Source organism: Schistocerca nitens, chromosome 8 (assembly GCF_023898315.1).
Source record: "Schistocerca nitens isolate TAMUIC-IGC-003100 chromosome 8, iqSchNite1.1, whole genome shotgun sequence".
Lineage (NCBI taxonomy): Eukaryota > Metazoa > Arthropoda > Insecta > Orthoptera > Acrididae > Schistocerca > Schistocerca nitens.
The window spans coordinates 246796853-247085210 of record NC_064621.1 but is presented as its reverse complement, the minus strand read 5'-3'; the positions used below and the strand labels follow the sequence as shown (position 1 = coordinate 247085210).

Sequence of the window (288358 nt, the reverse complement as noted above, 5' to 3'; positions counted from 1 at the left end):
TACGTCCCATAGTGCTTGGTGCCATTTGAACCATTTGAACAACGAGTCACGTCGGAATTGGGTTAATGAACTCATCAGAGAATATCGTCGTATAACGCCGACATAGCTCTCCTTGTGGCATATCACGAGAGTGGGTTCAGGCCGTCACTGCAGAACAGTGCTACAGAAAACTGTGTGGAGAATGCCCACAGCTCATATGAAACAGACGAGGTAGGACATCTGTCAACAATTTCTTTTGCGTTATCATCTTGGGTTTGATGGTTCCTTAAGAACATTCTGACAACTGAGGAAAGCTGGATTCGTTATTTTGACACCTAAAATAACATATCATAAATCGAATACAGCCAAAAGGATCACCAACGACAAGAAAGTCCAAGACCATGCCATCAGTAGGCAACATCATGCTCATAGTGTTCTGGGATATTCAATGTGTGATGCATTTGGAATTAATGCCTAAAACACCACTATAAACCTTACAGACTACTGTAAGACCATAAGGAAACTGAAAGCACCAAGTCGGAGAGTACGTCCGCCATGGAGCACTGTTCTTCATGGCAAGCAAGCCCTCACACGAGCGTTGCAACGACTGCAACAATCCGGCGCCCTGTGTTCACTGCCATCGACCATCCTCCATACAGCCCGACTTGGTCCCATCCGATTTTCATCTATTTCCAAAACTTAAGGAACGTCTTCCAGGACTTCACTTTGTTAGTGATGAAGAGCTGCATGCAGAGGTGAAGTTGTGGCTCCGTAAACAAAGTCAAACATTCTACTGTGACAGTATAAATAAAAAAAATGCTTCAAATGGCTCTGAGCACTATAGGACTTAACATCTGAGGTCATCAGTCCCCTAGAACTTAGAACTACTTAAACCTAACTAACCTAAGGACATCACACACATCCATGGCCGAGGAAGGATTCGAACCTGTGACCGTAGCGGTCGCGCGGTTCCAGACTGACGCGCCTAGAACCGCTCGGTCACACCGGCCGGCCGGTATCAACAAACTGGAAGAAACGTGTTGTACGCTGGGGTGACTAGGTTGAGAAATACATATACAGTGATAAAGAAACAAGACGTAGAAGGTTAATAAAGTTTGTTTCATTTAAAAATCTTTAAGAGATTTCACATAAAAATTCGGAGGTAGTACTTTTCAGCACGCCCTCGTTCATTTACTTATTGCATAGTTTTACTTTTTTCTGCTATGAGTCGGGTATATTATCAAATAACATTTTTAATCACCAATCTGTTGTAGCACATTTTTTGGCTGTTACGGCTTATTTCTCTGTGTATGTCGAGAATAAACAACTGCTTGGGAACAACCTCGTGAAAACCAGTTAACTGGATAAACGTACGCGTTAAAACATTTATACTTCGTGCGTCCGTTCTCATGTAAGGAATTGTACTACCAGCCAGTGATGGAAGGAACCTTTAACCATATTCACTGATGTCCAGCAAATCCTGTGCAGAATGTTAATCGATATGAATACTTTAGTCCTTGTGGATGGAAATCAGAAAGGAATGAGTCATTATGTTGCTGAAGCACCAAGGTGAAAATGGCTTCATTTCCCCTGACCAATTCTTGACGTCACAAATGTCTAATGCAGATGGCTAGATGATTGTCACGGCAGCGTGCTACATGTGCTGTCACGTGTGCACGTCAGAAGGTAGTAGATGAGAACTCGAGTCGTCACACATCCCGATCGTCTTCAAGGTTAACGAGCGTGGCACACCCCTGTGCATGATGATTAGCGGTGCCCTCCCACCTCCATTCTGGACAAGCTGTAGGGGGTTTTTGAGCTTAACCGCAATGTAGGCGCGCAGTCTAATCAGGAAATGCACTGCATCATACCTCCCTGTTCGTCGGCCAAATCCATCAACAGGATGCGAACAGGCTCCCCCTGGTTTGAAATAAACTGCAGCGGTGCTTTTGGGTGGTATACAACACAGAAAAGGGTGCGTACGAGCTGTTGGAGAGAGAGAGGAGAGAGAGGGTCGGACAGAGGATGTGATGGTGGAAGGGAGGACACCAGCTTCTGCCTGCAACGTTCTGTCCACAAACGAGTGCAAAACTTTCACACTGCAATAAAAATTATGTGTTTTTCTTCACAAAGGTGACGTTTCACTTCTGTAAAAATAAATAACAGTACGTGGACACGCTGAAAGACAACACTTTCAAATTTTTTACTCTGAGCAATTCCATTCAGGTACTACACGCCATTTATGTTATTCCGTCGACTTTCCTGCTTCGCTGACACAAGTTGCAAGCCAATTCCGCTAGAGGGCTCCGAGTTGTAACGTGGCTGTATAACATAACTGTGTCAGTACTTAAGAGACCCACAGAAAACTGAAAGCACAAGTTAGTCCACACGTGGAGCACACTGCCAGGCCATGTTCGACTCATGTGTGCTGTGCAACAATCCGAAGCCTTCGGTTCACTGTTATCGATCATACTCCATACAGTTCCTGGTTGGCGCGAACCGATTTTCATTTGTTTCCAAAATTCAAAGAACGCATTGGTGGACTTCACTTTGGTAGTGACGAAGCAGTCCCAGCAGAGGTGAGGTTGTGGCTCTATCAACGAAGTCGAACATTTTACAGTGACAGTCTCAACAAACTGGTCTCTTGCTGAGAAATGTGTTTGTCACCAGGGTAACGATGTCGACAAAATAAATACGTAGAAATGAATAATAAATGAAGTAGAATGTTAATAAAATTTATTTTATTTAAAAAGCTTTAAGTGTTTTCAAATAAAAAATTCGGAGATACACTTCCCAGCACGCCCTCGTAAATTAATGTAGTGGACACGTATTCTCTGGTCCTCTTTAATCTGGATCACTGGCTTATCTGGATCTTCTTTTATGTACAGTAACTACTGAGTATTTAGAATTATGGAACTCGAAGTGGTCGCTTTTCAAATAAGTCTGAAGTAACTTTTGTAACACGAGCTAAAATTTGAAGAGGCATAAAGCTAAGAGAACATTTGAATAAGGAAGGGTATGATTTGCATTTGCTACAGAGCAACCAACTTTCAGCTTTAGATTTTCAGTGGTCCTTAACTCCATGGATGTTAAGATAAAAAGGTTACGGGACACCATAGTAGATAGGTATTCGAAAAACATATATTCTCTTAAAAATAATAATAATAATAATAATAATAATAATTCCCCGTGGAGGCCCAGGAAAAGAATAGGCCTCCGGTATGTTCTGCCAGTCGTAAAAGGCGACGAAAAGAACAAACCACTAACAGGGCTAACCCCCCTTTTAGTGTGATGAGTTGGTTCAGGACAGAACTAAAGAAGCCTCGGACAAGCGCCGTCATGGTCGGGGACGACGCTTGAACCCTATGCCCGCCCACAATGGTAACGACACTGCTAGCCAACTGGAAAATGATTTAAATCCAAATAGAGGTGTTTTGCAGGATATGCTTCCTACAACCACCCTAGAAGGAAAACAAAGGCAGAGGATGAGATGGTCAGATGAAGTTAATCGACACCTCATGTTCTGTTATTACCAAGCAACAAACCTAGGAACCAACACAACTGGATTCAGATCACAAGTATACACAACATTTATTACCAGATACCCAGAATTAAAATTTTTAACAGAACAACGACTAGCTGATCAGATCCGTGTAATAATCAAAAATAACGGGATACCCCAGTCAGAATTAGAAAACATCAAACAACAAGTACAACAAATACTGGAACAAAATAATGTGCAAACAGAAGAAGAAGAAAATAGAGTAATGGACTCAAACATCCCAGAGCAAACAAACAAAGAACAACACGCATCAATTAAACAATCAGAGGAAAACGAAATCTTGCGACAGCCACCAGAACAAGCACAAATAGAACACGAAGTGACACACATGTTAGATATAGAAGAAAAATTTCAGCTGACATATATAGAATACAAAGACACAAATACAGACATTAGACTATTCTTGCATAGACTGCCAAGTAACCCACAAGTCGAAACAACAATAAAAACTATCAATACAATCATACACAACAAAATAAATGAATATACAACTATGGAAGAGTTACAACTACTGGTTTATATAGGAACTCTCACTACACTAAATATACACGCTAGGCAGAGATCAGAACCAACCAACACACGGAAGAAACCCACAAAACCAGCATGGCAACACAGGCTACAGATCAGAATAGAAAAACTGAGAAAGGACATCAGACAGCTAACACAATTTATAAGAAATGAAATGTCAGAAAAAAAACGAAAAACGTTAGGTAAAATCTCACAAGAAGAAGCGATAGAGCAATTAGATGAGAAGAAGCAGAAATTACAAGCATTGGCCAAACGACTTAGGAGATACAAAAAAAGTGAAAATAGAAAGAAACAAAACCAAACATTCAACACAAACCAAAAGAAATTTTACCAGACAATAGATAACACACACATTAAAATAGACAATCCACCAAACATAACAGACATGGAACACTTCTGGAGCAACATATGGTCAAACCCAGTACAACATAACAGGCATGCACGGTGGATACAAGCAGAAACAGACACATACAAGATGATACCACAAATGCCTGAAGTGATAATTTTGCAACATGAAGTCACCCAAGCTATTAATTCTACTCACAATTGGAAAGCCCCTGGAAAAGATAAAATAGCAAATTTCTGGCTAAAGAAGTTCACCTCAACACATTCACATCTAACTAAATTATTTAACAGTTACATTGCAGACCCATACACATTCCCTGATACACTTACACATGGAATAACTTATCTGAAACCTAAAGATCAAGCAGACACACCAAACCCAGCTAAATATCGCCCCATAACATGCCTACCAACAATATACAAAATATTAACTTCAGTCATTACACAGAAATCAATGACACATACAACACAGAACAAAATTATAAATGAAGAACAAAAAGGCTGTTGCAAAGGAGCACGAGGATGTAAAGAGCAACTGATAATAGATGCAGAGGTGACATATCAAGCTAAAACTAAACAAAGGTCGCTACACTACGCATACATTGATTACCAAAAAGCTTTTGATAGTGTACCCCACTCATGGTTACTACAAATATTGGAAATATACAAAGTAGATCCTAAATTGATACAGTTCCTAAACATAGTAATGAAAAATTGGAAAACCACACTTAATATCCAAACAAATTCAAATAATATCACATCGCAGCCAATACAGATTAAGCGTGGAATATACCAAGGAGATTCATTCAGTCCTTTCTGGTTCTGGCTTGCTCTGAACCCACTATCCAACATGCTAAATAATACAAATTATGGACACAATATCACTGGAACATACCCACACAAAATCACACATTTGCTATACATGGATGATCTAAAACTACTGGCAGCAACAAATCAACAACTCAACCAATTACTAAAGATAACAGAAGTATTCAGCAATGATATAAATATGGCTTTTGGAACAGACAAATGTAAGAAAAATAGCATAGTCAAGGGAAAACACACTAAACAAGAAGATTACATATTGGATAACCACAGTGACTGCATAGAAGCGATGGAAAAAACAGATGCCTATAAATATCTAGGATACAGACAAAAAATAGGAATAGATAATACAAATATTAAAGAAGAACTAAAAGAAAAATATAGACAAAGACTAACAAAAATACTGAAAACAGAATTGACAGCAAGAAACAAGACAAAAGCTATAAATACCTATGCTATACCAATATTGACCTACTCATTTGGAGTAGTGAAATGGAGTAACACAGACCTAGAAGCACTCAATACACTTACACGATCACAATGCCACAAATATAGAATACATCACATACATTCAGCAACAGAAAGATTCACATTAAGCAGAAAGGAAGGAGGAAGGGGATTTATCGACATAAAAAACCTACATTATGGACAGGTTGACAATTTAAGAAAATTCTTTATAGAACGAGCAGAAATCAGCAAAATACACAAAGCAATCACTCATATAAATACATCTGCTACACCACTGCAATTTCATAACCACTTCTACAACCCTTTAGATCACATAACATCAACAGATACGAAGAAAGTAAATTGGAAAAAGAAAACACTACATGGCAAGCACCCGTATCATCTAACACAGCCACTCATCGATCAAGACGCATCCAACACATGGCTAAGAAAAGGCAATATATACAGTGAGACGGAAGGATTCATGATTGCAATACAGGATCAAACAATAAACACCAGGTATTACAGCAAGCATATTATTAAAGATCCCAATACCACAACAGATAAATGCAGACTTTGCAATCAACAAATAGAAACAGTAGATCACATCACAAGCGGATGTACAATACTAGCAAATACAGGATACCCCAGAAGACATGACAATGTTGCAAAAATAATTCATCAACAGCTTGCCTTACAACATAAACTTATAAAACAACACGTTCCCACATACAAGTATGCACCACAAAATGTACAGGAGAATGATGAATACAAATTATACTGGAACAGAACCATTATAATAGATAAAACAACACCACATAACAAACCTGACATCATACTCACCAATAAAAAGAAGAAATTAACACAACTAATCGAAATATCCATACCCAATACAACAAATATACAGAAGAAAACAGGAGAAAAAATTGAAAAATACATCCAACTGGCTGAGGAAGTCAAGGACATGTGGCATCAGGATAAAGTTGACATTATACCAATTATACTATCAACTACAGGAGTCATACCACACAATATCCACCAGTACATCAACGCAATACAGCTACATCCAAACACATATATACAACTACAGAAATCCGTAATTATTGATACATGTTCAATTACCCTAAAGTTCCTAAACGCAATGTAACATATACCGTACAGTTAAAAGGAAGTCACGCTTGATCAAGGTCCGTGTCACTTTCATTTCGAACCAGACCTAAGGTCTGAGAAAGGAAAGAAATAATAATAATAAAACATTATAAGAAGGCTTAAATAGTTTTTGTAAATTTTATCCAAGAGTGATGAACATCATGGAGACTCAATTCAATAAGATCGAAATGCATTACTGCATAAAGGTCTCAAACATAATACTTAATCTAATTTAAATCAGAATAATATAAAGCGTATTGTTGCAGATTTAACGGTTGCCATTAAAACTGCTGTACTTCATAAATCAGAACACTTTTAGATTGACACTTCCTGGCAGATTAAAACTGTGTGCCCGACCGAGACTCGAACTCGGGACCTTTGCCTTTCGCGGGCAAGTGCTCTACCATCTGAGCTACCGAAGCACGACTCACGCCCGGTCCTCACAGCTTTACTTCTGCCAGTATCTCGTCTCCTACCTTCCAAACTTGGAACTTGGATGGGTGACCGCCTGGGAACACCGGGTGCTGTTGGCTCCCTTTCATTTTTGCACTTTGGGCAAATGAGAGACTGTTTGTTTTCAGCCGGCACGGTAGCTCAGCGTGTTCGGTCAGAGGGTTAGCAGCCCTCTGTAATAAAAAAAACTGAGTTAATCGATCAACAACGAACCTAAACGGCTGTCTTACGACGTCCGCCCCGAGCAGATGCAACGAACAAAAGCGATGAAAATTAGATTTAAAAAAAAAAATGGTAGAGCACTTGCCCGCGAAAGGCAAAGGTCCCGAGTTCGAGTCTCGGTCGGGCACACAGTTTTAATCTGCCAGGAAGTTTCATATCAGCGCACACTCCGCTGCAGAGTGAATATCTCATTCTGGAAACACTTTTAGATTGTTCTGCAAACCAAGCATTTATTGAAAATAAAAGAAATAAACAGAAATCAAATAAAGATATTCATACATTAAAAAGCATAAATAATAATCTAATAGCTGGGGAAGTCATAAAGGCAATATACTTGTCATTAGCAAAGGTAAATACATTTTCAAAACCACACATTTTTTAATGAAGTGACAACTATGAAATAACTAAGCATTATACCACGAAGCTCGCAGCTAAAATTACGAACCTGAATGAAAACAATAAGTTTTTGTTAATGCCAAAAGATAAAGTTTGTTTAAAGTTGATATATCCACAATTACCCATACTGAATATCCAACCCAAGTTGCACAAGCACGTTATCTCATTTTGTTCGACTGTGGCCAACATCAACTGCCCATCTTATAATTTAAACAAAAAGTTGAATAATATTTTTAAAAAGTATACTTAGTAGATATCAGTATTGAAAGTAGTTTTGAACTGGCTCAGTCAGCTTCCAATGTCGATATTCCATATGATCCAAGGTTCACCTCGTTAGACATTAAGAACTTCTATACTAACAACTATCTAAAAAACTATTATTAAATAAAATTTGATGAAACAGAAGGCCATGAATACTGGCTAACAGATATTTCACTGATCTGCTTGAAAATTTAATTATTTTTCTTTCAACAATAAGTTATACTGTATTGCCGGAAATATAGTTTGACTATGGGCAATTCATTTGCGAAAATAGCAGTTAATCTATTTGTCAATCAAATTCAATACAATTTTTCAAAGAAAATTCTGAATTTAATGACAAAATTATCTACTACAAAAGGTACATAGGCACACTTTAACACTGAACAGAAGTGGGAAAGAGGTAATGGATAATTTGGCACTCACCTTAAGTGATGTGCATCATAACAGTGCTTAATAGGAATATGATAGGCAAATTAATTTCCTTGACTTGAGTGTTAATAGCCGTAAAGGAAGACATTTTTTAGCATTTTCAGGAAGCCTACCACAACTGATGCTTTAATTAATACCAACTTGTGCCATCCATCTAAATATAAAATCTCATTTTTCAATACTATGATTCACTGAATGATAAAGCTATCCCTAGAGCCTAATGAGATTCAAAAAGAAATTTCCATCTTGAAACAAATAGCAAGAGCTAACGATTACGGTACTGGTGAAGCTGACAGTTTTGAAAAGGATGAAACATTGCCTCTGATTAATTAACCATACTAAAACAGAGTTTCATCAATACGATGTATATGGATGATGTACCAGATAAAATGTGTAGAATATTTAAGAATGAAAACATTAACATAAATTACGTCCAGAGAAAACAAACATACTATAGGCAATAATCAGAACAGATGCCACAGCTCTGCTGTTTACAAAGCTATGTGTGGTGAATGTGATCTGCAGTAGATATGGCAGACAGGCTGTAATTTCAATATTCCTTTTAAGTAACATACCTCTGGAGTTGCAAGCAGTAAATTCTCATTTGGACAACATCCGATACTAATTAAATCCGCTGTGGGGACAATCAATGACAATGTAAAAGATTTTACGCAACGCTCCTAAAGGTCATTTATTAGATGCTCTGGAAGAAACAGATTTATAGTCTTTATTAAATCAGCATCAAAGCCTTCTAATCGAACAAATCAATTTAAAGGAGAAATCTTACGAATTATTTGACGATTTATTATAATCTTCTTACTGCTGCTGTTCTTAACTTTCTATTGATTCTTGAATTTTTACGACTTTTAGCAAGATAGTTTTACTAATTTCGGAGACATTACTAGTCTAAACATGGTCTACATACGACTGAGACCTGTTACCATGCCACAAAAACAAACGGCATTTACGATTTAGACTGACTGTTTTTGTCACACCAAAATTGAAACTTCTTTATTTAAATGAGTGTGTCTGTACTTAAATTGCAGAATGACTGAGAAGATGAAACTTCTACGTTATTTGATTCTGAAACAGCTGAGTAAAACTGAACGTACTGAGCCTACTTTCTCTTTACTTTTTCTTACCATGTCAACACTGACCTCACAATATTCTGGGGCAACGCAATCTGACTGCTAAAAAAAGATTACAACCTGACTTCAAACAATTAATTCAAAAGGATGGTCCTGGCTAAAAAGAAATCTTAACAATAACCTATGCATTTCATTAAGCACTTACCTCACGAAAATATTCATTACGCGAACTACTGCAATACAGCGAGCGTCAGTACTGCCAGGTAAATAAAAGAATCTAATTACTAAAGCCATTAACTACTAATACGCATGTGGTTAGCAAAGGAAAGGTTTTTTATTTTGCAAACCAAATAGTGTATTTTTTTTTTAATTTAATAATGTGACATCCAGTTCAGACACGAATATAAATCGTCATTAACATCCAGTACAAAGATGTATAATCATGAATAATTTTCAATCTCCAAGTCCAGCATGAACAGGTCGTTAGCCTACGCTAACACTTCAGACCTCTACTTCAGACCTCCTAACTTATCACGTCTAACATCCATCACTGCTGGCTGTTCACCTCCAACTGCCCAACAACACTTCCATCACTACTGACGACTCTCTGCCAACTGCCCAACAGTACTGGTACTGGCGATTAACTTCCAACAACGAGTCCAACCAGCCACAGGGTCTCTTACAAGGAAACCGCAGTCAGAGATCCAGTGCAAAGCGCTACACAGCACTGCCAACACAAAAGCAGCCCACTTACAAAATTTGAAGACATAAGTTTTTATATAGTTTGACTCGGATGAACTGCCGCTATTATGGACCAAAAATAAAAATCTCCACGAAATATTAATCAACAAGCATAAAAATCATGAGTGGAGTCCTAGAATGCGCATCCCTATGATGACGTAGTGGAAGAAGAAACAATACTCTACAAGGAGAAGATGGAGAATCAAGTATTAATTCAGAATTTAAAAGAGTTTTGGAAGATTCGAAAGAAATCAGGCAGAAGGGGTAGATAACATTCCTCCGGAATTTCTTAAATCCTTGAGGGGAGTGGCAATTAAACAAATGTTCACGTTTGTGTGTAGATGAATAATAATGGCGATATAACATCAAACTTTCGAAGGAACATCATCCATGAAATTTCGAAAATAGCAAGAGCTGACATGTTGGAGAAGTATTGCACAATTAGCTTAACTGCTCGTGCATGCGAATAGCCGACTAACATAATATACAAAACAATGTAAAAGGAAACTGAAGGTCTATTAGATGATTGTCACTTTGTCTTTAGCAAAGGGAAATGCGCGAGAGAGGCAGTTCTAACGTCGCTGATGATAATGAAAGCAAGACTGATGAAAACTGAAGACACTTTCATAGAATTTAGAGACCTGGAAAAAGCATTCGACAACGTAAAATGGTGCAAGATGTTCCAAATACTAAGAAAAATAGAGGTAAACTTTAGGGAAAGGTGGGCAATATGCAGTATGTACAAGAGCCAAGAGGGAACAATACGAGTGGGAGACAAAGGACGAAGTACTCGGCTTAAAAGGGATGTAAGACAGCCATGTAGTCTTTGACCTCTGTTGTTCAATCTATACATGGAAGAGGCAATAACAGAAATAAAAGAAAGATTCAAGAGTATGTTTTTAAGTTGAAGGTGAAGGAATATTAATGATAAGACTGGCTGATGTGTGTGTGTCCGACAAAACAGACACCACTCGTGATTATGCGGCTGCTGCGCATATTTGTATGAAATACAGTCTGAGGTTGAAACGGGAAATGAAGGGTGGGAATCTGGTGACTTCCAACCGCGATGGGCATTCTGGTAATGCAATGGCGAAATTTGAAAATTTGTGCCTGACCGGGACTCGAATCCGAATACTCCGCTTCTCTAGAAAAGTTGTCTTAAACCGCCTGGACCATCCGGACGCCCTTTCCATCCAACCCAAATTCTCAGCTTTCGCACGCTGCAATGCGGCGTCGCTCGTATATTAACCCGCCACTGGCAAATTATTCATTCCCACAGGAACTTAGACGGTACTAATGAATCGACATTTAATCATTGGATTCTTGGCATTCGTTTCAATTCAGATGCACTATTATCGTCCGATCCGACATAAGAGACAACGCTCAGATACGTACATTACTGTAAGAGCGCGGCAGTTTCTTTACGTTTGTTTTAGTACGGGAGCACCAGTAGCGTCCGAACATCGACGGGAAACAATAATTTATGAGTTGCGGGTTAATGAACGAGGGACGTTACATTGCAGCGTGCATAAGTTGAGGATTTAGGTCGGATGGAAAACTTTTCCGTATGGTCGAGGCGGTTAAGGCAACTGTTCCACGGAGAGCAGCACCAGGGTCGGATCTCGCTCTGGCACAAATTTTCGAATTTCGCTGTTGAATTAATACAATGTCCACTCTTCCTTTCACTTTCCTTCCCCATCCTCTATTTCACATAAATAGGTTCACTGATGACATTGCTATCCTCAGTAAAGGTGAAGGAGAATAAGAGGACCTGTTGAATGAAATGAAATAAACAGTGTAGTTAGTACAGAATATGGATTGAGAGTAAATCGAAGAAAGACTTAAGTAATGAAGGTGGAGTTGCAGAAATGAGAACAGTGAGAAACTTACCAGAATTGACGATCACGAAGAAGATGAAGGAATCCTGCTACCTCGGCAGTAAGATAACCCGTGTCGTAGGAAGCAAGGAGGACATAAAAACCAGAATAGTACTGGAAAAAAGGGCATTCCTGGCCAAGAGAAGTCTACTAGTGTCAAACATAAGCCTTAATCTGAAGAAGACATCTCTGAGAATGTACGTTTCGAGCAAAGTATTGTATGGTAGCAAAAGTATTGTATGGTAGCGAAACACGGACAATGGGGAAACTGGAACAGAAGAGAATCGACGCATATCAGATGTGGTTCTACCAAAGAATTAAGGTAAGGAGATAACTCCACAGATTGGTCAAGGAAATGAATATATAGAAAATATTGACAAGAAGAGGGGATAGGATGATACGATATCAATTAAACAACATGGCTGAGCTATTACACACACTGTTAAGATCTTTTACACAAACACACAGACGCACACACACACACACACACACACACACACGCACGCACACACACACACACACACACACACACACACACACACACGCACACACACACAAGCGTGTTAATTGTCATATAGATGCTTTTTGCACTGAAATGAAAACACGGTGGCGGCTGCAGTTGTCACAACCATTGTAATTATAGGGCTTAGCTTATGTTAATCGAGTATTCATCTGCTTTCGTTAAGACTGGACATTGTCTTGACAGAGGATATAAGATGAACATCAACAAAAGCAAAACAAGGATAATGGAAAGCAGCAGAATTAAATTCCGTGATTTTGAGGGAACTACACTAGGAAACGAGACACAAAGTAGCAGATGATTTTGCTATTTGTGCAGCAAAATAACTTATGACGGTCGAAATATAGAGGACATAAAATGTAGACTGTCAATGGCAAGAAATGTTTGTCTCAAGAAGAGAAATTTGTTAACATCGAATATGGATTTAAGTTCTGAGACTTTTATGACTGTATGTGTATGGACTGTAGCCGTGTATGCGAATGAAACATAGAAAAAAAACGTTCAGACAGGAAGAGGATAGGTGCTTTTGAAATTCGGCGCTACAGAAGAATGCTGAAGATTAGATGTGTAGATTGTGTAACCAATGAAGAGGTCTGAATAGAATTAGGGAGAAAAGAAATTTGTGGTACACCTGACTAAAGGAAAGGGTCGGTTGGTAGGACACATTTTGAGATATCAAGAAAACACCAATTAGTATTGGAATGTGTGGGGGTAAAATGGTAGATGGTGACCAAGAGATGAATACAGTAAGCAGATTCAGTAGTATGTATGTTGCAGCAGTTATCCAGATATGAAGAGCCTTGCACAGAATAGAGTAAGTAGCATGTAGAGCTGTATCAAACCAGTGAAGACCACAACAACAACGTTTCGTCTGAAAACTGATGTATATTCTTTCTCAGAATTTGTTGGAAAGAGGTAATCTGTATTAAACATTTTTCAAGATTTCTTGATTAATTATTTGAAGTACCCACCAATTAAGTTTTTGTATAATTTGCAATTTGTTGGGAAAGCGAACTGGTTATATACTTTGTGCGATTCATAATATTTTTACGTAAATGTAAACGCGGTATATGCAACCATTAATATGAAAAGGACTCACAAACATAGCGATTTTTCTTGTTTGATTGAAATACAGATTTTTACGATATTCAAATTCTTCTCAGTAAAAATAATCTAGAAATTAGTCACATTTATTATATTACAAATGATATGATACCTTGGAAATGCTTTTACAGGCAAATGCTACTGTCTAATTGTAGTACCAGGAGAACATTTTATACAATCGAAACATTTCTTTAAGATTCCTCCTGACATACAGACTTTTCAGTCACTAATATGATTGACCTAGGTTGTGCAGTGAGATAAATTCACATAGGATTGAGTAGAGATTTTTTGCCGATATGTAATGTAGCATTTCTAAGAACGCTGACGGCAACAAGTAGATTTGCCAACCGACATTCCGAGATTACGAGTAGCCATCTGCAAGTAGCTTGGAGCATTTTATTACACAATATACGTTATTAGTACTTGAATTTCATTTTGCGCTCAGAGTAGATGAGTTGAATTTCCACAAATAATGATACTAGACGGACCCGTCACATTAATGTTATCACCACCTATTGTCGGGGTCAAAGTGCAACAGCCACTTACACACGACAGGTGGCATCACTAGCTGTGGATCGGTGGGAGGGGGGGGGGGAGGGGGGAGGGGACGCGGAAAGCACTCATGCAGAATGTGGGAACGGAGCGATTTACCTGACGTCCAAAAGGATACGTGGATTGGCTTTAGGGCCAAGAGTGGAAGCATTTCTGGAACGGCTACGCTTGTAAACGGTTTTTATGCCGCCGTGATTAAACTATAACGTGCATGGCAAAATGGCATTACCCAAACCCAGTGCAGAGGCAATTGGGGTGCATCGCGGGCCATACATGACAGGGGTGGACTTGCTCTGGAGATGTGTATGAGCGAATAGACGTGCAACTGTTGGGCAACTGCCCGGCCAGATGAACGAAGGAGCTGCTAACAGTGTCCCCTCAACAAGCGCTCAGCGGACGTTGCTGCGTATGCGCCTCCGAAGAAGTTGCCTGGTTGATGCTCCCAGGCTGACTGCTGTTCACCGCCGACGAAGACTGAAACTTGCATGCCATTATCGCATCTGTAAATGAGGATACTGGACGGTTAATTCAGTGAGTAAACGGAGATGAATATCTAGTTGTCACGGGGGACCTGAACTGCGACTATAGAGGGAAGAGTAGACGAAACGGTTAAGGGAGAATATAGGCATGGTAATAAGAATGAGAGAGGAGAAAGATCAATTGAGTTCTGCAATAAATTTCAGCAACTAACAGAGAATTCTCTGTTCAAGAGTGTCAGCAGGAAGGGATGCACTTAGAAAAGGACGGGAAATACAGGGAGATTCCGAAATAATATAATTGCAAGGCATACCCAGGAGCAGATGTAGACTCAGATCACAATTTGGTAATGATGAAGAGTAAGCTGAAATTTAAGAGACTAATCAAGAAGAATCAATCACAGAAGTTAGAGAGAAAAACATGGGTGCAAAGAAGGTAACTGCGAAGAAACCGTGGGTAACAGAAGAAATACTTCAGCTAATCGTAGAACGAAGGAAGCACAGAAATGTTCAGGTAAATTCAGGAATGTAGAAAGTAAAATAGGAATGACATACATAGGATATGCACATAAGCTAAGGCAAAATGGCTACATGAAAAATGTGAAGAAATCGAAAAAGAAATTATTGTGGGAAGGACTAACTCAGAACGTAGAAAAGTCAAAATAACCTTCGGTTAAATTAAAAACAAGGGCGATGACACTAAGTGTGTAATGGGAATTCCAATCTTAAATGCAGAGGAGAGAGCGGATAGGTGGAAAGAGTACACTGAAGGCCTCTATGAGAGGAAGATTCATCTGATGTGATAGAAGAAGAAACAGGAGTCGATACAGGAGAGATAAGGGATCCACCATTAGATTCCGAATTTAAAGAGCTTTAGAAGCCTTAAGACCGAATAAGGCAGAAGGGATAGATAACATTCCATCAGAATTTCTAAAATCTTTGGGGGGAAGTGACAACAAAACGACCATTTACGTTGGTATGAGTCTGGCAATATACAATTTGACTTAAGAAAAATATCATCCACACAATTCTGAAGACTACAAAGCTGACACATGCTAGAATGTCGCACAATCAGCTTAAAATTCATGTGTCCAAGTTGCTAACAAAAACAATATACACAAGAATGAGATTTTCACTCTGCAGCGGAGTGTGCGCTGATATGAAACTTCCTGACAGATTAAAACTATGTGCCCGACCGAGACTCGAACTCGGGACCTTTGCCTTTCGCGGGCAAGTGTTCTCCCATCTGAGCTACCGAAGCACGACTCACGCCCCGTCCTCACAGCTTTACTTCTGCCAGTATACACAAGAACAGAAAAGAAAACTGAGGATGTGTTAGATGACGATCAGTTTGGCTTTAGGAAAGATAACGCCACCACAGAGTCTGTTCTGATGCTGCAGTTGATGATGGAAGCAAATCTAAAGGAAATTTAAGACACTTTTATGGTGTTTGTCCACTTACAAAAATCGTTCGACAATTTCAAATGGTGCAAGACGTTAGACATTCTGAGGAAAATAAGGGTAAGCTAGAGGGAGAGACGGGTAATACGCAACTTGTACAAGAGCCAAGAGGGAATAAAAAGAGTGGAAGACCTAGAACGAAGTGCGCGGATTAAGAAAGATGTAAGACAGGGATGTAGTCTTCATCCCTGCTGTCAAATCTATACATCGCGGAAGCAATGACAAACATAAAATAAAGGTCCAAGAGTGGAATTAAAATTCAATGTGAAAGGATAGCGATAAGATTCTCTGATGACATTACTGTTGTTGCCGTCTTCAGCCAGAAGACTGTCTCGATGCAGCTCTCCATGCTACTCTATCCTGTACAAGCCTCTTCATTTTCGAGTAACTACTGCAACCTACATCCTTGTGAATCTGCTTACTGCATTCATCTCTTGGTCTCCCTTCACCATTTTTAACTCTTCCCCCCCCCCCTCCCGTCCACACATTCATACTTCCCTCCAATAATAAATTAGTGATCCCTTGATGTCTCAGAATGTGTTCTAGCAACCACACACTTCTCCTAGTCAGGTTTTGCCACAAATTTCTTTTCTCCCCCATTCTAATCAGTACTCATGAGTTATGTGGTCCATCCACCTATGCTTCGTCTGTCCCCGGTAGCCTAGCCGGCACGGTAGCTCAGCGTCTGGCTTTAGCTGTCGCAGCGGTCGCACGCTCCTCAAGTTTGCTCCGTGAACGTTCAGTGCTTACATCAATGTTTTCGTGTTTCGTGCTCGTTTATTGACGTTTTGCAAGTGAATTAAGCGTCATCAATTGAGCATTTGGTCTTCGTTCGTGTCATCTTTCTACGTAGTGCCGTTGGGATTTCGGCGTTGTCCGAGATTTCTTCGCTGCAGAACACCATGGCAAACTCCGTGAGAAAAAACACCGTGATTTTCACCTTCGACAAGTACACCCGTCGAGTACAGCCCTCTGCACTTGAAATACACGACTGGATTACCGAGGTAATTGGCCTTCATTCTGAATCTGTTCATACCATGCAGCTAGACTCTGATGAATACTGCATTTTTGTAAAGTTTAACGATTCCGTGAGTGTAGACCGCTTTCTGGCAAAATTTGGTTATGAAACGGAATTTATACACCGTGATGGTACTTAAAGTACTGTCACACTCCGGAATTCCGAGTCTGTAATTAGGAATGTTAGGGTTTTGAATATTCCCATAGAAGTAGACAACTCGAAAATTAAAGATGTCCTTTCAAAGTATGGGGTTGTCAAGCAAATAGTCAACGAAAGGTGGGCTTCGCATTTCAAGCTGCAGTGCTTTAACGGCATTCGCTCCGTGGAGATGGAAGTGAAGGCAAACATTCCCTCCCACATCTTTGTTGACGGGCACAAGGCGCATGTTATGTACTCAGGGCAAACCCCTACATGTCATGTATGTAACGAGTCTGGTCACCTCCGTCAGGACTGCCCTCGCCGTGTTTTTGTGCTAACAAATAACCTTACGCAACGCCGGAAATGAACACTCAACGATTTGTTGCCAGCCAGTAATACAACAGAGCCGGCGGCTGTCGTGGATCCTGTTACTACCTCTGAAAATATTGCACTTAATGTTAATGACTTTCCGTCTTTAAAACCTGCATTAACTGCTGAAATTCTGTCCCGTGACAGCGAGATTCCCACTAAAAAGCGTCCTCTAGAGGACACTGAAAAAAATGTTGATGAGGACTCTTCCTGTGAAACACCCGTTGCCAGGAGGCCGAAGCCCAGTCCTGAAGATCTGTTGGAAGTGGAAAAAGGAGATGGAATGCAGGTCGATGTGGCTCCCACTTCCGCACAAGGACTTATACCGCCACGAACAGATAGTGACGCAGCTGGTAGTGACCTTTCACGGAAATGTGACCCTGAGCCTGAGGTCACGGCTGAAATAACCGCATCAAGTGCACAACCCATACAGTGCGAACAGTACGAGGAAGTACCAAGTAAACAACCTGCTGACTCCGAAGCGCAACGCCGCTCCGAAGGAGGAAATAAACAAGCATCACCGCCTCGCCAGCAAGACAACACAACAGACACCACGCCGGAACCAAATGTTGACGACTCGCAAGCCACGGCCGTTGCCCCATTCAGCCACCGCTTGCGGCTGCGATCGACACCGGGTCTTGCTGTCACGCGTCATCAAGCGAAAGCCACACCAGAGAAGAAAGACATCAAGAAAAAGAATATTAAATATGAAGTCATCAGGGCCAACACTGACGAGGAGAAAGAGAATGGCCACAGTGACTTATAGCAATGCATTGTCAGGATTTCAGGATACTTTTCTTCTCAAGTTCTTTGTTTAAAAGCAGTGCAAATTTTTCTAGGGAGTTAGTACATGTAATGGGCACACAGCTTGTAAAGATCGTCCCTTGTAGGGAAGCACGTTGCTGCTATAATCATACCGATCCTCATCCCAAATAGCTTTTTCTGGTATGTCTGTGATGCAAGCTTATAGCATTACTACTATTAACATTAATAAAATACAGTCACCCTTGAAATTGGCAGCACTAAAAGAATTCTTGTACCAGTCCGGGACAGATATCGCGTTGCTACAAGAAGTTGTGATAACGGAATTTCGGATCCCAGGCTTTTTTGAAATTGTTAATGTTTCTACGTAAGCCAATATCGGTACAGCCATGCTTATAAGGGAAAACATTCCGGTGACTGAAATCGAACGACTAGAATCAGGAACAGCAATAGGCATAAAAATTTTCGATGTGACAGTGCTTAACCTTTACGCCCCATCAGGAAATTCCCACAAATTGGATCGTTTTTTCAAGATGAACTGATTTATTTATTGAGGAAAAATCCGTGTTCTCTTACACTAGGTGGAGATTTTAACTGTGTTTTAAACCAGAAAGATCAACAACCCAACTTCAACTACTCGCCACAGTTAAAAAAGTTAGTTAGTGATCTACACCTTAAGGATGTGTGGGAACTTCAGCACCCGACGTCAGTCGGGTTCACGTATATAACCAGCCACTCCCGCAGCAGACTAGATAGAATTTACGTGTCACCAAATTTGCAAAATTATTTATTAAACTTTGAAACTATTCCCGTGTATTTTAGCGATCACAGTACACTTTTAACTTGCTTTAATTTAAGTGTACAGCCAACCCGTCGATTCAGAGGCCAATGGAATTTAAATATCTCTGTTTTAACTGACGAAGAACTGGAACAGGAAATAAGAGTAGCGTGGACTATGTGCCTCCGCACAGTAGACAAGCACCCAACAGTCATTGACTGGTGGACTAGGAGGGCTAAACCAAGGCTGCGGAAAGTTGTCATGCAGTATAGTGCAGGGAGGCACAGGGAGTTGAGGAATACAATGCAGTTTAATTATAAAGTTTTAAGAGACTTATATCAACAGGCCCATGATGACGTAATTCGTCTGAATGATATCAAAAAAATAAAAACCAAGTTATTAAGCATTAAACGGCAACAGATGGAGGGACTCAAAATTAAATCGAAAGCCACTCAGTCGTAGCAGATGAAACAGCTTCTCTGTATCACTTGGTGCGGCATGCTAAAAACAGACGTCTAACTTTAATTGATGAAGTCCAGACGCATACTGGTACGAGGCTCACATGCCAGAAACAAATACTGGACGAAGTCCACAGGTACTATGAAACCTTATATGCCCCTACCACAGTGGAAGATGCAGCTCTCGAGGACTTTCTCACTATTTTAGGTCCACAATTGTCGGGAACAGACAACGCTGACATCCTGTCACCTATTACTAAAGATGAAGTGCATGAGGCAGTGCGTAACTCACGTCTCAAAAAATCTCCGGGACTTGATGGCCGCCCTATGGAGTTTTATGCCCGCTACTGGTCTATAATTGGGGACAAGATCACTTCCATGGCAAATGAGGTCCTGAACGGAAAACCGGTCCCTGCAGAGTTTAAGGAAAGTAAAATAGTACTGATTCCTAAGAGTAAAGGCAAAACCAACTTAAACAATTTTCGGCCTCTTTCGCTACTAAATTCTGATTACAAAATAATTTCGCGTATTATCAATAAAAGACTCTCTGCCTTTTCCAACAAAATATTGAGTCATCATCAATCTTGTTCTCCGATCAGAACGATATTCGAAAGTCTATCTGCATACAGAGACGCCATTGCAATTACCTCAGTGACAAGTATAAAATGTGCGTCAATCTTTATAGATTTCAACAAAGATTTTGACCGCGTTAGTCATAGATACCTCTTTGCGACGCTGTCAAGAATGGCTTTCCACCCCCAGATTGTGAACATGCTATGGAATATTGCAACAGGTATAAATGCGAAAATAGCAATCCATGGCCAAACATCTAAACCCATACAGATAAGGCGAGGGGTTCCACAGGGCAGTCCCTTATCTATGTTTTTATTTTCCGTATCTTTAGAGCCCTTCCTCCGCACTGTCCACGCAAGATTAACAGGCATATCATTGAGTGGTGAGAGAACTGTCATACCAGCTTATGCTGATGACGTGGGCGTTGTAATAAGGAATAAGGAGGAGACAGTTACACTGGAAACAGAAATCCAAAGGTAAATTCTAGCGTCGGGAGCGACAACAAATGAAAACAAAAGTCAAATATTGAATCTACGGGGCCTAGATCACCTTCGACTGGCATGGGCAAAACAAGACAACAAACATAAAACTTTGGGAATAACCTTAATGGCATGTCCGATGCGGATGGCTGCTTTTAACTGGACGGAAACTAGGAGGAAAGTTCATGGTGCTGTAATGGAGAACATCCATCGAACTATGGACCTGGTGGAAAAAAGTCAGATTCATCAAGTCCTGCGTTTTGTCTAAAGCGTATTTCACTGCGCGGGTATTTCCAATCCCTAAACTAGTAGCGAAAGGGATCATATCCACTGTTACCAATTATTTATGGCGAGGAGACATATTCAGGGTTGGTGCGACTACCGTTATACTGGATGTCAGAAACTGGGGCCTCGGTTTGGTGGATATTCACAATAAAGCGTATGTTCTGTTCCTCAAACAGACTTTCCATATACTCAGAGAACTTCCACAATGTATAACCGCAAAGCTCTTTGAGGCTGTGACACCCCATAGCCTGCAAGCACCGATTGATGTGCGAAGGATTAATGCCCGTCTGCAGTATGTGAGGAACTTTTTCCTGGAAGCAAGTTATCTTAGTGACGAAATCAGAAGCAACACACATATCACAGCGCGCGACATCATACTTGAAAGGAAGTTAAATGAGGGTAGAAACAAAATTGAAACGAAATTCCCAAATTGTGACTGGAAAGCTGTATGGCGGAACATCAACTATGCCGGGCTATGTACAGACGCTATTTCCGCATGGTACAAAACAGTTAATAATGTCATCAGCACCAACGAGAGACTATGTGGGATCGGTTTAAACCAGACACACCTTTGTGGAAAATGCAATCTGGTGGATACACTCGGCCACAGATTCACCTGTGGTGGCAATGTGTATAACTGGAATTGGATCAGGCAACAAATCGCTTTTCTCACCGGATCCTCTACGGAATATATAACGCCATCGGTCCTCCTGAGACCAGACACGACATACTTTCCGAAGTTAAAAACCAACGCCATTAGCTGATTACTGGGAAAATATGTTAGTTATGTCATCCACACACTTGGGTCGGACAACGAGATAGAATTCCGCGTTTACATGAAGTGTGAATATGCAAAAATCAGCACGTATCGCAACCACAAGAAGCACTACGGCAACATGCTGAAGATCATTTTTGAAAGAATGGGTGTTGGTTAAATATGTGGAACCACTACAACACCTTGAACGAGAACGAACAGAAGAAAATTAAAAGTCACTTGGTTTCTTATTATTATTTACTATTACCTTGCTTCCGGAACATTTTTGTTTTTCAAAACATTTTGTTCAAAATTACTCGTGTTCGACTTCCAAAGTATTTGTGTGATTCGAGAAGAATTGTTAAGTTTTTTTTATCAGTGTTCAGTTTCTACTCAGAGAAGAGGTTTCTTTGTTTTCTTACATCGGAGAATGGGAATATTGTGTTAAGATTTCTGCACACTTAGTGCTATGACCCAACAAGGGAACATGAAAAAGGGGTGGGAGGGGTTTGGGCCTCGACGCACTGGCAGTGCCATGAAGAGACCCCACTGCAAGTGCGGCGTGTACCACGCCCTGACCATCCTAAAAATACAAAAAAAATAAATAAATAATAAAAAAAATAAAAAATAAAAATAAAATAAAAGTGGTTAATAAAAATTGGATTGCTGGAAAAAAGGATGGATAAAAAAGTGGATAGAGAAAAAAACAAAAAAGATGGAAAAGTGGTAAAAAATAAATATAAAATAAAAAGAAAAAATAATTAAAAAAGTGATGTAAGGAATTTAATAGGTAACAAAATATTTAAAAGATTTAAGGCTTTTTAAATAATGTATTTTTGACGACTTAAGTGTTCACATTAACTGAAACGCATTCCGTCTTTTTGCATAGAACTGAGTTAGACTTAGTAACGGCAGTGCTGATGCCAACATGTGCTGAAATACTGATCCTTTGCTAAGCATGGTACGTTATTTACTAGTTTATGTTTTAATGTTTTTAAACATTGTATGGTTTGGAAAGATAATTCGATTCACAATATCTGAAAGGCAGCTTTGTGTTTATTTTTCTTGTTAACCAAACGAAATCAGTAACTAGCAAATTGTAATTATATATTTTTTAACGTGATCGAGCCTCTCAATTTCATACATTGAAAAATTTTTAAGTTCAAATACTGACTGAAATCATATATTTTTGACAATTCCTTCTTTTCCGCTCAGAGAGAGAGAGAGAGAGAGAAAGAGAGAGAGAACATACACTCCTGGAAATTGAAATAAGAACACCGTGAATTCATTGTCCCAGGAAGGGGAAACTTTATTGACACATTCCTGGGGTCAGATACATCACATGATCACACTGACAGAACCACAGGCACATAGACACAGGCAACAGAGCATGCACAATGTCGGCACTAGTACAGTGTATATCCACCTTTCGCAGCAATGCAGGCTGCTATTCTCCCATGGAGACGATCGTAGAGATGCTGGATGTAGTCCTGTGGAACGGCTTGCCATGCCATTTCCACCTGGCGCCTCAGTTGGACCAGCGTTCGTGCTGGACGTGCAGACCGCGTGAGACGACGCTTCATCCAGTCCCAAACATGCTCAATGGGGGACAGATCCGGAGATCTTGCTGGCCAGGGTAGTTGACTTACACCTTCTAGAGCACGTTGGGTGGCACGGGATACATGCGGACGTGCATTGTCCTGTTGGAACAGCAAGTTCCCTTGCCGGTCTAGGAATGGTAGAACGATGGGTTCGATGACGGTTTGGATGTACCGTGCACTATTCAGTGTCCCCTCGACGATCACCAGTGGTGTACGGCCAGTGTAGGAGATCGCTCCCCACACCATGATGCTGGGTGTTGGCCCTGTGTGCCTCGGTCGTATGCAGTCCTGATTGTGGCGCTCACCTGCACGGAGCCAAACACGCATACGACCATCATTGGCACCAAGGCAGAAGCGACTCTCATCGCTGAAGACGACACGTCTCCATTCGTCCCTCCATTCACGCCTGTCGCGACACCACTGGATGATGATTAGTGTTTTAGGGCGCACAACAGCGAGGTTATCAGCGCCACACCACTGGAGGCGGGCTGCACGATGTTGGGGCGTGAGCGGAAGACGGCCTAACGGTGTGCGGGACCGTAGCCCAGCTTCATGGAGACGGTTGCGAATGGTCCTCGCCGATACCCCAGGAGCAACAGTGTCCCTAATTTGCTGGGAAGTGGCGGTGCGGTCCCCTACGGCACTGCGTAGGATCCTACGGTCTTGGCGTGCATCCGTGCGTCGCTGCGGTCCGGTCCCAGGTCGACGGGCACGTGCACCTTCCGCTGACCGCTGGCGACAACATCGATGTACTGTGGAGACCTCACGCCCCACGTGTTGAGCAATTCGGCGGTTCGTCCACCCGGCCTCCCGCATGCCCACTATACGCCCTCGCTCAAAGTCCGTCAACTGCACATACGGTTCACGTCCACGCTGTCGCGGCATGCTACCAGTGTTAAAGACTGCGATGGAGCTCCGTATGCCACGCCAAACTGGCTGACACTGACGGCGGCGGTGCACAAATGCTGCGCAGCTAGCGCCATTCGACGGCCAACACCGCGGTTCCTGGTGTGTCCGCTGTGCCGTGCGTGTGATCATTGCTTGTACAGCCCTCTCGCAGTGTCCGGAGCAAGTATGGTGGGTCTGACACACCGGTGTCAATGTGTTCTTTTTTCCATTTCCAGGAGTGTAGTTAAGTAAATAAAAAAGTTGTTGGAGATAAAGGTAAAAAAAAGCGTGTTCGGTCAGAGGGCTAGCAGCCCTCTGTAATAAAAAAAACTGAGTTAATCGATCAATAACGAACTTAAGCGGGTGTCTTCCGACGTCCGCCCCGAGCAGATGCAACGAACGAAAGCGAACAAAATGAGATTTTTTTTAAAAAAAAGGTGGTCAGCGCGACAGATCGTCAATACTAAGGGTCCGGGTTCGATTCCCGGCTGGGTCGGAGATTTTCTCCGCTCAGGGATTGGATGTTGTGTTATCTTAATCATCATCATTTCATCTCCATCGACGTGCAAGTCGCCGAAGTGGCGTCAGATCGAAAGACTTGCACCCTGCGAACGGTCTACCCGACGGGAGGCCCTAGTCACACGACATTTATTTACCTTATCTTCAGCATTCATCTGTGGCAACACGTTCCAAAAGCTTCTGTTCTCTTCTTTTCTAAACTGTTTATCGTCCATGTTTCACTTCACTTCCATACATGGCTACACTCCATACAAATACTTCCAGGAAAGATTTCTGACACTTAAATCTATACCGATGTTAATAAATTTCTCTTCTTCAGAAACGCTTTTCTTGCCACTGCCAGCTTACATTTTATATTCTCTGTACTTCGGCCATCATCGGTTATTTTGCTGCCCAAATAACAAAACTCATCTACTACTTTAAGTGTCTCATTTCCTTATCTAATTCCCTCAACATCAGCTGATTTTTTGTTTTGCTTTTGTTGATGTTCATCTTATACCCACCTCTCAAGACACTGTTCTTTCCACTCAACTGCCCTTCCAAGTCTTTTGCTCTCTGACAGAATTACAATGTCATCATCAAACATCAAAGCTTTTATTTCTTCTCTCTGAACTTTAATTCCTTCTCCCAATTTTTCTTTGCTTATCTTTATTGCTTGCTCATTGTACAGATTGAATAACATAAGCTACAACGCTGGCGCACTCCTTCCTCAATTACTGCTTCCTTTTCATTCCCATCGACTTTTACAACTGCTGTCTGGTTTGTGTACTGGTTATAAATCGCGTTTAACTACCGGTATTTTATCCCTACTACCTTCAGAAATTCAAACACAGTATTCCAGACAACACTGTCAAAAGCTTTCTCTAAGTCTACAAATACTGCTAACGCTGGTTTGCCTTTCCTTAACTTTTCTTCTAAGATAAGTCGTAGGGTCAGTATTGCCTTGCGTGTGGCCAGATTCCCTCGGAATCCAAACTGATCTTCCTGGAGTTCGGCTTCAACCAATTTTTCCATACTTCTGTAAAAGATTCATGTTAGTATATTGAAATTATGATTTATTACTCTGACAGTTCCATAATATTCACACCTGTCAGCACCTTCTTTGTTTGGAATTGGAATTACTACTTTCTTCTTGAAGTCCGAGGGTATTTCGCCTGTCTCATATATCTTACACACCATATGGAAGCTTTTCTGTCATGGCTGACTCTCTCAAGGATATCAGTAAGTCTGACGGGATGTCATCTACTCCCAGGGCCTTGTTTCGTCTTAGGCAGTGTTCTGTCAAATTCTTTTCGCATTATCATGTCTCCAATATTCTCCTTATCTGAGTCCTCTTCCATTTCTATAATACTGCCTACAAGTTCATCTACCTTGAACAGACCCGCTATATACTCCTTGCACCTTTCAGCTTTCCCTTCTTTGCTTAGTCGTGGTTTTCCACCTGAGCTCTTGATATTCATACAGCTGCTCCTCTTCTCCAAAGGCCTCTTCAATTTTCCTGTGGGCAGTATCTATCTTTCTCCTCGTGACATCTGCTCCTATATCCTTACATTTGTGCTCTAGGCATTCCTACTTAGCCATTTTGCACTTCCTGCCAATCTCATTTTTTGAATGTTTGTATTCACTTTCGCCTGCTTCATTTTCTGCATTTTTATATTTTCTCCTTTCATCACTTAAATTCAATATCTCGTTTGTTATCCAAGGATTTCTACTAGGTCTTGTTTTTTTTCCCTATTTTCTGCCGCCTTCACTATTTCATCTCTTCAAGTTACTCATACGTCTTCTACTGAATCCCTTTCCCCTCTTCTGGTCAGTCGTTGCCCAATGTTCCCTCTAAAATGTTCAAGAACCTCTGTTCTTCCAACTTACCCAGGTACCATCCCCTTAATTTCCTGCCTTTTTGCTATTTCTTTCGTTTTAATCTACAATTTACAACCAATAAATTTTGGTCAGAGTCCACATCTGCCTCTGGAAAGTCTCATAATTTAAAATCTGGTTCAGAAATCTCTGTCTTATCATTGTATAATCAATCTGAAACCTTCCGGTATCTCCAAGTCTCTTCCACGTACACAACCTACCTTAATGACTCCTGAACGACGTTTTAGAGATTATTAAATTATGCCCTGTCCATAATTCTACCAGTCTGCTTCCTCTTTCATTCCTTCCGCCCATTCGATATTCACGTTCAAATTTTCCTTCTCTTCCTTTTCAATACTATCTAATTCCAGTCCCTCATCACTATTAAATTTTTCTCTCCCTTAAGAATCTGAATAATTTCCGTTATTTCATCATAAATTTCTTCAATCTATTCATCACCTGCAGAGCTAGTTGGCATATGAACTTGTACGTTTGGGGTGGATATGGGCTTGTGTCCGTCTTGGCTACAATAATGCGTTCACTATGCTGTTTATAGCAGCTTACCACCTTCCTATTTTCTTATTAATTATTAAACAGACTCCTGTATTACCCCTGTTTGATTTTGTATTTATAACCCTGAATTCATCTGACCAGAAGTCTTGTTCCTGATGCTACCGAACTTCACTAATTCTCACTATATTTAACTTCAACCTATCCATTTCCTTTTATAAATTTTCTAACCTACCTACACGATTAAGGGATCTAACATTCCATTGTCCGATCCATAGAATGTCAATTTTGTTTCTCCTGATGATGACATTCTCCTGAGTAGCCCGAGCACGGAGATCCGAATGGGGGACTATTTCAGCTCCGGAATGTTTTACGCACAGTCATTCAACCACACATCATAGTTGCATGCCGTCAGGAAAATTGACGGCTGTAGCTTCCCCTTACTTTCAGCCGTTCGCAGTACCAGCATACCAACACCGTTTTGGTCGGTGTTACAAGGCCAGATCAGTCAATCATCCAGACTGTTGCGCCTGCAACTGCTGAAGAGGCTTCTGACTCTCTTCGGAACCATACGTTTGTCTGGCCTCTCAATGGAAATTCCTTCGATGTGGTTGCTCCTACGGTATAGCTGAATGTATCGCTGATGCACGCAAGCCACCCCAACAACGGCAAGGTCCAGGGTTAATGGCGGGGATGACCCTTCTATCGTCAGTGTAAGTGAAGAATTATAGGATCTGCTAAATTAATGAATGGTCTCCTGAGTACAGAATATGGATTGAAAGTAAATCGAAGAAAGACGGAAGTAATGAAAAGTAGCAGAAATGATAGTAGCGATAAACTTAACATCAGGATTGATGGTAAGGAAGTAGATGAAGCTAAGGAATTCTGATGCCTAGGCAACAAAATAACCAATGACGGACGAAGCTAGGAGTACACCAAAAGCAGACTGGCACAGGCAACTATGGAATTCCTGGCCAAGAGAAGTCTACTAGTATCAGACTCGTCTTAATTTGAGCTAGAAATTTCTCTTACGTTCGGAGTACAGCATTGTATGGTAGTGAAACATAGTCTGTGGAGAAACAGAAAGAGAAGACAATCAAATTCGAGATGTGGCGCTACAGACGAATCTTGAAAATTAGGCGGACTGATAAGGTTGTGCGCAGAATCGGAAAGAAAAAGAATGTGTGGAAAACACTGACAAGAAGAAACGAAAAGATGATAGGACATCTGTTAAGACATCAGGAAATTACTTCATGGTAGCAGAGGGCGATGTAGAAGGGTAAAAACTGTTGGTGAAGACAGAGACTGGAATAAATTCAGCAGATAATTGAGGACGTTGGTTTCAAGTGCTACTCTGAGTTGAAGAGTTTGACACAGGAGAGGAATTCGTGGCGGACCGTATCAAACTGTTCAGAAGACTGATGACTCATAAAGAAAATAAATCGCAACTAGACGTTCTCTGAGTGGTGGCAGGTGGCCTTTTCAGTTGAATCACGTTTTACACTCCATTGGATAGATGGCCGTTAGCGTATACTGCACGAAACGTCTGTAGCAAACACCCTTGCAACAATCCTCGGAAGGGACCACGCCGGAGCAGGGGCCGTTATGGTCTGCGGAATGCTTTCGTAGCATTCCCTGGGTGATCTCGTCATCCTGGAAAGCACAACGGATCAATAAAAGTGTGGATTTAGCCTCAATAGCGTCGCTACAGCTCAACATACATGTCGGTACCTTCCAGAACTTCCCCTACACTCTTTCTGCACGTCTCGCAGCTATTCGTTCTGCAAAAGATAGTTATTCCGGCTTCTGACGGGCTGTCGCTTTAATGTGACTGGACGGTGTATTTTAAAGCTAACCTGAAACAAAATCTTATTACCGGTTTTATCAACGTTATTGCTAATATGCTGTACGAAACGAAAGAAAAATTCGGAGTAGGAATTAAAATCCACGGAGAAAAAATAAAAACTTCGAGGTTCGCCGGTGACATTGCAATTGAATGGACAGTGTCTTGAAAGGAGAATATAAGATGAACATCAACAAAAGCAAAACGATGATAATGGAATCTAGTCGAATTAAATCAGTTGATGCTGAAGGTATTAGATTAGGAATTGAGGCCCTTAAAGTAGTAGATGAGTTTTGCTGTTTCTGGAGCAAAGTAACTGATGATGGTCGAAGTACAGAGGATATAAAATGTAGACTGGCAATGGCAAGGAAAGCGTTTCTGAAGAAGACAAAATCTGTTAACATCGAGTATAGATTTGTGTCAGGAAGTCGTTTATGAAAGTATTTGTATGGAATGAAGCCATGTATGGAAGTAAAACGTGGACGATAAATAGTTTGGACATGAAGAGAATAGAAGATTTCGAAATGTGGTGCTACAGAAGAATGCTGAAGATTAGATGGGTAGATCACATAACTAATGAGGAGGTACTGAATAGGATTGGGGAGAAGAGGAGTTTGTGGCACAACTTGACTAGAAGAAGGGATCTGTTGGTAGGATATGTTCTGAGGCATCAAGGGATCACCAATTTAGTATTGGAGGGCAGCGTGGAGGGCAAAAATCGTAGAGTGCGACCAGGAGATGAATACACTAAGCAGATTCAGAAGGATGTAGGTTGCAGTAGGTACTGGGAGATGAAGAAGCTTGGACAGGATAGAGTAGCATGGAAAGTTGCATCAAACCAGTCTCTAGACTGAAGACTACAACAACAACAACAACAACAACAACAACAACATTGCTAATATTTTTAGGAATACGCGTGCATGCCGAGATTCCCCGTTATCATTCATATTGACAATGTAAGTAGTTCTGAGTGCTGTCACAATACTCTAGACTGACAATACTCTTACACTGAATCTGGTTTTGGTTATAAGTCGGATAGTTACGTTGTTTTGTACCCAACAGAACGACCACATCTTTGCCAAAAGAGTATTCCATTCCTATTTCACAGAACACATATTACAGCATTTTAAAGACGTGGAGACGCTGAGAATATTTCTTGATTAGTTATTTGATTACAAGTCATTACTTGCAGTATGTTATATCTGGCACCTTCAAAAGTGTTAGCCACATCGCACTCAGCGGACCTATGTTGTGCTGGTCGACTTTAGTGTTGCTTATCGGTGAAACTCCAGATATCTTTAAAGTGATACCCAAGGCGACACCGGAGCAAAGTTATCTGTGTACGTTTCTTTTCCGATTCGTATGGATACTGAATTCTCAAAATCAGAAGATGAGAGATCGTGGACGTATCAGGCTCAATCCTGCCGATTCAGGTGCACTGTACGACAAGAGATAGAGTGAAACCGCATGACACATTCTGACGAAGATATGAAACAGATTTTTTCTACCAATTTTAATAGAAGGGTTTTTACTGATTTGCTGCGCTCCTCCCATTATTCGGAAACAGTCCGGAATTAATAGTCTCTTCTCCCATATTTGAAATTAATACTTTACAGGGGAATTAAAAACAAGTAGTAATTGGACCATTACAAAGTAACAGCGGTAGTAATCGATGACAACTATCATTAGATTTAAATTCAGCCAGCGCCACACATATTTCCTGGCACAGTGCCAGCTACCAACCAACACTGAATTGTACAGTACATTGCAGTATATCCCCATTTGTTGCGAATGTAAAATGATATCAAAGGAAAAAATAGGTGATAGTGTCCATGGGCAAGATCTTAGGTCGACGGCACAGAAAAGATAAACGAGAATTGTTGAAAACAAAAATTATTCCTGAATTTGGTGTCGGATTGGAAGAACAACCGGAAGTAAATGAAGAGTTTTCTTCAGAATGTTGGTTGCTAATGATAGAATTACCGCCGATTGTTCACCTACGGGCAACGTTGACAGTGATGACGAATGAGCTAACGAAATTGGCACTCATTCTGAAGACGTTATGACACATATAGAGACAACAACGTAGCTAGATAAAATAATGGCTTGTTTGGAACGCCAGGTGGGAAAAAACTTCGAACTAATGCTATTGAAACCCTGTGATATCGTGTTGCAAATAAATGGTTTACTAATCTAGCTGAAAAGAAATTTACTGGTATTTTGTTTCGTAATACTCTCTCCCTTTCTTTTTCTTTTTTTAATTTTCCTTTTGTTCTGCTCAAAATTTATGTGAAAGTGGTGTATAATCTGTGTGTTCACGTAAAAATGAATTTCATTCATGTCTTTGCGGATTTTAACCCAAGTTATTCGCTACGGTCGCAGGTTCGAATCCTGCCTCGGGCATGGATGTGTGTGATGTCCTTAGGTTAGTTAGGTTTAAGTAGTTCTAAGTTCTGGGGGACTGATGAGCTCAGAAGTTAAGTCCCATAGTGTTCAGAGTCATTAGAACCGAAGTCATTCTAATTTTTTTCGAATTTCCTGGTTATCTGGATTTTCGATAAACCAGATGAAAAAAGCCCCATCTAGTCTGGATAAAAGACGTTCCCGTGTACAGTGAACTAACCAAAAATAGATAAAAAGAAAAAAGAAAACACGCTTCATGTCCAGGATTATCAGTTCCTTTTCCTATCATGAAACTGTCCTGTTTATAGGAATACATGAGTAACGGCAATTACAGCATTAGTGAAACATTATGGAAGGCATTAACACCTGATATCACCAAGTGACAGAAACAAGCGACATAATGTGTTTCTAAAACTCCCATTAAAAAGAATATTGTAATTTTTTTAATTGTCTTGATTGTGTTCTCATCAAAAGCATACTGATATTCAAATTATAACAGATATGTGTAAAGAAATTGAGTGAGTTGGTGAGAGATTGCAGGGCACTCATTTCTGATATGTTCTTAGCTGCTGAATGTTCTTAGAGAAGATCTTTATTACTTGGTTACTATACTGGATATGATCTGACTTCATTCATATGATCAAATGGTTGGCAGTAGTTAACCCTCTTGCTTGTGTGCTCTAGTGAAGGAAGAGCGGTAAGCTTTATGTGCGTTCAAAGGAAGAGAGTGCTGAGCTAACTGACTGCAGCAAAAGCATAGGGCGGCTGAGGGAAGAGGAGAGCGTTTTTTCTACGAAACCTGGGTGAAAACGTTTGTGGACTGCCCAGTCCCTTGGTCTCATTGCAGACACATTGGATGATGCCGGTCGGTCGTCGGCCGCGCCAAGGTAGGTTGACTAGCGCCGAGGAGTCGCTGGAGCTATGAGCAGAGCATTGATGACTGGCAATGAAGCAGTGGATGGGCCGTTGTTATGTAGGAAGCCGATGACACAGCCGTGAGTTTCTGCGAATTTCCGTGCGACAGGTCAGCGGTGCCCAGGTGTCCAGACTGCTACAAAACATATTTGTTGTTAGCGAGTTTATGGCTGTTCTTTGGAAAGTTCGAAATGGACGCAACAGGGAAAATAAAGATCTTTTTATGGAAGGCTGTAGCTCCATCCAGGTCATGCTTTTAGCAAAGACAGTGTAAACGCGTGGGAAAGAGGCTGCGAAGCTGAATCTTTTTTCCTTCTCTCCCGATTACTTTTAAAGTCGCTGGCTGGTCAAATCCGTGTATGCCAAGCAGGCCGCAGTCTCCTAGCTTCGAATGCCTTCCTTCAGCTCATGATTGGCTTGTGCTAAAGTGGGAGTAGTCTAAGCATGTAAATGTGCTATGCTATCGAGCTGGCGAGGAAAGCTGAGAGAAAAACTTACTCTTGTACTGGCGCTTCGCTAGTAAAGAATGGCAGGTCTCTACCTTGACGGTGAGACTTGTGTGTTTTGTTAGTGTACCACTTCAGCCTGTGCCACTCACCATCTGAACCATCAGAGGTACTGCTTCTGACATCACACACACACAACGAGTGATGCGTGGGCATACGTATTTGTTTTGAGTCAGCTGTCTAAACGTTTGACATATTCTGTCACGCATAGTCATATCATGGAGTCAAATTGGTTTGGCAGACCAGCAGACGGGTCCACCTTCACACTGGAATCCACTGGGGTTTCAGAGGCTCATAGGGAAGTATCTGTATTCCGAATCAGCCGAACGTGAGACCGCGTGCTTGTAGTTTTTCGGGCGCGAGCTTTTAATAACAGATTGTCGCTGTCCATGACAGTCGCCGATCGCATCAGGTGTGCCGCCCTGACCAGCAGAACGGTAAAGTATTCGCTGCTACAGCTTAAGTCTCCAATATATGCTTCTCAGCACCCTGTTATTTGAAACCATATTTCTCTTTATGGAATAGCAGAATACAGATGCTTGATAGTACCGTACTTTTTGGGCCATACCATGAAGTCACATGTATGAAGTCAGGTAAAGCCATTAGTTCTGGTTAGCGTCGTGTGTTGATCCCCAGCTGATCACTTTGTTCACCATAGACCCCATATTATCGAACGCGATTGTCAAATAAAAAAAATGTTTGTGTGGTGTTTCTTTAGCCACCTTTTGTCATGTGGTGTTAAGAATGAATAAATCAATTGTTATTTAGACCACAACTCCTAGTGTTCTGATTAACATTACCTTTGCCATTTTATTTAAGTCTTGATTGTAACTGAAAGAGCTGAACTTTGCATTGGCACGACGGTAAAGTCGTCCTCACATGGGACGAGGAAGCTAACATTGTTGTGGACGCAGATGGGACATCTGGCCTTACGAGAGAGAGAGAGCACGTCAGCGCATGGACGGACTGATTAACGTGATTTGCGCTCTCAGCGCTCTCCAGCGGACGTTGTCGGCTGTATTTATCTCGCAGACCACACAGTTTCATTACGAAGACGTGCGCGCGTAAAATAGCTGCTTTAACTCTTAGAGATCGTCGAAGAAAAGCCGAGAAAACCGCAAAGGAGCTTCTGGACTCGTCGATGGCTTGAACAGCCATTTGCTGGTAGAGGAACAATACATAATGCCGTGCGGCGATCTGAAATACGTACCAGTAGAAATTATTCGTTAACTCAATTGAATTTTCATCCTATTTTCGGTTTTAAATTGAATATAGTTAAGGTATTGCGCCTGATGTCAGTCTGATCGTGCAAAATATCCATATTCTTGATGTTATATTGACTACCTACGCTCTGAAATAACGTACTTCATCACATAGATTAAAGGTAGAGATTCGTAATTTCTTTAGAATGGTAGAGGAGATTTTTTCAAAACTGTTCACCATCAGTGAAAAAGATATTTAACGGCTAGATGCAAAAGCGAGGCAATACACATTAACCCAGGGGTAAGTATATATATATATATATATATATATATATATATATATATATATATATATATATATATATATATATATTGCAGAAAGATCCTAACAGCAAAACCCTTGATTGCGTAACTTGTGTTTACTTTCAGGCGTATACTTGCAGTCACTTAACATTTCTGGCCGTTGGGGAAACATTCTACTCATTGGCCTTTGCAACACATACATTATTTGTAATAAATAACGTTGACTTTTGACTGAGTATGAAAGACAGAGAATCTTTCAGAAAACAAAAGGTAGAGAAAAAGTGGAAGGGGGTGGACGCGAACCTGCTATTTTTCCCATCACTGTTCTCTAGCCCACGACGCGCTGCAGCTTCGACACAGCAACCGTGTCTCTGTATAAGGTATAGACTGACCAAAGACTGTACCTACAAATGTCATTTTTTCTACAAATTCAGTAGGCAAACTGGACCAAAAAGTCTTGTTTTTGATAGCTCATAATAGTATCGCATCATTGTAACGGTATACTTTCGTAGCACACAAGCTACTGTGCTAAAAACGTCAACTACAGGAAGCCTTTACCCACAGATATGTACTTTCCGGTCATTTTATTATAACAAATCGGAGTTAAAACGAAGATTTTTCTAGAGATACTCAATTTGCTGTTTCTTTGAAACAGTTTAAATCCATACTAAGTACTCTGTGAGAAAGAGAACGCACAGTATACGATGTTTAACACTATAGATTATGGTGGCTCCTACTTTCTGTTTGTGACGTCGCATCTTATTGGCCACGTTTTTCTCCACGAAACAAGAATCTAACGTGCCAGACTATTTCACGTTCCGCAGTTTAGTTGAACATGGAATTTCACGCTATGACGTCACCAGCTCCTGTTCTTTCACGTCCCGTGACGGCAGGCTTAAGGGTCTGCACTATTAATATTCGGGAGGACGACGGCTCAGGTCCCTGTCCGCTCATTTACAAAGCATTGTGTCCTTCAACCGCTTAAGGCAAAAGTCGCAATCGACGTTTCAAAGGGCGCAGCCTATTACTTCCCCATGCTTTCTCACTGCCTTTCCCATGGTTCGCTCTTCGACGTCCAATCAGCCACACCTCAGAACATTCACCAGCAAAGAAAAACCATCATGAAACCCTTCATTGTACCGTCCCTTATTAGCTACGTTTTCAAATCGACCTTCGATAGCGAAGTAGTATGATTTCCTTTAAATACTGAATACTATTTTACAGGCTACATAGACGTAATTTTTTTGTCTGTGGTTTTATGCCAGCAAATTCCAGATTACTAAATTGCGCAATGGCTTAAATATAATCAAAATGAATGCTACTAATATTTTAAAGACACTTGATTTTATTCATTGCTGATTTTCTGGAAAGAAGTTAAATGGTACTCCGAGTAACCTGTTGTCAAACTATTCCTGTAAGGAATTACAACATACTTTTAAGGCATACTCTTACCTTAAAGTAAACAAATAATTCAGTGCTGTATATAACGTATACAATTAAGGTTAAAACAGGAACCTCTTTCGGAGAGATGTCATCTAGTCTGTTCTGATTACTCCAAAAGTATGACACTGAAATTGTTGATCACCGTTGCGAAATATTCATTCCTTGTTTACAGACTTCTGGCCCTGGTATCTCAACTTTCTACTACTTTTACACTGCAGTTTCTTGGTTTTTAGTGTCGACCACTCAGTCTTCTTGCAGAAACCTTCTTTCTGTTGATCCAATGTCAAACAGTAAGGAATATAGCAGTCGATACTATTTACAGAAGTAGACCCGCGTGTGAATGTCACATTTTTAAGCACACGAGATTTCACTTCTGAGACATAGTACTCACTGGAACTAAGGAAAACGTAGAAGTGAGGACCCACCAATTTAACTTTATTATCACACAACCTGTTTATTTAACAATATATAACCATAAATTTGTTTTTTTTACAAAATGAACAAATTTTGTAAAATTAGTAAGCTTTTGCCAAAGAAATCAAAACAGCAAACAATATTACAATAATTACAAGACGACCGAACCTGCAGCCCGTCCGTTATCGGGTGAAAGAGCGGTGTTTACTACCGCGCTGGACACAGTCTCTCTTATTAAATGCCCTTCTGCAACACACGAAAACTATACAAGCACCATTGATGACAAGAGTGATTCAGTTACTGAAAACAAATGACTTAACTTTTAATTTGAAAGCTGTATGTCCAGAGGTTCGGGGTTAACATGAGCACCTGTGCTTAAAGGTTAAACAAATCAGGAAACAATATGACAATGATAAGGCTTACTTCAAAGCAAGCAACCTCTTAATTTCAATCGGCTACCAAGGTGTGACTGGATCCCAACCCGTCCCTTTCGACACTTATTTTGACAGTTGGCTGTTAATATTTCCCACGTTAAACTGGTTGTCAGTTATTAAGATTGTCTGAAGGAAAATCTTACAACGTTACTTGTGAACACTTATTACAAGAGAACTCACTCGGTGACACCACAAGATCCAGTTAAAAATACACCAATAATGACCCGATCTTTCAAAGACAGCAACGCGCAGATTAGTACAACAGGTTGTTCAGATTATAACTAATGCTATTTCAATCAAATATTGGAACCGGTTAACATCTAAATCTAACCACAAGACCCCTGTTCTGTTTAACGGCAACCTTTGCCTTAGTACCATTGTTCCAGCTGTATTTACGACCAGGAGCTGATTAATTAGAACATTAATGATAGGATATAAACCAGAAAGGAAAGGCAATATAATAGATATAATAGAGGAACAAATTTTCAAACAACTAGTGCCTTAGTAGAATACTACGGCCTATATTTGCGACCAGAGAACCAACAGATTAAAACTCTGAGGGTCGTGTACAAACCAGAAAATAATTAGAAGGGCAGGTAGACAATGACACAAATCACCACGAGGATTACAGGATGTTACTCCCCTTTATTAGCAAGCAGTTCCATGGATCCACGGTGCGTCGCGGCGGTTAACGAGTGGTCTCCATGAAAGCCAGGTAGAAGAGGGCAGCCAGGCCACGAGCAGTCGTCCGACACTAATGTTGCCAACCAACCGACGGGACGTCTGCCTACTGTTTGTAGCCGACGCTGACCCTGGTGAACTACTCCGGTATCTTCGCTTTGCGCAGGCGCTGCTTACGTAGCTCGTGGCTTCGGCCTCTGGGACCTCGTGACCACTTCCTGTCGCGACGCTACCTCCAATCCCCAAACTTCGTGCCTCTCTATCCCGCCAGCGAACCCCGTACATATACCGGCAAGCAAAGACCTTCTAAGGGCACAACCCACAGATACAAACTCTTCCTCATAGATATTGACAATGGGGCCGCAAGAGGGATAGTTGCTAGTCGATACTACACCTGAGCCAATGGCGCCAGACAGAACAGTCTTCTAACTTAGTGGCGACACGGCTCAACTGCCACTCTTTTCATTGCTTCCCGCACCTCTTCCATTTTCATCAACCACTCTCAAATATCTCAATCTTTTTATCCTCTGCGGATCATAAATACTGCGGAATCTTACGATTCATTTCGACTCCGAAACCCTAATAAAATTAAACACTGAGTACGGAAATGAACAAACGGCATTCGTCGTCACTGCCTAACGATGAGAGTAGTGCCTTTTCGAAATTATTTTAAAATCTCAATGCAAAAGACTGTTATTTATTTTCGTGCCTCTTAACATTTACATGTGGAACGATAGCAATATCATTCTACAGGTCGATATTCTCGTTACGTTCCGAAACGCCTGCGATACTGGCTGCATGACACGTAAAATGAATACCGACACACCATTTACAAAACCCCCACATACAGACGAAATCTACATCTGCTACTAATGTTATTGATGTATGATTTTCTGCCGTTTAATAAACTCGTGAATGAAATGTAGCTTTTCCCCCCTCGGAGGATAATACAGTTAAAGGGGACGCTCCCCCAAGAGTATCCCCAGAGACTCGGAAACGTTTATAAACGTAAACATATCTGTTTTCTGTACTGCACATGGCACTATCATTTAATTAAAAAATTCGTCAGTAGAACAGAAAGAGTTATCAAGAAAAAGCAAATTCATTTTTAGGTTGAAAGTCTCATTTTCTATCTATTGACCGATTCAAGTACTAGGGAAACAATCACAGATTTTTGTAGGTATATATTCAACAACTTCTCAGCTGTTGGCAGGTTTAGTAATGAGCAGTAATGTTTAATTTCTTTCTACATTTTTAACTATATATTCTGTTCAAATTTCGATGGATTATTTAATACGAACTTCAGTAGAGACTGTACGCTATTCACTTCAGAACAAATGCACAACATTTTTCCGAAATTCCAACTTTTGTTCTACATCTATTCACGGAAGTTACAGGAACATTCTTTCCGCTTGTTTTCAAATTTAACTAAACTTCTCCCGTAAGTCGCGCTGTCATAGCACTCCGCCATAATGGATGATGAACAGCATCTGACGTAACGTATTTTTATAGGTTTCCTGCGTTGTGAGAACAAGACAGTGACAAATATTCACAAGAGAGTGAAGAAGCTGTATGAGGGTGATGCTGTTGATTGCAGTGTAGTTAGTCGTTGGGCGAGTAGACTACTATAATGTGGGCACGCCAAGACTCGGGCCTCCCGCACGGTGGCAGACCAAATACTGCACAGACTCCTTACAATGTAGAGTGTATTCACAATTTCATTTTGACTTAGAAAGGCATAGCAGTGAACGAACCGTCAACGCGAGTGGGAAGAATATTAAGACAATTGACGATGAAGAAAGTCTGCTTGAGGTGGGTTCCGAGAATGTTGATGGACGGCCACAAACAAACACGGAAGAAAGTGTGCAGCGAACTTTTGGAACAGTATGAGAATTCTGGAGACGACTTCTTGCAAGAACTGCAACGAGATATGAAACCTTGTTGCATTACTTAGAAATTGAGACAAAACGGCGATCGCTGGAATTGCGTCATATAAACTTGCCGATGAAGAAGAAATTAAAAACTGCGCCTTCAGCAAGATAAGTGATGGCTACTGTGTTTCTCGATTCAGAAGCCACTCAACAAATTATACAGAGAAAAATAAATCCCTAGTTTCTTCTGATAAGCGCTAACCAAATATTGCTATTCATTGTCAAAGGCTCTATTACTTTTTGGGTAATTGCGAAAATAGGGAGCGTCTGGCAAACTTTGCGCTGGTACCAAGTGACAGAAATTCTACATACGCAGCTGTTCTTAATATATTGCAATAATATTTGTAGAATGTATATAATGCAAGACCTTTACTTGATATGACAATTCCTTTTCCACTTAAAAGATACTTCAACCTCTTTTGTTACCTACAGCTTCACTTTTTTGAATGTGGATGTCTCAAACCTCATACAACACGCCTGTTAAATTTCACAAATTGTCAAACTTGCGTTGGACAGTGCAATACCAATAATAATAACATTAATTTCTTTCAGACAGAACATTGTCCTCAAAATTGTTTGATGTACAGATTATAGAAAATGCAGAAATAAAATCATATTGTGGCAGTGAAATAATGTTTCCGATACATCTCTTATCTCACAATGCACCAAAAAAGCTTCACGGACATTTTCAGAAGCTATTAACTTTTTTTCCTTGTCTTACAGGTAACTGAACGACAAATGTTTCTAACATATAAGGTAAAATTTCATATTGTACATCTCCACATTGTCGCAGTTTAAAAACATGTGATTTTTCTTAATCAGTTACAGGCAAATATTTCCAGATTGTTGCTTGTTCAGCTATTTTTTTGTATATTATATCCTTTCTAAGTCTTCATGCTGATGATGCAGCCTACAGCAACTTACATTTGCCTCCTGTATCCCTCTAGTTACAGGGTGCTAAGACAGCCACAGAACTTTATATGTTCATAATCCTGCACATACACCAGCTCTCTTGTGAAGGAAAGGGAAACTATTCTGTATCTGGTGAACATGCAAACCTGCCATTTTTTTGAAGATTGCCTCAATAGCTCATCTGGAGGAGATGGCGAACAGGGTCATTGCCTCAATAGCTCATCTGGAGGAGATGGCGAACAGGGTCCTCTCCTTGATGCAGCGATGGTGTGTAAACAACAAACTAACCGTAGCCCCACATGAAACCACATACATACTCATTAAACGTCATCTTTCGTTAGGTAAAAATGCTTCTGTTAAATTAGAAAGCATCTCTACCACCAGACAAACAGGCACGTGATACCCTGGAGTACAACTGGATCAAAAGCGTTTCTTCACAAAACACAATCAGATAATCATAAACGAAGCAAACAACATTACTCATAAAACTGCCCGCACCTCAGCAACTATTCGCGTGCATTTGAGAATGCCCAGGGCTGGGTCATGCAATCCCCAGTCAGGGCATGGTAAATTACCTACCGGTACACAGCCCGTTTCCAGTTTGGGTATATAGGTTTAACAAGAAAGACAATGACAACTGTCAATGTGGTCGTACGGAAACACCGGGGCACATTACCTTTAACTGTGATGCCTACAATGAAATTAGGGAACCATTAGAGACTAACCAACCAATATACTAATGAATAAGAAATAACGGATGGCGGAAAATATTACACAATGTTGCTAGCACTATTTCCCGGCATTAAAAACGCAGATTTGACAAGGTACGGCAATCGCAAAACCCCTCCCATCCTGCACAGCATCAGCGTAGGAGCGCCAATGTGAATAACGAAGTATTAACGACAGTATGTAGTATTGTGGAAGATGTAGATGCAAGTGTTGCGTTACAGGATGTGTGTGACCGACATCACAGTGGCATATGAGGCAGAACCCGCAAACATGCTAATGAATGTATTTGTACGTAAGTATACGTTTCATTTTTTCTTAAACACTACTTTTGAACTTTGAACTTTGTGGTAAGTTCCTATGGGACCAAACTGCTCAGGTCATCGGTCCCCAGGCTTACACACTACATAATCTAACGTAAACTAACTTACGCTAAGGACAACACACACACACACCCATGCCCCAGGGAGGACTCGAACCTCCGATGGGGGGAGACCGTGGCAAGGCGCCCCAGAACTACGCGGCTCCCCTGCGCGGCACTACTTAATCACTATTATTATTACTGTTATTATTATTATCATATTATCAATATCATCACTAACATCATCATCATCACCATCATCATCATTATTTATCATTGTCATTATCGTTATTATTATTATTATTACTATTGCTATTATGATGCTGAGAAATAACTTTGTAATCGTTCGAAACATGTAACAACTTCTAAAAAATGTTAAAGCACGAATTATTTTGTATATATATGGCGTTTATATATGATTATCGGGGCTTTAATGATTTATAATATTCATTACATTAAACTTACAGTTTTAAATGATATATCAAAAGAAAGAGAAACTCAAACAGTTTTACCAAGAACCTTATAAATGTTCAATGTGAGCACCATTTGTCACACGGCACACATCATGTCTATAGCCGAGTTCTTCCCGAACGTTGACAAGTGTGTCTTCAGTGATTGCAGGAACAGCTGCTTCGATCCGGTTTCTCAATTCAAGGAGGTCTGCTGATAGCGGAGGCACGTATACACGATCCTTGATAAAGCCCCGAAGGAAAAAATCGCATGGCGTTAGGTCGAGTGAACGTGGAGGCCATGCAAAACAAGCCCTATGATTGGGCCCCTTGCGGCCTATCCAGCGCTTGGGTACAGTGAAGTACAACCAATCGCGAACTTCGCTATCCTAGTGAAGTGGCGCACCATCTTGCTGGAAAATGAAGTTCTCTGGCTCATCTTCTTCCAACTGAGGGAAGAGCCATTGCTCTAGTGTATCAATGTAAGAAGTGCCAGTTACAGTAGGTTCACCAAAAAAAGAAAGGCACATGAACTACCGCTATGTAGCAGATTGCGGCGGAAACATTGCGCACTGTGCATGCGCACTGCTACCAAACACAACTGTTTGAGTTACTCTTTCATTTGACAATCATTTATAACTGTAAGTTTAACGTAATAAATATTATAAAGCGTTAAAACCCCGATATTCATTTATAAACACCCTGTATATAGAAAGAAAAAGCCTAAAGGAAGCAATAAAAAAAATGGTTCAAATGGCTCTGAGCACTATGGGACTTAACATCTATGGTCATCAGTCCCCTAGAACTTAGAACTACTTAAACCTAACTAACCTAAGGACATCACACACAACACCCAGCCATCACGAGGCAGAGAAAATCCCTGACCCCGCCGGGAATCGAACCCGGGAACCCGGGCGTGGGAAGCGAGAACGCTACCGCACGACCACGAGATGCGGGCAAGCAATAAAATAAATAAACAAATATGCTGACTCGCAAGTACGCTCGTCTTCATGTACCTAGCTCTTCCTCTTTACAATAATAAAATCATCATGCATCTACACTAACACCTTACCAAGTTTTAAGAACTGGACGTCAAGATTTACCTTGAATCCTGTTTTCCTCTATCTCGTGGCTTGTGTTTGCAACGTTAGAGCAGTAACAGCTCCGTCACACACTTGAAGTTGACATCACGAACCAACCAATCAGGTAATGCAATCTGCATAAATTTCGTGAGAAGATGCCGCCACAACGCCTTTGTTTCAACGATGTTCCCCCAAATCCTGTATTTGTCGGTAATAGAAAACGCGCTGCCTTTCTTTGAACTTGCTCGATGTATTCCATTAATTCTATCTGGTAAGGATCTCTCAGAGCGCATCAGTAATCCAGTAGAGGACGGACAAGTGTAGTGTTAGAAGTTCCTTTACTGCATCTGCTACATCTCGTAAATGTTCTGCCAAAAAACTTAGTCTTTGGTTCGCCATCCCCACAATATTTTCTGTGTGTTCTTTCCCATTTAAATGTTCCTAATCGTAATTCATAGGTATTTACAAAATTGTTGAGGCTTTCGTGGCCACTTGTTGACAAACTGCCTATTGGCTTCTGTCTCGGGTTCTTCGGCCGACGTTCATCTAATGATTTTTCTGACGTTTCGCCAGCACGAGTGGCTGGCATTGTCAAAGCTTCACCCTCCATTGCCGGTGGTGAACTGGAGCCGAGCTCGCGGGCGCAGACTATATGTACCTGGCGCGCCAACGTCCGAGGGCTTCTCCGCGGTCATTTCCGGTGCGGTTCTCCTCTTGCTACCTGCGACGGTCGTTCGCTGCAGTACGGGAAGCCAGGATCCGTTGACCTTAAGGCTTTCCTCTTTCTTGTTCAAACTGTTCGCGTGTTTTTGTATTTCTACAGCTTCTCTGAACAAGCGCGTGTGATAGTGGTTCTCTACAGCCAGAACTTCCGTGTCGGCGAATTTTATTACGTGGTCGGTCTCATTCAGTGCGTGTTCTGCCACGGCCGATTTCTCCACCTGCCCCAACCTGCAATGTCGCTTATGCTCCTTGATCCTGGTGTTAATGGATCGTCCAGTCATCCCGACATAAACTTTTCCGCATGTGCATGGTATGCGGTATATTCCCGACATTGAAAGTGGGTCTCTTTTCTCCTTCGCCGATCTAAGACACTCTTTGATCTTCCTTGTCGGTTTGAAGATCGTCTTTACGCCATGTTTGCGCAATATACGGCCGATTCTGTCCGTCACTCTGGGAATGTATGGCAGAAAGGCCGTACCCGACATTTCTTTTTCTGGTTCCTTACTTCGCCGAGTGTTTGGCTCAGTTACACTTCTAATATAATTTGTGGAGTACCCATTGCTCCTCAGGACTGTTTCCAGGTGTTGCATTTCTCGTTTGAGGTGTTGCGGCTCACATATTCGTCCTGCTCTCGTTACGAGCGTACTAATCATGCCCCTTTTCTGGCTCGGGTGGTGGTTTGACAGTTTGTGCAGGTATCGGTCCGTGTGAGTCGGTTTTCGATACACGCTGTGTCCCAGGTTTTCGCCGTCCCTTGTGACCAGCACATCTAGAAATGGCAGTTTCTTGTCCTTTTCTACTTCCATGGTAAATGTTATGTTGGCATGGAGGCTGTTCAAGTGTCTTAGGAAGTCACCGAGCTGTTCTTCACCATGGCTCCACACCACGAAAGTATCATCGACGTACCTGTACCACACCTTAGGTTTGCAAGTGGCCGAGTCCAGTGCCTGTGCTTCGAATTGTTCCATGAAGAAGTTGGCCACCACTGGACTGAGAGGACTACCCATGGCGACGCCTTCCAGCTGTTCGTAGAAGTCGCCATTCCACGTGAAATAGCTCGTGGTGAGACATGCATGGAAGAGCTTTCTGATGTCTAGCGGGAAAATGGAACCGATGTGCTCCAGAGCGTCACTGAGTGGCACTTTCGTAAATAACGAAACAACATCAAAGCTGACCAGGATGTCGTTTGGTGCAAGTTTCAGTTTCTTCAGCTTCTCAATGAAATGTCCTGAGTCCTTAATGTATGTGTCGGTCTTCCCCACGTGTGGTTGGAGCAGAGAGGCCAAGTGTTTTGCCAGCTTATATGTCGGTGATCCAGGAGCGCTAACGATCGGTCTCAGTGGAACGTTGTTCTTATGGATCTTGGGTAATCCATACAGCCGAGGTGGTAGGGCTTCTGTGTTGCGCTGGTTTCTCTGTATGTCCGCCGGCAGAGAAGACGCCTTGATCAATCGATTCGTATTCCGTGTGATACGTTGCGTCGGATCTGCGCTTAGTTTTCGGTACGTCGTCGGATCTAATAGGTCTCGGATCTTTTGCTCATAATCTTCGGTCTTCATTACGACGGTCGCATTCCCCTTATCGGCAGGCAGTACCAATATACTCTTGTCGGCGTTGAGTTTCTTAATGGCTTGTACCTCTTCTTTCTTCAGGTTGCAAGCTGGCGGTTTTGCTGCGCCGAGCAAAACCGCCAGCTTGCAACCTGAAGAAAGAAGAGGTACAAGCCATTAAGAAACTCAACGCCGACAAGAGTATATTGGTACTGCCTGCCGATAAGGGGAATGCGACCGTCGTAATGAAGACCGAAGATTATGAGCAAAAGATCCGAGACCTATTAGATCCGACGACGTACCGAAAACTAAGCGCAGATCCGACGCAACGTATCACACGGAATACGAATCGATTGATCAAGGCGTCTTCTCTGCCGGCGGACATACAGAGAAACCAGCGCAACACAGAAGCCCTACCACCTCGGCTGTATGGATTACCCAAGATCCATAAGAACAACGTTCCACTGAGACCGATCGTTAGCGCTCCTGGATCACCGACATATAAGCTGGCAAAACACTTGGCCTCTCTGCTCCAACCACACGTGGGGAAGACCGACACATACATTAAGGACTCAGGACATTTCATTGAGAAGCTGAAGAAACTGAAACTTGCACCAAACGACATCCTGGTCAGCTTTGATGTTGTTTCGTTATTTACGAAAGTGCCACTCAGTGACGCTCTGGAGCACATCGGTTCCATTTTCCCGCTAGACATCAGAAAGCTCTTCCATGCATGTCTCACCACGAGCTATTTCACGTGGAATGGCGACTTCTACGAACAGCTGGAAGGCGTCGCCATGGGTAGTCCTCTCAGTCCAGTGGTGGCCAACTTCTTCATGGAACAATTCGAAGCACAGGCACTGGACTCGGCCACTTGCAAACCTAAGGTGTGGTACAGGTACGTCGATGATACTTTCGTGGTGTGGAGCCATGGTGAAGAACAGCTCGGTGACTTCCTAAGACACTTGAACAGCCTCCATGCCAACATAACATTTACCATGGAAGTAGAAAAGGACAAGAAACTGCCATTTCTAGATGTGCTGGTCACAAGGGACGGCGAAAACCTGGGACACAGCGTGTATCGAAAACCGACTCACACGGACCGATACCTGCACAAACTGTCAAACCACCACCCGAGCCAGAAAAGGGGCATGATTAGTACGCTCGTAACGAGAGCAGGACGAATATGTGAGCCGCAACACCTCAAACGAGAAATGCAACACCTGGAAACAGTCCTGAGGAGCAATGGGTACTCCACAAATTATATTAGAAGTGTAACTGAGCCAAACACTCGGCGAAGTAAGGAACCAGAAAAAGAAATGTCGGGTACGGCCTTTCTGCCATACATTCCCAGAGTGACGGACAGAATCGGCCGTATATTGCGCAAACATGGCGTAAAGACGATCTTCAAACCGACAAGGAAGATCAAAGAGTGTCTTAGATCGGCGAAGGAGAAAAGAGACCCACTTTCAATGTCGGGAATATACCGCATACCATGCACATGCGGAAAAGTTTATGTCGGGATGACTGGACGATCCATTAACACCAGGATCAAGGAGCATAAGCGACATTGCAGGTTGGGGCAGGTGGAGAAATCGGCCGTGGCAGAACACGCACTGAATGAGACCGACCACGTAATAAAATTCGCCGACACGGAAGTTCTGGCTGTAGAGAACCACTATCACACGCGCTTGTTCAGAGAAGCTGTAGAAATACAAAAACACGCGAACAGTTTGAACAAGAAAGAGGAAAGCCTTAAGGTCAACGGATCCTGGCTTCCCGTACTGCAGCGAACGACCGTCGCAGGTAGCAAGAGGAGAACCGCACCGGAAATGACCGCGGAGAAGCCCTCGGACGTTGGCGCGCCAGGTACATATAGTCTGCGCCCGCGAGCTCGGCTCCAGTTCACCACCGGCAATGGAGGGTGAAGCTTTGACAATGCCAGCCACTCGTGCTGGCGAAACGTCAGAAAAATCATTAGATGAACGTCGGCCGAAGAACCCGAGACAGAAGCCAATAGGCAGTTTGTCATAGGTATTTAGTTAAATTTACAGCCTTTAGATTTAATTGATTTACCGAGCAACCGAAGTTTAATGGATTCATTTTAGCACTCATATGGATGACCTAACACTTTTCAATACTACAGTCAATTGCCAATTTTCGCACCGTACAGATATCTTTTTTAAATCGTTTTGCAATTGGTTTTGATCTTTTGATGACTTTACCAGACGATAAAAGACAGTATCATCTGCAAACAACCTGAGACGGCTGCTCAGATTGTTTCCTACAGCAGAGGGCTTGTAGCACTACCTTAAGGAACGCCAGAAATCGCTTCTGTTTCACTCAATAACTTTCCGTCAATTACTACGAAATGTGACCTCTCTGACAGGAAGTCACGAATCCAGTCGCATTACTGAGACGGTATTCCATAAGCATCGAATTTGATTACAAGCCGCTTCTGAGATATGCTGTCCAAAGCCTTCCGGAAATCTGAAAATATGGAATCAATTTGAAATCGTCGTTAGTACTCAACACATCGTGTGAGTAAAGGGCTAGTTGTGTTTCACAAGAACAATGTTTTCTAACTCCGTGTTGACTATGTCAATGGACCGTTCTCTTCGAGATAATTCATAATGTTCGAACATAATATCCTGCTGCACATCGACGTTAACGATATGGGCCTGTGATTTAGTGGATTACTCCTATTGCCTTTCCTGAGTATCGGTGTGACTTGTGCAACTTTCCAGTCTTGAGGTACGGATCTTTCGTCGAGCAAGTGGTTGTAAATGATTGCTAAGTATGGAGCTATTGTATCAGCATACGCTGACAAGAACGTAATTGGTATACAATCTGGACCGGAACAATTGCTTCTATTAAATGCTTCACCATTCCGAGGTTTTCTGCTTCTAAGTTACTCATGTTGGCAGCTGATTTTGAATCGAATTCTGCGGTATTTACTGCTGCTTCTTTGATGAAGTAATTTCGGGAGGCTGTGTTTATTAACTTTACTTCTGCAGCACTGACATCGGCAAAATTGCCATTGCTACCGCGCAGAGGAGGCATCGGTTGGGTCTAGCATACTTTACATGCGACCATAATTTCTTTGAATTTTCTACGACGTTTCGTTATGGAAACCATTGTAAGTACCTCACACTGAAGTCCACGCTAAATTTCGAGCCTCTGTAAAGGTTGGCCATTCTTTGGGATTTTATGTTCGTTTAAATGTGGCATCCTTTTTTCGTTGGTTCTGCAACAGTATTCTGACCTGTTTTGTGTACTATGAAGTATCAGATTCGTCTTTTATTAATTTGTTTGGTATAAATCTCTGAACTACTGTCGATACTATTTCTTTGAATTCAGGTCACATGTGGTCCACACTCACGTTATTAATTTGGGAGGAGTGGAGATCGTTCTCTTAGGAAGCCGTCAAGTGAATTTTAATTTTTATCTACTCTTTCGAATAGATATATTTTTGGTTTATTTTTGGTGTATTTGGGAGTAACGGTATTCAGTCTCGGTACAACAACCCTGTGTTCACAAATTCCTGTGTCCGTTTTGATGCTCGTTATTAGCTCAGGGTTATTTGCTCACAACTGCTTCCTGTTCGAGTGAGCTCATGAACTAATTGTTCGAAATAATTTTCGGTGAATGTGTTTAGCAAAATGGTTCAAATGGCTCTGAGCACTATGGGACTTAACTGCTGAGGTCATCAGTCCCCTAGAACATAGAACTACTTAAACTTAACTAACCTAAAGACATCACACACATCCATGCCCAAGGCAGCATTCGAACCTGCGACCTTAGCGGTCGCTCGGTTCCAGACTGTAGCGCCTAGAACTGTGTTTAGCACAATTTCAAATTATGTGTTACGTCTACCCCCGGATTTAAACATGTATTTTCGCCAACATATCGAGGGTATATTGAAGTCACAACGAACTATAATTATATGAGTCGAGTACGTGTTTGAAATTAGACTCAAGTTTTCTTTGAACCATTCAGCAATTGTCGTATCTGAGATAAGAAGTCGGTAAAAGGATCCAATTATTATTTTATTCCTATTGCCAAGAATGACCTCAACCCACCCTAAGTCACAGGAACCATCTACTTCAATTTCTCAAGATAAAGTACTTCTAACCGCAACAAACGCCCCACCACCAACTTCATTTAGCATATCTTTTCTGAACACCGTTAGATACCTAGCAAAAAATTTCAACTGAACATACATATCTCTTGCTTTACACCTTACAGTGCCTATAACGATTTGAGCATCAGTACGTTCTATTAATGTTTGGTGCTCTAGTAATTTCCTATCGCAGCTACGGCAATTTGCAACTGTTATACCGATGGTTTCTAGACCTATATTCTTCCAGTGTTCGATCTGCACTTTTTGAAGGCCATTTTTCTTGTTTCTCCAAGACTCTCTAACATAAAATATCGTCCAGTCCACGCCACACAGCCCCCACGACCCGTTTAGCTAACTCCTGCGCGTAATGGATGCTTGATCTATTTAGCGCAACCCGAAACGCCAACCACCGTATGGTGCAAGTCGAGGAATCTTCAGCCTACACGGTCGCAGAACCGTCTGAGCCTCTGTTTCAGATGCTCCATTCGGCTCTATACCAGAGGTCTGCAATCGGTCCTGTCGAGTATGCTGCAAATGGTCAGCTCTGCTTTCATCTGGCAAGACTGGTAGCCTTTACCACTTCTGATAGCCGCTCGAAACCAGAGAGGATCCCTTCCTACCCAAAGCAACAAATTTCTTTGGTACCGATATGAGGGTCCGCCCCTGGTAGCTCAGTGATCAGCGCGACAGAGTGTCAAACCTAAGGGCCCGGGTTCGATTCCCGGCTGGGTCGGGGATTTTCTCCGCTCAGGGACTGGGTGTTGTGTTGTCCTAATAATCATCATTTCAGCCCCATCGACGCGCAAGTCGCCGAAGTGGCGTCAAATCGAAACACTTGCGCCTGGCGAACGGTCTACCCGACGGGAGGCCCTAGCCACACGACGTTTATTTACCGACATGAGTCACCATCTGTAGTTGGCGGCACCCTGTGCTCTTCGTGGCGCACGGAAGAACCCGTTCCACGTCTGGTATGACTCCAACCAGTATGCACACTGATCGTACATTGGTTTTCTTCCCCTTAATAGCGGCAATGTCCCTAAGGAGCTCGTAGCGCGCCTAACATTGAAGCTCCCAGCTGCCAATAATCGCACACTCGGTGACTGTTGGACCTTGTACATTGATACATGTCCTCTAAAACATGACAAGCGACTGCACCTCGCTGAGGGACATTATCAACCAGAGACAGCACCTGTAACCTGTTTGTCAGACTAACTGGAAAGACTTGCATTCTGCCCCTGGGAAGTCGTTAGCAGCCTGCCACACACCGAGCCCACCTCCCACTCACTACAGATGAGGGGTCAATCTGAATGCGAGCAATAATTGGGCCGATCGGCGGACGCGTGGGTCGTGCTGCCCGTCAGTTGGATCCCCACGGTCAGTCCACAACAGTGATGCCCATCCACTGAAGCCTGAAGCTGCGCAACTAAAGCCAAGACAGCCTCGAGTTGAGAGAGAAGTGTCACCAACTCAGTGTCTATTCAAATTTCGCATCGGTCGCATAAGAGTGGCGCTAGTACTGCCGCTATGGGGATGAAAATCAGGTTTGCTTTAAATACACACTTCTAAGGTCGAGAACGTTAGTTATGTTTAAGTTTGGACGTGTTGAGTTGATGTTAATCAAGAATGTCTTCAAGGCGACAAAGATGCCATGATCAACACATCACTGAGTTTGAACGAGGTCGTGCAATAGAAGCTGGATATTCCTTCTGCGGTACTGCGTAAATACTTTGCAGGAATGTAGTCACTGTATATGATTGCTGGCAGCGGTGGTCACGAAAAGTACAGTCGCAAGAAGACTGGGTTTCAGACGGCTACGTGGAACGACCGAAAAGGAACGCCATCGCTTTCGGCGTATGGCTCTGGCACATCATACTGCATCTGCAGCAGCACTTCGAGCAGTATTTGGCACCACAGCGACCCTACGAACTGTTACAAACCGGATACTTCAAGGATAACTCCGAGCCACACACCGTGTAGCGGGCATTCCACTGACCCAAAACGACTGCCATTTGCTGCTTCAGTGGTGTCAAGCGAGAGCTCATTGGAGGCGAGGGTGGAGGTCTGTTGTGTCTTCCAAAGAAAGTCAGTTCTGCCTCGGTGCCAGTGATGGTCCTGTATTGGTTAGAAGGGCTAGCTGAGGACCTGCAATGAGTCTGTCTCTGTGCTAGACACACTGGACTTACACCTGGAGTTACGGTCTCGGCTCGATCACCGGTTCTGTGTCCAATCGAGTAGATGTGGGACATCATCGGAAACTCCAGTGCCATGCACAAACAGCACTAACCGTCCCCTGTACTGGCCGACCAAGTACAACAGGCATACAGCTCCATCCCAAAACACTGACATACGGCACCTTTACAACACAACGAATGCACGTTTGCATGCTTACATTCAGGATTCTGGCTGTTACACCGGTTTTTAATGTACCAGCGCTTCACATTTGCAATGGTTTAAATGGCTCTGAGCACTATGGGACTTAACATCTGTGGTCATCAGTCCCCTAGAACTTAGAACTACTTAAACCTAACTAACCTAAGGACATCACACACATCCATGCCCGAGGCAGGATTCGAACCTGCGACCGTAGCAGTCAAGCGGTTCCGGACTGAGTGCCTGAACCGCGAGACCACCGCGGCCGGCTGCAATGGTTTACTTCGGGCTTATATTAAGCTGTGATCTTGCAAGGTTAATTACTTAAATATGCTACTTAGACAAATGTATTCTCGTAATTTCGTTACTCTACATTAATTATTTTTTGGTGTTCCGGTTTTTTTCCGTCAGTGTATGTGGCCTAATTTTAGCAGTCATAATCTAAGGTGACGTCATGATGATGTGACTTATTTATAAGCATAAACCATTCCAGCATGACAATCTCAAGTGAATAAATTGTAATAAACTACCAGTGGAAAAATACTCCTGTTAGAACGCAAAAATGTGAATATCCTATACCTTCCTCAGAACATTTAAAAATGTTCCCAAAACTTTTCCATGTGAAGGTATTCGCGCCAACCGGACACTGTCCCTGACCGACTCAAATTTCCAACTTATCGCACGTTGCAAAACGGCGTCCCTCGTCCGTCAACCTCCTACTCGTAGATTATTGATTCCCGTAAGAGTTAGGACGTTGGTTGTGGATCCGACTGAAACTTTTCCATCGAACAGCCGTCGTGCTCATACAATTATAGATATGGCTATGTCTGTTCTGCTGGAGGTGTCCGACAGAATAGACACCACTCATATCTGTAGCCGGAGTGATGCCGTCCGCCGCTTCCTGGTTAACGTGCGTTTAGAATGTCAGTTTTTCGGCTGGTAAATTTGATCCGCGATGCTCTGCTTGTTGCGGGTAACAGCATTTTATTCCAAGACGATAGAGAACCGCTTCCTTCCCGTATTATGGGCTTAATATTTCACTGACGTACTCGTATGTATACTCAAGGAACTGATTTGATATCGCGAAACCGGTCGTGTTCCTGTAAATAAAGGTTCATATACAGCTGGAAGAGGTTTATTTGCCAATATGATATCACGAGTTTGTAACAGAAGAAAGAGAGAAGGCATACGAAGACGTTTTATCTAATAACTAAAAAGCGTATCTTGTACTTCTGTGTTCTCTGTAACGAATAATGGAAAAAACAACGACGTACGCTTGCTGCAGGAGTAGAAAACTATGAAATGGAAAGTGCCTTAAAAAAGTATAGATAAGATATGCCTCAAAGGACATGAATGAATTAAATAACGGTATAAATTGATATGATTAAGCTTTGATGTTCTTCATCCAGAGACAATGCTTCGTGTTAATTTCGACTGTTAACGAACCTTATTAAGGAAGTGTTATACGAGGGCCGTTCCATAAGTAATGCAGCCCTTCTTTTTCGGCCTCTTTCGGTTGAAAAAATGTGGTGTATGTTGTGGGATATCGTGGTATATTTCCGATTCAGCCCCTATAGTTCCATGATTTTCCGATAGGTTGCGGCGCTGTTCTTGGCCTTCAAAATGGCGTTTGCAAGGCGGGTGCTTTCCGAGCATAGAGCTGCCATCGAGTTTCTTTTGGTAGAAAAACAGAGCATCGGAGATATTCATAGGCGCTTGCAGAATGTCTACCGAGCCCTGGAAGTAAACAAAAACACGGTATGTCATTGGGCGAGGAGCAAGTAACCATCGCAACATGGTCGCGGAAAAGTGACCGATCTTCCGCGTGCCGGCCGGCAACACACAATACTGGCTCCAGCAATGTTGGATGTGCGAACACTATCGTTCGAGGTGATCGACAGACCACAATAAAATACCTCGCTGCTCAACTAGATGTCTCTGTTGGTAGCACTGATATATCCGTCCACCATTTGGGGTATTCAAAGCCGTGTGCCCTCTTGATTCCTCTCTACCTAACAGAAGACCACAAAGAGCAACCAAGGACCGTCTGTGCGCAATAGCTTGCGTGTTACGAGGCTGATCGTGACAAGTTTGTGTCGAACGTTTTCACAGGTGACGAAACATTGGTTCAACACTACAAATCGGAAACACTACCCTTCCTCTGAATAAAATGTTCAAAGCTGCATCCTCAGCCGGCAACGTCATGGCGACGGTCTTCCAGGGCTCTGAATGGATTATTGTTTGCTGTCCTCCCTCATGTTTCAACGATCAACTCTGATGTGTACTGTGCTACCGTCAGGAAATTGAAGAAACGACTTGACCGTGTTCGTCGCTGAACTGGGCGTAGTTGCCCTAAAGCAACTTAATACGTTGTTGAGCGGTAGGGCTGGGCCAGAAGACAAGAAAGCAGTGTTCAAAGTTGAAAACGTGCATCATCTTTTATTTAAATAAAATTCAACAACCTTAGGACAAGTTAAAGAAGTTAAAATTAACTTGTCGTATATTAAAGCGGTAACGAGATTAGCAGCTGATGTCAGCAAAAGATCTTTTAAACAATTAAGAAATTAAGCAATTTGTCAAACATTAACAGATATCTGAAGTCAGTCAAGCTGCGTCTGAATTATCAAAACCTTAACATTTACAAAAATTTTCAATTGGTTTTTAAAAAGAATATCTTAACTGATTGAAGCAAAAGTCTCACCAAAAATATTTGATGAATCGGTAGCAAAGCGGTACCCAAAATCTCCACACCCTCGGTACAGGCAAATTTCCAGAGCCCTGTCGGCCCCTCAGCCAACACAAAACACCGTCTTCACGGGATGAGGTCTGTGCTCCACAAAAGCCTTTTCACTATCGCCTCTACACAGTGGAGGTAAACCTGCCTCGTGCCCCACAAGAGCTCCTTCCAATTCGGTCCGCTAATTCCAACTGCCAACCGTCGTGTCGGCCAAAGCTAATCACGTGGAGAATCACCAAAGATAGTGTCTCACTTCCGCGATCTAGCGATCGATTGATCGATGCTAGCCGGCACGGCTCAGTCGCCACAAAAGTGCAAACAGACTTCTCCTTCTCACGACAATGGAAGGCCTCAGACAAGACTGCGCACCCGAGAAGGACTGACAAAACTTCACAGGACTCTTCTCCCTCATCCACCCTACAGGCCAGATCTCTCACCTTCCGATTTCTATCTGTTTGGCTCGATGAAAAAATCACGGAAGCAGTATGTGGATGATGAGGAGGTTACTGATGCAGCAACACGTTGCCTCCGACGTCGACCGGTAAAGTGTTGCCCTGCGGGCATACAGGCTATCCCAGCAAGGTTGCGTAAGGCCGTCTCATTGAATGGAGATTATGTTGAAAAATCAGGGTTTTGCAGCCAAAAGAGTGAAGAACAATACGGTGTATTGGAATCCTAAATAAAACCAACCAGCTTTCAGAAAAAACACTTGTTGCATACCTTATAGAACGCTCTTCGAACACGCATATTTTTTAATTTGTGCTAGCATTACTTGCTTTGGATGTATACAACTAAGCAGAAATGTATACAGACTGCCCTATCAGAGCCCTGCGATTTAAAAATACACACATCAAAAAATGTTTTGCATCATCTTGATTCCGATAGTTCCGGAAGCTTTACAGAAAATTGGAATAGAGATCAGCTTAAACATCTACGCCTTTTTCATCGCTCATGCAAACCACACATTGCATGTTGTACCACCATACAGCGAGACCTGCAGAGGTGGTGGTCCAGACTGCTGTACACACCGGTACCTCTAATACCCAGTAGCATGTCTTCTTGCATTCATGCATACCTGTATTCGTCGTGGCATACTATCCACAAGTTCATCAGACACTGTTGGTTATCCAGATTGTCCCACTCCTCAACGGCGATTCGGCGTAGATCCCTCAGAGTAGTTGGTGGGTCACGTCGTCCATAAACAGCCCTTTTCAATCTGTCCTAGGCATGTTCGATAGGGTTCATGTCTGTAGAACATGCTGGCCACTCTAGTCGAGCGATGTCGTTATCCTGAAGGAAGTCATTCACAAGATGTGCACGATGCGGGCGCGAATTGTCATCCATGTAGACGAATGCCTCACCAATATGCCGCCGATATTGTTGCTCTATAGGTTGGAGGATGGCATTAACGTATCGTACAGCCGCTACGGCTCCTTCCATGAGCTCCAGCGGGGTACTTTGGCCCTACATAAAGCCACCCTAAAACGGCAGGGAACCTCCACCTTGCTGCACTCGCTGGATAGTGTGTCTAAGCCGTTCATCCTGACCAGGTTGCCTCCAAACACGACGATTGTCTTGTTGAAGGCATATACAACACTCATCGGTGAAGAGAACGTGATGCCACTCCTGAGCGGTTCATTTGGCACGTTGTTGGGTCCATCTGTAGCGCGCTGCATGGTGTCGTGGTTGAAAAGATGGACCTTGCCATGGGCGTCGAGAGTGAAGTTGAGCATCATGCAGCCTATTGCGTACAGTTTGAGTCGTAACACGACGTCCTGTGGCTGTACGAAAAGCATTATTCAACATGGTGGTGTTGCTGTCAGGATTCCTCCGAGCCATAATCCGTCGGTAGTGGTCATATACTGCAGTAGTAGACCTTCGGTGGCCTGAGCGAGGCATGTCATCGACAGTTCCTGTCGCTCTGTATCTCCTTCATGACCGAACAACATCGCTTTGGTTCGCTCCAAGACGCCTGGACACTTCGCTTGTTGAGAGCCCTTCCTGGAACAAAGTAACAATGCGGACGAGGTTGAACTGCGGTATTGACCGACTAGGCATGGTTGAACTACAGACAACACGAGCCGTGTACCTCCTTCCTGGTGGAATGACTGGAACTGATCGACTGTCAAACCCCCTCCGTCTAATAGGGGCTCCTCATGCATGGTTGTTTACATCTTCTGGCTGGTTTAGTGACATCTCTGAACACTCAAAGGGACTGTGTCTGTGATACAATATCCACAGTCAGCGTCTATCTTCAGGAGTTCTGGGAACAGGGGTGATGCAAAACATTTTTTGATGTGTGTATACGCACTGGGTCGAGCAATTGCGACACTAGTTAGGTCGTGTGCAAGGTGCGAGAGACCGTAATTTATCTGCTAGCACAAGCTGATGGCAAGTGCAAAGTATTGCTCTCGCTACACGTTGCGAGACGAACACGAAAGAACTCAGCTCTCGGCCGTTAAGGTGGAGACAGACGAGAGGCGCGTGGCGAGGCGCGGGAGGTCGACGAACCTCATCGACTGAGCACAGCGGATGCGGACCAGCCAGCCTGGGTGTGACTAATCGTTACAATCTGCCACGCAGCGTTGTACCACTGACTATGTGATGGCAGCGACTAGACAGTGTATCACAGAAATTACGTGTTGCAAGACCACGGCCCCCATACTACCCGTCAGTGGATCCCTGTGGGTAAAAGTATTCAGTGAAAAGACGTGTTACTAAATGTACAAAATCATTAGTGTTTGTTTCTTGTGTTTCATTCCAGCAATACTGAATCTTTTAATACTGTCAAATTTTACTTTAATGTTTACGTAATTAATACGTATTATAAATATTCGTATCTACATCTACATCCATACTCCGCAAGCCACCTGACGGTGTGCGGCGGAGGGTACCTTCAGTACCTCTATCGGTTCTCCCTTCTATTCCAGTCTCGTATTGTTCGTGGAAAGAAGGATTGTCTGTATGCCTCTGTGTGGGCTCTAATCTCTCTGATTTTATCCTCATTGTCTCTTCGCGAGATATACGTAGGAGGGAGCAATATACTGCTTGACTCCTCGGTGAAGTATGTTCTCGAAACTTCAACAAAAGCCCGTAACGAGCTACTGAGCGTCTCTCCTGCAGAGTCTTCCACTGGAGTTTATCTATCATCTCCGTAACGCTTTCGCGATTACTAAATGATTCTGTAACGAAGCGCGCTGCTCTCCGTTGGATCTTCTCTATCTCTTCTATCAACCCTATCTGGTACGGACCCCACACTGATGAGCAGTATTCAAGCAGTGGGCGAACAAGTGTACTGGAACCTACTTCCTTTGTTTTCGGATTGCATTTCCTTAGGATTCTTCCAATGAATCTCAGTCTGGCATCTGCTTTACCGACGATAAACTTTATGTGATCATTCAAATGGTTCAAATGGCTCTGAGCACTATGGGACTTAACATCTTCGGTCATCAGTCCCCTAGAACGTAGAACTACTTAAACCTAACTGACCTAAGCACATCACACACATCCATGCCCGAGGCAGGATTCGAACCTGCGACCGTAGCAGTCACGCGGTTCCGGACTGAAGCGCCTAGAACCGCACGGCCACCGCGGCCGGCTGTGATCATTCCATTTTAAATCACTCCTAATGCGTACTCCCAGATAATTTATGGAATTAACTGCTTCCAGTTGCTTACCTGCTATATTGTATGTAAATGATAAGGGATCTTTCTTTCTATGTATTCGCAGCACATTACACATGTCTACATTGGGATTCAATTGCCATTCCCTGCACCATGCGTCAATTCGCTGCAGATACTCCTGCATTTCAGTACAATTTTCCATTGTTACAACCTCTCGATATACCACAGCATCAACCGCAAAAAGCCTCAGTGAACTTCTGATGTTATCCACAAGGTCATTTATGTATCGGGTGATCAAAAAGTCAGCATAAATTTGAAAACTGAATAAATCACGGAATAATGTACGTGTACGAGGGCTGTCAGAAAGTAAGGTCTGATCGGACGCGAAATGGAAACCACAATGAAAATCAAAAATGTTTTATTTGCAACAGTTAGCTACACCTTCATTCCAGTTACATCTTTACATAGTCACCATTCCGACTGAGATATTTGTCGTAGCACTGTACCATCTTTCCAGTACCCATGTCATAGAAGGCAGCCGCCTGTGCATTCTGCCAATTCTTTACGCTGATCTGCAGCTTGTTGTCTGTGCCAAAATGTTATCTTCATAGCCGGCGGGTCACGTGAGCAGAGATGAAAATCAGCGGGAGCCAAGTCCCAGCTGTATAGTGGTGATTAAACACTTCCCATCGAACACACTGCCCAAGTGTCGTCATTGCTTCTGCATTGTGCAGCCAAGCATTGTCATGAAGAAGGAATGCACGACAGTTACGTGGTGTGCGGGCTGCCTGAAATCAGGCGAAATCTCTCGCAGGCGCACAAACCTGGAAGGAGACACTATTTTCTAGTCATCTCTATGAGCTCACTGAGCGCTCAGAACTGAAAACAGTGCAGTGACCCGATCGACGAGCGTACTAGAGACAATTTCCTACACATCTTAGCAAAGCTTCATCGGATTTTCACTATGGTTTCCATTCTGAGATCGATTGGACTTTAGTTTCCTCCTCCTAAACCACAGGACCGATTTCAGCTAAACTTGGTACACATATACCTTACTGTCTAATGACAATCACTGTGTGGGTAAGAACCATCTATCTATCAAAGGGGTGGGATGGGGGTCAAAAAGAAATTTATCCTGCATCGTGTAAATTCCCATCTTTTGCACTTCCAGTATTTGAGAATGAGAGCACTTGGCAACTTACAACAAACGTTAACCTATTTTCAAACTTGTAAGAAACTTTTACTCGCTGACAGCTCCGGAAAAATGATGTTAGAGAAAATGTTTATCGCTCACTACTTTTCCGCTGTTCTTGCAGTAAAAGTACAGCATGGAATTGAAATTATAATTAGTTACTTCTTTACTACTGATTGTGTTCGCGACTCATTTTACAAACAATATACACATATACCACTGAATGTAACTGCAAAATTATATCGTTGTATGATACATAGTTCATGACATATGACGTCATAAACATTAAACACAAGACTAGACACCGAATGGTACGGACGTGAAAGCACAGCTATAAATAAATACCTCGGCAACGCCTGGTTTCTCCTCTAGTTTTCGCTAAGTAGGAATGCTTGGAAAGCAACAGACTAATGCCTTTGCACACAAACAAAAATACTTTATTATTACTGTAACAGTTTATAATTTTAGATAATTTCATTGATGTCTGCATTGGAGTTTTGTATACGTATTGTAAGTAGGCTGTTTCGGTTATTATATTGGTAACGCCACGTAGCGCTCTGTATGAAAATCACTGACTGTGCTGTGTGCAGTCTGTGGCTGGTTTGCATTGTTGTTGGCCATTGTAGTGTTGGGCAGTTGGCTGTTAACAGCGTGTAGCGTTGCGCAGTTGGAGGTGAGCCGCCAGCAGTGGTGGATGTGGGGAAGTAAGATGGCGGATTTTTGAGAATGGATAATCTGGAGGCGTGTCCATCAGAAACAGTACATTTGTAAGAATGGATGTCATGATCTGCTATATATATTATGACTTTTGAACACTATTAAGGTAAATACATTGTTTGTTCTCTATCAAAATCTTTCATTTGCTAACTATGCCTATCAGTAGTTAGTGCCTTCAGTAGTTGAATCTTTTATTTAGCTGGCAGTAGTGGCGCTCGCTGTATTGCTCGAGTAACGAAGATTTTTGGTGAGGTAAGTGATTTGTGAAAGGTATAGGTTAATTTAGCCAGGGCCATTCTCTTGTAGGGATTACTGAAAGTCAGACTGCGTTGCACTAAAAAAATATTGTGTGTCAGTTTAAGCACAGTCATGTATAATTTTTCTATGGGGACGTTTCAGTATTTCATGTCCCATTATCTTTCAGTTTCGAAAATAATGGTCCAAAAGATATGGAAATGGGCTAAAACTAAATAAGATTGTGCAGTTCCACGATTTTCTCAAGCAATTTATGAGATCTGCAAACAAACTTCATAAGGGTTATAGATTGGTAGAGATGGATGTACACAATGTGTGTTCTTTCAAAATATTGACATTATGATGATTAATATGGAAACACGGGAGCCACTGAAATCTATGATTAGTTTTCTATTTCTGGGGTCTTGACATTACATATCAGCACTACATATACGGTTTTAAACTCGAAAGCAGCTAAACTTCAGTCAGTTCCACATTAAAGCGAGAGTGTGTTTGCTGCCCTATGTTAATTGTTAAACATGTTCGCATCAGAGTGGCAGCATTATCTGACGTACCTCGACCTACCATACAGCATGTGATGTGTACAGTATTCACACGAACTACACCTTTATACATCTCTGATGAACTGCGAATGTATATCACTATGCAGATTATCGAAAGAAAACAACTTATCTTGAGCGTCTCCAATGTCCGAAATATCATGTAAATTAATATAATTATAGGCAAGATAAAATGGTTAAAATTATGGTAAAGTACTTACAAAGATGGCAAAACGCCGAACAACAGCCAGAAAATTATATGTCTCTATCAAGCCTGGCGTGCTATACACACATCGCAAAGTACTCGTTGCCGGATAATACAAGCCTAAACGTTTCACCAATAGCACTCTGCGAGGAATAAAATGATGTCTTCTTAACCCTGCGAAAAAACGTCCATGTCGAGAAACGCTGGCCTTGTCTGGCAAATCTACGTTTTAACACTAAATCATAACTCCTTAATGCTGACCAGTTTTTCGAATGTAAAATATCACTATGAATTGATATTAAGAATTAATCTGTGTAGAAATTATCTCTCTCTGCATAGAATGTCTATGCATGTGATGTCTTACTTTAACGAAAACAGCAATCATACTTCAAACGCATATATAATTATACTATATTGTTTGCTAACTCCATAGCAGGGTCTCTAGTGCAATGTAAACTATACAGAATATCCCGTCTTCCCATTTTGCATCCATTTAAAAAAAGAGAAACGGCAAAGTTTTGGATTCCTACTATTCTCTCTATATAGATTACTGCTTTTTCTCTAACTTTTTGTGTGCTGTCATTCACCTCCCATATATCCACTGCCTCCATGCACTTCATTCATTAGAACACGCATTTAACGTTGCCCTATCATATATATATATATATATATATATATATATATATATATATATATATATATATATATATATATATATATATATATATCCTCTAAATGGATTGTAGCACCTACGTGCTAAGTTTCCTTCCGATATGTTTACTGCTGACGCAATATGTGAAACATCCCTTTAGAAAAATTTATATTTTACTGTGCTGGAAAACCTCTACGTCATTTGATTTTCCAACAGCTGAGCAAACTGAACGTACACAGACATTTCTCTCTTTACTTATTCTGATCATCACTAAACTGACACACAATATTTTTAGCGCAACGCAATCTGACTTTCAATAATCCCTACAAAAGAATGGCCCTGACTAACAATAACCAAACCTAAACAGCCTACTTACATATGGCCCATGTATAGGGGGAATATGGCAGTTTTTCTTGATACCATGACTCTATAATGTACTGTTTTTCCGCTACTAAATCCATATATGTGGTTTCATCCCTTTCCTATATTTACCTAATGTTTACATTAGAAGTCCTACCTCAAACAGTTCGTGGTCTCGCGGTAGCGTTCTCGCTTCCCGAGCACGGGGTCCCGGGTTCGATTCCCGGCGGCGTCAGGTATTTTTCCTGCCTCGAGAAGACTGGGTGTTGTTGTGTCTTCTTCATCATCATCATCATCATTCATCCCCATTACGGTCGGAGGAAGGCAATGGCAAACCACCTCCACTAGGACCTTGCCTAGTAAGGGGGCGCGGGTCTCCCGCGTCGCTCCCCTACGCTCTGTAAAGGAGTATGGGAGTCATCATCATCATCGTCACCACAAATTCCGATTACTCTGTCTGAGTACCGTATGTGTAGTGTCACTCGCCTCCCTTACACTGAGTTGATAAGTCATGGGATATCTCTTAACATCGTGTCAAACCACCATTTGTCAGACTTAGTGCAGCAGCTCGACGCGGCATGGACTAAACAAGGCGTTGGAAGTCGCCTGCGGAGATATTGAGCCATGCTGCGTCTATAGCCATCCATAATTACGAACGTATTGCCTATGCTGGATGTTGTGCACGAGCTGACCTCTCCATAAACTCCCATTAATTTTCGATGGGATCCATGTCGGGCGATCTTGGTGGCCAAATGATTCGCTCTAATAGTCCAGAATGTTCTTCAAACCAGTCACGAATAATTGTGGCCCAGTGACATGGCGCATTCTTATTCATAAAAATTCCATTGTTTTTTGTGAACATGGAGTCCACGAATGGTTGCAAATGGTCTCCAAGTAGCCGAATATAACCATTTCCAGTCAACGATGGTTCAGTTGGGCCAAAGGAACCAGTCCATTCCATTTAAACACAGTCCACACCATTGTGGAGGCACCACCAGCCAAATTCTCAACAAGGTATTTTTCAAAATACCTTGTTGAGAATTTGGACCGTTGGCTTCGTGGGGTCTGCGCCATCTTCGAAACCTGCCATCAGCTCTTACTAAACGAAATAGGGACTCATCTGACAAGGCCCGGGTTTTTCAGTCGTCTAGGATCCAGCTGATTAGGTTACGAGGTCAGGAGAGGCACCCCAGGCGATGTAGTTCTATTAGCGAAGGCACTCGCGTTGGCCGTCTGCTGCCATAGCCCATTAACGCCAAATTTCGCCACACTGTCCAAACAGATACATTCGTCGTAAGTCCCACACTGATTTCTCTGGTTATTTCACGCAGAGTTGATTGTCTGTGTGCACTGACAGTTCTACGCATACGTCGCTGTCGCGGTCGTTAAATGAGGGCCAATGCGTTGTCCATGGTGAGAGGTAATACCAGGAATTTGGTATCCTGGGCTCAGTGTTGACAGTGTGGGTCTCGGAATATTGAATTCCCTAACGATTTCCGAACTGGAATGTCCCATGCGTCTAGCTGCAACTACTACTCCACGTTCAAAGTCTGTTATTCCCGTCGTGCGGCCATAATCAAATCGGAAACCTTTTCACATGAATCAGCTAAGTAGAAACCACAGTGCTGCCAATGCACTGCCCTTTTATACCTTGTGTACGCGGGGCTACCGCCATTTGTACATGTGCATATCGTTATCACATGACTCTTATCAACTCAGTGTACATCCAGTGCTTATACTGCAAATTTCGGTCAGTCCCTCTGTATAAATAAAGAATATCCCGTATTCCAATTTTGTATCCATATTTTTACGCATTTTAACAGTTTTTACCTATTTGCCATATTTTTACATATTTTTCCATGAGTTCCGGATGCTTTCCAAATTCTATGTGTAAATGTAAATGAATATTTATACTCTTATTGTGTACCCCACCAGCTTTCTTAATCATACAACAATGATTTGTATCCCTCCGCTATGCCAGAAATTGAATCTACAAAATGTCCGCAAGATTACACGTTCCTCCTCTTCTTCCAAACTCAGCCCAGACAAAATCTCTGTCAAAATACAGCGCTAACTGCCAAAGCCGAACCTTATACAGGGTGTTAGAAAAGGGTACGGCAAAACTTTCAGGAAACTTTCCTCACACACAAAGAAAGAAAATATGTTATGTGGACATGTGTCCGGAAACGCTTACTTTCCATGTTAGAGCTCATTTTATTAGTTCTCTTCAAATCACATTAATCATGGAATGGAAACACACAGCAACAAAAATGGTTCAAATGGCTCTGAGAACTATGGGGCTTAACATCTATGGTCATCAGTCGCCTCGAACTTAGAACTACTTAAACCTAACTAACCTAAGGACATCACACAACACCCAGTCATCACGAGGCAGAGAAAATCCCTGACCCCGCCGGGAATCGAACCCGGTATCCCGGGCGTGGGAAGCGAGAACGCTACCGCACGACCACGAGCTGCGGACACACACAGCAACACAACGCACCAGCGTGACTTCAAACACTTTCTTACAGGAAATGTTCAAAATGTTCTCCGTTAGCGAGGATACATGCATCCACCCTCCATCACATGGAATCCCTGATGCGCTGATGCAGCCTTGGAGAATGGCGTATTGTATCACAGCCGTCCACAATACGAGCACGAAGAGTCTCTACATTTGGTACCGGGGTTGCGTAGACAAGAGCTTTGAAATGCCCCCATAAATGAAAGTCAAGAGGGTTGAGGTCAGGAGAGCGTGGAGGCCATGGAATTGGTCCGCCTCTAACAATCCATCGGTCACCGAATCTGTTGTTGAGAAGCGTGCGAACACTTCGACTGAAATGTGCAGGAGCTCCATCGTACATGAACCACATGTTGTGTCGTACTTGTAAAGGCACATGTTCTAGCAGCACAGGTAGAGTATCCTGTATGAAATCATGGCGGTGAATCGAGGAAGTACAGTACATACTGACGAGTCGGCCGCGGTTCTAGGCGCTCAGTCCGGAACCGCGCGACTGCTACGGTCGCAGGTTCGAATCCTGCCTCGGGCATGGATGTGTGTGATGTCCTTAGGTTAGTTAGGTTTAATTAGTTCTAAGTTCTAGGGGACTGACGACCACAGATGTTAAGTCCCATAGTGCTCAGAGCCATAGTGCTTAGAGCCATACTGACGAAACTAAAATGAGCTCTTACACGGAAATTAAGCGTTTCCGGACACATGTCCACATAAAATCTTTTCTTTATTTGTGTGTGAGGAATGTTTCCTGAAAGTCTGGCCGTACCTTTTTGTAACACCCTGTATACGTTAAACGACAAATGGATCGCGGTGGAGTGAAGACTTTAGCTATGTTAAATACGGCTTTACGCCTACTGGTTCATACAAAATATCGCTCCATGAGTACCTATCAACGACGACATCCATTTTTTACACACGAAATATTTCAGTGTCATTCAGTGTCCTATCACTTACAACACTCCTCTTCACACCTCTCAGTTCCGATCGCGACTCTTGCAGACGCTTAACCATCGTTTCGCGCCTGTCTCCTGCTGCTCGTTTGTGATTGCTACATCTCAACATCTGATACAAGTTCACCTTAACTGAAGTGTCTAACTTTTCTCATAAAAAGTATTAAATGATTGTTCTCAGTAAAAGTAAGTCAACGGGTATGGTTTAGAAGTTAAAATTCAATAGTAATCTGCAAAAGCAAATTTTGAGCGATATGCGACTTGGCACCCCGTCCGAACGGTTACTCCCGACTGCTTCAGCTCAGGAAGTCTGTGGAACGTTCCGTGTTCCCACATTACGTGACCATCGTGCGTCGCGTGGTGTAAGGTGAGTTACATCCTGTCGGCTACTGACGCGGCTTCGCTCTATACATTGCAGCCTGTAATGTAATGTAGGAATAAAACCGGAGCATATTGTGCCATAAAAGGCACGCAGTGAAGCAGTGAAGACGATGGCAGAGAAGATGCTGCTGCTTAAGAAGAATGGCCGAGCGGTTCTAGACGCTTCAGTCTGGAACCGCGCGACCGCTACGGTCGCATGTTCGAATCCTGCCTCGGGCATGGATGTGTGTGATGTCCTTAGGTTACTTAGGTTTAAGTAGTTCTACGTTCGAGGGGACTGATGACCTCAGAAGTTAAGTCCCATAGTGCTCAGAGCCATTTGAACCAATTTTTTGCTTAAGAAGAAGCTGAAGATAAAGATGATGAAACTGTAATCGAGCACCCAGAAAGCTACTGAAGCAGTCTTGTCAAATATCAACAATAAATATAAACGTGTGTGTGTGTGTGTGTGTGTGTGTGTGTGTGTGTGTGTGTGTCTTCAGGTCATGAGATATGACATATAAAGTAAAATTTTCATTGTTTATGTATGAAATTGGCACAAAATATCACCGTACAAAATTATAAAAGGAGTAATAAAGATCATTATTTATACAAAAATCAGTTCATCGTGAAAGTGCTGTTCGAGAGGATACTGGAAAGTAATGTCTCCTATGTTTATATGTGAAAACTCGTAAAGGTTTTTAAATACTACAAACTTTATTAACATTCTAAATCGTTATCTTTTTTTTCCGTTATTGAATTTCGATTCCCCCCGAAGGGGGCGGGCTGGAAGAAGCTTATTACGCTGCTCTGCAGCCTAAAGACTGTTTAAAAACGTAAGAAGAAGATAGGAAACAATAAAAAGGCGATAAAACGGTGACTTAAATTGTAAAACGGCGGAAAAATTGGGGAAAGTTAAAACATAAAGCAAATGGTTGGCAATGCTAATAAAATACACAGGAATCAGACAAGTAACATAGTAGACAGACAATTAAAAAAACATGGCGACAGTCTGGTTTCTGTTCGCAAGAGATATAAAAATCACACCCAGCGACAGTATGATGTCCGTTTGCAACACTTCCGAAAACAAACACAACACTGAACACTCACTGTAAACACTGCACGAAAATGTCAGCACAAAGATGACACCCTAGCCAAGGGCAGATGGGGGGAGGGGGGGGAGGCGAGGGGGGCCTGGATGAGGGGGAAAACAAGGAGGGAGGAGAGGAAAAACGAAAGGGGGGGGGACCAAAGGAGGGGGCAGGGCAGACGCGAGAGGGAATGGGAAAAGGCAGAGGGGGGAAATGCAAAAGGTTCAAATGGCTCTGAGCACTATGGGACTCAACTTCTGTGGTCATCAGTCCCCTAGAACTTAGAACTTCTTAAACCTAACTAACCTAAGGACATCATACACATCCATGCCCGAGGCAGGATTCGAACCTGCGACCGTAGCAGTCACACGGTTCCGGACTGCGCGCCTAGAACCGCGAGACCACTGCGGCCGGCGAAATGCAAAAGGACTCGGGGGAAATAAAGGGGGGCAGAGAGTGGGTAGGTGGGGAAAAAAGAGGATGGAAAGGGGGAGAGGGAGTCCAAGAAAAGGATGGAGGAAAGGAGGGGGGGGTGAGGATCAGAGTTGATAGGAGGGATAAATGGAGAGAGAGAGGGCATCATCCGGGAGAGGGAGTTGATGGAAGCCACCTTGGGAAAGGAGATAAAGGGTGTAGAGATGGAGGGTAGGGGGGACACAACAGTGAAGATGTGGCAGGGGGCGGGGATGGGAGAGGAGAGGAGCAACTAGGGGGTGAGGGGAATCAAGGCGGCGGTAGGTGTGGAGTAGGAATAGGAATAGGAGCAGATGGGGGAAAGGAATGAGGTCATAGAGGATATGCGTGGGGGACGGGAGGCGTTTACGGAAGGCGAGGCGGAGTGCATGACACTCAAGGACCTGGAGGGACTTATAGAATTTGGGGGGGCAGATATCCAGGCAGGACTGGCATAACAGAGGATGGGACGGATTAAGGATTTGTAGGTGTGGAGGATGCTAGAGGGGTGCAACCCCCATGTCCAGCCAGAGAGGAGTTTGAGGAGTCGGAGGCGGTTGTGGGCTTTGGATGGGATGGAGCAGAGATGAGGGATCCAGGTGAGGTGAGGGTCAATGGTGAGGCCAAGGTAGGTGAGGGTGGCGGTGAGGTGGACAGGATGGGCGCAGACAGTAAGGGAGCCAGAAGGAGTGAGTGGTATGACCTATGATGTTTGCCTGGGTCTTGGAAGGATTGATTTTCAGGAGCCACTGGTTACACAATGCGGCAGAAAGGTCAAGGTGATTCTGGAGAAGGCGTTGGGACCATTGGAGGGTAGGAGCGAGGGCGAGGAATGCGGTGTCATCAGCATATTGCAAGAGGTGTACTGGAGGGGGGGGGGGGTTTGGGGCATATCTGCCGTGTACAGGAGGTAGAGGAGAGGGGAGAGGACAGAGCCCTGGGGCACACCTGCAGAGGGGTAGAACGTGTGGGAATTGGCATTATCGATGGTAACATAGGAGGGGCGGCAGGAGAGGAAGGAGACCATCAGACAGATGTAGTTGACAGGAAGGGCGTAGGTCTGGAATTTAAACAGGAGACCGGGATGCCAGACACAGTCGTAGGCCTTTTCGAGGTCGAGGGAGACAAAAATGTCGGAGCGACAGGAGTTCAGCTGCAGGGAGAGGAGATGAGTGAGGCGGAGGAGTTGGTCATTGGCAGGGAAGGAAGGCCGAAAGCCACATGGGTGTCGGGGATGAGGTGGTTTTGTTGGAGGTGGTGATGGATGCGCCGGGAAAGGATGGATTCCAATAAATCCTTATCCTCCATGTCTACGTATTTATTTCTAAAAATAGTGATCCTTCCGACGAGTACATTTCTCCCGACGACAGACCAGTTTGTTGATCCGTCATTGTAAAATGTTTGATTTTCTTGACGGAACCAAAACCTCACCTCTACTTGCACCGCTTCACAACTATCAAAGTGAAGTTTTCGAACGTATAATTTAAGTTTTGGAAACAGATGAAAATCGGATTGGGCCAAGTCGGGACTGTATGGAGGATGATCGATGACACTGACCTCTAGGAGTCGAACTGTTGTAGATGTTGCAGCGCTGGTGTGTGGTCTGGAATCGTCATGCTGAAGGAGAGAACGCTCAATGTGTAGGCGAAATCTTAGAATCCGTGCTTTCTGTTTTCTGAGGGTTCTGGTCTCGCCGTACCTTGCAGGGCTTATGGTGGTGCCTTTAGAAATGAATTCCAAATGCACCACACCTATAACATACTAGGACACTGTGAGCACGACTTTACCCGCTTGATCTTCTTTGGCGTCGGTGATCCTCTCTGACGGAACTCAATTGATGCTTTCTTGTTTTCCGAGCCAAAATAGTGAACCAAGCTTTCATTACCTGTTCCAGTTTTAAGGAACCAATCACACTCACACTTATAACGCAAAAGAAATTGTTGACAGATGTCCAGTCTCCTTTGTTTCACGTCAGGAATGAGCACTCGAAACATCCACAGTGCACACAATTTTCTGTACCGCAATGACCCGTACACGTTCCAGTGATATGCCACGCTTAGATAAGAAAAAAATGGTTCAAATGGCTCTGAGCACTATGGGACTCAACTGCTGTGGTCATAAGTCCACTAGAACTTAGAACTACTTAAACCTAACTAACCTAAGGACATCACACACATCCATGCCCGAGGCAGGATTCGAACCTGCGACCGTAGCGGTCGTGCGGTTCCAGACTGTAGCGCCTTTAACCACTCGGCCACTCCGGCCGGCCTTAGATGAGAGCTGTGTCTGTGTTATCCGACGATTTTCTTTGATGAGTTCATCAACCCGATTCCGATGAATCTAGTCGGTTGCCGTACGCAGCCGTCCACTGCAAGCTCTGTCACAAACTTTGAGCTTAGCACCACCGCTTCCTTCATTACGAGCATGAGCAATCCAAGTCGCTCCTTAATGTTGTCGATACAATAACCACGGTAGACAGTTTCCATTGTTCTATGTATTTTAATTGGAGACACTTTTTCTAAAGTTAGAAACTCGATTACAGCACGCCGTTTCTCGGCATAGTTAGGCTATACGCCACTAGGTTACATGCTTAAATTCGGGGACATCTAGCGGCAGAGGGTTGAAACTTGCGTCAGTGGAGCGGGAAGGTTAGCCGAGCAATACGCATGACATGTCCGATACTGAGAACAAAAAAATCGGTGATATTACTTTTCAGCACGCCTTCGTAGCAAATGAATTTGACGTGGTTTGAAACACAAATATCGCATGAATGTTCTGTCACGTCAAGGAGACTTCTGTGGACTACGTACTAAACTGCGTACGAGGGGCGTTCAATTAGTAACGTAACACTTTTTTTTTTGAAAGCAGGTTGGTTCCCCTTCTTTTTCCTACAAAATCCTATTTCTCAACACAATCTCATTGCGACGGCCTTACGCCACCTTAATGGGAGGTCCTTTATGGACGCATGATACCTCTCTACTGGCCCATGCATCAATATCTTCTCCATCATCCACGTACGCTACCCGTGGACTGCATCCTTCATTGGGCCAAACAGATCGACGTCGGAAGGTGTGATATCCGGGCTGTAGGGTGGATGAGGAACAGCAGTCCAATGAAGTTTTGTGAGATGCTCGCAGATGCGCAGACTTGTGTGACGTCTTACGTTGTCATGGAGAAGAAGAAATTCGTTTGCATTTTTTTGGCTACGAAAACGCTTTACTCGTTTCTTCAGTTTTCTGATGTTAGTAGAATACACTTCCGAGTTCATTATTGCACCATGAGGGAGGACATCAAACAGAATAATCTCTTCAGAGTCCCAGAGCACCGTCGCCTTGACTTAGCCGGTTGAGGATGCCGCATTGAACTTTTCCTTCGGATGAGAGTTGGTTTGACGCCACTCCATGGATTACCATCTTGCTTCTGGTTCGAAATGATGAACCAATGTTTCATCGCCTGTCACATGTCCGACAAATTATTGTCCCGATCAGCCTCGTAATGCGCAAGAAATTCCACACAGATGAGCCTTCGTTATTCTTTATGGTCTTCCGTTAAGCGGCGGGGAAGCCAGCGGGAACACGCCTTTTAGTAACCCAATTGGTGGACGAATTTGTCAACATTACCAACACTAAACAGTTTTTGATGTTGCTGAGCAACAGTCATACAATAATTTTTAAACGCCCTCACCGCCATTTGAATGTATCGTTGTTTATGTAATTAAGACCCAGGTTTTGGCCTTTTATGCCATTAACTCAATCAGTTGAAAATGGCATAAAAGGCCGAAGCCTGGGCCGTAATTAAATAAAAAACAATACAGTCAAATGGCGGTGTGTTCATTTCAAATCTACAAACAGTAGCGTCCAGTTGAACAGCGAGCAGCGATGTGATGATCATGATCTGTCGATCACCTCGAATGAGAGTGTCCGCACGATTCAGCATTTCAGGCTTCACAGCTGTGTGCGGCCAGACGGCACGCGGGAGATTGGACAGGTTTTCACGACCTTGTGATGATGACGGACGCCTCGCCCAACGACTCTTTGTGCTTTTGTTCTCTGCCAGGTCTTCTTAGATATTCCGCAAGCGTCCATGAATACGTGCGATACTGTGGTTTCCCGCCAAAAGAAAATCAATAACAGCTCTCAATAACGCACCTACGCTACAGGCGACATTTTGAACGCTACTTATAGCGCAGCCCGTTATCGGAACTTCATGTAACTGTGCTTGCTGAAGCGGCAATATTCTATGATGTATCTTACATAAGACTCTGCATTCGAGAAAGAAAGTGTTGGATTACTTATTGAACGCCCCTCGTAGAATGCGCTCGAAGAGTTGAATCAGCACACCGAGCGGACCTGTGGATTTTCCCTTACATAAACAACCACTGCCTTAATAGTCCAGAAACTCCTGGTCCCTTCGCCGAATACTTTGAGCTGTAGCAAAAAAATGGCTCTGAGCACTATGGGACTTAACATCCGTGGTCATCAGTCCCCTATAACTTAGAACTACTTAAACCTAACTAACCTAAGGACCATAGCGTGTAGGCTTTCACGGCCGGCGTCTTCAGTAATTAAAACTTCCGGGCTAAGAGGCCGTGGCCCAATAGTAGAAATATTTCTCCCTGACGTTTCGTTGCCAGCTGCAGGCAACATCATCTGAGGTGAGTCTACGACTGTAGAGTCGTAGACTCACCTCAGATGATGTTGCCCGCAGCTGGCAACGAAACGTCAGGGAGAAGTATTTCTACTATTGGACCACGGCCTCTTAGCCCGGAAGTTTTAATTACTAACCTAAGGACATCACACACATCCATGCGCGAGGCAGGATTCGAACCTGCGACCGTAGCAGTCGCGCGGTTCCGGACTGAGCGCCTAGAACCGCTAGACCACCGCGGCCGGCCTGAGCTGTAGCAGGCGCAGTCCCGTACTATCGAAGAATACGTAGTTGTAACTGAATTGTACCTGTGAAAATAGAGACCGAGAAATGCCTTTTGTATCTGTGTTGTTGCCACCTTCAGGGGAATCGGATGGTTCTATCTCGGCCATGTTAAATTATATGACTTTAGGAACATTTTTCTCCCTAACCAATTGACATATTACGATGATTTTTTGTTGTTGTGTTCCTTATATCTTTATCTTCATTTTAAACTGATAAGTCTTAAAAGTAATAAAAACTTATATTTAAAAAAATATTTTTTAAGTAGCCACAAAAACTGCAATTTTTTTTACTTTAATTAAATTTATACCATAGTTCTTTACAATATATTCATGTTTCCTCAGTTTAAATCAACAACTAACAAATAAGGAACAATTTTAAAAAATCATGTTGATGACATTAATAGTAGCCAAAAAATGATTTTATTCTTACTTTAGTACATTCCAGTTTCATATGAAGGTCAATCTGGATCTTCTAGTTCTTCAAACTAGTCCTCAATCTTTCTTCTTGCTTGCTGTGTGGCCTGGCGACACTTTTTCTCCATTTCTGTGACAGCTTTGTCCGCCTTTTTAATGCGAAGTTCATCGTCCTTTTTCAAAAACTTGACACATCTCTTGCCTGGAGATATGCCTAGATGACGCAAAATTTTACACTTTGCTAAATTTCCTTCGCTGAAACTTGTAATAGCTTCGTACACTCCCAACTGAAATGTAGTCATCAGAATAAACGTTGCTTTTGGTAGCCGCCACCATACAACATTGTTGAACGACTCTGACGGATTTTGCGTTCCACCATGCAGGCACTTACGCAAGAGGTCAGGATGAGCCAAGTCTCTAAATATGGGTTTTATTTGTTCCGTGACAGCGAAACGAAGACGAGTGTGGCCATTGTGGTCATAAGGCTCATTTTTCTCTTGGGCTTTTCGGAATTTGCACCAGCTTGTCTCACCTTTGGGGCATGGTCCGTGTCCAGATGTGTCTTCGTTGGTAGCCGTCAAATGAAAAAATTCTGCCCAGATCGCTGCCTTCATGTCCTTTAGAGTTTTTGTAGCATTCCTTCTTATAGCTAGGCCGTAATATAGTTGTATTTGATTTATAGCCTCACCAGTAAGGCGGCCACGGCCCCCGATGGTTTTGCAGTCGGAAAGTTTTGTTTTCCCAAGTGTCTGTTTCAATTTCCTGAGGCGACTATCCATCCGCTTCTGGACGTGACCGCAACATTCCAATTCCTCAGTTGGGAAGTCGGGACCATATGGTTTGGCCTCACAAACCTTAGGGTAAGAAGCAATCACCCCGTCTCCTAAATAATACTTGTACCGCACTCCGTATTTCGGCAGCGATTCTGGGAACATATCCACAACTCCTTTTACCTCCATTCCTCCACTTACTCCAGAGTAGTTAGCTAGGCAATCAGCATCACGATTGTTGTTCATTCTATTTTCGCATCTGCAATACTTGCATAAAATTTTAACATCAATTACCTTGCCTGTGTTTTCTGCTATTGCAGTTACAATTCCATTGAGTGAAGTGTGGCCTCTGCGTTGGCACGATCCGTCAAATATTGCTGTCAAGTCTCTATTACCATCGTTTTCACCGACACTTTCTTCAATAGCAGTCTTCATACTCTCTTCACAGACCTCTTTTGCAGTATCTCGAAACATCTCATTGTAATATTTGAAAGCTGGCGGAGTCGGCAAGTTCATTACACCGCAGAAAGTTTTCGCCGTTTCTTCACCTTTTCCAATACATCGGAATGTGTAGGCTAATCGAACATTCACTTCTGATTGTTTAGAGTGTGATAAGCATGGAGAATTTGTAGTGTACACTTCAAAAGAACAGTCACTGCACTTTATTACTATCGGTACTTGTAAGCTTAGCCTGGTTCCAGTAGAGACGGTAAGGGATCCTTTACATTTTACGCACACCGCAATTTGGCTAACTAGGCTACCTAAACTGTAGATATTAACGATATCATAGCAACCTTCTTCTTTTCCATATGTCTCATATGTAGCCAAGTTACAGGTAAGCCTCTTAGAAGAAGAGCTTGCTTTAGAAGCACAAGCAGCTCCAGTACTAGTACTAGGCCTAGGCTCACCTTCACAACTAACTTCCACTTCTGATTCACCACGATGCAAAAACTGTTTTTGGTTACATCTCCCCTGCAGTGAACACACGTTTTCTTTTCTTGTTCTGTATTCGCGGAATTTTTACATAATATAAACTTATTTACATAATATAAACTTATATCGTAAACAAACTTCACTTTCAATCACCACAAACAAAGAACTGAAAACGACAAAGTAAACTGGCAGCTGTTTTCATCATTGTTGTCAACAGTATTTCATCAGTGTTACCGACTAAGCTTTCAAACAGCTGTACTATAACAAGCAGTCACTAGAGAGTGAAAAGAAGGTTGAGTTCATGAAAAGTGTGCGTTGCAGGGTTTTACTAAAACGGTTGTAAAACGGAAAACACTCAACATAAATTAATAAATTTGGTATCAATTTAAACCCAAATATATGGGTAACAAAAAAGTGCAAAAAATAAAAATCAAAAATTTTGAACCAAACAACCATCCGACCCCCGTTCACTCGGCGGACGTTGGGTAACAAAGAAAGCGTGGTAGTTGCACCAATGATGCCTCTACCGCCAACAGTACGAAGCGGTAGTGTGCAAAATTCAGTTCTGAGGCATAAGTTAAAATTTACCGGAAGTTTCTATCTCTATTCGTGTAGATGACACAGTCTTGTGTCATCGGATGATTTTTTTGGAAACTTGCGAATATCAAACTGCTCACCATTCTGTGTCCTTTACTATGTTTATTAATGTTGTAGACAGAGATTAACAAATAGTTTGGAATTTGCTAAATTTTCAGTTACGGTAATAGAATCCTCCCAATTACAATCATTTAACGAGCATGTAGAGTATCAGTTTCGTAGGAAGTTTCACCCTCATTTCAATGCTATCACGCACCACTTACCTATAATTACGTTAATTACTCTCATTCCATTGCAAAGGTAATAAAATAAATGCAACAGATTGAAATTCCTGTATCCATTAGCAAATCCAGACTTGTTCTTAAGCATGTTGTTGCGTTTTTTGGTGTGTCTATTTGTTAACTGTGTCTAATTAGATCGTTAAAGTAAATAGCAGTTTTTCCCATCTGCGAGCAAAACGAATATATGTATTACTCCAGACTATCAGGTGAATGCGAATTCAGTGACGTCAGCTATAGTGGGTATAGCTGTATTACCCAGTTGTGACGTTTGACAATTTATGCTGGAGTGGGTCTCGAACGGGGAGTTCCCACCTATGAGGAGCGGTCGCCTTAACAACTTTGGCTATACGTGCACGCTTCCTGTCCCGATCGAAACCTCCATATGCCACAGCCCACGTCCTTATAACGCAGTCTTTGTGTACGTCTCCCTTTAAACTCTCAACGTTACTTGATTCCCGCTGTGGAAGAATGACACCGCCACAAGGAGTCGAGAGTATTTTTGTCGTCATAAAGCCTGCCTCGGCTTATGAAATATACATTATTTTGACGATCAGCTGCTGCATGATATATTATCCCAAATTATGCTCTGAACGTGAATTTCATGGCATCAGTCACAGTGGGTAGGGAACTAAGCAATGTTGCGTACTTAAAGGGAGACAATATAAGGACTACGATATAAGGACGTGGACGGTAACATATGGAGATTTGAACTGGGCCAGGAAGGGTGTACGGATAGCCGAAGCGGCTAAAACGACTGCTCCTAATAAGCGGCAAATCCGGGTTCGAGTCCCGGACTGGCACAAATTTTCGTGTGTCACAAAGGGATAACATGTCTATACCCACTGCAGCTTATATCATGAAATTCGCCTTCAGTGTATAATTTGAAATAATATTTCATACAGCTACCAATCGTCAAAATCATATATATATATATATATTATGTGACCAAAAGTATCCGGACACCACGAAAAACATACGTTTTTCATATTAGGTGCATTGTGCTGCCTCCTATTGTCAGGTACTCCATATCTGTGACCTCAGTAGTCATTAGACATCGTGAGAGAGAGTCCGCCGCCGGCAGCTGAGTGGTCAGCGCGACAGAATGTCAGCCCTAAGGGTCCGGATTCGATTCCCGGCTGGGTCGGAGGTTTTCTCCACTCAGGGACTGGGTGTTGTGTTGTCCTGATCATCATCATTTCATCCCCATCGAAGCGCAAGTCGCCAAAGTGGCGTCAAATCGAAAGGCTTGAACTCGGCGAACGGTCTACCCGGCGGGAGGCCCCAGTCACACGACATTCATTCATGCATCATGAGAGAGCACAATGCGACACTCCGCGGGACTCACGGACTTCAAATGTGGTTCAGATGCCTCTGAACACTATGGGACTTAACATCTGAGGCCATCAGGACTTACAACTACTTAAACCTAACTAACCTGTCACACACATCCATGCCCTAGGCAGGATTCGAACCTGCGGCCGTAGCAGTCGCGCGGTTCCGAACTGAAGCGCCTAGAACTGCTCGGCCATCGCGGCCGGCTTCAAATGTCGTCACGCGATTGGGTGTCACTTGTCATATGTCTGTACACGAGGTTTACGCACTCCTAAACGTCCCTACGTCCACTGTTTCCGATGTGATAGTGAAGTGGGAACGTGAAAGGACACGTACAGCACAAGAGACCTCGTCTGTTGACTGGCAGACCGCCGACAGTTGAAGAGGGTCGTAATATGTAATAGGCAGACACCTATCCAGACCATCACACAGGAATTCCACATTGCATCAGGATCCACTGCAGCCGGCCGGAGTGGCTGAGCGGTTCTAGGCGCTACAAAAAAAATGGTTCAAATGGCTCTGAGCACTATGGGACTTAACATCTATGGTTATCAGTCCCCTAGAACTTAGAACTACTTAAACCTAACTAACCTAAGGACATCACATAACACCCAGTCATCACGAGGCAGAGAAAATCCCTGACCCCGCCGGGAATCGAACCCGGGAACCCGGGCGCGGGAAGCGAGAACGCTACCGCACGACCACGAGCTGCGGACTCTAGGCGCTACAGTGTGGAACCGCGCGACCGCTACGGTCGCAGGTTCGAATCCTGCCTCGGGCATGGATGTGTGTGATGTGCTTAGGTTAGTTAGGTTTAAGTAGTTCTAAGTTCTAGGGGACTGATGACCTCACATATTAAGTCTCATAGTTCTCAGAGCCATTTGAAACATTTTGATCCACCGCAAGTACTATGACAGGCGGGAGGGGGAAAACTTAGATTTCGTGATCGAGCGGCTGCTCGTAAGCCACACATCTAGCCGGTAAATGCCAAACGACGCCTCGCTTGATGTAAGGACCGTAAACATTGGACTATTGAACCGTGGAAAAACGTCGTGTTGAGTGACGAATCATGGTACACAATGTGGCGATCCTATGGCAGGGTGTGAGTATGGGAAACGCCCAGTCAACGTCATCTGCCAGCGTGTGTAGTGCCAACAGTAAAATTCGGAGGCAGTAGTGTTAGGGTTTGGTCGTGTTTTTCGTGTTGTTTTGCGTGGCACTATCACAGCACAGGCCTACATTGACGTTTTAAGCACCTTCTTGCTTCCCACTGTTGAAGAGCAATTCGGGGATGGCGACTGCATCTTTCAACACAATCGAGCACCTGTTGATAATGCGCGGCCTGTGGCGGAGTGGTTACACGACAATAACATCCCTGCAATGCATTGGCCTGCACAGAGTCCTGAGCTGAATTCTGTAGAACGCCTTTGGGATGTTTTGGAAGGCCGACTTTGCGCCAGACCTCACCGAACGACATCGATACCTCTCCTCAGTGCAACACTCCGATGAGAATGGGCTGCCCTTCCGCAAGAAACCTTCCAACACCTGACTGAACGTATGCCTGCGAGAGTGGAAGCCGTTATCAAGGCTAAGGGTGGTCCAACACCATACTGAATTCCACCATTACCGATGGAGGGCGCCACGAACTTGTAAGTCATTTTCAGCCGGGTGACCGGATACTTTTGATAGTGTGAGAGTATGTATGTGATGGAGGTCGCCACATTGTTTGAAATCATCTGATCTACGCCGTCCAATGACACTTCTCTGAATTGAATTCTACAATAACTTTCCATGTGACTGTAGCTAATTTTCAAAGAAATACCACATTTTTTCGTCATCATACTGTGACAAATTTTAATGTCTATGTTGTATCGACAAGCCTGTTCAGCAATCATTTTTGAATCGACTTTCCTTTCCTACATTGTACTTGAATGTTGTGTCTCTACCGTTTCTGTCTGTTTCCTTCCACTCTAAGGCAGATTTTCAGCGTTATTTCACCATCTTTGGGCGTTTCGCTAAGGCAGCCACTGCTAAGACGTACCACTGCTAACGTCAGCATTTAAGTTTGGATTTTCCAGCACGGTACGTCCCTGATTACTAACCTCCTTGCGACACCTGCCAACTGGATGCCTGGACATATCTACCGCCAGTCATCCAGTCAGCTCCGTTATCGGGCTTCTGAGAGCCTGGCGTCTCTGGATACGCACATCAAGCGTGCCTCAGATGCCATATTGCGTCAACCTATTTCCCCCGTGAGATTTCAACTTTTTGCACCGTCACTCACAGTTCTGCATTCTCTGTTCCCCTTAATTAACCTTTTGGGCCGTGAAAGTTTGCATTTAACAAACTCTGTTCCCTGTGCCACTCGACTAATCCACGAAAAAGTTTTGAGAAGAACACAGGTCATCTTTCTAATTTAAGAGTGCACGTACACAAACTTTGGCAGTCTTACAGCGAGCGTGCCACACGTTCGATCATCGCAACCGAGGAAGCAGGACTGTGGGGCCTTCCAGTCTACACTTGCATAGGTCGCACATCCTGCCACAACTTCAAATTTACTGTGCACAGTGATACTGTTATCAACTCGAAAGCTTTTTTTTTTATTTTTTATGTTCCACAGAATTAATAAGTAGTTTGATATCACAATTTATCCATCAAAGCAGTAGTTTTTGCTTTATTTATTCTTCAGCTATTAGTTTGAAGCAAGGCCGGTAGTTGTATAAAATCAAACTGTGAGAAAGATACGGATTTACATCACCAACAATTTAACAAAAAGAGAATACCAGATTCACTATAAAATCACGTTTGCATTTCAAGTGACTAAAGAAAAAAATTTAAGAAATGAATGTAAACAACCATCAAACCATTACAAAATTCGCTCCATCAACATATGTGGGTATGATTTCAGAACAGACTGGTTACTCGATCTACTGAACTGGTTTTCCAATCAATAATTCGTTAAGAACAAAAGTACTATAGGAAATAGATAAAAGACAAATGTTTCAACGGACGAGGAGGAAAATACCCAAAACAATGTACGAAAAACTTCCTAACAAAAATTAAAGCAACCTTATCACATTTAGAACACAAGTTAGCAACAAAAATCACTCTGCAGCAGGCATAAATAGTAATTACACAGTTCTAAATAAACCAGACAAATTGAGATATGATCAGAACCATTTTAAAGGAAACAGACGTATACATGCATTTAACTAAACAACCAGAGAATATTTTAAACGAACATACAGAACCAGTTGAACGAAAAAGCAGTCCAAGTTGCAAATTTTTACTTTTTATACATTCGATGACTAGTTCGGGCCGAGACCCATTTTCAGATCAACATAACAAAGTCAAAAATGCCATTTCCGAAGACGTCAAAAATGTGCAATGAACATTTACAGTGGGTACAGTGCATGTATCGTTATCTACATGAACTGTAAACGTTCATTTCACATTTTTGACTTCTTCGGAAATGCCATTTTTTACTTTGTTACGATTATTTGAAAATGGGTCTCGGGCCGTTACTAGTCATCTAATGAATAAAAATTAAAAATTTGCAACTTGGAGTGGTTTTTCGTTCTACTGAGTAGCAGAAGTTGCCGACCCAAGCTACTCCAACATGCTGGAAGTTAGTGAACACACAAGATATGATATCTTGGTACCAGGTACGTGTGATGTGGAAAAGTTCTGTAACAAGAGTTTTGTAGCTGGTATTGATAGAACGGGATTGTTAGGCCTGGTTCAAAAAATGGCTCTGAGCACTATGGGACTCAACTGCTGAGGTTATTAGTCCCCTAGAACTTAGTGTGGTGTCACCGCTAGACACCACACTTGCTAGGTGGTAACTTAAATCGGCCGCGGTCCTGTAGTACATGTCGGACCCGCGTGTCGCCACTGTGTAATCGCAAACCTAGCGCCACCACATGGCAGGTCACAAGACACGGACATGACCTCGCCCCAGTTGTACGGACGACATAGCTTGCGACTAGACCTACAAAGTATTCCTCTCATTTGCCGAGAGACAGATTAAATAGCCTTCAGCTAGTTCATCGCTACTACCTAGCAAGGCGCCAATGGTATCACTGCTAATTGCTTACTACTACTCACGAGATGTATTTCAACAAGAACAAGACTACATTAAAGTTAAGTATATTAAAATCTCTCTTCTTTTCTTTATAGTTTTCATCCAGTCTCCTGTTTCAGAATTTACGCCCGTCTGCGTTAGTTTCGCGTGCACCTAGCCACTCATTGTGTCGAGACTTTAGGGAATCGACACAACACTTAGAACTAGTTAAACCTAACTAACCTAAAGAACATCACAAACATCCATGCCCGAGGCAGGATTCGAACCCGCGACCGTAGCGGTCTTGCGGTTCCAGACTGCAGCGCCTTTAACCGCACGGCCACTTCGGCCGGCGTTAGGCCTGGTGCATGCTGCCCTGTAGCAGCAGGGGCCAGAGATTCCAACAAATTCTGGGAACTCCAGGAGAAGTAGGAGAGTGTACCTAGAGTATAGTGTACCTAGGAACGCATGGTGTCTTTTGGTCGGTATTTCAGTCTAATGACTGGTTTTAAAATCATGTGAAGGAATGTACACTATAGTCGAGTCGGCATAAGGAGTTCCCTGACAGATGGCAGCAGCGTTGCCAAAGTTCAACTACGAAGCGTAAACAGCTGCAGGCTCAAATAATAGCTATCTATAAGGCTCCGGCAACACTGAGGCGTTGCCATAGAGACGTTTACAAAATCGCCTTACTTAATTCCTTGTGGTAGGAGAGGGAAGCTGGCTGGCCCAGCCCGCTGCATCTGGCAGTAGCTATTCTATGCGGACCCGACTGTAGAGAACGCAATAACCAGTTTCAGCCATTTTCTACAGTTTTGTTGTTGTTAGACGTGAGATCGTGTTTTGCACAGCACCTGTAAATATTTCGCCTTCCACATGTTTTAGTTCTGTATAATATATCCAAGTTATTTGGAATATAGTGTTAATACTTAATAATTTTATGATGAGTACAGCGTAATATATTTTTAGAACTATTTGTATAACGTGTGGACAGTTAAGTCATATTTTGTAGGTCGTGCACGATCTTGAGTTCAACACACTCCCATACTATCTACCATAAAACCTTTGAAATTAAATTGTCTTAGTGCTTATAATAAAATACCAACAAAGGTAAAAAGTGGTCTTCTGAGTTTACTAACATTTTAGGATATTTGTGTAGCCAGTCATCTACCAAGGGAGATTTTGCCAGTTGGCTGAAATACCGTCAAACTTTAGTCCTTTGAAAATGTTAATGAATCTTAAACACTGAGGTGACAAAAGTAATGGGATTCCTCCTAATATCGTGTCTGATCTCCTTTTGCCCGGCGTAGTGCGGCAACTCGACGTGGCTTGGATTCAAAAAACCGTTGAAAGTCCCTTGCAGAGATATGAGCCATGCAACCTCTATACCCGCCCATTACTAAGTTTTGCCGATATATGATTTTTTGCACGAACTGACCTCTCGATTATGGCCCATAAATGTTCGATGGGATTCTTGTCGGGCGATCTGGGTGGTCAAATCATTCCTTCGAATTGTCGAAAATGTTCAAACCAATCGCAAACCACTGGGATCCGGTGACATGGTACACTGTCATCCATAAAAATTCCATCGTTGTTTGAGAATTTCAAGTCCATGAATGGCTCCAAACGGTCTCCAGGTAGCCGGACATAGCCATTTCCAGTCAATGATCGGTTTATTTTGACCACATGACCCAGTTCTTTCCATGCAAACACAGCCCACACCATAATAGAGGCACCACCAGCTTGCACAGCGCTTGGGTCCAAGGTTTCGTGGGATCTGTGCCCCACTCGAAACCTGCCGTCAGCCATTACCAAATGAAATCGGTATCAGGTCGCGGTTTGCCATTTGTCTAGGGTCCAATTCTTACGGTCACCAGCCCAGGAGAAGCGCTGCAGGCGATGTCGTGCTGTTAGCAGAGGCACTCGCGTTGGTTGTCTGCTACCATAGCCCATTAACCCCAAATTTGGCCGCACTACCCAAGTGGATACGTTAGTCGTACGTCACACATTGATGTCTGCAATATTCCATGCAGAGTTGCTTGTCTGTTAGCACTGACAAAACTACGCAAACGGCGCTATATACGGTCGTTAAGTGAAGGCCGTCGGCCACTGCGTTGTCCGTGGTGAGAGGTAATGCCTGAAATTTGGTATTCTCGTCACACTCTCGGCACTCTGAATCTCGGAATAGTGAATTCCATTACGGTTTCCGAAATAGTACGTCCTGTACGAGTAGCTCCAACTACTATCCACCGTTCAAAGTCTGCTGATTCCCGTGGCGCGGCCATAATAACGTCGGAAACCTCGTCACACGAATCACATGAATACAATCGACAGATCCACCAATGCGCTGCCCTTTATATCTTGTGTACGCGATACAGCCACCATCTGTATATGTCCATATCGCTATACTATGACTTTTGTCGCCTCAGTGTATATAATGTATTCTCGAACATGTCAGTTCAAATAACATCTCGCGGGGAGCGTGCAAGGGATAAGTCCCTGCAAACGCACTATCCTCTATGCCCGCGGTGGCTCAGATGGATAGAGCGTCTGCCATGTAAGCAGGAGATCCCGGGTTAGAGTCCCGGTCGGGGCACACATTTTCAACATGTCCCCAATGAAGTGTATCAACGCCTGCTTGCAGCTAGGGTGTCCATTTAATTCTCATTTGATTTCAAATAACATATTAGGAAAGACACAATTTGAATTTATTAAAGCTTCAAATATTTAGAAGGCAATTTACACACGCAGTGAGAATGTCCATAATTTAACAGCCAATAAAACACATAGCAGCAGTACGTTCTATGATATACTACATTTTCAAAGTGTAGGCTGTATTCCAATATATTATATAAGGGGCGTTCATAAAGAAACGAGCCGGACGCATAATTACAGAAACCAGTACCTGTATGGTAGAGGTACTGACCCTGGCTGTTGAGACACTTGTCCCACTGTGACATAAGGCGGTGTGTGGCTGTCTCATAAAATACTCGGGGCTGCGATGTTAACCAGTTCCGCAATTACAGCTGGACGTCGTCGTCCGAGATGAATCGTTTGCCCCACACAGCCTTTTTAAGGGGACCAAAAATGTCGTAATCACAGGGAGAGAGATCCGCACTGTATGGAGGGTGGCCGAGAACCTCCCATTTTAATTTCTGCAGGAGTGCCGCGACAGTGTTGGCCGTATGAGGCTTTGCATTGTGGTGAAGCAGGATGACCCCACGGATGATGTTGCCTGATCGATTTGATTTGATCGCTTGGAGAAGGGTGGTCATGGTTTGCGAGTAACACTGGGCATTCACTGTTGTGCCGTGCTACAGGAAATGAATCAGAAGGGGGCCATCTTGGTCAAAGAAGAACGTCAGCATAACCTTTTCTGCAGTCGGGTGGTTGGCCTTGGCTTTTTTTAATGGTGCTGACACTGGATGCTTCCACTGGAGTCTTTGTCGTTTTGATTCTGGTTGGAAGTGATGACACCATGACTCATCTCCAGCCACCACTCGTGCCAGGAACGCATTCCCTTCTCGAATATAATGCTGCAGGTGAGCAAGACAGTGGCCATTCAACATTCTTCCTGGTGTGGGGCACCCATTTGGCACACACTTCGCGCATGTGCAGTCATCTTTCATTATGGTGTCAACACTTCCAACGCTCAATCCGACCATGGTGGCTATGGCTTTCATTGTCACTCGGCGGTCCTGGGTAATTAGTGCATCCACCAGCTGGACAATGTCATCGGTAATGCAGTATGGTGTTCCAGACCGTGCACCATCGGCTAACGACTCCCGTCCTTCCTTTGTGTCACACCTTGACCCTTGCAAGGGACATGCAGTGTCCACCTTACACTTGTGACTTTCGTCGATGAATATCCATTCCTCCTACTCCTTCCGCTGTCAGAAAACGAACAACACCTCTTTGCTCTTCTTTTGACGCCTCCATGCCACTGTTTGCAATGCGACTGGCAGCGTTGGACGACTGACGCATGCTGCTGCTAGCTCTGTATAGTCACGTGAAGTGCACACGTGCCCTCTGTCGACAGGCTGTGAACTTCCACACTCTGGTCGGAACCACACCTCGTTACACACGCCACGATATTACCCTCCTGTCACCGGTTTGCGCATTCCAGACTCCGGCTTGTTTCTTTTTGAACGACACTTATATGAAAGAAAAAGCGGTTATTATTGCGTAAATCAGACTATCCTCTTCACTAAATCGAAATATTGTGTGGCACAGGAAATTTTGCAATGTGTTTCTTTTGCTGTCTGTACAACAGGAAAAACCAATAGTGCCAATGCTGTAATTACCTATCAGTTCTCTCACAACTGGGAACTATTATGTATAACCCACAATGGTAAATTCTAGGGATCTCACTGTTTCATATTGATGATGACTTTTCATCAGGATGTTTTTTTTATTTCCATAACATATAATCTCTGTGACAAACAGCAAATCTACTCGTAGTATAGTGTTAGAAGGAGCTGTTCATAAAATTTTCATTGGCACTAATAAAAGGGCTCTAATCAATTTATTGTGATTAAACAACGCGAAAGCTTAATAAATTCATTTCAGAATTTCAAGGAAGTACCCACCATGCGCATGCAAATTTATGAGGACATAAAAATAGAGTACGTTGATAGCATTAAACATTTGCGATCAAAACTTGATAAAGAATTCAGATTGAGGAAAAATTCCACAGAAATACTAAAATGTCTAAACAAATCTTCATTTGCCAAGCAAATATTGTTAGATATAAGTGGTGTAAATATAAAACAGATGATATAATTTGCATACATTCCTTCCATTATGTTATACATTCTTACATTTCGGGGGTAACTCCCCATTCTTAGCCAAAATTTGGTATACCAACAACTCCTGTCAACAGCAGTACATTTAGTACTCAATGAATGTGTTATCAATGATGCACATCCCTTCCAAGTCAATAATTCAACATACAGAAGTAATACCGGGAATAAACTACATAACGATTGAATCACTTACTTTGGTCCAGAAATTTATCTCTTTATTCAGAAATACACATTTTTGGTAACGTTCCACCAACAATGCTCTACTAATCTCTATATATAAAAAGCAATGTCCTGACCGATTGACTTACTCGCTCACTGGTGCATCGTTGTGCATCCCAAACCACTAAGGATAGAAACTTTAAATTTGGGTAGAATGTTGATCTTATACTGTAGGTGTCGTTTAAAAAAATCCTCTTTTAAAATTCTACCCCTAAGTGGGTGAAATAGGGGTTGAACGGTTTTTTGAAAATATGTGATTGTTAAAGTAATTTTGAATCTAGACCTATTAAAATTGGTATTTTGTTTCTCAGTCAGATATAAAGAAAAATATGTTTAAGTGTTTTTGAAAATTTAACCACTACGGAGCTGAATAGTGGGTAAACATTTTTTAAAACAAATAAATTAACATTAAAGAACTACTAAAGTATTTTAAAGCTACGTCTATGAAAACTGGTATTTGACTTCTCGGTTACAAATGAAAAAATACGTAATTCAGTGTTTCGGGAATTCAACACCCGATGGTGTTAAACAGGCGCTGAAATGTATTATGAAGAAAATTCATTATGAAAGTATTTGTGAAGCTAAATGTATGATATTTTGAATTATACTAGGCTGTTAGAAACAAAAAAATACACTTATTTTTTTGTTTCTGGAAATTCAGTCCATGTGGGGGTGAAATAGGTGACAAATAGTGTTTATGGGAATGTTTTATTATGCAAACATTTTTGGAGCTAAAGTTATCAAAATCTGTATTTGGCTTCTGTGTTAGAAATTAAAAAATACGCAATTTACTGGTATGTGAAACTTAACCCTAAAGAGGGTGGAATAGGTGGTGAAATGTTTTATGAAAATATTTCATTGTGAAGCAATTTCAAAGTTAAACAATTTTTTCAACTTGGTCTTTGGCTTCTCTGTTAGGAATAAAAAGATACGTGTTTCACAATTTTTGGAATTCAGCCTTTCAGGGGTTGAGATAGTGCCAGTCTGATTCACTAACTGATAATAGCCCAGCCCAAACTGTGAGGGTACAAACTTGAAATATAGATATGGTATTGAACTTACACTGTAGGCATCGTTTATGAAACGATTGTTCTAAATTCCACTTCTATGGAGGTGAAATTGTGGATAAAAGGATTTTTTTTAAATATGTCACTATTAAGACAATTTTGAAGAAATACGAAAACTGGTTTTGGTGTCTCACTCAGAAATTTAGAAAAAACACGTGTTTCAGCATTTTTGGAAATTCTGCCACTAAGAGGATAAAATAGTGAGTGACTTTTTTTCTGAAAAACGGTATTTTACTTCTCTGTTAGAAAAAAATCCTTTTTTTAAATTCAACCCCCCTAAGGGAGTGAAACAGAGAGTGAAAGTCTTTAAGAAAATGTTTCGTTATACTAAGAAAATTTTTAAAGCAAACTCAATGAGAACTCGTACTTCACCTTCTTGGTTAGATATAAAGAGTTATTTGTTAGGAAAGTAAAGCTTCTATGGAAATATTACCGTAAAAATACAAACGACATGGCTAACGAAAACTTCGGATTCCAACTACAAGAATCGTTGTTTCGTTAGAATCTCATTTGGAAAAGACCATGCTTCTGAGGCCTTAATTAGGGTAGAAAGTCTGTAAGGTGTTGCAGTTCGAGAGCAACAGAAAAAATCGATTAAAGAAAACCAAAAACATCTGTGCAGATCACACAGTCTATGCGAGCGATGCTTCGGGTGCTAAGCTAATAATCTATGTTTTAGGAGATGGGCGGCCGGTGTGGCCGTGCGGTTCTAGGAGCTTCAGTCTGGAACCGCGTGACCGCTACGGTCGCAGGTTCGAATCCTGCCTTGGGCATGGATGTGTGTGATGTCCTTAGGTTAGTTAGGTTTAAGTAGTTCTAAGTTCTAGGGGACTGATGACCATAGATGTTAAGTCCCATAGTGCTCAGAGCCATTTGAACCATTTTTTAGGAGATGTATAAAGGATTACTATATCGAACTCCATCCACTCTATTGATGTAGGTATCAGCAGAACTAATATATATATTGTTAATGAAACCCATACCATGAGTACTGTGTAATATCTATCTTCTTTATCTCTTCAGCACAGTAACATGATACTTGTAAGTAATCATTTTCGGACTATACCTCATAACATCAGTTCTAGTAATATCTATTTTCTTTATCTCTTCAGCACGCTAACGTGGTACGTGTAAGTAATCATCTTAACAATAGCCTTCAAATTAACTTAGATCTGTGGTTCGATTTCCGGTCTGGCACTCAGTTTTAATCTACCAGCAAGTTTCAAATTATTAGCGTGCACCACGATACGTGGAGGAAATTAATTCTGGAAACATCATAATTGTCTTATTAGCTTTATATGTTTATAATCCTATTCAACGTTTGTTTCTTATGATTTTGTACAGCATCGGAACAGGGTCAACATTGTTACTTATGATGTTAGGAGGAACTTCACTTACAGATGGTAAAATTATTGTTCATTAAAACACAACTAATTTCGTGACTTAAATCCGCGTTATCAAGTGCAACCGACACGGTAGTAAAACTCAAAAGAAAAGACTTTTACCAATGCACCCAACGGCATCAAAATTACATGGTACTGCCAAGCTTCACAAAACAGGTAAACAATTACGCCCGATTGTGAAGGTTGTAACATCCCCACAAAAATATGATAATGCAAAATGAAAATGGAAATGAGCCAAGCGTAGCCTCTCCACAAAGAATAATAATTAAATGAATTTTTCTAATAATGTAACCTCTGAACAAAATTAGCTCCCATTTATAGTCTGTGTGCAGAAATGCATTCACATTTAATGTTACCACAAAATTCTTTTCCCATTTAATGTCAAGATCGAAACACAAAAATTCCTAAACACCAAAATAATAAAAAAAAATTTGTAACCTGATAAATTTTATGAGGACAGCAGCGCTGACCTTCGGCCCTGTATTCTGAATAAAAAAACAGCAAAAATTCTTACCTCAATAAAACTGCAATTATATCTGCTCTAAATTAGACATTTTTTGACACAGCTTCGTGCAATGCTGGCGTATATTTTTTTTTTTTTTTTGGATTCTTGGATGCAATGATAATGCATTGGAAATTCTTTAAATTGAAATGAATGCTTTTCTTTAAAAGAGTTGCTTTATACTATAAAAATTATTATTGGGGCATTTTTTTGAACAAATTAAATTACAATTAACATACATTATTAAATATGCGCAAGGCTGCTTCTTTACCTTCTACAACAATACTCATCCTCCAGAATCCTGACCAGAGTCGCGAGCAGAGCACACAGCCGACGCATGCCGACTCCCGCAGACTACACCAGACCACTACTGTCGACTCGCGCAGTCAAGCGCAGACTAGCGACAAGCAACAACTAACGACAAACTACTCTCTAGTCAGAGATTCTGTCATGCCTCGCCCATCGCCGGCAAAGCATACGTCTTACATAACCCTCCACTGGTGGGAGGGGGGGGGGGGCAAAAATTTGGCAGCGATGGTGAGTCAATTGGACTTGCCATGAGCAACAAATTTTTCTTAATTAACTAACTTTACAATCACATTAAATATACATATATATAGGTGCAGAACATGAAATAAAATATAGTGCACATGCACTGAGTACAGAACATATCAGGCAATGACAAAATATATACATAATGAGTACAAAACATATTAACAACTGGCAAAAGTGCACACGCACTGTAAAACTCTTTAGCATTTTTACAACAAATAAACATAATGAGTACAAATCATATTGACAAATGACAAAAGTGCACACGCACTGTAGTTCAGAACATATCAGCAAATCACAAAAACGTATATGCAATGAATACAAATCATGTTAACAAAATGACGAAAGTGCACACGCACTGTAATACAGAACATATCTGGGAATCACAAAATGTATACGTAATGAGTACAAATGGCATAAAGTGCACACACACTGTGAAACTCTCTAACATTTTTACAACAAATAAACATATCAAGGAGTGAAATAAAGAGCACATGCACTGTAGAAGTCTTTAGCATATTTAGGACAACTGATCTTGTTAACAAATGAAATGAAGTGCACATGCACTGTATATCTCTTTATCATTTTACAAGAATTAGGAAAGGAATGGGAAGGATTGCGTCATGGTTGTAGCACTTTAGGTTGCACGCAGCTGCACTGAAAGTCCATATCTTTCTATAGAAGCACAACACCAAGTGAGACAATCTGAAGTTCTTTTCCTTGAAGTATTAATCAGTGTAGTCAAGACACTGAAATGTCGTAATAATATTCCATGCTATCATTTTGGTAGTACACTAGGTACACCAAATAGCGGGACCATAATAGCATCTCCATCGCTCAAGGTGGTGGACAGCATGTCGTGTCAACACCATGTTCTTGTAAAGTACACCAACGTAGAATTAGTGCAAAAACCAACTATAGTGCTCCATGATCATGAGGATAGACAGAACAAATGGATATTGCAGTAATTTCTGGTAATTAGGTCAGGCACTCATTGTCCAGATACAAATCATTGTTTTATGCATTATTCAGAAGTCATCTTTCAAAATAGGAGCTAATGAATGGCATAGTATTAACATAATTCACTTAGTTATAGTAGTCATTGGCATTCATTGGCCAGTTACAAAGCATTTTTTATGCATTATTCAAAAGTCATCATTCAAAATGAGTTAATTATTGGCATAGCATTTATACATAATTCATCTAATTATAGTAATCATTGGCATCATAGGTCATCTTATTACAGTAATCAGTGACATTCATTGGCCAGCTACAAAGCATTTTTTTATGCATTATTCAGAAGTGATCATTCAAAATGAGTTACTTATTGGCATAGCATTTATACATACTTCATCAAATTATAGTAATCATTGGCATCATAGGTCATCTCATTACAATAATCAGTGGCATTCAGTGGCCAGTTACAAAGCATTTTTTATGCATTATACAGAAGTCATCATTCAAAATGAGTTAATTATTGGCATAGCATTTATACATAATTCATCTAACTATAGTAATCATTGGCATCATAGGTCATCTTATTACAGTAATCAGTGGCATTCATTGGCCAGCTACAAAGCATTTTTTATGCATTATTCAGAAGTGATCATTCAAAATGAGTTAATTATTGGCATAGCATTTATACATAATTCATCTAATTATAGTTATCATTTTCATCATGGGTCATCTTATTACAGTAATCAGTGGCATTCATTGGCCAGCTACAAAGCATTTTTTTATGCATTATTCAGAAGTGATCATTCAAATTGAGTTAATTTTTGGCATAGCATTTATACATAATTAATCTAATTATAGTAATCATTGGCATCATAAGTCATCTTATTACAGTAATCAGTGGCATTCATTGGCCAGCTACAAAGCATTTTTAATGCATTATTCAGAAGTGATCATTCAAAACAAGAGTTAATTATTGGCATAGAATTTATACATAATTCATCTAATTATAGTAATCATTGGCATCATAGGTCATCTTATTACAGTAATCAGTGGCATTCATTGGCCAGTTACAAAGCATTTTTTTTTGTGCTAGCAATGCATTGCGTTGGGATCGATAATTAGTTACTGGGGGATAACAATATTTGCTTTTGAGTTATTGCTGCAAATGAAGATGTGTAACGTCATTCGTCATGAGTCAGCTGTAGCAAGGTTATGAAACAAGTAGAGTATATGTGATCACATTCATTAATGACATAGGTTTAATGAACAACTGCTTATACCAAATTAATTTCATGGACAATTTCTCCTGCAAAATATACAAAAATGGATTATTAAACTGAAAGAAGAAACGCATATTATGCTGAAAAGTAGTGAACTTCGAATTAACAGGTAGTGAAATGTGTATAAAAAATATATATGTTCTCTAGCTGTCCTTTCCAAAACCTTCAGTCATCATACCATGCGATATAAGACATACTGTCAAAACGAACTGCAACAAATACTTAAATAACTATATAGCATCTCTTAACTAACAGTAAATATATAAACTTCATCATTATTCTCATCTGTAAAGAGAAAACTTCATTATCCATATTATCATAACTCCATTATTATCATCACCTGTAAAGAAAAACTTCATTATCCATAGTAGCATATTCTTCATCATTATTCATCACCATTCATTATCATCTGCAAAAAAGTCACTTCATTATTCATTATACAATATTCCTTATTTCTAGCATATTTCATCACTAAAACTAAGATGTGTAGTTCTGTCTGACAGCCTGCATCAATCGCCTCGTATTCTGAAAGAAAAAACTAGTTAAGACTGCTATTCTACGATGTATATAGTATATTCTTGTTAATGCTTGTTAATTCTGATCCATTTACTCTTCGTCACGAGGTATTGCATTTTCTTTCGCTCATTCCGAAGGTGAAATTCCCATTTCCGTTTAATTTATTTCTTTTACACGTTATCGCTTTCTGAAAATGATGAACAAAGATTAATGTCTTGCATTTAATTCATATACCCATTAAATAAAAACTGGTTTATAGTAACATAACTGAGCATACAGCATAGCATGACAGAAAACGTAATATGTCAAAAACATCGACAGTGTTCAGAAGCAAAAATATACACAGTGTATCACAATGTAACAGCAAAAAAAAAAAATAAATAAATAAATAAATAAATAAAGTAGTCACGATGTTGAGGTATCATATGGCAAAAATGTTAAAGTCAACTGCATAGTGCATACAAACAAAACAGGAAAACAATCATACATACATAAAAAATGGAAAATATGCACGGTCTGATGTGTAACGACAAGAAAAGCGACCTGCTAACCTTACCTTGCCGGGCACTTGCCAAGAAAAAATACGACAATCATCAGTAAGTAGTCACATAAATATAATTGCATAAGTGGTCAAAAATGTGTAAATTCATCTGGAAAAATATGCACGGTCTGATGTGTAACGATAAGAAGAGCAACCTGCTACCTTACCTTGCCAGGCACTTGCCAAGAAAAAATACGACAATCATCAGTAAGTGTTCATGTGAATATAATTGCATAAGCGGTCAAAAAAAAATTACGAAATGGCATTACAGTGTGATAAATCGTAAAGTATGTTCATTCAATAAAAGGTTTGATGTTCGACATGTGGTGGTTCCCTTTGGTTTTTCTGGTTCTCAAAGTTTCGACGTGTACTACATTGGGGCGAGGAATGCTGCGAATCCGATATGGACCTGCGTATAGAAGCTCAAATTTACTGCATCTACTCTTTCTTCTGTTGGATAAATAATGTGCACGTACTAATATCTTCTGTCCAATGTGAAAGTCACCGCGTGTACAAACCTGTTTTTGCTGTCTTCTCCGGCGCTCTGCGGCACGTTTGATGTTGTTCAGCGCAATCTCAATTATTTCATGGTGTCGTAGTCAACGAGATGTAGCAGAGGTTACTAATTCTTTAATTTTGTTAGGTGGTTCAACATTTTTCAGTATGACAGACGGAGATAGCATAGTAGATTCATTTGGTATGGAATTAATTACATCCTAGAATGAGAGTATGTATGTGTCCCAATCAATATGTTTTTATGGCAGTATATTCTACACAGTTTACCAATTTCTTTCATTAATCGTTCACAAGGGTTCGAAGAAGCATGGTACCTGGATATATAGATCGGAAAAATGTTTCTAGCTCGTAACATACGTGTCCATATAGCAGATCGAAACTGTGGTCCATTGTCGGAAATTACTTTCAACACATGCCCTACATGAAATAGAAAATGTTTTACAAATGCTTTCGAAACAGTTTTAGCAGTAGCTTTGCGTAATTGGGTGAAGGTAACAAATTTTGAAGTGAGTTCGACAGCGACAAAGATGTAGCAAAAACCTCTATTAGTTCTGGGAATCGGACCAAAAACGTCTACAGCGGCCATATGTCTCAATTTAACAGGTACAATGGGATGTAATGGAAGAATATGTGAAGTCGTGTCTGATTTAGCTTTCTGGCAGTGACGCTAAAACTCGTCGAATACGTTTCTCCATGTTGGTAAAATAACAGTTCTGTCTCAGTATAAGAAAACATTTTCTGGCTCCGTAATATGCGTAACTTAAATGAGTATACCAGATTAATTTGTTAACAAGTTCGTCAGGATTGCATAATAACCAATTGTTGCTGTTAGGATGAGAGCGGCGAAACAGAATGTCATTGCGTACAGTGTAATGGTTTCTAATGGTAACATTGTTCCTATCTTGCCAAAGGTGTTTGATTTCTTTCCAAACGTTGTCTTTACTCTGCTCTTGTGCTCTGTCTTGTAATGACAACGAAATGAAATTTTCAAATGCAACTTGTTGAATGTACATGACGCTGAAATTTGCTTTGCAGAAGTTGGTTGCGATGTCTTGCTGATTGTTGTTAAGAGAACGGAATAGTGCGTCTGCTACAGTATTTTGTGTACCGAGAATGTGAACAATTGTAAAATCAAATTCCTGCAAATAAAGTTTCCATCTACTTAATCTGTCGTGTGTAAATTTAGCCGAAAGTAAAAATTGTATCGCTCTATGATCTGTGTAAACGGTAGTGTGTCTTCCATAAAGAAAATGCCTAAATCTGGTAAAAGCCCATACAACACATAATGTTTCAAGTTCTGTAACAGAATAATTTCGTTCAGCAGGTGACAGAATGCGACTTGCAAAAGCGATGTTTTTAATTACTGTACAACTATCTTCTTCAATTTCCTGAAAAATATGTACGTCTAAAGCGGTGTTAGAACTGTCGGTGGCAATGGAAAAATTTCTAGTAAGATCTGGGTGCGATAAAAGTGGTGCATTCAACAAAGCATGTTTCAAATAACATTCTCGTGAACAAGATTCTGCGTGTCAAAAGTATTGCTTGCGTTACTGGAATATGCAGCCTGTACTGTATCTAGTCAAATTCCATCTGACGTGTCATTATTTTCGGGAGGATGCTGTGGCATTTCCACTATTTGTACTGTTCTGTTATTTCTTCCTGACGTCTTACGTTCTGGATGATACCTACTGTATGGTTCATTCATTATAATATGTTGTTGCTGATGTTCTTGCTGCTGATAAGATAGAATGTTATTAAATGTACGCTGAAAATTGTGCTCATTATTTTTACGTCTGTCATGATAGTCATTTCTATACAGTGCAGTGCGATAGGAATTGAAATAGTGTGTTTTCTGTACGTACTGATTTCCTTGTTGCTGTGCGTTACTATTTGTTGGGGCCGACGCTATACGTGTATGCGGCGAAACATTAAAGCTTGGTTGACCTTGTCCATTACATTGTTGGTTAGGTATGCTAACCGGCTGGTTTTGTTGCTGTTGCGGTGAAAAATGTCTATTGTTACCAAAATGTGTTTGCGACTGCTGAAAATTTTGCACATACTGATAATTAAATTTTTGTCTGTTATTAAAGTTCTCGTGGTTATCATTTCTGGAGTGTCTAAAGAGAACTGTCACTTTCGGTAAAAACTTGTCGTATCAGGTTTTCTTTACTCATTCTTAATCCTAGATAGAGCAATAGTTGAAGAGCTGTTTTAATAGATATAAAGGATAGTAGAAGAGAAGGCAGCAGTGCAGAAAACTAAAAATGAAATAGCACTACTACAGCTCGGGGCCCTGTGCATGCTACGGCACATATTCATTAAAGCGTAATGAATCCCCTGAGGTCAATTACGCGCTGCAAATAAATTTTAGCTTTTGCGTTACAGGCAATGCCGGTAAAAATTCAAAAGTAAATTGTTGTATCCAGTCCAAAGCTAGTTTCTGCATTACAGGCAATGCCGGTGAAAATTCAAGAGCAAGTTGTTGTATCCATGCTAATTCTAGTTTCTGCATTACAGGTAATGGCGGTGAAAGTACAAAAATAAATCGACGTATCCAGTTCAATGCGTGTACCTGTGCTCTGTCATTTTCAAATACCTTAGATTTTTTTACAGATACAAATTGCTTATAATCAACGTTATCGTCACTGAATGTGTGAACAGGGTCAGAATTGCATAAGAATCTGTTTGTCTGTGTCTTTTCGGATTTTAAGTCACGTAGCTTCTGTAAATTACTTAAGTTATACTGGCTGTACGAGTGTGAGAAATGTTCGGAATGTGGCGTATGCTGTGCCGTGTTATTGAGTGAAACATTTTTCATTTCTGTTACTTTAATACGTTCCTCAATTTGGCTGTTCTGTTGTTCACATTTCTTATGGACTTCCGTATCCAGAGTGTGCGAAAGTTCTGGTGGCTTTAAATTAAATTCGTCGCGTATCTATGTTGCGTTTTCTGAACATTGTTCAGTGACTGCATTAATTTCGTCTCTATGTGATTCTGTTGTGGCTGCATGTGTATTACTTAATTCTTGTGTAACAGATCTAGTTTCTTCACTATTGTTCGTAGCACAAGTCTTAGTATCCTCACGTAATTGTTCTTGAGTATCATGACGTTGCACGGTAACAGCTGTAACCTGTTCACTAAGTTGTTTGTTCTGTTCGTTAAGGTTGTCGTGTTTTTCGTTCGACTGTTTGCAACTTTCATACCACTGTTTGAACATTTCAATAAGTTGTTTGTAAGTGTTGTCTATTATTTCATTCAACTGTTTGGAATTGTTGTCAAGTTTTTCATTAAGTAGTTTATTCGATTCATTAAGGTTATCTTGTTTTTCATTTACCAATAATGCCACAACTCGATCCGTGCCAAAATTACCTACTCTGTTCTCTGTGCTGTTTGATGGTGTATCTGCTTTTGTCGCGTTTTGTGTAACCAGTTGGTCATTCTCTGATTCTCGAAAAGCTTCGCCACTTGGATGTGCACTGTTATTCACTACACCGGGATTAAATAAATATGACGTATTCTGATTACACTGTTCATTTTCGTTAAAAATATTTATCTGTTCGTTACGTAAGTTTTGCAAACCGGATGTGTCAAACTGGGCAGCGTTCATTGTAACAGAACGTGCCGCGTCATCAATTGTCATTAAATTAACAGAGGACATAATTGAATTTGTTTGTTCCTCATTAGCATTAGAATCATTACTAGTGGTCGGTACGCACTGATTGTCTGTATTTGAAGGATTGTCATTGTATTTTTCATTGAGTTGTTTGCACGATACATTAGGTTGTTTAATATGGTTGTCGTGTTTTTCATTCGACAGTTTGAAACTTTCATTAAGTTGTTTGTACGATTCCTCAAGTTGTTTGAAATATTCAGTATGTTGTAGCAATACTGCCATAATTTGATCCAAGCCAATATTACCTACTCTATTCTCTGTGCTGTTTGATGGCATACCTGCAATTGTCACATATTCTGTAACCATTTGGTCATCCTGTAATTCACAAAAGATTTGCCAATCGAATGTGCACTGTTGGTCACTAAATCGGAATTAAATCTGACGTACTTTGAGTACACTGTTCATTTTCATTAGAAAAATTTGTCTGTTCATTACTTAAATTTTGCAAACCGGGTGTGTTAAACTGGGAAGCGTTCATTGTAACAGAACGTGCCGCGTCATCCATTATCGTTAAATTAACAGACGACACAACTGAGTTTGTTTGCTCATCATTAGCATTAAAATCATTACTAGTGGTCGGTACGCACTGATTGTCTGTAAATGGAGGATTGTCATCATTACACTGAGTGTCGCAAGAACTATCAGTCAAATTATTTGAGTCGGCTATTTCACTGACTACACATCGCGATGTACTGTTAACAGTTTTTCGCGGCATTTTTACACAAATCAAAATTATTCACTAATGAAACAAACACAATGCAAAATGCAACAAACACAAATACAACAAAGAGCAACAAATTGCCGATGATCTGTGAAAGAAAGAGTGACAAATTAGTAAATGCGTTGCGCCAGATGCAAACTACGTTTAAGTAAATAAGAGCAGATAAATGACTACTTCTCAGAAGATTCACAAAGAAATACGATCCTGGCCGGATGTCGCCAAGTGTAACATCCCCACAAAAATATGATAATGCAAAATGAAAATGGAAATGAGCCAAGCGTAGCCTCGCCACAAAAAATAATAATTAAATGAATTTTTCTAATAATGTAACCTCTGAACAAAATTAGCTCCCATTTATAGTCTGTGTGCAGAAATGCATTCACATTTAATGTTACCACAAAATTCTTTTCCCATTTAATGTCAAGTTCGAAACACAAAAATTCCTAAACACCAAAATAATAAAAAAAAATTTGTAACCTGATAAATTTTATGAGGACAGCAGAGCTGACCTTCGGCCCTGTATTCTGAATAAAAAAACAGCAAAAATTCTTACCTCAATAAAACTGCAATTATATCTGCTCTAAATTAGACATTTTTTGACACAGCTTCGTGCAATGCTGGCGTATATTTTTTTTTTTTTGGATTCTTGGATGCAATGATAATGCATTGGAAATTCTTTAAATTGAAATGAATGCTTTTCTTTAAAAGAGTTGCTTTATACCATAAAAATTATTATTGGGGCATTTTTTGAACAAATTAAATTACAATTAACATACATTATTAAATATGCGCAAGGCTGCTTCTTTACCTTCTACAACAATACTCATCCTCCAGAATCCTGACCAGAGTCGCGAGCAGAGCACACAGCCGACGCATGCCGACTCCCGCAGACTACACCAGACCACTACTGTCGACTCGCGCAGTCAAGCGCAGACTAGCGACAAGCAACAACTAACGGCAAACTACTTTCTGGTCAGAGATTCTGTCATGCCTCGCCCATCGCCGGCAAAGCATACGTCTTACAAGTTAAGGGGGGTGGGGGCATGTTATGAAGTAGAAAAGCTGCTTCATGAGTATCCGAATAAACACTTCTGACACCCTACTAATTTCAGTACAAAAAATAAGAAACAGCTTACACACAATACATGTATGATGACATATGACATCAATAACATGTATGCCAATCTACCTGTTGTTCAGGTGCAAATTATTGTCTCAGAGAATCGTAGTACCTTTACAGAGGGACCATCTAAAGAGGTGGAAGAAGTGCTGGCTTTATTAGAAATTGTTTTATCTTTTGATTATTCTAAATTTTTATTCACAACAAGAAGGCTTAGCCACGGGCTCTCCACTTGCCTATTGTATAGCAAATATTTTTACGACCAACTTTGAGCAAGAATTTATGAGAAAATGCGCTCAACATGCTAGAGGATTAATTTTATGGAATAGATAAGTTGTCGATGTTTTCATATTCTATGAGTCTAATAATGTTGAAAGCGATCAGTTTCTTCTGGATCTACATAGTTTCAACCAAAAGATACAGTTCACTGGGATGTGCACGGAGCATGGCACTTTACCGTTTTTGGATCTCCAAGTGACTGTAAATAATGCAAATATAGGGCTTCGATATTTACCGGAAGGCAACAACGACAGGTTTTGTTATTTTACACAAGTAGTAATGTCACCCAGTGTATATAAAGCTGCAACATTCCGAGCCATGTTAAACCGTATGTATGAGGTGCCCTTACCAGTGAAGCTCAAGTGGCTGAATATGATGTTATACAGTATACAGCATACCAAAATGGTTATAATCCAGAACTTGTTAACGCAGTTAATAGAAGTATTTTGGAAAAGAGAAAACTTTCTTCCCATGGCGGATTAGAGGCAGATTTTATAACACGTAGACCAACCGAGCAAACAACGGAATGCTCTGTTTTTTGTAGAATACCATATCTGGGTGAAACATCAGAAAAACTGGCAGACGTATGAGATCTAAAAACATATTTCTAGCTCAATTTGCGCTTCAGATGTAGGTTGGTTGATTTGGGGGAGGGGAACAAGAAATCATCGGTCCCATTGGATTAGGGGAAGGATGTCGGCCAAGCCCTTTCAAAGGAACCATCCCGGCATTTGCCTGAAGCAATTTAGGGACATCATGGAAAACCTAAATCAGGATGGCCGGACGGCAGGTTTGAACTTTCGTCCAGTGTGCTCAGAAGTAGGTCAACAACTCAGGCACAAGAAAAAGCTGTGGTAAATAAATATAATGAAGCGGGTGTATACTGCATTATGTGCAAAGATTTCCCTAAGAAATTTATGTAACAAATTGGTTGGTCATTTCGAATAAGACTTCAGAAACACCTTAACTTAAATAATCGATCTTGATCGGCTTTGAGTACGTTGTAGTGTAGAGCAAAATAACAGACACATATTTTTTATATGTGCCAATACTGCCATTAAGTGGGTGCTACGCTCCCTTGAAAGAAACTGAGTTTAATATTTCTAAATAAATATCATTGAAACAGTAACAGGTATAAAAACTGTAATGAAAAGTACTTTACAACGGTGCACCCAAATTTACCAAATAGTAATATTTTCGAAATCTCCTCTCCCCCTATTATTTTCTTTTTGATTTCGATATTTGATTAATACCATATTCAGTCATTTATGATGATGTGTTACTTCAAAGACGTATTTTTCAAAAATAAGGTAGAAATATCTGTCACTGAACGTGCGCCCGATATGTGTCTGCTTCAATGCTGGTTGTCATGATGGATTGTTTAATATGTTCTGACTGTATATTCCACATATATTTTTCTGTAGTTTTTCATTTAATCTCATGAAATGTGAAACATCTTGTGTTGTATTTGTGTTTTCATTTTACATTTGGTGTACTTTTCTCAAGTTGTAAGCTTTTCAGATTTAATTGTGATATATTTGAAATTGTTTTTGCACTACTGTAAGCCTGTACAGTCAATACAGACGAAGCGCAGAATTGTTCGCCTCAAGAAAATTCTGAATACACTTCGATACTGCGCACCAAGCACATCGAACAAATGCAATTTCATGCGGGGAACAGAATTTCGACAAAAATGACCTAAAAAGACAAATCTGGGTGCACCGTTGTAACGTACGTTAAAAAGCATAGAACTTTTATTTGGAGTTATTTTTATATCTGTTAAAGCTTCAAAGGAATTCATACGTAAATATTACACTCAACGTTTTTCAAAGGGGGTGTTTCGCCCCCTTAACTGCCGTTCGGGCATGTATAAAAAATATATCTCTTATTTCACTCTAAACTACAACTTATTCATAGCCGATCAAAATCGAAGTGTATCCCTTGAATAGGCTGACTTGTTATAATTCAAGAATATTTACGCTAAACAAAAACTCCTCTTCGCTTCCAAACCTATAATATAATTATCTTGTACTGTCACGAGCCAGTAAGTAGTAACTGATCTCCCTAGCCGAAGTTCCACTAGCAGATGTATAAGATACGTTGTTATAAACTAACTTGCAGATCGGGAAAAGTAAATAAATTTCAACGGTGTTACAAATAAATATAGCAGTAGTATGGATATCAGACAAATATAACACATGTAGACAGCACATGTAGACTCTAACAAACAAAGGAATAAATTTTATTGCACTACTATTCCATGCAAAATCTCACACGCGTATGCAAATTTCCCTAAAATGTCGATATTCAAGCAAGCTTACTTGGTAACAATAGACTGTAGCACAAAATTAACATAGCGCCTGCACATCTACTTAATGTTAATGAAAATCAGTCCTCGATTTATCACATGTGGAGATGGTCCCAGTTTCTTCTGAGCCCATACAAACCGAAGTACTTAGGTCTAGATGCGCAGCAGAGCACGACCTCTGCGATAACGATACGGGAAATAGTAACTTCCGACTTCTTCAGAATTAAAGACTGAAGTTATTAATATGCATAACCAAATCATAACAGAAATACATTCATTATCACCATGAAGCAGCTCAGCAGGTTTTCAATACTGTTTTTCTCTCCACTTTCTACTCCATTTTATGATAATCATTCAACACTGCCGGAAGCACTGGTGCACTGATTGTAGCGAGTGGTTAGCATCGCTGCTTGGTTACAGCAGGTTTCCATTTCAAACCCAAGCATCAGCGATTGTTTGTTACTTAGTACTTACTGTTTCTGGAACGTTTTTGAAATACCTTATGTTTGTAATGTGGGTATATTCTGGAGTATTCGATATTTATATGAATACTAGTATTCTGGAATATTAGATGCTTGTATAAATATCTGTACTCTCCGTACAGAAGCTCAGTCCTGTCCTGACTATACATTGGCGTTCTTAATTAACGCGCTTTCAGTTCAAAGTGTTTCACTTCACTGACGACCCTGCTTTCGAATTTTGACTTGACTGTGGATTCGATGTGATACTGGTTAGTGGGGACGCCAGGTACTTCAAAACTTCTGTATCACCAAAAATGTTCAAATGTCTGTGAAATCTTATGGGACTTGACTGCTAAGGTCATCAGTCCCTAAGCTTACACACTACTTAACCTAAATTATCCTAAGGACAAACACGTACACCCATGCCCTAAGGAGGTCTCGAACCTCCGCTGGGACCAGCCGCACAGCCTATGACTGCAGCGCCTTAGACCGCTCGGCTAATCCCGCGCGCCTCTGTATCACCTTGGCTCCAATTAGGCACCGTAAAGGCCGTCGCCTACAATGGCAGGAACTGTATGCAAGCAGTACATCATTCTTAAGATCCGTATATTCAGGAGACAAATGGATTCCAAACCAGCAGTAAGTCGTCTGCGCGTCAGGAACCCATCAGTGTTTTCCAGAGACGCTAGTCAGGACCCGACGAAATTGTTGAAAGGATTCAACTGAGTCACCAACTACTGGGTGGTTATAATTAAATTTTCACTATTTGAGCCATTGAGGACGGAAAACTATTGACCATATGGATACCCAACTTCACAGGAATCATGTTGAGAGTCTGCACTGCAGGAAGGAAGGAAGATTAGGTTTAGTGTCCCGTCGACAACGAGGTCACTAGAGACGGAGCACAAGCTCGGATTGTCTGAAGGAAGGGGAAGGAAATCGGCCTCGCCCTTTTGTAGGAACCATCCCGGCATTTAGGGAAATCACGGAAAACCTAAATCTGTATGGCCGGACGCGGGTTTGAACCGTCGTCCCGAATGCGAGTCCAGTGTTCCAACCACTGCGTAACCTCGCTCGGACGCGCTGTAGGATTCGCGTTGCTAGCAGTGTTAGTGTCATCACTTACCGTTAGACGCCATACGGGTACGGCGACGCAGGGTTGAAACACAAGCATCAGGGCGCATTATGGTTCCAGACACTCAATATGGGCCTGGACTACGTGAGCAGGGCATTACTCGTAAACCTGCACTGATAAGAAAAAGTTGCAACACCAAAAACTTATTCATGTAGAGAATTTCGCGAATAAATTTGTCTACGTATCCTCACTAGGGGTAAGATACATACTGCCTACAGGAAAATTAAAGAGACCTGTGGAGAGAAGAGAACCACTTGTATGAATATCAAGAGCTCAGATGGCAACCCAGTTCTAAGCAAAGAAGGGAGGGCAGAAAGGTGGAAGGAGTATATAGAGGATTTATACAAGGACGATGAACTTGAGGACAATATTATGGAAATGAAAGAGGATGCAGATGAAGATGAAATGGGAGATACGATACTGCGTGAGGAGTTTGACAGAGCACTGAAAGACCTGAGTCAAAACAAGGCCCCGGGAGTAGACAACATTCCATTAGAACTACTGACGGCCTTGGGAGAGCCAGTCCTGACAAAACTCTACCATCTGGTGAGCAAGATGTATGAGACAGGTGAAATACCCTCAGACTTCAAGAAGAATATAATAATTCCAATCCCAAAGAGAGCAGGTGTTGACAGATGTGAAAATTACCGAACTATCAGTTTAATAAGTCACAGCTGCAAAATACTAACGCGAATTCTTTACAGACGAATGGAAAAACAGGTAGAAGCGGACCTCGGGGAAGATCTGTTTGGATTCCGTAGAAATGTTGGAACACGTGAGGCAATACTAACCTTACGCCTTATCTTAGAAGAAAGATTAAGAAAAGGCAAACCTACGTTTCTAGCATTTGTAGACTTAGAGAAAGCTTTTGACAATGTTGACTGGAATACTCTCTTTCACATTCTAAAGGTGGCAGGGGTAAAATACAGGGAGCGAAAGGCTATTTACAATTTGTACAGAAACCAGATGGCAGTTATAAGAGTCGAGGGGCATGAAAGGGAAGCAGTGGTTGGGAAAGGAGTGAGACAGGGTTGTAGCCTCTCACCGATGTTATTCAATCTGTATATTGAGCAAGCAGTAAAGGAAACAAAAGGAAAATTCGGAGTAGGTATTAAAATTCATGGAGAAGAAGTAAAAACTTTGAGGTTCGCCGATGACATAGTAATTTTGTCAGAGACAGCAAAGGACTTGGAAGAGCAGTTGAACGGAATGGACAGTGTCTTGAAAGGAGGATATAAGATGAACATCAACAAAAGCAAAACGAGGGTAATGGAATGTAGTCAAATTAAATCGGGTGATGCTGAGGGAATTAGATTAGGAAATGAGACACTTAAAGTAGTAAAGGAGTTTTGCTATTTAGGGAGTAAAATAACTGATGATGGTCGAAGTAGAGAGGATATAAAATGTAGACTGGCAATGGCAAGGAAATCATTTCTGAAGAAGAGAACTTTTGTTAACATCGAGTATAGATTTAAGTGTCAGGAAGTCGTTTCTGAAAGTATTTGTATGGAGTGTAGCCATGTATGGAAGTGAAACATGGACGATAACTAGTATGGACAAGAAGAGAATAGAAGCTTTCGAAATGTGGTGCTACAGAAGAATGCTGAAGATAAGGTGGGTAGATCACGTAACTAATGAGGAGGTATTGAATAGGATTGGGGAGAAGAGAAGTTTGTGGCACAACTTGACTAGAAGAAGGGATCGGTTGGTAGGACATGTTTTGAGGCATCAAGGGATCACAAATTTAGCATTGGAGGGCAGCGTGGAGGGTAAAAATCATAGAGGGAGACCAAGAGATGAATACACTAAGCAGATTCAGAAGGATGTAGGTTGCAGTAGGTACTGGGAGATGAAGAAGCTTGCACAGGATAGAGTAGCATGGAGAGCTGCATCAAACCAGTCTCAGGACTGAAGACCACAACAACAACAACAACAACAACAACATCCTATTTAAGTGATTAACATCGCAAAATCATAGGTTAATGTAAGCGGGATATAAGCCTTTGGAAATGTGAATTGCTGATACATTAATAGTCAGTGTAACCGCCATAATTTTGAATGCAAGCATGCAAACACGCGTGCGTTGTGCTGGATGTTAGTTTGTGGAATGGTGTTCCCTGCCTGTGGCACTTGCTCAGTCTATAAATGGACAGTTAATGCCGTTTGCGGATGATGCTGCAGTTTTCGTGCGATGATGTCCCATAAGTGCTCGACTGGAGGCAGATCTGGTGATCGAGCAGGCCAAGACAACACGTAGACATTCTGTACAGCATGTTTGGGTTACATCAGCGTTATGTGGGCGAGCGTTAAGCTGCTGGAAAACACCCCTGTAATGCTGTTCATGAGTGGCAGCTCAGCAGATCTAATCACCAGACCGACGTACAAATTTGCACTCACGGTGCATGAGATAACCAGGAGAGTGCTCCTGCTGTCATGCGAAATCGCACCTCAGACGTAACTCCAGGTGGCGGTCCAGTGTGTCTAGCACGCAGATAAGTTGGTCGCAGGCCCTCAGCTGGCCTCCTTCTAACCAACACACGGCCGTAACTGCATCCAGGCAGAACCAGCTTTCATCAGAAAACACAACTCCACCCTGCCCTCCAATGAGCTCTCGTTTGACACCACTGAACTTGCAAACGGCGGTGGTTTGGGGTCAGTGGAAGTACAGGCTACAGGGCGTCTGGTTCGTAGTTGCCCTTGAAGTAACCGGTTTGTAACAGCTCGCTGTGTCCATGTGGTTCCAACCGCTGCTCTGATTACTATTGCACATGCAGTGAGATGCGTCAGAGACATCCGCTGAACACAATGGTCTTCCCTCTCGTTAGTTCCACGTCGCCGTCCGGAGCCCGGTCTTCTTGCCACCGCACATTCTCGTGACCACCGTTACCAGCAATCTTGTACAGTGGCTGCAGTCCGGCCACGTATTTCTGAAATGTCACAGAAGGAACATGCAGCGTCCCGTAGTCCTATTGGGGGCAGGGTGTTTGTGTTGCGCCGGCACGGTAGATAGCATGTTCGGTTAGAGGGGTAACTGCCCTCTGTAATAAGAAAAACTGAGTGAATGGATCAACGATGAACTTGAACAAGCGTTATGGGACGTCCACCCCGAGAAAATACAATGACCAAAACGAACAAAAGGACATTAAAGAAAAGTGGTCAGCGCGACGGAATGCCGTGCACAGGGGCCCGAGCTCCATCCCCGGCTGGGTCTTCATCATAATCACATCATCCCCATCGACGCGCAAGTCGGCGAAGTGGCATCAACTCAAAAGACTTGCACCAGGCGACCAGTCTGTCCGACGGTAGGTCCTAGCCACACGACATTTCATTTCATTTCACTCAGTGAGGCGCTGCGGCTGGTCCCGGCGGAGGTTCGAGTCCTCCCTCGGGCATGGGTGTGTGTGTTTGTGGCCCTGAGCACTATGGGACTCAACTGCTGTGGTCATAAGTCCCCTAGAACTTAGAACTACTTAAACCTAACCAACCTAAGGACATCACACACATCCATGCCCGAGGCAGGATTCGAACCTGCGACCGTAGCGGTCGCGCAGTTCCAAACTGTAGCGCCTAGAACCGCTCGGCCACTCCGGCCGGCGTGTGTGTTTGTCCTTAGGATAATTTAGGTTAAGAAGTGTGTAAGCTTAGGGACTGATGACCTTAGCAGTTAAGCCCCATACGATTTCACACACATTTGAACATTTGAACATTATCGTCTTTGTCACCTTAAAGGCATTCTTGACTAACATCAACACACCACATCCAGCACGGGTCGTGACTCGTGCTTGGGTAGCTCAGATGGTAGAGCACTTGCCCGCGAGAGTCAAAGGTCCCGAGTTCGCGACTCGGTGTGGCACACAGTTTTAATCTGCCAGGAAGTTTCATATCAGAGCACACTCCGCTGCACAGTGAAAATATCAGTCTGGAAACACCCCCCAGGCTGTGGCTAAGCCATGTCTCCGCAGTATCCTTTCTTCCAGAAGCGCTAGTTCTGCAAGGTTCGCAGAAGAGCTTCTGTGAATTCTGGAGAGTGGGAGACGGGGTACTGGCAGAGTTGTAGCTGTGAGGACGGGTCGTGAGTCGTGCTTGGGTAGCTCAGATGGTACGCCGGCAGGGTAGCTCAGCATGTTCGGTCAGAGACCTAGCGTGTCTCTCTAATAAAATAGCTGAGTGAAAAGATCAACAACGAACTTCAATGGAGGTCTTGTGACGTCCGCTTCGACCAGATACAAAATAAAAAGATGGTAGAGCACTTACCCGCAAAAGGCAAAGGTCTGGTACACTGTTTTAATCTGCCAGGGAGTTTCATATCAGCGCACGCTCCGCTGCAGCGCGAAAATCTCATTCTGGTCTACACCACATCCACTGTCAAATGTAAGTAAGGCTCACGAACTTTACAGCAAATATTTAAACCAAAGCTGATTTGCATCCTTGTAATGGCGTTGCTAGCGCCACTCTTATTCGACTGGTGTGTAATCTGAATAGATATCATCTTCCACTTATAGAAAGACGCATACCAACTTTCGTTTACGTGGCACAAATTCTTGTTGGTATTGCGACATTTTTGCGTCAGTGTATTTTGCAAAAACAAATGAAATAGTGCTGCTGCTCTTGACGAGCATCGACACATCAAAGGAAAACGAAGAGGTCCCTTTTCCGCACCGTGGATGAAGAACATGTTTCGGAAATTCGAATTAACTGGCGATATGGGAATTTCTCGTAGGAGAGGCCGGTGGCAAACCGCGCCACAGATTGTTGAAGGAGTTGCTGTTGCCAAGTCTGAGAACGCTGGACGCAATGTGTGATCTCCAAGTAGTGCAATAACTGCATCACAAAAACTGAGATTCCATGGTTCACCGTTGGAAAAGTCGGGATGCAGTAGCGCAATGTCTAGTGTGGTTCCGGGCTGTCGTAGTCGCAGATGCTCGTCACACTGAGCAACGTTTGTAACCTAGAACGTAAACATGATACGCAAGTAACTAATGTTGCCCTCTCATGTGGAAACTAAAATGTGTTTCTTTCAATCGATTATTGGTTATTTCTCTTCCACAAACCCTTACAAATGTTTCCACAAATTTTCATTGTCTCATGATCACTTTTTTTCGTGGGGGCAAAGTTTAATTATAACCACCCCGTACAACAGGTGGGATGACGTGATGTGTTTCTCAAATGTGTACCTGTACTTACACAGAACAACCCAGCAGTTGTTCGAGAAGAATGAAGAGAAAGTCAGTAGGTGGGACAAATTCCAGGTTTAACAGAAGAAGCACTCAAGAACAGAGTCCAACGTCATAGGGGTAACGACACAGTCGTACATACAGAATGTTTTGGCCTTATGCCACAACGTAAACCCGAATATGAAAGAAGCCACCAACATTTCACATGTGATGAAAGAAGTCGCAGAAGACATGTACCCAGCTGCAATAACGACAATGGAAATAACTCTAGGCTTCAAATTAAAGACTGAACTTATTACATGCATAATGGATTCGTAACAGCAACACAGACATTACCTACATACGCCAGCTCAGTGAGTTTTGAATATTATTCCTCTCTTCACATTCCATTCTATTTTACGGTCACCGCCAGCAATGACACTTTCAGTTTGGCTTAGTGATTCGCGTCGCTGGTTGGAGTACTTTGCGTTGCCTGTTTAAAACCAAACACATGCAATTATTTTTTTTAGTATTTATCGTTTCTGAAACGTTCCTGAAATATCCTAATGTATGTAGTATTTGTACATTCTGTAATATTTTATGCTTGTGCAAATACCATCATTCTGGAATATTCTATGTTTGTACAAATAGCTGCACACGCTGTCCAAGAGGTCAGTTCTGTTCCGGCTGTACGTTGGTGTCAGTTACAACCTCTTTCCACTTCTAAGTGTCGTACTACATTGACACGCTTGCCTTCGGATTTGGACTTGATTGCTCTGAGCACTATGGGACTTAACTTCTGAGGTCATCAGTCCCCTAGAACTTAGAACTACTTAAACCTAACTAAACTAATGACATCACACACAACCATGCCCAAGGCAGGATTCGAACTTGCGACCGTAGCGGTCGCGCGGTTCCAGACTGTAGCGCCTAGAACCGCTCTTCCACTCTGGCCGGCCCATTGTCAGACAGTGAGCACGATCAACCTACAGACATAAGAAGGCACACTTTTGGGTAATATTCTCACTGTCAGTAAAGATAGTATCCTGAAATCCCGCAGTAATGGTCGCTAAGATAAATTAGCAAGGTATTACCGTGTCGTCTCATGGATTTGCCCAGCAGCTGGTGGAGGGGTAGTCGATTATCGTACTGAATACCCTGTCTGATTGCCAATGTTATGGAGAACTCTCATAATCCTCCATAGTCTTACATGGCATGAGGCCATGTGACGTTGCTGGCGGTGGCCCAGCCGCTGTCGGGTCTCATGGCGATTCACTATGTGTTAGTGGCGCTATCCATCCTCTCACTTCTGTCTCATCATTATTAAAAATACTAACACAGCAACGGAAAGACAACGCTCGGAATATTTAGCCCTGTTATTTTTGATGGTATGTGTGGTTATTGTCTATTATAACGGCTGTACTTGCGTTTATGCATATTGTATATGACCATGTCATGAATAACTGTGCATGACATAAGCGATTTCTATTTTCACGCCTTTCGAGGATGATCTATGCAAGTCTGTTCTAAGTAAACACTTTTGTTTATTTTTTAAGGAAACGCTGCAACCTGTACAGTTGTAAAGGCTTATACGCACATAAAAAAAAAAGGTTTGCATCACCCCAGTTCCCAGAACTCCTGAAGATACACGTTGACTATGGATATTGCATCACAGACACAGTCCCTTTGACTTTTCAGAGCTGTCACTAAACCCGCGCAAAGATCTAAACAACCATGCACGAGCAGAGCCTATTAGACGGAGGGGGTCTGACAGCCGATCAGTTCCAGTCATTCCATCAGGAAGGAAGTACACGGCTCGTGTTGTCTGTAGTTCAAACATGCCTAGACGGTCAATACCGCGGTTCGATCGCATCCGCATTGTTACTTTGTGCCAGGAAGGGCTCTCAACGAGCGAAGTGTCCAGGTGTCTCGGAGTGAACCAAATCGGTGTTGTTCGGACATGGAGGACTTACAGAGAGACAGGAACTGTCGATGACATGCCTCCCTCAGGCCGCCCAAGGGCTACTAGTGCAGTAGAAGACAGCTACCTACGGATTATGGTTCGGAGGAACCCTGACAGCAACCTCACCATGTTGAATGATGCTTTTCGTGCACCCAAAGGACGTCGTGTTACGACTCAAACTCTGCGCAATAGACTGCATGAGGCGCAACTTCACTCCTGACGTCCATGGCGAGGTCCACCTTCGCAACCACGACACCATGCAGCGCGGTACAGATGGGCCCAGCAATATGCCGAATGGACCACTCAGGATGGGCATCACGTTCTTTTCACCAATGAGTGTCGCATATGCCTTCAATCAGACAGTCGTCGGAGACGTATCTGGAGGCAACCTGGTCAGGCTGAACGCCTTAGAGACACTGTCCAGCGAGTGCAGCAAGGTGGAAGTTCCGTGCAGTTTTCGGGTGGCATTATGTGGGGAAGACGTACGCCGCTGGTGGTCATGAAAGGCGCCGTAACGGCTGTACGATACATGAATGCCATCCTCCGTCTGATAGTGCAACCATATTGGCAGCATATTGGCGAGGCATTCGTCTTCATGCATGACAATTCGCGGCCTCATCGTCCACATCTTGTGAATGACTTACTTCAGCATAACGACATCGCTCGACTAGAGTGGCCAGCATGTTCTCCAGGCATGAACCCTATCGAACATGCCTGGGATGGATTGAAAAGGGCTGTTTATGGACGACGTGACTCGCCAACCACTCTGATGGATCTACGCCGAAGCGCGGTTGAGGAGTGGGACAATCTGGACCAACAGTGCCTTGACGAACTTGTGGATAGTACGCCATGACGAATACAGGCATGCATCAATGGAAGAGTACGTGCTACTATGTATTAGATATACCGGTGTGTAGAGCAATCTGGACCACCGCCTTTGAAGGTCTCGCTGCATGGTGGCACAACATGCAATGTGTGGTTTTCATGAACAATAAAAAGAGCGAAAATGTTTCTGCTGATCTCTATTCCAATTTTCTGTACAGGTTCCGGAACTCTCGGAACCGAGGTGATGCAAACTTTTTTTTTATTTGTGTAATTTTTGACACTCATTTAGTTTTGGCTTGTTCTTGTTTGTGAAGAGGAGGTTGAGAATTAATAACGTTCAAAGTTAGTTATTAGTTCTTTAAAGATCACTGTTTTAAAATAACATCCTACTGGTAACGACGTCATTCTTCAAATTTATCGAGGCTGTGGTACCTACCAAGATGAAGTCAATAAGTATTATTAATCTATATGAACTGCAAAACAGATATTAAAACAAGTTTCATATGAGACTATAGGTCCAACACCTCACAACCGTGTCTTCAGGATTATCAAGTCCTATAGACAACATTTATGTTTCGGCGTGTCTAGCTTTACAACCTATACTGACTGTTGTTGTTGTTGTGGTCTTCAGTCCTGAGACTGGTTTGATGCAGCTCTCCATGCTACTCTATCCTGTGCAAGCTTCTTCATCTCCCAATACCTACTGCAGCCTACATCCTTCTGAATCTGCTTAGTGTATTCATCTATTGGTCTCGTTCTACGATTTTTACCCTCCACGCTGCCCTCCAATACTAAATGGTGATCCCTTGATGCCTCAGAACATGTCCTACCAACCGATCCCTTCTTCTGGTCAAGTTGTGTCACAAACTCCTCTTCTCCCCAATTCTGTTCAATACCTCCTCATTAGTTATGTGATCTACCCATCTCATCTTCAGTATTCTTCTGTAGCACCACATTTCGAAAGCTTCTATTCTCTTCTTGTCCAAACTATTTATCGTCCATGTTTCACTTCCATACATGGCTACACTCCATACAAATACTTTCAGAATCGACTTCCTGACACTTAAATCTATAATCGATGTTAACAAATTTTTCTTCTTCAGAAACGCTTTCCTTGCCATTGCTAGTCTACATTTTATGTCCTCTCTACTTCGACCATCATCAGTTACTTTGCTCCAGAAACAGCGAAACTCATCTACTACTTTAAGGGCCTCAATTCCTAATCTAATACCTTCAGCATCAACTGATTTAATTCGACTAGATTCCATTATCATCGTTTTGCTTTTGTTGATGTTCATCTTATACCCTCCTTTCAAGACACTGTCCATTCCGTTCAACTATTCTTCCAAGTCCTTTGCTGTCTCTGACAGAATTACTATGTCATCGGCGAACCTCAAAGTTTTTATTTCTTCTCCATGGATTTTAATACCTACTCCGAACTTTTCTTTTGTTTCCTTTATTGCTTGCTCAATATACAGATTGAATAACATTGGGGAGAGGCTACAACCCTGTCTCACTCCCTTCCCAACCACGGCTTCCCTTTCATGTCCCTCGACTCTTATAACTGCCATCTGGTTTCTGTACAAATTGTAAATAGCCTTTCGCTCCCTGTATTTTACCCCTGCAACCTTCAGAATTTGAAAGAGAGTATTCCAGTCAACTACTGACTAGTGCATGTAATTTGTCAGACTCAAGTTATAAATACTCGCACCTTCGCAGCGCTTTGTCGACAGTGTTCCGCACGTTAATTGCAATAATTATTTTTAAAAACATTTAGTTACAATCATTTCATGTGAACTATGTGGATTTGTTGCGAAATTTTAGCACCCTGGAAGTGGTTCTAAAAAACTATGCAATACGGTAAAACGTTTGTGAGTTCGTACACCGCGGCGCACTGCAGCACCCAACTGAAGTTGCGCAGTGCGGTCGTCCTCACGACCGAGCTGAACTGTTCCCGTCTCCTGTACTGCCGGGTTTCGTGTTTATCTCAGTAGCCGCGCGAGTTTAAACGTAATAAATGGAACTTTTATACTAGCCTGCATACTGGTGCACTCCTCTAGCTCCACGCCTTTCCACACTATTGCTCCACTTAAACATCTCACCGTATGTTCACAGTGCAAAAAACTGCTTATACACACAAATAAATATTAAACTCTGTTCGTTGGTAAACGCTTCAAATCAGAACGTCTGAACTAATTTGGCTAAGTTTCTTAAAAAATATTCATAATAGTCAGAATAAGGTTGTTATGGAAGGAAGAATTGCAGAATTTGCTCGGAAAATTGGAAAATTTCTGGAAAACTTGAAAGTTATTTTTCCTATGAGATTTAGATTTCCTATGAAACTTTAGAACATAACTCATTATTCTAACAATGAATGCGCGTAATTCTTTCTTTTTTTTTTTTTTTGTTCGTTCTGGTTCTGGAAATGTTTTCAGGGAAAAAAGTTCGGAACAGTTACAAAGGAAATCCATGCCGGAAAATTCAAACAAACTGCAAAAATTATAATTTTTGTATACTCTCTGGACCATAACTGACGACAGAAACGACATATTAAGTTGATTCGTTTTTTGTTTTGTTCAGTATGGTTCCGGGAGGAAAATAGCTTAAATCAATGTTTTCAGTTGAAAAAAAAAATCTGGAAGATCTCTATAAAAATCTTCAGAAACCCATTCTAGCCTTAATTACAATAAAATTACGTTTGTTTTCACTTTTGCGTTGTTTCGCGACCTGTCCAACAAATATAGTTATTTTTATTTCTGTTCCAATTCCAATTTACTTCGCTACTACAGCGTGCTGTATTGCACCCCTGGTCTCCGGGTATCGTCTTTGATTACTAATCAAAACATCCTCGGTCCCGGATTCAAACCCCGCCATCACTTAATCTTGAATAAAAATTGACAGCAATGGCAGCCGAAGACTTCCGGCATAGGAAGTCATCCTCATTCAGCCAATGGCCTTGTCAAAGAGGACTAGTCCCCCATTCGTATCTCCGAGAGGGGCCTGTCAAGTGGGAGGTGAGCATGAGACTGAATACCCCCGATAGGATAACGTTCTACGGGTTTCGGCGTGGAACGACAGAAGTTGGAGCGCGGTAGAGAAGCTAGAAAATCTAAAACGGGAAATACTATTCCATGGGAATTTCTAAAATCATTGGATAAAAAGGCAACAAAACGACTATTCAGTTGGCGTGTAGAAAGTATGTATTTGGCGATGTGAAATATGACTTTCGGAGAAAACGTCATCCACTCAGTTCCGAAGATTGTAAGAGCCGACAAATCTGAGAATTATGGCACAATCAGCTTAACATCTCATCCGTCTAAGTTGCTGACAGAAAATTGAGGATGTGTTAGATGACGATCAGTTCGGCTCTAGGAAAGCTAAAGGCACCAGAGAGGCAATTCTGATTTTTTTTTTTTTTTTTTTTTTATGGAAGCAAGACTGAAGGAAAATCAAGGCACATTTATAGGATCTGTCGACCTGGAAAATGTGTTCGCAATGTCAACATCAAACGAGTGCGAAGCTCTGTACTTCGTGCAACGATGTAAATTACATGAACTGTCAGCAATGTCAACACCGTTCACATATATCGCTACAGATCGATGTTCGAACACACTGTTTGCATGTGAACTAGGGAGTGTTTTAAAGCCTGGCATGTGCTGAATGAAAATGTATTATTTTCACTATTTTTGTGACATACTGTTGAGAATACACGTTTATGCGGTTCTGTACATGCGCTTTATGCTTTATTTTTGCATTCTTTTGGCTTTTTGAGTACCACTTGAAAATGCCCAAAGGCCGAAATTGCAATTGTAAAACAAAAATTTTCAAATGTGTGTGAATTACTAAGAGACCAAACTGCTTAGGTCTCCGGTCCCTAGACTTACACACTACTTAACCTAACTTATGCTAGAAACAACACACTTACCCATGTCCGAGGGAGGACTCGAACCTCCGGCGGGAGGGACCGCGCAATCCGTGACATTGCGCCTCAAACCGTACGGCCACTCCGCGCGGCGCCAGCATTTTAGCGTTGTACTATTCATCCTGCAAGTGAAATTTCACATTGGCGTACTTCTGAATGTACTCCTTTTCAAATTGAATATCAATGGCCACAATCGTTAATAGAGACAATAGTCACTCAAATATACGTTTTTCTCTCATTTTTTACTTTGTTTACATATTTCCAGCAACTTTTCACAATCTCACAAAAGGATCACAAACATTTTCTTTAAAATGTGGACAGAACAATGTCTGTTAGTCAGTTATTAAAACAGCCAAGATAGCATTGATCATCTATTTAAAAATGATGACCCGTTTCTACCTCTATGCTGGTCATCCTCATACGTAACGTACCATATGGCTGTAGCCGGCGGTGCACGGACACTAACGTGAAGTCACCGGTAAACGACTGTGATTTAACGCAGCTGCTCCTTGCTCCAATAGCTGCAGCCGCAGGTGCATTGGATGTGAGGACGGCCAGCATGGAGCTCGAAACCTGTCGTCATTTTTAAATATGATTATTGCGAGCTTTACTGTTTTGTTGATTGATAATTTATAAGAGATTGCTGTCAAATCTCCAAACCATCTTACCTAAAGAACAGCTCATTTGCTATGGTGGAGGCAATGCCTGTAAACCTAAAACTGCCCGGAAAAGGGGTACCTCGAAGTAAATGACTGGGAAGACTACGAAGTATTAACTAGACTAATAGCGTCGCATTTTTATACAGTGGCCACATATATACATTCGTCCACCTTCGGAAAGCAATACAGCAGCGATGCTGCGTCGTATGGATTCGGCAAGTCCTTAGTACGTTTACACATTTGTATGACACCTTATATCTACGCACAGACCATGCACTACTCGTGAATTGCGGGCCAGTAGTTTGTTGGCGAGGAGCTGACACGCAATAACGTCCCAGATGTGTTCCACTGGGCTCTGATCAGGCGAATTTGGTGGCCAATTTATCAACGTGAGTTTAGTACCATGCTCCTAACCACTGTAGTATGTGATTCTGGTCTTGTGACACGGACAGTTATCCTGCTGGAACATGCCATCGTGTCTGTGGTGCTGTCAAGCATGAAGGGGTGTAATGTTCACATAGTCCACAGGCCCCAGAGAAGCCCATGTAGATACCCCCCATGTGGATATCCCCCATAGCGTAATACTGCAACCATCGCCCAGCTGTCCGTGGTGCGATTCTTATCTCGAGCAGCCGTTCACCCGGGCGATGGTGTTCCTGGACACCACCACAGATCTGTTATAAGAAGAAACGTGATTCATTTTACCTAGCGACTCATTTCCATTGATCTATGGTCCAATCTCGATGATCCTGTGCCAACTGCAATTATAAATGACGATGCTTTTGAGTCAAAAGGCGAACAAGTTGGGGTTGTCTGCTGGAGAGCGCCCGTCTTACGTTGAACGGTGTGTTTCGAAACTGGTTTGCTAGTCTGACGTCAGATCTACCACGTATTCCCACCTACCCTGACTTACAGAGGAGGCAAGCCTTCTACATAAAAGTTCTGAGATGAAGCGTAAACGCCCAATACTAGTTGCCTCTTCTGGGTTTCATCGTCCTGCAACCACTTTCCATAGATGCTCTCGACAGTAGCAAGCGGAAGGCTTCTACAGCGCTCCTGTCAATCACGATTATTATAATCCGTTCATCATAAGAACAAACCTCATGTAAACTTTGCACTATGGATTCTTCCTCGTTTGCTGGAACCTCATTGGATTTTCGTTTCACGTGGGACTGCAGCCAAGCTGTCTCAAGAGCTGTCAAGTACGATAGGGTACGTTTTATGCTGTGCGTTACGTGCACATCGACTTAGCGATATTACGGACAACAGCTTTATCGGGGCTTTTAACTTGGGCAGCACTGGCCGGTCAGCTGCTATAGCAAGCCTGCAGTGACGTGGCTAGCTGCAGTTCACACGTAAAAAGAGACGAGCAGAGGAGCAATACAGCTTCGAATGTTATTTAATTTTTAAACAGAATGAAATAATACACTGCAAATCTCCCACAATACGCTCCTTAACCGACTAGAGAAAAACCGCAACGCGTTATCGTTTTTAGCTAACGTACTATTGTAATTACAAACAAGAATGATGAACGTTCCTGACTGAACCACAGGGTAATTTCTCTGCATAAGCTGTGGATAACGTAAGAGAGTAGTGAAATATTTCACCGTATAGTTAAATATTGAAGTCACTGAAGGTGTTACTTACAGTCAGTCGTCTGATAATCTCTTAGCTTTTTCCTTATCCGAGTCCGAGAAATATATTTCAGTTCTAGAAGTGTCACCCGCAACGTTGATAACGAGCCTATCAACAACAGAATTCACGATTCCAACCAGGTGCAGCTGTTTCTCTTCTTCTTTTATGACGAGTCGTTCTACATACCGCCAGCGTTCGGCAGTGACGTGCGGAAAAGCTGCGTACGTTAGTTCCAGTACGTCTGGGAGGTTAACAGTCTTGCTTCTTCTCGGGCCAAATCCCGCAGCTTGAGTCCAGATCAATTTTGTTGGGCTCATATTGTAATGGTACAGTAGCAAATGTAAAAATGCAGCATTTATACACTCCTGGAAATTGAAATAAGAACACCGTGAATTCATTGTCCCAGGAAGGGGAAACTTTATTGACACATTCCTGGGGTCAGATACACCACACGATCACACTGACAGAACCACAGGCACATAGACACAGGCAACAGAGCATGCACAATGTCGGCACTAGTACAGTGTATATCCACCTTTCGCAGCAATGCAGGCTGCTATTCTCCCATGGAGACGATCGTAGAGATGCTGGATGTAGTCCTGTGGCACGGCTTGCCATGTCATTTCCACCTGGCGCCTCAGTTGGACCAGCGTTCGTGCTGGACGTGCAGACCGCGTGAGACGACGCTTCATCCAGTCCCAAACATGCTCAATGGGGGACAGATCCGGAGATCTTGCTGGCCAGGGTAGTTGACTTACACCTTCTAGAGCACGTTGGGTGGCACGGGATACATGCGGACGTGCATTGTCCTGTTGGAACAGCAAGTTCCCTTGCCGGTCTAGGAATGGTAGAGCGATGGGTTCGATGACGGTTTGGATGTACCGTGCACTATTCAGTGTGCCCTCGACGATCACCAGTGGTGTACGGCCAGTGTAGGAGATCGCTCCCCACACCATGATGCCGGGTGTTGGCCCTGTGTGCCTCGGTCGTATGCAGTCCTGATTGTGGCGCTCACCTGCACGGCGCCAAACACGCATACGACCATCATTGGCACCAAGGCAGAAGCGACTCTCATCGCTGAAGACGACACGTCTCCATTCGTCCCTCCATTCACGCCTGTCGCGACACCACTGGAGGCGGGCTGCACGATGTTGGGGCGTGAGCGGAAGACGGCCTAACGGTGTGCGGGACCGTAGCCCAGCTTCATGGAGACGATTGCGAATGGTCTTCGCCGATACCCCAGGAGCAACAGTGTCCCTAATTTGCTGGGAAGTGGCGGTGCGGTCCCCTACGGCACTGCGTAGGATCCTACGGTCTTGTCGTGCATCCGTGCGTCGCTGCGGTCCGGTCCCAGGTCGACGGGCACGTGCACCTTCCGCCGACCACTGGCGACAACATCGATGTACTGTGGAGACCTCACGCCCCACGTGTTGAGCAATTCGGCGGTACGTCCACCCGGCCTCCCGCATGCCCACTATACGCCCTCGCTCAAAGTCCGTCATCTGCACATACGGTTCACGTCCACGCTGTCGCGGCATGCTACCAGTGTTAAAGAATGCGATGGAGCTCCGTATGCCACGGCAAACTGGCTGACACTGACGGCGGCGGTGCACAAATGCTGCGCAGCTAGCGCCATTCGACGGCCAACACCGCGGGTCCTGGTGTGTCCGCTGTGCCGTGCGTGTGATCATTGCTTGTACAGCCCTCTCGCAGTGTCCGGAGCAAGTATGGTGGGTCTGACACACCGGTGTCAATGTGTTCTTTTTTCCATTTCCAGGAGTGTATGATGGGTTCGATGATGTGAAAATGATTGTTTTTCGTGTTTCTACGGTACTTATCTACCTCTGTGGTATAAAAAGATGGTAATAATCCAAATAAGGAGGAGTTGATTTTTCGTTTTTGCCTTGAAAAATTAAATTTTTATGTTTTCTTAATTTAAACAACTTTTATGAAGTCTTTCTTAAAACACAGATATTAGAATTTGTATTTGAAATGGAAACAGGAATTTCGGATTTAATATGTAATTAGAAACAAGAAGACATGTATCAGTCACAAAAAATGATTAGTTTTATAATAAGAGATGTACGTATTTCAAATTGAACGAGAAAAAATGATACTGAGTACATTTGAACCAACGCACGAATAACCGCTTTTAGTTCACATTAACAGCGCGACAATCAGAGCACAACTCTGCAGAGGCTGTGACTGTACACGATTTTTGAAATAAAAACCACGTAGCTAAAGCGTGATTAAGAAAAACGTTGATGGCTGTTAATACATTTGAATACCTTAAAGTTTCATTAACACAACTTAGTAATAAGATATCAAATACATAAGTCGGACCTGCTTCCAGGAGCGTAACAACACCATTGTACGTGTGCTACGGCGTCTGACCAATCATCTCATTTGCGTTTGTTTACATCAGGTTTATTCTTATGATGAACGGATTATAGATTTTCATCTCCCTTTGCATACTGAATTACTCGTCAGTCTCCTCGTCTATTTTCTCAGCATCTTCGTCTTCTGCTTGTGACGTCGGAACGTGAACCTGAACTCATGTTGCTCGCGTTCGTTTGCTGTCGATTCTGACGAGAATAATCCTATCACTGAATTCTTCACGGTAACTGTCTTCCTGCCCTACCTTCCTATTTATGACGAATCGTAGTCCTTATGTTGATATTAAACTACACTATATTTCTCCTGGCCATAAATGCTTATCTCCTTTCTGTTTCACTTCTGACCGCTTCATATCCAGAATGACTTTTTCTATTGCCCTTTTCATATTCTCTATTTTCCATTCCACAGTCAGACTCCTGGTATTCCACGCTCCGACTTGTAGAACGTTACCCTTTCGTTCGTTATTTACTCTTTTTCTCTCCTGGTCACCTCCCCCTTGGCAATCACCTCCCGGAGATCTGAATAGGGGACTAATTAGGAATCTTTTGTAATGGACAGATCATCATGATGCGTTTCCAGGTACGGTCAACACGTCCTGTGAATACACATTGCGTACATTAATGAAGTGATTTCCATTGCTTTCAGCATGCTCATACTGTTCATCGTTGTTGATCTTTTTAGAGACAGCTACCCATCAGAAGAACAAGAGGGCCCTTAACCTTGTTTACTCCTCCTCCATCTTTGAAAAGGCTGTTGGCAGAACGAGGGTCGCTCCTTACCTTCGACCACCCTTGCTCACGAATTTTACTCAAAATGTAAACAGTGGCTACGATCGAATTCGAGATCCATGACATTCTGATTACTAGTCAAAGACGCTACCCCTGGACAAGGCATAGATCAATTGTATCTAATGATTTGAACTTCCTTTTTTTCCAAATTCAGTTTTTAATATTTTGGTTACATACAAATTCACGATCGTGTACTCTGTTTAGGATGCAGAAATTAAGAAGTGTCTTTTCTTCGTAGATTATGCTATAAATTTTGTGTGATTAATACTTTGCGTCTAGCATAGTGTCCTTTCAAAGAAGATGTGATGTTGACGGTTGACATATCCGAAAAGTCAGTTGTGTAACTGTATAGTGTATGTGGCTGATAGACTGCAACGTTGAATTTAGATTGTTGCTGATGGTGATAAAGAAGGGGGTAAAATTCGGTGCAGAACAAAATCCACGCTGATGGTTTTGAAATTTTTTTTTATCCTAGACATTGTCACAATGTCAAGTAATGAGGAACTTCAGGCCATCCATTTTCACGTCCATACCTGACAAATATTGTGAATGAAAATCTCTTCCACTACCAAAATTCTAACTTCATCCGAGTAGACCGCTGCCATGTCAGTTCACAATAGCAGAACCTGCTAGGGAGATGGTTTATTTGAATAACGGCAGAATCTCTTTTTTCTTTATTTCGTATGTCACGTTTTGGACTCGTTCTCCACATGAACTTCATAACGCATACCACATGCGACTGTGAAATATCTTCTGTCGGTCTCAAAGAACAGCGTCAACTCGCGTTGTGAACATAGTTTCTAGTACTGGGTGCCACTATGTAACAAGAATAGACTAATGACGTATTATTTGTTCTACGTATATAATTTTCCTTTGGAAAGAAAATGAAGAACGAGGTGCGCTCGCTCCGTTACTTAGAGCAGGGACAATGCAGTAAAGTTGTTTCATTATGTTACGGTGAAAGCCGTACAGACGCATTCAAGCGTTTTCGTAAATTGCTCCAAATGAGACTTTTTAACTTTATGAAGTTTTCAGAATCGAGTCAAGCTGATTAAGACGAAACAGGCCTCTTCAAAAACAACTTCTAAAAGTTAAGTGCTTACAATATAGAGACGTTGCCTTTAGCTGTTGGTAGTAAAGAGGTCCGGAATGGTAATTGCCTTTTAGTCATTCGCCCTCTCACCTCTACTTCATTCCACTAAAGAGTTTAATTACCAACTTTTCTTCCTTTGTCTTACCTGCTGAAAGGGCCAAAAATAAAATACTGCAACAATAATGACGTGAAATGCGACAAACATCAGGCTGGAATAATAAACATTGTCAGGAATGTATTTTTACCCGTGCTGGATCTTCTTGAATTCCGTGGATCTTATTGCATTAACGACTGTTGATGGAGAATGCAGACAGCCACAAATACTTTTGAAAAACATTTGATTTTATTGTCATCACCAATTCCGAGTTATCACGCCTATCTTCGTCAGAAATACAATAACGACAAGAATTGGATTTTAGTGGGATTTAGCTGTCAGAGAACAAAGTTCGTGTCTACTCTGCTAGCAATTGTTTCAGATAAATTGCTCTTTTCCTGTTACTTAACACTGCCGGCCGTTGTGACCGAGCGGTTTAGACGCTTCAGTCCGGAACCGCGCTGCTGCTACGGTCGCAGGCTCGAATCCTGCCTCGGGCATGGATGTGTGTGATGTCCCTAGGTTAGTTAGGTTTAAGTATTTCTAAGTTCTAGGGGACTGATGACCTCAGATGTTAAGTCCCACAGTGCTCAGAGCCATTTTAACCATTTTTTAGATGGAAACAGCAACTCGAGGAGTTTTTTTTTCAGATGTCTCCAATAACATAATTCCCAGACCAAATGAGAACGCATTTTGTGTGATGACGTTCTTCGAAAGTTAGTCCACAACTACAGTGTGTCGAAAATTCAGAAACATATTTGACAAGGCTTCACCTACCACACAATTCATTTACGAGCGGGTTCAGGATGTTAAGGAAACTGCATGTCTTCGTAAAGACAGAAGCAGTGAGCGGCCATCAACGTCTGCGGAACAGGTTAAAAGGATCAAGAAACATTCCTCAGAAATTCAAACTCAACTGTTTGGAGAGCGCTGATAAATCACCTATATATGAAACCAAATCAGGTTTCAGTTTCTCCATATCATAACACAAGACATCAAAAGTCTGTGGAAACTGTTCTGCGTTGATATGTAGCACTTAATAGAAGAGAACCACTGATGAGGCTATCTTTCACCTAAACGGTGCAGTAACCACTGCAACGTGCAGATATCGTTAGCAGACGTGTGTCAGTACCAAACGGTTAATGCGTTTTGTGCTTTGTCGACGTGAAGAGTGTATGTACCCTTCTTCGTTGCAGAGGCGAGAGTTAATAGACATTCTTACCCTGACGTACTTCATCTGCGGCTCATGCCGAAATTACAAGGAGGCACAATTATTTTATTTTTCAATGGGATGGTACTGTGGCACAGTTCTGCAATGATATTCATGACGTGCATCAGCTGACACTCTACAGTTGGTGCCATGGGCCACAAGTTCATTAGACATGACACTATGTTATTTTTATCTATGACTTACATCAAAGACACTGTTTTTCACCTCTGAATCCCCACAACATCGCTGACTTGGAAGGACATATCAGGGCAGCTATGACAAACAACGGTGTGGACACTTTGGTACGAATGTGGGCTGAATTGGACTATATACTGGACGTGCTCCATGTGTAACGGTTCTTATACTGAACATTTGTCAACAAGACCTCTTGCGCTGCTATTTTCATTCATATAATCGTATAATGTAGAACCTCAATGCAGACATTTTTTCAATCACTTAAAAATGTCTAAATTATTTTGAATAACAATGTACACAAAAGAACATGGTACGCAAATCTAAAGAGTACGTAGACGTGTTGTTGATGTTCGGCAAATGCCGACACAATGCCAATGAAGCAGACATGATTTATGCCGTGAGATATCCTGGTTCGAAGAGTTCCATCATCTATTACGTTCTTATCTGCCCAACATCGACTTCGAGAAATAAGTACTTTGAGAAAGCGCAGCAGTAACAGATGAAGACCAGCAGGAAGTGAGGTTCAATACAACACGGTTCTCATGCCAGCTTACGAGAAATTGCTTTAGCTGTTGGTATCTGTCTTCCATCTATGTGGCGAATAGTAAACGGTCATAAGTTTCCCTGTAGCAACTGACAGAGGAGGAGCATGGGAATGGCTTCAATCAGAGCGTTACTTTCTGCGAAATGGCGCTGAATCGTTCCACTCTTAACCCTTTACACAGATTTCTATTCTCTGACGAATCCATGTTCACAAATTTTGGTGCAAAAAACCGTCGTAATATGCCTTATTGGGCAACAGAAAATCCTAGGTGGTTACATCGTGTCGTTCGTCAGAGGACGTGAACCATTATTGTTTCGTGTGGAATCTCTGCGGCTGAAATGATTGGTCCGCGGTACTTCGCAGGTACTCTAATGGTTGGAGCTTTTGGCGACGATAATTTAGGCGTTCCCCTTGAAAATGGACTACAACCCAGGCCTTTCTCCCCATTATCTTGTACAAGAACAAAACAACAGATTTCCTGAAAGGTGGTTAGGACTCTGTGGTACTCACGAATGGCACACACACCGTCACCCGATTTAACACCAGTAGATTTCTTTTTTGGGGAAATGCCTAAAAAATTATGTTTATGTCACCGAACGCAAAACCTCCCGGTTGATTTCGAAGAGCGCATCGTAGACCACGTCGCTCTATATCACCAGTAATTTTATCTCTTCCTCAGGTCGCTTAGAAGGTGCATTGAGTTGTCCGTCCAGGAAAATGGGCACAAGATTGAATATCTGACTTAAATGAAGTCAACGGCCTTGCGTCATTGATTACACCGGTTATCGTCAGATCACCGAAGTTAATCGACGTTGATTGTGGTCAGTACTTGTATACCGCAGGGTATGCCACGTGCTGTTGGATGCTTTCCCTTTAAGTCAAAGAAGAGGAGAGATGGTGACGCAGAGTTCCTGGTCACCAGACTTCACGCCAAAGTCATGGATTAATTTCCAAACCTCTACTCTGTATCTCATCATGTGATGGCACGTGACACTGTTGGTGGTGATCCGTCCGTCAGTTGGGGACGTTAACCTGTCTATAGTCATTGCTTTTCAGCCCGCCTTCGTGTTTTATTATTGATCTTGACATACCCTGCACATCAGAGGAGTAAAAAAGAGAGAACAGTTAGCAATTTTTACAGTTCTGTTGGAGTAAGGGGATTCCATAGTCAAATCTTCAGTGTGTTTAACAAATAACCTGTACTTTGAGCAAAGTACAGTAATATGAACACTCTGACATGAAGAAATTCATTTTCTGACTTAACTATACCACAATGTTGTCCTTTGCTTCCCAGAATTCCATAGCATTTCTGAAGTAGATGTAAACCAACTATATGTCTGAGGTCCTTAGGATACTGCATAGATCTCCGATTCTGTCTGACGCTAGACGCACAGCGAGGACAAATGATGCACGAATGAAAAGTGCTGTAAATATCTGTATGTAATGCCATGACAGCTAAAGGAATTCATTGGCAAACGTCGCCTGCTGAGCACAATAATCAATGGAAACCTTACTCATTGAGACAGACGACATTAGAGAGGATTATTATATGTAGGAAATAGATATCTGTTACTAAAGCGAATGTTGAGCTGAACATACAATTACACAACTCAGTCGTTTCTAAAATTGGAACTTCATTGCAAAATATTTGCAGTAGGGTTGCTACTACTAACATTTTGTGAATCGGAAAATTCTTAGGCGAGGTCTCAGCGCTACAAGAATTACAAGACCTGGCCGACTTGTTAATGGGAACATATGGATCTCATTTTCACCATTTCCGAGCGAAGTTGGTTTTTGCATTTGGAGGACACTGTGTTCTTCCATTGTAAAAGCATGAAGGAACATCTATAATGATTTAGCCTGTTATATTGTGGTTTCCAGCAGGTCCTTCAAGCCAGAAAGGAAGGATAGCTTGTAACAGATGTGAAACCACTGTCTCAAACATTCTCAGAAAGAGGCAATTTCATACTCCCAAATCAAACACATGGCTAGAAACCTCCAAAGTTGTTCTGACAAGTAAGAAGTTGAAATAATGTTGTGTACATAGTTCCGCATAGTCAGCGCGTACACAACTTCCCCACTAGAGCGCGCCCCGCTAAGCATAACAGCGCAGGCGCAGCGCTCGTCCGTCTCCGCACTATGAGATGGCGCTGCCATAGAGACGGACCAGATTCTCCTTCCGCCGATCCGCGTATTAATATGTAACGCAGCCAATGAGATTGCTGCTAACGTAGAACCTTTTCTCCTCACGGATCACACTCGCGCAGTGATACATGAACGTGCGAGGTATTGTAATGAGTGTACAGACCTCCAATTAGTGAGTCTGTATTTGTCTACACCACTCTGTACCAAAAAAAAAATGGCTCTGAGCACTATGGGACTCAACTGCTGAGGTCATTAGTCCCCTAGAACTTAGAACTAGTTAAACCTAACTAACCTAAGGACATCACACACATCCATGCCCGAGGCAGGATTCGAACCTGCGACCGTAGCGGTCTCGCGGCTCCAGATTGTAGCGCCAGAACCGCGTGGCCACTTCGGCCGGCCCACTCTGTACCAGTCTGCATTTGTCTGTACCAGTCTGTACGGGTTCTACATTTGTCTGTACCAGTCTATAGTCAAGTTTCAGTCTGCGCCTAATAAGATTACCATATTCCTGTACATAGCCATGAAGATAAATGTATAGAAACTTTGTCAAGTATCAGAGATATTTGAGAATAAGATTAACGTATCAAGACCAAAGGAACATCAGATTGTCAATTGTAAATAGCATCTAGAACCAAGTTAAGTTATTTCTATGCTTTTTATTATTTTAATAAATGTGTGTGAAAATTAACCAAGTTCTGTTTAAAGTTGGTCACCGTCAATCTGCTAATCTAAGCGTGCAAGTGGCATTTCTATGGTCTGACCTAACGGCAGAAGATAAACACGCCACGATAAGACCACGAGACATATTGCTGACACCCGCCTACTTCGTTAGAGCGACAAGTCAAATAATCTGATGGTGTGTGTGCTGAAGGTCTTACAGTACGCACACCACAAATTACAAGTCTCCCCTGACTTCCATAATCAGTGCATCTGAACGTTATAGGAAGTTATCTAGTTCACTTGCTGGTAACACCCAGTAACCGATTATTCAAAAGCACAACTACCCCCCATCCCAGTTCCATTGCAAAGTTTATTTTTCCAAGAGTAAAAAACTTGCACCTTTACACCTGTTGCGACTAGCGTTCTCACAAGTCAAGTAATCAACACTTCATCAAATGATGCATGAGCCACAGATACTAAGAGCCGTCATTCCCCTCCAAACACTGCAATACAAAAAGTGAAATCAATATACAACACACTTGCGAACCCGGCAATACTTCGCAGTTGCTGATTATCTATTGGAATTGGGTGTACACAATAACCTCCTTCCCCCCTCTCTCGCTGCCCATCTCCTTCTCCACCCCCCTCTCTCTCTCTGTCTGTCTCCCAGCCCCCCTCTCCCTGTTCATCATTCCCCTCTCTTTGTCCGTTCCCTGCTTCCCCTCAGTCCACCACCTCCTCCCTCTATTTCTGACCACCGTCTCCTCCCCTGCTGTCTCTCTATCTCCTCTTCCTCCCCACTCCTCTGTTTCTACATCTTTTCTTTTCTCTCCTCTACCAATCTCCTCCTCCTTCCTCTCTACCTAACCATATCTTTCTTCACCTCTCTATGTCCATTTTCTCCCCCCCCCCCCACTCCCTTTCTGACCATTTCCTCTACCACCTCTCTCTGGTCTTGAGCCTTGTTTATTATTATTGTAAACAAAATTTTGTTTGGGAAAAGAAGTCGCTTAAAATGAGTGAATAAATCTGTTGGGATCATTGGTACCTATACGGAATGAGTATGAGAGATACCTCACCAGCTGCCGTATCTCTGAGAATACTAGCTGCAGTTTCGGTATTTCGTATATTCTTGATCTTCGAACGGGTAAGATTGCAAAGTTTCTGACGATTCAGATTCGGTATAGTGTTCACATCATAAGTCATAACTACAGCTTTCCTCTTTTCTGTTAAAACCGACTGCGAGGAAGAAAATAAACTAGCACATAGTTGTGTATACAATTTTTGTTAAAAATTATATATAAGGAGAAAGAATACACATGGGAGAAACACTTTGTCTAATGGTTTAAATGCCCTCTTACCGCAGTGAGAAAGAAAACTGAATCGTCCATTTTCACAGCACTGCACAGAATTTTTTTTCTCGCAGTCGGTTTTAATAGAAAACCTGTAAATTTTTATTTAAAAAGAAAGTACATATAGCGTGTGTCTGCCGGAAGGTTTACTAGGGTATCATGCAAAAACTGGAAATTAATCAATCAAGAACTTTTCGAGAATTTTGCTGTTCTTCACGAATGGCAGCTCAACAGCTTGATCACCAGAATGGCGTTGTATATGTAGTCAGTGCGTGGGATAACCAGGAGAGATCTCCTGCTCTCATAAAAAAAACCGCACTCCAGACCATAACTCCAGCTGGGGGTCCAAATGTCTAGCAGAGAGATTTATTGCAAGCCCTCAACTGGCCTCCTTCTAACCAACACACGGCCATCACTGGCACCAAGGCATATCTGTTCTCATCAGAAAACACAACACACCTCCACCCTGCCCTCCAATGAGCTCTCACTTGACATCGTTGAAGTCTCAAAGGCAGTGGTTTTGGGCTACACGGCGTCAGGCTCGGAGCTGTTCTTAATGTAACAGATCTGAAACAGTTCGTTGTGCCACTGTGCTGCCATCTACGGCTCAAATTGCTGCTACAGATGCTGTGCGATGCGCCAGAGCAATATGCCAAACACGATGGTTTCCTCTCGCGGTAGTGCCACGTAGCCTTCCGGAGACCGGTTTTCTTGCGACCGTACATTCTCGTGACCACCATTGCCCGCAATCGTGTACAGTGGGTACATTCCTGCAAAGTATTTCTGTAGTATCGCAAAGAACATCCAGCTTCTCTTAGCTATATTGCCCGACCTAGTTATGCGACTGGTGCGAAATTTGAATAGACATCATCTTTAAGATGTAGAAACAAGCCTTCCAACTTTCGTTTATGTCGCACAATCGTGGTGCCACGATTTCTTTCCGTCAGACTATATTGGCTATGTGTAAAAAAATGTATAACAAATTATAGTAAATCGGCCAAAAAAACTACTACCGAACAGACCATGAAGGCCCAACTGTACTGACGGGTTGCCGTGTCATCCTCAGCTCATAGGCGTCACTGAATACGGATATGGTCAGCTACGGATATGGTCAGCACACCGCTCTCCCGACCGTTTGTCAGTTTCCGAGACCGGAGCAGCTACTTCTCAATCAGGTAGCTCCTCAGTTTGCCTCACAAGGACTGAGTGCACCCCGCTTGCCAACAGCGCTCGATACACCGGATGGTCACCCATCCAAGTGCTAGTCCAGCCCGACTGCGATTAACTTCGGTGATCTGATGGGAACCGATGTTACCACTGCGGCGAGGCCGTTGACAAAGTGGAGGAGAACTTTTCGAGATTATTGCTAAAACATTTCCTCTTTGTATCATATATACACTATGTGATCAAAAGTATCCGAACACCTGGCTGAAAATGGCTCACAAGTTCGTGGCGCCCTCCATCGGTAATGCCCTGATGACAGCTTCCACTCTCGCAGGCATACGTTCAATCGGGTGCTGAAAGGTTTCTTGGGGAATAGCAGCCCATTCTTCACAGAGTGTTGCACTGAGCAGAGGTATCGGTGTCGGTCAGTGAGGTGCTCAATCGCGTTGAAAGATACAATCGCCATCCCCGAATTTCTCTACGACAGTGGGAACCAAGAAGGTGCTTAAAACATCATTGTAGGACTGTGTTGTCATAGTGCCACGCAAAACAACAAGGGGTGCAAGTCCTCTCCACGCAAAATACGATCACACCATAACAACAGCGCCTCCGAATTTTACTGTTGGCACTACACGCGCTGGCAGATGATATTCACCGGCCATGCGGTATACCCACACCCTGCCGTCGGATCGTCACATTGTGTACCGTGATTCGTCACTCCACACAAGGTTTTTCCACTGTTCAATCGTCCAATGTTTACGCTCCTTACACCAGGCAAGCCGGCCGTTGTGGTCGAGCAGTTCTAGGCGCTTCAGTCTGGAACTCCGCGACCGCTACGGTAACAGGCATGGATGTGTGTGATATCCTTAGGTTAGTTAGGTTTACGTAGTTCTAAGTTCTACGGGACTGATGATCTCAGATGTTAAGTCCCATAGTTCTCAGAGCCATTTGAAGCATTTGAACACCAAGCGAGGCGTCGTTTTCCATTTATCGGCGTGAGGTGTGGCTTAAGAGCAGCCGCTAGACCATGAAATCCAAGTTTTCTCACCTCCCACCTGTCATTGTACTTGCAGTGGCTAGTGATGCAGTTTGGAATTCCTAATGGTCTGGATAGATGTCTGCCTGTTACACATTACGACCCTCTTTAACTGTCGGCCGTCTCTGTCAGACAACAGACGAGGTCGGCCTGTACGCTTTTTTGCTGTTCATGTCCTTCACGCTTCCACTTCACTCGCACATTGGAAACAGTGACCTAGAGACGTTTAGGAGTGTGTAAATATCGCGTTCAGACGTATTACAGAAGTGACACCCAATCACCTGACCACGTTCGACGTCCGTGAGTTCCGCGGTGTGCCCCATTCCGCTCTTTCACGATGTCTAATCACTACTGAGGTTCCTGATATGGAGTACCTGGCAGTAAGTGACAGCACAATGCACCTAATATAAAAAACGTATGTTTCTGGGGGTATGACATAGTGTATATATAATGTAGCCTATGTCTGCCCGAATTTTTATAAGAGTAAGATGTAAAAATTTGAAGTAAATCGGTGAAAAACTACATTCCCTTTTATATAGGGTGTTTCAGAGGTAATGGTCAATATTCAGGGATATGATGGCAATGATCATTCAAAACACAAAAAAGACTAGTAAATATGGGCTCTAAAACGCATGTCTTAAGAGCTACGAGCAATTCTTGATCTTCGATACCGTGAAACAAATCTCTTCTACTGCCAGTTCTTTGCTTTCCATATTTTAGGAAGTGGTATTATGGACCAAATCAATGAAAAAGTCCAGTAAACATATGCTCTAAAACGCATATCTAGAAAGTTATGAGCACTTGTTCATTAGAAGAGTTGTGTTTCAAAGTAGCGAAAATGAACAAGTGCTCACTGAACTTAGGCTACGCATTTTAGAGCACCTGTTTATTGGACATTTTTTTTCTTGTTTTGGTCCGTACTACCTTTTCCCAAAATATGGAAAGCAAAGAAGAGATTTGTTTCCCAGTATCGAAGACGAAGAATTGGTCATAGCTCATAAGGCACGCGTTTTAGAGCCCATATTTGTATTGTATAGTATGTTAACCGGGGGCCTAGAAACGTCGGACAGGCTGCGTCCCCGCCGCAGCCGCAGTGGTCCACAACCCCACGACGACTACCGCAGTCCACTTCACCCCTCCGCCGCCCCACACCGAACCCAGGGTTATTGTGCGGTTCGGCCCCGGTGGACCCCCCCCCCCCCCAACCCCCCAGGAAACGTCACACATCAGACGAGTGTAGCCCTTGTGTTTGCGTGGTAGAGTAATGGTGGTGTACGCGTACGTGGAGAACTTGTTAGCGCAGCAATCGCCGACATAGTGTAGTTGAGGCGGAATACGGGAAACCAGCCCGCATTCGCCGAAGCAGATGGAAAACTGCCTAAAAACCATCCACAGACTGGCCGGCTCACCGGACTTCGGCACAAGTCCGCCGGGCGGATTCGTGCCGGGGACCAGGCGCTCCTTCCCAATCCGGAAAGCCGCCTACTAGACCGCACGGCTAACCGGGCGAGGGAGTCTATATTTACTTGACATTTTTGTTTCGAGTAATCATTCCTGTTATATCTCTGAATATTGACCATATATATATACATGTGTGTGTGTGTGTGTGTGTGTGTGTGTGTGTGTGTGTGTGTGTGTGTGTTAGCCTATGTCCCTCTAAACATTGGTTGGAGCAACGTGTAAAAATTTGATGTAAAGGGATGAATAACTTTCCGAGATATTTGCTAACAACTTTAAGCAAAGATCTTGAAGAAAAAATGCCCAACTTGGAAGTCGGCATGTGATTGCTCATCCAGATTTACCTAGAAAAATCAGGAGAGGTGCATTTTGAAGATACATGTATGAAAACAAGGCGCTGGCAACACAGTCACGTCATGCGGCACTTTGGAATGTGCAGAGGAACGCGTATCGCCCCACACTACCCTGCCAGCCGTCGTAGCTCGGTGAGCAGACTGTTGCGACCTCAAACCCCTTTACACCATGGAACTATGGTCTGAATCCTTGGCAAGTTTACTTTTTATATTTTAGATGTCCGTTCCCTAGTTGTCGTCGTTTATAAGCAGGACATCATTTTGTCACATGACAGTAGCCTATCACGTAACAGTGGGACCTATTAAACGGCCTGCATGTGTCTACTAACACGGCCTTGGGCAACCGTAACTGGTCCTGTCAAGCTCATGTAGGGCGGCTTCCCGATGGAGTACACAAATGATGAATGCATCGTTATGCTTTTGGAGCTGGGTACATCCGATAACCAAGCTCCCGCTCCTTTTGCAAGTGCGTATGCTGCACGGTACCCTCAAAGGCGCCATCCCGATAGCAATGTTTTTTGTCGCCTGGACCTGAATCTTGAAACTGTTCGGTCGGCCGATGTGGTCGAGCGGTTCTAGGCGCTTCAGTCTGGAACCGCGCGACCGCTACGCTCGCAGGTTCGAGCCCTGCCTCGGGCATGGATGTGTCCTTAGCTTAGTTAGGTTTAAGTAGTTCCAAGTTCTAGGGGACTGATGACCTCAGATGTTAAGTCCCATAGTGCTCAGAGCCATTTGAACCATTTTTGAAAATGTTCACCAGTCACCTCGGCGAAGTACCCGTGATACTGCAAAGCAGTTCCAGCTATCTCAAAGACTGGTTGCTGAAGTGTTGGACAATGAAGAACAGCATCGATATAATTACACGTTAACTCAACACCAGAGGCCAGTAAACCGCATTCTATGATTACAATGCACCGTGTGGAAGATAACGAACATTTTATAGAAAGAGTTATATGGACTGACGAATCTAGCTTCACTCGTAAAGGCAGTTGCAGCATCTACAGTTGCTATTATTGGAAGGAATACAACCCACCTGTCACCCGTGAACGTGGCCATGAGACATTCTTCAGAATTAACCTGTCGGCTGGAATAGTGTGGGTAGTGCTTTGGGCCCCTCAGCTGCTGCTGGACAAGTATCGTTCGTTTCTTTGCGATACTTAGCCTGGTAATCAGAAAACGTTCCGCTTGGTGTTCGACGACAGCTATGGTTTCAGCTTGATGGTGCACCACCACACTTTGGAATGAATGTGCATAACTACACTCCTGGAAATTGAAATAAGAACACCGTGAATTCATTGTCCCAGGAAGGGGAAACTTTATTGACACATTCCTGGGGTCAGATACATCACATGATCACACTGACAGAACCACAGGCACATAGACACAGGCAACAGAGCATGCACAATGTCGGCACTAGTACAGTGTATATCCACCTTTCGCAGCAATGCAGGCTGCTATTCTCCCATGGAGACGATCGTAGAGATGCTGGATGTAGTCCTGTGGAACGGCTTGCCATGCCATTTCCACCTGGCGCCTCAGTTGGACCAGCGTTCGTGCTGGACGTGCAGACCGCGTGAGACGACGCTTCATCCAGTCCCAAACATGCTCAATGGGGGACAGATCCGGAGATCTTGCTGGCCAGGGTAGTTGACTTACACCTTCTAGAGCACGTTGGGTGGCACGGGATACATGCGGACGTGCATTGTCCTGTTGGAACAGCAAGTTCCCTTGCCGGTCTAGGAATGGTAGAACGATGGGTTCGATGACGGTTTGGATGTACCGTGCACTATTCAGTGTCCCCTCGACGATCACCAGTGGTGTACGGCCAGTGTAGGAGATCGCTCCCCACACCATGATGCCGGGTGTTGGCCCTGTGTGCCTCGGTCGTATGCAGTCCTGATTGTGGCGCTCACCTGCACGGCGCCAAACACGCATACGACCATCATTGGCACCAAGGCAGAAGCGACTCTCATCGCCGAAGACGACACGTCTCCATTCGTCCCTCCATTCACGCCTGTCGCGACACCACTGGAGGCGGGCTGCACGATGTTGGGGCGTGAGCGGAAGACGGCCTAACGGTGTGCGGGACCGTAGCCCAGCTTCATGGAGACGGTTGCGAATGGTCCTCGCCGATACCCCAGGAGCAACAGTGTCCCTAATTTGCTGGGAAGTGGCGGTGCGGTCCCCTACGGCACTGGGTAGGATCCTACGGTCTTGGCGTGCATCCGTGCGTCGCTGCGGTCCGGTCCCAGGTCGACGGGCACGTGCACCTTCCGCCGACCACTGGCGACAAGCGACAACATCGATGTACTGTGGAGACCTCACGCCCCACGTGTTGAGCAATTCGGCGGTACGTCCACCCGGCCTCCCGCATGCCCACTATATGCCCTCGCTCAAAGTCCGTCAACTGCACATACTGTTCACGTCCACGCTGTCGCGGCATGCTACCAGTGTTAAAGACTGCGATGGAGCTCCGTATGCCACGGCAAACTGGCTGACACTGACGGCGGCGGTGCACAAATGCTTCGCAGCTAGCGCCATTCGACGGCCAACACCGCGGTTCCTGGTGTGTTCGCTGTGCCGTGCGTGTGATCATTGCTTGTACAGCCCTCTCGCAGTGTCCGGAGCAAGTATGGTGGGTCTGACACACCGGTGTCAATGTGTTCTTTTTTCCATTTCCAGGAGTGTATTTAAATGAAGCGTTTCCAGAGAAACTGATTGGTCGTGAGGCTCCAATGTTCTAGCCTCCACGTTTCTCGCACCTTGATCTATCATATTTTTATTTTTAGACACTCTTAAAGGAACAATTTACAGTACGCCCATGGATGTACATGACTTAATAACTCGCCCGCATGACGCTTTGGTAATAGTGGATGTAGGTATGTTGTCTAGATTCACGCAAAATAGTAGCCAAGTGGTTGTAAATGCAGGGTGGGCGCTTTGAACATCTCCTTTGAACATCTCCATGTTCCAGCTATGTGAAGAAGCGTAATGTGCAATGTTGTGTAGCATACCTACTTTGTTCTTTGTATCTCACTGGATACAGACGATGTTACTGTATCCATTATGATTTTCTATTGGCTCTATGTGTGGCATGGACGAACAAAGTGGTCGTTTACGTGTTATGCCTTAATGTTTAAATAAAGGTAACAGTAACGCAAAGAAACATACAAGATACCGCATTGTGGAGGTGAAAATTGGATGAGCTACCGTGCCGGTTGAGCTAATGGGACAGCTCCGGAATAGCGCAGAGTTCATGCTATCTTTTCTCGCCCATGCTGGACGCAGTTACAGCGTTGCCAGAGCCTCGTTTTTCAGATTGCATTTCAATTAAACCTATTGGCTGGGCTAGGTTTTGCTACATGAGCAGAGGCTTTGTAGTCAGGGCAGCAGCAGCATGGATGTATCATTTTGAAGGTAATATCACCTCAGCTGTACTTACAAGCACCACTGGTTAAGCTACACTTTAGCTGCACAATCAGGCGCAATAAAATCTAGTCATATACTAGATCCGTACATGACTTGATTTTATTGCACCTGGTAATGCAGCTAAAGTGGTGCGAGACCGGTGTTGCTTATAAATAAAGGACTTACAGCTGAAGGTGTCTTATCTTAAAAATTTACTAGATACATTTTTCACATTTTCTGCCCCCCCCCCTTTATAGTAGTATAAAAGATTTTTTTTAACTTTCAACTGGATTAATCCTGCTACCTCAGCTTCCTTTGAATTTAAGCCTACACACGTTTGCAGATACACAGATTATGCATCTTGTAAAGAAATTGTATTCAATGTGATTTTGCTAAATGGGTACAAACTGGAAGAAACGATACTTCAGAGGATAAGGAGCAAAGAACGTTACATGAAAATTTGGTCAGAAATCTACGGTATCTGTCTGTGTTACAGGGTGTTTATTAATTAGTCATGCCTGTACAGTACAGGCTGCGATGAGACCATCGTTCGACAGGGTGCCAGAAGTGGCCCCAACGAGCACACGCGAACACAACGCAGCAGCGGCTGGCCCAAACTTCTACATCTACACCTACATCTACGTGATTACTCTGCTATTCACAATAAAGTGCCTGGCAGAGGGTTCAATGAACCACCTTCAAGCTGTCTCTCTACCGTTCCACTCTCGAACGGCACGCGGGAAAAACGAGCACTTAAATTTTTCTGTGCGAGTCCTGATTTCTCTTATTTTATCGTGATGCTCATTTTTCCCTATGTAGGTGCGTGTCAACAGAATGTTTTCGCAACCGGAGAAGAAAACTGGTGATTGAAATTTCATGAGAAGATCCCGTCGCAAAGAAAAACCCATTTGTTTTAATGATTACCACTCCAATTCACGTATCATGTCTGTGACACTATCTCCCCTATTTCGCGATAACAAAACGAGCTGCCCTTCTTTGAACTTTTTCGATGTCATCCGTCAGTCCCACTTGATGCGGATCCCACACCGCACAGCAATACTCCAGAATAGGGCGGACAAGCGTGGTGTAAGCAGTCTCTTTAGTAGACCTGTTGCACCTTCCAAGTGTTCTGCCAATGAATCGCAGTCATTGGTTTGCCCTACCCACAATATTATCTATAAGATCGTTCCAATTTAGATTATTTGTAATTGTAATCCCTAACTATTTAGTTGAATTTACAGCCTTCATATTTGTGTGACTTATCGCGTAATCGAAATTTAGCTGATTTCTTTTAGTAATCATGTGAATAACTTCACACTTTTCCCTATTCATGGTCAATAGCCACTTTGAGCACCGTACAGATATCTTATCTAAATCATTTTGGAAGTCGTTTTGATCATCTGATGACTTTACAAGACGATAAATGACAGCATCATCTGCAAACAATCTAAGACGGCTACTCAGATTATCTCTTATGTCGTTAATATAGATCAGGAACAATATAGGGCCTATAACACTTCCTTGGGGAACGCCGGATATTACGTACTTCTGTTTCACTCGATGACTTTCCGTCTATTACTACGAACTGTGACCTTTCTGACAGGAAATCACGAATCCAGTCACACAACTGAGGCAACACTCGGTAAGCACGCAGTTTGGTTACAAGACGCTTGTGAGGAACGGTGTCGAAAGCCTTCTGGAAATCTAAAAATATGGAATCAATCTGACATCCCCTGTCGATAGCACTTATTACTTCATGAGAATAAAGAGCTAGTTGTGTTTCACAAGAACGATATTTTCTGAAACCATGCTGACTGTGTGTCAATAAATCGTTTTCTTTGAGGTACTTCATAATGTTCTAATACATTAAATGTTCAAAAACCCTACTGCAAATCGACGTTAGTGATATAGCCCTGTAATTCAGCAGATTACTCCTACTTCCCTTTTTCGGAACGTTCAAATGGGCCAACCTGCAACTGAAGGCGTCACGGGCAGTATGAATGCGTTGTTCCATTATCTGCACGTCTCGGATGGGTTCCGCATACAAGACTACTTTGAAGTGCATCCTCACGTAGAAATCTGAATGGTTGAGGTCCGGCGCTCCTGGCGAGCCACGCCGCTGGATCATCTCGTCCGATCCATTGACTATAATAGATTTTGTCATGAGAACTCTGCACAGAAAAGCGAAAGTGAACTGTGGCACATTGCCCTTCATGCCACCAAAGCCACGTCTTACATCAGAGAAGACAGGGCCACCTGCATAAAATGCAGATGTGCCTAACCTGTTTCAACGATATGGACATTACCACCCTTTCGAGAGTGGAGCTAAACCAATAATATAGATAGAACGTTCCCACTTGCCTGGCGTGTTCTAATATTTGCTTTCAGTTAATGAATCTCACATCTTCATCTTCGAATGGGTGTACCTGTCTTGGAACACATGTTCGGCCATACGTTCACATGACTTTTTTCTCGTTATCCTCTCAATGTTTGTTTTCTACAGGTTGTATTCATTTAGTAAAATCACCCTGAATAAATGTAGAGACACTGCTGTGTACCACATTTTTCAGTACTAGTCTGTATGGGAAGAAATAAAGAGGCACTAATTTATATAAAAAATATCCCAGTTTAAGATCTGAATAATTCAATTAAATTCAATTTATTGCATGAAAGAGTTAGTCTGTGCCTTAGTCAAAACCCTTAACTTCTTTCCTAGGACGATTCTAATGAAACGGATTCTATATTCTGTGGTGGAATCAGGATGTACGGAGATGTCTGGATGCAGTGGTGTGTCCATAAGATACATGAGGAAAGTCATTTCAGATTTTATAGGAACCGGCTTTGCCTCATACTTGGACTAGGAAGGTTGGTATAAGCTACGAGTATTACATTAGACTGGAACAGCATAATGGGACAATGTCTTAGAAGCTTTTTAACAGTGCGACAGAGACATGTGGGCAGATTTTATACTCTGTGGGGCGGGGAGAGTGTGTGTGTGTGTGTGGGGGGGGGGGGAGGTGATCTGGAGATGGGTAGGTGGACACTATTCTTAAACGTATATTTGGCAATGGTGTACTTGGGATTGGGAATGTTCTGTATTGTGACTAAGGTGGTAAATGAGAACGCCATAGGGAATTGGGTATATTGTAAGTAGGCTGTTTAGGTTTTTATATTGGTAACGCCACGTAGCGTTCTGTATGAAAATCACTGGCTGTGCTGTGTGCAGTCTGTGGCTGGTTTGCATTGTTGTTCGCTATTGTAGTGTTGGGCAGCTGGATGTTAACAGCGCGTAGCGTTGCGCAGTTGGAGGTGAGCCGCCAGCAGTGGTGGATGTGGGGAAGTGAGATGGCGCATTTTTGAGAGCGGATAATCTGGACGTGTGTCCATCAGAAACAGTACATTTGTAAGAACGGATGTCATGAACTGCTACATATATTATGACTTTTGAACACTATTAAGGTAAATACATCGTTTGTTCTCTATCAAAATCTTTCATTTGCTAACTATGCCTATCAGTAGTTAGTGCCTTCAGTAGCTGAATCTTTTATTTAGCTGGCAGTAGTGGCGCTCGCTGTATTGCAGTAGTTCGAGTAACGAAGATTTTTGGTGAGGTAAGTGATTTGTGAAAGGTATAGGATAATGTTAGTCAGGGCCATTCTTTTGTAATGATTTTTGAAAGTCAGATTGCGTTGCGCTAAAAAAATATTGTGTGACAGTTTAAGCACAGTCTTTAATAATTTTTCTAAGGGGACATTTCATATGTCGACCCTTAGCCGAGGATACCTCACTGGAATCTTCTGATTTTTGCTTGTAGTTTGTGTAATCAGTGCAGCTTTTGTCTATTGCTAGCGCGTAAATGTAGTGAGAATCTCCTTTGTAGTTGCAGTCTTCCATTGTTGGACAGTAAAACAGTTGTGGCATGCATGTAGATTTGCACCAAGTATTTCGCAGCTGCGCTTGCAATTAACGAGATATTATTTTCAATACTATGTTAATGTGTTTTCTTATTTTGCTCTTCAAATTGTGGTTTTCTGTGTTGTCGTGTGAAATATTGTGACAATAATGGCGTGTGAAGAACGTAATACTAGGCTCCAAAGTAAACTGAGAAATGACAGTGAAGACGAAAGCAGTGTGTTAGCGCCGCCGAGTAATGAATTAACTAATGTTCAAAGTAGTAATTTGGTAATTGTGCATAGGGAAATGGAGCGGGCTGCAAATAATGGTGTAGGCAGTGAAACAATTAGTGAACAGGGAAGCATTATCGATCGATCGGTCGGCAACAGCTCGCCTCAGGAATCCGAAATGACAGGACACAATCTTACAAATACTGTAGATTCAGGTCTTGCGTCCGCACCGTTTTCTCAAATAAGTCAAGACACATTTTCTGCTTGTCAAAATGTGAATGTTGCCGGTGCAGATGCACTGCAGAAAAGCATAGAGGAACAGATTCCAGACACTAATACATTATTATTGCAATTAATGCAACAAATGAAACAAAATCAGAGAGAAACACAGCAATAGTTAGACACAATGGAACAAAAGCTTCAAAAGTTAGACTCAGTGGAACATACGCTTGAACAAACACGTGAAGATTTAACTACTGAGTTACATAACATCGAATCGAAATGTCAAAAAGTCTGTAATGACGTAAAAACACAAATTTGTGAGCATTTCCAACCTATTTTTTCGCGTCATGAAAGTGCATTACAGAATCACGAAGCAGCCATAGAGGAACTGCAAACTATTGTTCATGATAATCACGACATCTTGCAAACTAAAATTGACTCAGCTGCATCTACCGATTCGGTTGTGCAACTTGCAAAAACTCAGGAAAACTTAAAGGACACAGTAGATACGATTTCCACACAAATGGACACACTGAAATTTGGTTCAGAAAAACACGCTGAGGAAATAAGTACACTATTGGAGAAAGTAGCCGAACTTTCGGATAAGTTCACTAACTTATCTGCAAAGGTCTGATCTGAATGACACAAGACCTGTAGCCATTACTGACACAGAAGAGTATGAACAAATTAAGAAATTCAAACGAAATCAGAATCAAATTAATACGCAACACAAAAGAGAAATACGGGAAGTACAAGATCAGGTGGCACAAGTAATACAAAAATTACATATTTCAGAGGACATCGCGCTCCAACACGGGAAGAGGGACTTAGAAATACGGAAAAGCCACAAAATAATAACACAGGGCATTTCGGAAATTATGAAAGAAATTGGCAAGGTGCTCCGAATTTTGAGATGGAACCGCCGACACGACGTAACAATGACAGATATGCTACTCGCCGACACGATGATTTTGACTATAAGCTGTTCATTACTACACGTAAATTCAAAACATTTAAGAATTCCGGCAACGACATTCATCCACAAGCGTGGCTTCATCAATTATCTCATTGTTTTCCTCCAAACTGGTCATTAGAGGACAGATTAGAATTTATGTGTGGCTACTTAGAGAATGAACCAGCTGAAAGAATGCGATCGGTCATTCACGATTGCCACAGTGAAGGAGAATTTTATCATGCCTTCCTCTCAGCATATTGGTCTCAAGCTACACAAGACCGAGTAAAACATAGGATCATAATGATGAAATATTTCGAACAATCTGAATTCTCCAGTCTTGTGAAATATTTTGAAGACATGTTGCACAAGAATCAGTACCTGTCAAACCCTTACAGTCCCTCAGAACTCATCCGCATTTGCTTAATCAAATTGCCTGAACATTTACGACATATTATTTTTGCAGGACGTTGCAAAGACGACATTGAAGCTTTGCAGGGACTCTTACAAGAATTAGAAATTGACACTGACAATCGCGGAACGCGAAAACAGAAGCACAACAATTACAGGTCACATCCGTCACAATTCCACAATGACAGAAATAATAACTGGACACGACACGGCTATTCTCACAACACAAATCGTAACCAAAAGAGACACCCCCCTATGACAACCGTTGGCAAAATAATAGTTACAGCGAAAGATCGTATTTCCGTAGTAATGAATATGACAGAGACAATCAGAGAAACAGACAATATGGGAACCAAAATAATTATTATCACGGGAGACAGAATAACTTCAGACACAACGGTCCACTGTGCAGTGATAATTCAGGAAGAAATTCTCCACCACATGACCGACAAGAAAGAAATTATGGAATGCAAATGGTTCAAATGGCTCTGAGCACTATGGGACCTAACATCTATGGTCATCAGTCCCCTAGAACTTAGAACTACTTAAACCTAACTAACCTAAGGACATCACACAACACCGAGTCATCACGAGGCAGAGAAAAAATTATGGAATCTACCGACATGACGACAGACGAGATAATCATAACGAAAGACTTGAATTGCATCAGAACTGGCGAGATTCAAACAGAGCAGGGCACTTTCGGCAAGGTGAATTTGTAGAAGTTAGGTCTCCTAATCCCAATAACGACGTGCGCCAACAAAGGGACAGACAATGACCCGCACCGCAGGCAGCCACGTGCGCCAGCTGGCTCAGAGAAAAATTACAAGCTAACCTCGAGAAAAATTTTAGCATTCCTTACCGACGTATACAATACGATAATTGCTTTGATGTTGAAACTCTGCATACTAGGAAGAGTAAAGGATTGCACAACATTTCACATGTAAAACCGCTTCTTGAGAGATAAATTGCTTTTTAACTTAGTCTTTGCTATAAAATTTTTCACTTCACGTTATTAGTACTCTTTGTCACACTTAGAAACTGTTAACATGCAACTATGTTTTAAAATGAACTATCCAGTCTAGAACCTAGGAAACATATTTAGACAGTAATTACCACTGCATTGTTATAGTGAACAGACGACACAGTGTTATTGTGTGTACATTCTTGCTTGTTAGTTGTACGATTACATAACGATTATAAGGCTTACATACTTAGAACATATACTGGCACTGCTAATGAGATTTCAATGCAACATTTTGGTTTACTTGAAAATATATTCTGGATTTAAAGTACTTTCTGTGAAATACCAGATGACACAGTGGTTAGTTTATGTGACAGCTACACGATTTTATCACAACGCTACTAATGAGTGACCATTTACAATGTTGCTTTTGAGGTGTTTCTGTTTTACATCTGCACAGTTTTTCTGAACTCTTCTGGAAAGTATGTTTTAGTAGTAACTTTTGTGGTATAGCTACAATGAGACAGCCTTTTTCGTAGCACAACAATACGTTACATTGTAGTACTTTCTTGATCACGGTAAGGTATGTAATAACTGCGATATCAATACGCAAAGCATTTCACTTTCGTTTATGATGAGGTAAGTACATTGATTTCAGCAGAACTTTGCTTACAGAGGACGATAACTACGACACGTCCACAGAGATTATCTTACAACAAGACACACAGTTTAGCACTACAGTACACGTATTTGAGTGATTAATTTTGTACTTAAAACAGTTATTTTTAAAAAATTTTGAATTACAAAGATACAAAAGTTTTCCGTGATACATTTCATTCCAGTGCTGTAATCTGTAACACCTGAGGGTATAATTACATTAATCCTCAGGGGGTACACGCTTACTTTGTGTATCATGTGTTTGGCAAGCACAAGGAGCCCTAGCTAATATGGTATTTGCTTACACAACTTTACACATCGGTACCATATTTCTCTAACACATAATTACACAGCTATCTGATCATTTAACTGAGAGAGACAAACGTTTTTTTTACTACGTCAGTGATACATGTTTTCGTAATTACACAGTTGGATAACTTCACACTTATGAAATTGTATTTTGTCTGTACTTTGTGAACTGTTCATATATTTTTCGGAACCATTGTGATACTATGAGAGCTTTCAATGATGTATTTAGTATGGGAACATGATTTTTAAAGTACATTTGAGGTAGATGAAACTACTGAAATGAGCAGAGACTTTTTTTAGGTTTTGAAATTATTGCAGAAAGCTAGGACGTTTTTGAGATTTGACTGATGTGTTATGATGTTATTATTACGATGACAATGTGTATTATGCTGTTGAGGTATGTTTATGATCAATAATCTGATGCTATATGATAAATTTGATTGTGCTACATATTTATTATGATGAAATGTTGAAGTGTCGACGCAAGATTGAAGTGTCGTCGAATATGTATATGTGTAATAAAGTAAGGAGTAACGAATAGTGGTTAGGGTCTCTGATATGTGAAAAAGGATGTTGGAAACCAAGAATTGTACTTTAAGAGTCATGAAATGTTTGTAAATGGGTGAATGTACCACAATGCCGGCGAAAATTTTTTGGACACTGTTATATTCATAGGATTTTGTTTCTACACATTTGCAATGCAAATTCTCGACCTGTGAAAATTTTTATATGAGACTGTCACTGTAGTGCAAACTGGTGTCGTAAATATTTCGGTAAGAAAGCTAAGTGACCTTGACGTAATGCGTTACGGGCGACCAGCTGTGCGAGTCACCTGGAGAAAAAGCCATGAAGTGAAAAAAAGAGCAGACCATTAACCTCGCTATTGACATTCCTTTGTAGAAAGCATCGCAATTACGACACACTCAAACTTGGAAACATATGATTACACTGTGGAGCTCTTAATTTATGGTATTTACTAAAATGCCAAATGAAATGACGAGAAACATTTTATATCTCTTGTCTTTCTAGTTGAGAGATTTTTTACTGCCTTTGGAGACGCCATTTGCCTAGTGAATGACGTTCCACGCCTTGCCTTATGTATTTATTTGCTCATTTTGTTTAATATCTAGTTTCTAGCTACATTGCAGCATTGGTTAAAATAAAATTTTATAGATGTACTAATATAGATATTTTATGCCAACAGATCCAGTAAATAATAACTTTATGATCCACTTAAAAAAAAAAAGAGGGAGCACAAAAAGACATTTCCCTTCACAGGAATTGCATACATAATTTTTGTCAATGACTGGTAACTTTTTAGTAGTGTAAGTTAAGGTGATGCATCACTGTAGTATTAAGATGTGACATAGGTATTAAACATGGCCATTTTTACTGTAATATTTTTTCTGCTTGAGCATTGTCATGTTTAGGTATAAGTTATTGCATTTGATGCTGCTGTTTGCCAGGCATAGTGCTGCTAAATTTCAGTTTGTATTACTCTGTTAAGCCAGATTTACTACTGATTTATTTTTCTTGTTGCTGCAGATTGGCTCATATTAGTGATAATGTCACATTTGCTTTGCTAACTTATATATATATATATATATATATATATATATATATATATATATATATATATATATATATGTGTGTGTGTGTGTGTGTGTGTGTGTGTGTGTGTGTGTGTGTGTGTGTGTGTATTGCTGCTTGCTTTGCCAACTTGAATTTTTTGTCATTGCTGTTTGTGTTAACTGTTTTGTACTGCTGCATTGCTTCGTCCCTTAGTTTAGCATCTGAGCTCAGTAGATTTAAGTTAGCTTAAGATGGGGTAGGCTATATGAGAGAACGAGTTGTGATAAATTGGAAGAAATGCGTTGAGAAACTATAAGAAAATGGTTTGACCAAAAAAGTATTTTGAAAGAGGATATGAACAAAAAAAGTAGCGTTTAGGGACAACAGGTTAAGGTAGGATTTTCTTGGAAATAAATGATGAGGTAGATAATGGAAAGTAAATAATGAGGTAAGAAATATGTGAACATATAAATACAGAAAGCAAGCTTCGATTGGATTTTTTTGGTGGAAACATATGTTGAAATAAGACGAAAGATCTATGGAATGAAGTTTTGGGTTGGACTGCAGTACCAAATGTTACACTGAAAACAAACCCTGCCCTTTCTTCTTGTGTTATTCCGCTATGTGTTTATGTACCCTTGTGTATTTGTCTTTTTCCTGTCTTTAAGTGTTTAGCTAATAAGATTTATGTTGTAGAATTTTTCAAATACTATGTTATTTACTTTGTAAAGATGTTTAGACATTAATTAATTCTGTTCTGTTTCAATGCTCATATGTGAAATTAATGTTTCGAAAACTATTCTCATCATTTTATATATTTACTTATTTCATAATTCCTGTAACACTGATGTATATGTTTATTTCTATTCTTTTGTAAAGTCTGTGTTACTACAAATGTTATCTGTATTGTTATGTTCTTTAATGATGTAATTTGTACCTTTGTTCTTGTATTCTTATGCTATAAAATTGTAATTGAAACCAGTTCATCAAATTAAGTAACTTGTAAGTTACATTTCACTGCACACTTTTCTGTTGGTCATTGTACATGGACAATATGTGAGAAGTAGGGACTGTTAGTGTTTGCACGTGTGTTGATAATTCAGCAAGGGACTGGTTAACAGCATTGCTGGTTCTAAGGACCTCAAACTTTGTGAGTGCACAAGTGGTGGTTTATGGACTTGCTATATTCTCCGCAAAGCTCTTCGATGGTGATTGTGCACCTGCACAGTCGCAACAGATGGCTGCTGGCCGTCTCTACAAAGACTACAATGGGTCTGCATCTTTGATGGCCCACCACTACCATTATCTCTACAAGGACTACAGTGGGTCTGCATTTTTGATAGCCCACCAATACCATTATTTCTACAAGGACTGCAGTGGGTCTGCACCTCTGGTGGCCCACCAATACCATAATCTCTACCAGGACTACAGTGGGTCTGCTCTGTGATGACCTACCTACCAATATTCTTCAAAACTTCGACTGACTCTGCTGTTGGTTTGCTCTGTTGTGGCCCATTACCTGTCTGCATGTCAAGAGTCAGCACTGTCTTTCTGTTGGAAGGACAACACCACTTCTTCAAGACTGCATGGAAATCCACTACTTCCGTATGCATTTTCTTTTACTGCTCAGGCTTTGAGAAAAAAAAAACACTGCAATTTAACTGTGATGAACGATCAGGACTGTCTTTATGGACTGTGAGAAAATTTTAGCTTTTGACCAACATTGTATTAATAAGTGTGTTCATTTGATTTCTTTGTTATTGTAATTATGAAAAATTTTTTCAAATCTGTATTGGCCACTGCCCAAAACAATTTGTAAAATTTTTTGTGGGGAGCATGGGGGCTATGTAAGTTTTTATATTGGTAACGCCACGTAGCGCTCTGTATGAAAATCACTGGCTGTGCTGTGTGCAGTCTGTGGCTGGTTTGCATTGTTGTTCGCTATTGTAGTGTTGGGCAGCTGGATGTTAACAGCGCGTAGCGTTGCGCAGTTGGAGGTGAGCCGCCAGCAGTGGTGGATGTGGGGAAGTGAGATGGCGCATTTTTGAGAGCGGATAATCTGGACGTGTGTCCATCAGAAACAGTACATTTGTAAGAATGGATGTCATGAACTGCTATATATATTATGACTTTTGAACACTATTAAGGTAAATACATTGTTTGTTCTCTATCAAAATCTTTCATTTGCTAACTATGCCTATCAGTAGTTAGTGCCTTCAGTAGCTGAATCTTTTATTTAGCTGGCAGTAGTGGCGCTCGCTGTATTGCAGCAGTTCGAGTAACGAAGATTTTTGTGACGTAAGTGATTTGTGAAAGGTATAGGTTAATGTTAGTCAGGGACATTCTTTTGTAGGGATTTTTGAAAGTCAGATTGCGTTGCGCTAAAAAAATATTGTGTGTCAAAGGGGACGTTTCAATGTAATACTTGATGGAGATTATAAACATTGACAAGTGATCTGGGACTACAGTTATTACAGACAGATCACATATTAAGTCCCTGTAAAATTTCCTCAACTGCTTTGTCTGTGTCTACCCTTCGAACACGGCAATGATTAGTAGGTTGCATCGGTTCTGATGGTTGCCTGAAGTTTACAAGAATGCGTGATATACATGAAGTGAGTGACGCTGAGATTAAGGAGATACTTTATTTCTTCAAGGTGTTTTTGACTGGAGCACAATAGGACAATGGAATAGGATAGAATAGGATTTTGGGATGAAATCAGGACAAAGTTCATTGGGTCGGAGTCAGCCGATTTCAGAGGATATATATGGGGGGAGGGGGTGTTTGGTATGCCAGTATTCTATTTTTTCCGAGAACTGTTTTTGGGTAAAAGTTTTGCGGCAGTTTATTGATTAGTAGATTGGGGTAGTTACAACAGGGTGTCTTACATGGGGAATAGTCTGGTTGATGAAATAGTACTGATGGCGCAGGTGCAATGGAGGTTTGTGAGACTGTGGCAGGCGCAGATGTGACAGACGTAGTAACTTTTTACGAAGATAAGACCTGTGTGCCACAGCTAATGTTGCTGCCGTCGGGTGATGCTTCTAAAGTGGTTTTGGGTAGAAATGGGGAGTCAGCTCATGCTAGTGCAATAACAGGTTCAGGGAAACGGTAAATGGAGCTGGTTACTATGGATAAGGTGTAAATGAGCGTAAGGTGAAGTAATAATTGGTGAGGTCACCTAGTGGGTTTTCATATTCTTAGGTTAAGATGTCGTTGTATTAAAGGAATTTTAACTTCCGTGTATCTGGGTAGTCACATAAAAAGGAACAAGTCGTCAACAGCTACGTAAATAATGCACGGAATAAATAAAGGCCAGGCTACGAAAATTCTAGGAGAAATGGAAATTTGTAATCATTTAAAAAGAGCAGGAGGTGATGTGGTAAATGAATTGACAGGTTTAGTAAATGAAAGATTCCAGTATAATTTCAGTGTGACCTTAGAGTATATTACAAAATTCAATAGGTTGTGATATAGAAGATATCAACTGGTTAGGTCCTACAGTCATAATTATTTATATTGTAACAGATATTTTCTGCCTCTAGTAGCAGAAATTTACACGATCCATAAGGATGATAGAGTTGAGTTATCCAGGAACCATTCGTTATGGATTTCATAAAAACTTTGCACTTGTGTTTTCAAGTTGTTACCTAGCATCCAACAAGGCCTGAAAGGTAACACAGTTTCTCACAAAATAGCTTATAGTTCACTAGGTACCGAATGTTTATCGAATTTTCAAAATATTACTGACAGTAAATAATAAATAACCGCGATGCCTAGTAAATATACTTCATCGCTGCAGTACTGAGGAAGCTGTCAGTTTACAGTTGGCGGTTAAGGAAAAACTTCCTAAAAAGAAAATGTATTGGATCGTAAACGCTCTTTCTGCTACAATTTGCTTGAAATCTTATCGAAGACAGTAAAGTTTTAACGATTCAGAGCCTCTGACGCTCCATTCAGTAAATTTGGCATCAAAGTTTTGCTTCGATCTGCTATGGCAGTTGGTAGGTCCCATCAAAGCAATGCAGAAATTAGATTTAATAGAGTGTCATTTCTACTAGCAAAGCATTATTGGTTCAAATGGCTCTCAGCACTATGGGACTTAACATCTGAGGTCATCAGTCCCCTAGAACTTATAGCTACTTAAACCTAACTAACCTAAGGACATCACACACATCCATGCCCGAGGCAGGATTCGAACCTGCGACCGTAGCGGTTGCGCGGTTCCAGACTGTAGCGCCTACAACCGCTCGGTCACTCCGGCCGGCCAAAATATTATTCTTTGTTGCTACTCCATCACAGTATCAGGTTACTACCGTATCTGCATCTCCATCTATACTCTTCATGTCACTTTACAGTATGTGGCAAAGGTTACTTTGTGTAACACCATGGCTTCCCCCGTTTTCTGTTACTGCCACAAATGGTTCCGGCGAAGAACATCTGTAGGTAAGCCCCCGTGTGGCCGCGAATCTCTCTAATTTTATCTTCATGGTCTTTTCACGAAGTAGACATAAGAGGAACCAATGGACTGCTTGATTCGTCTAGGAGTGTACGCTCTTGGAACTTTAGTACTCAAAGCGAGGGCACTTTTTTTTAGCCTCCCACCGATCGCGAAATTAAAGCCACAGTGAAATTCCAGTACAGCTTCGTACAGTATGACCGTCGATCGCGTCACATCGCAGTTTTCAGTCCTGAGCACTCAATGAGCACGTAAAGATAAGTAGAACAATAGTCTCCCACCCAGTGTGAAGTGCTTGCTGAGTAGCCCACATAATGTAACTGTCATGCGTTTCGTTCTTCATAAGAATGCTTAGCCGCACACTGCAAGTGCAAGAACGACGCTCCTGCAGCGTTTTCGGTGGGAAGTGTTTGATCACCAACCATACATCCCAGACTTGGCTCCCTCTGATTTTTATCTCTTCGCTCACTGGCGATGAAGGCAGCGTTTTGGACAGACAGCGAGTCGCAGACCAACGCAGGGAATTGACAGAGAGCACAGGCAGCTGCGTACTATTTCTAAGGTAATGGAAAGTTGGTACCACGCTACAATAAATATCTAAGTCAGAGCGGTAACTATACGGTGGAGTAGCTGGAAGGTTTAGCTAAATGTTGTAAATAAAACACTTTACAGTATGTAGCAGAGGTTACTTTGTGTAACACCATGGCTTCCCCCGTTTTCTGTTACTGCCACAAATGTCCGAAAGAACAAACACCATTTTGATCCAGCAACCACTATGAATTAAGACACATAGTAATTACGGACATTGGCTACGAGCGGGTATTGACTGAAAGCAATTGGGGAAGTTGAAAATTTGTGCCGAATCGGGATTCAAACTTGAGTCTCCTGCTTACTAAGCAGAAGCTCTGACCACTGAGACACCCGGACTACGCTAGCATGCCTTCCGTCAGACCCAAATTCTCAACTTATCCACACACTACTAATTTAGTGCCCCTTGCCCATTATCCTGATTACTCTCGATATTTCGCTGATTTCCATAAGAGTTCGAGCCTGGTTTGCATCCGCAATAAAGAGATCATTGCCGTCCTCGCCTTAATTATACACACATCAAAAAAAGTGCTGCATCACCTCGGTTCCGAGAGTTCCGGAACCTGTACAGAAAATTGGAATAGAGATCAGCAGAAACATTTTCGCTCTTTTTATTGTTCATGAAAACCACACATTGCATGTTGTGCCACCATGCAGCGAGACCTTCAAAGGCGGTGGTCCAGAATGCTCTACACACCGGTATATCTAATACATAGTAGCACGTACTCTTCCATTGATGCATGCCTGTATTCGTCATGGCGTACCATCCACAAGTTCGTCAAGGCACTGTTGGTCCAGATTGTCCCACTCCTCGACCGCGCTTCGGCGTAGATCCATCAGAGTGGTTGCCGAGTCACGTCGTCCTTAAACAGCCCTTTTCAATCCATCCCAGGCATGTTCGATAGGGTTCATGCCTGGAGAACATGCTGGCCACTCTAGTCGAGCGATGTCGTTATGCTGAAGTAAGTCATTCACAAGATGTGGACGATGAGGCCGCGAATTGTCATGCATGAAGACGAATGCCTCGCCAATATGCTGCCAATATGGTTGCACTATCAGACGGAGGATGGCATTCATGTATCGTACAGCCGTTACGGCGCCTTCCATGACCACCAGCGGCGTACGTCGGCCCCACATAATGCCACCCGAAAACTGCACGGAACTTCCACCTTGCTGCACTCGCTGGACAGCGTCTCTAAGGCGTTCAGCCTGACCAGGTTGCCTCCAGATACGTCTCCGACGACTGTCTGATTGAAGGCATATGCGACACTCATTGGTGAAGAGAACGTGATGCCAATCCAGAGCGGTCCATTCAGCATGTTGTTGGACCCATCTTTGCCGCGCTGCATGGTGACGTGGTTGCAAAGATGGGCCTCGCCATGCACGTCGGGGGTAAAGTTGCGCATCATGCAGCCTATTGCGCACAGTCTGAGTTGTAACACGATGTACTGTGGCTGCACGAAAGACATTGTTCAACTTGGTGGCGTTGCTGACATGGTACCTCCGAGCCATAATCCGTAGGTAGCAGTGATCCACTGCAGTAGTAGCCCTTTGGCGGCCTGAGCGAGACATTTCATCGACGTTTCCTGTCTCTCTGTGTCTCCTCCATATGCAAACAACATCGCTTTGGTTCACTCCGAGACGCCTGGACGCGTCTCTTGTTGAGAGCCCTTCCTGGTCCAAAGTAACAATGCGGAAACGATTGAACCGCGGTACTGACCGTCTAGGCATGGTTGAACTACAGACAACACGAGTCGTGTACCTCCTTCCTGGTGGAATGACTGGAACTGATAGGCAGTCGGACCCCATCGGTCTAATAGGTGCTGCCCATGCATGATTGTTTACATCTTTGGGCGGGTTTAGTGACATCTGTGAACAGTCAAAGGGACTGTGTCTGTGATACAATATCCTCTGTCAACGTCTGTCTTCAGGAGTTCTGGGAACTGGCGTGATACAAAACTTTTTTTGATGTGTTTATATGTATAGTATCTGTGGATAAGGTGAGAATTTGGGTCTGTTGGGAGGCTTGCTAGGGCAGTCCCTGCAGCTGCGTTGACCAGTGAGTTCGGATGGCACAGTGATCAGAGAAACCACCTAGTAAGCAGGAAACCCTGGTTCGAATCCTGGTCTGGTAAAAATTTTCAACTTTCCTCATTGATTTCAATCAAAGTCCACTCGCAGCCAGTGTCTGTAATTTCTTTGTGTCTTAAGTTTTGGTTTTCAAAGGGATTTCCATTGCGCGACCAATAAGAATTTGAAAAAAAAAAATAGCCCACATTACAGGCCGTTCGTCGATCACTCCTATTTCCGGCACAACGTCACGCCCTTGGCCTGCGGGGCTCCTTCCTTCGGAGACTGTTTAGGCGCCACATGAGCACATCGCAGGTTTGGATCCTGTGCTGATTACAAACAGTCTGTTGACAGGCTTAATGCTAGCATGGGCCACCAGGAACCACCATCATCGATCATAGACAGCATGTGCGGCTGCAACGGTGGCGCTGCTATCGAGGGGACCAACTTACTTTCTCGAGTCACTTGGACATTAAATGCCCACAGATATTTCTCTGTCTGCTGTGTACTTCAATCATGGCTCAACCTCTAACAGGCAGCTACAGTCACATCGCTACGGTCGCAGGTTCTAATCCTGCCTCGGGCATGTATGTGTGTGATATTCTTAGGTTAGTTAGGTTTAAGTAGTTCTAAGTTCTAGAGGACTGATGACCTCAGGTGTTAAGTCCCATAGCGCTCAGAGCCGTTTGAACCATTTCAGAAAAATTGCGTATGTAAAGTTTATGCTTTAAATCCGTTTGTTCATTTAAAATGTCAACAATGCGTTGCATTGTGTGAATGTGCCACGAAGACAAAAAATAGACACTCTCACCGTGTGCGGACAGACATTATCTTGCTGAAATACCGGGTGATCAGAAAGTGAGTATAAATTTGAAAACTTAATAAACCACGGAAGAATGTAGACAGAGAGATAAAAATTGACACACATGCTTGGAGTGACATTGGGTTTTATTAGAACAAAAAAAAAACGAAGTTCACAAAATGTCCGACAGATGGCCCTGGACAGCAAAACGTCAGTGACTGCGCATGACAAATGTGTATAAAAGGAGCTGTAATGAGAGAGAGAATCACATGCGCCAGCAGTCGCAGCATGTTGACGTTACCTGAAAAGGCGCTTTTAGTGAAGCTGTATTATCAGAATGGGGAATGTGCTAGTTCAGCGTTACGATCCTATCGCCATAGGAAGGGAATTCGAACGGGTAAAGGTCCGTTGACAAATGCAGCTGTGGCGAGAATGATTTCGAAGTTCGAAGCCACGAGTTGTTTAGACGATGGACCCCGTAGTGGCCAACCGAGCACAAGGCGTAATGGTGCTGAGACAGTTCAGGAAAAAATGGAGACTGCAGCGGGTTCGTCTATGCACGGGGAAGTCAGCGCTCGTGCAGTCACACGTCGCACCGGCATTCCATACACTACTGTTAGATTGGCAGTTAGGCGTACCCTCCGATGCTATCCGTACAAAATCCATCGGCATCATGAACTGTTACCTGGCGATTTAGTGAAGCGGAGGGCATTTGCGGTGTGGGCGTTTCAAAAGATGGCGGAACATGACGATTGGTTGAGTAACATGTTGTGGACCGACGAAGCTCATTTCACGCTCCGAGGGTCTGTCAACGCCCACAACTGCAGAATCTGGGCTACCGAAAATTCTAGAACTGTCGTTGAAACTCCATTGCACGATGAGAAAGTCGCGGTATGGGTTGGATTTACCACATCTACCGTTATCGGGTCTTTTTTCTTCGAGGAAATGCGTGATTCTGGTTTTATAACTGCTACCGTGACGGGTGAGAGGTACGCCGATATGTTACAGAATCGCGTGATCCCCAGCCTGGCTGATGAACATCTGCTGGAACGTACTATGTTTATGCAGAATGGCGCTCCACCCCATGTTGCTAGACGAGTGAAAGATCTCTTGCGCGCGTCGTTTTGTGATGACCGTGTGCTCAGCCGCCACTTTCGTCATGCTTGGCCTCCCAGGTCCCCAGACCTCAGTCCGTGCGATTATTGGCTTTGGGGATACCTGAAGTCGCAAGTGTATCGTGATCGACCGACATCTCTAGGGATGCTGAAAGACAACATCCGACGCCAATGCCTCACCATAAATGTGGACATGCTTCACAGTGCTGTTCACAACATTATTCCTCGACTACAGCTATTGCTGAGGAATGATGGTGGACATATTGAGCATTTGCTGTAAAGAACATCTTTGCTTTGTCTTACTTTGTTATGCTAATTATTGCTATTCTGATCAGATGAAGCGCCATCTGTCGGACATTTTTTGAACTTTTGTATTTTTTTGGTTCTAATAAAACCCCATGTCATGGTAAGCATGTGTGTCAATTTGTACCGCTCTATCTACATTATTCCGTGATTCATTCAGTTTTCAAATATATACTGACTTTTTGATCACCCAGTACAAACCCAGGATGGCTTGCCAAGAAGTGCAACTAAACAAAGCGTAGAATGTCGTCTATGTATCGCAAAAGTGCCGTGGATGACAACTGTCTATGAAAACAAATGGCACTCCAGCCCAACACTCCTGGTTGTCGGGCCGTACGCCGGGTAACATTAAGGTTGGTATCCCACCACTGTCGGGGGCGTTCCCAGGCACCTCTTCGCTGGACATCGGGGCTCAGATACATGCGGGACTCATTACTAAAGACACCTCTACTGCAGTCAATGAGATTCTAAGCCGGACAGCAGTGAATACCAACCTGACTGTCGCCAACCATATGGACCATCAACCAAGAGTGGTCTGGTGTGCCATTTCATTTCATAGCAAGACCCTTCTGGTTGTCATCGGCCGCGCTCTTACAACAGAGTGGCACGTCTACGATACCCCACGCCCTGCTTTGTTGCCCCTCATCCAAACCATTCTGGACTTATATTTCAGCAAGATGATGCCCGCCGACACACGGCAAGGGTTTCTTCTGCTTGTTTTCTTCATTGCCAAACCCTACCTCGGCCAGCAAGGACATTGGTTCTCTCCCCAGTTGAGAACGTTGAAGCATTATGGGCAAGCCCTCCAACCAGTTTGGGATTTTGACGATCTAACGCGCCAATTGGGCAGAATTTGGCAAGATATCATTCTGGCGGACAGCCAACAACCCTATGAATCAATGCCAACCCAAATAACTGCTTCCATAAGAGGCAGGGGTGGGCCAACGCATTATTGGCTCAAATGGCTCTGAGCACTACAGGACTTAACTTCTGAGGTCATCAGTCTCTTAGAACTTAGAACTACTTAAACCTAACTAACCTAAAGACATCACGCACATCCATGCCCGAGGCAGGATTCGAACCTGCGACCGTACCGGTCGCGCGGTTCCAGACAGTAGCGCCTAGAACCACTCGGCCACTCCGGCCGGCCCAACTCATTATTGACTTGCTCAAATTGTGAAGCTCTTTCTCTTGAATAAATCATCCATTTTTCTGAAACTGTAATCATTTGTTTGTCTGTACATGTACATCACATCTACCGATTGCCGTTGCATTCGGATAACTGCTTCGTAATGTGTCATTCTCTTTTGTGTCTTACTTGTTAGGTTGTATGTCAAAATTGATTCGCAGACTGCGAATTCATTGAAATCAACTGTATCGGATATAGATACACTACTCAACAGCGACACATGAAAAAGAGCATATACTGGTAAAGGCGACCGTTCGCGTTGTGCGGGAAATCCCAGTTCGAGGCCCGGTCCGGTATAAATTTTAATTGTCATCCTTGTATGATACAGCTGATGAACATGCATGTATGTTCGAAGGAACATTACGTCGTAATTCGGAATAACACAGGCACTGTAATTTCGTATCACCAAATTCCGTTCCATTTGCTACTGCCTGTTTGCATATTATGTCGTCTCCACTTCTTCAGTCGTTAGATATTTTGCTGCCTGAATATCAGATCTCATCAACTACATTTAGTGTTTCATGTGCTGATCTAATTCCCTCAGCATCATTCAATCCGACTCCACTTCATTACGATTGTTTCACTTTCGTTGATGTTCATCTTCTATCCTCTTTTCAAGACACTATTCAGTTTACCAGTTTTTCCAGTTTTCCGTGCATAATTCATGTTGGTATTACACAATTACAACTAATTACTGATGGTTCATTAATATTCACACCAGTCAGTACCTATGTTGTTTGGGATTGGGATGATTACTGTGGTATCCGCCTGGTAGTCGTTCTCCCGCAAACCAGGTAGGCCTTATGGGCAGCCGCCCCATTAGGAGGATGGGCGTAAACGGCTCTCGTCAAAACAGATACACTACAGGCCATTAAAATTGCTACACCACGAAGATGACGTGCTACAGACGCGAAATTTAACCGGCAGGAAGAAGATGCTGTGATATGCAAATGATTAGCTTTTCAGAGCATTCAAACAAGGTTGGCGCCGGTGGCGACACCTACAACGCGCTGACATGAGGAAACTTTCCAACCGATTTTTCATACACAAACAGAAGTTGATCGGCGTTGCCTGGTAAAAAGTTGTTGTGATACCTCGTGTAAGGAGGAGAAATGCGTGCCGACTTTGATAAAGGTCGGATTGTAGCCTATCGCGATTGCGGTTTATCGTATCGAGACATTGCTGCTCGCGTTGGTCGAGATCCAATGACTGTTACCAGAATATGGAATCGGTGAGTTCAGGAGGGTAATACGGAACGCCGTGCTGGATCCCAACGGCCGCGCATCACTAGCAGTCGAGATAGGCATCTTATCCGCATGGCTGTAACGGATCGTGCAGCCACGTCTCGATCCCTGAGTCAACAGATGGGGACGTTTGCAAGACAACAACCATCTGCACGAACAATTCGACGACGTTTGCAGGAGCAGGGACTATCAGCTCGGAGACCATGGCTGCGGTTACCCTTGACGCTGTATTACAGACAAGAGCGCCTGCGATAGTGTACTCAACGATGAACCTGGGTGCACGAATGACATTTTTTCGGATGAATCCAGGTTCTGTTTACAGCATCCTGATGGTCGCATCCGTGTTTGGCAACAAAGCACATTGGAAGCGTGTATTCGTCATCGCCACACTGGAATATCACCCGGCGTGTTGGTATGGTGTGCCATTGGTTACACGTCTCGGTCACCTCTTGTTCATATTGACGGCACTTTGAACAGTGAATGTTACATTTCAGATGTGTTACGACCCGTGGCTCTACCCTTCATTCGATCCCTGCGAAACCCTACATTTCAGCAGGATAATGCACGACCGCTTGTTGCAGGTCCTGTACATGCCTTTCTGGATACAGAAAATGTTCGACTGCTGCCCTGGCCAGCACATTCTCCAGATCTCTCACCAATTGGAAACGTCTGGTCAATGGTGGCCGAGCAACTGGCTCGTCACAATACGCCAGTCACTACTCTTGATGAACTGTGGTATCGTGTTGAAGCTGCATAGGCAGCTGTACCTGTACACGCCATCCAAACTCTGTTTGACTCAATGACCAGGCGTATCAAGGCCGTTATTACGGCCAGAGGTGGTTGTTCTGGGCACTGATTTCTCAGGATCTATGCACCCACATTGCGTAAAAATGTAATCACATGTCAGTTCTAGTATAAAATATTTGTCCAATGAATACCCATTTATCATCTGCATTTCTTCTTGGTGTAGCAATTTTAATGGCCAGTGGTGTATTTACCTTGTATGGCCTGAGCTGTTTACCACGCAGTTACACGTCACCTCCACAGTGTCTGGGGACGATAACCTCGCCGACAGGTACCGTGCCTGTCGCAGCAGAGAACGCTGTCGACAGGGCACTGTTTTGCTGCTCCACGTCGTGTGCCCTCGCAGCGCCACGCGGATATCCGTGCGCGCCCGACTATTTAGGCCACCCCGCCGGGCCGTGCTAGGTTAGTCGCCAGTACCATCAGTTCAGTTTCACCGCCCCCAGTTCAGCAGTACCAGCAGTTTCGTCTCAGCGCTCCACTCCGACACACCCTGTCCAGCTCGTCCCGGACTTCGCCAGCAACACGTCAGCTGTCACACGCCACCGCTACAGCCCCAGTCCCTTCCCAGGTCTTCACACCGCCTCCTACCATAGCTCTAGGATTCCGTCGTGTAGACAACACCACAAGGAGAAATTTCTGTTGTATATATTTATGTGGATATTAATCTAAGGACATTGTAACTGAGTTTGTTTTATTAATAAAATTATTCTTTTCAAAGTGTCTTCGATCAGTCCTCAGTACCGGGATACTTCAGTTACGTTCTCCTTTAAGTCTGAGAGTAATTCGTATGCCTCATGTATCTTTCATATCAGGAGAAACAGTTTTGTGGTGGTTGGTTCTCCACAAGGTCTTACGAATTCTGTGGTGCATCATTTTTTTTTTTTTTTTCAGTGCACTGCCAAATTCCTCTCGAAGTCTTACTTCTCCCATCTCATCTACTTCTTCTTGTATTTCGATAGTAATGCTTTCCTCTAATAGCCGGCCGCTGTGGCCGAGCGATTCTAGGGGCTTCAGTCCGTAACCACGCTGCTTCTACGGTCGCAGGTTCGCATCCTGCCTCGGGCATGGATGTGTGTGATGTCCTTAGGTTAGTTAAGTTTAAATAGTTCTAAGTCTAGGGGATTCATGACCTCAGATGTTAAGTTCAATAGAGCTTAGAGCTTTGAACTTTCCTCTAATATCAACACCTAATGTGCATCACACACCTGAATGTAACATAAAAAGAAACCTAACTTGTATAGCCTTCCTCTGCAGACATTTCAGCTTTCCCTTCTTTTCTTCGTACTGGCTAGCCATCTGAAGTCTTGATATTCATGCAGCTGCAATTTTCGTTTTTTCAATGGTTTCATTAATTCTCCTGTAGGCTACATTAATCTTTTCTGTAGTCATGCAAGCGTTTACAGCTTTGCATTTCTCCTCTAGCCACTCTGCTATGCCATGTTGCACTTTCTGTCAGTCTCAGTTTTTAGAGGTCACTATTCTCTTTTGCTTGTTTCACTTGCTACATTTTTATATTTTCTCCTTTTGTCAAGTAAATACTGTATCTCGTGTGCTAAGCGAAGCACTTCTAACAAAACTTGTCTTTTTGCCTAGCTTTCCCTCTGTTGCCTTCACTGTTGAGTCGTCTTCTATTGTTGTTGTTGTTGTGGTCTTCCGTCCTGAGACTGGTTTGATGCAGCTCTCCATGCTACTCTATCCTGTGCAAGCTTCTTCATCTCCCAGTACCTTCTGCAACCTACATCCTTCTGAATCTGCTTAGTGCATTCATCTCTGGTCTCCCTCTACGATTTTTACCCTCCAATGCTAAACTGGTAATCCCTTCATGCCTCGGAACATGTCCTACCAACCGATCCCTTCTTCTGGTCGAGTTGTGCCACAAACTTCTCTTCTCCCCAATCCTATTCAATACTTCCTCATTAGTTATGTGATCTACCCATCTAATCTTCAGCATTCTTCCGTAGCACCACATTTCGAAAGCTTCTATTCTCTTCTTGTCCAAACTATTTATCGTCCAAGTTTCACTTCCTGACACTTTAATCTATACTCGATGTTAACAAATTTCTCTTCTTCAGAAACGCTTTCCTTGCCATTGCCAGTCTACATTTTATATCCTCTCTACTTCGACCATCATCAGTTATTTTGCTCCCCAAATAGCAAAACTCCTTTACTACTTTAAGTGTCTCATTTCCTAATCTAATTCCCTCAGCATCACATGACTTAATTCGACTACATTCCATTATCCTCGTTTTGCTTTTGTTGATGTTCATCTTATATCCTCCTTTCAAGACACTATCCATTCCGTTCAACTGCTCTTCCAAGTCCTTTGTTGTGTCTGACAGAATTACAATGTCATCGGCGATCCTCAAAGTTTTTATTTCTTCTCCATGGATTTTAATACCTACTCCGAATTTTTCTTTTGTTTCCTTCACTGCTTGCTCAATATACAGATTGAATAACATCGGGGAGAGGCTACAACCCTGTCTCACTCCCTTCCCAACCACGGCTTCCCTTTCATGTCCCTCGACTCTTATAACTGCCATCTGTTTTCTGCACAAATTGTAAATAGCCTTTCGCTCCCTGTATTTTACCCCTGCCACCTTCAGAATTTGAAAGAGAGTATTCCAGTCAACATTGTCAAAAGCTTTCTCTAAGTCTACAAATGCTAGAAACGTAGGTTTGCCCTTCCTTAATCTAGCTTCTAAGATACGTCTTAGGGTCAGTATTGCCTCCCGTGTTCCAACATTTCTACGGAATCCAAACTGATCTTCCCCGAGGTCGGATTCTACTAGCTTTTCCATTCGTCTGTAAAGATTTCGCGTTAGCATTTTGCAGCTGTGACTTATTAAACTGATAGTTCGGTAATTTTCACATCTGTCAGCACCTGCTTTCTTCGGCATTGGAATTATTATATTCTTCTTGAAGTCTGAGGGTATTTCGCCTGTCTCATACATCTTGCTCACCAGATGGTAGAGTTTTGTCAGGACTGGCTTTCCCAAGGCCGTCAGTAGTTCCAATGGAATGTTGTCTACTCCAAGCGCCTTGTTTCGACTCAGGTCTTTCAGTGCTCTGTCAAACTCTTCACGCAGTAGCGTATCTCCCATTTCATCTTCATCTACATCCTCTTCCATTTCCAAAATATTGTCCTCAAGTACATCGCCCTTGTATAGACCCTCTATATACTCTTTCCACCTTTGTGCTTTCCCTTCTTTGCTTATAACTGGGTTTCCATCTGAGCTTTTGATGTTCATACAAGTGGTTCTCTTATCTCCAAAGGTCTCTTTAATTTTCCTGTAGGCAGTATCTATCTTACCCCTAGTGAGATAAGCCTCTACATCCTTACATTTGTCCTCTAGCCATCCCTGCTTAGCCATTTTGCACTTCCTGTCGATCTAATTTTTGAGACGTTTGTATTCCTTTTTGCCTGCTTCATTTACTGCATTTTTATATTTTCTCCTTTCATCAATTGAATTCAATATTTCTTCTGGGTTTCTTCTAGCCCTCATCTTTTTACCTATTTGATCCTCTGCTGCCTTCACTGTTTCATCCCTCAAAGCTACCCATTCTTCTTCTACTGTATTTCTTTCCCCCATTCCTGTCAATTGTTCCCTTATGCTCTCCCTGAAACTCTGTACAACCTCTGGTTCTTTCAGTTTATCCAGGTCCCATCTCCTTAAATTCCCACCTTTTTTGCAGTTTCTTCAGTTTTAATCTACAGGTCATAACCAATAGATTGTGGTCAGAGTCCACATCTGCCCCTGGAAATGTCTTACAATTTAAAAACTGGTTCCTAAATCTCTGTCGTACCATTATATAATCTATCTGAAACCTGTCAGTATCTCCAAGCTTCTTCCATGTATACAACCTTCTTTTATGATTCTTGAACCAAGTGTTAGCTATGATTAAGTTGTGCTCTGTGCAAAATTCTACCAGGCGGCTTCCTCTTTCATTTCTTAATCCCCAATCCATATTCACCTACTACGTTTCCTTCTCTCCCTTTTCCTACTACCGAATTCCAGTCACCCATGACTATTAAATTTTCGTCACCCTTCACTATCTGAATTTCTTTTATTTCATCATATATTTCTTCAATTTCTTCGTCATCTGCAGAGCTAGTTGGCATATAAACTTGTACTACTGTAGTAGGTGTGGGCTTCGTATCTATCTTGGCCACAATAATGCGTTCACTGTGCATTTTGTAGTAGCTTACCCGCATTCCTATTTTCCTATTCATTATTAAACCTACTCCTGCTTTACCCCTATTTGATTTTGTGTTTATAACCCTGTAGTCACCTGACCAGAAGTCTTGTTCCTCCTGCCACCGAACTTCACTAATTCCCACTATATCTAACTTTAACCTATCCATTTCCCTTTTTAAATTTTCTAACCTAGCTGCCCGATTAAGGGATTTGACATTCCACGCCCCGATCCGTAGAACTCCAGTTTTGTTTCTCCTGATAACGACGTCCTCCTGAGTAGTCCCCACCCGGAGATCCGAATGGGGGACTATTTTATACCTCCGGAATATTTTACCCAAGAGGACGCCATCATCATTTAATCATACAGTAAAGTTGCATGCCCTCGGGAAAAATTACGGCTGTAGTTTTCCCTTGCTTTCAGCCGTTCGCAGTACTAGCACAGCAAGCCCGTTTTGGTTATTGTTACAAGGCCAGATCAGTCAATCATCCAGACTGTTGCCCTTGCAACTACTGAAAAGGCTGCTGACCCTCTTCAGGAACCACACGTTTGTCTGGCCTCTCAACAGATACCCCTCCGTTGTGGTTCCACCTACGGTACGGCTATCTGTATCGTTGAGGCACGCAAGCCTCCCCACCAACGGCAAGGTGCATGGTTCATGGGGGGGGGGGGGGGGGGGGGAGGCGTCTACTATTATTGCCTTCTATTATTCCCTTTAAAACTATCAACAGCCTCAAAGACTGGACGTGTGTCTCACAGAAATGGTCCTTCAGTCTCGTCCTCTGAGCGTCAGTGATCTCAGAAGAAATCCCACTCACATCAGCGATTTGAGCGATGCGCAATTAGCGAGACAAATTACGCGAAATATTTCCCTACAAATTTACTCGAAAGCGTTTATTGGCAGACCCGAATTAATTCTCTGGATTGCTACACTCTTAAATAACAGCAAACCGCCCGCATCTCGTGGTCGTGCGGTAGCGTTCTCGCTACCCACGCCCGGGTTCCCGGGTTCGATTCCCGGCGGGGTCAGGGATTTTCTCTGCCTCGTGATGGCTGGGTGTTGTGTGCTGTCCTTAGGTTAGTTAGGTTTAACTAGTTCTAAGTTCTAGGGGACTTATGACCACAGCAGTTGAGTCCCATAGTGCTCAGAGCCATTTTGAACAGCAAACCAGCCTCGCTTTTATCCGCAGTATATGGCTAAACCGTCCCACAGTTAATATCAAAAATCCTATAACTATGTAAGTAATACTTTCATTTAAAAAATCTCAGCTCTGACTACTAAATTCGAACGCAAACACCAAAAAAGTCACTACACGATCCCAACTGATTTCTAGCAAATTCAGCCGGTAACTCCCACCATAAACAAAACAGACGATGCTGAGGAAATTATAGGATATGAGACGCTTAAAGTGGTACGTGAGTTTTGTTATTTTGGCAGTAAAATAATTAACATCTGAGTTCATCAGTCGCCTGTACTTAGAACTACTTAAACCTAACTAACCTAAGGACATCACACACATCCATGCCCGAGGCAGGATTCGAAACTGCGACCGTAGCAGCAGCGCGGTTCCGGACTGAAGCGCCTAGAACCGTTCGCCCACAGCGGCCGGCAAAGTAACTGGTGATGGCCGAAGTAGAGAAGGTGTAAAATGCAGGCTGCCTATAGCGAGAAATGCATTTCTGAAAAACAGGAATTTTTTAACATTTTATATAAAATTTAGGAATTAGGAAGTCTTTTATGAAGGCATTTGTCTGGAATATGCCTTGTACAGAAGTGAAACGTGAATGATATGCGATTCAGACTAGAAAAGAATATACTCATTTGAAAAGTGGTGCTACAAAATAATATTAAAAATTCTCATTCTGTAGTTGCATTTACACAATTAAACGTTCTGTGATTTTGACGCTACACCTTGTGTTAAACTCATGACATCCCTACCATCTATCCAATCAACCTCACTTCAATTTCCACTCCCCCCTATCTCCCCTAACTGACCTCAGTTGCAAAGCACAGTACTCTGATGTATGCTTCTGAATAGACAAGGCGGGTTGCTGACACAACTGCTTACGTAAATTCTACATTTATGTTCAATTCTTTTCTCTTCTACTTATTGTAAAATATTAGACGATAAATATTTAAATTTACTTCGTTTTAGATCTTAAGATAATCCAGAGTGATCGAAAAATGTAATCCAATTAAAAATGTGTGACTGAGACGGAACAATAAATGAGAATTATCTTACGTACCAATATGCTTGATGTATCTCTCAAGACTATCATATCGGCTGTACTGACTACAGGAGAATGCTGGAGATAAGATAGATAGAATGAGTAGTTGATGAGGAGATACTGAATAGAATTAGGAAAAAAATTATCACATAACCTCACTAAAAGAAGGGAAAAGTTGACCACATTCTGAGGCACCAAGGAATGTCAGTTTGGTAATGGACTGAATTGGTGGTGGCGGGGGTGGGGAGGGGGGGGGTTAAATATTTTAGAGAGCGATTAAGACATAAATATAGTAAGCAGGTTCAAATCGGTGTATGTTGCAGCTGTCATTCAGAGATGAAAATGCTTGCACCGGTTAGTGTAGCGTGGAGAGCCGTCTTCGGACTGAAGACCACTACAACAAAACAAAATGCGCCGACCTCTCCTCCTCCATACCAAAAGTAAACTTGTGGATATCTTATAGATACCGGAACCATTATACCAACGGGATTCACCCTGGTCCTTACCGCCCTCTAATGGGCGTTCCACCTTTCATGATGGGCTGTAGGCGGTAAGGGGCTTTAAAAACATTTTCGTCTGGTTTTTATCAAATTCCCGGTAGCAAACTAAACATCAGACAATATTCCATCACTGTCGCCCACTCTTAATTTTATTCGATATTGCATCAGTGAAACTAAATGGCACTGTAGTGCAACCGGAAATAAAAAAGCCTCGTCCCAGAATAGCTCGCGCCATCTCCTCCCACACCACCCAACTCTAACAGACAAGCAGAGCCGGTGGGTGGCGCCGCCCACACCACAAATCCAGTCTACAATGTGGGAGGGACATGTACAGACGACAGTATAGGGCACAGGCTCTTTTGTTTGCCGTCATGCAGGTCAGTACTACCGTATATAGTGCTGCGGTTGGGAATGACACGAGCTATTGGAATAGTTTACTCGAGCTTTCGATCGCCACACGATCTAGCGGTTTCCGTTGGTACTATCTTCAAGATAATCTCTTTTTAGAATTATCTTTGTATTATAGATTTGAGTCATAAAAATAACCGTAGGACGCGTACTGCAGTATCTTATAGAGCGCAGCTTATACGTAAACACAGCACTAATAAATAAACGAATGATCACGGTCACACGTCAGCCTAATACTCTAATTCTTGAGCTTCGTATAGACTCTCTATCGATATTTAGCTCGTCCTGCGATTTAGTGACGTCTGCAGATATTTGATCATTTTTTACATATGTGATTTTTTATCTTTATTAGGCTTTTAGTTCCTAATTAATTTTCTTCCTCGTTTGCTTTGAATTTAATACCTTATTGTGAAGATGATTAAAAATTGGTAACTTCTTTACAACAGAGATCGAAATATTCATTTCCATTGCACTTGGTAAATCATTTTAAATTACAATAAATAAATAAAGCACTCTATTGGATTCAGAGTCGAATAATGTTTTAGAAGCACAATACCTTCATCTTTGTCTGTTAGCTTTACATACAAGATCTCTATAAACGTCTATATACGGTATCTTTATATGTGCTGTATGATAACTCTTATTGTAAATAAGTTCGAGTACAACAAGAGTTCGTGCTTCCGTAGGAGTCATTACCATTTCCATCTGTGTTTCACGAAACTCTCAGATTTCAAGAAGAACTATAGCTTGTTCAGTTGACAATTTTTTGGTTTTCCGCAATCGATTACATTCGCGCCGTATCACTCCAAGGTCCGTCAGCGAGTCAAATGCCACATGATCGTTCGAGCAGCATTCGATACTGTATCGAGCTCTGTGGCATATCGGGAAATCTCGAGCCCATTCGAAAGCGAGTCAGTAGGCTGTTAAGATTTGTGAGAGCACGTGTCCAGTGCTTCAACAAAATTCTGTGAGCCCATGTCTCAGAAAAAGAAATGTATTCGTGGCTATCTGGCAGAACCTGTTGCAATTAAACAACTTCCAATGCGTTTGCTGTGTCAGAAAATATCCAGTAGGCAATGATAGCTGATTGAAAGAACATCTTGCTACAAAATATGCAAAAGATAAGAACAAGCCCGTTGAATATTTTCAAGAAATGTATTAAAAAATTCAAAATCGTTCAATAATCGCTGTATTATTTAAGAAACAACAGATAGCGAATGAAGATATATTAATTGCTACTTATTTCATTTCACAGTTAACTGCGAAAGGTCATGAAAGTTGCAATGCTTGAAAAATTGTAATACTACCCTTTATTTCAACGATAGTGCATGATGCATGTCCAAAATTTTAAAAACTTGACCGCTAAGCGACTGCACAGCAGAGCAACCAACTGAAGAACTGGCAGTTTATGCTGAGAAAAACTTGTAAGTATTCTTTAGAACTTTTCATTTTCCTTGCAGACGGATGAGTCGACCATTGCAGACAATAATGCTTCACTAATAGCATAAGTACGTTATTCTGATAATAACAGTTCATTACGAGAAGAAAAGCTACTCGCAAAATATCTCATTACGGATACAACTGGATTATCTACGTTTAATACCGTGAAATCACACTTCACAAAAAAAAAAAAAAAAATCGATGGCTGTCAAAGGGTACGTCTTTGGCTCGTTTTGTAGCATTATATCACAGTGTCATACAATTTTTTAAAAATAATAATGAGACAGTCTTTGTTAAAAGTTAAAAACAGTGAAATACTGTATAATTCTTTTTATTTGGCAGATATTTTGTAGAGATCTTGCGATGTTAATATGCAGCTTCAGCGAGCTAGTAAAACTCCTACAAGTTTCCAAAGTATTGTGTTACTATTTATTGACAAGCCTCAACTACTTTGTTATAATCTATTGCACAGAGAATATTATAACTTTCCTGAATTGTCATCTACAAAACTCGAGAGGAAGTTGACTCAATAGTGGTCACCTAAACGAACTTAAATTAGATATGCAAAAAAGATTTGAAGATATTTTGAAACTGAATGTGTACGACTGATGAATAATCCTTTTACCAATTGAAGAGACTGATAAAACCTACCAAGAAGAGCAGTTAGAAATTAGATACGCTGAAGAAAGTAAACATACATTCGATAGTGGCGGATATGAAAACCTAAGGCCAAATAAAGAAGTGCTTGTCTTATATCGAAATATGTGAAAATGATATTTAGTTTATACTTCTACTTGCGCATATCTTGAGGAATGAGAATTAAGCGCCGCTAATCACGTTATGACCAAAGAAAGAAATCCCCTAAAATTTCCAGAAGACGAGACTTTCGTTTGTTCCTTAGAAAAATTGAGCTAGTCTTTAGTTTCTCAGCATCAGCCTCGGAGATCTCATTAATAATACACAATGTGATCAAAAGTATCCGGTTATCCCCAAAAACACGTTTTTCATATTAGGTGCATTGTGCTGCCACCTACGGCCAAGTACTACATATAAGCGACCTCAATAGTCATTAGACATCGTGAGAGAGCAGAATGGGGCGCTCCGCGGAACTCACGGACTTCGAACGTGTTCAGGTGATTGGGTGTCACTTGTGTCATACGGCTGTATGCGAGATTTTCACACTCCTAAACAATCCTTGGTCCACTGCTTCCGATGTGATAGTGAAATGGAAACGTTAATGGACACGTACAGCACAAAGGCGTACAGCCCGACCTCGTCTGTTGACTGACAGAGACCGCTGACGGTTGAAGAGTGTCGTAATGTGTAATAGTCAGACATCTATCCATACCATCACACAGGAAGTCCAAACTTCATCAGGATCCACTGCAAGTACAATGACAGTTAGACGGAAGGTGCGAAACTTGGATTTCATAATCGAGCGGCTGCTCATAAGCCACACATTAAGCCGATAAATGCCAAATAACGCATCGCTTGGTGTAAGGAGCGTAAACATTGAACTATTTAACAGTGGAAAAACGTTGTGTGGAGTGACGAATCACGGTACACAATGTGGTGATCCGACGGCAGGGTGTGGGTATGGCAAATGCCCGGTGAACGTCATCTACTGGCGTGTGTAGTGCATCCAGTAAAATTCGGAGGCGGTGGTGTTAGGGGGTGGTCGTGTTTTTCATGGAGGAAGCTTGCACCCCTTGTTGTTTTACGTGGCACTATCACAGCACAGGCCTACATTGATGTTTTAAGCACCTTCTTGCTTCTCAATGTTGAAGAGCAATTCGGGGATGGCGATTGCATCTTTCAACGCGATCGAGCGCCTGTTCATAGTGCATGGTCTGTGGCGGAGTGGTTACACGACAATAACATTCCTGTAATGGACTGGCCTGTACAGAGTCCTGACCTGTATCTTATAGAACACCTTTGGGATGTTTTGGATGCCGACTTCGTGCCAGTCCTCGCCGGCCGTCATCGATACCTCTCCTCAGTGCAGCACTTTGTGAAGAATGGGCTGCCATTCCCCAAGAAACCTTCCAGCACCTGACTGAACGTATACCTGCGAGGTTGGTTCAAATGGCTCTAAGCACTATGGGACTTAACATCTGAGGTCATCAGTCCCCTAGACTTAGAACTACTTATACCTAACTAACCTAAGGACATCACACACATCCATGGCCGAGGCAGGACTCGAACCTGCGACCGTAGCAGAAGCGCGGTTCCGGACTGAAGCGCCTAGAACCGCTCGACCACACCTGCCGGCTGCGAGGGTGGAAGCTGTCAATAAGGCTAAGGGTGGGCCAACAGCATACTGAGTTCCTGCAGTACCTATGGAGGGCTTCACGAACTTGTAAGTCATTTTCAGTCAGGCGTCCGGATACTTTTAATCACATAGTGTATAAATTCCTAAATGTGATTTCATAAGACTTGATGCTTGTATGTATGCCAAATATTAACAAAAAGATAGATTTAACTACTGTAAACTGCTTTATAAAGATTTGTTTTGTCAAACTTAGTGGAAGTTTGACGTAAGATATTTGGTAGCAACTCTTATTATATGCCTTAACTTGCTGCAACTCTGCTTTGTAATTACTATGAAGTGAAGTGACTTCCCTCCTTTATAAATAACCATTGCTGTGGAACCGGTAGGTGGTGAGAAAATTTACTACTAACAGAGATATAAAAGTGGGTGAGAAGTATAAAAAGGTTAACTACCACTGCGTTACACCAACCATGCCATTGTTTTCCTTCGTTATTCCCATTCCAGTGCTTCTATCAGAGGGCACGCGCGCACACATAAACACACACAGACACACACACACACACACTCACACACACACACACACCTCTCACTCATTTCTCCTCCCCCACCATACTCATAAAAATAATTCTCATTAAAATATCCCACCACTATCACCCTTAACAATTATGAATTCAGTTCATATCATTTATTCTCGACAAATTGCGGAAATAGGCCTTTTTTTATCTTTTTAAAAACTAATCTAGATGTTTTAATGTTTAATCTTAACACTTTTTCCAAACAATCTAAAACTATTTGCATATACTTCAAAATACTGTGGATAATGACTAGGTGCGATTATGCAAGTGCATCACCCCAGCCGTGTGGTGCGATGGATATGACACTACGAAATAAAAATGTTCTTTGTGTCTGTTATGCTGTAATTCTCGGAGACAAATCTACATTTTCTAGTCCTGCGAACAATTTTATACTCAAGAAATATACGATAAATTGTTATCAAGAGATGAGTTAACTGACCTTCAAATCCCATATGAAACCTAGCAGGAATATGGATTGTTCATTTTTTTCAATGGCACGATACAGCAAATGATTGATTTTTATTTACGAAGGGCCATTTGGAAATGAAGTTAAGCGTTTCGGTTTTCGTTTTGGTTTTACCTGTATTGACTCTATTTTTGCTCTGCTGATGGAGTTAAAGCGTGAACAAAATTTATCAGGTTTTGGCAATTGTCCTGAGATAGTATGTCACTGTTTGTTTCGTCCTTTAGGGCCTACCAGTTTAGCAGCGAAGTCTGTTTCAAATAACGTCTGCCGCTCTGCAGATAAATACTTAGTTTACTACAAGCATTTCCAACATATCATGTTATGATAATTGACGGTGGGTATGTATTATATCACATCCCCCCCCCCCCCATTCACATCACTACCCCATGCCCATTACAAATGGGATGCTTGGGGAAAACGACTGTCGGTAAACAATTGTCTAATTTATGTGATTTTCAAAAATGGTTCAAATGGCTCTGAGCACTATGGGACTTAACATCTGGGGTCATCAGTCCCCTAGAACTTAGAACTACTTAAACCTAACTAACCTAAGGACATCACACACATCCATGCCCGAGGCAGGATTCGAACCTGCGACCGTAGCGATCGCGCGGTTCCATACTGAAGCGCCTAGAACCGCTCGGTCAGTGCGGCCGGCTATGTGATTTTCCTTCACAATCACGTCGTGCGTCGCGTGAGGGAAGAAGTGACGCGTTGCATGTCTTTCTTGGAACGCGTGCTCTCAGAATTTACCGGAAGCCTCTGCAATAATTCGCAGTGCTTCTTGTGGAGTGCTATTGCTACTCAATTGATAAACCCCGTGAACGACTAAACGAATCCGCGACGGAACTCACAGATGTTCGTTAATCTTCATCTCCCTCATTTATTTACTTGGTATGTGTCAGGAAACGACGAGTAATAGTTTTTTAAAATATAAAAAGGAGATATTGAGTATTGTTTGGATAACGAAGAGAGGTCTAAATCGGCGGTACCGATAATTAAATGGCTCTGAGCACTATGGGACTCAACTGCTGAGGTCATTAGTCCCCTAGAACTTAGAACTAGTTAAACCTAAGGACATCACAAACATCCATGCCCGAGGCAGGATTCGAACCTGCGACCGCCGCGGTCCTGCGGTTCCAGACTGCAGCGCCTTTAACCGCACGGCCACTTCGGCCGGCTGGTACCGATAATTACTTTATTGTTCTGCGTTCAGTAACTTCATCAGGATTATTAGGTGGAGGTGAACGAGAACGATCTGTTATGGCATATATACCAAAATACCCTTAGTCTCTACGTTCTCGTAAGTTTTCTTATGGGTACTACCTATTACCTGACGTTTTCACAAAAGAAGGCTATACTACTTTCCCCGATTATTTGACCCTCGGTTATTTCTCGACGAATGCATAAGATACGTTAATTTAAAATATACTGATCAGCAATATTATCTGCGAATTATGTACTTTTCCCCACCGGCTTCATACAACCTCACTCCCCCGTGCCTCGTCACCAACAGAGCTGCTGGAGTGTTGCTACGCCCCACCACGGCGCGGCAGCACAAGCGCGAGGAGAGTGAGTGTCTGGCTCATCACGTGACCAGGCTCAGTTTGCAGTATGGCAGCTGAAGACGGGAGGAGTGGACCGCTGCTCCGGGTAGCCCCGCCTTTTGCACTCGTTAATACGTGACTGCGGCCACCGAACGAACGAAGCGCAGTAATACGAGTATTGAGCCTCCGTATAACAAAGCTCACGCAAATAAGTGACTTTTGTACGTTCATCCATTGAATTCGGGTTATCAAAACGGAATTTGCACTTTCGGGTCCCAGCCACCACCATCTTTTCCCAGTGCCTGCAAACTTCTGACAATTTTTTTTACGCCCCGTCTTTACTTTTGCCTCACAGTTCCGCACGGAAGGCTTCTTCCTTTGCGACATAAGCCGGTTCACGTCGGTGGTGAGGCAAGATAGGGTGGTTCGTCTGCCATCCATACTCCTACGCGCCGAGCCTTAATTCATCGGTACTTTTAAATCTGGTTTATTGATTCAAGGAATGCTGCTTGATCTCTGTTAAAACTGTAGTGAAAGTGTGATTTTGGTGACTTCTGTTTTCAGGGGTGTCGGCGTCCAAGGCGAAGGAAGTGAGTGCGTATGTGCAACGATATGTCACTATCCTAAGGTGAATGACATGCAGCAAGGATTGATGAGATAGGTACATATATACTTTTAAGTTTTTGCGCGTCAAAGCACTGTATAATACAACGAAAACTAATGCTCTAAGTTTATCGACGTTCAATTTTACATGCTCCGCGAGATGCAGTTGGTCGAGAGCGAACTAGCGCAGCGTACATGATTACGGTATACTGCAGAGACAAATAAAAATTGTTATTGTGCCGTGACGAGCACTGAATGTGATTAAGAATTATGATCATACATCACGAGAAATAATGGTATAGAAATAGAAAGGTTTAGTGATATTTTTCATCCTTAACTGTCTGGATGTTCGTCTGTGGGCAAATAGTATAAACAAAATGCTGTATGTCAGTGTTAGCCGGCTTTATATTACACACAAAATGATACGTAACTACTATTATCATCTGAAGGCCAATGATAGATATACAATGAGTCCGTTAACAACGCGGCAAAGATGCAAATGAGAAACAGGATGACTCTCGTCATTGCACGCAACAGCGTTTTAAAATGCAACTATAATTCAAAAATATTTGCTTACTGTATAAACCCGCAGAATGCTTATAATAACATGATGGACGGAATCTTCTGGCCCTAGCTTGAATCTAAAAGTGTGCAAGCAATAGCGTATTCAGTTTAGAAACTGTGACCATTAAAACTTCCAAAACAATTGTGATACCGGTACTGCGTGGCTTCTTCTCTAAGCCAACCATTTTGACGTAAATGTTTTCAAGAACCAGAAATTCATTGACGAATACCTTGATTCGTAATTAACACTTATGATAACTGTTAGGTTTATAGAACTGAACGCCAAAATCCAGTGGTTTTTTTATTGTTTTATTTTCAACTTTCATGTGATCTGAACACACATTACGCATAGATTCTTGCATACTAATCTTTATTTCACTGTAGCATATGTGCCCATATTGATAATTTGTGATGCACGTAGGTTAGTCTGCTTGTCGTTCATGAATGTTTGTTTCCTTCTTTTATACGGAAACAGCAGTCCAGCTGGAAGTAGAGATGGTTTTTGACGTTGTGTGCAGACGCTAATTGCTTCAGACCAAAAACAGAAAATAAATCCATACAGAATGACCTGTCATAACTTGTTTAGAAATTGTTTTCCAGCTTTCTTTTTCACAGAAAATCGTGTTTAATGTTAACGATATTCAGCAGTGGCACTCTTTTACTAACTTGATTCACTTTCACAAGCGGCAAACTTCATTAGCTTATTTGAAAAGTCGGTCAATTTCGAATTGTATTTTAAGTACTAGTAGATGGAAATTTGCCTCTTCTCTACAACGTGCAGCATTTGCATTTTTATATGTTTGCGCTGTTGTACGACAGGAAGAAAATCATTTCGTGTTTCTAAACACTGTAAACTACCGGTGAAATGCAATGCGCGCATTATGATGTGTAGCGCGTAACAGCGCCTTATAGTGATCGACCTATGTGTCAATGAGCACGAGTACGTAACATTGTTAATACATTCGTTTATAAATGACAGTAGTTCAAAAGAAAAGCGACATTTTGCATGGTGCCCATTAGGTTTTTATTTATTTTGTATTTATCTCGTGCACCCAGACGCGTTTTGTCTTAGTTACAAGGCATCTTAAGTGGTTGTCAGAACAGCGTCTGATTCATTATTTGTAACCCAAACAGCTTTCGCTCATGTGGCAAACACGTTCTGTTTGGTCACTGTTGCCAAAATTTAGCGCTTTTTGAAAAAGTGCGCAGACCAAAAGGAAAACTGTAACCTTTCAACCAATTTGCCACATGAGAGAGAGCTGTTTGGCTTACAAATAACGAATCAGACGTAGATCTGACACCCACTGAAGATGCCTTGCAACTAAAGCAAAACATGTCTTAGTGCGCAAGATAAAAAAAAAAAAAAAACTGGATGTGCAGCACGCGAAAGAGGTTTTCTTTTGAACTACTGTAATTTCGATATAATTGCTGCGAAAACGGCCACCACAACAAACTTTTTACATTCGTTTGTACTTGCCAGTGTCAGTATTCATTAGTTCTTGTTGGAAACCCTGTTTAATTACTGGTAATGTAGGCGTAAATATTTATTGAAAGAGCGGAAGAAAGCATATAATTCCGCATCAGCTTTTCTGCCATTTCAACTCTTCTTGCAGCTAATGTCAGAATTTGTCACTGAACGTTTTTCAAGTAAATCATAGCTTATTTCACAGCATAGCCCAGTTTGGGATCTGAAAAAACATAAAAGTTTTCATACGTCATCTATAAAATATTAACTGCTCGCAATATTACAAATTGTAAGTTTTGCTTTCATGGTGTAAGTTTGTGTACCTTCATATTTGGAACGACATAACCTATGTAATGGTGTGTTAATTTCCTGTTTCTTTCAAAACATTCATTGAGAAAAGAAAATCTTCTGATATGTGCCACTGCAGAAATTACCATCACTGTAATTTCTCTCTTCTGATTGGAAAATGAGTGATATCCCCCACACGAGTTTCACTAAATGTGTTGCTGATTATTGTAAATGAAGTAAAGTGGAACACAGATAATCAAAAGGAAGATTGGTGTTTAATGTCCTGTTGACATGGAGGTCATTAGAGATGGACAAGTGAATAATCAACTGAGGCCCTTTGTATGATTTTGTAGTGTAAAGCTGTTAACTGTAGGCACATACCCAAAATTTGTCATTTGTTTCACCCATGAATTTGCTGTGAAATCTGAAATAGTTCATTTCAATATGTGTGACATCTTCTTATGTCAGTGGAGGCTGTTTCTCTGATAAATATGATTGTTATTAAATGTAATAATTGCAACCTTTTCTGATGACCTTGATCCTTTTCTTTATTAGGCTACTGTGTTTCCAGTGCGTTTCAGAGCTCTTTTGAAATAGCATGCAAAAAATAATGAGGTTCCTTATAACTGTATGATTATTTGTGGTATATTAACACACAGCCTTCATATCAGTAATGTTAAACATTAAAATGAATAATTTTTGTCAAGTTACCTTCCATTAGGAATGTGAATGCACTCAACACTGTGATATGACTTTCAAGTGATAGAGCACAGCAACCAGTCATCCTTTTCTTTCAACTTTTTGGTAGGCAAATCTAGATTTTGGCTAGAGCCTAGTCAGTATCAATGCACTATTTCATAGTATCAATGCATGTCCTATTACGTCAGTCCGCTGTTGTTCTGGCTTCTGTCACAGTTTGTTCAAGACTACTGTAGTATACAGTAATTAGTTGATTGTTCATTCATCCACAGATAGTTTCACAGTTATATTAGATTTGCCAGCTAAAAGTTATTCATCCAAAAAACTTACGGGAATGCAGCCGGGTAACGTAATCAACAACCTCACACAACGGGAGAAACTCAGATCTCCCAGATCTTGCACTATGTACCTAACCGTTCACTGTGTTAGCAATTAATCATTTACCACACACTATGTTTTATTGTAGTATAATTTAACTTTCTTTTTAGAAAATGTATTGGTTTTAGTTAACTCTCTAATCTCTTTTGGCAGTTTACTTTATGATTTAGATTCTGTGGTGGAAAATATTTGTTTGAGCTTTCAGTTTTCTTTTTTTTTTTTTTTCTTATAGTAAGTGTAAATTATGTGCAGTGAAATGTAGTAATTACTAATATTTTTATATTGTGCACCTAATGGACAGGTGGATATACTCAGATGGTTGTTAGAATTACCAATCCTTTGAACAGATTTCTCCAATGGGTCCTATTATTTTTGGTTAGTCTTATGATATTATTCTATAGTTTTAAAACTGTGTCCACATATTGCAGATTTCATCTCCAAAATGGTTCCATTTCTAATAGCAGTCAGTACATAATTAACTATGAAATACTTGCTGTTACACACTGATAACCGACTTGTGAGGCTTAACGCGCTCGTAATATTGTCTTTGCTATTGTCTGTGTATTCTCAATCTATATTGATAGATAGTCAACATTCATCCCTAAATTACTGCAGAATTTGTTTTAGTTTGACACTATTAATTATGCTTACTCTCCTGAAATTTTTGCTGTTGTGGTTTATTATATATTGGTGACTTTTAAATGTATGAGGGTTTCATTTGCTTCCACTGCCATTTTTCCCCTCAAATCTGTGATTACAATTTTCTTTTCATTGCCAAAAATAACTGTTTTGTTTTCTCATGCATAGCTTTGTGTGGAAAGTCATTGATATGTATCAATGACAAGACTGTTCTTTAGAACTGACAAGCACTTCACAGAAAATGTTTGTCAATTTGAGACCTATACTATCACTAATCACTTGTCCTGTTTTCCAGATATTGTCAGAGCCAGTCATTTGCTATGCCACCTGTTCTTAATGATATAATTTAATTTGAAAAATTAGGTCAACAGTTTCAAAATCTTAGGATAGATGTAAAAATATGCCTGTGAAAAATTAGGTCAACAGTTTCAAAATCTTAGGATAGGTGTAAAAATATGTCTGTGACATCATTATCATCCACTGCTGGAAGAGGCCTTCTCCTGGCTTCTCCTTGCATTGCAATTGCACATTGTGCCTGCATGTTCTCTACTGCCATCTGTTTCATTAGGTCATTGCCTTGGATCATTTTGTATACTCTAGTAAGGTACTGGTTTGAACCATCTATAGTTAATTTGGCAGATTATATGCCCTGGCCACATCCATTTTATTTTCTTAATGGCCCTAACTACTTCTTCACTGTAGACTAACGCCTAATTTGTCTGTTTGTTTTCATGTTGTCCTATTATTCCAAACCTAAATGTCTCCATTGCTCACTGAGCAACCCTCAGTTTTTGAATGATTTTTGTATTAAAGATTTTCCCTGCCTCAGTTTAAAACTGCGCAATACTGACTGTAAACTATACACATAATATACGCTGGAAGCTTCATTCTAACAGTGTATTTAGCTGAGAGCACCCCAAACCATTTTTGTTATTCTGTTTAAGTTATTTATTTCTTTATTTGTTTCACTGTCGATCCATTTGTTTTGACTGCTTTAAGTGCAGAAACTCAATACATTTTGTGATGTATTTGTTAATTTATGCAATTCCTTGTGTTAGTGACACATTATTTCAGTCTTATTGTAACAGATTTTCAGTCTTGCTATAGGAAGTTGTGACAGTCATTCTTGAAGTTTATCTGAATTAGAGACAAACTGTATGATGCCACACAGCAGGAAAAATTATTCAATTTTTATTTTTTAAGTTGGTAGATATACAGTTGTAGTTGAAACTGTTCAGCATATTTAAGAATTAAACTATTTGGCAGTTCATCCCCTTCCTATCGCACCACAAGTTTTCAGGATGCTGTTAGTACCCTGTGGTATTTTTTCACTTATAAAGTCATAAGTATACCAAGTTTAACTGAAATTGCTCCAGGGATTCCAATGTTATGCTTGAGCAAACATACATCCCCCTGCGTAATCCATTTTAATACATGTAAATCAATTTAGGCAATGTTTCTGTAACTTAGTTCTGTGTGGTGAATAGCATCATTGTATTTGTATTGGCTGCATAAGTTTTCCAGAATGAACAGTTGCTTATGAAAATTTTTGATGAAACTTCTTTCTAACTGCAAGTTATTATTAGGCTATGCATGAACTTGCAGCATGTTGCACATGAAAAATTAGTCTACAACTTGTCTCGCAATTGAAATAAATGGTTGTAGCCTCATCATAAGTTACATTGAGAGTATCTATTTTTTTAATTCATGTGACTTACCAAACGAAAGCGCTGGCAGGTCGATAGACACACAAACAAACACAAACACACACACAAAATTCAAGCTTTCGCAACAAACTGTTGCCTCATCAGGAAAGAGGGGAAGGAGAGGGAAAGATGAAAGGATGTGGGTTTTAAGGGAGAGGGTAAGGAGTCATTCCAATCCCGGGAGCGGAAAGACTTACCTTAGGGGGAAAAAATGACAGGTATACACTCGCACACACACACACACATATCCATCCACACACATATACAGACACAAGCAGACATATTTAAAGAGAAAGAGTCTTTGTCTTTAAATATGTCTGCTTGTGTCTGTATATGTGTGGATGGATATGTGTGTGTGTGCGAGTAAGGTAAGTCTTTCCGCTCCCGGGATTGGAATGACTCCTTACCCTCTCCCTTAAAACCCACATCCTTTCATCTTTCCCTCTCCTTCCCCTCTTTCCTGATGAGGCAACAGTTTGTTGTGAAAGCTTGAATTTTGTGTGTGTGTTTGTTTGTGCGTCTATCGACCTGCCAGCGCTTTCGTGCAGTAAGTCACATCATCTTTGTTTTTAGATATATTTTTCCCACGTGGAATGTTTCCCTCTATTATATTTTTAATTCATGTTATTGACTAGTTTCCAACACCTGCGTCCATTTTCAAACCACCCATGCTGTAAGTGTGACAAATACAGGCAATAGCCCACGTACAGAAACTACCCCTGCAGTGCTCAAAGCAAGTACTTAACAACAGCAAGTTACATCACATAGGAGAGACATTAGAGAACTCTCTAATGTCTGGCCTGTGTGGTTTAACTTGGTTGTTGTTAAGACGGCCATGTACCACTCTGATTGATGCAGGGGCAGTTTCTGTATGTGACTTGTCACCTCTATTTGTCACGCTTACAGCACAGATGATTTGGAAATGGACACAGGTGTCCAAAACTAGTCATCATGAAAAAATAAAAAATAAATTTTTGTCACTGCAACTTATGACAAAGCTACAACCATTTATTTCAATTATTAGGTTATGTTTTTGTTTGTTTTTCCCTGTTTTGTAACCTTTCAGAGAGCTTTACCGTTGTTTCCAGAATTATTTTACAATTTCAGAATTTTCGTGGTAAACTGTATCCTTCTGTAATTCAACAAAAGTTTAGAAAGTCTAGCTAACTACATGGTTTTTTTTAATGGAACCAAAATATTTAAGAAGCTCAATCACTTTCTTATATCTGCCACTGTCCATTTGTTTATCCTGCACTGTGCTATTTTCATAGGGGATTCATTTTTAAAAGTGTAGAGAACCTGGAAAAACTTGATGTTTACATTGCTTTCTGTATATACATACGTCCTTCCAATAATAATACTTTTGAAATATTCTTCATTTTAATATTGAAGAAGGCCTTGTGTTGACATGCAGTTTCATTTCATAGAAACCAGTCCATACTTTTGTTATTTGGTGAAACCCTTACAGGTACACCTGTGTTCCTTCTATATAGGCCTAGTTGTAACCATATGGTCAGTTATTCATGTTGCGCTTTTTATCTGGTAGATAGAGTATCTATCATGCAGAGGTAAGCTAGTTGGAATCCTGGTAATGGGTGAAATTTTCACTGCCAGTACTTGGCTGGCATGGGGAGAAGAGGTGGTGGTATACTCTTTATTACCAGTCTTTGTAGCAATGCCCTGTATTAAATTCCAAACATCTCTGCAGTGTCTCATGAAGTGAGGGCATATGACACTGTTGGTGGTGATAGGTCTGTCGAATGAGTACGAGTATGTTAAGCTCGGCAGTGCCCTTGGTGCTTTTCAAGAGAAATAGGCCGTGTTCTGGCATTGGGTTCTCTAACACAAAAAACATGACACTGAACCCCCCCCCCCCCCCCGCACCCCCACCCACACTCCAATTACGTGGCTGAACCTGTCCTTCAGGCTCTCCCAGCCATGAGGCCTACTGTCTATTGAAGCCGAATTTTATTTTGCCAAACATATTTCTTGTAGTTGTTTTAGGCATCTTCAGTGGTGTACAAAGGAAGCAAAAGTAATAATTTATTGCATGACTATAAATATTTCGCTTTGAGACTTGCAGCATTTCATTGCAGCACTTTTAGACTAACTTAACATTCTCATTATTTAGAGTATAAGTCACCTATGTTTCATGGAGACACATACAGCTTTACTTTCAGAATTTGTGGTTGTATAAAGTGATAGGGTTAAGTGTGGTGCAAGCTGTATGGTATAATAGTAAAAGTAACAGCTGCTTCTGAAACTGTTGAGAGGTATGTTATTTTCATTATAGCTTAAAATCTGGCCTTAGAGGGTCAACTAGTGGCCGTCGCACTGTAGTTCCATTAAAAAGAGATGGTCTTAAGTTGCAGTCATTCTGTATTTGATCACACATTTTACAGCTGATGCTCACTGGATTGTAAAATGCCTTAAGGATGTGCAACAAATAATTTTGTTAGTTTTTTTAGTTGACATAATTTCCTTAAAACAGTGGGGGCCTGTATTTCTGAGTTCCATAAAGCACATACTTCTTTCTTTTTCTAAGGGGGAGAGAGAGATAATGTATTTCTCAAAGTTTTGAGATGATCAAATTTCAAATCTAGAGATTTGTTTTCCCGCTGTTTAGGTAGTTGCTTGCAATCTTGCTGATGCTATATCTGCTTCACTCGGCTAAACCTGTGGTTTTTCTGACCACTTAGTTTGAAACATTACAGATGAATTCTGCATTTTTCCCCTCACCCCCCCCCCCCCCCCCCACACACACACACATTATTTGATGCATATTAGAGACCATTTCATATGATCATTAGGCTCTCGTTTTCTTCTAGTTAGGGAAAGATCGCTAGCTGCTTCTGTGTACATTCATCTCTTACTTGTCTTGCCATTACGATCTTTACACGAAATATAAAAATATCAATTTCTGCTTAAGTTTCCTTGGGCATATAGTTGTAACAGCCTTGTCAGAAATCTCTTAATTTCTTCAGGTTTATTTGCACCAAGGCAATTTGAAACTTACTCTGTTTCTGAATGAAACTGTAGAGATAGCTAGTGATAAATCACTGCACCTTCAAGAAAGAGACAGAGGACTGAAAAAGTGATGATTCAGCACTCCAGATATTACTGCATTTTCCCTGATTGTGGCTATGGGATTAGCCTTGTTATTATGTACAGGCTTTCACCATTGACTGTACAAATTTCACAAGCATTGCTTCTTTCTATTTGTTGTCGTATAAAATCTCTCTCTCTCTCTCTCTCTCTCTCTCTCTCTCTCTCACACACACACACACACACACACACACACACACACACACACACACACACTGGTTGGGAGGGGGGGGGGAGGGGAGTGAGAGATTTTTCAAATTTTTGATGTGAAACATTGTCTTCCTTTCTGAGCTGAAAGTCATAGACAGATATGTTTAGATGCTTAGCAGAATAATGGAGTACACAAACTTTTTTTTTTCCTCAGCAAAAAAGTTCACAATTGTTATAGTTATATGAGTGTGTACTCTGTTATAACAGAGACTGAAGTTTTGGAACACTGATAGTATGTTACTCAAGATTCAATATTTGAGCCATCCCAGAGGCAGTAACAAGCTACTCTGCTCCTCCAGAGGAAGTCAATATGAAGTCTGCTTTCAGAAGGACAAAAAGCATTTTGATCTTAATATTATAATGTTTGGTTCTAACTACATTTTTTATCTAATGATGTCATTCTGAAAACATCATATCACCAGGCACAGTTTTTTTATAATCATTCATATTTGTGTGCCTCAGATGTGATAATTTTACACAGGTTTTGAGGTTTCCCCTCTGTAACTTCTTCAGCATGCGACTTTTCAAACCATTTCTCTCTTCCCCTCACTCTTCCTGTGACATAATTTGTCACTCAACAACTATAGTATAGGCTGTTTCACGTACAATGCAAGCATCACCTCTGGTGTTGCATGGGAACCAATATCCCATTAGGCAGGCAGCAATTATCAAATGACATTTCATGCAGTTTCTCAGACAGTGTTGCAGGTGGCATTTTGGTTGTAATCAAGAATAAACTAGAGAAATACAAGCGGCCATGGAAAGATGTCTGAAAAATTTGGTTTGTGAGAAGCATCTTTGCACAGACCCAGACTGGAACTTTATAAAACAGTGGAAACTCCATGTTGGAATATCAACAGTGTTAGGGAAAGGTCAGATTGCTACTACCACAAAGGTGACACACTGAGTTGCAGACAGGCAAAAAGAAAACACACACACACACACACTCTCACACACACACACACACTGAGAGAGAGAGAGAGAGAGAGGAAATGTGATGCACACCTCATGCCAGTTGCATTCCGGTCTTAGCTGATAAAGATGGCAGTTTTTTGCTTTAGCTGAATGCATGATGTGTAACAGGCCTTTTGTTGTGCCTGTCTGCAACTCACCATGTCATCTCTGCGGTGAGTAGGAATCTGCCCTTTTCCTAATATTGTTGAAACCTTGTAAAGAGTGGGTAATGCATCAACTGACAATTTCAGATGCTGTTGCTAGACATCAGTACTGCAACTGACTATTGAAGTCTGTATGTGTGGAGAGACTTAGCCTGAATGCTCTTTTCCTCTCATGATGTGTGGCTGCTTTTATTGGGCTACCTTAGCCGATGTGAACTCACTGAACAATTAGTGTTGAATTTCTGAAAATTGCATTGACTGTGTGTTCCATCAGTTCTTGGTAGAATGTATCATACATTGCTGGGTACCAGGTACTAATGTAATACACAAACACTCGTTTGTAAAATAAAATAATAAATATTGTAAACTATTACATCAATGTCATGTGTGTTTTCATTCGTAATGTAAATTCTGAAAATCCTCATCAGTTGTATAAAGAGCATCTGCCTGATGCAATGTGCATCATTAATTATTGGATTGTTATTCACAAAAGTGTGACTTCTAGTAGGTAGATAAACAGTACATCAGATATTTTTCCACAGAACCAACAAAAAGGCCTATAGTTAGTGCCTGAAGAAACTATTCTGTCATCAGAAAGTACCTTATAACAGTAGATGAATGACCCTCTCATGAAAACCACCTTGAAATACTGTTGGTAGTGTGTGCTGCGTGCATCTGTTTGTTTAAAGAATATCTGGAACTGTACTGTCAGTTTTCCCCATTGGTATATAATGAACATAAAATATTTCTTTCTCTACAGTATCCTCAAAAAAATGAATGGAAAAGGAAATGAAAGGAATTGAATTAATACCTTTTAATTTATGGTTTTAAAAGCCTCGTGATCTTATTACTGGCCTTCAGGGTAAGATGCTTGTACCAAAGCAGAAATCAAACTGAAAAGTTTGATTTGAATGATGCCATTTGTACTGTACATGACTTTCTGCTCAGGCATATTGTGTGTGTATGTGAGGGGGATTCTGGGGATGTGGATGTGTGATTGTTGGCACTCGTGCATCTGACATTTAACTGTAGGTCCCTATGTAATTGACTAGGTCATGTTATTCTGGAGGCAAGGGGAGGCAAGGGAATAAGTCACCTAGATGTTATGGTGTTGATTCTAACCTGTTAGTTGACTGGTTTGTATTTTGGTAGACAGTGGTGCAGATGAAAGATGGTGCAAAGCTCGGCAAGCAGTTTAACAGAGAACTGAGTGGGTGCCAAGGTTCTCTTTCAACTTCTTTTTGGTATGGTATTGCAAACAGTACTACTACTACTAAAACTCGTGGGTGTATTCATTTTTGAATGAGGCATTCTACCTATGCAATATCTATGCTGATAAACAGGAATGTGGCTTTTTGTTTCTTCTGCGAAGTAACTTTTTGAAAAATAGTTTATAATATGTCTAATTGTCCAGAGCGGGTTTTGATCTTGGTGCTTGTCTGCTTAAATCATTGATTTACACCTTTTAGCAGCTAGTTAATAAGAACCAAACAATTTGTCTAGATTTCTTCAGTTTGCCAAGCACAGTTTGGCACTAGAATTGTCTCTTCTTCATATGTTGCTCGATGCTGCGTCATTGCTGTTAAATTTTTCTTCAGTTATTTTTTGGTTGCAGATATTTGAAATTTCTTTATTTATTTAGTCATCCAGGGATCATCCCACAATGATATGATATTTGTGACTGTAATATAATGAAAATAGGTACCCCAAAATATACATAAGCAAACAGGATATAAGTATGTTTTTACGAGGATAGGGCTGCACAAAGCTTTATATTCTACATAGGTTTGTGCTGTATAACTAATGAAAAAATTGAACATGAGCGAGAACAAACTGAGTGCCAGACTGGGCTTCAACTCCATAACCTTGCCTTCTGCAAGCAGTTCTCTTATCAGATGAGCAATACAGGCACAGCTGATGCCATCAATAAATAAATTACAGCCCCCTTTCTTTCAGTAGCTCTCTCTTGTTTTCCTAATTTCTTTTTTATCTGTTGTTTGCTGTTGACTTTAAGTTAAAGTAGTGTGTCTAAAATTGTTAGGAAAGAAAATTATTTCAACAGCATATATGATCTGTGCCATTAGTTTAGTGAGGAGATTTAATAATTTCATCTATTATTGATGTTGATCATATTGTGCTCCATGACAGTTTTTTGTTAATTTTGATAAGAACCACCACAGCTGTGTGAGGCACATTTATTACATCACAACCAGTTTCACTCAGCGATTATCATCAGGAAACACTAAAAATTCACCAACAGCCTTTGTATCATCCTCACAAAATTGTGTCAGTCTCATGGTTCAGGAAGTCTAATTGTCTTACACTGGAACATAATTAAAACACAAATACTCTGTTGACTGCTTGGCACAAGCACATCCAGCAGTAAGACTTATATAGGATTTACTGTTGGCTCTTTTTGTGTCATGCTGTTACTGGAATGTTTGTATGCAGCTCATGTTGCGAAATATGCCTTTAATGTTGTGTAAGACACTTAGACTTCCTTATTGGCACAATTCTGTGAGTATGTTACGAAGGCTGTTGGCAAATTTTCAGTGTTACTGGATATGATCATTGAAGGAAAACTGCTGTGACATAGCAAATGTATCTAAATATAATTGTTACTGTGTTATATCACAATATGAATAATATGACAGGTCACACACTTTGTCAGAAATCTATGTGTCTGCCTTAGATTAGTGATGATTCAAAGAAAATTATATGCATTACACATGTTGCAGAATAACAAGCAAAACTGACGGACACGGGAAAGCCTTAGGTTATGCTGTTCATTCTAAGTGAAAAATTTCCCATTTCATTTTAGGAACAACCTTTGCTCTTGCTATGTAAAGAATGTAGAGAAGTGGTCTTCACCATTTTAATCAATCAATTCAAGAAAGTAAGAACACATTTAGAAACTGAGAAAAAGAAATAATAGTGAGAGATACATATACCCATAGCTGATCATATTGTGCACTCCATAAGCCTGATGCAACTGTTATCACAGTGAATGGATTTTCTGTAATCACACTGTACACATCAGGAAAGGTTTTTAACAAACTTCATTGTCACTGTTTTTATGTTAAGAATTCTCAGTACTGCAACAGTCACATTCCAGATGTTTGTGAGTTTCAAATACTTTTTATCAGCTTTTTCTATTAAACCTGTTATTGCTGGTTAATATTTGCCACAGTCAGTGGGTGTGCAGGTAGTTACACTTTGCAGAGATGTATTAGTAGTCAGACTTCATACATTGTTTGTTTTATTTTGCAGTATTGCAAGATGGCAGTCAGGCATGCACTATCAGCAGTGCTGCTGCTTGTATGCCTTCTCTGCTATTATAACAGTTTACAATGCGGATTTGTTTTCGACGACATCAGTGCCATCAAGGATAACCGCGACCTTCGGCCTCAGACTCCTCTCCGCAACATCTTCTCCAATGACTTCTGGGGCACTCCTATACACAAGGTAAGTTTATACTTCCTGAGGAGAGTTAGCTTCAGTTTACGTATAACAGCAATGAGACAGCAAATGCACAGAACCTTTGAGGAACAATTCAGTGAACCAAATGAATATTATGTAGGTACAAAATGTTTTCTAAGCAAGATACTACTCATGTTCTTGAAAGCCTGCCTGCAGCCTAACAGAGAGGTCTGGCAAATTGACAGTGAAATTCAGATTCATTTATTGAACATTCATTTTCATTCAGAAAAATGGAAAGTACAATTATATATTTCTAATGGGAAAATATTGGTATGGTGTACCCCATTGCAATGGAAATGCTGATCCTTGTATCTGTACCTTGTGCTGAGAAGTACTGTTCTACAAACAAATGTACTTAGCCACCAATAAAACTTATGAGTCATCAAAAAGAAGTAGGGCCATCATATTTTCTCTGGCAATTAACTGTGATTGTCATCACTGCAAATACTTCTGTGAAATGTTCTCAATAGGATATGTGTTGTATTGTCCTTTATATTGACATCAGCAGCAATTTCTTGTCAAGTATAGGTTATTTGATTCTCCTGAAATTTTTGTGCAGAAGTAATATTTGGAAAACTGAAAGCAAAATAAGTAATGAGTGAATCTCCATCTCCCTGAGCAACCCCACATGGCAAGACATGGTAATATGCCATTTCAAGTGTCACTGTTCCTTTTTAATATTTCTGACATGATTCTGTGCTTAATCATACAATAAATCTCACTATATCCTCTAAAGGTTTAACAGCAATACAGTTAACAAAGTCAAGTGTAAAACCTTCATGTCAAAATGACAAAAATCTAAAATGGAGTCAGCACATTGATAAACTGATAGATAAGCTCAATTTAGCATATTTTGAACTAACAAATATCGCATTGTACTGTTCTGCTGACAAATTATGACAATGTATTTTAGATTATTTCACCCCATGTTGCCATAGGGAATTATCTTTTGGGTCAAAGTAGAAAAGTCAATAAAGTACTTATTTCACAAGATCATGTAGCAAAATCATTTTTGAAGATTCTCTCTTCTGAGAATATTCAATCTCTTTATTAGTTATAAAAGCTTTCCTGATGTTCTGCAAAATATTGTTTATTTGATCACTTTCCTAAAAGGTGAAGTACACCCACATACAAGAGAGTTTATTCACAAGAAAAGATATTTAAACACAGTGCTTCTAAAAGCGGTGCAAGCTATCTTAAGTCCATATTCTCAAGTGAAGTCCAATCCAAGTCATATGATAGTTTCATCTATTGCAAATAGTCCACCGGAATAACACAGTAGACAACGTGACAGGCTTGGGGTGTGCAGTCTACTGCTCGCATGTACACTGGCTTAGGCAGGCCCAAGCACCTTATATGCCAGAGTTTGGCATGATCCCATCAGAGGCCATGCCTAAGGATCAGTGCCACCTGAGTAGTGACACCAGAACAGTCAATAGTAATTATGAGCCAGCTATTCAGTTTCCATGGTAACATCAGGTGGCAACAGTATTTCTGCCCCCCCTCCCCCCTCCTACCCCCCTTTCCACTTCCAAGCAACGCAACTGCCAGGGGAGAAGACAAAGATGGTGTATGTTGTGGAGGAATTGCCACTGGAAATGGGCGTCAGTATCCATGCACATCACTATGCAGGGCTGAGGCAGGACAAGACATGATGGGAGATCAAGTCGCCATGGACTAGAAGGTCTGCCAGAGGAGGGTGAGTGAGTGGCTGTTGAGAAGGATGGTGGAGGAGAAGCATATCTCAGTGGTGCTACAGAAGTCTGTGGGTGGAGGCCACTGTATGCAACAACTATCTGTGGTTGGTGGAGTTCATCCAAAGGATCCAGGCTGGGTGGTGCCTGAACTGATGAGTTTACATGAAGGTGCCCACCTGGAGTGGCCAGACCTTGATGACGACATGCACCAGCAGTGGGCATAGTGTTGTGCCCAATTACAAATTACCAAATGGAAAGTCGTAATTGATTACAGCTTAGAAGATTTAATGTGAAAACAGGTGAAACATGTTGTTGTGGTCTTCAGTCCTGAGACTGGTTTGACGCAGCTCTCCATGCCACTCTATGTTGTGCAAGCTGCTTCATCTCCCAGTACCTACTGCAGCCTACATCCTTCTGAATCTGCTTAGTGTATTCATCTCTTGGTCTCCCTCTATGATTTTTACCCTCCACACTGCCCTCCAATACTAAATTGGTGATCCCTCGATGTCTCAGAACATGTACTACCAACTGATCCCTTCTTCTACTCAAGTTGTGCCACAAGCTCCTCTTCTCCTCAATTCTATTCAATACCTACTCATTAGTTATGTGATCTACCCATCTAATCTTCAGCATTCTTCTGTAGCACCACATTTCAAAAGCTTCTATTCTCTTCTTGTCTAAACTATTTATCGTCCACGTTTCACTTACATACATGGCTACACTCCATACAAATACTTTCAGAAATGACTTCCTGACACTTAAATCTATACTCGATGTTAACAAATTTCTCTTCTTCAGAAATGCTTTCCTTGCCATTGCCAGTCTACATTTTATATCCTCTCTACTTCGACCATCCTCAGTTATTTTGCTCCCCAAATAGCAAAACTCCTTTATTACTTTAAGTGTCTCATTTCCTAATCTAATTCCGTCAGCATTGCCCGACTTAATTCGACTACATTCCATTATCGTCGTTTTGCTTTTGTTGATGTTCATCTTATACCCTCCTTTCAAGACACTGTCCATTCCGTTCAACTTCTTTTCCAAGTCCTCTGCTGACTCTGACACAATTACAATGTCATCGGCAAACCTCAAAGTTTTTATTTCTTCTCCATGGATTTTAATACCTACTTTTCGTTTGTTTCCTTTATTGCTTGCTCAATATACAGATTGAATAACATTGGGGATAGGCTAGAACCCTGTCTCACTCCCTTCTCAACCACTGCTTCCCTTTCATGTCCCTCGACTCTTATAACTGCCATCTGCTTTCTGTACAAATTGTAAATAGCCTTTTGCTCCCTGTGTTTTACCCCTGCCACCTTCAGAATTTGAAAGAGAGTATTCCAATCAACATTGTCAAAAGCTTTCTCTAAGTCTACAAATCCTAGAAACTTGGGTTTGCCATTCCTTAATCTTTCTTCTAAGATAAGTCGTAGGGTCAGTATTGCCTCACGTGTTCCAACATTTCTATGGAATCCAAACTGATCTTCCCCGAGGTCGGATTCTATCAGTTTTTCCATTCGCCTGTAAAGAATTTGCATTAGTATTTTGCAACTGTTACTTATTAAACCGATAGTATGGTAATTTTCACATCTGTCAACACCTGCTTTCTTTGGCATTGGAATTATTATATTCTTCTTGAAGTCTGAGAGTATTTCACCTGTCTTATACATCTTGCTCACCAGATCGTAGAGTTTTGTCAGGACTGGCTCTCCCAAGGCTGTCAGTAGTTCTAATGGAATGTTGTCTACTCTGGGGGCCTTGTTTCAACTCAGGTCTTTCAGTGCTCTGTCAAACTCTTCACGCAGTATCATATATCCCATTTCATCTTCATCTACATCCTCTTCCATTTCCATAATATTGTCCTCAAGTACATCACCCTTGTATAGACCCTCTATATACTCCTTCCACCTTTCTGCTTTCCCTTCTTTGCTTAGAACTGGGTTTCCATCTGAGCTCTTGATATTCATGCAAGTGGTTCTCCTTTCTGCAAAGGTCTCTTTAATTTTCCTGTAGGCAGTATCTATCTTATCCCTAGTGAGATAAGCTTCTACATCCTTACATTTGTCCTCTACCTGTCGATCTCATTTTTGAGATGTTTGTATTCCTTTTTGCCTGCTTCATTTACTGCATTTTTATAATTTCTCCTTTCATCAATTAAATTCAATATTTCTTCTGTTACCCAAGGGTTTCTTCTAGCCCTCATCTTTTTACCTATTTGATCCTCTGCTGCCTTCACTATTTCATCCCTCAAAGCTACCCATTCTTCTTCTACTGTATTTCTTTCCCCCATTCCTGTCAATTGTTCCCTTATTCTCTCCCTGAAACTCTGTACAACCTCTGGTTCTTTCAGTTTACCCAAGTCCCATCTCCTTAAATTCCCACCTTTTTGCAGTTTCTTCAGTTTTAATCTACAGTTCATAACCAATAGATTGTGGTCAGAGCCCACATCTGCCCCTGGAAATGTCTTACAGTTTAAAACCTGGTTCCTAAATCTCGGTCTTACCATTATATAATCTATCTGATACCTTTTAGTATCTCCAGGGTTCATCCATGTATACAACCTTCTTTCATGATTCTTAAACCAAGTGTTAGCTATGATTAAGTTATGCTCTGTGCAAAATTCTACCAGACGGCTTTCTCTTTCATTTCTCTCCCCCAATCCATATTCACCCACTATGTTTCCTTCTCTCCCTTTTCCTACTCTTGAATTCCAGTCACCCATGACTATTAAATTTTCGTCTCCCTTCACTACCTGAATAATTTCTTTTATCTCATCATACATTTCATCAATTTCTTCGCCATCTGCAGAGCTAGTTGGCATATAAACTTGTACTACTGTAGTAGGCATGGGCTTCGTGTCTATCTTGGCCACAATAATGCGTTCACTTTGCTGTTTGTAGTAGCTTACCTGTACTCCTATTTTTTTTTTATTCATTATTAAACCTACTCCTGCATTACCCCTATTTGATTTTGTATTTATAACCCTGTATTCACCTGACCAAAAGTCTTGTTCCTCCTGCCACCGAACTTCACTAATTCCCACTATATCTAATTTTAACCTATCCATTTCCCTTTTTAAATTTTCTAACCTAGCTGCTCGATTAAGGGATCTGACATTCCACACTCCAATCCGTAGAATGCCAGTTTTCTTTCTCCTGATAACAATTTCCTCTTGAGTAGTCCCCGCCCGGAGATCCGAATGGGGGACTATTTTACCTCCGGAATATTTTACCCAAGAGGACGCCATCATCATTTAATCATACAGTAAAGCTGCTTGCCCTCGGTAAAAATTATGGCTGTAGTTTCCCCTTGCTTTCAGCCGTTCGCAGTACCAGAATAGTAAGGCCATTTTGGTTAGTGTTACAAGGCCAGATCAGTCAAACATCCAGACTGTTGCCCCTGCAACTACTGAAAAGGCTGCTGCCCCTCTTCAGGAACCACACTTTTGTCCGGTCTCTCAACAGATACCCCTCCGTTGTGGTTGCACCTATGGTATGGCTATCTGTATCGTTGAGGCACGCAAGCCTCCCCACCAACAGCAAGGTGCATGGTTCATGGGGGGGATGGAGGTTAAACATACTCAGTGTAATCGCTTATGTCCTGGTCCATAGCCAAAGTTCATCTCTCATAAACACTATCACAGTAACAGTGTCACAACTGAGAGGAGACCTGCTCCTTACTCCAGGAGGCTCACCAGATGACTGTGCTACCAGGCCGCAAAGCCACGACTTAATCACATGGGGCTGCATCCTGATTGACTCTGTCGACTCCAGCAGTACGACTGCTGCATCTCTTCTGGTGCCCCCACTGTGAACACTTTGAAGTAAGCTACACTGCTGCCACTGGAGCATTGGCACACAGTGGTCGAAAAGGTGGTGGCCACATCTTATGTGTGGCAACAACACTGTATGAACACACGGCACAACACACAGTATACCCAAAACATTGTGATGAGGGTGAGCATGAAGCAGCTTCGCAGGCTGTGGCCCTTGATCAGAATGGCCCTGTAAAGTTGCTAGGAAGCTACAGACAGCATTAGATGCAGTGTTTGAGATCATTTCCTTCTGGAGCTGGGTTTTGAGTGTGCAGATAAAGCTTTACACAAGACTGTTGGAGGATGGGTGCAAATGTGCAGTACAAAGTTCTTGAATCCCATTATGGATGCAAAATCATTTGAAGTCATAGGACATAAAAGTCATCCTGTTATCAGAAACCAAAGCGCGTGGGGTGCCTTCAAGGGCAAAGACTTTTTCTCCAAGCCTGCAATAGTAGCAACAGTAGTAACCTGAGACATGCAGAACACAAAAGAGAAACAAGAAAAGCAGTAAATGATCATCAACCACATGGAGTCCAAAAACAGGCTGCAAAATCTAAACGGATACAATCCCACAATTCCCCAGTGTCTGGCCATGTAGAGAACTGCTAGGGAGGTACAGCTGGATGAGCCTAACAGGCAGACCAAGTTGGTGATGGTAGAGTCACTTTTGGTCAGAATATATGTTGTCATGCCAAAATTTTTATCCAGGACAAGTCCCACTGGGCAGTGTGCAGTTGGCACAACACTTGGGGCCTTAGAGGAAGAGGAATCAGGACATGGCAATGGTCCCAATTTGAAATCCACAACAGTTTTCCCTGATTTAGACGTACTTATTGCTGCTGTGACTAATAGGCACAAAATTTGGGTCCACGAGGTGTGTCTGGCCACCTAAATTGTACAGAGTGAACAAGGTGGGTTCTTGCATGTGGCAGTTACAACATCATGCAGTATTAAGCGAAAGTTGGACACAGCTGAATAGAGATCTGAATTTTTGATCAGGAAAGACACCAGTTCATGTTGGTTAAATTTATGATCTGCTTAAATAATGGCAAGGGCCTCCCTCTCTATATGAGAATAGTGTTGCTGAGGGCATATATGCATATGCAATAGAACACTCAGTGCTGCCAGGATATTTATAGGAGATGTGTTTGTTGCTACTGCCAGAGGCAAACCAGGGGTGTACATCATTAAATACAATGCCCAATTAAGGCAGTCTTTTAAGGAAATGCATTCACATTTGCGATTGTGACCATATTGCAGCTGCACAATGTATTGGTGACAATGAAAATTTGTGCCAGACTGAGCCTCTAACTCAGATTTCCCACGTTACGTGAGTACATCCTGTACTTGCACAATTGCTGTGCTTCCTGCACAAGGAGAGACTATGATTATTGTCGCAGCCTTGTCTTGACATGAAATACTATATCTGAAGGACATTGCAGAGTACATTATAAAAACAGTGTGGAAACCCTGTTGATAGCAAGATGACCATTTAAAACATGTGCCATGGCATAGCTGTTTCAGTGGGTAAGAGATCTTTACTAGGTTTGCATGGAATCAGCCACAGTAGTGGATCTTACCCAGATGCACTTACAAGGCTGTGACATTCATGGGGGACTGCATTTTATTGACCACTGCAACATGATCCTGCATTGGTACCAGTTCATTTACCAAGAATTTAAACCCAAAATATCCAAGGAAGATTGCACAAAAGAAAACTTGTGGATGTTGTATTTAAGTTGTCTTGTAACCAGTGTCTTGAAAAAAAGCTCAAGGTTTTGAAGGTGATCCTCTGGGGTCCCACCTATTACCAAATATTTTCAAGGTATGCAGCATAGTTGGGAATGCCCTGTAGTATTTGACCCATGAAATGCTGAAATATGGCAGGGGCTAGAGAGATTTGAAAAGATAACCATTTATATTAATAAAGGCCATATGGAATGTTTAACTGAAGGTAAGTTTATGATACTGCTTCAAAAGGGATTTATTTATTTATTATCTGCTCATAGCACAGAATTTTACATGCTGGGCATTGTATAAATTTTTACAATTATAAATTACAGATACTTTACAATATGCTACAATTACTGTACTCATTTCTAGTACAAGACTGTTTCTTCTATTAATATTCATGTTATATCCAAGTTATATGGGCATCTTTGGATAAGCCACTGCTTGAGTCACTTTTTAAAACTGTCTTTAGTCAGCACATGAGCTTCATGTAGTAACAAACTAGGAGACCAGCTCCTTTGATGTACTGCATTACAAATACAGTACTTAAATGAAGGTGTTTGCTGTATCATTTTCTGGTTATCCATTACTTTAGTCCTCTACAACTATTTCCCTTGCATAGCCTTTGTTTTCAATAAGTCCGTAATATTTTATACACTTGTTCTTACTTTCCTTTGCATGTTGTCTCCTGAATCTGCTGTAGTACTTGATAATCTGCGAGCAAAATTGTCGTAATATATCTGTTATCCTCAGTTTTGTTCTCTGTTGGTATGTACCAAGCCATTTCCACAGATTATTTATGCAGAGGTAAAAAAAAATTGACAAGTCACATCATTATCCTAGAGCTTGATTGACTATTAAGGACTTTCCCATTTCAGTGTCCCCATGTCTGCGCAATCATATAGAAAGTTGATAACATTGACTGACAGGTGTAGAAGAAATACAACAAAGTAAATGGATGCACTAACAGGCACTTTGGGAAACACATGATGAAAGATCTTAAAATCAGAATGCACAACATCTCTAAATCTCTGTTATGTGGGAGTAAGACATGGACATTAGGCACTGAGATAAGAGAAGGTTAGAAACATCAGAAATAAGATTTTTATCAAGATGTGCTAAAGTAGTGACTTTATGAATGACAAGTGATGAAATCATTAGGGAAGTTAACATTAATAAAATGAAGTATACAATTACTGGAAATAAAAGGCTCTTGCATTTGCAGTGAATGACCCGAGACTGTCTTCTGTGGCAGGCATACTTTTATAAACCCAAAGGAATATGAGACTCTGGTCTACCTTGAGCAATATCGTCAGCAAGATTATTTTCCCAAATGTGCTGCATACATTGATAACATTTGTTAATAGGTGGAACTCCAGAGGATCACCTTCACAACCTTGAGCTTTTGTTCCAGACACTGGTTACAAGAAGACTTAAATGTAACAGCGGCTAGTGTTCTTTTGTGCAATCTTTCTTAACATATTTCAGGTTTCAATTCTTGGTGAATGTCAAAGTAAAATATGGTGTTTGGAAAACAAAACTTTAAAATATGGTTTGTCATAAAAATTATTAAGGATGTTTTTTTTTTTCTAAAAGTTTCTCCTTGTGATTTCCAGAATTCGTTTCTTGCTTGAAAAACCTCAGTTTTATTTTTTATTTTTTTTCATTTGAAAAAAGTGTCTCACTGTCATGAGGCAAAACTGTAGTATGTGGATAGAAAACTAACTGCTTCAGAGAAACTGAAATCTTCATTTTGAAAACTTTATTTCCTTTCCCAAAAGCTCTCCAGAGCTTTCTTGCTCATCTATTTCTGTTCCTGTGTCTACAGTCATATAGCGTAAAGTTAACAAAATACAAAACTTTATTATCTGATAATATGATTTCATTGTTAATATATACAATTTTCTTTTCATTGTATTAATTACACATTATTTCAGTTTCCTTGTGATTTCAGTGTCCTTGTCAGTTATTTTTGCTATGTACTGTCAGCCTTGCTGTATTAAGTTCTTACAGTGTTGTTGAAGTTTATCTTCTGTAGAGGCAAATACTGCAGTGTCATCAGGAAAATGAAGATGGTTGAGATGTGTTCCATTTAGATGTTTCCCTTCTTTGATTTCACTGTTAAAGGTGTGGGAACTTAATCTAGTGCTACTGATAATAGTGTGATGCAGAATCTCCTTGCTGTTTTCTATTTGAATTCTGAATGTACCATTGCCCTGATGAAGCTTAATGGGAGCTATATCATTAATCTACGTGTTTAACAGAGCTAGATTACTAGTGGCAGTATGTCTATTAATTGTCAGCTGTTCAAAAGTACAGCGAATAATGGCACCTCTTAGGGAAGTGGCAGCAAGGGACAAGAACAAACACCAGCTGTACTCAGTGTATATGTGTACATACCTTTTTCAACATGTTGAAGAGGCTACTCCAGCAGCCAGTGGGGGAGCAGGGTGCAACTAACTGCGGATTGTGGTACACATTTGAACAAATGATGCCTGTTATCTGGGCACTGAGGTCATTCTTGGATCATTCCAGCAAATGGCAAAGAGGCTTGAGAAGACCAGCCTTATGTATGAAGTTTCAACAGAGCTCACAGTTAGCAGCATTGTCCCCAGAACTGGTCATGGTGCCCTGGTTCTGAATCGAGTAGAAGGGTTGAACCAGAGTCTTTGAAGGTTCTGTGACAAACTAGTTTCAACTTCGTAAATTATGCATCTCTCCGTCCAGTGCAGATAATGGAAGCTGTAGGAGACTGAGAAGTGTTAGTGTAAGATTGAAAGGAATGCCCCCCCCCCCCATAGTAGTGTTAAAAACCTAGTAGTTAATTGCTGAAGCATTTGCAACAAAATGAAGGTGAAGTGCACATACTTAATGTCCACACACTACATTTGTGGTGCCCCTGCCCATTACACTCATTACTTGCGGCAGACAATCTTACCGAGTCCCGTAAGAGTTTGGGCAGTGCGTGTGCATCTGCACACATTAAGTTGGGAATGTGGGTCTCTTGGGGAGCGTGCAAGGGATAAATCCCTGTAGTCGCACTATCCTCTGTGCCCTCGATGGTGCAGATGGATAGAGCATCTGCCATGTAAGCAGGAGATCCCAGATTCGAGTCCCGGTCGAGGCACACATTTTCAACTGTCCCTGTTGATGTATATCAACACCTGTCAGCAGCTTAGGGTCTTGATTTAATTATAATTTCAACATTATGGAAAGCTGCAACCCTGTTTCCCTCCATTTTCAACCACTGCTCTCCTTTTATGTCCAACTCTTGTAAACTTCAGTCTAATTTCTATACGTGTTGTAATTAACCTCTCACACACTGTGTTGTATCCATGCTACCTTCAGAATTTTAAAGTGTATTTTCTGCTCAACAGTGTCCAAACCTTTCTCTGAACATGTAACTGATATAAACATAGCTTTGCCTTTCCTTAACCTATCTTCTAAGAGAAGTTTTGGGATTAATGTTGCCTTGTGTGTTCCCTATATTTCCCTGGTACCCAAACTGATCTTCCCTGAGGACAGCCTCCATCAGTTTTTCCATTATTCTGTAAATAATTAGTGTCACTGATTTGAAAGCATGAGTTATTAAACTGATAGTTTGGTCATATCGAGACCTGTAAGCACCTGCTTTCTTTGAAATTATGTTCTCCTTGAAGTCTGTGGAGGTGCTTCACCAATCTCAAATATCGTGCACACCAGGTGGAATAGCGTTGCCATGGCTGGCTGTCGAAAGGATCACTGTAATTGTGAGATAATGTCATCTACTCCAGGTATTTCAGTGCTGTGTCAATTTTTCTTCTCACTGTCCCATATCTCCCATCTTATCTTTGTCTACTTCCTCTACTCTTTCTGTAATATTGCCCTCAAGTTCAGGAGAGGGCAAAACAAAAGAGAGTAGCAGCCTAACCAGCATAGGAAGAGTAAAAACTGATAAAACTTTGCAAGTATAGTCAAAGGTTAAAAGTTGGCATGGTGGGAGGAAGCTTAACAACAAAGTCAACAAATTGCAAATCAAAAGTGTATCCAATAAAATGAGGCAACTGAGGCAAACTTATATCCATTTTGTGAACAGTTCTAGTAATTGCTTTTCCCTCAGCTCAGTTTCATCATTAAGTAACTTATTCACTCTTCTTTTCATGTGACTGTAGATTTCCATTTCCTCCAGCATGTTCATCAGTGAAACCTTAGCAGCAATATGTAAAATTCCAGTATTATCCCCTGTGTCTTTTATGGTTTGTTGTATGCTTATTTTTAATAAGGTGATTACCAAAGGTAAGTTTTCTTTAGATGCTTCTACAGTATTTTTAAACATTGTCAGAAAGTTGCATCCCAGTTGTCCGATATAAAAACCATTATACTCATTACAAGAGATTTTGTAAATACCTGAATTGGATGATCTTTCTATGCACCAACACTAAGGGAAAGCATGTAACGCAATGAACTTTTGGCTTTGAAGCTTATTTTAACTTTTTTCTTTTGGAGGTGGAGGACCTTGTGAGTTTATCCATAATGCCTCCCATGTAAGTTATACTTACATATTTTAAATTGGTTTTAGTATCTAAATCTTGGTTAACTTTAGTTTCCATGGTTTTTTGTAGGCATTCAGTTTCTTCAATTCTATGACCATTAGCTGTGGCAATTTTCTTTAAAATGTTCACCTCCCTAGTTTTCTCATGATTGGTAAGTGGCAATTTCAGAATTCAGTGGAACATAGCTCAGAAGAATGCCATTTTCTGTTCTTGTAGATGGTTCACACTAACACTTACAGTTGAGTCTGTGGTTGTTGGTTTCCTAAAGATTCCAAAAATATGTCTACTGTATTCTTTCTACATATGCAAATATAAAATGTTTATAGCACCCTCATCTTCGTATTCCACTGTAAAATTTAGTTTTAGATGTGTACTGTTGAATCTTGCCACGACATATATTCCATTTGTTCATGATCACCTCTAAATAACATTGTGTCTTTGTTGACATACTTTTTATAGTAAATAATTTTGCGGTTTATATTAGGAAAAATATGTGGTGTCTTCATCAAAAAAGTTCCCCTATTTCTGTGTTTATCATGAAATAATTTCATCAATCTGTATAACCTTCATCAGTGGTGAAGCTATCCTATGATGATGATGTGAATTAGTGCTTAATATAAGCATTGTTCATTAATTTACTGTCTCTTGCATATGCTCATTTTCAACAGCAGATTTCTCACTGTTATCCATTACCTATAGATTGGTGCATAAATCCATGGTCTAAGCAAGAGGAATTTGACAAATTAAACTGTGTTACTATTGCTAAAACTCAATGATGGGGTTTGGATGAGAAAGGACGAGAGGAGGAGGAGGAGGAGGAGGAAGGGGAGGGGGGGAGGGGGAGTGGTGCAAGTTGAACACCATACGTACACAGTGAGCACTGAGAATAGGACTGCTTCAAACATAAGAATACATGCACAACCACCTCAAAAATCATTTGTTACTTGTGGATACTGTTCCCAAAACTGCAAGTGTAATCTCAGAACTGTAAAGTATAAAATACTGTACGGGGTGGCTTGAATGGAATGTGGGTGACATGGAAGAAGTGAGGTTATAAAGGAACCTCCAGGAATTATATCCCATGTGCCAGTTGCATGGCCAATGGTGTGGGTTGTCAGAAGTTAAAAGGTGTTAAAAAGAAGGGTGATACTTCAGTGTGACTGTGGAATGGTAGGAAGAAACTGAGGCAGAGAAAGATTAAAGTTACAATTGAGGCAGGGACAGATGGCCTAAGCCATCTGCCAAGGAGGAGAGCTAGAGCTTAAGAGAGTGGGATTCAGAAGCATCTCTGTATAGGTGAATGCAGGAGGCAGTCACATGATTTCTCTCTTCTTGATTGGTTATTCAAAGTATGCTGGACTATGCAGCACCTTGGAATTTGGTCTGTCAATTCAGCAAGCATATAGTAGCACTTGTAGGTGACTGCAATGACTGGATGTTAATTCAAAATCTTAGGAAGATAGAACTGCAATAAAATTATTAATTTCTTGGTGTCCACAGTGTGACTGACAACTGAAGTTGTACATACTGACTGGCTTGTACAATACTAATTCTATGTGCTGGTAGTAGTGTCATTATTTTCATAAATATCTCCTTCCATTGTCTTTTTCCTCTCTCCCTTCTCCTTGACCCCTTTCTCTGTTCTCTCTTTTTCTTTGTATTTTTTACTGAAACTGAGTAATGACTGTTATCTTCTTTTTATAGCAGAGTAACATTCTGTGGTCTGTGACAACAAATTGCTTATTTTTGCAGCAAATTTTCTATTATGTAAGGTTCCATAAAACCATCAGAATTGCTTTCATCTGTTCCTGAAAAATAAGTTTAATTGCTGTTCTGCTGCTACCTTGCTAAAATAATACACACAATACAGTATACGAGGTCTGTTCAAAAAATTCTAGAACTTTGTCCACAAAATTTTTCTATGCTTACCTTTGACTTATTCTGCATGGTCTCCTTCAAAATATTCTCCTCCAAATTGATAAATTGCTCCCCACACTGTCTGCAAGCATCTGGCTGGATCATGCACAGAGCTGCCTGTGAATCTTCTTGTATCTCATCTATCATTGCAAATCTTTGTCTTTTCAAAGGGGGTTTTCAGCTTTGGAAACAAAAAAATTCCACAGGGCCAAGGTCTGGAGAGTATGGAGGATGAGGTAACACAGCGATTTTGATTTTTGTGCAATAGTCATGCACCAACAGGGATGAATGTGCATTTGTGTTATCATGGTGCTAGAGCCATGAACAGTCTCACCACATTTCAGGCTGTTTCCATCTCACATTTTCTCACTGATGTTACAACACATCCCAGTAGTACCATTGATTACAGTTTGTTGCTGTGGCACAAGTTCATGATAAACTAATCCTTGGAAGTCAGAGGAAACTATCAGCATTGCTTTGACATTTGACTGACCTGACGAGCTTTTTTTGCTCTTGGAGAACCTTTCCCGTCCACTGTGAAGACTGAACTTTGGTCTCAACTTCATAATCATAGACCCATGTCTTATTACCAGTTGTGATTCTCTTAAGGAACATCTCATTCTCATTTGCATGATCCAGAAGCTCTTCAGAGATTGCGAGGCGAAGGTCTTTCTGATCTTGACTTGTGAGCTGTGGGACAAACTTGACAGCAACACAATGCATTCCAAGATACTGTATCAGAATTTAATAACATGATCCAAATGAAATGTTACATTCTTCTGCAACATCTTGGACAGTCAGTCTTCAATTGGCATGCACAATTTCATTGATGTTCCTGACATAAGCATCGTCAGTAGACGTTGAAGGGCGTCCTGAACAAGGGTCATCTTTAACTTCTGTCTGGCCATTTTTAAACCATGTGAACCATTTGTAACACCAAGTAAGTCTCAACTCCTTACTGTCGTAGGATTTCTGCATCATTTGGTGTGTCTCTGTAAAGTTTTTCTTGAGTTTAATGCAAAATTTAATGCAGATCCATTGGTCCTGTAACTCTGCTATCTCGAAATTTGCAAACTGTGTGACACAGCATTCTACTCAATACAGCTCTGAACAATAACTAATAGGTATACAACAATGAAACTTCCAGCTGTTACATATTAAACACAGGCTTGCACAGGGGTGCCTCGCTACAACACAAAATTACAAATGTTCCAAATTTTTTGAACAGACCTCGTAGTTTCTATTGGCCCTATGCAAATACTCCCAGACAGCTTAAGCTCCATTCTGTTCACTGGGTCCACAGATTTTGTATGTCTCCCAATGAATTTGGACACAGTCTACATCATCTCTCACATTATATATGAGTGGAAATTGTGATCAAAATACATTCAATAGAGGAAATGTGCACAGTATGTCTGGAATGGGATATCATTTCCTACACCAAGTAAGATGTCACATTGTCTGCACTTAAGTAGTTTTGCAGAATGTGTATGTAGGTATAGATGTATTGTGGAGTCGCAGTTTCCACTTATCCATCCGGTCACCATGAGTTAGGTTTCCATTGTTTCCTTACAGTTTATTTATGTGGATGCTGAAATGGTTTCTTCAACATGTCTGTGATAAATTTCCTTTGCCATTCTTGTCCACTAGAGCCAGTGCTCCATGTTTAATGATTTGGTGACAGTTAAATGTTTAAGTCTACCTTACTTTAATATCCACCCTCACCCGCATCCCCCTCCCCCCTTTAAGATGGAGATTGATAAATGACATGTTTCCTATTTGCAGGAGCAGAGTCACAAGTCATATAGGCCACTCTGTGTTCTGACATTTAGATGGAACTACGCCTTGCATCAATTGGAGCCCATGGGCTACCATCTGATCAACATGTTGCTACATTGCTTAGTAACACTCATGTACTTCAGGTAAGTCCCATACTGATATTACAAATTACTATAATGTTATTTGTCCTGTTTTCTTTACTTCAATTTTTTTTGTCATTGTTGGTCTTGCTGAATTTACTGTGGTTCCAGTGCTTTCTGCAACTGATACTGTTAGTGAAACAGATTAATACCTTTTAGATTTCTTGACCACCTGTAGAAACTGTAGGCAAAGAGTTTCCATTCACTCTTGAAGTAGGAGAAGTGCTATTATTAGTAATTGTGTGAGGTATATATAGGTTCTACACTTTCAACTGTTGTGACTCGCCAATCTTTCAAAGTGCCGCCGCACAGTTACGCACGTCCTCTACATGCGGTGCAGTCCGCCAGCCATGCAGCAGCATTGCCACCTAAGCGGCCAGCCAGCCAGCGGCCGCTAGACTCGGACTCGGTTATGATTTGACTGTTAAAGTGACACACATCTTATTCTGTTTACTTGATCTGTGACTTTCATGTATTGCATCGTCCTTGAAATATATTTGTTCAACTTGAAACTATAACAATTGGCGACGAGGTAGTGAATTTATCTTTTTCATCGTTGACCCACATGTTTCCATGGCTACTTTAGAGCAACTATTGCAAGGTCTAATAGAACACAAACGCTTCTCACAAATGTGATTCGTGATTTCATCGTGGCATCAAATGTGGGGCATCTCTCGTCGTTCTCTCTACCTCCTTTTCCTCCTTATGACGAGACGGTGGAAGACTGGTCTGATTACGAAAAACGTCTTCGACAGCACTTCATGGCATTTCATTTCGCGGATGACCAAACATGTAAGTCTCTGTTCCTTTCATGGATTTCACCTCAAATGTATCGGTTGTTGTCGCAATTGGCTCCTTTGAAAGATCCTGCGTCTTTGTCCTTTGCTGAAATGTGCTCACTTCTGTCCGTCTATTTTCAAAAGCATACGCATGTGGTAGCCTCTCGTGTTGCCTTTTATCATTGTCAAAAACAACCACATCAATCCTATCACACTTGGGCTGCTGAACTTCACGGCTTCAGTAGAGAGTGTCAATTTGTTACTGAAGTTCACAAAGAATCCTACGCCGATTCCATGGTACGAGATGCTATTATCCAGTCAGCGCCCGACAAAGAAGTTAGGCAACGTGCCCTTCAGTTGGCAAATCTGCCTCTAGATGAAGTCCTATCCATTGCTCAGTCTTTTGAAATTTCTCATGCCCCTGGAGCGCAAATAGAGGCATGGGGTGACATCGGGGAAATACAACCTTTGTGCACTGTTGACGAAGCATGTGGCATGTCCCCGCCAGCCGACGTGGCCGCAGTACGCTCCCAAGTGCAGCCTCGGCCTAACCGTTCACAAACCTCTAAGAAACTGCAGCAAAACCCACAGCAACTTCCTTCATGTCCGCGATGTTTTACGAAACATTCAAGAGAGGATTGTCCACAACGTTGGGCTGTGTGTCACAAATGCAGAAAAAAAAGTCATGTTTCATCTGTTTGCAAATCCGACCACATACATGATGTTCCTGAACATGGTGCTGATTCTGATTCTGTGTTGTCTGTCAATTGTACTTCTTCCCTTTCAGGGAAGTTATTCCTCACTGTCCAAATACTTGGTCGAGACGTTCGCATGCAGGTGGACACTGGTTCTGCTGCCACTATCATCGATTCTCAGATGTATCTTCAGTTGGGTTCTCCAATCCTGTCACCCGTCACTAGGCAATTACGGACTTCCAATAAACAGAAGATTTCTCTCTTGGGACAATTTGATGCTGAGGTATCTTACAAATCTGTCCTTCGCACTGTTCCCATATTTGTGGTCGACCATAGTAACGCGGAGAATCTTTTTGGTTTCGACGCCTTCCATGTTTTCGGGTTCTCGATAGATGACTCTGTCAGTATCGTCTCTGATGCTATTCCTTATGCTCAATTGGATTCCTTGTCGACGACATTTTCGTCCCTTTTTTCTCCTGGGTTAGGCCATGCAAATGACTTTGAAGCTCATATCACTCTCAAACCCACTGCTTGGCCTAAGTTTTTTCGGGCTCGGCTCATTCCTGTGGCCCTTTGTGATCAGGTCAAATGGGAGCTGGATCGTCTCACTGCTTCAGGTGTCTTGCTTCCTGTCACTTCCAGTGAGTGGTCCTCTCCTGCCATTGTTGTTGCTAAGCCAAATGGTGATACTCATCTCTGTGGTGATTTCAAAGCCACTGTAAATGCTCAATGCCTTATCGACACTTACCCTATGCCTCGACCTGAAGAATTGTTCACTAAACTTGCGGGAGGCCAGTATTTTTCTAAACTTGACCTATCAGAAGCTTATCATCAACTTCCTCTCTACACTGCTTCCCGGCAGTTTCCGGTCCTTAACACGCCTTTCGGCCTCTATCAATACCAACGATTGCCATTTGGGGTTGTCAGCACCGCTGCTCTCTTTCAGCGATTCTTGGAACAATTATTGCTCACTGTCCCTGGGTGTATAAATTACATGGACGACATTGTTGTCACTGGCTCCACCACTGAAGAACATCTTCAGAATCTCCGCACAGTTTTTCATGTCTTACAGACTGCCGGTCTTAAGTGTAATCTTCAGAAATCACAACTTTTTCAGGCATCTATCATGTACTTGGGGTTTCAACTTTCTCGGGATGGTATTCGTCCGCTTCAGCAAACTGTCGCTGCGATTGACGCCCTTCCTCGCCCTACATCTGTTAAGGAACTGCAGGCCTTCTTGGGGAAAATAGTATACTATCACAGGTTTTTACCATCTGCTGCTTTGGTGGCTCAGCCGTTGCATCGCCTGTTGCATAAAAACGTGCCTTTTCACTGGCCCGCGTCATGCGATGCGGCTTTCCAGAAATTGAAGACTTTGCTGAAACAGGCCCCGTGCCTGGCTACTTATCGACCTGGCCAGCATCTTGTTCTTGCCACTGATGCCTCTCAATATGGGGTTGGCGCAGTCCTTGCCCACCGTTTTTCTGATGGTTCTGAACAACCCATTGCTTATGTCTCCAAAACACTGACGGGTGCCCAGCAAAAGTATTCTCAAATTTAAAAAGAAGCTTTGGCCATTATTTATGCTCTTTATAAGTTTGGTGTTTTTTCTCTATGGATCCAAATTTCATCTTGTTACAGATCACAAACCACTTGTTTCCTTGTTTCATCCATCAACGTCACTTCCGGACAAGGCTGCACACCGCCTCCAGTGTTGGGCTCTTTACTTGTCTTGTTTCAATTATGAGATTCATTTCTGGCCAATCGCTCAACATGCGAATGTTGATGCTCTGTCTGGCCTTCCCATGGGTCCTGATCTGGCATTTGATAGGGACTAACTTTTGTGTTTCCACCTGGATGTTGCCGAGCAGCGGGTTGTGGACGGGTTCCCCATCACTGGGGACCGGCTGGCGGCTGCTACGGGCTCTGCCCCTACCCTCTCCTGGGTTTTACACTGTATTCAGAAGGGTTGGCCAGATCGTCTGTCTGCTAAGACTTCTGATCCATTGCGGAACTACTAGGGATGGTGTTATCCTCCTTTCCACCGAAAATGCTTCGCCGCGTGTTGTGGTATCTGCGTCTTTTGCATGCTTCGGTCTTGTGCCTCCTTCACCAAGGGCACTGGGGTGTCTCTCGCACAAAATCTCTGGCATGCCGTCATGTGTACTGACCCGGCATCGACTCTGAAATCGCACACATGGTCGCTGCCTGCAGCCCTTGTGCGTCACAGGTAGCCACCCCAAAGTCATCTTTGTCACCATGGCCTTCGCCTGAGAAGCCCTGGGAGCGTATTTATGCTGACTTCGTGGGACCTTCTTTAGGTACTTATTGGCTTCTCGTTATTGACACCTACTCTAACTTTCCTTTCATTGTCCATTGCACGTCGCGTACCATTGCGGCAGCCACCAATGCTCTAGCTCGCATTTTCTCTTTGGAAGGCCTTCACTCTACTCTTATCACTGATAATGGTCCACAATTGCCTCTTTCAGTTTTGTGGATTTTTGTGCTCGTCATGGCGTCATGCATGTCACGGCCCCTCCATTCTATCCACAGTCAAACGGTGAGGCTGAACGACTGCTCCACACATTTGAGGCTCAGATGAGGAAACTCCTGACTTCGTCTGCTGCTGATGCGCTTCTCCAATTTCTGGCTTCTTACCATTTCACCCCCATGGGCGACAGCCCGGCTGAGCTCTTACGTGGCCGACAGCCCCGCATGCTACTTCATCTTCTGCGGCCTTCCACATCACGGCCGCGGGTGCCTTCGCTTGGCCGGTTCACCACCGGTGACTATGTATGGGTACGGGGATATGACAGGCGGCCAAAATGGAATCCTGGCCGCATCTTAGGACACCGTGGCCGACGCCTGTATGAAATCCAGATGGACATGGGTGTTGCAGTGTGTCATTCAGACCAGCTTCAGCCTTGTGTGCTGGCAACGCCTGTTGCGGATGCCGCTACACCACCTTCAGCTCTACCTGACACTCAGGATCCTGGAATCTCTCATTACTCACAACGCAGTCCTCTCACCATCATATCGGTACCAGCACAAGAACTGATGCCAACAGGAGACGTGCCCATGCAGGAACCAGATGGCCATCATCTGTCGGAGCAACTCTACTCACCTCCTCCTACGGACGCGGACACATCGCCCATGTCTCCTGTTATAACAATCGGACTTGCCGCAACGGGCAGATTGGTGCACGGGGGCCCAGCAGATTTGACCCCCATGTCTCCTGTCATCTCGACCCATTATCATCGGAAACACTTCCGTTCGTAATGGAAGCCTACTCCTTGAGACTTTAGGGCCAGTCAAACAACACCTATGGAGGTTAGCAATCTACAGGCCACCTCCATCAAGACCTGAGCAAAAACTTCAAAGGGGGAAAAAGTGTTGTGACTCGCCGATCTTTCAAAGTGCCGCCGCGCAGTTACGCGCATCCTCTACATGTGGCACTGTCTGCCAGCCATGCAGCAGCAGCACCACCTAAGCGGCCAGCCAGCCAGCGGCCGATAGACTCGGACTCGGTTATGATTTGACTGTTAAAGTGACACATATCTTACACTGTTTACTTGATCTGTGACTTTCATGTATTGCGTCGTCCTTGAAATATATTTGTTCAACTTGAAGCTATAATATCAACGTACACCGAGCTGGGTGCTGATACTGCTTTGTTCTTTGTTTATAACATTTCCACAGAGAGTATTGTCCCATTTATTTTGACTTTTGTTGTAGAAAGTATTATGTGCAATAGATCTGAGCCTGAGTAAACATTTTAATTCCTGCTATCTTTGTTGCGATTCCTCCTTTAATTCAACATATAAAAATAGAAAAATAAAAATATCATTGTATTTGTCTTCTAAGAATTTCCAAGAAAATTATCATTAACTAGTTTTTGTTTCTTTATTAATTGGCAGAAAAGTCACTTGTATTTTGTTTTCATTTTACAACATAGCTTTTCATTTTTGTATAACTGCATCAGTAATTGATACGCTTGGCATTCTACTCATTTTACTATGGACAGCTTTTTATTATTTAGTTCAGTCAAGATATTCTCACAATAATACGAGATGGAGAGTTGTAGAGAAAGGGGTGGGGTGGGGGGGGGTGGGGGGACTATGGGCACCTTGATGTAATGTGTGGTGCTTTAGTGGGAGCACCAAAGAGGATTGGTAGGGGAGGACAGGGGTTAGTGAAGGTTGAGTCCAGGGGGGTTATGGGAATGAAGAGTATGTTGTAGGGAGACTTCCCACCTGGGCAGTTCAGACTAGCTGGTGTCAGTAGAAAGGAGCCAAATGGCACAGGCTATGAAGCAGTCATTGAGATGAAGCATATCATGTTGGGCAGCATGTTCAGCTGTGGGGTTGTCCAGATGTTTCTTGGCCATAGTTTGGTGGTAACCATTCATCCAGACTGACAGTTTGTTAATTGGCATGCCCACATAGGGGTGTGAATTTACAATAACACACATTGAGGTAATGTTACCTCAGTGTGAACAGTTAGCTGTTCAGTCATCCACAAGTTAATTTAAAATGATATTAGACGTACCAGCTTAACACAACAATAAAACATAGTTAAAACTTAACAAACATACTGGTATATAGTAACTTACAGTTCTAGATTATATTAAAACTAATGTTACATTGTTTAATTGCAAGATGAAAGGAGATTAGCATTTTCCATCATAGAACCTTGAAAAATTTTCCACTAAGATGATCTATAATCCAGAAGTATATTGTGGAATGACAGGGACATTTTTTGTTTTTTTTTTCAGATTTTCCCAACATTGCTTTAAGAGTATTTTTAAAACTGTTGATTTTAGTTATCTGTTTAATTTCCTTGGGCAGTGTATACTGCACTTGGGCAGTGTATACCGCACCGTTGATTCCCTAGTAGAAAATACTATAGAATCCCCCCCAGTACATGCAAGTTTGGTTCTTTTTCCTTAATCGTTAGCAGAGCTGTTAGCATACTAATTACTTATTTTTCTATTAATACGCATGATGTAATGACAGTTACACTCATGATGTAATGACAGTTACACTCAAATGATTCTGTTAGATTCCCCAGCTCTTAAAACAGATTTTTGTAGTGAGCCAATTTTTGTATTTTAGTTACTATTCTTACTGCCCTTTTTTGTAGTTTCATTATTGTTGCCAGATTTTTTGCGTATGGTGCCAAATGTATGGTAGCTAAGGACTGAGGAGTGCACACAGGAATAGTATGTAACTATCAGTTGTTGTAAACTGATGATAAGACTCTTTAAGTCTTGCAGTGTAAGAGTTTAACAAGTTGGTGAAATTCTTATTGATGGTATCTTGGTGTACTCATTCCACTTCAGCTGACAGTCAATATTCACTCCAAATTTTTTTTTTTTATGTGGATATGGTGTCTGTTCTTTCGGTCATGTCTGAAAGAACAGACACCATTGATGGCCTGCAGCCGTCTAGAACGAAATTAGAATTATATATTACTACCTTCAGCTGCTGACGGGCGTTGATATATATCAACGGGTACAGATGAAAATGTGTGCCCCGACCAGGACTTGAACTCGAGATCTCCTGCTTACACAGCAGACATTTTATCTATCTGAGCCAATGAGGACACAAAGGATAGTGCAACTCGACTGCAGGGACTATCTCACGCACGCCTCCCATGAGACCCACATTCCCAACTTAATGTCCACACACTATATTCGTAGTGCCCCTGCCCATTACACTCATTACATGTCCGAAAGAACAGACACCATATCCATATAAGTATATAGTTCTGGAAATACTGGCCATGACCTTCTTCTTCAGTGCGGATGCACACATATTACCCAAACTCTTACGGGACTTGCCAAGAATGTCTTCCACGAGTAATGAGTGTGTTGGGTAGGGGCACTACGAATGTAGTTTGTGGACATACATGGTGAGAATGTGGGTCTCGTGGGAGACGTGTGCAAGATAGTCCCTGCAGTCACACTATCCTCTGTGACCTCAGTGGCTCAGATGGATAGAGCATCTGCCATATAAGCAGGAGATCCCGGGTTTGAGTCCCAGTCAGGGCACACATTTTCACCTGTCCCCATTGATATATATCAATGCTCGTCAGCAGCTGAAGGTATCAATATATAATTGTGTTTCCTAAAAAAAATTGTTTTATTATGCAATCTAAAGAATTATCATATTTATTTAATGTATTATTTCCTCTCTTTGACAGAAATTCATGGTGTTAATTTTATCTTCAGTTTTAGTTGTAAACAATACTGAGGATTTTATTTGCTTTTTATACCAGGAGTTTTGTCACTTCATCTGTAATTAACATGTTTTTCTCAGCTACGAAGAGAATTTTTTCTCCATGCCTAACATTTCTAAGTCACTTATGTATATTAAGAACAACAATGATTGAAGACTTGTTTGCAAAAAAGAATTGCCCTTAAGTAGACCTTTTTGTAATTGTGATAAAAGTCTAGGAATTCTGGCTCACTGTGGCTCTTTTTAACGGAAATGAGTGTCTGGAAGAACTTTCTAGTAGGTGGTGATGTCCGCTTGTTATTCGAATGCCCTACTGCTGTGAGTACATCTGGAAATGTCTGATCAAAATTCAGTTTAAGTAGTGTAGCAAACTCTACAGACTTTAGCTTGATATTTTTTCTGAGTACATTTCCTCCCATATTAATTTTTAAAATACAGTACATTCAAAAAATCTTAGCCATTTTATTTTGAAAGGAATCTTTCATAGGCCAGCAGTTATATGAGCTTTTCCAAACCAGCTTTCACTCATACTGTTCAAGTGAGATGCATCAATGACCACTGTCTGTATTTGTAAACACATGAGGAGATGCTTATGCAGAATTTTTAGTTACTCATGTTGCATTGTTAACCAGCCATGCCACTGCATAACTGGGAATGATGTTTATGAGGATGTTATTGATTCATGATAGTGTTCATACTTATGTCTTCACATAGCACTAGTGTGCTTTTGTGAATTGAGACTTTATGCATAATATCAGTTGATTTATTGACTGAGATGTCTATACTACCTCAAGGTGATGGGTACACACAAAGAATTTTAGTAAATGCCAATATCTGTTAATTCAGAGCTTGGTATCACAAATTATTTATGCTGAATAACAATAAATATATTACATGTTACTTTAAAATATTTAATAAATGCATGGTCCTTTACTCACTAAGGAAGCCCAAAAATAACAGCTTACTTTTGCTTATGACAATAGTACTATACATCAGTATTCTGTGATGCGTGTTACTGTGCTGTTTGAAGACTGCAGTCCGTTCTTAATTTGCTGTAGTTTTATTTTTATTGATTGCATTGTTTGATGAAAAGTTGTATCTGTATGTGTTCCAGTTTTACTTGTCATTGTGTCTTCTTTTATCTTTCTGATATCTTTCTGGGGTGTAGAGATGTGTCTCTTGTGAAATAAGTGGAAATGTTTCTAAATTGCTGGAGACATTGATTAGACAAGGGCACCTATTGTCTGATTTTATTTCAAAATAGGCTTATTACTCCTATCCAGGACAATGGGTCCTTGATTTGAGCGATGCGAGATTTAACTTCTATACTTTCACTAATCATCTCAGCCATCCTTCACTTGATCCAGACACATGGTGAAACCTGTTTTTTGTGTGTACAATAAGACTGTGTCATCCTTCCAGCCTTTCTACCAGCCACCAGTTCCCAAACAAAAAACTGAAAGAAGAAAAATACCAATATGACCAGGTGAATTGGGGAAGAGGATGTATAGACAGAACACAAAGGCTTGTTATAGAAATGAGTTTGCAGAATACACTGGGAATTCCTGTAAATGTGTCATTCACAGTTTTTTTTCCATTCATATATTCCATTTAACAGTGGTACAGATCAGAGTATGGAATTTTCACCAACATGTCTTATAGTGCTACAACCTTACTTGTTCCCCAAATTTCCTATCTTCTGCCTCCCAACTTGGTCACTATTTACTGTCCCACAATTATCTTTGTTACTGTTTCTTTTGTGCTCTTGTTCACTATTGTTTACTTCACTTTTAGTTATTTGTTTTTTATTTTTGTCTCTCATGTTTATCCTTCTATTTTTATTTACTTATTTGCTTTTTTTATGTGCGTATTTCTCTCTGTTCATTATTGTCCTTAATACGACAAATGAAATGCTCCCTCTGTTTTGTTTATTTGTGCATTAATTACAATAATAATAATAATAATAATAATAGTAATAATTTTGTGTGGCTCAATGGTCTAGTGCAAGTCTTTCAGTCGGACGCCACTTCAGCAACTTACGTATCCCTAACCTACACCAGCTATCCAACACGGGAAAGGAGACCTGTAGTTTAATATGGAATTCAAACCATGTGTTGTTCCTGGTAATTCCTCACACTATTGAGGGGTAGGCTAGGTTGAAACACAGATTAAAAAATCAGTAGTCAACTGAGATTTGATCCCATAACCTCTCAGTTTCCAGGCATGTGCTTGACTACTAGACCAGCAGGCTGACTTCTTTTATTCTGATATTATAATACTGTTATATGTTCTGTTGGTCTGTTAAGCTGGGTATTTTTTCTTCATCCATTTGTTTAGTTACCCTTCTCCTGGTCTGAGTTCCAGAATCCTGTGGATTAGGAATCCTATTTTAAGGATCATACATTTACTTTGGAATTGCACCTACACTATTATTTGCTCTAAAGTAATTTTTCATGAGTGTACTTTTATACAATGTGTGTGTGTGTGTGTGTGTAGTTGTGCTGAATAACGACTTTGTGAATAAAACTGTTACTGTAATTAATGTTATTGTCACTGTTTTTGACAGGATGTGTTGTATATTCTTACCAGAAATAACCAGTTTTGTGTGTGGAATGCTGTTTGCCGTCCATCCGGTACACACAGAAGCAGTAAGTTTGTTTCTAAGTTTACAAATACCACTTTAGTTTTGTATAATGTCAATTACATGCAAAATTGTTACAAAGTTTATTGATGAAAATATAACTTTTCAGGTTACTGGTGTAGTGGGGAGAGCAGAAACATTATCATCGGTATTTTTTCTGGCAGCTTTCATGTTTTATGCAAAAGCTACGAGGAGGAAAAGAGTAACAGGTAATTTTTTCCTATTGATATACCCATAAGTCTCTTGAGAATTAAAAAAGAAATATATTTATTCATTCTTGCAATATTTGTACTGTCATGCTAAGGAAATAAAGATAGGGCACTACCATTTCAGCCAGATAAAACTTAATGTTTAACTTGGGAGTATGTGTAATTTGAACCACCTGCCCCTGTAAAGATTCACCCGTTGCATGTTTTGGACAGTGATTTAATATTTCTCACATTATTGGGTTTCTTTTTCAGTCACTTGCCACTATATAAATCATCTCATTTTATCACTGCAGTTCCAGTGTTATCTTTCTTAAACACACAAAATATCATTTCTTTCTCACCTACCTTAATTTGACTCTTCACAATGAACTGATTCTTTCCTTTCTGTCCCTGTAGTAAAAGTTTGCTGCTTTTACATTAGGACATGGCTACATGGAGAAAGATACATGAGCAACAAAGTATTATAGCTGCTAAGAATTTGTTGCACATGTTATCAGTAAACAGCCTCATGTAGCAAATATGATAAACAACTGTATCTGCCATATTGTCCACTCTGGATTGCTTATGGATGATAAATGTGGGGTTCATAATGTACACTGTAATCCATTAAACTAGAGAAAAAACTTCATCTAGTCAAATGATAGAACTGTGATACCCAACAACTGATTTAAATAGCTGCAACTATTACCAGGTTAGTACAAGGTGACTAAAAGGAATCTGGCCACAAAAATGTTTTCTGCATTTTGTGACACAGTTTCCTTAATTGCACACAGCTATGCAATGTTGCCAAAGGTGATCTTTTCCAACAGCTACTGTAAAGAGCAGTTCTGTTGCTCATTAATTAAGGTAACATATTTTGTGTCAGGCTTGTATGTGCCAGGCCTGTTTTATGTGGACCACATGGTAAAACTATCAAACATATTTGTTTTCAGAGATGTTGTTCCTACAGTAATACACCTTAATTTGGAGATGTTACCTTATATTTTGATAATTTACAAGAAAAACATGCTAGATATTTACCAATATCACAGTTCTGTAAGTGATTTTTTGGTATTTGTTCACAGGTTGGCATTCACTCCTTCTGTCAATCTTGTCTGTTGCAACAGCAATGCTTTGCAAAGAACAAGGAATCACAGTAACAGGCATTTGTGCAGTCTATGAACTCATTGTTGCTCAAAAGGTATAGTTGTATGATGTGTTGATATATCTTTAGATTCATTAAAAATCTTTCAGTAGCATGAACAAATTGTTTGGTATCTATCCTACTGCATAGATAGAACATATTTTATGGCCAATCACACTGACAGTAATACAGAACAAGCTGATGGTTTTGAGATCAATGGCAGTGGATTCACAAAGTGAATGGCTAGTCAGAAAATGTCCAGAGCATAGCAAAGCTGTCTTAAGCATATACAACAGCCCAGCCAGCAATCCAAATCACAAATGTAATACAGTCAAGGTCACAACTCTTGAAGGGCACATACCTAACTACTTCAAAGACTATCAAGAGACTGGCTGGCAAGTGTTGAGTTGTGGTATTTACAGGAAGTCTGCCTCAGTGTATGGCTCCAAATGACATGCTTGCCATGACAGCACATCAAACAGGAGTGACCTGAGGCTGAAGTATGTTGCTCAAGTATCTCTGACCTGTTCTCCATATTGATACTTGGGCTGAGCAGGGAATCTGAATCACTGCATCAGCTTTAATCAGCGGTATTGCTAAGCCACGCGCAGCAGGTTGAAGGGGTGTGGCATCTCCGCCCATGTAAAAATTTCCAGGCTCTGTGCATTTGCGGGAGTGGACCAGTAGGTGGTGAGCAAGCTGATGTGTGCTTTCCCAGAGTTGGTTGTCATCATTATACTTGTACTGTGTTTCTGCATTTTGAAGATTCTAACAATCTGCTTGACTTATGCATTGGATGTAGGATGTTAAAAAAATGCCAAGAATTGAGGGCATTTGTCAGAAACCAAGTTGCAAATATGATGGACAGAGTACAGATTGTAGGTGCTGTGGTAATGATAGCCATATGTGCAACATATAGAAAGTTAGAGAGGATAATAACAATTAGCAACAACATATCTTACCAGAATAACCTGGTGAAATTGACATGCTCTCTTTATTAGTGATGGTTAAGGGCATGTCCAAGAGCTGAAGCATTGTGCCGGGATTGATTGGTTGTTGGCACAGGTCTGGCTGTTCTGGATGGTGTGCACTATGGTGGCATCAACACCAAGCCAATACACATGATGATGCACTATTGCTTTCATTCTGTACAGGTCCCTGTACGCAGTGTGGAGGGGCTTCAGTATGTAGAGGCAGAGCTTGGGAATAACTACCACTTGGTATTCACAATCATCTGCAGCTAACAATATGAGATCCTTAGTGATATTAAGCTTGTGTCATGAGGAAAAGTAGGTGTAGCATTACGAGTCGGTGCCCTTAGTCAGGTGCTCCAGTAAACACTGCTGTACAGCAGACAATACTCTGTGGAGTAGTGGATCTTGGCCCATTTCCACTACTACTTTTTGCACTGTAATCGGAAATTCATTAAGTATGTGTTGCTGATTTGCAACTAAGGCAAAACACGGTGCTTCATACCTGTTAGACTCTGCATCTGTGCTGCACGGCAAGTGGGAAACTGCAACAGCTTGATAGTGGATCTTGTAGATATAGTTACTTAGGAACAATGACCACTGCTGCAGCTACTATGCAGTCTTACTGGGAAGTTTTGGAGGGACTGAACAGTGGAATGAGGGGCTGGTGATCAGTACCACAGAAACACATGCAAAACTTCCTGGTGTCATATGTGATAAGAAATTACTCTTTCTCAATTTGCAAATAATGCCTTTATTCTGTGTTGAATGTTTTAGATGGAAATTCAGTGGGCTTTTTCATAGCGTCAACATGATGGTAAACAAGGGACCGATCTGAGGTTGTTGCAAGAAGCCTTCAGGCATGCCTCAGACCGCAATAGTTTAACACTTTTTTTATATAACTGATTAACATGATGGGAAATAAATTTTGCATAATCGTTAATTTTGCCCAGGAATGACTGTAGTTCTTTGAAGTTCTTATGAACTGCCAAGTAGTGGTTGTATCCATGATACTGTGTGGGTGTGAGCCCTTCTTAACTTAATATACATCCCAGGTAATTGACACGACTCAAAGAAAATGCATTTGTTGAGGCGTCAATGCAGACCATAGGCTTGGAGTTACATAAACACCACCTACAGCTTGTGCAGGTACTGCTCCCATGTGGTTCCAGTAATTAGTAGGTCATCTAAATAATTAACACAACTGGGGATGCCTCAGATGATGTGCTCAAGATATCTTTGAAATATTGTGGGGCCATTTGCAACCCCAAATGGCATCCTGTTATGTGGTGTATTAATCCTTAGATCATCTACAGGCAATTGAATTTAGGCATCAGAGAGATAAATAATGGTTCCAAATCAATTTTGTGAACAATTCCTTTGACATAGGATTTGATTACAGATCGACATTTTCTTGAGCATTAATGGTAGACTTAATATCAGCACTAATTCTGAGTGATTCATTTGGTTTAAAACTAAGACTGTGGGTGGAGCCCACTGCCTAGACAGTACTGCATATATCACTCTAATACTTTGCAGTCTATGTGGCCCAGCTTCAACTTCTTTGCATATGGCAAAAGGCACTGAATGAGTTCTACAAAACTTAGGCACTGCCAGTTGCCTCGAGGATAAGTAAGTCTGGAACCCTGTTGCACAACCTAACATAGGTTCAGACAGTTGTTTGAATTGTACACATAAAGTATCAAGTTCTGTGAATGGTATCACAGTAGAAACCAGATTCTGAATCTGCACATCAAAAAAATGCAAAAGTGTTTTAAGTCAAAAATGTTAATTGTCAACCAAGAGTTGACTAGTGGCAAGGTTAGTTGCCAAGCTACATTTTTACACATAGCTTGGAGAAAGATCTGACCCCACAGTGGGATCGACTGGCTATTATACGTTACCACTCTGTGATGAGGTAGCTTAGCTATGGGGGAGCCAATGCAGAGGCATGTGTCCTATTTATCTGAGACACAGCCAAGACTGTGTCCATCTGTAAACCCACTGTCACTCTATTAAAGTCCAGTTGCATTATGAGCCTCTGCATCCCATCTGCTGCTGCTGTGGGTACTTGCAAGATAGCATGCTGTATGCCAGTATTGTTGACACATGCCAAGGAAAACATTTACTAGGTGCTCCAGTTTGCGGCATGCAAAACAAGTGATGTCATGAAAAGGGCAGTGATGCCATTGATGCCATGGCCTGCAATCTGGACACAATTTGATGTCACAAACTTTCCTGGGACTCTTTGACAGTGACAAGGAGGAAACTGTTGCTTGAGACTTTGGGACATGCCGGTAGCAAACAAAACACTTTTATTTTGATGTGTCTGCTGACAGTGAGGATAGTGAGTCATTAATTACAGAATCCCGTGCCACCAAATGAATGAGTGCTTGGTATATCAGATGATGATGTTGACTGGAAGTCATCATTTGATCATAGAGCACAGTGGGAGCTAATACTCCCAACAACATCAACATGAAATAAATTGTGAAATGTAGCTTACATTGATACAGTTATTTCATGAGCTTTGGCAATTTTTAGCACATTGCTCAGGTATGGGTCAGGTGACTATAAAGCATTCACATTAACTTCTCTATATGGAGCAAGATGTGTAATAATATCATGAATTAAGGTTTCTGCACACAGTGCATCACATTGCTTATAGGAAAAATCACACAGTTGTACCAAGCTTTGCAAGTCAGCTGCCCATGCTGCATAGGACTGCATACATTGCTCAATACATTGATTAAACTTGAGCCTAGTTGCAGTGCTGTGGATTAGGTGACCATAATATTCAGTCAGTAACAGAAAATGATGTGCCTTACATTGAAGATCAAATTGACGGAAATAGATGTTCCAACTCTTGTTAAGAGCAAGGTAACTGGTTCGTGGTGGGGGGCAGGGGAGGGGGGTTATGGGTGGGGCAGGGGGGAGGCGAGGAAACCACAATGCTGCTGCTGTGGTTATAATGACTCGTGTCACAACTTTAGAATATTGGGATCCATGCTTCACTGGAATAATTGCATGGTGAGAGAGTTCTCATCACCACTTTTCTATCATATTCTGCATAGGTAGAACACAGTTTATGATCAAATAATTTAATTGGATAGATAAAAATTCTACTCACCAAGCGGTGGCAGAACACACAAATAGAAGACGGTTGTAATTGGCGTGCTTTCAAAGCCAGTCACTCCTCCTTCAGGCTGAAGGGTTGAAAGGGAAGGAAGAGGAGTGAAGAAATGGGACTTGAGAGGTATAGGAAAAGATGCAGATTTCAGGAAAGTGGCCCAGAACTGCAGGTCATGGGAGACTTACCGCATGGGATGAGAAGGAAAGTTCATGATTACTCGCACTGGTGGTAATGCAGAAACCAGTGAAACAAACAGGCAGTTCCTGAGATCAATGACAGCTTGAAGTGAACGGCTAATAAAAAACAAGTCCAGAGTGAAGCAAGGCTGTCTTAAGTCCCAGGAGCAATCCAAACCACAAATGTAATACAGGCAAGGTCATAACTCTGCTGTTCAGTGGCATGTAGTTAAAGGCCTTAAAGCCTAGCAAGAGACTGACTAGCAAGTGTTACACCACAGTATTTACTGTCAGTCTTGCCTTAGTGGATGGTTATGTGTGTCCTGCTTGCCACACCAACACCTCACATTGGAGCAAGCTGTGGATGGAGTATGTAGCTCAAGTATTTTGACCTGTTCTCCATGTCAGTGGCAGGTTGTGTGGGGCATCTAAATCTGTGTTTGACACTAAATGTTTTACCAAGCCAAGTTATAAATGTTTTTGCATCTGTAGTTGGGCATATTATTGACTATTTTACAGGAGAAATTGGGCGACTACATAATGAATAGCTTCATGATGCTAGCTTAAAAGTGCACACCATTTAAAGAAAACAAATAAGAGAGAAACTAATGAACAACATAAGTAAAACTACAACATTCCCAACACACTGCCTATGCTATTACATAAATATGATATTTTAGATTTTGTGTTCAAGTGGTTTTGGCGCAGATGGCTGGACAGTAATGTGCCACATCTTACTTTGGGAAAGAGAGAAATATATTGTCTCGGAATAAGGCACATGACAGTTTTGTTTCGAACAGTTCCATTTTGCTGGTTTATAATTTTTTGTGGAAAGTATGTCACCAGAAAAGAATGCATCTTGTTTTCCATTTATTAGTTGTTACAAACATAGGTTTTTTACAAGTGAAGAAATAATTTTGTATTGTCAAAGGTCGAGCGCTTACATGCTGTAATTTCAAGCTAATATTCTCATTAATGGCAAACGCTCTAAACATAAACTCCAATATGCCTAACACCAAATGATATTATCATTTATATGACAAAGTACCCAATCTTTAACATTTTTATAATGACTCTGTGTTCATCCTGATTAACTAAAACAAAATTTTCTTATTTCAGCTTCGATTAAATGATTTGTACAACATGCTTCGCTCTACTGTGAATGGGAAGGCAACATTCCATGTTTCATGGTCATCTGTTGCTACAAAGCGACTTACTGTACTGGCAGTCACCACCATCTGCCTGTTAATGTTAAGACTGCAAATTATGGGCTCTAGGCTTCCAGTTTTTACAAGGTGTGTTAATCTATAAGGTTGTGGATTTTGCTCATAGCAAAAAATTTAATGTTAACCAAGATTATTGTGTATTGTTCATATCCTAGAGGATTTGACATGCATCTAGATTCATTATGTTAATGACTACTAATATTTTTCATACAGAATGTATCTTTCACTCTGCAGAAAAATATACAGATTAAAATTGGCTGATGGACATGAGCTTACACTCCTATCTCCATTTCACAGCTCACACTCTGCCAACTGGGGTTCATTTGCAAGCCATGTGAGCTTTCACAGTAATAACAAATTGGGCTTGAATTTTAGAGACAAATGGTTCAATTACCCATCCGCCTATTAAGATTTTTCAGCCCTTCTCCTACATCATTTCAGGTGAACACTGTGATAACTCCTTCAATAATGTGACAGCCAAATCTTCCCTCCTCCTTGTGTGTCCAAGTGAGATAGGGCTCTGTCCATGGTGAAGCTATCAAAGCCTCACTCCATCATTAGTCATCATATAATTGTTCCAAATAGTTCTTGAATGACCTATGAAGAGCTAGTATTTTGCTTTTATGTTTGTTGTGGCATACAATATGTTGTCACAACTGTCTGCACTTTTATTTATTTTCTGCTGTCTGCTTCATCTTAAATTACATTTTCAGTTGGAATCTTAACTCTGTGGACTTTTTATGTGCAGTCCCTTTACTAAATCCAGTGTGTCTCATAACAAACTGTTTGGGGCAATAGAAATTAGTTTTCTGTGTACTGTATCTTTCTTTAATGAAGGAATTGGTTTATTGGTTTACAAGTTCCTTCCTGGGCGATCTCCTCATCCAATCTCTAATTAGTCTCATTTCCTACAATCTATTCCCTCCAATGTCACAATTTCTTTTGATTATTCCTGTTTCTCCTGCCACCTGACATGTACATTTTTTCTCCTATATGTATCTTACTAGAGTTTCAGTGTCAAAGCTGTTCAACTAAATTCTTAACGGTCAAAAGACTTAATAACAAATTTAACCCAGAACTACTGTTTTTATTTATGCAGGAGTGACCAAAGTACAAATTGTAACAAAATGTATGCACTATGCAATTATTCTCACATTATTTTTGGGCATCTAGTCATTATCTGAACATTCTGTGAGTACTCATTGTTTAAAAAAAAATGTTTCTTTTCTAGATTTGATAACCCAGCATCAGTTGCACCAACTCCAACTAGGCACCTCTCCTACAATTACTTGATTAGTGTGAACCTATGGTTGCTGCTGTTCCCATGTGATCTTTGTTGTGACTGGACAATGGGAACCATACCCCTTGTTGAATCATTAACCGACATACGTAACCTTGCCACAGTTGCAGCGTATGCCAGCATTTTTGGGTTGGTATGTACCGCAGCTCTCACAGAAAATCGCCAGCAAGCAACTGTTATTACTATGGTGAGTAAAGCTTGTCATATCTATTAAGGTCTTAGCTGTAGTACAACGGTAGAACTTTAATTAGCTAATGGTTGCAGGTGACACTTAAAAAAGAGTAGATCAAATATAAGCATTGTGATCCTTGAGTATTTCATTAGTTGATTCCTTTGTCATCATTTGGTTGAAAATTTTGTTATAAAAAGTCCGTATTGAGGTTGGAATTACAGCAGAACTCTCGTAGTTATTCATTATGTTTTTTTATGAAAAGTTACCGGAAAACAATTACTCTCCTTTTAATAGACTGAAAAGACTCTGTGAGATGTGTAACAGCTTGGAACTACTATACTGTAAAGTTCACAAGGTTCAGATTCAGTATCTGTGAATACTACTGTCTCAAAAGACAGAACCTGTAATTTTGACATCATTAAAATGACAGGCGGAAAACCTGTTTCTTTAACATTTCTTATTGGAGTACAGAATCATCTCAAACATAGGAGCCATTTATGAAATTTAAAACATCCCATATCAAGTGTTCCCTTACCGAATCAACTGTTTCACAAATTTAACATAAGTACAGGAAGCCATTGTATGAATTTCTGAAAATGCAGTTAGCCTCCCATGCCAGTTATACTAAAGAAGGGACATTTCAAAACATTTGTCAACATCATGCTTGCAATGGCAGATTGTTTTACAAATATTACCAGAACTGCTTACCTGGCTCCAGCATCCCATAAAATCACATAATTGTCATGGAGAAGGATGAGCATGAATTTAGGTTAAACAATTAGTGTCCCAGAACTGTTCTTTCTCCATGTAAAGATTGGACGTGGCACAGTCTGAGGGTTGTAATTCTGTACCCAGTTAAATCAAGTTTGAATCAACTACACCTTAGTTTTCCATCTGAATGACAAACATAAAAAGGTACTTTTCAAACATTTTAATAAAATATGGCAAACAGGGCAATTTCCAAACTTAGGAGGAGACAATTTTGGGCCTTTCCCTTAAGCTGGCAAAGGACTGAACATGTAAATGTTAGCTATTAAGCTATGTGGAATGGAATAATGTCACTTCATTACAGCCTGTTATGTACAGCTGCATGTTGTACCACAGGGTGGCCCACTTTACTACTGGCCACAGTTTGGCAGTGGCTATTCATCCAAGTTGGTAGCTGGTTAGTAGTCATACCAGTATAAATGCTGAGCAATGATTGTATCTTATACATGACATGGCTGCTTTCACATGTGGCCCAGCCTCTGATGGGGTAGAATAAGTCCTTGACAGGACTGGAATAAGAAAAGCTGGGTGGGTGGACTGGGCAGGTCATGCACCTCAGTCTTCCACAGAGATATGATCCCTGTGGCAATGAGTTGGAATTGGAAGTGGCATAGAGATGGACTAGGATGTTGTGGAGGTTGGTGGGTGACAGAACACCACTTTAGGAGGGATGGGAAGGATCTTGGGTGTGATGCTCCTAATTTCAGGGCTTGATGAGAGATAATAAAAGATCTGATGAAAGATGTGATTCAGTTTTGCCAGTCCAGGGCAATATTGGGTGACAAAGGGGTGCTCCTTTGTAGCTGGTTCCTGTGGGTGGTGGAAGGTTTGGGAGTGTCTACATCTACATCTACATTCATACTCCGCAAGCCACCCAACGGTGTGTGGCAGAGGGCACCTTACGTGCCACTGTCATTACCTCCCTTTCCTGTTCCAGTCGCGTATGGTTCGCGGGAAGAACGACTGTCTGAAAGCCTCCGTGCGCGCTCTAATCTCTCTAATTTTACATTCGTGATCTCCTCGGGAGGTATAAGTAGGGGGAAGCAATATACTCGATACCTCATCCAGAAACGCACCCTCTCGAAACCTGGCGAGCAAGCTACACCGCGATGCAGAGCGCCTCTCTTGCAGAGTCTGCCACTTGAGTTTATTAAACATCTCCGTAACGCTATCACGGTTACCAAATAACCCTGTGACGAAACGCGCCGCTCTTCTTTGGATCTTCTCTATCTCCTCCGTCAACCCGATCTGGTACGGATCCCACACTGATGAGCAATACTCAAGTATAGGTCGAACGAGTGTTTTGTAAGCCACCTCCTTTGTTGCTGGACTACATTTTCTAAGCACTCTCCCAATGAATCTCAACCTGGTACCCGCCTTACCAACAATTAATTTTATATGATCATTCCACTTCAAATTGTTCCGCACGCTTACTCCCAGATATTTTACAGAAGTAACTGCTACCAGTGTGTGGGGATATGGCATGGGAAATCTGTGGACTAAGTCTTGGGGATACTGTCTGTCTCTGAAGGCCTTAAGGCCTTTGCGAGATGTTCAGCTTACTGGACAAGGGAGTTCCAGTCACTGCAGAATACCATCCCTGGGTGGCCAGGCTTTATGGGAGGGATTTTTTTTCATTTAGAAGGGATGACAACTGTTGAAATGCATGTACTGTGGGCAGTTGGTGGGTTTAATACAAATAGGGATGTGGACAAAGCCATCAGAGAGGAGGTGGTCAATGTCCAGGAAGATGAAACACTGGGTTGAGGAGGACCAAGTGCAGTGGAGGGAGAAAAGATGTAGGGGTTGTGAAGGAATGAGGAGAGGGTGTCCTTTCCCTGAGTCCAGTTCATGAAAATACCATCAGTGAAACTGAACTAGACCAGATGTTTCTATAAACAACTCATAAATGGGTTGACATAGGAGGATGCCATGCGGGTGCCTATTGCTGTGCTGTGAATTTGTTTGTGTACCTTCCCATCAAAGGAGAAATTGTTGTGTTTTAGGATACAGTTAGTAAGGTATTTGAGAAATGAGTCAGAGGGTTTGGAGTCTGAATGACACTGGGAGAAATAGTGTTCAATAGTGGCAAGGTCTTGGTCATGAGGGATGTTGGTGTACAGGGAAGTGGGATGAACAGTCACGAGTAGGGGTCAAGAAGGTAAAGGGATTGGGTTGGAGGAGAACTGGTAAAGGAAGTGGTTGCTATATGTGGTGTGAGAGGGTAAATTTTGGGTGGTAGATTGGAGGTGTTGGCCAATGAGGGCCAAAATTCTTTCAGTGGGAGCACAATTATCAGCTACAATGGAGTGTCCAAGATTGTTTGGTTTGAGAATTTTAAGAGCATTTAGAGGTGGGTGTGCAGGGTGTCAATAGAGTGAGGAGGGAAATTGATTCTAGGAAGGTCTAAGGCTTTACACAGGGATTGGAGATTATGTTGGACATCTGGGATGGAATCACTATGGCTCAGTTGTAGATGAAGGTGTCAGACAGTTGGCAGAGGCCTTCTGCGAAGTAGTCACTGTGATCCATTACAACAGCAGTGAAACCTTTGTCTGCATGAGGAAGGGGCATGGGAAGGATGGTGAAGCCAAGTTGCAGGTAGGGAATTACTGGAAGGTGAACTAGGGGATGGTTAGGTGGGAGTGGGGCAGGTAGGAGGCAAATCATGGTTGGATGGTAGTGTGAACTGGGAGAGGCTGGATTCAATGTCAGGATTAGGTTGAGTTGGAAGGGTTGGTGACAGAGAAGTGTTTCCATTACAGAAATTGGGAGAAATAGACTAGGTCTTTGACAAGAACAACATGTTGAAATTTGGGTGTAGGGCTGAAGGTGAGACTTTTAGATAGGACTGAAACATCTGTAGGGCTGACAGTTTCTGTGGAATGGTTAACGACAGTGTTGTGGGATTGTTTTGGCCCTGGATTTAGTGGAACGTTCAGCTAGGTGGGATCTGGGTGCTGTGAGGGATTGACAAGGAGGAACACTGTGGGTAGGATAGGGGTTGGATAGTGGAGCCCCAAGGCAGTAGTAGGATGTCTGCAGGCTGGATAAGTTACAGAGGTGGTGTCTGGAATGCTCTTCTGGGTGCTGGAGTCCAAGGGTCTCAATTTCAGAGACGTGAGATATAAAGTAGGGATTGCACAGCTGCAGTATCTTGCAGAGGAAGCTGAGGTGGTTCTCAGAAGTCTGTCCCATGGAGATGTGTTATTGTAGTAACAGGTTTGTAAGGAGCAGAATTGGGTGGAATCTGAAAAGGTGAAGGTCATTGTGAAAAGAGGGGTGGGATCCAGAGAAAGGAATTTATGTGTTTAGGCCGTTGGTAGATTCTACAGCTTGGGTAGCATTTAAGGAACAGGATGTGAGACTGGGTTTTAGCCATGTAAAGGGATACTTTCCTGAACATACAGGAAGGTGGAGCAGGGACGCATGGTAGCAAGGATGGTGTTGGGGAAACAGGAAATGGTGTGTGTGTGTGTGTGTGTGTGTGTGTGTGTGTGTGTGTTTGTGTTTGTGTTTGTGGGTGCACGCTTGCAAATATGTGAAATTTCTCATAAGAAAAGTCTGGTAATCATATGGTTTCAAAAAGTTTGCAACCTACATCCTCAGTTATTTGCTGGCTGTATTCCAGTTTCTGTCTTCTAAAATTTTTTACCCTCTACAGTTTTTACTCTCCACAGCTCCCTCTAGTACCACGGAAGCTATTCCCTGATTTCTCAGCAAATGTTTTATCATCTAGTCCCTTCTTCTTGTCGGTGTTTCCCATATATTCCTTTCCTCTCCAATTCTGTGCAGAACCTGCTCATTCCTTACCTTATCTGTCCATTTAATTTTCAGTATTCGTCTGTAGCACAACATCTCAAATGCTTGGATTCACTTCTGTTCTAGTATTTCCACAGTTATTGTTTCACTATTTTACAATGATGTGCCCCAGATGTACATCCTCAGAAATTTCTTCCTCAAATTAAGGTCTATGCTTGATACTAGCACTTCTCTTGGCCAGGAATGCCCTTTTTGCCAGTGCTAGCATGCATTTGATGTCCTCCTTGTTCTGTCCACCATGGTTTATTTTGCTGCCTAGGTAACAGAACTCCTTAACTTCATTTACTTTCTGATGTTAAGTTTCTCACTGTTCTCATTTCTGCTACTTCTCATTCTCATTGCTTTTGTCTTTCTTAAATTTACTTTCAATCCTTATTTTGTATTCATTAGACTGTTTGCTGCATTCACCAGATCCTGTAATTCTTCTTCACTTTCACTGTGGATAGCAATATCATCAGTGAATCACATCACTGATAACCTTTCACTTTGAATTTTAATTCCACTATTGAACCTCTCTTTTACTTCCGTCATTGTTTCTTCGATGTACAGCTTGAACAGTAGGAGTAAAAGACTACATACCTGTCTTATCCCTTTTAATCCGAGCAATTTATTCTTAGTCTTTCACTCTTATTATTCCCTCTTGGGTCTTCTACGTGTTGTACATTACCTGTCTCTCCCTGTAGCGTACCTATTTTCCTCGGAATTTGAACATCTTGCACCATTTGTCATTGTCAAATGCGTTTTCCAAGTCGAGAAATTCTATGAATGTGTCTTAATTGTTCTTTAGCCTTTCTTCCATTTTCAGCCACAATGTCAGAACTGCCTCTGTGGTGCCTTTCCCTTTCGTAAAGGCAAACTGGAAGTCTTTTATCACATCCTCATCTTTCTTTTCCATTCTCCTACATATTATTCCCTACCCCCATGAACCATGGACCTTGCTGTTGGGGGGGAGGCTTGTGTGCCTCAGCGATACAGATGGCCGTACCGTAGGTGCAACCACAACGGAGGGGTATCTGTTGAGAGGCCAGACAAACGTGTGGTTCCTGAAGAGGGGCAGCAGCCTTTTCAGTAGTTGCAGGGGCAACAGTCTGGATGATTGACTGATCTGGCCTTGCAACACTAACCAAAACGGCATTGCTGTGCTGATACTGCAAACGGCTGAAAGCAAGGGGAAACTACAGCCATAATTTTTCCCGAGGGCATGCAGCTTTACTGTATGGTTAAATGATGATGGTATCCTCTGGGGTAAAATATTCTGGAGGTAAAATAGTCCCCCATTCGGATCCCCGGGCGGGGACTACTCAAGGGGACGTCGTTATCAGGAGAAAGAAAACTGGCGTTCTATGGATCGGAGCGTGGAATGTCAGATCCCTTAATCGGGCAGGTAGGTTAGAAAATTTAAAAAGGGAAATGGATAGATTGAAGTTAGATATAGTGGGAATTAGTGAAGTTCGGTGGCAGGAGGAACAAGACTTCTGGTCAGGTGAATACAGGGTTATAAATACAAAATCAAATAGGGGTAATGCAGGAGTAGGTTTAATAATGAATAAAAAAATAGGAGTGCAGGTAAGCTACTACAAACAGCATAGTGAACGCATTATTGTGGTCAAGATAGACACGAAGACCACGCCTGCTACAGTAGTACAAGTTTATATGCCAACTAGCTCTGCAGATGATGAAGAAATTGATGAAATGTATGATGAGATAAAAGAAATTATTCAGGTAGTGAAGGGAGATGAAAATTTAATAGTCATGGGTGACTGGAATTCGAGGGTAGGAAAAGGGAGAGAAGGAAACATAGTGCGTGAATATGGATTGGGGGAGAGAAATGAAAGAGAAAGCCGTCTGGTAGAATTTTGCACAGAGCATAACTTAATCATAGCTAACACTTGGTTCAAGAATCATAAAAGAAGGTTGTATACATGGAAGAATCCTGGATATACTAGAAGGTATCAGGTAGATTATATAATGGTAAGACAGAGATTTAGGAACCAGGTTTTAAATTGTAAGACATTTCCAGGGGCAGATGTCGACTCTGGCCACAATCTATTGGTTATGAACTGCAGATTAAAAGTGAAGAAACTGCAAAAAGGACTGAATTTAAGGAGATGGGACCTGGATAAACTGACTAAACCAGTGGTTGTACAGAGTTTCAGGGAGAGCATAAGGGAACAATTGACAGGAATGGGTGAAAGAAATACAGTAGAAGAAGAATGGGTAGCTCTGAGGGATGAAGTAGTGAAGGCAGCAGAGGATCAAGTAGGTAAAAAGACGAGAGCTAGTAGAAATCCTTGGGTAACAGAAGAAATATTGAATTTAACTGATGAAAGGAGAAAATATAAGAACGCAGTAAATGAAGCAGGCAAAAAAGAATACAAACGTCTCAAAAATGAGATCGACAGGAAGTGCAAAATGGCTAAGCAGGTATGACTAGAGGACAAATGTAAGGATGTAGAGGCTTATCTCACTAGGGGTAAGATAGATACTGCCTACAGGAAAATTAAAGAGAGCTTTGGAGAAAAGAGAGCCACTTGTATGAATATCAAGAGCTCAGATGGAAACCCAGTTCTAAGCAAAGAAGGGAAAGCAGAAAGGTGGAAGGAGTATATAGAGGGTCTATACAAGGGTGATGTACTTGAGGACAATATTATGGAAATGGAAGAGGATGTAGATGAAGATGAAATGGGAGATATGGTACTGCGTGAAGAGTTTGACACAGCACTGAAAGACCTGAGTCGAAACAAGGCCCCCGGAGTAGACAACATTCAACATTCCATTGGAACTACTGACGGCCTTGGGAGAGCTAGTCCTGACAAAACTCTACCATCTGCTGAGCAAGATGTATGAGACAGGTGAAATACCCTCAGACTTCAAGAAGAATATTATAATTCCCATCCCAAAGAAAGCAGGTGTTGACAGATGTGAAAATTACCGAACTATCAGTATAATAAGTCACAGCTGCAAAATACTAATGCAAATTCTTTACAGACGAATGTAAAAACTGGTAGAAGCCGACCTCGGCGAGGATCAGTTTGGATTCCGCAGAAATGTTGGAACACGTGAAGCAATACTGACCCTACGACTTATCTTAGAAAATAGATTAAGGAAAGGCAAACCTACATTTCTAGCATTTGTAGACAAAGTTGACTGGAATACTCTCTTTCAAATTCTAAAGTTGGCAGGGGTAAAATATAGGGAGCAAAAGGCTATTTACAATTTGTACAGAAACCAGATGGTGGTTATAAGAGTTGAGGGGTATGAAGGGGAAGCAGTGGTTGGGAAGGGGGTGAGACAGGGTTGTAGCCTCTCCCCAATGTTATTCAATCTGTATATTGAGCAAGCAATAAAGGAAACAAAAGAAAAGTTCGGAGTAGGTATTAAAATCCATGGAGAAGAAATAAAAACTTTGAGGTTCGCGGATGACATTGTAATTCTGTCAGAGACAGCAAAGGACTTGGAAGAGCAGTTGAATGGAATGGACAGTGTCTTAAAAGGAGTATATAAGATGAACATCAACAAAAGCAAAACGAGGATAATGGAATGTAGCCGAATTAAGTCGGGTGATGCTGAGGGAATTACATTAGGAAATGAGACACTTAAAGTAATAAATGAGTTTTTCTATTTGGGGAGCAAAATAACTGAGGATGCTCGAAGTAGAGAGGATATAAAATGTAGACTGGCAATGGCAAGGAAAGTGTTTCTGAAGAAGAGAAATTTGTTAACATTGAGTATAGATTTAAGTGTCAGGAAGTCATTTCTGAAAGTATTTGTATGGAGTGTAGCCATGTATGGAAGTGAAACATGGACGATAAATAGTTTAAACAAGAAGAGAATAGAAGCTTTCGAAATGTGCTACAGAATAATGCTGAAGATTAGATGGGTAGACCACATAACTAATGAGGAGGTATTGAATAGAATTGGGGAGAAGAGAAGTTTGTGGCACAACTTGACGAGAAGAAGGGACCGGTTGGTAGGACATGTTCTGAGGCATCAAGGGATCACAAATTTAGTGTTGGAGGGCAGTGTGGAGGGTAAAAATCATAGAGGGAGACCAAGAGATGAATACACTAAGCAGATTCAGAAGGATGTAGGCTGCAGTAGGTACTGGGAGATGAAGAAGCTTGCACAGGATAGAGTAGCATGGAGAGCTGCATCAAACCAGTCTCAGGACTGAAGACAACAACAACAATGTATTATTCTTGTCAGTAACTTGGATGCATGAGCTGTTAAGCTGATTGTGCGGTAATTCTGACATTTATCAGCTCTTGCAATCTTTGGAATTGTGTGGATGATATTTTTCCAAAAATCAAGTGGTATGTTGCCAGACCCATACACTCTACATGCCACTGTGAGTAGTTGTTTTGTTGCCACTTCCCGCAAACAATTTTAGAAATTCTTATGGAATACTATGAGTCCCTTCAGCCTTGTTTGATCTTAAGTCTTCCAAAGCTCTTTTAAATTCTGATCCGAATATGACATCCGCTCTCTCTTCTATATCGACTCCTGTACCTTCTTCTTTCACATTTTATTTGCTCTCTTCTGTGCATTTAATAGTAGAAGTCCCATTGTGCTCTTATTGTTACCACCCTTGCTTTTAATTTCACTGAAGGGTGTTTTCACTTTTATATACAGTGAGTCAGTCCTTCCAACAGACATTTCTTTTTCAATTTCTTCACATTTTTCATGCAGCCATTTTGCCTTAGTTTCTCTGCACTTCCTATTTATTTCATTCCTAAGCAACTTGTGCTTCTGTATTCCTGAGTATGCCTGAACATTTTTTTTTTTTTTTTTTTTTTTTTTTTTTTGATAGGCTGAAATATTTCTTCTGTTACCTGTGGTTTCCTCACAGGTACATTCTTTGTATCTATATTTTTCTTTCCAACTTCTGTGATTGCCCTGTTTAGAGATGTCCATTCCTCTTCAGCTGAGCTGTCTACTAAGCTATTCCATATCACAGTATCTGTAGCCTCAGAGAACTGCAAGCATATCTCTTCATTCCTTAGTACTTCTGTATCCCACTTCTTTGCTTATTGATTCTTCCTTACTAATCTCTTAAGCTTCAGCCTACTCTTCACCATTACCAAATTGTGATTTGAGTCTATATGAGGTCCTTAGTATACCTTACAGTCAAATATCTGATTTTAGAAGCTCTGCCTCACCAAGATGTAATCTAACTAAAATCTTCACGTATCTCTTGGCCTTTTCCAAGTACCTCTCCTCTTGTGATTCTTGAGCAGAGTTTTCGCCATTACTAGCTGAAATTTATTGCAGAACTCAAGCATGGATATTAAATCTTCTGCCATAAATTTGCAATCATTGCTAGTGTGACCAGCCATATTGTCCTCATGATTAGGCGATGCAGATTTGCAACATCATTATGTGAATGTCATACACTAGTTCTCTCACAGGCCCTAGTAGATAGAATTCCAATTGGATCAGGTCTCATGAGCATGGTGGCCACAGCATTGGTCCGTCTCTCCCAGGCCAGCAGTCTGGAAATGTCTGATCAAGAATGGAGTACATAATGTTGAAGTAAGGAGGAGGGCACCCATCCTGTTGAAAAATTATTCCCATTTGAGACTATATGACAAAGCCATTCTCCATCATATCCTGATGTTGGGTTTATGTAAGAAATGGTCCAATGATGCCAGTGTTCCACAGGCAACACCACAGTGTCCCCTTTGGCTTTCGTGCCCTTGCCAAACCAAAGCATACAGATTTTGAGTCCATCACCCTACAGTTCTGCCTGTTTCCTTTCCCTCAAATGTGAAATGTGACCTCACATAAAAAGGCTACCATCACAAGAGAAGTGCCATGTTTTACATGCTCTAGCATAAGCTCAACAATATGTTTATGATCAGAGCAATCACCTGGCCAAAGAGAATGGAGTATTTGTGGTTTTGTAACATCACAGTTGTAAGTGTTTATTGTATGACATAATGCACCATGGATTTTGGCATGTTCTGTTTCTGTTTTCATGCCTGGACAGAAATAAATTTCCTGAAATAATGACACACAGCACTTGAATGTGGTCAATAGCCATCTGATATGTGCTGGATCCCACTGCCCCACCATGGGTCAGCACTTGCTATCTGCCAGAATTTCTGGTCCCAGTGCAGTTTTCTGTTGTGAGATTAGATGCTGAGCTGTGCTCTGTGCAAAAACACCATTGCTCACCCATGTTTTTTCAGCCAACCACAAGATGCATTCTTTGTTCTCTTCCTCAGAATCATCATGTTGCACTACTGGCTGCAACACAGATGCCTTGAACTATTATAATCCACATTTGTCATGTATACCCGCACATCTGGTCCATCACCTCACAAAACTTTGAGCATTCTTCCTTGCTGCTGTCACCTGTGTGACCTCAACCTACTAGTTTCCAAGACATATCATTTTCTTGTTATTATTTTTTTATCAGTTCAACACTGGGCATGTTGTGCAATGGCTTATATTATTTACTTTTGTTTACAACAATATTATGGAAAGGATAGTTGCTACTCATTTTATAGCAGAGGTATTGAGTCACATATAGGCACAACGAAAAGACAGTCAGAAAGTCAGCTTTCTGCCAACAAGGCTTGTGTTAGAAATAAGACAACACACACACATATGACTGTTTGATTTTACTTTTGTTTAATATCATTATGTTTCTTGGTCTCCAAAGAGTAAGTGACTACCTTTTGTTCTTCCATCAGTGCAGTTCCATTCTTGATCTGTCCACCCTTTAACACACTTTTTCCACTGATATGCTCTCCAAGGATGTTTGTCTTACCTTTATTCATGTGTCTCTTTAACATTTTATTGCTCTGACTCATTTTGATTATTTGGTGTGTAACATAATGTGTGCCACAGAAAATATATATACGTGGAATGTTTCCCTCTATTATAACTATATATATACATATATATAGAGAGAGAGAGAGAGGGAAACATTCCACGTAGGAAAAATATATCTAAAAACACAGATGATGTGACTTACCAAATGAAAGTGCTGGCAGGTCGACAGACACACAAACAAACACAAACATACACACAAAATTCAAGCTTTCGCAACAAACTGTTGCCTCATCAGGAAAGAGGGAAGGAGAGGGAAAGACGAAAGGATGTGGGTTTTAAGGGAGAGGGTAAGGAGTCATTCCAATCCCGGGAGCGGAAAGACTTACCTTAGGGGGGAAAAAGGGACGGGTATACACTCGCGCACACACACACACATCCATCCACACATATACAGACACAAGCAGACATATTTAAAGACAAAGAGTTTGGGCAGAGATGTCAGTCGAGGTATTTAAATATGTCTGCTTGTGTCTGTATATGTATGGATGGATATGTGTGTGTGTGCGAGTGTATACCCGTCCTTTTTCCCCCTAAGGTAAGTCTTTCCGCTCCCAGGATTGGAATGACTCCTTACCCTCTCCCTTAAAACCCACATCCTTTCGTCTTTCCCTCTCCTTCCCTCTTTCCTGATGAGGCAACAGTTTGTTGCGAAAGCTTGAATTTTGAATTTTGTTTGTGTTTGTTTGTGTGTCTGTCGACCTGCCAGCACTTTCATTTGGTAAGTCACATCATCTTTGTTTTTAGATATGTTTTTAGATATATTTTTCCTACGTGGAATGTTTCCATATATATATATATATATATATATATATATATATATATATATATATATATATATAAAGATGATGTGATGTTTAAAGCTTTCCCGGCATACTGATTGTTCCATAAAAACACGGGAGAACTGCCGGATATCAGTAACTTCCTGCCACGATATTTCGGCGCAGAGTCTTCTGGCCATCTGATATCCGGCAGTTCTCCCATGTTTTTATGGAACAAAGATGATGTGACTTACCAAACGAAAGTGCTGGCAGGTCAATAGACACACAAACAAACACAAACATACACACAAAATACAGGCTTTCCCAACAAACGGTTGCTTCATCAGGAAAGAGGGAAGGAGAGGGAAAGATGAAATGATGTGGGTTTTAAGGGAGAGGGTAAGGAGTCATTCCAATCCCGGGAGCGGAAAGACTTACTTTAGGGGGAAATAAGGACAGGTATACACTCGCACACACACACATATCCATCCACACATACACAGACACAAGCAGACATTTGTAAAGGCAAAGAGTTTGAGCAGAGATGTCAGTCGAGGCGGAAGTACAGAGGCAAAGATGTTGTAGAAAGACAGGTGAGGTACGAGCGGCGGCAACTTGAAATTAGCGGAGGTTGAGGCCTGGCGGATAACGAGAAGAGAGGATATACTGAAGGGCAAGTTCCCATCTGCGGAGTTCTGACAGGTTGGTGTTAGTGGGAAGTATCCAGATAACCCGGATGGTGTAACACTGTGCCAAGATGTGCTGGCCTTGCACCAAGGCATGTTTAGCCACAGGGTGATCCTCATTACCAACAATTACTGCCTGCCTGTCTCCATTCATGTGAATGGACAGTTTGTTGCTGGTCATTCCCACATAGAAAGCTTCACAGTGTAGGCAGGTCAGTTGGTAAACCACGTGGGTGCTTTCACACGTGGCTCTGCCTTTGATCGTGTACACCTTCCGGGTTACAGGACTGGAGTAGGTGGTGGTGGGAGGGTGCATGGGACAGGTTTTACACCGGGGGCGGTTACAAGAATAGGAGCCAGAGGGTAGGGGAGGTGGTTTGGGGATTTCATAGGGATGAACTAAGAGGTTACGAAGGTTAGGTGGATGGCGGAAAGACACTCTTGGTGGAGTGGGGAGGATTTCATGAAGGATGGATCTCATTTCAGGGCAGGATTTGAGGTAGTCGTATCCCTGCTGGAGAGCCACATTCAGAGTCTGATCCAGTCCCGGGAAGTATCCTGTCACAAGTGGGGCACTTTTGTGGTTCTTCTGTGGGAGGTTCTGGGTCTGACGGGATGAGGATGTGGCTCTGGTTATTTGCTTCTGTACCAGGTCGGGAGGGTAGTTGCGGGAGGCAAAAGCTGTTTTCAGGTGGTTGCTTTCGCATCCCGCAACTACCCTCCCGACCTGGTACAGAAGCAAATAACCAGAGCCACATCCTCATCCCCTCAAACCCAGAACCTCCCACAGAAGAACCCCAAAAGTGCCCCACTTGTGACAGGATACTTCCCGAGACTGGATCAGACTCTGAATGTGGCTCTCCAGCAGGGATATGACTTCGTCAAATCCTGCCCTGAAATGAGATCTATCCTTCATGAAATCTTCCCCACCCCACCAAGAGTGTCTTTCTGCCGTCCACCTAACCTTTGTAACCTCTTGGTTCATACCTATGAAATCCCCAAACCACCTTCCCTACCCTCTGGCTCCTACCCTTGTAACCACCCCCGGTGTAAAACCTGTCCCATGCACCCTCCCACCACCACCTACTCCAGTCCTGTAACCCGGAAGGTGTACACGATCAAAGGCAGAACCACATGTGAAAGCACCCACGTGATTTACCAACTGACCTGCCTACACTGTGAAGCTTTCTATGTGGGAATGACTAGCAACAAACTGTCCATTCGCATGAATGCACACAGGCAGACAATGTTTGTTGGTAATGAGGATCACCCTGTGGCTAAACATGCCTTGGTGCACGGCCAGCACATCTTGGCACAGTGATACACCGTCCGGGTTATCTGGATACTTCCCACTAACACCAACCTGTCAGAACTCCGCAGATGGGAACTTGCCCTTCAGTATATCCTCTCTTCTCGTTATCCGCCAGGCCTCAACCTCCGCTAATTTCAAGTTGCCGCCGCTCATACCTCACCTGTCTTTCTACAACATCTTTGCCTCTGTACTTCCGCCTCGACTGACATCTCTGCTCAAACTCTTTGCCTTTACAAATGTCTGCTTGTGTCTGTGTATGTGTGGATGGATATGTGTGTGTGTGTGTGTGTGTGAGTGTATACCTGTCCTTTTTTCCCCCTAAGGTAAGTCTTTCTGCTCCCGGGATTGGAATGACTCCTTACCCTCTCCCTTAAATCCTTTCGTCTTTCCCTCTCCTTCCCTCTTTCCTGATGAAGCAACCGTTGGTTGGGAAAGCTTGAATTTTGTGTGTATGTTTGTGTTTGTTTGTGTGTCTATCGACCTGCCAGCACTTTCATTTGGTAAGTCACATCATCTGTGTGTGTGTGTCTATATATATATATATATATATATATATATATATATATATATATATATATATATATATATATATATGCCTTTAAATATATATAAATATATATATGTCTTTAAATATGTCTGTATGTGTGGATGGATATGTGTGTGTGTGCGAGTGTATACCTGTCTTTTCCCCCTAAGGTAAGTCTTTCCGCTCCCGGGATTGGAATGACTCCTTACCCTCTCCCTTAAAACCCACATCCTTTCGTCTTTCCCTCTCCTTCCCTCTTTCCTGATGAGGCAACAGTTTGTTGCGAAAGCTTGAATTTTGTGTGTATATTTGTGTTTGTTTGTGTCTATCGACCTGCCAGCGCTTTTGTTTGGTAAGTCTCATCATCTTTCTTTTTAGATATATTTTTTCCACGTGGAATGTTTCCCTCTGTTATATATATATATATATATATATATATATATATATATATATATATATATATATATATATATATAGCGCTGGCAGGTCGATAGACACACAAACAAACACAAATATACACACAAAATTCAAGCTTTCGCAACAAACTGTTGCCTCATCAGGAAAGAGGGAAGGAGAGGGAAAGACGAAAGGATGTGGGTTTTAAGGGAGAGGGTAAGGAGTCATTCCAATCCCGGGAGCGGAAAGACTTACCTTAGGGGGAAAAAAGGACAGGTATACACTCGCACACACACACATATCCATCCACACATACAGACACAAGCAGACATATTTAAAGACAAAGAGTTACTCTTTGTCTTTAAATATGTCTGCTTGTGTCTGTATGTGTGGATGGATATGTGTGTGTGTGCGAGTGTATACCTGTCCTTTTTTCCCCCTAAGGTAAGTCTTTCCGCTCCCGGGATTGGAATGACTCCTTACCCTCTCCCTTAAAACCCACATCCTTTCGTCTTTCCCTCTCCTTCCCTCTTTCCTGATGAGGCAACAGTTTGTTGCGAAAGCTTGAATTTTGTGTGTATATTTGTGTTTGTTTGTGTGTCTATCGACCTGCCAGCGCTTTTGTTTGGTAAGTCTCATCATCTTTCTTTTTAGATATATTTTTTCCACGTGGAATGTTTCCCTCTGTTATATTCATATCATATATATATATATATATATATATATATATATATATATATATATATATAAAATCTGAAAAACTTTTAAGTATCTTCCATTGATCACAATTATATAACATGATTTCTGTGATGTATTAATTCCTTTCATTTGTCTTTCCAGAGCCTTGCATTTCTTATTTTACCGTTCTTACCAGCATCAAACTTGTTCTTTCCTGTTGGATTTGTGGTTGCTGAGAGAATATTGTACATACCGTCAATGGGTCTGTGCATGCTAGTTGGTTATGGTTGGAGTTTGCTGGCAGACAAGAGGTAGGTTTCAAATAACTATACTAGTGTGTTGTTTTCTTTATTTCCTCCTCAGCTGTAAATGACACATTTGTCTTGATAAAAGTTCTATCATCTACAATGATTCGTGCTTATTTCTTTGCACCATCATTTAATGTATAATGGAAGAAGGTAGGTCCCCTGCATTGGATTCTCATGAAACCTTCAAGGAATCTATTTTATGAAGTTGTAATTGTATATGCAGAGTGAAAATCTATTTTAATTTGCAATGAATGTATGACAGTTTTAAGATCTTTTGTTCATCTGTTTTGATCTTCAATGTACAGTAAGTTTTCTGTGACTTATATATACTTTAAAATATTAATCATGTTCAGTTATACTACATTTAACTGAAGATTTTGGAATTTTACAGAAGCAAGAAATTAGCCTATATTAGCCTTGGACTGTTGCTGTTGGTGCACAGCTGCAAAACTTACATTCGCAATCTTGACTGGGAATCAGAATACACAATCTTCATGGCTGGCTTGCGTGTCAATCAGCGTAATGCAAAATTGTTCAACAATGTTGGCCATGCCCTAGAAGGACAGGGTCGTTTTGATGAGGCATTACAGTACTTCCAAAAAGCTGTAAGGTGAGGCTATGTGAAGACTTTGTACTGCTCTTATTAGTTGCTTAATTTTCCAACAATTTATGACATGGGACAATACTTACATCTGTATCTACACCTACATCTATACTCTGATTGTTTGAATGGCTCTGTGCATGCAGTAATTATTCTAATTTTACCCTCAAGATGAGTAATACGTATAGGGTTGTAGTACATCCCTAGAGTAATCATTTAAAGCTGTTTCTTGAAACTTTGTTAATAGAGTTTACGTCTATCTTCAAGAATCTTCCAGTTCAGTTCCTTGAGTATCTCTGTGATATCCCATGGATTAAACAAATATGTCACCATTCATACTGACCTTCTCTGTAAACATTCAATATCCCCTGTTAGTCCTATCTGGTACCCATTCACTTGAGCAATATTCTTGAACCAGTCATATGAGTGATTTGTAAGCAATCTCCTTTGTAGACTGATTGCACTTCCCCAGTATTCTAGCAATAAACCAATGTCTACCACCAACTTTACCAATGACTGAGCTTATGTTATCATTCATTCCATATCCCAACAAAATGTTACACCCAGGTATTTGTATGAGTTGGTTGATTCCAGCAGTGACTCATTATAATCATAGGATACTGCATTTTCTCATTTTATGAAGTGAAAAATTTTACATTTCTGGCATTTATAGCAAGTTTCCAACCTCCACACCACTTTGACATCTTATCAGGAACTGACTGAATATTTATGCAGCTCCTTTTAGATATCACTTCATTATAGATCACTGCATCATTTGCAAAAAGACTGATTTTACTGTTAATATTGTCTGTAAGGTCATTAGTATACAACATGAAGAGCAAGTGTCCCAACACATTTCCCTGGGGCACACTCAAAGTTACTTCTATATCTGACAATGATTCTCCATCCAAGATAAATGTGTTGCATCCTCCCTACCAAAAAGTCCTCCATCCAGTTACAAATTTCACTTGATATCCCATATGATTATGCTTTTGACAATTCTGACAATGAGCATAGCTGTGATACTGAGTCAAATGCTTTCCATAAATCAAGAAATACTGCTCCTATCTGAGTGCCTTGATCAAAAGCTTTCAATATGTCATTTGATAAAAGTGCGAGTTGGGTTTCACATGATTGATGTTTTTGAAACCCATGCTGGTTGGCATTGAGGAGATCATTCTGTTCAAGAAATCTCATTGTTTCAGCTCAGAATATGTTCTAAGATTCTGTAAAAAGTCGATGTCAAGGATATTGAACAGTGATTTTGTGGATCACTTCTACTACTCTTCTTGTATACAGGTGTGGCCTGTGCCTTTTTCCAAGACCTTGTGGTGTTACCCTTTTATTATTATTATCTTCTTCTCATTATCTATTGAAACAACATCGCCTTGTAATGTAATTTTAATTTTTCACCAAAAGCACATTCAACACAGCGGGAAAATACACGTCTTTCGTATCAAGACAAGAGAGAGAGAGACATCCATTCGTTCTTAAAAAAACAAAAAAGCTACGCAAAAGTAAAAAAAAAAAAAAAAAAAAAAAAGAACAAAATTATTTATAAAATCGGTTGCTGGCGCAGCGCTCTTCTGCGTGCGCGATCGTAAAATATAACTTTGTATTGGCGGAGGCGCGGAAGTCAAAGTACCATTACAACCTGAGCATGGTTTTTTGTTAGAGGAATCTACAATAGATTATATTTAGAAGGGGGACTAACTTAGCTGCAAATTCAGTATAGAATCTGACAGGGATTCCATTGGACCCTGGAGTTTCATTCAGTTTTAACAATTTCAGCCATTTCTCAATGCCACTGACACTAATACATATTTCATTCATCTTTTCAGTGGTATGAGGGTGAAATTGGGGCAATTCTCCTGGGTTTTCCTTTGTGAAGGAACATTTGAAAACAGACTTTAAGCATTTCAGCTTTTGCTTTGCTACTCACATTTTCAGTTCATGTTTTATTCACTAGGGACTAGACACTAGCTTTTGTGCCACTAACAGCCTTTGCATATGACCAGAATTTCCTTGGGTTCTGCGTAAGATCACTTGACAGTATCCTGCTACAGTAGTTATTGAAGGAATCACGCATTGCTCTCATGACGGCCAACACGTCTAGCTATAGCTAAGCTTCATTTTACACATATTATGCAGTAATCTCTGTTTCATTAGAAGTTTCTTTACAGTGTCTGTATACCATGGAGGTTCCCTCCCTTTATGAACTGTTCTACTGGGTGCATATCTATCTACTGAATGTTCAACTATTCTTTTAAACATGTGCCAGAGTTCCTCTATGTGGTCCTCCTCAGTGCTGAAAGTTTCAAGTTCCTCATTTAGATATGACACTACTGATTTTTTATCCAGTTTACTGACCACATATATCTTTCTCCTTGTTTTAGTTGTCTTTTGTACTTTGCTGATCATTGCTGCCAGATCACTGATAACATGATTCTGGCACAGAACAAAATGAAAATATCAAAATTTCTCTTAACTTGCTTTGTAGTCTGTGAATCAGTAGACAGACAAACAGTGTGCCACTGCTGGTTACAAAACTAAGAATTGACTTGTGTTGATTGATTGTCTGAAATAGTGGTGGCTGCCATAATAGACCAGAAAATGTAATTAATTTCATGGGATTTATAAAGAGAATTTTATGAAGTTTTGAAAGGTGGTTTTCATGCATGCAGTAGCTACTGGAAACTTGACTGGATTTTCTGTTAAGAGTACTGCTTCTTGGAAAAACTCTGAGAAACAGAAATATTTTATCCGACTAGCACAAAAAAATGTAATACTCCAGATTCTTATGTATGGAAAAATGTTAGTTTCCATTCCAGTAACTTTTATGACACAAGTCTATTACACTCTCATAAAAAATTACAGCATAAAAAATAAGTAATGTAGAGTGATGAAATTTCAGGAATACATTTGTCACGGTAACAAATTTACATGGTTAACATTGCATGAACCCAGGTTAATGTGAGATAAGCTATTGTGTATGTGAAATTCTGGTGGATCAAGAACTGGTGTAACTGTCAGAATGTTGAATGCAAACATGCAGACTAACATGCATTGTTTTGTATAGGTGTTGGATGTTAGTTTGGGGGATGGAGTTACTCTCCTGTGGCACTTGATTGATCAATGCAGGGATGGGTAAATGCTGTTTGTGGATGATGCTGGAGTTGTTGTGCGATGTTGTCCCATATGGTTGATTGGAGACAAATCTGGTGATCGAGCAGGCTAAGGCAACACATTGAACATTGTAGAGCATGTTGGGTTACAACAGTGGCATGTGGGCAAGTGTTATCCTCTTGTAAAATGTCCCCACAAAAGCTGGTCATGAACGGGAGACAACAGGTTGAATTACCAGACTGATGTAGAAATTTTCAGTCAATGTGTGTGGGATACCACAAGAGTGCTCCTGCTGTCATGTGAAATCACACCTTAGACCATAACTTGGGTCAGTGGAATGCTCACTTCAGTACAATGCAGCAGAGCCATCTGCTTAACATGAAGTTCCTCTCCTTTAGTAGTGCCACGTGGCTGTCCAGAGCCTGGTCTTCTTGTGATCGTACATGCACATGACCACTGCTCCCAACTATCATCTACAGTGACTACATTCCTGTCAAGTCTTTGTGTAATATTGCAGAAAGAACATCCAGCTTCTGTAGCCCTATTAGATGACTTCATTCAAACTCAGTGAGGTGCTGATAGTGGCATCTTTGTCACTTGACTAACATCAACTCACCATGTCCATTCTAAAAGGTAACTAAAGCTTATGACTGTTACAGTGTGTATTTAAAGCAAACCTGATTTGCATCCTTATAATAGCACTATTAGTGCCAACCTTAGGCAACTGCATGAAATATGAATAGAGATCATCTTTTAGGTGTAGAAACAAGCCTACCAACTACCATTTATGTCATACAACTCTTTTTTGGTGTTGCAGTTTTTTCCATCAATGCATTTATGGTAAAATATTGTTTTATGTTCTCATCTGAGTGTCTAAAAATGAAAAAAAGACAGTTATAAACAAATTGCAGAAGAGATGCAGGAATAGCACAAATGGATTCACACTGCAAACAAATTTTGAGAAAGCTCATGAAGGTATGCACCAGTGTTTTGGTTTTCTCTACTTAAAACTTCACTTCAGAGACCTCTCTTCCCATAATTAAAACTGTGTATTATCTTCTCTGGCACCAATCACATCTTTCAACCTTTCAGGCATGCTTGTACATGTACATCTACATCTACACGGTTACGCTGCAGTTCATACTTAAGTGCTTGGCAGAGGGTTCATCGAACCATTTTCATACTACTTCTCTACAATTCCACTCTCGAATGGTGTGTAGGAAACAAGGAACACCTAAATCTTTCTGTTCGAGCTCTGATTTCTCTTATTTTATTATGATGATCATTTCTCCCTATATAGGTGGGTGTCAACAAAATATTTTCACATTTGGAAGAGAAAGTAGGTGACTGAAATTTTGTAAATAGATGTCACCACAAAGAAAACTACCTTTGTTTCAGTGACTGCCACCCCAACTCGTGTATCATATCAGTGAAACTCTCACCCCTATTGCACGATTTCACGAAATGAACTGCTCTTCTTTGTACTTTTTTGATGTCCTCCGTCAGTCCTACCTGCTAAGGATCCCACACTGAGCAACAATATTCCAGCAGAGGGCAGACAAGTTTAATGTAGGCTGTCTCTTTAGTGGGTTTGTCGCATCTTCTAAGTGTTCTGCCAACAAAGTGCAGCCTTTGTTTCGCCTTCCCCACAATATTATCTGGGCAGTCTTTCCAATTTAAGTTGCTCATAATTGTTATTCCTAGGTATTTAGTCAAATTGACAGCCCTTAGACTTGTGCGATTTATCGTTTACCCAAAATTTATCAGATTTCTTTTAGTACCCACGTGGATGACCTCGCACTTTTCTTTGTTTAGTGCCAATTGCCACTGTTTGCACCATACAGAAATTCTCTCTAGATTATTTTGTAATTGGAATTGATTGCCTGATGATTTTACTAGATGGTAAATTACAGCATCATCTGCAAACAATCTAAGGGGGCTGCTCAGATTATCACCTAGATCATTTATGTAAATTAGGAACAGCAGAGGCCTGTGACACTACCTTGCGGAACACCAGATATCACTTCTGTTCTACTCGATGATTTACCATCTAACACTACGAACTGTGACCTCTCTGAGAGGAAATTGCGAATCCAGTCACAACTCCTGATTAACATTGCAGTGTCATCACGAGGAATCAACTCCCATTCTTTTGGGAGAACTTCACACAGGTCCTGTAGGTTCTCTGAAGAGTGTTGATGGGCCCTTCTTCCCAGCTGGTCCAGTAAATCTATAATAATAATAAAACTGTGAAACTGCCATGTCTGTTTTAACACACTACTCTCTGAAAATGAAGTCCAACATTGTGTAGGGAGACGGCTCTATTTTCAGCTGCTCTGTGCATCCCAATAATGTGAAGTGCTTCACAAGCAAGGGCAATTATTTACAGCGTAGATAACTTTTTCAAATATGAATTTGAAAGCAGGACGTGTAATGAAACATTGGAAGACACAAGAACCAACTGCATAAGCTTTTGTCTCAGCAAGAGATGTGCAAATAGAATTGTAAGTGAAAGTATTGGAGCTGCAGGAGCCTTAGGAAACATTGGTTGTGTGTCACCTGGAAAGCATTGAAATCTTCAGGGGTTGACAGCATGTTTACTCCAGAAAGCTGATTACAATAATTGTAGAAAGATCCTACAAACACACGTGATTGAGAACAGTACAAGGTACAACAATAAGTGCTACAAGAGCTGGAAAACATTATTGCCTCACGTACAGTGATGTATGTTTCAGGTTGTGTGGGAAGAAAAACAGTTAAGGATAGTGCAATAATCAATTGCAGCTGCATTGTTTGCTTGCAAAGCAATACCAATAATGTACTAATAACACACCCACTCTTAAGATGCTGGACAAAGTGCTGCACTTTGATTAAATCAGTAATTATGCATCACTTACTACATATTGCATTTTTTGTACCAGTCACTGTCTCTTCATGCTGTTCTCAAACATTGGTTTTCCCTTTTACATTACTAATGATACAATTTACACTATCGCTCTTGCAAGACCGTGATGAAAACAAAATAGCAATTTACTTTCAAAATCAACACTGTGGTAATTAAATGTCTCAGGACAGATGAGGGGAAGCAATAAGTAAGCCTAGTTGAAAAATGGTTATCATCCTCTCTGTTGTTTCTTCAACATGTTTTGTATATAAAAATCTCACATAAAAGAAAAAATGGTTTAAATACTGAATTCTTATCAGTGTAACCCTTAAAATATTATAGGGTTCGTTTCACTGGTTACTTAAAATATGCTGAAAAACAATGCCAAAGGGCAGTGGAAACGTATGTTAAACAATGCAGAATACAAGTGTACTCGCTGATAACGTCATTTATGTATTGTAATCCTCACTTTAGGGCTAACAAAAATTTATTAAATGCAAAATTAGCCTTCTGTTAACAACAAATTGAATCCTGCATTAGTCTATAAAACCAAATAATAATGGTTCCTAATATAAGTCCATGCACTACCACTTTGTTGTGCATGTGTATTGGAATTATAATATCAAGCACAGTTCCGAGTAAGTCTTCCAGTGGTGGAAATCACACACTCATCAAATAGAATCACTATATTGAAGTGTTATACCAGCTCATATAGTGCAAATAACAAGACTCCTCATTCCAGTCATGATGGAAATGGAAAGCACAGCAGCCATTATCCAAATACAGGTCCAGTCCACTCCAGTCCAGGTAAACAGCAACGGCTGTTGTAGTTCACATCATAGAAGCTGAGTCTGCTGATAGCAGCTAACCAAAGAAGAACTCGGTGGAAACCAGTTGCCAAATAGCCTTATATTGGCTTGCTTTGGAATTTCATATGACCAGCATCTGATATCAGTGACATCCCTAATTGAAGCAATGATGTTACACATATTGATATATCTTTATCTTCCATTTGCACATCCAGCAGGGTTACTAAAGCATGTTCCTTCTATTTTATAGCTGGAAGAAAAAGTTGGCTTTATATACTGTATGCCCTTCTGTGGAACAAACTGAGATAGACTGCAGTGCCAAAATCTTAACTTACCATTGACGATTGACAGAAATATTTCTGTCTTGTGCTAAATAATTCAACTAACATTTGTCATTTTTAATTTTATAGTGTACAAGAGGATGATATTGGTGCTCATATTAATGTTGGCAGAACATATAATCACCTAAAAATGTTTAAGGAAGCAGAAGATGCTTACCTGAAGGTATGTGTATCTCTCTCTCTCTCTCTCTCTGTCCTTTCTTTCTTTCTTTCTTTTTTTTTTTTTCTTCCTTTCTTTCTTCTGTATTTTCTTCCTTCCTTCAGTGGGCAAGTTAATCTGCTGATTGTTTTGTTGGCATGTTAGTAGAAAACATAGTATCATTTCTAATATTTTTGAAGCTTTTTGGACTATCTAAAATGTGGACTCCATGCCTCAGTATATTTGTGTACATCTACTTTAACTGTTAAATTTTTTATATTTAATGTGTGATATTAAGTATCCAGATATCACCCACAGGTTTGTTGTAGATATAACAGTGCCCTGTACTGCATAAAATGTATATTTAGTCCCAGTCTGTACTCGGTTCAAAATTACTGTAAATGACAGGCACAAAGAAAATAATGATCTGAGCATCATACAGGAGAGTCGCACCATGCTTTCAACCAGTCTCAAAAGACCCTTAGTCATAGCAGCAATCAGCTATTGTAAAGCTTTCCCCTTTCCGCTACAATATTTCCCACTTTTACTATGTTTGTTTCTGAAAATCTGCTGTCCTCTGTGGTTGGTCACTGCATGCTGTAGTTTCTGTTGACGTTTTAGTTTCTAATGGTTGTGGAAGTTTATTGTTTTATTTTCTGTTGTTAGTGTTTCTTTTGTGATTGTGAATAGTATCAGGAGCAAGTTAATAAAATAGAACTAACCTTACTCCCCTGCTGGGGAATTTCTGTATGTCAGTATAGAGAAGTTGGCTAAATTTGAACCTACTCTCAGAAACAAACAATCCTTGGTGGCATACTCCTCTTCATTAACAAGGCTGTAGAAACAACTACTGCAACTTCAAATCTAGACAAGAACACTGTGGGAGAGATTAGCAGGGAAATAAGCAGAGTACTGATTTACCAAAATTTGCTTGGGGTATTATACATTGCCAATGTTGCAGAAAGCCACACCAGATGCCTATCAACTTATTAGCAGACCTTAAGGCAGTCACACACTATCATTTGCATTTATTTGCTACCTGAGTTTTTGTTGTGACTCGCCTATCATTCACAGTGCCGCCGTGCAATTACGCATGTCGTCTACATGCGGCGCTATCTGCCAGCCTTGCAGCAGCCGCGCCACCTAAGCGGCCAGCCAGCCAGCGGCCGCCAGACTTGGACTCAGTGCTCATTCAAATGTTACAGTGTTCACATCTTGCTTTGTCAACTTGCTCAGTGACTTACATGTGTTGTATCATTTAGAAATGTATGTGTTCAACTTGACGTTATAACAATTGGCGACGAGGATGGGATTTTTCCTTTTCATCGTTGACCCGCAGGTTTCCATGGCTACTGTCGAGCAACTATTGCAAGGTCTCATTGAACAGCAAACACTTCTAACATCAGTGATTCCTTTTGCTCCTTATGACGAGACGGCAGAAGACTGGTCTGATTACGAAAAACGTATTCAACAGCACTTCTTGGCATTTCATGTCACGGATGAACAAACATGTAAGTCTCTGTTCCTCTCATGGATTTCACCTCAAATGTATCGGTTGTTGTCGCAATTGGCTCCTTTGAAAGATCCTGCGTCTTTGTCCTTTGCTGAAATGTGCTCACTTATGTCTGTCTATTATCAAAAGCAAACACATATAGTAGCCTCTCATGTTGCCTTTTATCGTTGTCAACAACAACCGCATCAATCCTATCACGCTTGGGCTGCTGAACTTCATGGCCTCAGTTGAAAGTGTCAATTTGTTACTGACGTTCACAAAGAATCCTATGCCAATTTCATGGTATGGGATGCTATTATCTGGTCGGCGCCCGACAAAGAAGTTCGGCAACGTGCCCTTCAGTTGGCTAATCGGACTCTAGATGAAGTCCTATCCATTGCGCAGTCTTTTGAAAGTTCTCGAGCCGCTGGGGCGCAAATAGAGGCGTGGGGTGACGTCGGGGAAATACAACCTCTGTGCGCTGTTGACGACGCGTGCGGTATGTCCCCACCGGCCGACGTGGGCGCAGTACGCTCCCAAGCGCAGCCTCGGCCTAACCGTAAACAACCCTCTAAGAAACTGCAGCAAAACCCTCGGCAACTTCCTTCATGCCCGCAGTGTTTTATGAAACATTCACGGGAGGACTGTCCCCAACGTTTGGCCATGTGTCACAATTGCAAAAAGAAGGGTCATGTGTCTGCCGTTTGCAAATCCGACCGCATACATGTTCATGACCGTGACGCTGATTCTGCTTACGTGTTGTCTGTCAATTGCACTTCTTCCCCTTCAGGGAAGTTGTTCCTCACTGTCCAAATCCTTGGTCGGGATGTTCGCATGCAGGTGGATACCGGTTCTTCTGCTGCCACTATCATTAATTCTCAGACATATCTTCAGTTGGATTCTCCACTCCCATCACCTGTCATTCGACAATTACAGATGTACAATAAACAGAAGATTTCTCTCTTGGGACAATTTAATGCTGAAGTATCTTACAAATCCGTCGTTCACACTGTTCCCATATTTGTGGTCGACCAGAGTACCGCAGAGAATCTTTTTGGTTTCGATGCCTTTTTACGTTTTTGGGTTCTCCATAGATGACTCTGTCAATATCGTCTCTGATGCTATTCCTTATGCTCAATTGGATTCCTTGTCGACGACATTTTCATCCCTTTTTTCTCTGGGGTTAGGCCGTGAAAACGACTTTGAAGCTCATATCATGCTCAGACCCACTGCTCGGCCTAAGTTTTTTCGAGCTCGGCCCATTCCTGTGGCCCTTCGTGATCGGGTAAAACGAGAGCTAGATCGTCTCACTTCTTCAGGGGTCTTGCTTCCTGTCACTTCCAGTGAGTGGTCCTCTCCTGTCGTTGTCGTTGCTAAGCCCAATGGTGATATTTGTCTATGTGGCGATTTTAAAGCCACTGTAAATGCGCAATGCCTCATCAACACTTACCCTATGCCCCGACCTGAAGAATTGTTCACTAAACTTGCGGGAGGCCAGTATTTTTCTAAAATTGACCTATCAGAAGCTTATCATCAACTTCCTCTCTACACTGCTTCCCGGCAGTTTCCGGTCCTTAACACGCCTTTCGGCCTCTATCAATACCAACGATTGCCATTTGGGGTTGCCAGCACCCCTGCTCTCTTTCAGTGATTTTTGGAACAATTGTTACTCACTGTCCCTGGGTGTATAAATTACATGGACGACATTGTTGTCACTGGCTCCACCACTGAAGAACATCTTCAGAACCTCTGCACACTTTCTCATGTCTTACAGACTGCCGGTCTTAAGTGTAATCTTCAGAAATCACAATTTTTTCAGGCATCTATCACGTACTTGGGGTTTCAACTCTCTCGGGATGGTATTCATCCGCTTCAGCAAACTGTCGCTGCGATCGAAGCCCTTCCTTGCCCTACATCTCTTAAGGAACTGCAGGCCTTCTTGGGAAAAATAGCATACTATCACAAGTTTTTACCGTCTGCTGCGTCGGTGGCTCAGCCGTTGCATCGCCTGTTGCATAAAAACGTGCCTTTTCACTGGTCCACGTCATGCGATGCGGCTTTCCAGAAATTGAAGACTATGCTGAAACAGTCCCCATGCCTGGCTACTTATCGACCTGGCCAACATCTTGTTCTTGCCATAGACGCCTCTCAATATGCGGTCAGTGCAGTCATTGCGCACCGTTTTTCTGACGGCTCTGAACAACCCATTGCTTATGCCTCCAAAATGCTCACGGATACCCAACAAAAGTATTCTCAAAGTGAAAAAGAAGCTTTGGCCATTATTTATGCTCTTCATAAGTTTGGTGTTTTTCTCTATGGGTCCAAATTTCATCTTGTTATGGATCACAAACCACTTGTTTCCTTGTTTCATCCATCATCGTCACTTCCCGACAAGGCTGCACACCGCCTCCAGCATTGGGGTCTCTCACTTGTCTCGTTTCAATTATGAGATTCATTTCTGGCCGACAGCTCAACATGCGAATGCTGATGCACTGTCTCGCCTTCCCATGGGTCCTGATTTGGCATTCGATAGGGACGAACTTTTGTGTTTCCATCTGGATGTTGCCGAGCAGCGGGTTGTGGACGGATTCCCCATCACCGGGGACCGGCTGGCAACTGCTACGGGTTCTGATCCTACCCTCTCCCGGGTTTTACGCTGTATTCAGAAGGGTTGGCCAGATCGTCTGTCCACTAAGACTTCTGATCCGTTGCGGAACTACTATGCTGTGCGCTACCGCCTCACTGCTAGGGATGGTGTTTCCCTCCTTTCCACCGACAATGCTTTGCGGTGTGTTGTGGTACCTGCGTCTTTGCGTGCTTCGGTCTTGCGCCTCCTTCACCAAGGGCACTGGGAGGTGTCTCGCACAAAATCTCTGGCGCACCGTCATGTGTACTGGCCTGTCATCGACACTGAAATAGGACACATGGTCGCTGCCTGCGGCCCTTGTGCGTCACAGGCCGCCGACCCGAAGTCATCTTTGTCACCGTGGCCTTCGCCTGAGGCGCCCTGGGACCGCATTCATGCTGACTTCGTGGGACCTTTTTTAGGTACTTATTGGCTCCTCGTAATTGACGCCTACTCTAACTTTCCTTTCATTGTCTGTTGCACGTCGCCTACCACCGCGGCAACCACAAGTGCTCTCGCCCCCATTTTCTCTTTGGAAGGCCTTCGCTCTACTCTTGTTACTGATAATGGTCTGCAATTTGCCTCTTCCGAATTTGCGGATTTTTGTGCTCATCATGGCGTTATGCATGTCACAGCCCCTCCGTTCCATCCACAATCAAACTGTGAGGCTTAACAACTGGTCCGCACATTTAAAGCTCAGATGCGGAAACTCCTGACTTCTGCTGCTGATGATGCGCTTCTCCAGTTTTTGGCTTCTTACCGTTTCACCCCTATGGGCGACCACAGCCCGGCTGAGCTCTTACATGGCCGACAGCCCCACATGCTGCTTCATCTTCTGCGGCCTTCCACCTCACGGCCGCGGGTGCCTTCTCTTGGCCAGTTCACTGCCAACGACCTTGTCTGGGTATGGGGATATGGCAGGTGGCCAAAATGGAGTCCGGGCTGCATCTTAGGACACCGTGGCCGACACCTGTATGAAATCCAGATGGACACGGGTGTTGCAGTGCGTCATTCGGACCAGCTTCGGCCTCGTGTGCCAGCAACGCCTGTTCCAAATGCCCCTGCACCACTTTCGGCTCTACCTGCTGCTCGGGATCTTGGCATCTCTCATTACTCACAACGCAGCCCTCCCGCCATCATCTCGGTGCCAGTACAAGAACGGATGCCACCGGGAGACGTGCCCATGCAAGAACTGGATAACCATCATCTGTTGGAGCCGATTTACTCGCCACCTTCTCCTATGGACACCGACACATCGCTCATGTCTCCTGTTATATCAGCTGGACTTGCCACAACGGGCAGATTGGTGCACGGGGCCCCAGCTGATTCGACCCCTACGTCTCATGTCATCTCGACCCGGTATCATCGGGGACACTTCCGTCCGTACGGGAAGCCTCCTTGTCTACATCTGCATCTACATCCATACTCCGCAAGCCACCTGACGGTGTGTGGTGGAGGGTACCTGGAGTACCTCTATCGGTTCTCCCTTCTATTCCAGTCTCGTATTGTTCGTGGAAAGAAGGATTGTCTGTATGCTTCTTTGTGGGCTCTAATCTCTCTGATTTTATCCTAATGATATCTTTGCGAGATATAAGTAGGAGGGAGCAATATACTGCTGGACTCTTCGGTGAAGGTATGTTCTTGAAACTTTAACAAAAGCCCGTACCGAGCTACTGAGCGTCTCTCCTGCAGAGTCTTCCAGTGGAGTTTATCTATCGTCTCCGTAACGCTTTCGCGATTACTAAATGATCCTGTAACGAAGCGCGCTGCTCTCTGTTGGATCTTCTCTATCTCTTATATCAACCCTATCTGGTACGGATCCCACACCGCTGAGCAGTATTCAAGCAGTGGGTGAACAAGCGTACTGTAACCTACTTCCTTTGTTTTCGGATTGCATTTCCTTAGGATTCTTCCAATGAATCTCAGTCTGGCATCTGCTTTACCGACGATCAACTTTATATGATCATTCCATTTTAAATCACTCCTAATGCCTACTCCCAGATAATTTATGGAATTAACTGCTTCCAGTTGCTGACCTGCTATTTTGTAGCTAAATGATAAGGGATCTATCTTTCTATGTATTCGCAGCACATTACATTTGTTTACATTGAGATTCAATTGCCATTCCCTGCACCATGCGTCAATTCGCTGCAGATCCTCCTGCATTTCAGTACAATTTTCCATTGTTACAACCTCTCGATACACCACAGCATCATCTGCAAAAAGCCTCAGTGAACTTCCGATGTCATCCACCAGGTCATTTACGTATATTGTGAACAGCGACGGTCCCATGACACTCCCCTGTGGCGCACCTGAAATCACTCTTACTTTGGAAGACTTCTCTCCATTAAGAATGACATGCTGCGTTCTGTTATCTAGGAACTCCTCAATCCAATCACACAATTTGTCTAATAGTCCATATGCTCTTACTTTGTTCATTAAACAACTGTGGGGAACTGTATCGAAAGCCTTGCGGAAGTCAAGAAACACGGCATCTACCTGTGAACCCGTGTCTATGGCCCTCTGAGTCTCGTGGACGAATAGCGCGAGCTGGGTTTCACACGACCGTCTTTTTCGAAACCCATGCTGATTCCTACAGAGTAGATTTCTAGTCTCCAGGAAAGTCATTATACTCAAACATAATACGTGTTCCAAAATTCTACAACTGATCGACGTTAGAGATATAGGTCTATAGTTCTGCACATCTGTTCGATGTCCCTTCTTGAAAACGGGGATGACCTGTGCCCTTTTCCAATCCTTTGGAACGCTACGCTCTTCTAGAGACCTATGGTACGCCGCTGCAAGAAGGGGGGCAAGTTCCTTCGCGTACTCTGTGTAAAATAGAACTGGTATCCCATCAGGTCCAGCGGCCTTTCCTCTTTTGAGCGATTTTAATTGTTTCCCTATCCCTCTGTCGTCTATTTCGATATCTACCATTTTGTCATCTGTGCGACAATCTAGAGAAGGAACTACAGTGCAGTCTTCCTCTGTGAAACAGCTTTGGAAAAAGACATTTAGTATTTCGGCCTTTAGTCTGTCATCCTCTGTTTCAGTACCATTTTGGTCACAGAGTGTCTTGACATTTTGTTTTGATCCACCTACTGCTTTGACATAAGACCAGAATTTCTTAGGATTTTTCTGCCAAGTCAGTACATAGAACTTTACTTTTGAATTCATTGAACGCCTCTCGCATAGCCCTCCTCACACTACATTTCGCTTCACATAATTTTTGTTTGTCTGCAAGGCTTTGGCTATGTTTATGTTTGCTGTGAAATTCCCTTTGCTTCCGCAGCAGTTTTCTAACTCGGTTGTTGTACCACGGTGGTTCTTTTCCATCTCTTACGATCTTGCTTGGCACATACTCATCTAACGCATATTGTACGATGGTTTTGAACTTTGTCCACTGATCCTCAACACTATCTGTACTTGAGACAAAACTTTTGTGTTGAGCCATCAGGTACTCTGTAATCTGCTTTTTGTCACTTTCGCTAAACAGAAAAATCTTCCTACCTTTTTTAATATTTCTTGAGACTTTACGGCCAGTCAAACAACACCTATGGACGTGTTGTGACTCGCCGATCATTCAAAGTGCCGCCGTGCAATTACGCACGTCCTCTACATGCGGCGCTGTCTGCCAGCCATGCAGCAGCCGCGCCACCTAAGCAGCCAGCCAGCCAGTGGCCGCTAGACTTGGACTCAGTGCTCATTCGAATGTTACAGTGTTCACGTCTTGCTTTGTCAACTTGTTCAGTGACTTATATGTGTTGTATCGTTTCGAAATATATGTGTTCAACTTGATGTTATAACAGTTTTCAGTGTGGAAATTTCTGTAGGTATAAGTTGATGATGGAGCTTCATGGTGGTGTTTATTATTCCTGTAGATCATAATGAATATTGATATTTTGTGAAGGGGTGATGTAACAAAAGAAACAATGGCAATGCCACCAGGTGCTTCGTCTGTATGCTTACACTCTGCAAGTTGACCTCATAAATAATCTTTTTCTCTATAACTTGAAGAAGACATTTTCATGAAGATATAAATCCTGACACATTCATAAAACACTTTTCATAATTGCTGGTATTATAATGGTCATTGATAATGCTTAATAACATTTTGTTGTCAACAAGGCACACATGACAACAAGCAGTAGGAGTTGTACAGAGCTGTTGGAGTTATTGATTGATTGGCTTCAGCATTACATAGTCAAGTAACAAAATTGATGAGCTGGCAGAAACATACTGTGACATATAGCCTAAGGTGACATTTCAAAATAGAAGAGTCGATCTGAGCCTAAATTGTGGGCTATATTCCCAAAATAAAAAAATTTACAGTCAGTCGCCAAGGAAAATACCAAAGAACATGTTACGGACATCAACATTACATGTGGTGACTGAGAAAAGTGCTAAAACAGCAGTTTTCCCATTTTTATATCAGAAGAGATGCACAGGTAGTTTTAGCAGTATATTTGGAGTCTGCAGTTTTCATTGGTAAGTGGAAGCGTAGCGAATTTATATCTTGCTGTGTAACTGCTGCAGTACTGAAATCTGAACTATTCATCTACATCTGCATGACTACTCTGCAATTCACACTTAAGAGCCTCGCAGAGGGTACTTTGAACAACCTTCAGACTACTGTTCCACACTTCCACACTCTTAAGTGTGTGGAAAAATGAACACTTAAATCTTTCTGTAAAATCTCTGATTCCTTTTTTTTTTTTTTTTTTTTTTTTTTTTTTTTTTTTTTTTTTTTTTTTTTATATTTTCATATGCAGAAGTGATAGTTTGAGGAAAGATATCGCTACAGTGAAATGCACTTGTGTTTTAATGATTGCCACCCCAACTCATTTATCATACCATTGACTCTCTCCCCCATATTTTGTGATAATGTAAACTGAAATGCCCTTCTTTGGAGTTTGTTGATGTCCTCCATTAATCCTATGTTGTAAAAATCCCATACTGCACAGCAGTACTCTAGTGGAAGATGGACAAGTGCATTGTAGGCAGTCTCATGGTAGACCTGCTGCATCTTCTGAGTGTCCTGCCAATAAAATGCCGGCTTTGGTTTGCATTCCCCACAACCTTATCTGTCTCATCATTCCAGTTTAAGTTGTTTGTGATTGTAATTCCAAGGTATTTAGTTCAATTGATGGGCTTTATTTGTGTGATTTATTGTGGAACTGAAATTTAAAAGATTTCTTTTCGTTCTCATGCAGAGGGCCTCATACTTTTCCTTATTCAGATACAGTTGCCATTTTTTGCACCATACAGATATTATGTTTGTCATTTTGCAATTGGTTTTGATCTTCTAACAAGTTTACCAAATGGTAAATGATGGCATCATCTGCAAATAATCTGAGGGCTTCTCAGGTTATCTCCTAAAGCATTTATATAGATTAGGAACAGCAAAGGGCCTATAACACTTCCATTTTACTTGATGATTTTCTGTTGATTACAGTAAATTGTGTCCTTTCTCAGGGAAATCATGAATCCAGTCACACACCTGAAGCAATACCATACACCGTAAACATGCAATTTGGTAAGAAGTCTCTTGTGAGGAACAGTGTCAAAGGCCTTCGGAAATCAAGACTGTGGGATCAGTTTTTTTTTCTTTTTAATCACAATTTGCCTTCCTCTCAGTGTATTTAACATAATTATTATCACTTTTATTAATACACAAATAGTTCAATTTTATTTTTGTTTAAGTATATTGATTAGAAAACATGACAAGCTTGTCCTTTCTGTTTCACTTATAAACAGTGTCATTTGCATCACATTTCCTTTTTCCCATGAAAAGATCTCAGACAAATTCCATAATGTATCCAATGAAGTTCTATAATAAAAAAGTTTCCAGGTTGTTTAAAAGTAGGCAACTTTATAAATAAATGCAATTGCAGGAATCTTTTTCTTTCCCAACATAAAAAATTCTTGCAAGAAAGGAAACTAAAATAAAAACATAATACAGCTTACATAAAACATACTGGCACTAGTTCCTTCTTTGTAAACTGAAACATATGAAGGTTTTAGTGAAATTAATGAAATGCAGTATGAAGTGTTTTTGTGGAATACATGCAACTCTGTTTTTTACTAGCATGCATCTGCCAAAGTGTCAAAGTGATTTTAAATAGAGTGCAGCACCTCGTGCAAGTTTCAGCACTCCCAAACATATCTAGGTCAACAGTTTATATTTCATAGGTAAGTGGGAGTGCAGCAGAAGAAAGGTAACCAGGCTGACAACTCTTTATCAGACACATACACAGCTGTGCTAATAAAACCATTCTGACAAATTGGCTTTCTATCATCCTTCTCCGCACCGAATGAGTATCCACTTGTATCATTTTCTTCTTTTACTGGTGTTAATGTTGGCTTTAATTCACACTGAATTTTATTACCATACCCAACCATAAGACCACAAATCGCACAACATTCAGACAAATTTTAAGTATGTCTTGATGTTCTGTGCTCTGTAATATTGTAGAACACAGTAAGAGCACAAACATATTTACTGTAATGCTAAATCATGTTGTTGTGTTACGCTTTGTTATGTTCTGGTGAAATTGAACAGAATATTGTTACATGAATATCTGTTGGACTTTTTACCTACAGTAAAATATACAGAGGTGTCAGCTATCAAAAGACAGTGCTGAAAAGAATACAGATGAAACATCACTTGCGCAAGTAGAATGGTTTACAGTCGAGAGAAATAACAACAGAAAACATATTTTTATGGACCATCCTGCTTAACACTGTGTATTTACTGAAACAGACTCAACAGTTACAGAAAGTTTAGAAACACACCAATTCTGCAATCATTGTAGATCTCAATGAAGAATGAACAGGCATTGAGTAGTATATTACTGATAACAAAGACTGTTATAAAGATGAACTAACCAATCTCATACCATTCCCCAGTTACTGTACTCATAGTGAACATCAAAGGACATTCATTGGATATCTGAGTATTGTCCTTGGTACAAATTTTTAATTCAGTTCTGCAGTATGCTGTTTCAGGCATTGTAAAAAGTTCTTTCCCTCTCCATTAAGTACATGCAGCTGTAAAATAAAAATTGTTGTCTTTTGCCATTTAATATACTCATTTTTGATGATGCACAATGAACATTTTATCTTGTAGTGGATTGTGTACTATTAAGAAATTTTCGGATAAATTATTAATGATTGCCAGACTCGAACTCAAACCTGAAGTCTTGCACTTTGTTCCAGTAGGACATACAATTTTAGTCTTTCAGAAAGTTTTGTTTATGCATATTTAATACATTGTAAGTACAATCTTCATTTGCTACATTCCAAAGATTACTGTGTTCTATACATACAGCGAGTCTTGACCTCACTCAAGAGAAAAGTGAAAAGTAATTTTTTCCTGTTTTTCCATAGGCAAAATCACTCCTGCCAAAAGCAAAACCTGGTGAGTCGTACCAGGCACGTATTGCTCCAAACCACCTCAATGTATTTCTGAATCTGGCAAACCTGATTGCACGAAATGAGACACGGCTAGAGGAAGCAGATTTGCTTTATCGACAAGCTATCAGCATGCGTGCTGATTACACACAGGCTTACATCAACAGAGGAGACATATTGCTGAAGCTTAATCGCACAAAAGAAGCACAAGAAGTGTATGAACGAGCATTGTTCTATGACAGCAACAACCCTGATATTTACTATAATGTAAGTAACTAATAAAAAGACATTGTGTCAGTGGTTCCAAGAATTTGTATAAATTAAAGTTTAGCTTTATTAATTGTTCATATTGCAGGCCTGGAGTTAACTACAGGAGGTAAAATATGTAGCACTGTAGACACATGCAGAAGTACACACTATCCTAGCTTTTTGAACTATTAGTTCCTTCCTTGGGCAGGAGAGAGGGGTAGGAAGGAGGAGGTTAAAAGAAGCGGCAGGTCACTCAGACCCCAGAATGAGAGTGCTCTCTCCTCACTGTGGAGGAGATTAATAGTTCAGAAAGCTGGGATTGTGGATCTACTTTAATACGTGTTTACAGTATAAATATTTCACCTCCAGAAGGTAATTTATGACCAGCAATTTTGTTCATAAGTTTTAGTTTTCCTGGCTGGATTTTCCTTTTGATATAATTGTATATACTGTCAGAAATGAATGATGTGGTAACATACCACAAGTACTCAGATGAAAATTATTTTTCCAAAATTATAATTCCCCACAGTTGAACTGCTTTTTCCAACAATGTACAGTGGAACTTCAATTTTATGTTCTCAAATTTTATGTTTTTTGTGGTTATATGCCTTACATTCATAGGCTCTGTGAAAAACCCCTAAGATCTATGCTAAGATTTCCCCAGTTTTACATTTCTTTCTAGTAAGGTTTACTTCAATTCTACATTCCTACTTGGCGTCTCAGTTGACATCATCCCATTTTCTTCCTGTTGACATTTGATGTGACTAAACTAGTTATAAGTGGCACAAAAGACAGACGGCTCACACCATGGGTGGTGACAGAGTTAAAGGAATACTTTAGGCCATTGTGGAGAGGGGAGACATGTTGTTGTTGTTGTTGTTGTTGTTGTTGTGGTCTTCAGTCCTGAGACTGGTTTGATGCAGCTCTCCATGCTACTCTATCCTGTGCAAGCTGCTTCATCTCCCAGTATGTAGTGCAGCCTACATCCTTCTGAATCTGCTTAGTGTATTCATCTCTTGGTCTCCCTCTATGATTTTTACCCTCCACGCCGCCCTCCAACACTAAATTGGTGATCCCTTGATGACTCAGAACATGTTTAACCAACCGATCCCTTCTTCTAGTCAAGTTGTGCCACAAACTCCTCTTCTCCCCAATTCTGTTCAATACCTCCTCATTAGTTATGTGATCTACCCATCTAATGTTCAGCGTTCTTCTGTAGCACCACATTTCGAAAGCTTCTATTCTCTTCTTGTCCAAACTATTTATCGTCCGTGTTTCATTTCCATACATGGCTACACTCCATACAAATACTTTCAGAAACGACTTCCTGACACACAAATCTATACTTGATGTTAACAAATTTCTCTTCTTCAGAAACGCTTTCCTTGCCATTGCCACTCTACATTTTATACCCTCTCTACTTCAACCATCGTGAGTTATTTTGCTCCCCAAATAGAAAAACTCATTTATTACTTTAAGTGTCTCATTTCCTAATGTAATTCCCTCAGAATCACCCGATTTAATTCGACTACATTCCATTATCGTCATTTTGCTTTTGTTGATGTTCATCTTATATACTCCTTTTAAGACACTGTCCATTCCATTCAACTGCTCTTCCAAGTCCTTTGCTGTCTCTGACAGAATTACAATGTCATTGGCAAACCTTAAAGTTTTTATTTCTTCTCCATGGATTTTAATACCTACTCCGAACTTTTCTTTTGTTTCCTTTATTGCTTGCTCAATATACAGATTGACTAACATCGGGGATAGGCTACAACCCTGTCTCACCCCCTTCCCAGCCACTGCTTCCCTTTCATACCCCTCAACTCTTATAACTGCCATCTGGTTTCTGTACAAATTGTAAATAGCCTTTCGCTCCCTGTGTTTTACCCCTACCACCTTCAGAATTTGAAAGAGAGTATTCCAGTCAACATTGTCGAAAGCTTTCTCTAGGTCTACAAAAGCTAGAAATGTAGGTTTGCCTTTTCTTAATCTAGCTTCTAAGATAAGTCGTAAGGTCAGTATTGCCTCACGTGTTCCAATATTTCTAAGGAATCCAAACCGATCTTCCCCAGGGTCGGCTTCTACCAGTATTTCCATTCGTCTGTAAAGAATTCGTGTTAGTATTTTGCAGCTGTGACTTATTAAACTGATAGTTCAGTAATTTTTACATTTGTCAACACCTGCTTTCTTTGGGATTGGAATTATTATATTCTTCTTGAAGTCTGAGGGTATTTCTCCTGTCTCATACACTTTGCTCACTAGTTGGTAGAGTTTTGTCAGGATTGGCTCTCCCAAGGTTGTCAGTAGTTCTAATGGAATGTTGTCTACTCCCGGGGCCTTGTTTCGACTTAGGTCTTTCAGTGCCCTGTCAAACTCTTCATGCAGTATCCTATCTCCCATTTCATCTTCATCTACATCCTCTTCCATTTCCATAATATTGTCCTCAAGTACATTGCCCTTGTATAGACCCTCTATATACTCCTTCCACCTTTCTGCTTTCCCTTCTTTGCTTGGAACTGGGTTTCCATCTAAGCTTTTGATATTCATACAAGTGGTTCTCCTTTCTCCAAAGGTCTCTTTAATTTTCCTGTAGGCAGTATCTATCTTACCCCTAGTGAGATAAGCCTCTACATCCTTACATTTGTCCTCTATCCATCCCTGCTTAGCCATTTTGCACTTCCTGGTGATGTCATTTTTGAGACGTTTGTATTCCTTTTTGCCTGCTTCATTTATTACATTTTTATATTTTCTCCTTTCTTCAATTAAATTCAATATTTCTTTTGTTACCCAAGGATTTCTACTAGCCCTCATCTTTTTACCTGTTTGATCCTCTACTGCCTTCACTACTTCATCCCTCAAAGCTACCCATTCTTCTTCTACTGTATTTCTTTCCCCCATTTCTGTCAATTGTTCCCTTATGCTCTCCCTGAAACTCTGTACAACCTCTGGTTTAGTCAGTTTATCCAGGTCCCATCTCCTTAAATTCAGTCCTTTTTGCAGTTTCTTCACTTTTAATCTGCAGTTCATAACTAATAGATTGTGGTCAGAGTCCACATCTGCCCCTGGAAATGTCTTACAATTTAAAACCTGGTTCCTAAATCTCTGTCTTATCATTACTTAATCTATCTGATACCTTCTAGTATCTCCAGGCTTCGTCCGTGTATACAGCCTTCTTTCATAATTCTTGAACCAACTATTAGCTATGATTACGTTATGGTCTTTGCAAAATTCTACCAGGTGGCTTCCTCTTTCATTTCTTACCCCCAATCCATATTCACCTACTACATTTCCTTCTCTTTGTTTTCCTACTATTGAATTCCAGTCCCCCATGACTATTAAATTTTTGTCTCCTTTCACTATCTGAATAATTTCTTTTATTTCATCATACATTTCTTCAATTCCTTTTTCATCTGCAGAGCTAGTTGGCATATAAACTTGTACTATTGCAGTAGGTGTGGGCTTCGCATCTATTTTGGCCACAATAAGGCATTCACTATGCTGTTTGTAGTAGCTTACCCGCACTTCTATTTTTTTATTCATTATTAAACCTATTCCTGCATTTCCCCTATTTGATTTTGTATTTATAACCCTGTATTCACTTGACCAAAAGTCTTGTTCCTCCTGCCACCAAACTTCACTAATTCCCACTATATCTAACTTCAATCTATCCATTTCCCTTTTTAAATTTTCTAACCTACCTGCCCGATTAAGGGATCTGACATTCCACGCTCCGATCCGTAGAACGCCAGTTTTCTTTCTCCTGATAACGACGTCCCCTTGAGTAGTCCCCGCCCGGGGATCCGAATGGGGGACTATTTTACCTCCGGAATATTTTACCCAAGAGGATACCATCATCATTTAACCATACAGTAAAGCTGCATGCCCTCGGGAAAAATTACGGCTGTAGTTTCCCCTTGCTTTCAGCCGTTCGCAGTATCAGCACAGCAAGGCCATTTTGGTTAGTGTTGCAAGGCCAGATCAGTCAATCATCCAGACTGTTGCCCCTGCAGCTACTGAAAAGGCTGCTGCCCCTCTTCAGGGACCAAACATTTGTCTAGTCTCTCAACAGATACCCCTCCATTGTGGTTGCACCTATGGTACGGCCATCTGTATCGCTGAGGCACCCAAGCCTCCCTACCAATAGCAAGGTCCATGGTTCATGGGGGGACATAAGAGAGGAAATGCTGATGCCAATACAACTTGCAGTGTTTAGCTTCACCACACAATTATGTTACTATAGCCTGTTTTAAACAAGCGACTTTCTGAAAAAAATCGACTGTTGTAAGTGTGTGCATCTTTTGTGTCTGCATGTAAATCAGCAACCAACAATGACAGAAGTGTGTGTATCATAACAATAACCTATAGATTGTGCCAAGTGTGGAATTCTAAATTTGCACATTGAGCATGCACAGAAAGAAGGGACTTGGTGGTGTCTACTAAAATAAAAAGTTAAACTATTTTCGCGGAGCTCTCTCATGTTATAAGAATGGTTTTTATGCTTTTGTGTCTTCTTAATCTTTCTTGTATTGTTTGTTTTGTTTTTATGACACATTGAAAAGTCACATAAGGTCCTGATATTTTTTCCTTGTAGTGTCTCTTAAAAGATACACAAAATATCTAAAAGCATAAAGCCATTTATGTTTTACAGAGAAAAAGCCTACACTATGCATAAAGAATGCAAATAGATAAAAGTGTTTTAAAGGAAATTATTTCAATAGTGGAAAAGTCAGAATTATTTGTTGAGAAAAATTATTTTTGATGTTTTTGGCACTTTGCAAGGAAAGAACATACAAAGGATATAGCAAAAAGGCACTATTTACTCCATTATGTTTGCAAGTATATATATTCTTGAACAAATAAAGGTACATGTTCGGGAATGTTTTGATGACACTTTTCACATTCTTTAAATTCTCAGGAGTGTAAAGAATTTACCAAGCAGCTTTTGACAAGTGTGTCCACTATGAATGCCCCTTTGCTCACTAATAAACTCTATTATTCTTGCTTGTTCATACATTATGCACTATAAGTATTGTGATTTTTTCGTAAAAAGGATAGTCCTTCATAGACTCACTTGCAAATGTTCAGATACCAAACTGCACAGCAAACAGCTCTCAAATCATGCACAATTTTTGCGCTGACATGCAAACAAACTTGATCACTTGAAACAGATGAGACTCAGTACACGAATAAATTGCCAGGGGCACTTCTGTAATCTTGAGTAGTCATTTGAGACAAGAAAATTGATCATGTAACAGGGGTTTACTGTTAGGTTGCAGCAGCAATGGAAATACAAGATAGTGTTCCAAACCAAGCCAATATGTGACAAAGGGGCCCGGCTGCCACCTTTTCTTGTGCCACTTACAACTCAATCTCATCTTTCTGCATATATTTTTGATGTACTGTACAGCAACAGTATCAATTGTCAACCTTTTAAATTAAAAACTGAGTCTCAAAGAATATGCTAGGTCAGAATCAAGAAAATGTCGGTCATTTCTGACTAGTAAGTTCCTACTGACTGACAACATTTTATGTCACCCAACAGCCAACACAGGCACCACACCACACTAACACATGCCATATGAGCTTGCCTGCTGGGTGTGTGGAGAAGGGGATGGCCCTTTAACAACAGAAGTGCAGCTAGGGATGAAAGCATTTTGTGAAGTGTTGAAAATATACTTTTCATGCAGATCATGTGCTCTGGCAGAGATATCACATGGAAATAGAATAAGGGTTTTGCGATACCACATTTTAAAGACTTTCATGTTCAAATCTGACACAATACAGTTGCAGCAACTACATACACTACTCACATATATACTTTGCACCACACACTGTAGATCTTAAAGATTGGCAGCTTTGACAGAAGGTATGAAGTGAAACTGTAGTGCTTTAGCTTTCTTGTAAATTTTCACTTTACACAGTGTGCAAATATTCACTGAGCCAACTTCTAATAAGCTTGCTACATCAGTTGGGGAAGTAAACTCATTTTTTCACTTCTCTGTTTCTCTCATCAAACCTAAAATAACACACTGACGGCTGTGAGCCTATGAAGGCGGCTCATAAAAAAAAGTGTTAAACAATAACAGCAGTGGTGACAAAATTTGTCATTAAACAGATGGCTGCATTTATGTTTATGGTTTAACCACTTAACTGCTGTGATATTTTCAGTTTGATTAACTTTTTTTAAGTGAGTGCAGAGGAAATATTTCTTAAAAATGTGTGTTTTGACATATAATTTGTGGTCATATCATGTTGGAAAATAGCTCAATTACCTTGTATCCAGATATCAGTTTCAATTTTATGAGTTTTTATTTGCTGTTACACAACTGTGATTTTTTAAGGGTTGATAAAATTTGTTACCACAAATTATTGTATAAACATTGTATTGCGCACTTAATTTCCTGAGGATTATGATTTTTAATCATATATGCCAATTGATTGCATTTTTGCTTGTATTTTGGGAGTTTTAATATTTTCCTTAATTCTGTGTTTTCCTCAATTGTGTGTTTTTTTAAGTCTGGACTGCTCAAAAATGTAAAATAGGGGTTTCACTGTAGTTATTACAGCAGTTTCTTTGTAGCTTCTAGGAATTTTTAAAATGGATTAGTGACAGTACTTTTAGTTCTCTTTCACAACATGTGTGTCTCTGTGAGTGACAGGGTTTGGCAAATAATTACATCTTCCATAAAAGAAAAGGGATTCCTTATGTTGTGAATGGTGAGTGAATCAAATGATTCAGGACCAGTGCTATTAATGATGATCTTTATAAGATAATAACATTCTGATTTTGCATCATTACAGAAATAAACTTGGCTTTCGAAACTGATACCTGTTCAGAGAGAGGTTTTTCCATGGCGGAAAAAAGTATAAAACCTGGTGCATATGAACACACACATACCAATATTTTCAGTTTATCAGCTATGTTGGAGTATTTCTCATATCTTCAAGTTAGGGTTGTTAGTCAGTTCCTTGAACAGACAGGTAAAAAGTTAGTGATAATAAACTTGCATAATGAGAGTATGTAAATCTGAAACTCAAGTAGTAAGAGATTGAACTTTCATTCTTTTCTTTCCCACCCTCATTTATTGTTAAGACAGTAAGGAACTTCGTGAAAAATGTCAGAATTGAAGTCCATATCCAACATATGGTTTTAATCCAGTTCAAATTACCATTAGCTCTTTAATTCAGTGGTGGTGGTGATGGACTAATTACAGGTATTAAAGCTGCAGAGCTAAAGTGAGCTGTACCTGTAGAAACTTACTAAGGTGTGAAGAAACAGATACTGATTTTCATCTGGTAACGCCTGTAGATATTTGACCAAGAGGTGCCAACAGATTGTAATGAAGACTGTGGAAATGTAATAGACTGTGGAAATGTAATCACAGCAGTAGCTCCATAACAATATAAATCAGAGGGCATCTTATGCAATATTAAGTTAGCACATGACATTATTATTTTCCTTTTGTTCACATTTAAACAAATCTTGTGTTTAAAACGTTTTCAAGAATTAATGTTATTTTACAAAAAATAATTTCTTTACTTGCAGCTTGGTGTTGTGTTCTTGGAACAAGGGAAAGCATCTCAGGCACTTGCATACCTAGATAAAGCACTTGAATTTGACCCAGAACATGAGCAGGCACTACTAAATTCTGCTATTTTGCTGCAAGAGTTGGGACGTGCCGAGCTCCGCAAAGTGGCTCGAGAAAGACTTCTTAAACTTCTCCGCAAGGTATAAATATCGTACTGTAATCTGATTTTTTTTTTTTTATTGATGTTATGTTGAAGAAAGAAACAAAGCCAAATAGATAATTGCAGCATCCAAGAAGAGATCTTGGGAAGACTTTGGAAACAGGTTGGAGACTATGGGTCAAGCTGCTGGAAAACCATTCTGGAGTGTAATTAGCAGTCTTCGAAAGGGAGGTAAGAAGGAAATGACAAGTATTTTGGACAGGTCAGGAAAACTGCTGGTGAATCCTGTGGATGCCTTGGGCAGATGGAGGGGATATTTTGAAGAGTTGCTCAATGTAGGTGAAAATACGATCAGTAATGTTTCAGATTTCAAGGTAGAATTGAATAGGAATGATGATGGAAATAGGATCACATTTGAGGAAGTGGAGAAAATGGTCAATAGATTACAGTGCAATAAAGCAGCTGGGGTGGATGAAATTAAGTCGGAACTAATCAAATACAGTGGAATGTCAGGTCTTAAATGGCCACACAGGATAATTGAAATGGCCTGGGAGTCAGGACAGGTTCCATCAGACTGGACAAAAGCAGTAATCACACCAATCTTTAAACATGGAAACAGAAAAGATTGTAACAACTACAGAGGTATCTCTTTAATCAGCGTTGTGGGTAAAATCTTCTCAGGTATTGTTGAAAGGAAAGTGTGAGTATTAGTGGAGGACCAATTGGATGAAAATCAGTGTGGGTTTAGTCCTCTTAGAGGTTGTCAGGACCAGATCTTTAGCTTGCGGCAAATAATGGAGAAGTGTTATGAGTGGAACAGGGAATTGTATCTATGCTTTATAGATCTAGAAAAGGCATATGACCAGGTTCCTAGGAGGAAGTTATTGTCTGTTCTACGAGATTATGGAATAGGAGGCAAACTTTCGCAAGCAATTAAAGGTCTTTACATGGATAGTCAGGCAGCAGTTAGAGTTAACGGTAAATTGAGTTCATGGTTCAGAGTAATTTCAGGGATAAGACAAGGCTGCAACCTGTCTCCACTGTTGTTCATATTGTTTATGGATCATATGTTGAAAACAATAGACTGGCTGGGTGAGATTAAGATATGTGAACACAAAATAAGCAGTCTTGCATATGCGGATTACTTAGTTGTGATGGCAGATTCAATTGAAAGTTTGCAAAGTAATATTTCAGAGTTAGATCAGAAATGTAAGGACTATGGTATGAAGATTAGCATCTCCAAAATGAAAGTAATGTCAGTGGGAAAGAAATATAAATGGATTGAGTGCCAAATAGGAGGAACAAAGTTAGAACAGGTGGACGGTTTCAAGTACTTAGGATGCATATTCTCACAGGATGGCAACATAGTGAAAGAACTGGAAGCGAGGTGTAGCAAAGCTAATGCAGTGAACGCTCAGCTACGATCTACTCTCTTCTGCAAGAAGGAAGTCAGTACCAAGACTAAGCTATCTGTGCACTGTTCAATCTTTCGACCAACTTTGTTGTATGGGAGCGAAAGCTGGGTGGATTCAGGTTACCTTATCAACAAGGTTGAGGTTACGGATATGAAAGTAGGTAGGATGATTGCAGGTACTATTAGATGGGAACAATGGCAGGAAGGTGTCCACAATGAGGAAATCAAAGTAAAACTTGGAATGAACTCTATAGATGTAGCAGTCAGGGCGAACAGGCTTAGATGGTGGGGTCATGTTACACGCATGGGAGAAGCAAGGTTACCCAAGAGACTCATGGGTTCAGCAGTAGAGGGTAGGAGGAGTCGGGGCAGACCAAGGAGAAGGTACCTGGATTCGGTTAAGAATGATTTTGAAGTAACAGGTTTAACATCAGAAGAGGCACCAATGTTAGCACTGAGTAGGGGATCATAGAGAAATTTTATAAGGGGGCTATGCTCCAGACTGAATACTGAAAGGCATAATCAGTCTTAAATGATGATGATGATGATGATGATGTTTACAAAGGTTCTGTGTAGTGTAGTAATTTTAATTTGTTCCTTTTACCTTAAGTTTGTACAGTAGAATAGCTTTCTGATATGGTCTACACTATATATAATTTATGTTTTGCAGAATTGTAAACCGATAACATTAAAATCATTACTCAGTCACTAAGGTCGGCTCTGCATCATTCAATCACACCATTACATGCTGATGTAAGTTAAGATCTAAATACATCTACACAGATATAACAATGGAAAAAGTCCTTAAAAGAATATAAACACTGAATGGAGTAAAGGTAACTACTCCCTGTGTAGATTAGGCATTGAGGTACTGATAGGCACATAAAAAAGACTGAAAATGTTATGCACATGTGCTTGTTGCAAGTGAGTTCTTGCATGCACACACACACACACACACACACACACACACACACACACACACACACATATATACACATACACAGTGCCATCCTATGCCAACTTTTTATTCGCATTTTGAGGAAACCTCCCTAGCCACCAAAAATATCCATACTGTATGGTTCAGGTTCATTGATGACATCTTCATAATCTAGACCCAGGGCCAACACACTCTATCATTCCTTCATTGCCTCAACACCTTCTCCCATTTATTTCACTCGGTCCTCCCCAGACCAAAATGCCACCTTCCCAAACGCCGGCTTCACCTCTCTGATGGCTTCATTCATACCTCTGTCCTTACGAAGCCTACTAACCATCAGCAGTACCTGCTTTCACATTATTAATTGTAGCTGTTTATTGACAAAGTAATTATTTTTCAGAAGTACCATGAAACTTCATGTACACTGTTACATACATTCTCATTGTCAATAATAGTTGCAAATACACAAGAGTAGTCTCTATTCTGCTCAAAATTTTGTTGTTAAAATCAGCAACTTTAGCATATGGCAAATATCGTTGCAATTTTAGTGTAATTAACCACAAACTTCTTTTAATAAAACATTCTCCGGTTTCAAGCCGCGTCAAGTGGTTTACTGCCCACGAGCTTTCAGCAGAAATCTCCTCTGCCATTGTCAACTGGATTACTGTTGTGTGATTGTCAGTGCCATGCTTATATAGCCACGCCATCGCTCATGACGTCGCTCGTGACTTCACTGGTGCTCGGTCCCGCACCATATATGGTAATGTTTTGGCCACGCAACTCCCTCAACACCAGATCCCACACTGTACTCAGCTGCAATCAACTGTCTCTATTGAAGGTGTTGTCAGAAATTCTAATCTCTATGGCCTTGTTTATCAAGCTATCCCAGAAGCCATTAGTCCATTTAATAATAGACGTCTCATCGAATGCAACTCAGTGTCCATTTTCCAGAGCGTGTTCTACTACAGCTAACTTTTCACGACAGCGCAGATGGTAACACCTTTCATGTTCTATGCGGTGCTGTTCAATAGTGCAAACAGTATGGCCGACATAGAACTGCCCACATCCACACGGTATCTTGTAGGAACCGCGCGACCGCAACGGTTGCAGGTTCGAATCCTGCCTCGGACATGGGTGTGTGTGATGTCCTTAGGTTAGTTAGGTTTAAGTAGTTCTAAGTTCTAGGGGACTGATGACCTTAGAAGTTAAGTCCCATAGTGCTCAGAGCCATTTGAACCATTTGGTATCTTGTAAATTCCTGGTGTTCTGAGGCCTACATCATCTTTCACAGATTTCATTAGTTGCCAGATCTTTGCCGGAGGCCTGAAGATTGTGTCTGTTTTATGCCTCTTCAGGAGCCGACTAATCTTCCCTCTTGTCGAACCACAGAACGGTAAGAATGCAACCTGCTTGATGTCTTCTTCAGAGGTCTTCTTCCTTTGAGGCTTGGATGACACTGCTTGTGAGATCTGTTTGTTGTTGTAACCGTTTTCCTTAAAAACTTTGCGTTAGTGGCTCAATTCTCTCAGCAAGTTTTCAGATCTGAGATGGTTTCAGCTCGATGTACTAAGGACCTCAGAACTAACTGTTTCTGTGCTGGGTGATGGAAGCTGGCGGTGTGCAGATACCGATCTGTGTGGGTGGGCTTGCGGTAAACGCTATGACCTAGAGACCCATTGGGCTTACGGCGGACAAGCACATCCAAGAATAGCAGGGAACCCTCCTTCTCTACTTCCATTGTGAAGTTGTGTGGTTGTGGATGCTGTTGAGGTGCTCCAGGAACTCTTCTAACTTTTCTTGTCCATGTGGCCAAATGGCGAAGGTATCATTGATGTAGCGATAAAAGCAGCTTGGCTTTGCAAGCGATGTCTTCTAAATGCCCCATAAAGAGGTTTGCTACTACTGGAGCTAATGGACTTCCCATCACCACGCCATCAGTTTGGTTAAAATATTCTCCATCATGTAAGAAATATGATGATGTCAGAGTGTGCTTAAATAAATCCATGATGGTGTCATCAAAGAGCTGGAACAGCAAGTCAATACAGTCTGTGATGGGGACACGTGTGAATAAAGAAACCACATCGAAACTAACCATAATATCCCCTTCAGCAAGTCGCCGATTGATGAAGTCCATCATATTCTTTATATGGTGTCCACAGTGTTCAACGTGCATAGAGAGGAGGCTGGCCAGATGTTTAGCAAGTTTATAGGTCGGCGATCTGATGGTACTCACTATTGGCCTTAACAGTGTGTCCTTCTCATGCACCTTTGGCAGACCGTAGAACGTGAGTGGTCTTGGTGCCTTGGGGATGAAGTTCTTAATAGTATTCTCTTCCAGCAATGACCGTTTGAGAAGCTCTGAAGTCTTCCTCACTATTCTGGATGTTGGGTCCTGAGGTAATTTTTGGTATGTCTTCCTCCAATATCCATCTGATTTTTGCGTCATAGTCAGCTCATTCCATTAAGACCGGCAGCATTGCCCTTGTCAGCTGGTAGGGCGATGGCGAGAAGATCATTCCGGAGAGCACGGAGGCCACTGCATTCATCTCTAGTCATGTTTCAAGCTGGTGGTTTGGATTTTAAAAGAATACGGCTCATTTCTCTAGGAATTTCCACAACCACATCACTCGGAAACTTGTGAACCGCTTGTTCAACATCACTCAATATGTCTGCGACGGGGATGCTTCGTGGTGAAGGAACAAAGTCAAGTCCTTTCTTAAGTGCCAGGAATTTACAAGATACCATGTGGATGTGGGCAGTTCTATGTCGACTAGACTGTTTGCACTATTGAACAGTGCTGCATAGAACATGAAAGGTGTTACCGTCTGCGCCATCCCGAAAAGTCAGCTGTAGCAGAACATTCTCTGGAAAATGGACACCGAATTGCATTTGATGAGACATCTATTATTAAACAAACTAATGGCTTCTGGGATAGCATGATAAATGAAGCCATAGACATTAGAATCTCTGACAACACTTTCTATAGAGACGGTGTATTGCAGCTGAGTACAGCGTGGAATCCGGTGTTGAGGGAGTTGAAGCAGGCCCAGCAGTTGTGCTGCCAAAACATTACGATATATGGTGTGAGACCAAGCACCAGTGATGTCACGAGTGATGGCACGGCTAAATAAGCATAGCAGTGGCAACCACACGACAGTCATCCACTTGACAATGGCAGAGGAGATCTCTGCCGAAAGCTCATGGGCAGTAAACCACTTGACGCAGCTTGAAACCTGATAATGTTTTATTAACGGATATCACCACAAAAGCATGCATGCATTCATACACAAACTTCTTTTATGCTTGTATTTGTTAACCTAATTTTCTCCTCACTGATGTTAAGCACAATTGGCACCTAGTTTCCTGTGGACCAAGTCCCATTCTTTAGTTCATCTTTCCATTATTTTAATTTCAGGATGCAAATAACGAAAGAGTGCACTTCAATCTGGGCATGTTGGCAATGGATGACCGGGATATTGCTGGAGCAGAGCACTGGTTCAGACAAGCAGTCCAGTTAAAAGATGACTTCCGAAGTGCCCTCTTTAATCTCGCACTTCTCCTTGCTGATGATCATCGTCCACTGGAGGCAGCACCTTTTCTAAATCAACTTGTAAAATTTCATCCAGATCATATCAAAGGACTCATCCTGTTGGGAGACATTTATATTAACAACATAAAAGATCTGGATGCTGCAGAAGCTGTAAGTTCGTGGACAGAGTCCATTTTTCATTAAATGCAATCTGAGTTGCATAAAGTGTAATCATGCAATGTTTAAGCTACTGGACTGTCATTCTGGAGGAGCAAGGTTCACATATTTATCCACTCATACTAATTTAGGTTTTCTGTGATGTCACTAAATCAATTATGGTGAATGCTAAAATGATCCCATTGTAAAAGGGAACTGGCAATTTCCATTCTTGTCTGCCTCTGAATCTGATCCTAAGCAGATCTTTACCTATCAACACTAGGCATTTTCTAATTGGTCACATTACCTGTGCATTACACGCACTTCATTCTTCCATAGAAGATATAACCATCATTGTTTCTCTAAAGCAGGATGCATATCAAATTACAACATACTGATTTTAGTGCCATAAAAATAGATTTTAAGTGTGTTAAAAACTATAAATTATTTGTATGCTTATAACATGAAATTAATGTAATTCTGTGGCTTTTTAAAAACTATATATTTTACTGACTAGATGCTACATGTACAACTCCTCCTAAGTTTCATACAAAACAAGTTTGTTGAATCATATGGAGAGTTTTGCACTATACATTGTAGTACTTCTGGTTAGTTTAACAGCGAGTTGTATGAAGGGCAGTCATAAAGTTTTAATTTTCACTATGAAAAGATTAAAGCTGCATATTTACTTCTTTACTTTTTTTCAACATAAGTAATCAATTTTTGAAAATATAATAAATTAACAATGTAGGAAAAGACAGATTACTACTTACCATAAAGGAGACATGTCAAGTTGCAGACAGGCACAATTAAATGACACTAACATAAAGGTTTCGGTCACACCCTTCATCAGTAAAAGAGAGACACAGTTCATTCAAACACACAGGCAAGCACACCTCACGCACACATGACTGCCAACTCCACTATCTTGGCCCAGAATGCAACTACACATGAGATACATGCAGCAATCTGGAAGGGGCAGGGATAAGGAAGGGATAGTAGTGTATGGGTGAGGAGAGAGACGAACACTGTCTGGTGGAGTGTGCAGGGACTAGACTGCCAACAGATGCAGCATCAGTAAGCTGGGGGATGGGGGGGGAGCAGAAAAGGAGAGGAGCAGGGAAAGACGGACAGATACAGATACATTGGCAGAGGGCTGCAAATAAACAGGGTGGGAGATGAGAATGGGGAGGAGACGATAGGACAGAGGGAGTGGAAACTGTTGGTTGGATGGTGTGGGGACAGTATGTTACTGTAGGTTGAGGCCAGGATAATAACAGATAATTACAGAAGTAAAGAATGTGTTGAAAGGATAACTCCCATCTGCGCAATTCAGAAAAGCTGGTGGTGGAGGGAAGGATCCAGATGGCTCACTTAGTGATGCAGCCATTGAAATCAAGTGTTCTACATTCAGCTGCATGTTATGCCACATAGTGGAGTACTTTGCTGTTGGCCACAGTTTGGCAGTGACCGTTCATCCTGGCAGACAGTTGGTTGGTAGTCATACCAATATAAAAAGCTGTGTAATGATTGCAGTAGAACTGGTAAACGACAGGGTTGCTTTCACAGGTGGCCCAGCCCCTGATGGTGTAGGCTAAACCTGGACTGGAATAATGTAATTAGATAGATAAAATATCTACTAATTAAGCTGTGGCAGGGGAAAACACACACAAAAGTACTGAAAGTTGCATGCTTTTGGAGCCAGTGGCTCCATCTTCTGACAGAAGGTTTAAAGCAAAAGAAAGAGGGGTGAAAGATAAGGACTGGTGAGGTCTAGGAAATCGGGAGGGTTCAGAAAAGTCACCTGGAACTCCAGGTTAGCAGACATTTACTGGGCGGGATTAGAAGGAAAGACTGGTTGTTGGGGACTAAATTTTTCAAATGTTGACATTGAAGTCCCTAACAATCAATCTTTTCTTGTCATCCCATACAGTAAGTCTCACCTGAACTAGGTTCTGGGTGACTTTTCTGAACTATCCCCATTTCCTCAACCTTGCCAGTCCTTTTCCTTCACCCCTCTTCCTTCCCATTTAACCCTTTTGCCAGAAGAAAAAGCCACTGGCTCCAAAAGTTTGCAAATTTCAGTACCTTTTTATGTCTTTTCTGCTGGTGCTGCTGCGTGGTAAGTAGTTTTTTTATCTAGCTAATTACACTATACTTACTTTTTTTTTTTTTTTAAGTATATGTCTGCAGTCCTGATACACACTGAAATCCCCACACCACACTGTTGTAGCATGCTGGTTGAGGAGCAAAACAAAATGGCACAGCCAGTTGATAAAGTATAATATTATGCAGTAATTAGCTTTCAGCATTTGATGGGTCAATGCTAAAACTTGCCATGCTGAGTTAGTGGAAGTGTGCGGCCAGAATGCACCATCATATGACACCATGTTATATGGTGCAGAAGTGTCCAGAGTGATCATCACACAAGTCTCAATGACAAAAACAAGGTGGAAGACCACCTCCTTGTGTGAGGAAGTGCAAGAAAAGTGAAATCCTGGTGCTTGAAGTCCAGTATGTCACAATTCAGTCAATAGTGGAAGAAGTGAAAATTAGTCCTGGATAAGTTATCAATGTCTGGTATGACTGCTCACACCGATTCAAGAAAGCCAATGAACCGAGGCAACGATGGACATGTTGCACCTGTGTCGGGACAATACAGATCACTCCTTCACCCAGATAATTACCATGGAAGAATTCTGAGTATCTCACTATGACCCCAAGACAAAGGAGTTGAGCAAACAGTGTAAACAAGTGGATTCATGAGTGCCAAAATAGTGAAGATCCAGTCATCATCATCATTAGGCAAGGTACTGCTGAATATTTTTTCAGGACTTTCATGGTGTGTTGCTAACACAGTATACAAGCTATCACACTAGCATATTAATCTCCTGATGAGCTTATGGGAGACTGCCAAGATGAAGTATTGCCTAAAGTTTTTCATGTGGGTATTTTCACTCCTCGGCAACATCCCTACTCATGCTCCATAGAGACAGTTACACATACTGTTTCTTTTATTTTGTGGCTCTAACTTGAACTTATAATTGGCCTTCTTTTAACATTATTGTTGTTGTTATTATTATTATTATTATTGTTATTATTATTATTACTACTTCTTTTTACCAATGTGTAACTCCTCTGTATGTTAAATGTATTTCTGATTATAACTGTTGGGTAAAAGTGTATATTATTATTCTTCTCTATTTCAGCAATTCCCTTTCCCTTATGCTTGAGATGTTGATGCCTGTTGTAATCATGTCTTTGGTTTTGAAGTTTTGCCTGTTACTACTTGTGTTTTGAGATTGAAAGCAGTACCATAATAACAGTTCAAAAAGCTAGACAACTTATCAAACTCTTTATTGGTGTCATCTATCTGAGAAACTTGTTCCCACTATTATCACTATTATAGGGAAGTGATTGTTTTTATGTTATAAGTATTGAACTTTTGTGATGTAGAGGATGTCAAATCAAACATCTTTCAGCCATCTAGTTTCCAAACTTATTTTATTTGGCTACCAGTTTCGGTGATTTACTACCCCATCTTCAGTCCCCTGACCGATGTATAAGAAGATTCCACCTCAGTTCTAGTCAAAACAGAGGCCAGCATTCGACTACTGGTATCTGTAGATTTTTGCTTGCTATAGCGATCACTTCAACCACACCTGACTCTAACTTGAGCTTATCATTGTCCTTCTTTTATTATTATTATTATTATTATTACTATTGGTTGTTATTTGTTGTGATGGTTGAAGTGATCATTATAGCAAGCTGAAATCTACTGATACCAGTATTCAAATGCTGGCCCCTGTTTTGACCAGAACTAGGTGGACTCTTCCTAAACATTGGTCAGCAGCCTGAAGATGGCGTAGCAAATCGCCGAAACTGGTAACTAAATAAAATAAGATTGGAAACTGGACCGCTTGCTGAAAGGTGTTTGATTTGACATCCTGTATCGAACAGCTTGAGTCCTGCAACCATCTCTGAAAAGATGTACATACAGATTCTTGATGTTAGTTCTTTTATAGTTGTGGGTGGACATTACACCATTGACCTGATGAGGTAGTACCACTGATACTTTGTAAGACAGCACCCCATCATTCCTTTGTAGCTTCATTGAGCTCAAAAACATATGAACATATAATATTAAGTTTTCTTGTCCTTTATTACAAAAACTATGCTCACTTACATTTTCACTATTATTTACATGACTGTTTGTTGTTGAAAGGTATATACACGTGTAGTATATTTATTTGTCTGCGATAGCAGCAACATCCAATACATTCACAAGTGGCCTATAACAGGATGTTAAGCTCTCTTTAGACAGCACAGTGACATCCTGTCACCCATTTGAAGCATATTTCATCGGGTACAATGCAGTCTATTTTAGATCTGAAAATTATACTTACAAGTGATATTTTATGCTTTTTATTGAGGTATCCTTATTTGGAAAAGAGAACTGAGATCAAAGCAATATTTGCCAATAGAGGGAATGTGCACTCAACTTGCCAACATTATCAATGAAGTATCATAATTTACTTAAGCTCTAAAGTAAACACTTCCTTTTTAAATTTATTTCTCCACTGCATTGTAGTTAGTTTGAAAGCCATGAACTTAGGCTTTGTTGTGGTCAGTTATACCAGTACCTTCATCCATGACATGTTATCACATGTTCAGAATGAAGGAGTTAATAACTTCTTCCTGTCATTCACAAGACTCTGCATCTCTAAACTTTTATTCTGCTAAAATTATCTTTTTGTTTATGTCATTCCAGGTTCCTTGTCACAGTAATAATTAGAGAACAGCTCATTGGGAGTCCGCTTTTGTTTATCATTCATGTGGATACCCTTGCATATCCAGTTGTCATGTGATAATCTTTGTTGTATCATATGTGGAGAACATTATAAATTTCATCAACATTTTCTGTATTCAGAATTTTCACAAGGAAAGAATACATTTTATGCAGTAGTTTTATAACTGTTTGCCACCTGACATATGGTCTCATACCACTCGGATTGTGCAAGTGCTCCAGTGACATATTTTTAATGCCCATCTCCTTAATATCTTACATATGCCCACTGTAGCACTTACATCAATGAAACTTCTGCTTCAGAACCCTAAACAATGCCTGCAAGAAGTACTGGATTTCATTTTGCTGTATTATTTTTTGCCATTGGCCACTGAAATCATAGTTGTTAAAACAATTGTTGAGTGCCACTATATAAGTCGGTGTGGTTGTCTAATATGCTATGTGTGTTATCCTCACCCCCAACCACCTTCTCATGTGAGTCACTTCCAATCATTGAGAGCATTGAGAGTGGATGGTGTCTATAGTGTTACAATTTCTGATTGACTAACAACAAGCAACAGCTATTCTTACAGTCAGAATTTTACTTATGGTGCTGGTATTGCACATAATATATAAATAGTGAAGAAATTAGGTTAAAAGTAGCATAATCTTTCCATAATTTCATTGTATATTTTTGGGTTGTATCAGTTTATTGTGTTCAGTGATAATTTTCATTCATTCTCATTTTCAGTGTTATAAAAGAATTCTGCAACTAGACCCAGAAAATGTTCAAGGGCTGCACAATCTTTGTGTTGTGTATGTTGAGCGTGGAAATCTCCTGAAGGCAGAAACATGCCTGCTTCGTGCCCATCGACTTGCACCTGAAGAGGATTATGTTTTACGCCATCTTGGTATTGTACAGTCACGTATTAATAAGCTACAACTCCGGCAAGATCCAGATGCACTGGCAGCAGCAGCAGCCAGTGATGATGGCTTTTCATTTGAAGATCCAGTATCTACAGAAGGCAGGTTGCCCATTGAAAACAGAAGCATTGACTCAGCATCAGCAGAAGGCAGTGAGACAAAATTAGCAGATAATGCTGCAAGTCAAAGGGTACACGAGACAGGACAGAAGAATGTACCTCATGGAAGGAATAGTATTCCAGAGTCCTTCAGTCCAGCATTCGTCGAGTACCCCAAGAAAGATACACGCAGGAAGACAGTAATGAGCCGTAACACAGAAATGAATAGGTTGTCATCATCTTAGCACATAGGAATGATCCTTAGTTATTGCAGACACAAAAATAATACTGTATAGATTTTTGTTTCTATGTGAAGGACTATTTTTGTGCATCTAACAATGTAAGACTGGAAGGGTGGTGTTGGCACATCCAGTAGTAGCATCAAATGATTTTATTTCAGTTCAGACAGAGTATGTATGTCCACATATTTTGTCATCTATCAAATAGTCACATCCTTCTGCCTATCCCTGTCCCTTTATTTATATCTGCATCCATTAACCTCTTTTTTTCTTGGATTGATAGATGGATGACAGTAGAGAAATTGGCAAAGCATTCTATCAAACCAAATTGTCATGTTCCACAATGAATTTTTAACATCCAATAAATAGTAAGTAGAGTCCGCTCAGGATATAGCTGTGACGTGCAGTGACCAGTTTTCGTCAAAAGTACTGGGCGAATTCATTCATTTGTTCAGAAGTGGAGTGTACACATGTTTTTGCCCAGTCACCAACATGCTGTGAAGATAGAATCAAGGCACATGCCGTACAGTATTTATCAAACAATTTTACAGAAACTATTTGGTAAAAAAAATTCGTTATTGCATTACTTGTAGGTTTTTATGTCAGCTTCATGATGATGTGGCACCATTTCATTAATGGTCATAGTTACTGTTATATTTACATTTAACTAAAACACTGAACAAAATTCAAAAAATGAAAAACAGGGGTCACTACGATTTTGTGTTTCGTACATATTACATAATATGTTGCTATGTATGAAATTCAGCTAAGATATTGAATTTTTCAGTAGACTTGGCTGAAGGTCCCTGTCATCAATCTCAAGAAAACTGATCTGATGTAGCACATTGATTTGCAGTCATATGTGTCAGCAATAAAGCCATAAAGAAATAGCCACAACATTCTTTGTATTTCATAAATTGTGTGAGATATCGAAAAGAGATTTGGAATATTATAGCAAGCAAAGACGAGAGTATTTTGCCACATGGTTATTATGCAAAACTCTATTATCTACCATGTTATTCCATTAACTACAGACCTTTCTAGGGAAAGAATGTAATTTTTAAGGGTAGTCAATAGCTGGTGTTACAAAAAAGTTGCTGGATTTGGAACGACATAACAGAAGACATGGCACAAATTATTTTTATACCGAGGATATGTTTTTTCATAAGCTATTAACCTTAGTTTTCCTCATTTCCTAACTTAATAAACCATGTTTCTAGAATTCTCTTGCAGTTACATCTGCACAAGACGTTAGTGAGGTGATATTATGTAAACTCTGCTGCGTTTTGGGGAAAAAAGCAAATTTTAATATGGTAACAAGAGAAATGTAGGTTTTACAGCAAATTTGCCACTCATGATGCTTCTCTGAAAATTACACATGGTAAAAAGCCAGGCAAAAATAAATCAAGGCTTTTGTTGCATTATCAGTGGAATTCTTTCTAGATACCAACCAAATCATGGGTGACAGTAGATATTTTTGAATTGTCACCATGCAAGTGTGGGCATGGAGGGACTCCACTTAATATTTACAGAAAATGTGAGTGCAGACTTCAGTTTAGAACAGTACTTCCCCTCCAGTGCTCAGCTTTTCCCATACATCACCTGCCCGCAACCCCTACCACTACCAGTCTCACCATGCTTGCCCTGCCTGTTGTGCATCTACCAGCCACATTATTCTCCGTGGATTCTAATGAAGAGTTTCATGGCTTATTTCTAATTGGGGTGCTGTGAAAGCATTTTTATCCTCTGTAGCTTCTTTTAGTGAGGGCTCACATTTTATTGAAAATTACTTCTTGTTAAAGTTTCATTCCATGTTTTTGGGGGATATTTCTGTATTGTTTTAGTGGAACTCGATCAGAAACAGAGAATTCATAGATGGAAGCCCACCAGTTGATGAAAAACTGTCTGCTCATCTGATAGGTTGTTATGTACATCATTACCAGTTGTGGGATGTTATATGTGATTGCTATGCTAGTTTGTATTGACTGAAAAGAAATTCAGTCTTACAGCAGAATATCATATCATGCTAGATCAACTAAAGGGCCTAGGATGAAGCATCTGATTGTAATAAGAACTATTTAAATACTTCTGTCTTTCTTATATCAATTTTAGAAGAGGATATTTGCATTTTATACAAAAGAACAACAAACAATATAAACATTACCTTATTAAAATTTGTACATAATTGGCAGGCTGACAGTCATCAAAGTAGGTTACCTGATGGAAAAATTAATAGAATGTGAGAGGCTGTCAGACAGTACTCTGTTAATAGGTAGATAGGGCTGCACAGATGTCAACTAACTCTTATATTCCTGAACATACAAAGGTTTTTGCACCATGCTGACACAAAAATATGAAGGTATGGACTACTTACATAATAATTGTTTGTACATGCAAAGAAAAGATTTTAAGCAGTGGCCATGTCCTACAGGTGCATTTATGGATTATTAAAAAAAATATACATTGTAACACAGTGCTGTTAAGGACAAATTGTTTTGTAGGAACATTATTTTACTTTCTCCACATTTTTCGTGGATTTACCTATAAACTGAAACTTTCCATTAGAAAATGTCAAGGCAATCAGATCTTGCATACTCTGTCTGAAATTTTTAATACTGATGTGCATTTTGCCACACACCATCACTTTTTATTCATTCTTTATATTTTATTCATTTGGTAATTACCTTTGCATTTCAGTAATAAATTATTTCCATGCTTCAGATAACCCCTGAGTAAAACTGATGTGGATGAAAGTGTATGGCCTCTTTCCCAAACTCATTTTTTTCTGTTGGCTTTAATTTTATAATATTCATGTTCTAATGCTTGAAGTGGAAACTTAGTGCCAGCAAAGCAGTTAATTGAGATTTGCTTTCTAAAACTATATTCTGTGTAGATTATATTTGTTCTGTAAACAAAGTTTTTGAGGAAATTCCATATTTATTTTTATGGAGAACTAGTTTCTGGCAAGTACTGACATTATCACAGTTTTAGTGCACAGTAAGATGAGTTCCTATTGCTTTAGTGTTTTATGAAATGTATTATTGGATATATGTGTTGTACAACTTTTCAGTATTTCAATGTACTGTTTCAAAGTATTTTTAGAAATGTGATTCAGCTTCTTATTTTTCTTCTAACAATAAGCTTTTCTTGTGCAATAGTATATTTAGTTAAGAGTGAAGTGGAAAAAGTACATTTATTTTTAACATTGGCAATGGACAAATAAAGATGCTTCCTATTTCCTCTGAATAGTTGTGTGTGTGTGTGTGTGTGTGTGTGTGTGTGTGTGTGTGTTTAAGGCAGCTAGTGTACTGGCAGGTATTCACACTGTTGTTCCTGTTATGTTTGTTGCAACAGTTACAACAGTGTTGATATAGTCTTTTTGAAAAATTGCTACATATAAAAATGAGTTCAGCTGCCAAGATGTACTGGAAGGCTGATGTGAATTGTAAGATTTTTTTGATATAAACAACTATTTTTCAATTTCCATTAGTCTATAAATTGTGGCTGTATGTGGAATTATTCTGCAAATCAAAGAATATGCACACACAATTTTCTGTACACAGTTACATGTAATTTTTTGTTGTATATTGTAAAATGTTCAAAATGTTCCCAGGAGTACTTTCTTCAGGCTGATTCATACTGCTACTTATGTTTATAAATATTTGGAAAACACATCTGACTATGTCAGTAATCCACTATGTTATTCATTGTAGGTTTAAAGAGTCACAAGTCTAAAACATTATGCATTGCTATAATATGTCAAAAATTGCCACACGTTTTGCTTTTTTTCCCTTTCACAAGAACTATTTTTCCCAGCCTTCCTCTCTGTTACAATACTGCATTCCGTAGGAATTCTATCAACTTACTACAGTATGAAATAAATTCACCCAAGGAACTGAGTGCTGAAGAGAAAAAAGGTCAACATTCTTGTAGTTGTCATGCACATACTATGTCTTCAAATGCAACTCAAAAGTATATTTGTAAGTGGTGGGTATAAATTTAGACTGATAACCTTGACTCTCAGAGATTGAATAAAATATGAGAGTTGTTACAATGAAATTATTAATTTTTCAAGAACCTATTGAGAAATTTAGCAAATGTTATGTGAACAACTTACTATTACCAAACAATCTTTTGCCCTAATCTTTTTTCCTCCTTTCATGTGATGTAAGACACTTGTTCCTCTTGTCTATCAGTGCTCTTAGCCATCTAGTTATTGCATCAGGATAATGTCTCATCTACAGATTTCATGACAAACATGGTATTTTGTAAACAGAATCTCTGCAAGTTATAACTGAAAAGTGATATACGATCTGAATGAAAATCTTGATGCAAATTTTTTTTGTGAATTCAGGGAACTTTTTGAACTATGAAGTGCAATTTCTATTTTTTAAATTGCAGTTTGCTTTGTTTCATTGGTATATTTTGGTACTCCTACTTTATCTCTGGATCTCAGTCATCTTTTAATTATGTGGTTAAGATTTCAGTATTTACTAATCAAAGTATGTGTGATAGTTTACCTCTCAGTTTAAACACTGATTCTTAGGCAGTGGCATATAAAACTTGAATTGAATGAACTTTTGTACTGAGAGGGTAGGTCTTGTGATTCCAGAGCACACACAGATGATTTTTAAAGAATATAAATATTTATATATATATATATAAATGTGTATATGGTGCCTTGTACAAATGAAAAATTTCTAAGGCAAAGATGAGTTTTTGTAAGATATGATAAATATTTTTATATGTTTGTGAGAGCTAAATGTTCAGGAAGCTAATAAAAATATATGTTAAATATAGCAGCTAAAATGAAATATTTAAGTGGTGTTGAGAGGTTTAATGACGTATAGATTAACCTTTAAAGAGTAGTATAGAGGCAGTGTGATAAATGTGTTTTGTATTCATTATATGTACACTGTGTTGTATGGTAACTGTAGTTTTATATCAGAGCAGTTGGATATAAAATTTTGATCAGTTTTCTTATTCTTCCAGTTATTCTTGTGTTGGGATTTGACTTTTTCTCATGGCTGGGCTTCCTTCATAGATGCCGAGAATTCTTTCCTGCTCCATACAGAAAATATCACTTTAAATTATTCAGAAATATGTTTGAAAGAGAGACGTAACAGTTAGTGTTCTTCAGTATATTGTGATTGTGTAAGAACTCATTTTATGCATTGTGAATTTGATACAAGAAAGCTGATCATGTTCTATCCAATTGCCTTATTAAATGTTTTCTGCCAACTGCAACCTATTGAAACAGCTGCTAATATGATTGCTCAGAGATCTATTTTCAAAAATATAGAAGACAAATTTTATCTTATGCATGAACAGATGGTCCCATTGGACATTGGCAGATTATAAGAGTTTTGTTGATTTTCTGAAGTCAAAAACCATTGTCTGTTTCATTTTCAATGGGTATTTATTATGTGGATAAATTTGTCATATTTTGGACCCTAAGTTTGCCACAGAATATTTTCGGTCACTGTGATATTAATGTGGTGAATTTATTGGGTCTCATATTTTAAAGAGATACTTAGTCCATATAGCAACATTGATTTTGTCACAAGTCTTCATTTTATTACTGGAGTTGTCAGTTATGTTAGAACTCTTTATTTCAACCCTTTTGTCTGCTTTTTAAATTTTCAGTTATTGATGAAATATATAAAACTCCCAAAAAGGAGAGGAAAAATCCATTATGGTTAGGGCAATCAGTAAAATACTTATTAGACTATAACGTACAATCCAATAGGATGCATCATGCATGTTATTGAAAATTATAGCATCATGTAATGTCAGCTGTGACAATCCTTGTTCCAGGAATGAATCATAATTATATACAGAATGTGAAAAGAGATTTCAAAATAAAGAAAATAAATGTATATGGAGAATGTCCACTGTCCAGTTTAGAAAAATAAAATAAAATTGATATATATCCAGAGAAGTGTGGACTGCATTGTCTAATTGTGACAGATGTAATAAAATCCAGAATTGTGTTATACTTTAAATCACTGTGTAATTTATAATAAAAAAAAATAAAACTGTGTGCTGGACATGTATTTTGAAGTTCTCAGGCATTCATGAACTAATACTGTTACACATCCTACATCATATCCCAGTTTAGCATTTCCCCTTTATGACTAACCCGTTAACGGAGACATTGCCATTTATCACAGCTGCTTACTATTAAAAATAGTCATTATTGTGTTGGGTAAATTTTAGATACTTAATCAAAATATTGATTAAATTTGAGCAAAAATTGTCTGAAATGCCAAGCATGGTCAGTTGCGTGAAAAGGAAAATTCATGTAATAAAAAAAAAAAAAAATATATATATGAAGGAGAATTCTGCCTAGTACCTACCTGCAGGAGGCTGAATTTTTAGTACTGCTGGTAACACAATAGAAGTGCACAAATCTATCCTAGCTTTTGAAACCAGTACTTCCTTTCTGAAGGAGGAAAGAGGGATAGTTTAGGATAGCTTAAAAGGGTGGAGAGGAAGAGGCAGTGTATTTGTCAGGGTCAAGATGGGCAAGGATTGATCAGGTAAACTAAAGGAGGGATTACAAAATCTTCTCGGGCTTCCAGCTGCATCAAGTGGTTAAAACTCCAGTGGAAGCCAAGGAAGAATTTATTAATTATATTGCCACAAGGCCATGAACTCGTATAAAGGAGGGATTGTGAGAAGGATGGGCTGCAGCCAAAGATGGAGGATTTTTGATGTGAGGCATTCCTAACAGTAACAAAAGTTAAGCAATACTGGAAGAATAGTATGTGGTCTAATTCTCTTTTCAGTAAATTCTTATCTTTTACTGCTGTCTTCACCCAATCATTCCACCAATGTGGCACTCATTTTTCCCACAGGTGTCCCTGGCTTCTTTAATGAGAGTCTCAGTTTTGGTAATTTCACTGTTATTTGTGCTTAATAGTTCCTTTTCTCTTCCATGACCTTCAACAGCTACGTCTTAATCTTTGGCATTCTCTCTCTCTCTCTCTCTCTCTCTCTCTCTCTCTTCTCTTCTCTTCCATGACCTTCAGCAACCATGTCTTAATCTTTGGCATTCTCTCTCTCTCTCTCTCTCTCTCTCTCTCTCTCTCTCTCTCTCTCTCACACACACTTGAACATCTTCTCTCTCTCACTTGAACATCTTTTCTCTCTCTCTCTCTCTCACATGAACATCTTTTAGGTCAGTAATTAATAGCCGGTGGTCACTATCTAGGCAGTCACTGGGTACGATTTTAACATCCGTAACATACTGACCAGCTTTTCTATCAGTGATGGTGAATTTTATCATAGTCTTGAACTTGCCATCCCATCTGTATCTCATTATTTTTTGACTTTCCCTCTTCTGATACCATCTGTGCTGTATGGTTACATTCGTTAACACACAGAAATAATTTATGTTCTCTCCTTCCGGATTTGTGATCCCATAACCATGAGGACTGTTGCTGTTTTCTCATCCTAATCTTTCTTTATCAACTTGAGCATTCTAGTCGCCTATAGTGATGGTGTTCTTCTCTGTTATTTGTTCTTCAAGTTCATTAAAGAAAATACTTTTTCTCCTCCATTGTACACCCTGTCTGAGGTGCATATGCTTGCAAACCAGTAAGTATTACAAGCCTTGAGTCTCATATGGATGATCCTTTCATTCATGTTTTTGATGTTTGCCTGTATGTTTATATCTTTATGGAGGCCATCTCCTATCTGTGGATTAACTATTGTTATCACTCCAGTATAGCACATATCCATTTCTCAGTGATTTCTTCCCACAGCATTTCCATTTTGTCTCACTCAACCCCAATATCCTGAGCTTGTGCATGTCCATAAGATCTACAAGCTCTTCACATTTGTTGGAGGCATTGAGGATAAGTGTACCAGTTTTCAGTCATTACTTTTTGGGAGGGTTTTGTGTCTTCTTGTAGCTTCAATGAGCATCAAGTGTTTGCCTGTCATTACTTCAAGTGGTACTAGAACAACTGTCATGTCTTATCTATATCTACATGGATACTCTGCAAATCACATTTAAGTGCCTGTCAGAGGGTTCATCGAACCACCTTCACAATTCTCTATTATTCCAATCTTGTATAATGCACGGAAAGAATGAATACCTATATCTTTCCGTGTGAGCTCTGATTTCCCTTATTTTATCGTGCCGATCGTTTCTCCCTATGTAGGTCGGTGTCAAAGAAATATTTTCACATTCGGAGGAGAAAGTTGGTGATTGGAATTTCATGAGAAGATTCTGTCGCAACGAAAAATGTCTTCCTTTTAATGATGTCCAGCCCAAATCCTGAATCATTTCTGTGACACTTTCTCCCATATTTCACGATAATACAAAACATGCTGCCCTTCTTTGAACTTTTTCAATGTACTCCATCAGTCCTATCTGGTAAGGATCCCACACCGCGCAGTAGTTTTCTAAAGAAGGGCAGACAAGTGTAGTGTAGGCAGTCTCCTTAGTAGATCTGTTACATTTTCTAAGTGTCCTGCCAATAAAACGCAGTCTTTGGTTAGCCTTCCCCACAACATTTTCTATATGTTCCTTCCAATTTAAGTTGTTCGTAATTGTAATACCTAGGTATTAGTTGAATTTACAGCTTTTAGATTAGGCTGATTTATCTTATAACTGAAGTTTAATGAATTCCTTTTAGCACTTATGTGGATGACCTCACACTTTTTGTTATTTAGGGTCAACTGCCAATTTCCGAACCATTCAGATATCTTTTCTAAATCATCTTGCAATTTGCTTTGATATTCTGGTGACTTTATTAGTCTATAAATGACAGCGTCATCTGCAAACAACCTAAGATGGCTTCTCAGATTGTCTCCCAAATCGTTTATATAGATAAGGAACAGCAAAGGGTCTATACCACTACCTTGGGGAACACCAGAAATCATTTCTGTTTACTTGACATTCCACCAATTACTACAAACTGTTATGTTCAATTCATTCTTCCATCTGAGGCTTGGTTTAGGTTTGAAAGCAATATATATTTTCTCAGCTGCTGACTTGCTTGGCCAAACACAGAAGAGGATTTTCTTTCAGTGTTTACTCCCTTAGCGTTTGAAGGTATCTGTTCTCCACAAGGTAGTAGTGTCCTTTTTTTATTATGCCCAGGGAGGATAGGTTGCCTCATCCGCCATTTCAAACATCTCCTTCTCTGCTGAAGATGCTGTTAAGGTCTTTGCAGGCTCATAAATACTACACTCTAACTCAGATAATGTTTTGTTTGAAAATTGCCTTAATAATTTCATAATTCTGCAGATAAGTTATCTATCCCTTCTGTTGCCAGCAATGAACTTGTATTGAGTTTTCTCAGTGGCTTCATTTTCAGTTTTCGTGGTATGAGTGCACCAGATATTTATTTTCATTCTGTGTGCAGCCATGTTCTGTGACATTATAAAATTATATCTTCTTTTTTTTAACATTAAAGTGTAACTTTGGTTACAATAAAGAAAGGTGCAATAAGTTATTTTTACTCCAATGTATTGTATTTCACTCTGTGATTTTCTGCCAAACATAATTAAAGACATCAGGTTAAGGGCCCAGGCAAATGCATACATATGGTATTTGTTTCTGTTCTGTGAATTCATTGCTTTTTTTCAGAGTTTTGTTCACATGAACTGTGATGCTCAAGTTCGTGAACTGTCATATTTCGCTGGTCTATTGTGGAAAACCTTTGTTTTTGTTTTGAACTGAGTATTATAAGTTTGACTTACATTCAGCTTACACAAAGATGGATAAATTGAAAATTACAGTATCCAGAAATTCGATGGTAAAAATTTCTAAATGTGGAAATATCAGTTTCGAATTATTTTTTGTGCTGAAAAAATGCTCAATATCGTCGAGGGGAAACCAAGGTCTAATGAAGCTAGTGAGAGTCAAACCATTTGGGATGACTTAAATGCTAAGGTGATGCTCCTTCTATCTACTGTGATGGAATTTGACCAATTGCAATCTGTTATGACATGCAAAAATGCAGTGGAAATGTGGGCCACACTAAAGACTATTCATGAACAGCGATCTGCAGTTAATAAAATGGCCCTGAAGTAGAAATTTTTTGATTACACAATGTCGGCAACAGACACAATTGCACAATATATCAGTCAAGTTGAGTCCTAGCACAAGCATTAGCTGATATTGGGGAACCTGTTACAGAAGCTGACAAAATGGCTAAAATCTTGGGAAGTCTGCCAGTAAAGGTTGCAACTTTTTCAACTGCCTGGGCCTCGTGTGCTGAATATTAACAAACATTCGTTAATTTGTCTTTAAGGTTATTGAAAGAAGGACAAAAACTTTAACAATGTGATGAAAACTCGACAGTCTTCACAGGAGTTAATGTGGACAAAAGACACAAGTTCAGTTCAAATACTGGTAACAACAATGATTCTAACATCATCAGTAGAAAAGATTTTGAATGTTATTACTGTCACAAAAAAGAACACTTTTAATCTGAGTGCAGAAAACTTTTAGCAAAATTTAATAAGAAAACAGATACATCTGAGCACCAAGCTATGAGTGCAGAACATGCATATGTTTTTGCTCCAGGTTGCGAAAGCATTTGGTTAGCTGACACTACGGCATCAAAACATATGACATCACACAAAGAGTGGTTCAAAACATTCAAGCTAATTCAGTCAGATGACTCATTTATTCAAATTGAAGACAACTGGATTGTCAAAGCAGAAGGCTTTGGATCAATTGAAATATTGTCATTATTTGAGGTCAAATGGCAACCTCGCACTTTGGAAAATGCATTATATATTCCTAAGCTAAAGAAAAATTTATTTTCAGTGGGAGCAGTCACAAAAAGAGGAATGAAACTTATTTTTGATGACAAGAGAATGGAAGTTTGCAGTTCAGGTCTGCAATAGCCACCAGAAAGATCGCGGGAGGCGCACATTGGCACAGCGTGTCACGGACGGTAGTTGCTGCAAGTAGAGTCCCGTCCACCAGAGGGCACGCGAGAATTCGGCCACGACCTCTGCCGGCAGAACAACAACAACAACAACTCAGGCAGCACAGGCTGTGCCCAGTCAGTTTACATCAGGCTTGCCTAGGAGACAGTCCCCGGTCTACGTTATGTGAAGTGCGACGGAAAACGTGAACCATGTTACTACACAATTGGCGACGAGGATGGCATCTTCTTTCACGTGTTGTGTCGTTTTTCCAGTTTCGCAGCTTATCCACGGCATGGAGGATTTAGTGCAGGTTTTGGTTGAGCAGCAGATGGAGCTCATGGCAACCATGAAACAAGTGCTTCCGGCGTTGCTCTCCACGCAGTCTGCTCCAGTGCCGTTCCCTCCTCCCTTTCCCCCATATGACGAGACGGCGGAGGATTGGGACGCATATGAACATCGCCTTCGGCAGCATTTCCAGGCGTTTCATGTTGCCGATGCGGAGGTATGTCGTGCTCTTTTCTTGTCTTGGATATCTCCCTCGCTGTATCAAGTTTTGCGGCAGCTAGCGCCATTGCAGGAACCCTCGTCCTTGTCTTTTGACGCATTGTGTTCATTGCTGTCTTCATATTATCGCCGCCGCAGGCATGTTGTGGCGGCTAGTGTTGAGTTCTATCAATGCAAGAAGCAGCCCCATCAGTCTTACCGGGCTTGGGCCACTACCCTGCACAGTCTTAGTCGCAAGTGTCATTTTGTCACGGAGCAGTCGCTAGAGTCGTATGCCCATGTTATGGTGCGTGACGTCATTGTTCTTTCGGCCCCTGATAGGGAGATCTGACAACAGGCCCTGCAGTTGGAAGACCCTTCCCTTGAGGAAGTCCTGTCCATTGCTCAATCGTATGAAGTGTCTCACGCCACAGGTCAACAGTTGGAAGTGTGGTGCGATGTCGTGGCTGTTCAGGGCGGCGCGGCCACGTCCACTGCGTCCAGGGTGGACGACATGCGAGCGGTACAATCCGGCCATTACAGCCGCTCCCACATGGCACATAAACAGAGTTCCAGCTGCTGGCTCCTGTTACCGTCCTGTGCGTCGTGCTATACACATCATGATTGGTCAGAGTGCCCCCAGCGTTGGGCCGTTTGTCGCAAATGTAATAAAAAAGGACACATTGCTAAAGTTTGTCGCTCAGCCTCAAAAGAATGAAAGGAAGCAGGTACAGAGGACATGGACGGTGACATTCAGGAAGTTTCATAAGGCCAGGCTCCCGACGCATTGACACACAAACTCTATATCGAGGTGTCGGTTCGGTAGTGCCGATTACAACTGCAAGTAGATACGGGCGCGGCAGTTTCTTTGTTGAATGCACAAACTTACTCCGACCTTGTGTCGCCCCTGTTGGCGCCATTTTACTGGCGTCTACACGGTTATGGTAAACAGTTAATTCCCCTACTGGGTCAATTCACTACCGACATGACTTACAAATCAGTCACTCGGCCTATTACTTCTATTGTTGTCAGTGATGCGAGCTCCGCTAACCTTTTTGGCTTAGATGCCTTTCAAGCTTTCGGTTTTTCTATCGCTGACACAGTACAGTTGGTCTCCGAAGACATTTCCTATCAATCATTGGAATCTTTGATCTCTGACTTTCCGGATAGCTTTGAGGAGGGCCTGGGGCGAGTTTCAGACTTTGAAGCTCACTTAACGTTGAAGGCGTTGGCTCGCCCGCGTTTTCTACACGTGAGGCAGATCCCCTTGGCTCTCCGCACTCAGGTAAAAGAAGAGCTAGACAGGCTGACAGCCCTCGGGATCGTTCTTCCCATTTCTTCTAGTGAGTGGGCTTTGCCCCTCGTTATTGTCAGGAAACCCTCAGGAAAATTGCGTCTTTGTGGCGATTTCAAGGCCACCATTAATTCCCAATTGGTGGTGGACACCTATCCTTTGCCTCGTGCTGATGAATTGTTCTCCGCCGTGGCGGGAGGCCAATATTTTTCGAAAATCGATCTTTCGAAGGCTTATCATCAGATACCACTTGATGAGGACTCCAAACGGCTGGTGGTCATCAACACCCTGTTTGGCCTTTACCAATACCAGCGGTTGTCCTTCGGAATATCCAGCGCCACGGCGATATTCCAGCATTATCTTGAGCACGTCACGTCGACAATCCCTCATTGTATTAATTACCTGGACGACATAATTGTCACAGGCCGCAGCATGAAGGAACACTTGCACAACCTTCGCACCCTCTTTCTCAAATTCAGGTCCGTGGGCTTGCATTGCAACTTGCGTAAGTCAAACTTCTTCCAACCGTCCATTGAGTATGTGGGCTACACCATCTCTCGGCATGGCGTCTAGCAGCTAGGAAGTTTGGTCCAAGGTATTGTCGACCTTCCGCAGCCCGCTTCGCTGAAGGAGTTACAAGCTTTTTTAGGCAAGATTGCCTATTACCACCGGTTCATTCCCAGGGCTTCCACCATAGCTCGTCCCCTGTACTGCTTTCTGCACAAGGGTGTTCCTTTTGATTGGTCGCCTGCATGCGAGCGAGCATTCACCTCATTGAAGGGCCTCCTCACGTCAGCGCTGTGTTTGGCTACTTTTGACCCCCATAAGTTGTTGGTCCTGGCTACAGATGCTTCGCAGTATGGAGTGGGGGCGGTCCTGGTCCATCGCAACGCGGATGGTTCCGAGCAGCCACTGGCGTTTGCGTCTAAAACTCTTAGTACCACGCAGGCCCATTACTCCCAGGTGGGAAAAGAGGCTTTGGCCATTGTCTATGCTGTTATCAAGTTTCACCCTTTCTTGTATGGCATGAAGTTTCAGTTAATCACTGACCATAAGCCGTTAATATTGTTATTTGGCCCCGCCTCTCAGATTCCGGATAGGGTGACCCACAGACTACAGTGCTGGGCCTTGTTCCTCTCTAAGTATCATTATGACATTCATTTTCGCCCTACCGGACAGCATGCCAATGCAGATGCTCTTTCCCGTCTTCCGGTGGGCCCAGATCCAAAGTTCAATTGAAAGGAGATTATGTGTTTTCATTTGGATGTGGTGTCCCGCCAAGCGGTTGATGGCTTCCTGATCACTAGTTCTAGAGTCGCCAGGGAAA

At 41.2% G+C, this 288358-nt stretch overlaps 1 protein-coding gene and 1 pseudogene across 1 annotated transcript; one reads left to right on the top strand and one right to left on the bottom strand.

Annotated features, from left to right (window-relative positions):
- Window positions 1-128653: 128653 nt before the first annotated feature.
- LOC126199789 (5S ribosomal RNA) lies at window positions 128654-128771 on the bottom strand (annotated as a pseudogene).
- Window positions 128772-170641: 41870 nt separating this feature from the next.
- LOC126198684 (protein O-mannosyl-transferase Tmtc3) lies at window positions 170642-280411 on the top strand. The gene is made up of 16 exons (XM_049935179.1): window positions 170642-170744; window positions 170839-170935; window positions 184320-184514; window positions 200009-200145; window positions 210422-210503; window positions 210606-210705; window positions 211770-211885; window positions 217228-217403; window positions 218566-218821; window positions 234755-234903; window positions 235292-235510; window positions 242731-242824; window positions 254308-254598; window positions 262130-262312; window positions 268039-268323; window positions 273846-280411. The coding sequence occupies exons 3-16, from the start codon at window positions 184329-184331 to the stop codon at window positions 274359-274361; spliced, it is 2790 nt and encodes a 929-aa protein (XP_049791136.1). The 5' UTR covers window positions 170642-170744; window positions 170839-170935; window positions 184320-184328; the 3' UTR covers window positions 274362-280411.
- The last annotated feature ends 7947 nt before the right edge of the window (window positions 280412-288358 follow it).

Bases quoted from the DNA above. Each gene is read 5' to 3' on its own strand.
- LOC126198684 (XM_049935179.1), top strand. From the start codon at position 184,329: ATGGCAGTCAGGCATGCACTATCAGCAGTGCTGCTGCTTGTATGCCTT. The intron at 184,515-200,008 runs GTAAGTTTATAC...TCCTATTTGCAG, and splicing joins GGGGCACTCCTATACACAAG to GAGCAGAGTCACAAGTCATA. The intron at 254,599-262,129 runs GTAAGTAACTAA...CTTTACTTGCAG, and splicing joins ACCCTGATATTTACTATAAT to CTTGGTGTTGTGTTCTTGGA.